The 237988-nt window shown below is 46.5% G+C and overlaps 1 protein-coding gene and 1 long non-coding RNA gene across 4 annotated transcripts; both read right to left on the bottom strand.

Annotated features, from left to right (window-relative positions):
* Positions 1–16191: 16191 nt before the first annotated feature.
* On the bottom strand, positions 16192–196683 carry slc44a5b (solute carrier family 44 member 5b). 3 transcript variants are annotated; one of them, XM_073062497.1, is made up of 23 exons: positions 196308–196683; positions 116127–116175; positions 110423–110496; positions 99291–99375; positions 92893–92977; positions 91221–91349; positions 90275–90335; positions 87829–87952; positions 85595–85627; positions 79400–79483; positions 67921–68033; positions 60515–60646; positions 56173–56272; positions 46222–46314; positions 45000–45087; positions 40645–40907; positions 39537–39631; positions 35839–35942; positions 34890–34963; positions 24526–24596; positions 21531–21619; positions 20179–20263; positions 16192–17476 (listed from the first exon to the last, which is right to left on the bottom strand). In XM_073062497.1, the coding sequence occupies exons 1-23, from the start codon at positions 196339–196341 to the stop codon at positions 17358–17360; spliced, it is 2184 nt and encodes a 727-aa protein (XP_072918598.1). In that variant the 5' UTR covers positions 196342–196683; the 3' UTR covers positions 16192–17357. The 3 variants fall into 3 exon arrangements, with proteins under 3 accessions (XP_072918598.1, XP_072918597.1, XP_072918599.1); XM_073062496.1 differs by lacking the exon at positions 196308–196683 and adding an exon at positions 124166–124293; XM_073062498.1 differs by lacking the exons at positions 85595–85627; positions 196308–196683 and adding an exon at positions 124166–124293.
* A 10086-nt stretch (positions 196684–206769) lies between these two features.
* Positions 206770–213210, bottom strand: LOC140736533 (uncharacterized). The gene is made up of 3 exons (XR_012100959.1): positions 213006–213210; positions 209875–209972; positions 206770–206867 (listed from the first exon to the last, which is right to left on the bottom strand). It is a non-coding gene; the product is annotated as an uncharacterized lncRNA (long non-coding RNA).
* Positions 213211–237988: the final 24778 nt, after the last annotated feature.

Consider the following 237988-nt stretch of genomic DNA (forward strand, 5'->3'; position numbering starts at 1 on the left):
GGGGTATGGAGGCCAAGATCCTGGATTTTATTCATTATTGTTCTTCCTCAATGCACTGTGTAATGATCTGATCTGTATGAACAGTACACAAGACAAGCTTTCCACTCTATCTCAGTACATGTGACAATAATACCAGTTGGCCATAGTCCCACTGCCTGAGCATTGTGGGCATACCGTGTTGGCACTGGAATGTGAAGCGACACTTGTGGGCTGCCCCCAGCACATCCTTAGGTGCGCTGGATGTTAACATTGTTATGAATGTGAAGCAACTCTGAGGGGCCGAAGGGTACAAAGTCGCCCCCTCCTTTTTGAGAATCACAAGATTGCTATTAATTCAGGTCTGGGACCCAGGAAATGAGAGAGAGACACGCAGAATACACAAGGGTTGGAATGTGTCCTGGCCTCAGCGGAACGGAACCACTGATAACGGCCATTGCCTCTTGGAGACAGAATTGTGTATTGAGTACTGTACTATTCATTGAAAACCCTCAGGGGACGACCAGAGTGGTCTGGTTGAGGGATTGCATCATCCCAACCTGATTGATAGCTGAGACCCCGTGAGTAAGGATAAAAGAGGGTCTGGGGAACAACCCCTTTAGACGCACCAGGAGAAACGCTAGAAATCCCGTGACAGCATTTTATAGCGTAAGCCGGTGAGAGCTCGTGTGTGTCCTCCCTTGCCAGGGTGGCGGGCTCATCACGGAAGAACGGTTTAGCTAAAGGAGAGGCCACGTGAACGGCCACGACAACGAGACTCCTGACGGATCAAAATCATAAAAGGAAAGCCGGCAAGTTTTTCTCCAAATCTCTCTCTCTCTCCAACCACTGCAACACAACGGTCCCCAACGGCTGCAGCCTGCATGAACTGAGTGAACTATATATTTCCATCGGACAATACATTATCCCCTAGACAACGATAGAGCTTATTTCTTATTGATTATTATTATACCCGCACTTTTAGATTTAGTATTGACGATGTATATTATCTGTATATTTGCATTGATATTATTTTTGTGTATTTTTACTAATAAATACTGTTAAAAATAGTATCATCAGACTTCAACGGACGTCTCCATCTTTGCTGGTAAGTGACCCAGTTACGGGGTTTGTAACAACGTGGGGCCTCGTCTCGAGATTTGATACCAAATTGGAGGGCCAGTAAATCGGGCTTTTAAGTCCAAACTTGGATCTGGTTGCGCGGGTAACCAGACGGGAAACCAGCAAAGGTGGACGTAGACGAATTTATAGAAAACCCGACTCTGGAGGCGCTAGAGGCTGCCACAAAGTCGGACTTGATAAATATTGTGAAAGGACTAAACCTCGCAGAGGTGAGGTTGTCAATGAAAAAGCGGGAGGTGCGGAGGGCCATAACTCAGTATTATATTGTGAAGAATGTGTTTTCGGCTGAGGTATTGGAAAATATCCCTGAAAAGGTACCAGCTAGTGGGACGGCTCAGTTAGAGTTGGAGAAATTAAGGTTGGAACATGAAATTAAGTTAAAGCAGCTGGAAGCAGCCGAAAAGGAAAAAGAGCAGGACAGAGCGGAGAAGCAGAGGGAGCATGAAATTAAGTTAAAACAGCTGGAAGCAGCTGAAAAGGAGAAGGAAAGAGCTGAAAAGGAGAGGGAAAGAGCTGAGAACCAAAGGGAGGAGGAGAAACAGAGGCAACATGAGATGGACCTGGAGAAGTTAAGGCAAGAGCGAAGAGCTCAAGGGTCAGACTGAGAGGAGAGATTTAATGTTAGTCGGGAGTTTAGGTTAGTACCTCCATTCGAGGAGACGGATGTTGATAGTTATTTCTTGCATTTTGAAAAGGTGGCAGTGAGTCAGAAGCGGCCCAGAGATCAGTGGGTGGCGTTGTTACAAAGTGTGTTAAAAGGGAAGGCACAACAGGCATATGTGGCGTTGTCCATGGAGGAGGAGGAGTCTGAGAATTATGAGAAAGTAAAAGAGGCCATTCTTCGGACCTACGAATTGGTACCTGAGGCCTATAGACAAAAGTTCAGAAATTTAAAGAAAGGGTGGAATCAGACGTATGCAGAGTTTGCCTATGAGAAGGGTGTGCTCTTGGATCGTTGGTGTGCAGCAGAAATGGTGGAAGAAGATTTTTGGCGTCTCAGGGAGTTAATTCTGATTGAGGAATTTAAAGGTTGTGTTTCGGATGATATCCGGATGTATTTGAACGAGAAGCCGAATAAGTCCATATCCAAATTTGCTAGGTTCGCAGATGAATATACCCTAACCCACAAGACAAAGTTTTCCTCGAATAAAAGTTACCAGAAAGACCGTGGGAACGGTAGAGAAAGCCCGCCGGCTGAGGCAGAGATCCCGCTGGGAGCTAGTGGTAAAATTAAGGAGGAGGAAAGGCAAGACGGCAGGAGAGGTCCTGGCTTGACCTGTTTTAATTGTGGAAAGGTGGGTCATATTGCATCTAAGTGCCTTGCTCTGAGGAAGGAGATAGGAAAAGGGAAAGCAGCAGTCCCTACAGGATGTGTTGTGGTGATCAGTAAATCGATGAGGAAGCCCCAGGTAGACAGAATACGAGAGGGGCCTGAGAAATTTATTTCAGAAGGAACCGTGTCTGTGAAAGAGGGAGACACACCAGTTCCAGTGCGGATCTGGAGAGACATTGGAGCTGAGCAGTCATTGATTCGCAGTACGGTACTAGATTTTGGTCCCGAGACTGGAGAGGTAGCTTTGAGAGGCATAGGAAAAGGGACAGAAGCGGTGCCTTTGCATAGGATCATTATAAATTGTGAGTTGGTATCTGGACCAGTTGAAATAGGGGTGCGATCAGAATTCCCGAGAACTGACGTAGACATCCTTCTGGGTAACGATTTAGCTGGTGGTGAGGTTTGGTCAGCAATGGAGCTGCCGAGCCAGCCTGTAAGTGTTGAGGACCCGCCCCTAGATTCCAAGATCTATCCCACATGCGCGACCACTCACAGCATGTCAAGAAAGGCAGCTGAGAACGAGACCAGTTTAAATCCGGCCAGTATTGATTTGGCCAAGACGTTTTTACCGACCCTGTACCAAGAGGGGTTAGAGGATGGTAAAACGGAGAATAGGGAGGTAAAAGAGAGTAAGGGAGAGGAGGTAGTCCTGCCCTTAGCCAGGAGGAAACTTATAGAGGCACGGAGTAAAAATTAGAAACAGATAAGGCTGTTAGAAAGTCCAGGGTTGGACACGGATGATCTGTCTGGTTTGGCTGAACTGTTTGAAGAAGTTGAAAATTTTAAATGTGTTCTCGATAATATGAAATGAGGGCAGTCCTAGATGAAAAGGATGCCATTACCTTGAAGAAGTCTGCTGGGTTGGCAGATGAGGTTGTTTCAGCCCGCAGGGTTGAGTTTACTCCGGAAGGGAGTTGCCCAGAGAGTAACTGGGAGGATCAGGGGAACTTAGAATTTGAAAAGGGTATGGGTATTGAAAGCCTGGAAGGGGCAGATGTCCCGTCTGAGTGTGTTCAAGATGTGGATGCACGTGGTACTGAACCTAGTAATGAAACTCAGGAGAAGTCTGAGGTATTTGATTCAGTTGAAAAGGAATGCAGTCCTTGTGGGTCAGATGGACTTGGTTCAGTGAAGAAAGGGTTAACCTTGGTATTAGTGGGAAGTGAGAATTCCCAGTTGTTTGTGTTCGAAGGTGTGTTAAAAGTTAGTGTGGAGATAAAAGGTGGTGAGGTGAATATTATTATTGAAGGAAAAGGGAAGGTGTAGTTCCTAAATTGAATGAAGAAAATTTAAAGTCTGGATTGGTGTCAGAAGCAGTAACCAGGCTGAAGGGACAATGGCGTGGTACCACAAAGCCTGTGAATCAATTACAGGTTGATTTGGAATGTAAAGGTGCCCCACGTGCTATTGTTATTCAAGAGTGTGCTGTGAAGAGGCAGAATTTGAAATGCTGTTTGGACAAAGAGGGATTGCTTGCAGATCTTAAATTGAAAACTAATAGAATGAAAGGTCCTGAAGATAAAACTAACGACTTGCTTAAAAATAAAGAATTGTGTGGAGATTCAGCCAATGGACTATGTTTGGAAAACATTGTTGATAAAATAACTCCTATGAAAGGAGCATGCAAAAGCCTATTCCACACTGGTGCACAAGCTAACCACGTGGGAGTTAACTGGAAACGGGGCGAGGGTTGACGGGATGCCACTTTAAATAACAGGATCCAGTTTTAAGGGATTTCGACAAAGCATATAACTAATAAAGACAACCCCATGGAAGATTGACTGTTAAGTTTGAAAGTAAAATAAAGATTAGTATTTGCATGAACTTTTGTAGTATACACGTAAGCTAAGATCACAACTCTTTAGTTTTTTTTTGCTGAAGAAAAAGAAAAAAAAATGGGTGGTTATTAAATTTAAGTCTGATGCTACAAGAATTTATTAAGGTACAAGATATTAAGATATTAAAGGAAGTGACAATGTAATCGCTAACTGTTTAGATGCTGAATTGAATGCATAACTGTATTACTCTGTAGTGAAAAAAAAACTCTTTTGTATTGTGTTAGATTCTGAAATCCTGTAAGACTCTGTATTAATTAATTTTACCTGTGGCAAAAATCTTAGAAGGAAGGGGGTGTTATGAATGTGAAGCAACTCTGAGGGGCTGAAGGGTACAAAGTCGCCCCCTCCTTTTTGAGAATCGCAAGATCGCTATTAATTCGGGTCTGGGACCCAGGAAATGAGAGAGAGACACGCAGAATACACAAGATTTGGAATGTGTCCTGGCCTCAGTGGAACGGAACCACTGATAACGGCCATTGTCTCTTGAAGACAGAATTATGTATTGAGTACTGTACTATTCATTGAAAACCCTCAGGGGACAACCAGAGTGGTCTGGTTGAGGGATTGCATCATCCCAACCTGATTGACATCTGAGACCCCGTGAGTGAGGATAAAAGAGGGTCTGGGGAACAACCCCTTTAGACGCACCAGGAGAAACGCTAGAAATCCCGTGATAGCGTTTTATAGCGAAAGCCGGTGAGAGCTCGTGTGTGTCCTCCCTTGCCAGGGTGGTGGGCTCATCACGGAAGAACGGCTTAGCTAAAGGAGAGGCCATGTGAACGGCCACGACAACGAGACTCCTGACGGATCAAAATCATAAAAGGAAAGCCGGCAAGTTTTTCTCCAAATCTCTCTCTCTCTCTCCAACCACTGCAACACAGCGGTCCCCAACGGCTGCAGCTTGAATGAACTGAGTGAACTTTATATTTCCATCAGACAATACATTATCCCCTAGACAACGATAGAGCTTATTTCTTATTGATTATTATTATACCCGCACTTTTAGATTTAGTATTGACGACATATATTATCTGTATATTTGCATTGATATTATTTTTGTGTATTTTTACTAATAAATACTGTTAAAAATAGTATAATCAGACTTCAACGGACGTCTCCATCTTTGCTGGTAAGTGACCCAGTTACGGGGTTCGTAACAACATAATCACTGTATTTCACGGTATGCTTCAATATACAGAACTATGCAAAAGTCTTAGGCACATGTAAAAAAAAATCTGAAAAGCAAAGATGCTTTCAAAAATGATGAAATTAAATGTTCCCAAATTACTATAAGGAGCAGTAAACAGTAAAAAAAACTAAATCAGATCAATATTTGGTGTGACCACCCTTTGGCTATAAAACTGCATCAATACTTTTAGGTACCCTGTTGTGCTGTTGCATAAGAAAATCGGCTGGCATCTCCAAGCATCTTGGGGAACTTACCACAGTTCTTCTGCAGACTTTGGCTGTCTGCTTGCTCTGTCTCTCCAGGTGATCCCAGGCAGCCTCGATGATGTTGCGATCAGGGCTCTGTGGAGGCCACACCATCTGAAACTGGATAACACAGGGCCTCCCAATCTTCCTTATGCCATTAACTGAGGGGTCCGTGCATCACAGGTTGGGGACCCCAATATAAAAAAAACTGATTGCACAGTACTGTACGTATGATAAATAAATCTGAACTGGAATCTGAGCCCTGGTGGACTTCAGGATGCAGATCTCCCAGCATCAACCTTTCAGGAACAGCTTCTTCCTCTCTGCCATCAGATTCTGAATGGACGAACACTACCTCAGTATTATTTTCTGAAATTAAATTATAATTTATATTATAAATTTATAGATTGTTTTATTATTGCAGGTGATTTTTTTGCATCTGTACTTACTGAGGAGACGGACACGGAGTCCATAGAAGTCAAGTAAAGCAGCATCAACTTCATGGACCCTGGACAGGTTACAGAAGAGGAAGTGTTTGCAGTCTTGAGGCAAGTTAAGGTAGATAAATCCCCAGGGCCTGACAACTTATTCCCTCAAGCCTTACGGGTGGCAAGTGCAGACATTGCTGGGGCCCTAGCAGAGATATTTAAATAATCCTTAGCAACAGGTGAGGTACCGGAGGATTGGAGGGTAGCCATGGTGTTCCACCGTTTAAGAAAGGCCCTAAAAATAAAGCAGGAAATCATAGGCTGCTGAGCCTGACACCAGTAGTAGGAAGATCATTGGAAGGTATTCTAAGTACTGGATATACAAGTATTTGGATAGATATGGACTGACTAAGAATAGTTAGCATTGCTTCATGGTAGGTCATGTCTAACCTATCTTATAGAGTTTTTTGAGGAAGTTACCAGGAAAGTTGATGAAGGCAAGGCAATGGATGTTGTTTATATGGACTTTAGCAAGGCACTTGACAAGGTCCTGCGTGGGAGGCTGGTCAATAAGGTTCAGTCCCTTGGCATTCCAGATGAGGTAGTAAATTGGATTAGACATTAGATTTGCAGGAGAAGCCAGAGAGTGGTAGTTGGTTTAATGGTGAGCTGCAGGGATCGGTGCTGGGTCCTTTGTTGTTTGTCATCTGTATCAATGATTTGGATGATAATGTGGTTAACTGGATCAGAAAATTTGCAGACGACACAAACTGGAAGTGCAGTGGATAGCGAGGAAGACTATCAAAGCTTGCAGCAGGATCTGGACCAGATGGAAAAATGGCCTAAAACTGGTAGATAGAATTTAATGCAGACAAATGCAAAGAGTCGCACTTTGGTAGGACCAAGGACCATCCAGGGTAGGTCTTACACATTGAAGAGTAGGACACTGAGGAGTGTGGTAGAGCAAAGGGATCTAGCAATACAGGTCCATAATTCATTGAAGGTGGTGTCACAGTAGATACGGCCTTCATAAATCAAAGGATTGAGTACAGGAGATGGGATGTTAAGTTGAAGTTGGATAAGACATTGATGAGACCTAATTTGGAGTATTGTGTGCAGTTTTGGTGATTCTCCTATACAAAAGATGTAAGTAAGGCTGAAAGAGTATAGAGAACATTCATAAGGATGTTCCTGGGACTGGAGGACATGAATTACTGAGTTAGGACTTTAACCTATTCAGCAGTAATGGCTGGAATTTCTGGAAGCAATTCAGAAGCACAGGATATATACATCACTAAGAGGAAGATGTATTCTAAAGGAAAGATGACACAACCATGGCTAAGAAGAGATATCAAAGCCAACATAAACGCCAAAGAGAGGGCAGATAATTGAGCAAAAATGAGTGCAAAGTTAGAGGATTAGGAAGCTTTTAAAAACCAATAGAAGGCAACTAACAGGTAATTAAGAAAGTAAAAATGGAATACCAAAGGAAGCTAGCCAATAATATTAAGGAGGAAACCAGAAGTTTCTTCATATACATAAAGAGTAAAAGAGAGACAGGTGTGGATTGGACCACTGGAAAAGTAGTAATGGGGGACAATGAAATGGTGGATGAGCTGAATAAGTACTTTCCATCAGATTTCACTGTGGAAGACACTAGCAGTATGGTGGAAGTTCGAATGTCAGGGGGCAGAATGAGTGAAGTCTAGGGAGAAGGTTCTTGGGAAACTGAAAGGTCTGGAGGTAAATAGGTCACCTGGACCAGATGGTGTACACCCCAGGATTCTGAAAGAGGTGGCTGAAGAGATTGCAGAAACATTAGTAATGATCTTTTAAGAATCACTTGATTCTGGTATGGTCCCAGAAGACTGGAAGATTGCAGTTGTCACTTCACTCTTTAAGAAGGGAGAAAGGCAAAAGAAAGGAAGTTACAGGCCAGTTAGTCTGACCTCAGTGGCTGGGGAAGTGTTGGAGTGATTATTAATGATGAGGTCTCAGGGTACCTGAAGGAACATGATAGAATAGGCCACAGTCAGCATGGTTTCTTTAAAGGGGAAATCTTGCCTGACAAATTTGTTGGAATTCTTTGAAGAGGTAACAAGCAGGATAGACAAATGAGAACCAGTGAATGTTGTGTACTTGGATATTCAGAAATTCTTTGACAAGGTGCCACACATGAAGCTGCTTAAAAAGCTATGAGTCCATGGTATTACAGAAAAAATTCTAGCATGGATAAAGCAGTGGCTGATTGGCAGGAAGCAAAGAGTGGGAATAAAGGGAGTCTTTTCTGGTTGGCTGCTGGTGACTAGTGGTGATCCACAGGGGCCTGTGTTGGAACCAATTCTTTTTACATTATATGTCAATGATTTGGATGATGAAATTGACTTAGACAGATTAGAAGAATGGGCAAAAAAATGGCAGCAGATGAAATATTTGGCCGAATTAATTCAATTAAAATGAAGATTCTTCCTAAATTTTTATATCTTTTTCAGGCTTTACCTATTTTTATTCCTAAGACCTACTTTGATTCTTTAGATTCAATTTTAACATCTTATATTTGAAATAATAAACAAGCTTGTCTAAGTAAAATTTACCTACAAAGAAATAAAGAGATGGGTGGATTAGCCCTACCCAATTTTAGGTTTTACTATTGGGCTGCCAATATAAGGAATATTACTTTTTGGTCCTATTATATTTATCGTAAAGATTGCCTATCATGGGTCTCCTTAGAAGTTAATTCTGTAAAAAATTCCTCTATTGTCTCTCTTCTTGGATCATACTCTTATTTTTCAGCAAATAAAACAACAGATAACAGAATTGTTAAGCAAACTTTAAGGATCTGGTCACAATTTAGAAAAATTTTTGGTTTAGTGAATTTTCATTATCATCTCCCATTCTCCTTAATTATCTTTTTATCCCTTCCATGACTGACAAAGTCTTTAAGGATTGGGATGAACTAGGTATTAAATGTTTTTGGGACCTGTTTATCTCAGGATTTCTTGCTTCATTTGACCAATTGTCAACTAAATTTGCACTGCCAAAAACACATTTTTACAGATACCTTCAAATTAGAGATTTCTTACATTTCCAATTAACTACTTTTCCTATAGGTCCTGATAAAAATTTACTGGACGATCTTTTAAATTTAAAACCTTTTGTTAATGATTCTATTACCGGTATCTATAACTTGTTGATTGATTTTAGACAAGACTTTTTAGATAAAATAAAAAAAGCTTGGGAGGATGACCTAAATTGTCAGATTTCTGATGAAAGATGGAATAAAATTCTTAAACGGGTTGATAAATCATCTTTCTGTGCTCGTCACTCTCTTCTACAATTTAAAGTGGTTCATAGAGCTTACATTTCTAAACAGAAGCTGTCCAGTTTTTATCCGAACGTTTCTCCACTTTGTAATAAATGCAACTCTGCTGATGCCTCTTTAATTCATATGTTTTGGTTTTGCCCTAAAATTGAAAAGTTTTGGCGGGAAGTATTTCATACCTTCTCACAACTTTTTAGGGTCCAATTTGACCCAAATCCCCTTACTGCCTTGTTTGGTATTATTGCAAATGAAGATATAACTAAATACTCCTAACCTACAGGTTTTAGTTTTTACCTCTCTTTTAGCAAGGAGAGCAATCTTGCTTAAATGGAAGGAGTGATATTATGTCTTATTTAAATTTAGAAAAGATCCGCTGCTCAGTCTTAAATTCGAAACAATCTTTTTATGATATCTGGGGACCTTTCCTAAATTACTTTTCCAATTTATAAAGTTTAACAGTGCACAGACTTTTATGTATATTTTTATCTTCTCTTCTTAAGCGAATGTTTTTTTTCTAATTATCCATTATCATCCATCAGCTTTTTTCTTTGGTAGTTGGTAGGGGGTTGACTTTTTTTATATAAAAAATTTCTTTTATGATGTATGACCTATCTTTAAATTTTTGATTACGGAGTGGTATACCTTTATGTGATATGCTATAACATTTTGATCAATTTTATCACAATATATGAATGTACACAAGTTATGTTGAGATGTGTCTATGTGTTGCACTCTGTAAATCTTGTTTTTTCTTCTGAATAAAAATATTGTAGAAAGAAAGCTTTTCAAGGCCTCAGCAAAGAGAGATTTCACTCAGGGAAAGAAAAGCTCATGTTTTTTTCCTTTCTCTTCTTTATATCTGCTCAGCAAGGGCAGTAGAAGTATCAGGAGGGACAGTGAAATTGCAGGATTTGGGAAGGTAGGGAGACCTCTAGTGTCTCTGATGACCACGACTGTGAGAAGTGCATCCAGCTGCAGCTTCTTACAATCAGTGTGAAGGAGTTGGAGCTGGAACTGGATGAACTCTGGATCATTCGGGAGGCTGAAGGGATGATAGATAGGACATATAGAGGGGTAGTTACACCCAAGGTGCAGGACACAGGAAACTGGGTGACAGTCAGGAAAGGGAAAGGGGTTAAGGAGCCAGTGCAGAGTACCCCTGTGGCCACCCCCCTCAACAACAGGTATAAGACTTTGGATACAGGAAAGTCACAGTGGTCAGGTCTCTAGCACTGAGTCTGCCTCTGCGACTCAGAAGGAAGGAAGGGGGGGGGGGAGAGGAGGCATGCTGTGGTGATAGGGGATTTGTTATTAGGGGAAAAGAACAGGAGGTTCTGTAGGCAAGAGCAAGATTCCCTGATGTTATGTTGCTTCCCAGGTGCCAGGGTCCAGGATATCTCTGACTGAGTCCTTGGCATTCTTAAGTGGGAGGGTGAACAGCCAGAAGTTGTGGTCCATGGAGGTACCAAAGACACAGGTAGGATGAGTGACAAGGTTCTGAACAGGGAGGTTCTCAGTTAAAGGGCAGGACCTCCAGGGTTGTGATCTCAGGATTGCTACCCATGCCACGTGCTAGTGAGGCCAGAATTAGGAAGATTATATAGTTTAAAGCATGGGTAAGGAGTTGATGTAGGAGGGAGGGCAGAAGATTTCTGTATCATTGGGCTCTCTTCCGGGAAAGGTGGGATCTGTACAGAAGGGGCAGCCTACACCTGAACTGGAGGGGGACTAATATCCTAGTGGGAAGGTTTGTTAATGTCGCACAGTGGGGCTTAAACTGGAGTTGCAGGAGGATGGGAACCAGAGTGCCAGAACAGTTAGTGGAGAGGTTGTGGAGGCAGATGTTGGTAAGACCTCAGACAGTTAGGAATCAAAAGGTTCAGCAAGGTGCGCTGAGCTGCCTGTATTCCAATACAAGAAATATCATAGGAAAGGCAATGCTGAAGATGAGCTAGCTGGTTTACAGAGGCAATACATAACATAGAAACGTGGAAAACCTACAGCACAATACAGGCCCTTCGGCCCACAAAGCTGTGCTGAACATGTCCTTACCTGAGAAATTACCTAGGGTTACCCATAGCCCTCTACTTTTCTAAGCTCCATTTCCCTATCCAGCAGTCTCTTAAAAGACCCTATTGTATCTACCTCCACTACCGTTGCAGGCAGCCCATTCCACGTACTCACCACTCTCTGCGTAAAAAACTTATCCCTGACATCTCTTCTGTACCTACTTCCAAGCATCTTAAAACTGTGCCCTCTCGTGTTAGAGATTTCATCCCTGGGAAAAAGACTCTGACTATCCACACGATCAATGCCTCTATCAGGTCACCTCTCATCCTCCATCGCTCCAAGGAGAAAAGGCCAAATTCACTCAACCTATTCTCATAAGACATGCTCCCCAATCCAGGCAACATCCTTGTAAATCTCCTCTGCACCCTTTCTATGATTTCTACAGTTTCCACATCCTTCCTATAGTGAAGTGCCCAGAACTGAGCACAGTACTCCAGTACTGTGGTCTGACCAGGGTCCTATGTAGCTGCAACATTACTTCTCGGCTCTTAAACTCAATCCCAAAGTCGATGAAGACTAATGCACTGTATGCCTTCTTAACCACAGAGTCAACCTGCACAGCAGTTTTGAGTGTCCTATGGACTCGGACCCCAAGATCCCTCTGATCCTCCACACTGCCAAGACTCTTACCATCAATACAATATTCTGCCATCATAGTTGACCTCCCAAAAGTGTGACTTCACACTTATCTGGGTTGAACATCTGCCACTTCTCAGCCCAGTTTTGTATCCTATCAATGTCACATTGTAACCTCTGACAGTCCTCCACACTATCCACAACACCCCAACCTTTATGTCATCAGCATAATTTGTATTTAATTGTATTTAATGTTGATTGTATTTAATGTATCTAAGTAAACTACTTAAGAACTTTTTAAAAAGCTATTATTAATGCTTTTTGAGAGAGTGATTTAGATGCATATCATATTTTTACTGAGTAATTTTATGTAATTAGTTTTGCTAAAACAAGTGTATGGGACATTGGAAAAAATGTTGAATTTCCCCATGGGGATGAATAAAGTATCTATCTATCTATCTATCTATCTACTAACCCATCCCTCCACTTCCTCATCCAGGCCATTTATAAAAATCACAAAAGGGTCCCAGAACAGATCCCTGAGGCACACCACTGGTCACTGACTTCCATGCAGAATATAACCCATTTACAACCACTCATTGCCTTCTGTGGGTAAGTCAATTCTGGAACCACAAAGCAATGACCCCTTGGATCCTATGCCTCCTTACTTTCTCAATAAGCCTTGCATGGGGTATCTTATCAAAGGCCTTGCTGAAATCCATATACACTACATCTACTGCTCTTCCTTCATCAACATGTTTAGTCACATCCTCAAAAAATTCAATCAGGCTCGTAAGGCACGACCTGCCTTTGACAAAGCCATGCTGACTATTCCTAATCATATTATGCCTCTCCAAATGTTCATAAATTCTGCCTCTTAGGATCTTTTCCATTAACTTACCAACCACTGAAGTAAGACTCACTGGTCTATAATTTCCTGGGCTATCTCTACTCCCTTTCTTGAATAAGGGAACAACATCTGCAACCCTCCAATCCTCCAGAACCTCTCCTGCCCCATTGAGATGCAAAGATCATTGCCAATGGCTCAGCAATCACCTCCCTCGCCTACCACAGTAGCCTGGGGTACATCTCATCCAGTCCCAGTGACTTATCCAACTTGATGCTTTCCAAAAGCTTCAACACATCCTCTTTCTTAATATCTATATGCTCAAGCTTTTCAATCTGCTGTAAGTCATCCCTACAATTGCAAGATCCTTTTCTGTTGTGAATACTGAACAAAGTATTCATTAAGAATCTCTGCTATCTCCTCCAGTTCCATACACACTTTTCCACTGTCACACTTGATTGGTCCTATTCTCTCATGTCTTATCCTCTTGCTCTTCACATACTTGTAGAATGCCTTGGAGTTTTCCTTAATCCTGTCCGCCAAGGCCTTCTCATGGCCCCTTCTGGCTCTCCTAATTTCATTCTTAAACTCCTTCCTGCAAGCCTTACAATCTTCTAGATCTCTATCATTATATAGTTTTTTTTGAACCTTTCGAAAGCTTTTCTTTTCTTCTTGACTAGATTTTAAACAGTCTTTGTACACCATGGTTCCTGTATCCTACCATCCTTTCCCCGTCTCATTGGAACGAACCAATGCAGAACGCCACGCAAATGTCCTCTGAACATTTGCCAAATTTCTGCTGTATATTTCCCTGAGAACATCTGATCCCAATTAATGCTTCCAAGTTCCTGCCTGATAGCTTCATATTTCCCCTTATTCCAATTAAATGTTTTCCTAACTTGTCTGTTCCAAACTCTGCCCCATCTAAACCCCTTGCTCTAGTGAGATGTCATTCAATATTTGGGAAATTAAGATCTCCCACCATATTTAAGGCAGAGCTTGATAGATTCTTGATTGGTCAGGGCTTGAGTCGAGTGTGATGTCATTGTGGTATCACTGTGATGTCAGTGTGATCACTCAAGAGTGAGGTCACTGTGGTGTCAGTGCAATGTCACTGGTGTCAGTGTGATCACACAAGTTGAGTATGATGTTCTCCATGGTGACTGTCCATTACTGGGTTCCGACATGGGTGTAGAGGCCAATTCAGGATCCACGTAATCTGGGATGTTAAGGTGGATTCCCTTAATGGAAAACTCATGTGTATGACTTTGTTTTGTTATGTGTGCTGAACAAACCAGATGGAAATGGGGTCCAGAGCTGGCCTCCCCCGGGAACTATGCTGCTAATGAGAGAGAGAGAGATGAACAGAGGTAGAGGCATCTGCTACAGATAAGAGAGAGAGAGGACTGATTTATGTATTATGGCTTCTTCACTGATTATTTACCTTTTGCTACAAGGACGTTTCTTTGCTCGTTAACATTCCTGAGGAGACAGCAGGAGTGGCCTAGTTTGATGGACATGGACATATTGAGTTGATGGATGGCTGATACCCCGTCAGTGGGGATAAAAGACGGGTCTGGGGAGACACCCTCAGACACACCAGTGGACACTGAAAGAGTGTTGTGCACCCACAGGAAGGTGGGGGCTTCGAGGACCGAATCGGGAGATCGGTCACAAAGTTCACAGTGTGACGGCAGGGCCGGTGGGGACTTGTGTGTGTCCACTCATGCCAGAGTGATGAGTCCACCACGGAAGAACGGTCTGGCTGAGGATGGAGGGGTCATAACTGAATGACCACATCAGTAGAACGGAACAAGAAGACAACGGAAGGTTTGCCTGCTGCAGCTGCTCATCTCTCGCTCGCTCTCTCTCCAACATTGCAACACAACAACAACTACCTCAACACGAACTGAACTGAACTCTATATTCTCTTATGACAATTCATTTACCCCTAGACTTTGATAGAGCTTGTTTTTTACTGTTGATTCTTATTCCTACACTTTTATTTTTATTATTGCTAACCTGCTTTATATGTATATTGGCATTTTTGATACTGTATTGTTTAGTTTACTAATAAACACCTTTAGTTACAGTACCACCAGACTGCAACACATCATTCCATTTCTGCTGGTCTGTTAACCCAGTTACGGGGTACGTAACAGTTTAACTTGGGGAGTCTGGTGCGCGGACAGCTCAGGGTCAGGGAACGTAAGACAACAGGGGACCTTTCAGTGCTGCAGCATTCTGCTGCCTTTTCTACTATTGTGACATGTCAGCATCTTCTGCCTGCTCCACCAGTCAGATCTTGGTTCGATCACACCCTACAAGGAGCCAAGTTCCAGACAGCATTGCTCTCGGGATCTCAGGAACTCACCCTTGGTAAAGGCACGTTTAACCTCTCCATGATACATACAGCAGTGGAGGTGTTCCTGCACTGGGCCGAGACGGTGATGCAGGAATTCTTGGTGTGACCGCTCCAGCTTTCTCAATAGCCCTTCCGTGGGCTCTTCCCGCTGAGCTGGGGTGAGAGTCACACTGTGCTTGTGGTGGTCTGTGCTGCCATGATAATATAGCCGTTATTGTGACACTATTCCAGCTTGGGGCGACCGAGTTCCGAGTTCAACCCCAACATCCTCTGTGAGCAAGTTTGCATTTATGTCCCGTGTGCACCTAGATTTCTAGCGGGTGCTCTGGTTTCCTCCCACAGTCTATCGATGGCCAGTTTAAATTTCTCTGGGATTAGACTAAGGTCAAATTGATGGGTAGCTGACCAGCACAGCTCATTAGGCTGCGAGGGCCTGTTCTGCGCTTAACCTGGGAATAAAATAATCAATCCACGGTAACGTAACGGTTAGCTGAATCACTTTACAGCACCAGCGACCACGACTGGAGCTCAATTCCCGCTGCTCTCTCTCAGGAGTTTGTATGTTCTCCCTATGACCGTGGGGGTATGGCCCAGATGCTCCACATCCCTCCTACATTCCAAAGATGTCGGGTTGATGCTCAGAAAGTTACAGGCATGTAATGTTGTCGTCGGAAGCTCCCAGCACATCTCAGACGATGAGCTGTTGACGCAAACAACGCATTTCACTGTATGTGACAAAAACATGAAAAAATGCATGAAGCTAATCTTTAAGAAGTGCGAGTGGACCAGTATTTTACAGAAAACTGGTCCAATCTGGTTGTGCTCAGGTCAAAGGTCATCTCCACAAGCAACAGCCCAGTTACTTAAAAACCTTTATTAAATGGAAATATTTCAATGCAGTGCTATTCAATAAAATTGGGCCAACCGAGGGGACAGATAGGAATGGACAATACAAGGCATCAAATACCAAACGTTGCCAGTTAATCGCACAAAGCATTTACAGCAAAAATCGCTCCGCTTTCTGCACAGCAGAAGAGATGGGTTAGAATATAAAGCTTAAAGTTGTCATGCAGCCATCAGTTTGTGTGGAGCAACAGTAGAGTTGTATGGCCCTGTTAGTAATCCTTAAGAAAACCAGTCAAAGAAATGCCAGATCACCGGGATCCCGTGTTTGGCACCTACCCACGATCACAGCCCAGTGAAGACGGGGCAAGAACAGGACTGGTCCCTCTCATTGTGTGGTTCATCCCTTTGAATTCACATATCCGCCGTGACTGGGAGACTATGCCCAGAGGGACCCCCTCCCTGATCAATGCTATAAAACTTCAGAGCAGAATTTGGCCACTCAGTTCAGCGTGCCAGCTCCCTGGCTGGGACACTTGCTCCTGGGTTCGATCTCGACCTCTGGTGCTGTCTGTGTGGAGGCTTCCCCTGGGTGTTCCAGTTCTCAAAGACGTGGGTTAATTGTCCCCAGAGTGTGGGGGAGTTGTGGCAAGGGAGAGAGGTATCAATAGGTGATTAATGATTAACTAGAACAGCATTGTTCTGTGGGCAGAATGGCCTCCTCCAAAGGAGTAAAGGAGTTTTCCCTCATCCAGAGGGAGAGGCATTGGGAAGTCTTTCCCTCAGGGGCTGAATACCCTCACCCTCATTGGAAGGTAGTAGAGTCGAGCTGTGATGCACCACCCTCTGTGACTGGACAGCTGCTCCCCACACGAATCTGGCCAAATCTCTCACCACGACACCTTGTGGAAAGGGTCGGAGCTCAGGGTCTTTGCAGACCGGTCGGTATTCACCGGTCACAGGACGCACCACGGACACCAGCGCATCCAACCATCAGACGGGTCACGTCCTCCTAGAACTCCGGGCTCCTGCACACTGTTACTGGGGGACGAAAGCGAGGCCTCTTCCCCAAACACAGAAAAATTGCTTGTAAGTAACTTGAATACATCAAGGGTTAGAGAACGTTCCTGCGAAACTCCTCCGGACCGCTTCTGGACACTGTCGGTGCCAGGTGAATGCGGGTTAGCGGCTCTTTCGCCTCTCCTCATTCTCACGGTTCCTCTTGTTCAGAATTTTCATCAGAGTTTTACTCATGAAGTACGGTCTCTCCTCTGAGCCGTCGTTTCGCTCCAAGTCTTCCACTGTGGACAGCAAGACAGGCAGACCGATTTACTGAGATACAGCACAGAATAGCCCAGCATCCCGTCAACATAACCCTGACCAAATCACACCACAATTTACAGTGACCCACTAACTGGCACGTCTTTGGACTGTGGGAGGAAACCCACGTGGTCATGGGGAGAGTGTACAGACTGCTTACCGAGAACCCCATGATTGAACTTGGATCTCCCATACCCCAAACTGTAATAGTGTCACACCATGGTGCAACCCCCACCCCACTCCAAACACCCCTCCTCACCTCACATACTCCTCCCCACACCCTCCCCTCACCATCCCACCCCTCCTCATATACACCCCCACACCCTCCCCTCACCACCCCTCCCTACCCCAAACCTCTCCTCACCAATTCCTTTCCCACATCACCTCACCCCACTCCTCCTAACCCCGCCCCCACTCATCCTCACCTCACCCCTCCCCTCACCCCACCCAACATCTCCTCTCCCCACACACCCCTCCTCACCTCACATACTCCTCCCCACCCCTGCCCCTGCTCACATCCACCCCCACACCCTCCCCTCCCCACCCCTCCCCACATCACACCCTCAACCCTCCCCACCCCACACACCACTCCTCACCTCACATACTCCTCCCCACCCTACCTCACCCCTCCCCACCTCACACCCCTCACCTCACCCCACCAACACCTCCCCTCTCCATCCCACCCCACACACCACTCCTCACCTCACATTCACCCCACACCCTCCCCTCACCACCCTGCTCCTCCTCACACCCCTCACCCCTCCTCACCCCAAACCTCTCCTCACCAATTCCTTCCCCACATCACCTCAGCCCACTCCTCCTAACCCCGCCCCCACTCATCCTCACCTCACCCACCCCTCTCCTCCTTATGTCAATGCTCCTCTCCCCACCCCTCACCCATCCCACCCAATCCCACCCCTCCCTTCCTCACCCCACCCCTTGCCTCGTCACCCCTATGTGATCTTATGGACCGGGAATTGAGCGCCCGCACCCCCGGGGTGATTGCAAAAGGAAGAGCCGCTGCTTCACGTCTCCAGAGATCCGGGTTCAATCCCGACCTCTGCCACTGTCCACCGGAGTTTGCACGTTCACTCCCTCTGGGTGCTACTATAAACTTGCACAACCCAAAGATGGGTTAATGTGTGGGTGAGGGGAGCCGATGAGAATGGGTTACAGGGAAAGGTGTGGGGGGAGGGGGAATCAGCTGGGTAAAGCAGCCTGGGAGTGATGGTATCATGGCCTCTCATTATGTCACAAGAAATTAAAGTAAAGCCGTGATCATTTGGCATAGCTGTGGATTTAGAACATAGTCAGCTCAACATTGTGGGCCAAAGGACCCTGGCTATTCTAGTTCACCTGCTCTAAGATCTATCTCATGGTACATCGCCCTCCAGTTTTCTATCATCCATGTCCTTACGAAGCCCAGCATCGAGGACACCTTCAAAAGGCAATGCTGCAGAAAGGCAGCACCCAGGACATGCCCTCTTCCCATTGCTACCGTCAGGGAGGAGGTACAGGAGCCTGCAGACATCGTCAATGATACAGGACTCCCATCACCCAGGACATGCCCTCTTCCCATTGCTACCGTCAGGGAGGAGGTACAGGAGCCTGCAGACATCGTCAATGATACAGGACTCCCATCACCCAGGACACGCCCTCTTCCCATTGCTACCGTCAGGGAGGAGTGGAGCAGCCTGCAGACATCGTCAATGATACAGGGCCCCCATCACCCAGGAAACGCCCTCTTCCCATTGCTACCGTCAGGGAGGAGGTACAGGAGCCTGCAGACATCGTCAATGATACAGGGCCCCCATCACCCAGGACACGCCCTCTTCCCATTGCTACCATCAGGGAGGAGTGGAGCAGCCTGCAGACATCGTCAATGATACAGGACCCCCATCACCCAGGACATGCCCTCTTCTCATTGCTACCGTCAGGGAGGAGTGGAGCAGCCTGCCGCCTTTCCGAACGGACAATGAACACTTGCTCACTATTTTCCTCTCTTTCTGCACTGTTTACTTTTGACAAATCTCTGTGATATGAAACCTCATACTGAGGGTCCCTTCAACGTCCCTGACGTACCTGCCTCACACACCCACCACTCTCTGTAAAAAATCTTACCTGACACCCCCTATACTTTCCTCCAATCACCTCAAAATGATGTACCCTCGAATGAGCTGTTCCACTCTTGGAGAAAGTCTCCGGCTGTCCACTTGATCTGTGCCTCTCAACTTCTTATAAACCTCTGCAAGTCTCCTCTCATCTTCCTTCGCTCCAGAGAAAAGCCCAACTCAGTCAGTAAAGGGGTCTGTGGGTCAAAGTGGGAGGGGTGAGGGGGAGTTGGAAGGAAAGGGAGGGGGAGGAAGGGCTGAGGGAGGGGGAGAGTGAGGAATGGGTATGGGTAGGGGTGTTGGGGGGGGGAAGGGGGAGGGAGAGAGAGGGGGGGCAGAGGGAGGGTGTGGGAGGGGTGCCTGCCTGGTGGGAGTTTGAATCTGACAGGGAGACAGTGCCTGATGTGTGGCTGAGGTTGGGATGTGGACCGTGGCCAGTGGGATGCCCAAGATGACTGTCCCCAGCTCTGAGGAGTGGACCCGACCCCTCCTGAGAACCAATTCGAGTGTTCTCACCCCTGCTGAGATCCAGTCTGAGTGAGGGCCAGTCCACACCCCCCCGAGGTACTCACAGAAACAAAGGAACAGGGTGTCCACACACATGGCGTAGACACTGAAGAATCCGTGTGCAATCAGGTAGGAACCGAAAATGACTGTCTGTGGAGAGTAGAGAGATGAGTAAACTCAGAGAAACTCCCACTCACATACCCTCTCCCTCCCCTCCCTCGCTCTCAGTCACAGAGAAAGGCTTTCACCCCATTATGCCCATTCTGACCCTCCGATACCCACCCATACCTACCCATTCCCCAGCCCTTTGGTCTGCCCTGGTGAGGGAAATTCTCATCCTGATACTCGCCGTATCCAGAACGTGGTGGGGATCTCTGACCCCCACCCCCAACACCCAGTCCTTTGGGAGAGGGAGGGTCATGGCAAGCAGGTGAGAAGACCAAGCTCTCATTGGCTAACGGAATGGTGCAGAGGGGCTAAATGGCCATCCCTTGTTCCTATCTCTCTGACCCTGTTCTGTGTTCCTGGTCTTGGTTGTTTTAGTTACAGTCAGAGATTACTTCTTGCAAAACACAGAACATCACAACAAAGAAACAGGCCCTTCGGCCCATTGGGTCTGTGCTGAACCATTAATCTGCCTAGTCCCATCGACCTGTTACTCCTCCCATCCATGTTCTTATCCAAACTTCTCTTAAATGTTGAAAGCGAACCCACATCTGGTTGCCTTGGTAATGTAGCGGTTAGCGCGGCGCTATTACAGCTTGGGGTGTCGGAGTTCAGAGTTCAATTCCAACGCCGTCTGTAACGAGTCTGTATGGAATGCGTGGGTTTCCTCTGGGTGCTCCGGTTTCCCCCCACGCTCCAAAGATGTACTGGTTAATTGTTTGTTGTAAGTTGTCCCGTGATGAGGCTAGGGTTAAATCTGGGGTTACTGAGGTGGTGGTTTGACAAGCCGGGAGGGCCTATTCCTCACTGTACCCTCTTCCACTGGTAGCTCGTTCCACACTCTCACCACCCCCTGAGTGATGACATACCCCTCAGGTACCCAAAAAATGTTTCACCTTTCACCCATGACCTCTAGTTTGAGTATCACCCAACCTCAGTGGAAAAGGCCTGCTCACATTAACCCCTATCTATACCCCTCGTAATTTTGTATACCTCTATCAAATCTCCCCTCATTCTCCTCTGCTCTAGGGAATAAAGTCCTAACCGATTCAACCTCTCCCGATAACTCAGGTCCTCAAGCCCTGGCTCTGTTTTTGTAACGTTCAGCTTGCATATTTCCGTGTGAATACTGGGTGTGTGATCCTATGCTCACTGGGCTTTGTGCAGACGAGAGTAAACTCCACTTTGATTCTGTCCACGCTGACTGGTTGGAGGGTGGGGGGGGAGGGAAGATGGTCAGAACAGTCCATACCGCCAGAGGGACCCAGTAATAGTTCAACGAGGGAGCTTCCTCAGCGATGACGCTTATCCTCCGCGTGAAGAAGAAAAAGGCTAGAACTCCTGGAAACATAGGGGAACATCAATCATTAGACAAAGAGTCTCTGCACGTCCTCCCTGTGGAATATTTGGGTGGGCGCTCTGGGTTCCTCCCACAGTCCAAAGATGTACTGGGTAGATTAATTGCTCTTTATAAATTGCACTGTGAGGAATTAGGGTTACATTGGGGGTGCTGGGTGCTGTGACTCAAAGGGCTGGAAGGGTCTACAAACAAAAAAAACACAGGCCCATCGGCCCCACCACGTTGACCTTTTAATCTACTCTAAGATCAACCTAGCCCTTCCCTCCCACGTAAACTTCCCTTTTTCTATAATGCAAAGTCGAAATATATTTATTATCAAAGCATGTATAATGTATACGTACAGGCAGCAACAAAGGACCCCAAAAGAACCCATTAAAAAAAGGACCATCAAACACCCAATATGCAGAGAGAGAAAAAACAAACCAGATCGAGCAAACAGTAAAAGTAAGCAAATAGCATTTAGAAGAAATCTGAGTCCTCAGACACGAAGCCCAGAGCAAGTGGAGAAGGCCCCAGCCACAGCCTCAGTGCAGCACACAGTGGAGTAAACCTCACGGAGCCCACAGGACGAAGCCTGGAGAAGGCCCCAGCCACAGCCACAGTGCAGCACACAGTGGAGTAAACCTCGCGGAGCCCACAGGACGAAGCCTGGAGAAGGCCCCAGCCACAGTGCAGCACACAGTGGAGTAAACCTCGCGGAGCCCACAGGACGAAGCCTGGAGAAGGCCCCAGCCACAGTCACAGTGCAGCACACAGTGGAGTAAACCTCGCGGAGCCCACAGGACGAAGCCTGGAGAAGGCCCCAGCCCCAGCCACAGTGCAGCACATAGTGGAGTAAACCTCGCGGAGCCCACAGGACGAAGCCTGGAGAAGGCCCCAGTCACAGTGCAGCACACAGTGGAGTAAACCTCGTGAAGCCCACAGGACGAAGCCCGGAGAAGGCCCCAGCCACAGCCTCAGTGCAGCAAAGAGGGGAGTACATGTTCATATCTAAGATTTTCTTAAATGTCCCAAATGCATCTGCCCCTACAACCACTCCAGGGTGTTCCACATATCCCTTTCAGTGTGTAAAACAACCTACCTCTGAAAATCTCCCCCCCTATACTTTTCTCCAATTACCTTAAAAGTTATGCCCCCTTTTATTAGTCATTTCTACCTTGAAAATGTCTCTGGCTTCCCACTCAATCTATCCCTCCTATCATCTTCTACAGCTCTATCAAATTACCAGCTTCAGAGGGAAAAGCCCAAGCTCACTCAACCTATTCTCATTCACTCTAATCTCATTCACTGCACTCTAATCCAGCAGTATCCTGGTAAATCTCCTCTGCACCCTCTCTAAACATTCCGCATCATTCTTATGAGGTGATCAGAACTGAACACAATACTCCAAGTGTGGCCTATTCAGTATTTTAAAGAGCTGTAACGTTATCACAGCTCTTGAACCCAATTCCCCCACTAACGAAGTCCACACACCTTCTTACGCAATGAAGATCTGTGAGGATCCCCAATGAGGATCTGTGGATGTGGATGCTAAGATCCCTCTGTTCCTCCCCAAAGAGGAGAGAGAAGCAGCTGGATAGTTTCCAGTAACAAAGGCCAGGAGTCTGTACAATGCGAAGTGTACAGGGCACCACAATCGTGAAGCGGTTAGCACAATGTTATTACAGCTCAGCGTCTTGGAGTCCGGAGTTCAATGCTCTCCTCGCGGAATGCCTGGATTTCCCCCAGGTGCTCTAGTCTCCCCCCACAGTCCAAAGGCATACTGATTAGTAGGTTAATTGCCTTTGTGAATTCTCCCGTGATTAGGTTAGGATTGAAATGGGGGCTGCTGGGCAGTGTGGCTCGAACGGCCGGTACCACGATATATCTCTGCGTAGAACAGAAGAGTCCCAGGACCACTCACTAGGCACACTACCATCAGGACCCTCTAGATCAACGGTTAATGGCTGGCCAACAGGAGAACACTACAGGAGAGAGGTGGGTGGGGTCAAGAGGGTACAAGGCTCGGGACAAGCGCAGCTGAAACACGGTCTCCAGCGGAGGGGCGATGGGTATGCAGAGAATGGGAAAGATGATTGATCATGAAGACAATGGATAGAAAGTAAAAGAAAGATCAGTCACACCTGTCACATGTATAGTGAAATATCAAAATACACCATGAAATATATCACAACACACCAAAATGCTGGAGGAACATAGCAGGTCAGGCTGCATCAGTGGAGCAGAATAAGCAGTGGCTGTTCTGGGCTGCCACCCTTCGTCACTGAAATGCGTTGTTTAAACCAACAACCCAGTCCGAGGATGTGCTGGGGGCAGCCTGCAAGTGTCACCATGCATCCAATACCAACATAGACCAACATAGCATGTCCACAACTTACTAACCCTAACCCATACGTCTTTGGAATGTGGGAGGAAACCAGAGCACCCAGAGGAAACCCACGTAGTCCCAGGGAGAACATACAAATTCCTTACAGACAGCGGCGGGAATTGAACCTGGATTGCTGGTGCTGTATTGCATTATACTAACTGCAACATGCTGAATAAGGGAGGATAAACTGTGTTTAATGTTCGTAACCAGAAGACACGGGGTGAAGGAGAGGGGCTGAGCAGGAGAGGGGGGAAGTGGGGGAGAGTAGGAGAATGCTTCCCCAGCAGGAATCTCTGCCAGATTAGGAAGCAGATTCAACGGGGTTGAGGGAATGTGCAGGGATGCAGGGAGTGAGTTGGGGATTTCAAAGGGCCAGTACAGGCTTGATGGGCCAAACAGCCTCCTTCTCTGCAGTGAATCAAGTGCAAAGGAACATCTTGTTGGTGAACGTGAGGAACCCTCTGGGAGCTGATGTGTGTGGGAGCGTTACAGGCAGACTGTGGTGAGACCAGGACTTACCCACACCCCCAACGATGAGAAGTTTGCCCAGAAACAACAGGAAGTCCGTCACTTTATCCAGCACTGCCACCCTGCAGGATGAGATCAACATGATTTATGAGAGAAGGAACTGATGAAGATGGAGCTGTGGATGTGGTGTACTTCCCTGTTACTCAGCTGCCATTGGTATTGGTTCATTATTGGTACGCGTACTGAGATAGAGTGAAAAGCTTCTGCTTGTACGCCATCCAGACAAATCACTCCATTACCCAAGAACATCGCAGTAGCAAAATGAAAACAGAATGCAGAATATATTTATTCCAGGAACACTTGATGGCTTTGGCCTGTACTCGCTGGAGTTGAGCAGCACAAAGGGAGATCTCATTGAAATCTGTCAAATGTTGAACAGCCTACAGAGTGGATGTGGAGAGGATGTTTCCTATAGTGGGGGAGTCTAAGACCAGAGGACACAACCTCAGGATAGAGGGACGTCCATGTACTACAGAGATAAGGAGGAATTTCTTTAGCTGGGGGGGGGGGGAGGTGGTGAATCTGTGGAATTAATTGTCCTAGACAGCTGTGGAGGCCAAGTCATTGGGTATATTTAAGGCAGGGCTCGATAGGTGTTTGATTAATCAGCGGATCAAAGGTTACGGGGAGAAGGCAGGAGAACAGGGTTGAGAGGGATAATAAATCACCCATGATAACACCATAAGGTTTAGGAGCAGAAGTAGGCCATTTGGCCCATCGAGTCTACTTCACCATTCAATCATGGGCTGTTCCAGTTCTTCCAGTCATCCCCACTCCCCGGCTTTCACCCCACACCCTTTGATGCCCTGGCTAATCAAGAACTTATCTATCTCTGCCTTAAATACACCCGGTAACTTGGCTTCCACAGCCACTTGTGGCAACAAATTACACAGATTTACCACCCTCTGACTGAAGTAATTTCTCCGCATCTCAGTTCTAAAAGGACGTCCTTCGATCCTGAAGTCATGCCCACTTGTCCTAGAATCCCCTGCCATGGGAAATAAGTTTGCCATATCTAATTTGTTCAGGCCTTTTAACATTTCTTTCTCATCCTCCTGAACTCCAGGGAATACAGCCCAAGAGCTGCCAGACGTTCCTCATATGGTAACCCTTTCATTCCTGGAATCATTCTCGTGAATCTTCTCTGAACCCTCTCCAATGTCAGTATATCCTTTCTACATGGCATTGGCAGAGCAGATTCGATGGGCCAAACGGCCTAATTCTGCTCATATATCTCATATATCTGCCAACACAGATGCCTTTTGCAGGAAGGCACAGAGTCGACTGTACTTCCTTAGAAGGTTGGCATCATTCAATGTCTGTAGTGAGATGCTGAAGATGTTCTATAGGTCAGTTGTGGAGAGCGCCCTCTTCTTTGTGGTGGCGTGTTGGGGAGGAAGCATTAAGAAGAGGGACGCCTCACGTCTTAATAAGCTGGTAAGGAAGGTGGGCTCTGTCGTGGGCAAAGTACTGGAGAGTTTAACATCGGTAGCTGAGCGAAGGGCGCCGAGTAGGCTACGGTCAATTATGGAAAACTCTGAACATCCTCTACATAGCACCATCCAGAGACAGAGAAGCAGTTTCAGCGACAGGTTACTATCGATGCAATGCTCCTCAGACAGGATGAAGAGGTCAATACTCCCCAATGCCATTAGGCTTTACAATTCAACCGCCAGGACTTAAGAACTTTTTAAAAGCTATTATTAATGCTTTTTGAGATAGTGATTTAGATGCATATCATATTTTTTTACTGAGTTAAGTATTGTATGTTATTAGTTTTGCTACAACAAGTGTATGGGACATTGGAAAAAAAGTTGAATTTCCCCATGGGGATGAATAAAGTATCTATCTATCTATCTATCTAGTGGTACAGTGAATTGCTTTTGTGTACCATCCAGACAGATCGTCCATACACCTGTACATCGGGGTTGTAAACATTTGCAGAATAAGGAGACCGCTGGAACTTACAGAACAATAAGTATTACTTTAGTGGTGGGCAAATTATTGAAGAGGATTCTTAGAGACAGGATTGATGAGCATTTGGAGAGACAATCTGATTAGGGATAGTCTGCTTGCTTTGTGAGGGGCAGGTCGTGCCTCACAAGCCTGACTGAATTCTTTGAGGGTGTGACAAAGCACACTGATGAAGATGGAGCAGTGGATGTGCTGTATATGGATTTCAGTAAGGCATTTGATAAGGTTCTCCATGGTAAGCTCATTCAGAGAGTCAGCAGGCTTGGAATCCAGGGAAATCTAGAATTGGCTCGTCCACGGAAGGTAGAGGGTGGCTGGCGCCTGGAGGTCGGTGACCAGTGGTGTTCCACAGGGATCTGTCTGGGACCCCTACTCTTTGTGATTATATTCTATTCCCCTTGAAATAAACTCCAACATTGCATTTGCCTTCTTCCTCACCGACTCAACCTGTAAATTAACCTTCTGGGAGTCTTGCATGAGGACTCCCAAGTCCCTCTGCACCTCTGACGTTTGAACCTTCTCCCCATTTAGATAATAGTCCAAACTATTGTTCCTTTTACCAAACTGCATTGTCATACATTTCCCAACACTGTATTCCCTCTGCCAATTTTTTGCCCATTCTTCCAATTTGTCTCAGACTTGCTGCAATCACATTGCTTCCTCAGCACACCTACCCCTCCACCTATCTTTGTATCTTTCAAAAACTTTGCCACAACGCCATCAATTCCATTATCTAAATCATTGACAAACAACGTGAAAAGCAGTGGTCACAATACTGACCCCTGAGGAACACCACTAGTCACTGGCAGCCAACCAGAAAAGGCCCCTTTTATTCCCATTCACAGCCTCCTGCCTGTCAGTCATTCCTCTATCCATGCCAATATCTTTTCTGTAACACCATAGGATTTTATTTTGTTAAACATTTATTATCCCTCTCAATCCCATTCTCCTGCCTTCTCCACATAACCTTTGACACCCTGGTTAATCAAGAACCTATCAACCTCCACTTTATACAGTATTGACAGTGTCTTGGCCTCTACACCAGTCTGTGCAATGAATTCCACAAACTCACTATCGTTAAGCTAAAGAAATTCCTTCTCATTTCTGTCCTAAATTGACGCCACTCTATTCTGAGGCTGTGCCCTCTGCTCCTAGACTCCCCTACTGAAGGAAACATCCTCATCACATCCACTCTAACTAGGCCTTTCAATCTTCAATAGCTTGCAATGAGATCCCCTTCATTCTTCTAAACTCCAGCAAGTACAGGCCCAGAGCCATCAAACAATCCTCATACATTAACTCTTTCATTCCTAGATCATTCTCTTGAACCTCCTCTAGACCTTCTCCAATTCCAGCACATCTTTTCTTAAACAAGGTGCCCAAAACTGCTCACAATATCCCAATGCTGTCTTCCCAATGCCTTCTAAAGACCCAGCATTACACCCTTGCTCTTAAGAACATTGTAGGTAGATGGAGGTAATTGGAAGGGTGGGGCTTGGAGGGATATGGGGCAAACGCAGGGAGCTGGGACTAGTTGGGTCAACATGGTCTGGTTGGGCCAAATCTGTTTTATACCGCCCTATGACTCTATATAGATGACAAGTGGGTGTGAATGAGGGAGTTATGAGTGTGATAGCCCCAGAGTTGGTGGAGTGGTGGACAGCAAGAAAGATTGACTGATGTCACAGCAGGACAAAGATCAGATGGCACTCTGGGTGGAGTGTTGGCAGGTGGAACCTCATCCTGACTAGTCCGATGCATGTAAGTGGGATTAGTGTGGACAGGCAAAATGATTCAGCATGAACAAGATGGGCTGAAGGGACTGTTTCTGTGCTGTACCACTCTGTGACTCTAAGGTAACCTAACTGTACTTAAAAAAATCAGAAGCAAGAGTAGGCCATTCGGCCTGTCAAACCTCCTCCACCATTCAACAAGATCATGACTGATCCGACTGTGGACTCGGCTCACAGTAAGCAGCTTGAAATTTCTGGGTGTCAGTACCTCTGAGGATCTATCCTAGGCCCAAAGTATCCGACATATTAAAGCAATTACAACGAGGAAGCACAGAAGTGTCTATATTTCATTAGGAATTTGAGGAGACTTGGTATGTCACCAAAGACTCATGCAAATTTCTACATTTGTACTGTGGAGAGTATTCTAACTTGGACTTAGATCCACTCTAATTTACCTACTGAAGCAGATGCCATCTCATTGGCTCTTCACACAACCCTGGAACATCTGGACAGCAAAGATGCACACATCGGGATGCTCTTTATTGACTACAGCTCGGCATTTAATACCATCGTCCCCTCAAAGCTAATCAGTAAACTCCAAGACCTGGGCCTCAATACCCCCTTGTGCAATTGGATCCTGGATTTCCTCGCTTGGAGACCCCAGTCAGTTCGAAAGGCAAAAACATCTCCTCCACAATCTCTTCATCAGGTCTGAGTCGACTGTACTTTTTCCACAGATGCTGCCTGGCCAGCTGAGTCCCTCCAGCATTTTCTATGTATTGCTTGGATTTCCAGCATCTCTAGATTTTCTCTTGTCTCCTCCACAATCTCCATCAGCACAGGGGCACTGCAGGGATGTGTACTTAGCCCCCTGTTCTACTTGCTTTACACCTATGACTGCGTGGCTAAGTACAGCTCCAACACCATATACAAGTTTGCTGATGACACCACTGTTGTAGTTTGTATCAAAGATAGCAATGAATCAGCATACAGGAGGGAGATTAAAGACTTGGTTGAGTGGTGTAATAACAACAACCTCTCAATGTCAATAAGACCAAGGAGCTGATTGTAGACTTCAGGAGAGGAAAACTGAGGTCCATGAGCCAGTAATCACTGGAGGATCAGAGGTGGAGGGGGGTCAGCAACTTTAAATTCCTGGGTGTCATTATCCCAGAGGACCTGTCCTGGACCCATCATATAAATATTATGGCAAAGATTGCACGACAACCTTAAATCCTCAGGAGTCTGGAGATTCGGTATCTCATCGAAAACCTTGGCAAACCTCTATAGATGTGTGGTGGGAAGTGTGCTGACTGGCTGCATTACGGCCTAGTATAGGAACACCAATGCCTTTATGTGGAAAATCCTACAAAAGGTAGTGGATTCAATCCAGTACATCACAAGTAAAACCCTCTCAACTGTTGAGCACATCTACATGAAACGTTGCTGTGGAAAGCAGCGTCCATCATCAAAGATCCCCACCACCCACTCTTTTCTCGCAGCTGCCATCGGGCAGAAGATACAGGAGTCGCAGGACTCACACCATCAGGCTCAAAAACAGTTACTATCCCTCAACCATCAGGCTCTTGAACAAAAGGGGATAGCTACACATTCTATTTCGGGTGTTCCCACGACCAACAATCTCACTTCAAGGACTCTTGTTATTTATATTTGTTTATTTCTGCATTGATCCTGTTCACAGTTACTGCTCTATACATCTGTTAAATATGCCGGTACGGAAAAAAAATCTCAGTGTTATATGTGGTGATATGTGTGTAACCTGACAATAAATTTTACTTCGCAACAACACACTCAAAATGCTGGTGGAACACAGCAGGCCAGGCAGCATCTATAGGAGAAGCACTGTTGACGTTTCGGGCCGAGACCCTTTGTCAGGACTAACTGAAAGGAAAGATGCTAAGAGATTTGAAAGTAGTGGGGAGAGGGGGAAATGTGAAATGATAGGCGAAGACCGGAGGGGGTGGGATGAAGCTAAGAGCTGGAAAGGTGATTGGCGAAAGTGATACAGAGCTGGAGATGGGAAAGGATCATGGGACAGGGGGCCTCGGGAGAAAGAAGGGTGGGGGGGGGGAAGCACCAGAGGGAGATGGAGATCAGGCAAACAACTAAATATGTCAGGAATGGGGTAAGAAGGGGAGGAGGGGCATTAACGGAAGTTAGAGAAGTCAATGTTCATGCCTTCAGATTGGAGGCTACCCAGCTGGTATATAAGGTGTTGTTCCTCCAACCTGAGTTTGGATTCATTTTGACAGTAGAGGAGGCCATGGATAGACATATCAGAATGGGAATGGGATGTGGAATTAAAATATGTGGCCACTGGGAGATCCTGCTTTTTCTGGCGGACCGAGCATAGGTGTTCAGCGAAACGGTTTCCCAGTCTGCGTCAGGTCTCACCAATATATAAAAGGCCACACCGGGAGCACCGGATGCAGTATACCACACCAGCCGACTCGCAGGTGAAGTGTCGCCTCACCTGTAAGGACTGTCTGGGGCTCTGAATGGTGGTGAGGGAGTTTTACTTAGAGTTTTAACCGGTTGTATCACTGTCTGGTATGGGGGGGGGGGGGGGGGGGGGGAGAAATGCAATGCTCCGTATTGGAAAAAGCTGCAGAAAGCTCCAAACACATCCAGCTCCGTCATGGGCACTGCTCTCCGAGCATCAGGACATCCTTAAAAGACGATGCCTCAGAAAGGTGGCATTTGTCAGGATCCATCCCTCTTCTCATTGCTACCATCGAGGGGGAGGTACAGGAGCCTGAAGACACACTCAACGTTTCAGGAACAGCTTCATCCCCTGCACCATCAGATTTCTGAATGGACAATGAGCCCATGAACACTACCTCAGCAGTTTTCATCTCTTTTTGCATTACCTATTTAATTTAATTAATATATACTGCATATATTTACTACCCGGTACTATAATTTATAGTTTTTTATTATGTATTGCAATGTACTCCTGATACAAAACAACAAATTTCATGACATATGCCAATGATACTGAACCTGATTCTGATTCAACCTGCTATTTCCCCATTACTCTTAATCCCCCCTGCAATGCAAACATCTAACTGTGCCTTAAGTGTATTATTGAGTAGCCCCTACTATTTCCAGGGCAGAGAACTCCACAGATTCATTACTCTCTGGGAAAGGAAACTGTTCCTCATTTGAAATCTGTTCCCCCAAATCTTGAGGCTATGTCCCCTGGTTCTAGAAGAAACAACTTTCCTGCATCTATCCTTCATAACTTTATATGTTCCTGTAAGATCCCCTTTTGTTCTTCACGTGGTATAGCAGCACAACGTATGTATGGCACACATGCCCTTCTACCCCTCTACTCTGTACTGAATGCTCACCTGATCCCTGAACCACCTCTCCACAACACCCTCCCCATCTTATCTCCACAATGCCCCCTTATCTTATCTCCACAACACCCTCCCCAACAGGAAACTGAAAAGTCGAGTCAAAAGGGCAATGCTATGATAGTCATGGGAGATTTTAACATGCAGGTCAATTGGGAAAATCAGGTTGACAATGGATCTCAAGGAAGTGAATATGTTGAATGCAGAAGAGATAGCTTTTTAGAGTAGTTTGTCATCGAGCCTACTAGGGGATCAGCTATGCTGGATTAGGTGTTATGTAATGAACCGGAGGCGATGAGGGAGCTTAAGGTAAAAGAACCCTTCGGAACCAGTGATCACAATATGATTGAGTTCAACTTGAAATTTGATAGGAAGAGAGTAAAGTCTGATATAGTATTTCAGTGGATTAAGGAAAATTAAAGTGGTATGAGAGAGGAGTTCTGTGTTACTCCACTCTTGAAGAAAGGAGGAAGGCATCAGAAAGTAAATTATAGACCAGTTAGCCTGACCTCAATGGTTGGGAAGATGTTGGAGTCAATTGCTAAGGATGAGGTTATGGAGTACTTGGTGACACAGGACAAGATAGGACAAAGTCAGCATGGTTTCCTTCAGGGAAATTCCTGCCTGATGAACCTGTTGGAATTCTTTGATATTACAAGTAGGATTGATAAAGGGGATGCAGTGAATGTTGGATATTTGGACTTGCAGAAGGCCTTTGACAAGGTGCCACACATGAGGCTGCTTACCAAGTTAAGAGCCCATGATATTAAAGGAAAGTTACTAACGTGGTTAGAGCATTGGCTGATTGGTAAGAGGCAGCGACTGGGAATAAAAGGATCCTTTTCTAGTTGGCTGTCAGTGACTAATGGTGTTCTGCAGGGATCAGTGTTGGGACCACTTCTTTTTATGCTGTATATGAATGATTTAGATGATGAAATAGATGGCTTAGTTGCCAAGTTTGCAGATGATACGAAGACAGGTGGAGGGGCAGGTAATGTTGAGGAAACAGAGATGTAGAAGGACTTAAACTAATTAGGAGAATGGGCAAGAAAATGGCAAATGAAATACAATGTTGGAAATTGCATGGTCATGCACTTTGGTAGTAGAAATAAATGTGCAGACTATTGTATACTGTATTGTGTACAGTTCTGGTCACCAAATTATAGGAAAGATATCAACAAAATAGAGAGAGTACTGAGAATATTTATTAGAATGTTACCTGGGTTTCAGCACCTAAGTTACAGGGAAAGGTTGAACAAGTTAGGTCTTTATTCTTTGGAGTGTAGAAGGTTGAGGGGGGACTTGAAAGAGGTATTTAAAATAATGAGGGGGATAGATTGAGTTGATGTGGATATGCTTTTGCATTAAGAGTAGGGGAGATTCAAACAAGAGGACATGATTTGAGAGTTGGGGGCAAAAGTTTAAGGGTAACATGAGGGGGAATTTCTTTACTCAGAGAGTGGTAGCTGTGTGGAGTGAGCTTCCAGTAGAAGTGGTAGAGGCAGGTTCGGTATTGTCATTTAAAGTAAAATTGGATAGGTATACGGACAGGAAAGGAATGGAGGGTTATGGGCTGAGTGTGGGCCAGTGGGACTAGGTGAGTGTAAGCGTCAGCACGGACTAGAAGGGCTGAGATAGCCTGTTTCCGTGCTGTAATTGTTATATAGTTATATGGTTATATTTTCTAAACGGGGAGAAAATCCAAAAATCTGAGTTGCAAAGGGTAGTCCTTGTGCAGAACACCCTGAAGGGTAACTTGCAGGTTGAGTCGGTGGTGAGGAAGGCAAATGCAATGTTAGCATTCATTTCAAGAGGTCTGGAATATAAGAGCAGGGATGTGATGTTGAGGCTTTATAAGGCACTGGTGAGGCCTCGCCTTGAGTATTGTGAAGCAAACATGAGGAAATCTGCAGATGCTGGAAATTCAAGCAACACACACAAAATGCTGGCGGAACACAGCAGGCCAGGCAGCATCTATAAGGAGAAGCACTGTCAACGTTTCGAAGGGTCTCGGCCCTTAGAAGGTTCCTTAGAACCTTCCTTAGAAGGTTGGCGTCATTCAATGTCTGTAGTGAGATGCTGAAGATGTTCTATAGGTCAGTTGTGGAGAGCGCCCTCTTCTTTGTGGTGGCGTGTTGGGGAGGAAGCATTAAGAAGAGGGACGCCTCACGTCTTAATAAGCTGGTAAGGAAGGCGGGCTCTGTCGTGGGCAAAGTACTGGAGAGTTTAATATCGGTAGCTGAGCGAAGGGCGCTGAGTAGGCTACGGTCAATTATGGAAAACTCTGAACATCCTCTACATAGCACCATCCAGAGACAGAGAAGCAGTTTCAGCGACAGGTTACTATCGATGCAATGCTCCTCAGACAGGATGAAGAGGTCAATACTCCCCAATGCCATTAGGCTTTACAATTCAACCGCCAGGACTTAAGAACTTTTTAAAAGCTATTATTGATGCTTTTTGAGATAGTGATTTAGATGCATATCATATTTTTTACTGAGTTAAGTATTGTATGTAATTAGTTTTGCTACAACAAGTGTATGGGACATTGGAAAAAAAGTTGAATTTCCCCATGGGGATGAATAAAGTATCTATCTATCTATCTATAGATGCTGCCTGGCCTGCTGTGTTCCACCAGCATTTTGTGTGTGTTGCTTGAGTATTGTGAACAGTTTTGGGCTCTCATCTTAGAAAAGATGTGCTGGCATTGGAGAAGTTCCAGAGGAGGTTCACAAGGATGATTCCAGGAATGAAAGGGTTATCATATGAGGGATGTTTGATGGCTCCGGGTCTGTACTTGCTGGAATTCACAAGGATGAGGAGGATCTTATTGAAATGTTTCGAATGTTGAAAGGCCTAGACAGAGTAGATGTGGAAAGGATGTGTCCCATGGTGGGGGAGTCTAGGACATTAGGGCATAGCCTCAGGATAGAGGGGCGCCCTTTTAAAACAGAGATACAGAGGGATCAGTTAAACATGTGATTGGCTCAGCACAGCATTGTTGACTGAAGGGTCTGTTCCCGTGTTGTACTGTTCTGTGTTCTATATGTTCTACGATTATGCTCCGGATTCACTGTGTAAGGAAATATTTCCACAACCTCCCACCAAACTCCTGCTCTGCCCGCGTTCCCGGATTGGCCCCAGCCGTCCCTTCCCCATCCGAAGGGTCCCAGCATGTTGACGGCTCCCAATGAAAAGAGCCTTTCGGGTGCCGGGTTGGGAATGGTGTTCCCAGTGGGTAGGAAGGGTGGGACCATCTCCCCCTCACCTTACAACGTTCCTCATCAGCAGAAAGAAAGCTTCCTTTGCGGATGTGCAGAAGTTTTTACCATAGATGGCAATCTGTAAGAAAGAACGGTCACAGAGATATAGGTCGCGGTCAACAGGCCTTCAGACCATCCCGACAATAAGCCACCCATTAACACCAACCCTACACTAATCCCATTTCATTCTCCCCACACTTCCATCAACTCCAACCAGGTTCCATCCCTCACCCACACACTGGGGACAACATAGAGCAGAGAATTAAACCACTAATGAGCACATCATTGTGATGTGCACTGGGGAGAAAACCCACGTGGTCACAGGGAGAATGTGCAAACTCCACAGAGACAGGTGGGATCACGGGTCCTGAGGCAGTGGCTCTATCCACTGCATCACTGTGTTGTCCTATGAAGACAATCCAAGTTTAGCTATTCCCACAGTATGACCCTCCCACAGTGTGACTCTCCCTCGGTACCACCCCTCCCAAAGTGTGACTCTCCCTCGGTACCACCCCTCCCAAAGTGTGACCCTCCCTCGGTACCACCCCTCCCACAGTGTGACCCTCCCTCGGTACCACCCCTCCCAAAGTGTGACCCTCCCTCGGTACCACCCCTCCCACAGTGTGACCCTCCCTCGGTACCACCCCTCCCAAAGTGTGACTCTCCCTCGGTACCACCCCTCCCACAGTGTGACCCTGCCTCGGTACCACCCCTCCCACAGTGTGACCCTCCCTCGGTACCACCCCTCCCAAAGTGTGACCCTCCCTCTGTACCACCCCTCCCACAGTGTGACCCTCCCTCGATACCACCCCTCCCACAGTGTGACCACCCCTCCCACAGTGTGACCCTGCCTTGGTACTGCCCCTCTGTTGACGTTGTTAGTACTGAGGTTGTGTGTTTACTGCCTCTCAGGTGGACGGTATAACTGATGCACACTTCGGACAGCTGACTCACCATTATGTAAGCATTCCTGTTCAGAAATTTGATGAATTTTTCTAAACACCAAAAGCAACACTTGAGACAGCACAACAGGAACCTGGCGACCTTGTTCTGTGCCCCTGGAGGGGAGAGTGAAACACCAGTCAATCGTGAACAATATACACAAAATGCTGGAGCAACTCAACAGGTCAGGCAGCTTCTATGGTGGTGAGCAAATAGTCATCGTTTCAGGTAAAGACTGTTGAGTTCTGGTTTTTAAATCCGTTCTTTTAGTAGGCAGGAATGAGACATTAAACTTGCTGCTTCACCATCATTTTATTGAGAGTTGAAAGAACAAGGAGAACAGTGACAGGGTTGAAGGGAGGATCTACAATTAGCCTAGCATAAAACAGCTACGTTTATATCCAAAGATAAGGAATTCCAGAAATAACAATAACCCAATTATAAAATATTTATACAAGACTGCAGGAAAATTAACCAAAGAGAAAATACTTATTCACTTATAGAAGAACAAAGAAGCTTCCCAAATTTTACTTTGTTTAGCCACTAGAGGCTTATTAAACTGTTATGTAGATAAATGCTACTTAAAATACAAGCAGATAATTAATTGTTAAACTGCAAAGAAACTGACAATTGAACAGTCGGGTCCAACTAGACCCTTCATCAGGACTGGAAAGAAAAGGGGGAAAAGTCAAAGAAGGTGGGGGTAAGGAAAGAATAAAGACCAACAAGTGTATGGGACATTGGAAAAAAAAGTTGAATTTCCCCATGGGGATGAATAAAGTATCTATCTATCTATCTATCTAAGATGTACCTGCACCCCTCCCATCAGAAACCCAAACATTAGGAGGGAGGTACAGGAGCACCAGGACCAGGGCTGTCCGGCTGGGTAACAGCTCCTACCCTCAGGATGTGAGATTGATGAATGTCCTGCCACCACCAAGGTTTGTCACTAGGACAGCGAGCTGGTCTCTGTTTACCTGTGCTGTGCACTGCTTGTACTTTAAATTACTGTATATTTTATTTGGTAATATTTGTTTTATGTGCTATGTGTGTGATATATGTTTTGTGGGTGCGCCGTGATCTGGAGGAATATTGTTTCATTTGGTTGTGTACATATACAGATAAGACCATTAGATATAGGAACAGGGTTAGGCCATTTGGCCCATCAAGTCTGATCCATTTTTCCTTTCAGCTCCAATTTCCTGCCTTCCCCCCACCCCCTATATTCCTTCATCCCTTGACCAATCAATAATCTATCAATCTCTGCCTTAAATATACATAAAGACTTGGCCTCCACAGCTGCCTGTGACAATGAATTCCACAGATTCGCCACTCTCCGGCTAAAGAAATTTCTCCTTATCTCTATTCTAAAAGGACACCCCTCTATTTTGATGTTGTGTCCTCTGGTCTTAGACACTCCCACCATAGGAAACATCTTTTTCGCTTCCACTCTATCAAGGCCTTTCACCATTCAAAAGGTTTCAATTTGATCACCCCTCATTCTTCTAAATTCTGGTGAATACAGGCCCAGATCCATCAAACACTCTTCATAGTACAAGCTGTTTAATCTTGGAATCCTTTTCATGAACTTCCTTTGAACCCTCTCCAGTTTCAGCACATCCTTTCCAAGATAAGGGCCCCAACACTGTTCATAATACTCCAAGTGAGGCCTCACCAATGCTTTATAACGTCTCAACATGACATACTTGCTTTGAAATTCTAGTCCTGTTGAAATAAATGCTAACACCACATTTGCCTTCCACACCACTGACTCAACCTGCAAATTAACCTTTAGGGAATCCTACACAAGGCCTCCCAAGTCCTTTTGCATCTCAGATTTTTGTATTTTCTCTGCATTTAGAAAATTGTCTACCCTTTCATTCCTTCTACCAAAGTGCATGACCATACACTTCCCAACACTGTATCCCATCTGCCATTTCTTTGCCCATTCTCCTAATCTGTTTAAGTCCTTCTGTAGCCTCTCTACTTCCTCAAAACTACCTGCCCTCTCATATCACCTGCAAACTTTTCAACAAAGCCATCAATTCCATCATCCAAATCATTGACATATAAGGTTAAAAGAATCTGTCCTAACATACACCCCTGTGAAACACCACTGGTCACTGGCAACCAGCCAGAAAAGGCTCCCTTTATTCCCACTCTTTTCCTCCTGTCAGTCTGCCACTGCTTTATCCATGTCCTGTAATCCCATGGGCTTGGAGTTAGTTGACAAGGTGCAGCACCTTGTCAAAGACCTGAAAATCCAAGAACACAACATCAACCGATTCTCCTTTGTCTATCCTGCTTGTTATTTCTTCAAAGAATTCCGACATATTTGTCAGGAAACTTTGCTGAATATGGCCTATTTTATCATGTGCCTCCAAGTACCCTGAAACCTCATCCTTAACAAACGACCCCATCTTCCCAACCACTAACTGGCCTATAGTTTCATTCCTTCTCCCTCTCTCCCTTCTTGAAGAGTGGAGTCACATTTGCAATTTTCAGTCTTCCAGAAACATTCCAGAATCTTGTGATTCTTGAAAGATTACTACTAATGCCTCCACAATCTCGTCAGCTACCTCTTTCAGAACTCTGGGGTGTACACCATCTGGTCCAGGTGACTTATCTACCCTCAGACCTTTCAGTTTCCCAAGAACCTTCTCTCTAGTTACAGTAACTTCACAGACTTCACGACCCCTGACACCTGGAACTTCCACCATAATGCTAGTGTCTTCCACATTGAAGGGGATAATAAACCAGAACTTGAACTTGAAATTACTGGAGATTTTAGAAATCGATGTTCATGCCATCAAGTTGAAGGCTACATAAACGGAATTTGAGATGTCACTCCTCCAACCTGGAGTGGCCTGATGGTGGCAGTAGAGAGGGCCGTGGACCAAGATACCAGAATGGGAATGCGGAGTGGGATTGAAATGGGTGACCATAGGCGATCCTTAACCCAGAAGGACTGCAGTGGTTCACAAAGGCGGCTCCCCCCACCTTCTTGGGGACAGTTGGGGATGAGAAAATGCTGGTACATTTACACCTCATGAGAAAAATACAAGCAGGCTGCATGAATGGGGGTCAGCTGTACTATGTCTGGGTCCTGAATCAGTCTTCCCTGGTCTCTCCCTTCTTCTCTGGGCTCATATGGAGAGCTGTTGCAGGAAAGCAGCACCCATTATCAAGACTCCCGCCACTGAGGCCAGACTCTTTGCTCACTGCTGCCATCAGGCTCCTGAACCAGACATAACTTCACTCAGCCCATCACTGAACTGTTCCCACAACCTATGGATTCACTTTCAAGGGCTCTTCACCTCGAGTTCTCCACATTTATATCTTATTTATTATTATTATTTCTTTCTTTCTTTATGTATTTGCAGCTTGTTCTGTTTTGCACAGTGGCTGACTGTCCATCTTGTATGCAGTTTGTCAGGTTTGTATATGGTGACATATCTGTACTTTAATGATAAATTTACTTTGAACACTGCACGTCCCCCCTTCTCTTCTTCATCACCCACTCACCCCCACTCCCCCTCCCTGTTCCCTTCCCAGTGTGGACCACGGCCCCCCTTCCTTTCCTTCATCACACACCCTCGTACCCTTCCCAGTGTGGACCACACTCCCCCTTTTCCTTCACCACCCCCACGCCCCCGTACCCTTCCCAGTAGAAACCACCTCCCTCCTTCTCTCCGTCATCTCTCACTCACCTTTCAGCTTGCTGTCCAGGTACTCCAGAATAACCCTGATGAACTGGACGAGGGCGAGGATGAGAGAGCCGAAAGCCAGCGACCCGGTGTGGTACCTGAGGTGCGGTCAGAGAGTCACGATTACACCTCCAGCACCCTGGGAGCCTCATTCTTCCCATCTCCTCGCAGTCATTCACTCCCCCCTACCTCAACTGTGACCATTGTCCTCATCCTGTTTCTGAACCTTCCACTCAGAATCTTAATGCTAACCCCCACACCTCTGTTCTGTCATCCAATTCCTTGTACCATCTTGTTCCCTCACCTGGGATTGTATCTTCTCCCCTCAGTCATGTCCCATGATGAACCTTCTGTGCCAGTTCCCTATCACCCTCGGTCCCCTGATCTTCTCTCTCTTTTAGACATAGACCAGTGGGACACACACCTCTCAGCCCACATTGTTAGACCATGAAACCGTAAGACATAGGACCAGAATTAGGCCATTCAGTCCACCAGGTCTGCTCCACCATTTCATCACGGTCGATACATTTCCCTGTCAACCTCATTCTATTCGACATAGGACATGCTCTGCCAAACTAATTAAATAGGCAATCTTACTAATCCCCTCTACCTGCACAAGTCCTTATCCTTCCATTTTCCTTACGTTCACATGCCCATCTAAACACCTCTTATAAATCCCTAATGTATCTGTCTCTACCGTTACTCTAGACAACCCATACCAGGTACCCACCACTGTGTGTGAAAAACCTGGCCCTCATATCTCCTTTAAACTCCACCTCTCTCAGCTTAAATACATGTCCTCAGGTATTAGACATTTCAACCCTGGGAAAGAAAGATACTGTCTATCTACTCTCCCCTTTGAATCCTGGCAGTGTTGCCATGATTCCAGCACCAACATGCCCACAGCTCGCTAACCCAAAATGGTATGTCTTTGGAATGTGGGAGGAACCCGGAGAAAACCCATGGAGTCACAGTGAGACACACAAGCTCTATCCCGGAACTGAACCTGAGTCGTTGGTGTTGTAAAGCCGTACGCTAGCCGCTATGCTCCCAGACTGCCCCTTGGTTGTACCTATTAGTAGCAAGGATGGAGGCTGCCAGGCATTCTCACCTCAAGGCACGGCCGAAGGAGGCGAGCAGGGGAAAAGATGGTATGTCTGCTGGCTTCCTGAATGCCCAGTAGTAGGAGGCAAAGGCACCGGCCAAGGTGCACTGGCCCAGGGCAATGGCAAAGTTGACTAGCCACAGGAAGACGAAGAGGTTGCACAGCTGAAGGATGAAGATGTACTTGTGGTAAACGGTCTCTCCGCCGTAGAACGCAAAGGCACATTGTGCTCCCGGGCATAGCTTGGTAACATTGCTGGTATTGAATGTCTGTTGGGAAGAACAAAAAGGCTGTTGGCTCGTTTCCTACAGTGGAGACAATCGGCACAGTCTCAGAACAGAGGAGGAATTCCTTTAGTCAGAGGCTGGTGAACCTATGGAGTTCATTGCCACAGACAGCTGTGGAGGCTCTCTTTTTCCACTATTTATTTATTTTTAAAATATATTTCTTATTGTAAATTATAGTTTTTATTGTTGTGTGTTGAAATGTATTGCTGCCACAAAACAAATCTCACACAATACACCAGGTGATATTAATTCTGATTCTGATCCCATTTACCTGCACATGGTCCGTATCCCACCACACTCTAAATGCTGTAATAACTGCTTCCATCAGCATCCCTGGTAGCTCGTTCCATCTGCCTGGGCAAGTGAGGAAGCCGTTCCCAGGGACAAAGTGTTCAAGGAGTGAAGAGGAGGGGTAGAAAGGGCCAGGGGGGAACATCGATCATGCAACATCACAGCACCGTCCAGCTCCTTCAGCCCACAATGTTGTGTCGACCCCTTAACCTACTCCAAGATCAATCTAACCGTTCCCTCCCACATGCCTATCTAAGAGTCTCTTAAATGCTCCTAGTGTATCTACCTTGACCAGCATCCATGGCAGGACGTTCCACGTACCCGCCACTCTCCATGTAAGAAACTTACCTCACACATCCCCCTATACTTCCCTGCAGTCACAGTAAAATTATGTCCCCTTGCATGAACCACTTTCACCCTGGGATAAAGTCTCTGGCTGTCCACACAACCTATGCCTCTTTTCATCTTGTACACCCCTGTCAGGTCACCTCTTATCCTCCTTCACCTCAAAGGAAATAGCCCCACAGTAGCTGATATCTTCCTGACAGAATCCAAGGGGAGAAGGAGCATATTGTCCTGGGGTATTGGTGCCTGGAGCGGTTCACCTTTGTAGAAGAGACGGGGTTAATGTTTAATGCTACCAATACCCGGAATAAAAGGCCAGTACGCTTTACTAATACTGGAGTGGAACCCAGCGTGGTCTTCTGCTGCTGTTCCCCATCCACTTCAAGGCAGTTTCTCTCACAGAAATGACGTTCACTGGATTTTTTTTTGTTTTTCGCACCATTCTCTGTAAACTCTAGAGGCTGTTCTATAGGAAAATACCAGGAGATTAGCAGTTTGAGTTACTTAAACCTCCCTGTCGAGCACCAACAACAATTCCACGGTCAAAGTCACTTAGATCACATTTATAATCATATATAACCATACAACAATTACAGCACGGAAACAGGCCATCTCGGCCCTTCTAGTCCGTGCCGAACTCTTACTCTCACCAAGTCCCACTGACCCGCACTCAGCCCATAACCCTCCATTCCTTTCCTGTCCATATACCTATCCAATTTTTTTTTAATGACAATTTCGAACCTGCCTCTACCACTTCTACTGGAAGCTCATTCCACACAGCTACCACTCTCTGCGTAAAGAAGTTTCCCCTCATGTTACCCCTAAACTTTTGCCCCCTAACTCTCAAATCATGTCCTCTTGTTTGAATCTCCCCTACTCTCAATGGAAAAAGCCTATCCACGTCAACTCTATCTATCCTCCTCATAATTTTAAATACCTCTATCAAGTCCCCCCTCAACCTTCGACACTCCAAAGAATAAAGACCTAACTTGTTCAATCTTTCTCTGGAACTTAGGTGCTGAAACCCAGGTAACATTCTAGTAAATCTTCTCTGTACTCTCTCTATTTTGTTGACATCTTTCCTATAATTCGGTGACCAGAACTGTACACAAAACTCCAATTTGACCTCACCAATGCCTTGTACAATTTTAACATTACATCCCAACTCCTATACTCAATGCTCTGATTTATAAAGGCCAGCATACCAAAAGCTTTCTTCACCACCCTATCCACATGAGATTCCACCTTCAGGGAACTATGCACCATTATTCTGAGATCACTCTGTTCTACTGCATTCTTCAATGCCCAACCATTTACCATGTATGTCCTATTTTGATTATTCCTGCCAAAATGTAGTACCTCACACTTATCAGTATTAAACTCCATCTGCCATCGTTCAGCCCACTCTTCTAACTGGCCTAAATCTCTCTCCAAGCTTTGAAAACCTACTTCATAATCTACAACGCCACCTATCTTAGTATCATCTGCATAGTAACTAGTAACTGCATACCACCCCATCATCCAGATCATTAATGTATATGACAAACAACATTGGACCCAGTACAGATCCTTGAGGCACACCACTAGTCACTATTTCTTCCCCATTCTAATATTGGGTCTGAACAACAATTGAACCTCTTGACCATGTTTATGCATTGAGTTGCTGCCACATGATTGTCTGACTAGATACTTGCATTAACAAGTATGTGTACAGGTGTACCTAATAAAATGGCTACTTAATGTAGATGCTAAAGTAACCCAATCACAGACAAGAAAAAAAATCTGTTGATGGGGGAGGGGTGAAGTAAAGAGCTGGGAAGCTGATTGGTGGAAGAGATACAAGGCTGGAGAAGGGAGAATCTGATAGGAGAGGACAGAAGGCCATGGAAGAAAGAAGAGGAGGAAGAGTACCACAGGGATCGCTCCCTACACGACTGCCTCCTGGCACTTACCCCTACAAGTGGAACAAATGCTGCACCTCCCCCCTCACTACCATTCAGAGCCCCAAAACATAAGGAATAGGAGCAGGAGTAGGCCATCCGGCCCATCGAGCCTGCCCCGCCATTCAATGAGATCATGGTTGATCTGTCCGTAAACTCAGCTCCATCTACCTGCCTTTTCCCCATAACCCTTAATTCCCCTACTATGTAAAAACCTATCTAACTGTATCTTAAATATATTTAGTGAAGAAGCCTCAACTGCTTCCCTGGGCAGAGAATTCCACAGATTCACCACTCTCTGGGAAAAACAGTTTCTCATCTCCATCCTAAATCTTCTCCCCTGAATCTTGAGGCGATGTCCCCTAGTTCTAGTCTCACCTACCAATGGAAACAATTTTCCTACTTCTATCTTCTCTATCCCTTTCAAAATTTTGTATGTTTCTATAAGATCTCATTCTTCTGAATTCCAGAGAGTATAGTCCCAGGTGACTCAATCTCTCCTCATAGGTTAACCCCTTCATCTCTGGAATCAACCTGGTGAACCTCCTCTGCACTGCCTCCAAAGCCAGTATATCCCTCCTCAAGTATGGAGACCAGAACTGCCCACAGTACTCCAGGTGTAGCCTCACCAGTACCCTGTACAGTTGCAGCATGACCTCCCTGCTCTTGAATTCAATCCCTCTAGCAATGAAGGTCAACATTCCTTTTGCCTTCTTAATAACCTGTTGTACCTGCAAGCCAACTTTATGCAATTCATGCACAAGCACTCCCAGGTCCCTCTGCACAACGACATGCTTCCAGGTGAGGCGACACTTCACCTGTGAGACTGTAGGAGTCAGCTACTGTATCCGGTCCTCCTGGTTTGGCCTCCTGTATATCAGTGAGACCCGACACAGATTGGGAGATCACTTTGCCAAGCGCCTACAATCTGTCCGCCAGAAAAAGTAGGATCTCCCAGTGACACTCATTTCAATTCCACTTCCCATTCCCATTCCAACATATCAGTGTATCAGCCCTCCCTCCCCCTCTCCTTCCCCATTCCTCATTCCCATGTCCGTCTCACCTTATCTCTTTACCAGCCTATCACCTCCCTCCCTGTGGTAGTCCTCCCATGGCCTTCTGTCCTCTCCTATCAGATTCCCTCTTCTCCAGCCCTGTATCTCTTTCACCAATCAACTTCCCAGCTCTTTACTTCACCCCTCCCCCTCTCGGTTTCCCCTATCACCTTGTGGTTCTCCCTCCCCTTCCCCACCTTCTAACTCTGACTTCTCATCTTTTCTCCCCCAGTCCTGCTGAAGGGTCTTGGCCTGAAACGCTGACTGTACTCGTTTCCATAGATGCTGCCTGGCCTGCTGAGTGCCTCCAGCATTTTGTGTGTGTTGCTTGCAAAAGTAACTGCATCTCTCTCCTTCGGTGACTCCAGACCAAGAGGTATGTGCTCTGCCCCGATCCAGGCTGGGCTAACAAATGAACCCCTGCTACAGAACGTTGCACTTACCTCAGGATTGCACGTGGTGTTTGCATATTTACACTGGCCATGACTGGCCATTACCTTGTACACCGCCTCACCAGAGGTCGACAGGAATCTGCAGGCTTGTCGTTAAAGAATAACTCAGCAATTCTGTCCGCATCCCCGTCGACAATGGGATAATGTTTCCACTTCAGAACAATAAAGGACAACCCAGGCCCTTCAGCCCACAATGCCTTCATACCCAAGAATAATCTAACCCTTTTCTCCAACATGATCCATTTTTTTGAGGCATAGAAAAACTCCAATGGAGTTCATTGGTCCAACCTAGAAGTTGGCTGTTCGGCCCATCAGGACCGTGCAAGTACAGTGAAGAAGTCCCTATTCAATCTCCCCCAACTCTAACCAATTTTCTCCACAAGTCCCTGTTCCATGGCCATGGGTCCCAGATCCCTGCTGGGGGAGCTATCTCCTGCTCTGTCCTCTGGACCTTGTGTTCTCAGCACACACACGCTCCACTCCCTGGGCACGCTTCCTGTACTCTATGAAAACCTCAGTAACGATCCTCACCTCCTTAAATCTCTGCCTCACCTTCACCACCTTAGGGAGAGCCACCCCACCTCCGGGACTGTCCCACTGCTTCTCCACCCCAGTACAAAGTGCTGGTTTCATGCAGGTTCAATAACCAGCTTGGGTCACTGCCTGGTATGGAGGGGCTACTGCACAGGATTGGAAAAAGCTGCAGATGGACACTAGCCTCCCAACATCAAGGACACCTTCAGAAGCTGATGCCTCAAAAAAGTAGCTTCCATCAATCATTAAGGACCCCCAGCAGCCAGGACATGCCCTCTTGTCATTGCTATCATCAGGAAGGAGGAACAGGAGCCTGAAGATGCACACTCAATGTTTCGGGAACAGCTTCATCCCCTTCACCATCAGATTTCTGAATGGGCAATGAACCTGTGAACAATACCCTAATAATTTTTCCCTCTCTTTTTGCACTACTTATTTACTTAATAATAAAAAAAATCTATAAATTACAATATTATGTATTGCAAAACAACACATTTCACAACATATGCCAGTGGCACACAACCTGATTCTGATTCTGATCTGAAACCCAGTGGTACAGGGGAAGGAACATCCAAACTTGCTCAGTCACTGGAGTGTAGGGCAGGTGAAGCTACAGGAGCCTTGCTGTCCCGGATATCTGATGTCGGACAAGGGAGCTCGATGTCCCCGGAAAGGATACATGGCTGTGATAGCCCAATAGCAAATGCAGAGGGCTAGGAGCAGGAAAGTGATGATAGGGTAGAAGAGGGTAGACATAATATATCCAATGGCTCTGAGGACAAAAAAAGACACGAGTCAGATGAACAACTAAAGACATCCAACACTTTACATTTAAGTATTTAAGTTTGCCAATGACACCACTGTTGTGGCCAAATCGGAGGTGGTGATGAATCAGTATATGGGAGAGAGATTGAAAATCTGCCTGTGGTCTCACAACAATCTCTCACTTCACGTTATTAATCTATCTAAACATCCGACACTTTAACCAAACAGGGAGTGTACAAGCCATTCAGCCCAAGCACTCCATGCTTGTTCTCCTGCCCCACTAGGTTTCTCCCCTTGTTCCTCATAGACATCTAGTGTGACTAACCCCACCTTTCTGTGTTAACCTAGTAGGGGGCCTCAAAAACATCATGTGGTGACTCCCACCACACACCACCTCCTTCACTCCCCTCCCATCCCTGAGAATCCTTCCAGGTCTTCACCCTTACACCATGGGAAGAGGGTTCCACATTCATAGAACATTAGAGCACACTGCAGGCCCTTCAGCCCACAATGTGTGCTGACCTTTTAACCTTCTCTAAGATCAATTTAACCCTTCCCTCCCACATAACCCTCCATTTTTCTATCATCCATGAGCCTATCTAAGAGTCTTCTAAATGTCCCCAATGTATCTGTCACTACCACCACCCCTGGCAGGGTATTCCACACACCTACCACTCTCTGTGTAAAATACTTACCTCAGAATCCCCCCAAACTTTCCTGCACCTTAAAATTTTGCCCTTTTGTATTAGCCATTTCCACCCGGGTAAAAGTCTCTGGCTGCCCACTCTTCTCATCTTGTACAACTCTGTCTCATCCTCCTTCTCTCCAAAGAGAAAAACCCCATCTTAGTCAACCTATTCTCATAAGACATGCTCTGTAATCCAGGCAGAATCCTGGTAAATCTCCTCTGCACCCTCTCTAAAGCTTCCATATCTGTCCTATAATGAGGCAACTAAAATTGAACACTGTATTCCAATTTGGTCTAAGGAGGGTTTTATAGAACTGCAACATCACCTCAGTATCTGACTAACTAAGACCAACACACCATACACCTTCTTAACCACCCTATCAACTTGCACAGCAACTTTGAGGGATCCCAAGATCCCTTTGTCCCCTGCCCTCAGCTCATTACAGAAAGAGGTGGCCTGTGAATCCCTGGTTGGATGTATTGGTGACAGTCTGATATTTGCTGGAAACTGACTGAGTTTTTAAATCCTGAGTGAGACAGGTGCAGAGCTTGTTCTACTGGTTGGTGCAACAAACGGCACCATAGTGTCTGGGATTAAGCAAAGTCCAAAAGCGACAATTTCAGAGTGGGTGAGGCCTCAGAGCCTAGGGTTTGATCCTGACCTCCAGAGCTGTCTGTGTGGAGTTTGCATGTTCTCCCAGTGACCACGTGGGTTCCCCCCGGGTGCCCAAAGGCATGTGGCTCGGCAGGGGAGTCGGCCTCTGTAAATTGTCCCCAGTGTGTGGGTGAGGATTGGAATCTGGGGGTAAGTGATGAGCCAGAGGGGCAATGAAATGGGATTTTGTGTAGGACTGGCATCATTGGATAGTTGATGGTCAGCAGGGAATCATTGGGTCAAAAGGTCTGTTTCTATACTGTGCTCTCTATAGGCTTTGATCAGTATAGCTAGGTTCCCCACCAACTCAGTCCCCTCCAGCCGACACCAACAACACTAAGCACTAGACTTTATAAGGCATTGGTCAGATCACAATTGGAGTATTATGAGTAGGTTTGGCCTTATCTAACAAAAGGTGTGCCGGAATTGGGGAGGGTCCAGAGGAGGGTGCTCAGTGGACTGAAGGCCCTGTTTGGATTACCAACAGGACACACTGAGAAGTGGCAATTTGAGAATTGAGCTATATAAGACCATAAGATATAGGAGCATAAATAGGCTATTTAGCCCATCGAGGCTGATCCGCCATTTCATCATGGCTGATTTAATTTTCCTCTCAGCCCCAATCACCTGCCTTCTCCACGTATCCCTTCATGCTCTGACTATTCAATAATCTATCAACCTCTGCCTTAAATAAACATAAATACTTGACTTCCACAGCTGCCTGTGGCAATGAGTTCCACAGATTCACCACTCTCTGGCTAAAGAAGTTCCTCCTCACCTCCGTTCTAAAATGACACCCCTCTATTCTGAGGCTGTGTCCTCTGGTCTTAGACTCTCCCACTATAGGAAACATCCTCTCCACATCCACTCTATCTGTGTCCTCTGGTCCTAGACTCCCCCACTATAGGAAACATCCTCTCCACATCCACTCTATCTGTGTCCTCTGGTCCTAGACTCCCCCACTATAGGAAACATCCTCTCCACATCCACTCTATCTGTGTCCCCTGGTCTTAGACTCTCCCACTATAGGAAACATCCTCTCCACATCCACTCTATCTGTGTCCTCTGATCCTAGACTCTCCCACTATAGGAAACATCCTCTCCACATCCACTCTATCTGTGTCCTCTGATCCTAGACTCTCCCACTATAGGAAACATCCTCTCCACATCCACTCTATCTGTGTCCCCTGGTCTTAGACTCTCCCACTATAGGAAACATCCTCTCCACATCCACTCTATCTGTGTCCTCTGATCCTAGACTCTCCCACTATAGGAAACATCCTCTCCACATCCACTCTATCTGTGTCCTCTGATCCTAGACTCTCCCACTATAGGAAACATCCTCTCCACATCCACTCTATCTGTGTCCTCTGATCCTAGACTCTCCCACTATAGGAAACATCCTCTCCACATCCACTCTATCTGTGTCCTCTGGTCTTAGACTCTCCCACTACAGGAAACATCTTCTCCACATCCACTCTATCTGTGTCCTCTGGTCTTAGACTCTCCCACTACAGGAAACATCTTCTCCACATCCACTCTATCTGTGTCCTCTGGTCCTAGACTCTCCCACTACAGGAAACATCTTCTCCACATCCACTCTATCTGTGCCCTCTGGTCCTAGACTCTCCCACTATAGGAAACATCCTCTCCACATCCACTCTATCTGTGTCCTCTGGTCTTAGACTCCCCCACTATAGGAAACATCCTCTCCACATCCACTCTATCTGTGTCCTCTGGTCTTAGACTCCCCCACTATAGGAAACATCCTCTCCACATCCACTCTATCTGTGTCCTCTGGTCCTAGACTCTCCCACTATAGGAAACATCCTCTCCACATCCACTCTATCTGTGTCCTCTGATCCTAGACTCTCCCACTATAGGAAACATCCTCTCCACATCCACTCTATCTGTGTCCTCTGGTCTTAGACTCTCCCACTACAGGAAACATCCTCTCCACATCCACTCTATCTGTGCCCTCTGGTCCTAGACTTCCCCACTATAGGAAACATCCTCTCCACATCCACTCTATCTAGGCCTTTCACCATTTATAGGCTTCAATGACATCACCCCTCATTCTTCTGAATTCCAGTGAATGAAGTCCCAGAGCCATCAGACACTCTTCATGTGACAAGCTGCTCAATCCTGGAATCATTTTCGTGAACCTCCTCCAGTTTCAGCACATCCTTTCTACAATAAGGGGCCCAAAACTGCTCACAATACTCCAAGTGAGGCCTGACCAGTGCTTTATAAAAGTCTCAACATTACATCCTTGCTTTTATATTCTAGTCCTCTTGAAATGAACGCTAACACTGCATTTTCCTTCCTCACCATAGACTCAACCTGCAAATTAACCTTTAGGAAATCCTGCACAAGGATTCCTAAGTCCCCTTGCGCCTCAATTTTTGTATTTTTCTCTCCATTTAGAAAACAGTCAACCCTTTCATTTTTAATCCCCTCAACCACAAGCTTAAAATCCACCTTGCAGGCACTCTAGAAATTCTCCCACCTGGAATCCAGCACCAACCTGGTTTTCCAATCTCCCTGCATACTGAAATCCCCCATGACTACTGTAACATTGCCCCTTGGCTGCATGTTCAATCTCCCACTGTAAGTTGTAGGCCACATCCTTCCTTATGTTTGGAGGTCTGTATACAACTCTCATCAGGATCTTTTTACCCTTGCAGTTCCTAAGCTCTATCCACAATCATTCAACACTTGACCATGTCACCTTTTCTAATGATTTGATTTAGTTTTTTACCAACAGAGCAATGCCACCCCCTCTGCCTTTCTGTCTGCCCTTTCGATCCTTGGACATTATGCTTCCAGCTATAATCTTCTTTCAACTATGATTCAGTGAAGCCTACAACATCACACCTGCCAATCTGTAACTGTGCTGCAAGTCCATCTACCTTATTCCATATCCTGTGCGCAGGTCTAAGTCAGCCTACAATGTTGTTTGTTGTGCTGGGGAGGATGTATGTTGGCATACAACTCAAGTGTTTCTGCAGAATTTGGAAATCCTGAGCAACACACACACAAAATGCTGGAGGAACTCAGCAGGCCAGGCAGCATCTATGGAAATGAATAAACTGTTGGTGATTTAGAATGACACCTTCATCAGTAATTGAGGAAATAAACCAAGGTTACCGATATATTCGGGAGGTTACTCAGATGACATTGGAGGTTAAGTTAAGGTGTACTTGGGAGCAGGAGGTTGCTTTGCTTATGAAGTTAGCCAGCCATAGAGTGCTAAATCTCAGAATCAAGATAGAAGGCCCATCTGGTCCATGCCAAATGGTTTTGCTGCCTTGTCCCAATGAACCGCACCCTTGACCATAGAACTTCATGTCCTTCCCACCCGTGTACCTTTCGAAACTTCTCTGAAATGTTACGAGAATACTCAGATCCACCAGTCCCACCCTCTGAGTGAAGGTGTTCCCCCTAAACATTGCACCTTTCACCTATGACCTCTAGTACTCATCTCAGCCAACTTCAGTGAAAAAAGTCTGCTTGCATTTACCCTATCTATACCTCCCTATCAAACCTCCCCTCATTTTCTTATGCACCAGTGAGGGTAGAAACAGGATGATTTGGCAGATTCTCTTGGATCATTGGGATCTCCTCTGGGGAGGTATGACCTGTACAAAAGTGACGGGTTGCACCTGAACCCGAGGGGAACCAATATTCTCGTGGGCAGGTTTGTTAGAGCTGTTGGGGAGGGTTTAAACTAATTTGGCAGGGAATGGGAACTGGAATGAAGGGACTCAGGATAGCACAGATGATAAAAAAAAAGCAAAGATAGCATGCATTCGGACTGTCAGGAAAGGCAGTCACGTGATGGGACAAAATTACAGCCAGCAGGGTGAGTATCAGTACATTAGGGATGCAGAATCAAAAACGGTAGCAAATACAGCACTCAAAGTGTTATAGCTCAATGCACAGAGTATAAGAATGATCTTGCTGCAATTTTACGGATTGCCAGTTATGATGTTGTGGCCATCACTGAATCGCGGCTGAAGGATGGTTGTAGTTGGGAGCTGAATGTCTAAGGTTACACATTGTATCAGAGGGATAGGAAGGTAGGCAGAGGGGGTGGCATGGCTCTACTGGTAAACAATGACATCAAATCATTAGAAAGAGGAGACATAGAATCGGAAAATATTGAATCCCTGTGGGTTGAGTTAAGAAACTGCAAGGGTAAAAGGACCCTGATTGCAGTTATATACAGAGCTCCAAAACAGTAGTTGGAATGTAGACCACAGATTACAATGAAAAATAGAAAAGGCCTGTCAAAAGGGCAACGTTATGACAGTCATGGGAGATTTTAACATGTACATCGACTGGGAAAATCAGGTTTGTAATAGATTTCAAGAGAGTGAGTTTGTTCAATGCCTAAGAGATAGCTTTTTAGAGCAGTTTGTCGTTCAACCTACTAGAAAATCAGCTATACTGGATTGGGTGTTATGTAATAAACTGGAGGCGATTAGGGAGCTTAAGGTAAAAGAACCCTTAGGAACCAGTGATCACAATATGATTTGATAGGAAGAGAGTAAAGTCTGATGGAGCAGTATTTCAGTTGAGTAAGGGAAGATACAGTGGTATGAGAGAGGAGTTGGCCAAAGTAAATGGAAGGAGCTGCTGTCAGGGATCTCAACAGAACAGCAATAGCGTGTGTTTCTGGGAAAAATGAGGAAGGTGCAGGACATGTGTATTCCAAAAATGAAGAAGTACTCAGATGGTAAAAACGTATAACTGTGGCTGAAGTCAAAGGTAATGTAAAAGCAAAAGAGAGGGCATAAAACAAAGCAAATATTAGCAGGAAGACAGAAGATTGGGAAGCTTTTTAAAACCTGCAGAGAGGCTTTATAAGCCTCACCTTGAATATTGTGAACAATTGTGAACAATTCTCATCCAAGAGAAGACGAGCTGGCATTGAAGACAGTTCAGAGGAGGTTCACAAGGATGATTCCGGGAATGAAAGGGTTATCACACGAGGAACGTTTGATGGCTTTGGGTTGCCAAACTCACTGGAATCTTGAAGGATGATGGGTGATGTCATTGAAACCTTTTGAATATTGAAAGGCCTAGACAGAGTAGATGTGGAAAGGATGTTTTCCATGGTGGGAGAGTCTAGGACAACAGGGTACAGCCTCAGGATAGAGAGGCGTCTATTTAAAAAACAGATACAGTGAAATTTCTTTAGCCAGAGGGTGGTGAATTTGTGACACAGGCAGCTGTGGAGGCCAGGTTGTTGGGTGTATTTAAGGTAGAGATGATAGGTTCTTGATTGGACACAGCACAAAGGTTACGGGGAGAAGCCCGATGAGTGGGGCTGAGGAGGGGAAAAAGGATCAGTTGTAGCGGTGGGGCTACACGCAGCACTGCAATAAACAACACGGAGTCGATGAGCTGCAGTTGCAAAAGAGGTTTATTCAAACATCGCGGCCTCGCTTTAAAGCTTTCCTGATCCCGCCCTCCCCGGGCGGGAATGCTGTGGGAGGGGGGGTGTAGTCACAGTGCCATCCCGCGCGCGGGCTTTTCCCCTTGCTGGGGAAGCAGGCTTGGCGCCCTTTTTGGGACCGGCCTCAATGCCGGCGTGCGCCACTTTGTGAGCCGGTTCGAGCGCACTGGGAAGTGGGTCGCCACACAGCCATGATGGAATGGCGGAGCAGACTCGATGGGCCAAATGGCCTAATTCTGCTCCTATGTCTTATGGTCTTATGGCCTTAATAAAGTCCTAGCCTTTTCAATCTCTCTCTATAACTCAGATTCTCAAGTTCTGGCAACGTTCTTGCAAATTTTCACTGTACGCTTTAAATCTTATTCATATCTTTCCTGTAGGTAGGTGACGAGAACTGCACACAATACTCCAAATTAGGCCTCACCAATGTCTTATACGATTTCAGCATAACATCCCAAATCCTGTTCTCATTGCACAGAAGCATAGAAAACCTACAGCACAATACAGGCTCTTCAGCCCACAAAGTTGTGCCCAACATGTCCTTACCTTAGAAATTAGTTAGGGTTACCCATAGCTTTCTATTTTTCTGAGCTCCATATACCTATCCAGGAGTCTCTTAAAAGATCCTATCGTATCCACCTCCACCACCGTTGCCGGCAGCCCATTCCACGCACTCACCACTCTCTGGGTAAAAAACTTACCCCTGACATCTCCTCTGTACCTACTCCCCAGCACCTTAAACCTGTGCCCTCTTCATGGTAGCCATTTCAGCCCTGGGAAAAAACCTCTGACTATCCACATGATCACTGCCTCTCATCATCTTATACACCTCTATCAGGTCATCTCTCATTCTCCATCACTCCAAGGAGAAAAGGCGAAGTTCACTCAGCTATTCTCCTAAGGCATGCTCCCCAATCCTGGCAACATCCTTGTAAATCTCCTCTGCACTATTTCTATAGTTTATTTTGATTTATGAAGGCCAATGTGCCAAAACCGCTCTTTAGATCATAAGACTTAGAACAGAATTAGGCCATTCAGCCCATTGAGTCTGCTCCATCTTCCTTCATGGCTGATTTATTAACCCTCTAAAGTCCATTCTCCTGCCTTCTCCCCGTAATGTTTGACGCCATGATTAATCAAGAACCTATCAGCTTTCGACATAAATATACCGCATGGCTTGGCCTCCACAGTAGTCTGTGGCAATGAATTTCACAGATTCACCACCTCTGATGAAAGAGATTCCTCCTTATCTCTATTCTAAATGATGTCCCTCTATTCTGAGGCTGTGCTGTCTGGCCCTAGACTCCCCGACCAAAGGAAACATCATCTGCACATCCACTCTATCAAGACTTTTCAATATTCAATGAGATCCCCCCCCCATTCTTCTAAACTCTAATGAGTACCAGCGCAGAGCCATCAAACGGTTCTCATATATTAACTCTTTCATTCCTGGGGACTTTCTTGTAAACCTCCTCCAGACCGTCTCCAATGACGGCACATCTTTTCTTTGACGAGGGGCCCAAAACTGCTCACAAATATTTAAAGCGCGGTCTGACAAGCCCTTTATAACGCCTCAGCATTACATCCTTGCTTCTGTATTCTAGTCCTCTGAAAATAAATGCTAACATCGCATTTGCCTTCCCCACCACCAACTCAACCTGCACGGAATCCTGCCAGAGGACTCCAAAATCCTTTTGCTACTCTGATTTTTGAATCTTCTCCCCAATTAGAACATAGTCTATGCCTTTATTTCTTCTGCCGAGTGCATGACCGTACACTTCCCCACGTTATATTCCATTGCCACTTTGCCCATTTCCCCAAACTGTCCAAGTCCTTCTGCAAATACTCTACTTTCTCAACACTACCCACCCCTTCAACTATCTTCATATTGTCCATAAACGTAGCGAAAATGCAATCAATTATTTCATCTAAATCATTGACATTCAACATGAAATGAAGTGATCCCAACACCAACCCCTGTGGCACACCATTACTCACTGGCAGCCAACCCTTTATTCCCGCTTATTGCCTCCTGCCAATTAGTCAATCTTCCATCCATGCTAGTATCTTTACTGTAATTCCCTGTTAAGCAGCCTCAAGTGGCACCATGTCAAAGGCCTTCTGAAAATCCAAATAAACAACATCCACTGACTCTTCTTTGTCTATCCTACCTGTTATTTCCTTAAAGAATTACAACAGATTAGTCAGGCAAGATTTCCCCTTTAGAAAACTACGCTCACTTTGGCCTATTGTAATACATGCTTCTGAGTACCCCAAAACCACATCCTTAACAATCAACTCCCATGTCTTCCCAATCACTGAGAGCAGAATATAATTTCCTTTCTTCTGCCTCCCACCCTTCTTAAAGAGCGGAGTAACATTTGCAATTTTTCAGTCCTCAGGAACCATTCCATTCCAGAGTCCAGTGATTCTTGAAGGATCATTACTAATGCCTCCACAATCTCTTCAGCACCTCTTTCAAAACCCTGGGATGTAGTCCACTTGGTCCAGGTGACTTATCTGCCTTCAGACTTTTCAGCTTCCCAAGCACCTTCTCCTTAGTCATAGCAACAACACCCACTCTTTCCCAACACTCTTGAATTTCTGGCATTCTGCTGGTGTCTTCCACAGTGAAGACTGATGCACAGTAGAGTAGCAGTTAGCACAACACAGTTGCATTCAAATATAACACCTTCAGTTTTGTAGTCCTCACCCTTTTTGATTTTGGCCTCCTCTAGCACTTTAATGCAACCCACTGATATTTTGCTCCATCATCTGCTTGCCCTTCACTACACACTGCATCTAGTTGTACCACAACTGTCCCATCCTGAGCCCTATCACTCCAGCTTGCCAAGTTAGTTTAAGCACTGTCCCGCAGCCCCAGCGTACCTGCCTGCAGGATATTGAACCCTCTTGGGTTCAGGTGCAATCTGTCCTTTTTTGAAGAGGCCCTGCCTACCTGTGACACCACTTTCAAAGTATTAAGTGTTAAGGAGCAGAGAGTAAAGCATTAAGTTGACATAAGAACTGGGGTCTCCAACAATATGCAGCCACTTACTTGCTCCCTTCCCTGAGGAGTGCAATTGCAATACTAATTCTTTTCCGTAAGAAAATCAGCATGAGGATGACGATGACTTCCAGGATGCACAGCACGATCACTGAAAAACAGAGGCATTGCATTTCAGGGAGGATAGAGCGAGAGGTGACTTGATACTGCCTGTTTACAGCCGCCAGGACAGAGACATCGGAGCCGGTGGGGCACCATGGTACAGCATTTGGGTTGGAGTTGGTGCTGTCCACACCCCCCCCCCCCCCACCAGTTCAGTTGCTTGGCAGAACTATGGACTGAGGGTCTGGAGTATATGCTTTTATATTTTGTGTGATTGTATTTTACTGATACCCTATATGTGCTTGCTGTTTTGCATGTACGAGGAGTAGGCCTCAAGCCACGGTGTTGCCTGTTTACACTAGCCAGGGGGAAGCACTGGGGTGGTGAGGCAGGCATCCAGGCCGGAGTCAATGCTGTTCCCCCAGTGTTCACTTGGCAGAAGCTCTGTCGTGGTCATCTGCAGGTTTTAGCAGCATTGGGCGGCTTGAGTTTGGTCGCTTTAATCGAGTGTATCTTTCTATCTTATAGGTGCGGTGTGTGCTGTGTGACTGTTGGCACTGTGCTTTACACCTTGGCCCTAGACTAACACTGTCTCGCTCTGGCTATAGTAACGAGTATTCCTGCGTGGTCGAATGACCGTTAAACTTGAATTGAATTGAATAAAGCTGTACAAGATGATGAGGCATAGATCAAGCAGATAGCCAGACACTTTTTTCCAGGATGGAAGTGGCTAATACAAGTCTTCCTCTGCATTTCCACAGGGACCGGAGTTATGGGGTGGCACAGTAGTGCAGCAGTTAAATTTATAGCACCAGCAATCGGGTTCAGTTCCCACCTGTCTATAAGTCGTTTGTACGTTCTCCCCGTGACCATGTGGGTTTTCTCTGGGTGCTCTGGTTTCTCCCCACACTCCAAAGACAGATGGGTTTGGCTAGTAAGCTGTAGACATGCTGTGTTGGTGCCAGAAGTACAGTGACACTTGTGGGCTGCCTCAACACAATCCCCACTGATTTGATTTGATGGAAACAACACATTTCACTGTAAGTTTCGATGTACATGTGACAAATAAAACTAATCTGTCTCTTTTCTGTTATATAGCTGAATATCCATTGGGATATTCTCTTTGACCACTTATGGCCGGATAATTGAAGAGTCAGCATTTCTTCCTTTCCACTGGTGGTGAAGAGATGTGTTCCCTCAAGACAAGCTCGTATCTCACTTTAGCTTTTGTGGATTGAACTTCTGTATCCTAATCTCAAATTAAATGCCATGAGTAATGGAGCACCAACTACCAGACCCGCCTGCTTCACTGATCTTCCTGAGGGAAGCAGATTTGTGGTCGGGCATGAGAGTGAGTCTACTTCCAGCAAACACATCAAGAGCAAAAGGGGTTGGACTTTAGACCTCAGACGTGCCAGGGATGCACAGATCACATATAAGGAGTTCCACTGTCACTAGCCTTGGAGTGGTCTACTTGGTGGTATCAGGGGATGAGCATCTGAGCCAGTAATACAGTGTCACCAATGCACCATGTGTGAAGTGGCTGACAGAGGTTTAGGTGTTTCTGTGTCTAGTAGAAGCAGCTTCAGTGGTAGGAAGCCCAACTCCTCAGTCCAAACCACACTCCCACCCAGAAACTACCATTCCCCACCATGACCTCCAACGTCTGCACCTCAAGCCCAATGCCCCAACCTGGCCCTTCAATACCCCATGCAACCCTATCCCAAATCATCGCCAATATCTTAACCCATACCCAAAACTCAACCCAACCAATCCCCAATACCCTACCTCAACCCCAATTTCCCAAAACTATCCCCTATACCACATCCCATCCACCACACCCCATCTCAACCTTAATACCCCAATCTATTTTCCAATGTTTCCTCCCAACCTATCTCCAATACCTCAACCCATCCCAAATACCCTATCCCAACTCATCTCCAAAACCTTATCCCATACCTAAAACCCAACCTAACCTATCCCCAATATGCCACCTTAACTCCAATATCCCATGCTATCTCCAATAGCACATCCCATCCCCAATACCCCATCTCAACCCCAATCTATCTCCAATGCCTAAACCTATCCCAAATACCCTATCCTAACCCATTCCCATATTCCAATCCAAATCCAATACCGCATCTGAACTCGATCCTGAAACCCCAACCTCTATATTCAAACTCAACCCCTAATTTCTCACCTTATCCTTTGATACCCTATTACAGCCCATCTCCAATGTTTCAATACATCCATATACCCCATTCCAACCAGTCCCGACATCTCCTTCCAACTCATCCACAATATTCCAATCAATTCCCAATGCGCCATCCCACCAAAACCTTGAAGCTCTAATCCCAATACCCAAACCTATCACCGAAATCCTATCCATTCTTCAATACCACAACTTCCCATACCCCAACCCAGTTCACAGAATCCCATAAAACCATCTCCCAGTACATCCATCCAGCCCAGCTACACTGAAGTAATATTGTAGGGGTGCGTTAGGATTCACTGGGGCTCGGGTACTGCACATGAATCATTATGCCATAACCTAATACAGTGGACTCCTGTCAATTTGACCATTGGTTAATCAAGGAGCTGCTTATTTGAGGCAACTCTTAATGTACAAAAACTGATTGAGAAAATGTCCAGATTTCCTTCATTTATTTGGGACACTATGCCACTTAATTGGGGCAGGAGAATGTTGCCAGACAGTTTCTGAATCGTGTCAGTCCTGTGCACTTGTTAGACACCACATTGTTCTTAAAGCGAACAGTTTTTAAGTAGTGTCAGTGTGTATTTGTGTTTGAAAAGCAGAGATTTTTGTTGGTGAGAAATAAGCAGTGAGACAATTCAGAACTGTTTTGCTCACTACAGTTTCAAGTATTCAGGTCTGGAAATGCCACAGGTGGCTGGGAAAGGAAATGAAACAATTTCACTCCAACTAGTTAGGAGTTATGAAGAATTTGAAGGTATCAACAATCATCTTGAATGTTACAATGAAAATTATTTGGAGGATCCAATCATTGATAGGAGCAAAGTTAAGATGGCACTAAACTGTGACTCCTTTGCTTGCATCTTTGAAAACAGCTCTATTTCTACCTTTAATATCTTTATTTTTCCCTGACCTGGAGTTACACGCTGACTTTGGTTCTTTGCGGGAATGGGACCTGTTCTTAGGGTTGCAGGACTGGCTGTAATTCAGCACGCCAAGGGTTCAGCCTGAGAGTCCGGCTTGGAATTGGAAGCCTAAGATCTCGGGGCTCTGGAGACGGGCCGATCGAGGGTCAATGTCATGGCAGGAGACCCGTGTGTCATCGGGGGAGTCGGAATATCCACAGCTGTGTGCCCGGAGACCCAGGATCTTTGTGATCTTCGGGAACAGAGCTTGGAAAAAGCAACATTATGGACTTTTAACATCGTAAACCAGTGAGTTGCTTGTTATGTCTCCCTGCTGGCTGGGAAAATGGAGACACCTCCCTCTCCCTTATTAGGGAGAGAGAATGCCTGCGGTATGTCGAAAGCCGGATGAAACGCGAAGTCCCTGGGGTAACTGTAAGTCTGGGTCTTTGCTGTTGCTTTGCTCACACTTGAGTGCTCGGTGGTGGGTGCCGATGCTTTTTTTTTGCCAGTGGGGGGAGGGGGGATTGTTGCTTGCTGCCACTTATGTGTGGGAGGGGGGAGCTGGGGGGGGTACTTTGGGGTTCCTACGTTTAACTGTTGTTTATTCTTTGGGACACCCTCTGTTTTCATGGATGTTTGTGAAGAAAGAGCATTTCAGGATGTGTATTGTACACATTTCTCTGACATTAAATTGGACCTTTGAACTTTGATAGCGCTGGTTGAAAGCAGTCCACTATCTGCTCTAGGTGTCTGAACTGATTTTATTCATTGTGTACACTGGTTGAATTCTTTCGTCAATACCTATTAGAAACTAATACACAGCTTTATATATACACAGTTTGGTAGTGTTGTAATTTGTTCTGTATTTCATTGAAATACATAATTTGTTACAGTTTGTCTTATACCTTATTAACTATTTTCAGCTAATTGGGGCAGCTGATTAATTAGGCCAAAATGTATGGTCCCAATCAACCAGAACCCACTGTACTTCCAGTGGACCAAACCTTTATCATCCGTAAAAGGTGACCAGCTCCCAATCCACCCAAAACCAATGTCTACACCCTCTCCCAATGCACCCCAATGACCCTCACCCATTCCCCAGTGCCCATACCCCCTGAGGCTGCCCTTCCTCACTCTGGACTCTCAGTGAGAAGGGAGGCAGACTTACTGAAGGCAAGCCAGGTCTGTCTGAGCTGCAGGTACACCCTCAGGTCAGTCTGGAAGCCGATGTCGGAGATGGGGATGTCGCTGCCCGGCTTCCCCTTCAGGCTGCTGTATTCCCAGTAGCAATGCCAGATCCCTGAGACAGTGAGAAAACACAGGTTTAGACAGAGAAACACAACACAGCGGGAAGCCTTGGCAACACAGAGAGAGAGAATGCGTCAGGTTGGGCAGCCTGAGGTAGCAGAGCAAGGATAGAAAGATAGCATGGATTAGCTGAGTGGCAGGAGGCAAAGAGTGGGATTAAAGAAGGCCAGTAACTAGGCCTCTGTCTTGGGACCACTTTAATAGTGGATGACAGTAATTAGAATGACGGAATTGATGGCTTTGTGGCTAAACTTTGCAAACGATATAAAGGTAAGTGGAGGGGCAGGTAATGTTGAGGAAGCAGAGTGTCTGCAGAAGGACCTAGGCAGATTGGGAGAATGGGTAAAGAAGTGGCAGATGGAATACAGTGTGGGGAGGTTTATGGTCACACACTTTGGTAGGAGGAATAAAGGTGTAGACCCTATTGTGGGCTGAAGGTCCTGCTGCTGTGCTGTACTGTTCCATATGCTATCAAATATTTTAACACTGAGACAGAGAGAATGTGGAGGGGATGTTTTCCACAGTTGTGGAGTCTGGACCAGAGGGCACAACCTCAGAATCGAGGGACGTCCACTTTGAACAGAGCTGAGAAGGAGTTTCTTTAGCCAGAGGGTAGTGAATCTGTGGAATTCTTTGCTGAGGACGGCTGTGGAGGCCAAGTCATTGGGTGTATTTAAAGCAGACGTTGATAGGTTCTCAATTAGTCAGGGTATCAAAGGTTATGGGGAGAAGGAGGAGATTTGGGATGGCAGGGATAATAAATCATCCATGATGGAATGGCTGATCAGACTCGATGGGTTGAATGGCCTAATTCTGCTCCTATGCCTTACAGTGTTATGGACATGGGGAGAGTGGAGAACAAGGGACTGGAAGTAGATGATTAACCATGATCAACATGGGTGATAGGACAGACTCGAATGGCTGAATGGCCCACAACCAGCCATACTATATGGCTCAGGTGACACACTCGCAGTTCTGTACCCAATGAAAACTGACTTGCTTTCCTCCATGACAGCCGCGTAACCCAGTCCCGATGACTTGAAACAGTAACCACTTCTCCGCTGGCAGACATCACCGTGCTTCACTCTGACTGCAGCCAGAGTCGGGTGGGTCCCTGGTTGCTGGAGCTGAGGGACGCATGCCACAGAAGGCAGTGCTCTCTCCCTCGCTGTCCGCCCAGCTCCCTTTGCTGAAAGACTGGCTACGGGCCACCAAGTAGAAGCAGCTGCCAGCAGCCCTTCCCAACTGCTCACACCTCCAGGCTCAATCTGCCACCCCAACCATATTTCACAAGCTCTCACCTTCCGACTGCAGGAAACTGCAGGCAGGGGTGTTGAAACCAGCTCCAACACTGTGCCGCAGTCTGTTCCTCTTTCAACTCAGGCAGACATCTCCCAGCAAAGGTGCTGGTAAAACGGATATTACTGAAGAGGGAGGCAAGACACCGATGGAATCAGGGAGAGAACATTCGGCCCATTCTGTTGGTGCTGGTTGTCTGACAGAGCAGTGGTTAGTCTAGCACTTTACAGCCACAGTGACTGGGGTTCAATTCTCAGCGCTGAGTTTGTATGTTCCCCCGATGACCACGTGGGTTTCCTCTGGGTCTCCAGTTTCCTCTCACACTCAAAAGATGTACAGGTTAGGGTTAGTAAGTTGTGGGCATGCTACAGTGGTGCTAGAAAGTTAGTGAACCCTGTAGAATTTTCTCTACTACTACATAAATATGACCTAAAATAACCATATAACCATATACCAATTACAGCACGGAAACAAGCCATCTCGGCCCTTCTAGTCTAGTCCGTGCCGACACTTACACTCACCTAGTTCCACTGGCCCACACTCAGCCCATAACCATAACCCTCCATTCCTTTCCAGTCCATATACCTATTCAATTTTACTTTAAATGACAATACCGAACCTGCCTCTACCACTTCTACTGGAAGCACAGTACTTCTACCACTCTCTGCGTAAAGAAATTCACCCTTGTGTTACCCTTAAACTTTTGCCCCCTAACTATCAAATCATGTCCTCTTGTTTGAATCTCCCCTACTCTCAATGGAAAAAGCCTATCCACATCAACTCTATCTATCCCCCTCATAATTTTAAATACCTCTATCAAGTCCCCCCTCAACCTACTACGCTCAAAGAATAAAGACCTAACTTGTTCAGCCTTTCCCTGTAACTTAGGTGCTGAAACCCAGGTAACATTCTAGTAAATCTTCTCTGTACTCTCTCTATTTTGTTGACATCTTTCCTATAATTCAGTGACCAGAACTGTACACAATACTCCAAATTCGGCCTTACCAATGCCTTGTACAATTTTAACATTACATCCCAACTCCTATACTCAATGCTCTGATTTATAAAGGCCAACATACCAAAAGCTTTCTTCACTACCCTATCCACATGAGATTCCACCTTCAGGGAACTATGCACCATTATTCCTAGATCACTCTGTTCTACTGCATTCTTCAATGCCCTACCATTTACCATGTATGTCCTATTTGGATTATTCCTACCAAAATGTAGCACCTCACACTTATCAGCATTAAACTCCATCTGCCATCATTCAGCCCACTCTTCTAACTGGCTCTTCTAACTAAAATGTGATCAGATCTTCACATAAGTCCTAAAACTAGATAAAGAGAGCCCATTTAAATAAATAACACAAAAACATTATAGTTGTTCATTTATTTAGTGAGAAAAATTATCTAATATTACATGTATTTGTTGGAAAAAGTATGTGAGCCTCTGGGGTAATGCCTTTTATGAAAGCTATTTGGAGTTAAGGTGTTCCAATCAATGAGATGAGATTGAAGGTTGAGTTCTTCTCGTAAAAGATCTGTTTATGTGCACCATGCCTCGATCAAAACGACTTTCAGAGGACCTTAGAAGAATTGTAGAGATGCATGAAGCTAGAAAAGGCTACAAAAGCATTTCTAAAGACCTGAGTGTTCAGCAGTCCACAGAAAGAAAAATTGTCTACAAATGGAGGAAATTCAGTACTGTTCCTACTCTCCCTAGGATGTGCATCCTACAAAGATCACACCAATCAATGCTGAAGGAGGTGAAAAAAAATCCAAGGGTAACAGCAAAGATCTCTAGAACTTGCTAAAGTCTCTGTTCATGCGTCCACTATAAGAAAAACACTGAACAAAAATGGTGTTTCTGGAAGGACACCACAGAGGAAACCACTGCTCTCCAAAAATAAACATTACTGCATGTCTCAAGTTTGCAAAAGACCACCTGGATGTTCCCCAGTGCTTCTGGGACAATGTTCTGTGGACAGATGAGACAAAAGTTGAACTTTTTGGCAGAAAACCACATTGCTGTGTTTGGAGGGAAAAGGGGACTGCACACCAAAACCAAAACCTCATCCCAACTGTGAAGCAAGGTGGAAGGAGCATCATGACTTGGGGCTGCTTTGCTGCCTCAGGGCCTGGACAGCTTGCAATCGTTGAGGGAACAATGAATTCAAAATTATATTAAGACATTTTACAGGAGAACATCAGGGTAGCAGTATGTCACCTGAAGCTTAATAGAAGTTGGATAATGCAACAAGACAAGACAGAATGGTTTAAAAAGAAGAAACTTTGTGTTTTGGAATAGCTGAGGCAAAGTCCTGACCTTAACCCTATAGAAATGTGGAAGGAACTGAATCAAGCAGTTCATGAAAGAAGGTCCACCAACATCCCAGAGTTGAAGCAGTTTTGAAAGGACAAAGGTTCCTCCAAGCTGATGAGCAGGACTGATCACCAGTTACTGGAAAAGTTGGTTGAAGTTGAAGCACAAGGGGTCACATCAGGGATGCGTGCTTAGCCCACTGCTCTACTCTCTCTACATCCATGACTGTGTGGCTAGGAACACCTCAAATGTGCAGATGATACAAGGATTGTTGGCAGAATTTCAGATGGTCACAAGAAGGCATACAGGAGTGAGATATATCAGCTAATTGAGTGGTGTCACAGTAACAACCTGGCACTCAATGTCAGTAAGATCAAAGAACTGATTATGGTCTCCAGAAAGGGTAAGATGAGGGAACACACACCACTCCTCATAGAGAGATCAGAAGTGGAGAGAGTGAACAATTTCAAGTCCCTGGGTGTCAGTATCTCTGAGGATCTATCTTGGGCCCAACATATCGATGCAGCTACAAAGAAGGCGCAACAGCAGCTGTATTTCATTATTTCATTGATTTGGTCTGTCACTAAAGAAAGAAGCTGCAGAAGGTTGTAAAACTAGTCAGCGCCATCTTGGATACTAGCTTACAAAGTACCCAGCACATCTTCAAGGAGTGGTGTCAGAAAGGCAGCATCCATTATTAAAGACCTCCAGCACCCAGGGTGTGCCTTTTTCTCTCTGTGACCATCAGGCAGGAGGTACAGAAGCCTGAAGGCACACACTCAGTGATTCAAGAACAGCTTCTTCCCCTCTGCCATCAAATTCCTAAATGGACATTGAACCCGTGAACACTATCTCACTTTCATATATCTACTATTTCGGTTTTTGCATGATTTTTAATCTATTCAATATAAGTATACAGCAATTTATTTATTTATTTTCTGTTCTATACTATGTATTACATTGAACTGTTGCTGCCAAGTTAACAAATTTCACAACACATGCCGGTGATAATAAACATGACTCTGATAAAGATACTCGCAAATGTCTACAGACATGCTGTGGAGAGCATTCTAACTGGCTGCATCACCGTCTGGTATTCGGGGGGAGGGGGCACTGCACAGGATTGAAATAAGATGCAGAAAGTTGTAAACTCAGCCAGCTCCATCATGGGCACTAGGCTCCCCAGAATCCAGAACATCTTCAAGGAGTAGGTGCATCAAAAAACAGCATCCATCATTAAGGACCCCCGTCACCCAGGACATGCCCTCTTCTCATTGCCACCATCAGGAAAGAGGTACAGGAGCCTGAAGTTTCTGGGAACAATTCGGAAGGCGTAGAATAGATACATCCCAAAGATGAAAAAGTATTTTAAAAGGAGGATGAGGCAACCATTGGTGACAATGGAAATCAAAGACAGCGTAAAAGCAAAGCGGTGGGCATACATTATTGCAAAAATTAGTGGCGAACTCGAGGATTGGGAAGCTTTTAATAACCAACAGAAGGCAACTAAAAAGGCCATAAGGAGAGAAAACATGAAATATGAAAGGAAGTTAGCCAATAATATAAAAAGGCATAACATAAGTTTTTCATGAGAGGGAGAGGGAGGGGAGAGAAAGGGGGGGGGGGGAGGTGAGAGCGAGAGAGAGGTAAGAGAGTTGAGAGTGGATATTGGACAGCTGGAAAATGATGCTGGAAGGAGAAATGGAGGGCAAAAAAATGGCAGAACTTCAAAGATTCAAAATCCCTCTAACTAAAGGGACGTAATTTAGAACAGAGATGAGGAGGAATTTCTTTAGCCAGAGGGTGGTGAATCTGTGCATTTCACTGACTTTGACTATATTTAAAGCGGAGGTTAATGGGTTCATGATTAGTCAGGGCGTCCTTCCCTCCCACATAGTCCTGTATATTTATATCATTAAACGGCCTATCTAAGAACTCGTGCATGCCTCTAATATATCTGCCTCTACCACCAGCACGAGCAGCACATTCTACGCACTCCCAACCACTCTCTGTGTAAATCCTCCCTCAGACATCCCCCCAAACATCCCTCCAATCACCTTGTTTAGCCATTTCCACCCTGAGAAAAGATTCTATCTGTCCACTCAATCTATCTTACCATCTTGTACATCTCAGTCAAGTCACCTCCCATCCTCCTTCACTGCAAAGAGAAAAGCCCTACCTTGCTCAACCTTTCCCCATAAGACATGCTCACTAATCCAGGCAGCATCCTGGTGAATCTCCTCTGCACCCTCTCGAAAGCTTCCACATCGATCCCCTGATGAATGAAGGCCAATTCTCTGCACACCCTCTTAACCACACTTGGACTGCAATGTTCAGGGATCTGTGGATGTGGACCTCAGGTTCCCTTTGTTCCTGCATATTGCTAAGAATCCTGCCAATAACCCTGTACTCTGCCATCAAGTTTGACCTACCAAAGTGAATCACTTCACACTTCTCCGGGTTAAACTCCATCTGCCATTTCTCAGCCCAGCTCTGTTTCCCATCAATGTCCCATTGTAATCTACGACAATCTCCTACTCTATCCACAAGGCCATCAACCTTTGTGCCTACACAGACGTGATAGATGTTTATTACATTATAAGAGGCACAGACAGAGTTGACAGTTGGTCTTATTCCCCGGGTTGAAAGACCATAAGGCACAGGGGCAGAATTAGGCCATTCAGCCCATCAAGACTGCTCTGCTATTCCATCATGGCTGACTTATTATCTCTCTCAACCTACTCTAGGTCTGCTTGTATTTACTCTATTTACGCCTCATAATTCTCCTCTCATTCTCCTACACTCTAGGTGATAAAAGTCCTAACCTATTCAATCTTTTCCTATAACTCAGGTCCTCAAGCCCTGGCAACATGCTTGTAAATTTTTTCCACGCTCTTTCAATTTTATTTACATCTTTCCTGTAGGTAGGTGACCAAAACTGCACACAGTACTCCAAGGTAGGTCTCACCAATGTCTTATACAAATTTAACATAACATTCCAACTCCTATACTCAGCACATTGATTTACGAAAGCCAATGTTCCAGAATAACCCTATCCACCTGTGGCACCGCTTTTAAGGAATTTTGGATCCGTATTCCCAGATCCCTTCATATTTTTCTCCTTGCGTAATTTAACCGGGAGGTCAGCATTACCACTCTCCATCCCAGCTCTCCAAGGGGGTGACACATACACGATGCACTGAGCACGCATCCAGGATCACAGGAGCTGTCTGTCCACCCCGGAACCCGAGGCTCAGTCCCACCTACAGGGTACTCTGGTTCCACATTCCAAAGACTTTCGAGCTGCCCAGCACAATCCTGTACAATTTCCCTGTATAAATGTACATGTGATAAAATAAAGCTAATCTTTAAGTGAAGAAGCTTCAATCACACTCCTGACTTTTGCCCTGTGCATGGGGGATGACCCCTGGGTGTTGGGAGGTGAGTCACTCCCCACAGCAGCACCAAACCCTGACCTGCTGTGTGAACGCGAAGGTCGGTCCAATAAACACACACACACACACACACACACACACACACACACACACACACACACACACACACACACACACACACACACACACACACACACACACACACACACACACACACACACACACACACACACACACAGGGACTCACCGTAGCCAATCACTGCAATCACCCCGAAGATGACGAACCAGAAGAGAACGCCAGCGGTGAACCGTAGCAAGAGAATGAAGAACAAACTGACGATCATGGTGATGACCAGACCGCTGGGGACAAACACAGGGAGGTGACATTAAACCTAGCCTTACTAAATGTTAGGTCTTTGGCTGGCAAATCACTTTTAATTAATGACTTAATTATCAGGCGCAGCCTTGATTTTACATTTCTAACAGAGATGGGCTAGACCACAACAACAGTGCAGGAGTTCTTATTGAATCAGCTCCTCCTAATTTCAGTTTTGTAAGTGAGACCAGGATAAAGAAACGAAGGGGAGGAATAATCGGTCTGTTTAAAATTCTTATCAGTGTCAGCAGATATCACCAGGAACATTTGCATCTTTTCAATATCTTGTTCTTCAGTTGAAATCCTTCCATCATGATTTATTTTTAACTATATACAGGTCACCAAATTATTGTGCAACCTTTTTTGATGACTTTGCTGAATTACTGTCTATTGTTTGACTGGGTAGTCACTATTGGTGATTTTAATATTCATGTTGATAACCCCAAGGCCAGTAGTGCTAATGAACTGTTCTGCAGCCGAGACAATTGTGGACTGATACAGCATGTGACAGGGCCAACACACAGAAAGGGCCACACCCTTGACCTACTCATTTCCAAATGTCTTAAACCTCTGAGGTTGTGATAATGATATTCTTTCAGATAATTCCTGTGTTTTCTTCAAAATTACGGTCTCTATTCACTAATGGTCAAACAGAGGTAATCACAAAATGGTCTATCACTGAAAACACCAAGGTACTTTTTACACAGACCTTTTCTCCCACACCTGCCTTTCCCCCGACCTCTGTCAATGATCTTGCAGACCATCTCAACTCTAAAATTACAGATGTTATTGATGCAATCACCCCTTCAAAGTTAAATGTAGTTTCTGGGAAGAAAAAAGCACCATGGAGAAATACCTCGCTGGTTAAACTCCAAAACTGAGTGTTGAAAAGTTGAATGCAGATGGTGAAAAACAAAACTCCAGGTCCATTAAGACATGTATAAAGAAAATCTTCACGTCTACAACTTTGAGCTGAGACGTGCAAGACAGTTCTGCTTCTCTGATACTAGAAACAAAAACAGGCAATAACGCATGTGCCTTATATGCTGTAATTGAGAGGCCCACACACCGTCCTATATCAGTAGTACCTGAACTTCTATCCATAGACTCAACTTGCCTTCCTTTCTCACTGACAAAATTCTGAAGACTAGACATACTGTCAGTGCCTCTGAGTCAGGTCAGAAGTCACTCACCTAGTACTAATATAGTTAAGATGACACAATTCAAGCCTATTGACTATAAAACTTTAGAAGAAATTGTGCTACACCTGCAATCCTCCTCCTGTTCCCTTTACATTTTACCTACAACATTACATTTTTTAAAAAGTTTTTAGTTGCATAATGCCAGACATTATGGAAATAGTCAACACTTCTCTTCCATTATGGTGGAACATTGGCTGATCGGCAGAAAACAGAGAGTGAGAATTAAGGGATTCTGTTCCGGCTGGCTGCCAGTTACCGGTGGAGCTCTACAGGAGTCGGGGTTGGGACTGCTGCTTTTTACGATGTATGTCAATGATTTGGATTTGTGGCTAAGTTTGCTGCTGATACAAAGATAGGTGGAGGAGTGGGTAGTGTTGAGGAAACAGAGAGCCTGCAGGGAGACTTGAATAGTTTAGGGAAATGGGCAAAAAAGTGGCAATTGAAATACAATGTTGGAAAGTGTATGGTCATGCGTTTGGTGGAAGAAATAAACAGGCAGACTATTATTTAGATGGGGAGAGATTTCAAAATGCAGAGATGCAAAGGGACTTGGGAGTCCTTGTGCAAGATACCCTGAAGGTTAACCTCCAGGTTGATTTGGTTGTGAAGAAGGTGAATGCAGTGTTGGCTTTCATTTCTAGAGGTATAGGATATAAGAGCAGGGATGTGATGTTGAGGCTCTATAAGGCACTCGTGAGACCACACTTGGAATATTGTGTGCAGTTTTGGGCTCCTTATTTTAGGAAGGATATACTGACATTGGAGAGGGTTCAGAGAAGATTAACGAGAATGATTCCAGGAATGAAAGGGTTACCGTATGAGGAACGTCTGGCAGCTCTTGGGCTGTATTCCCTGGAGTTCAGGAGAATGAGGGGGGATCTCATAGAAACATTCTGAATGTTAAAAGGCCTGAACAGACTGGATATTCAAAGTTATTTCCCATGGTAGGGAGTCTAGGACAAGAGGGCATGACTTCAGGATTGAAGGACGTCCATTTAGAACAGAGATGGGGAGAAATTACTTTAGTCAGAGAGTGGTAAATCTGTGGAATTTGTTGCCACGAGCAGCTATGGAGGCCAAGTCATTGGGTACATTTAAAGCAAAGATAGATAGGTTCTTGATTAGCCAGGTTCTTGATTAACCAAAGGGTATGGAGAGAAGGCAGGGGTGTGGGGATGACTGGAAGAATTGGATCAGCCCATGATTGAATGGCAGAGCAGACTTGATGGGCCAAATGGCCTACTTCTGCTCCTATATCTTATGGTCTTATCATGCTGCTTCCCAAAAGCCCTGAAAACTGCAGTTATTAAGCCTCTTTTAGAAAAGAACAGCCTAGATGCCTCAGTAATTAACAACTACAGGCCAATATCAAACTTACCACGTTTAAGTAAAATCATTAAAAAGTTTATTTATCAGCAACTTAACAGCTTTTTGGCACTAAGCAACTATAAGGATGTTTTCCAGTCTGGATTTAGACTGTTAAGAAGGTTAGTTAAGAAGGTTCAGTCGTTAGGTATTAATGCTGGAGTAATAAAATGGATTCAACAGTGGCTAGATGGGAGATGTCAGAGAGCAGTGGTGGATAATTGTTTATCGGGATGGAGGCCTGTGACTAGCAGGGTGCCTCAGGGATCTGTTTTGGGCCCAATGTTGTTTGTAATATACATAAATGATCTGGATGATGGGGTGGTAAATTGGATTAGTAAGTATGCCGATGATACTAAGGTAGGAGGTGTTGTGGATAATGAGGTGGGTTTTCAAAGCTTGCAGGGAGATTTATGCCGGTTAGAAGAATGGGCTGAACGTTGGCAGATGGAGTTTAATGCTGAGAAGTGTGAGGTTCTACATTTTGGCAGGAATAATCCAAATAGAACATACAGGGTAAATGGTAGGGCATTGAGGAATGCAGTGGAACAGAGAGATCTAGGAATAACAGTGCATAGTTCCCTGAAGGTGGAGTCTCATGTAGATAGGGTGGTGAAGAAGGCTTTTGGAACGCTGGCCTTTATAAATCAGAGCATTGAGTACAGAAGTTGGGATGTAATGTTAAAATTGTACAAGGCATTGGTAAGGCCAAATTTGGAATATTGTGTACAGTTCTGGTCACCGAATTATAGGAAAGATATCAATAAATTAGAGAGAGTGCAGAGACGATTTACTAGGATGTTACCTAGGTTTCAGCACTTAAGTTACAGAGAAAGGTTGAACAAGTTAGGTCTCTATTCATTGGAGCGTAGAAGGTTGAGGGGGGATTTGATCGAGGTATTTAAAATGTTGAGAGGGATAGATAGAGTTGACGTGAATAGGCTGTTTCCATTGAGAGTAGGGGAGATTCAAACGAGAGGACATGATTTGAGAGTTAGGGGGCAAAAGTTTAAGGGAAACACGAGGGGGTATTTCTTTACTCAGAGAGTGATAGCTGTGTGGAATGAGCTTCCTGTAGAAGTAGTAGAGGCCAGTTCAGTTGTGTCATTTAAGGTAAAATTGGATAGCTATATGGACAGGAAAGGAGTGGAGGGTTATGGGCTGAGTGCGGGTAGGTGGGACTAGGTGAGATTAAGAGTTTGGCACGGACTAGGAGGGCCGGAATGGCCTGTTTCCGTGCTGTGATTGTTATATGGTTATATGATTTCGACACCACTTTAACACTTAGACTGCTCTGGTTTTAAATGACATCCGCTTAACCATTATGATGGTAAAATTTCAGTTTTGGTTTTACTGGATGTCAGTGCTGCCTCTGACACAGTTGATCATGGCATATTACTGGACAGACTGGAAAACTTTGTGCAGTCCGCAGACCTAAAGTGGTTAAAATTTTATTTACAGGATAGGGTTTATTTTGCATTGATTGGTAGCTGCATACCTGACTGAACAAAAATGACACAGAGAGACTCAAGGGTCCATACTAGGGCCTCTTCTGTTTAACATATATATTCTCTCTTTAGCTCAAATCATGGGAAGCAACAAAATATCTAATCACAACAAAGAGAACATCTGCAGATGCTGGAAATCCAAGCAACACGTACAAAATGCTAGAGGAACTCAGCAGGCCAGGCATCAATGGAAAAGAGTACAGTCAACATTTCGGTCCGAGAACCTGATTTTCCCAATCCCCTTGCATATTGAAGCCCCCATTAAAATAGTGGCATTACCCTTATTACATGCCCTTTCCAGCTCCCTTTGCAATCACGGCCCCACATCTTGGCTACTATTTGGAGGCCTATATATGATTCCCATAATGTCTTTTTCACCCTTGCAATTTCTTAATTCCACCCACAAAGATTCAACATTCTCTGACCCTATGTCACCTCTTTCTAAAGATCTCTTATCACACCACCGCCTATGCCTTCCTGCCTGTCCTCTCGACACAAATTACATTCTTTGATATTAAGCTTCCAACTATGGCCTGCTTTCAGCCATGACTCAGTGATACCCATAATATCATACCAATCAATCTGCAATTGTGCCACAAGTTCACCCACCCACCCACCTTATTCTGAATGCTTCACACATTTAAATCCAGCACCGCCAGTCCTACATTCTTCGGCTTTTTGGATTTTGCCTCTGTGGTACAACTTCAGTCTTTGTCCTGCCTGCATTTGTACCCAATCGTTGTCTTGTCCTTTCTTACATTCATGTTACATCCATCATCTACTTGTAAATCTGCTGCTCTATCATATAGAGCCATATGATAGCCAACTCCTGCCATATTAGCTTAAACCACTCACAATAGCTCTAGTAAATCTGCCTGCAAGAATATTTGTCCCCCTCAGATTCATCTAACTGTACTGCACTCTCTCAGTACCTTTTATTATAAAAATATATTCACTAACAACTCCACCTTGGACAGTCCCAAGCCTGTGAAAGGAGGAGGTTTGGGCATGGGGCTAGATTCCCTATCCTGCAAAAACTCAGCTACAGAAACACCAACAGAAGCTCCACAGATTCATCCCTGGGAGTGGATCTTCAAAGATGGGCTACACCTGGGGTAACTTAAATGATTGGCCTAAGACAGAGGCCTCTGGTGAGACGCTTTCAGTGGGCTACGTGATGGGCTGAAGTTGGTAAGTAAGTTATTCACTAACAAAATGAGTTTTGTCACCTCCTCAAAGAATTCAATCAGGCTTCTGGGGCATGACCTGCCCTTCACAGGTTCTGAGACTAAGCTTCCTCAAATGTTTGTAAATCCTCTTTCTGAGAATCTTCTCCAATAATTTGCCCACCACTGAAGTAAGACTCAATGGCTCATAATTCCCATAAATATAACGTTCACTGTAAAGGTTCTCACTTTCTTGAACATCATCCTCCAGTCATCTGGTTCTGCTGCTGTGGTCAGTGAGGATGTAGATTTCATCATCACAAGTGCAACAATCTCTCCCCTTGTCTCCATAGTAACCTGGAGTATATCCCATCTGGCCCCAGCATCTTATCTATTCTAATGTTTATCAAAAATTCTAGCACAATTTCTTTCTTAACATCAACATGTTCCAGTCTGTTTCACACTGTCCTTACAATCATCGAGGTTGCTATCACTGGTGAATACTGAGACACTGAGGCAAAGGATTTATTTAAGGACCTCCCCTACCTCCAGGCACGTGTTTCCTCTACTATGCCTGATCACTCACTCTAGCCATCCTCCTGTTCTTCATTCCAAAATGTTACGGAAGCTCCTTTCTTCCTCTTATAAGACTATAAGATATAGGAGCAGAAGTAGGCCATTCAGCCCATCAAGTCTGCTCCGCCGTTCAATCATGGGCTGATCCAATTCTTCCAGTCATCCCCACTCCCCTGCCTTCTCCCCATATCCTTTGATGCCCTGGCTAATCAAGAACCTATCTAACTCTGCCTTAAATACACCTAATGGCTTGGCCTCCACAGCCACTCATTGCAACAAATTCCACAGATTTACCACCCTCTGACTAAAGTAATTTCTCCGCATCTCAGCTCTAAAAGGACGTCCTTCAATCCTGAAGTCATGCCCTCTTGTCCTAGAATCCCCTACCACGGGAAATAACTTTGCCATATCTAATCTGTTCAGACCTTTTAACATTTGAAATGTTTATATGAGATCCCCCCTCATTCTCCTGAACTCCAGGGAATACAGCCCAAGAACTGCCAGATGTTCCTCACACAGTAACCCTTTCATTCCTGGAATCATTCTCGTGAATCTTCTCTGAACCCTCTCCAATGTTAGTATATCACTTCTAAAATAAGGAGCCCAAAACTGCACACAATACTCCGTGTGGTCTCACGAGTGCCTTATAGAGCCTCAACATCTCATCTTTGCTCTTATATTCTATACCTCTAGAAATGAATGCCAATATTGCATTTGCCTTCTTCACAACTGACTCAACCTGGAAGTTAACCTTTAGGGTATCTTGCACAAGGATGCCTAACTCCCTTTGCATCTCTGCATTTTGAATTTCTTCCAACAAAGTGCATGACCATACACTTTCCAACATTGTATTTCATTTGCCGCTTCTTTGCCCATTCCCCTAAACTATCTCAGACTCTCTGCAGGCTCTCTGTTTCCTCAACACTACCTGCTCCTTCACCTATGTTTGTATCATTGGCAAATTTAGCCACAGATCCCTTAATACTGTAGTCCAAATCATTGACATACATCATAAAAAGCAGCGGTCCCAACACTGACCCCTGTGGAACTCCACTGGTAACCAGCAGCCAGCCAGAATAGGATCCCTTTATTCCCACTCTCTGTTTTCTGCCAATCAGCCAATGATCCACCTTGCTAGTAACTTCCCTGTAATTCCATGGGCTCTTATCTTGCTAAGCAGCCTCATGTGCAGCAGCTTATGAAAAGCCTTCTGAAAATCCAGGTTCACCATGTCTACTGCATCTCCTTTGTATACTCTGCTTGTAATTTCCTCAAAGAATTATAATAGGTTTGTCCAGCAAGATTTTCCTTGCTGGCTTTGGCTTTGGCCTATTTTGTAATGTCCATAATCTCATCCCTAACAATCTATTCCAACAACTTCCCAACCACTGATGTCAAGCTAACAGGTCTATAGTTTCCTTTCTGCTGCCTCCCACCCTTCTTAAATAGCGGAGTAACATTTGCAATTTTCCAGTCATCCGGTACAATGCCAGAATCTATTGATTCTTGAAAGACCATTGTTAATGCCTCCGCAGTCTCTCCAGCTACTTCCATCAGAACCCGAGTGTGCATTCCATCAGGTCCAGGAGATTTATCCACCCTCAGATTGTTAAGCTTCCTGAGCACCTTGATGAGATGTCACACATCTCTTATCAACCATGGTTCCTCCACCCTACCATCCTTTCCCAGTCACAACTTCCACGTTTCCATTGTGCATTTCCCAGGTATATATTCCCAGTTTATTCTCCCAAGTTTCTAATTGCACCATAATTCTCACTCCACCAATTAAATACTTTCCCATACTGTCTGCTCCTAGCAACGATCAGGGAGTTGTGGTCACTGCCTCCAAAGTTCCCCACTGAGAGATCTGACACCTGACCCAGTTCATTGCCTTGTTCCAGATCCAGTATGGCCACTCCTTTAGTCATCCTGTCTACATATTGTATCAAGAATCTTTCCTGCACACACCTAGGCTAGCAAATTCCATCCCATCTAAACTTTTTGTATTGGGGAGGTGCCAATCAATATTAGGGAAGTTAAAGATCCCCATGACAACCACCCTGCAGTTTTCCAAAATCTGCCTCCTGTTCTGTTCCTCAGTGTCTCTGTGTCAGGAACAGGGCCGGATGGACCCAAACGCAGGACGCAGACACTGAAGTACTAGGAGGAAGACAGGATGGGGATGCCATGGCACTTAAGGGTGGAGCTGGGGTTCAGGTAGATAGTGTCAGGCAGGCCGAGTGGAGCGGGCTCCCGGAGTACAGCCAGGCAGAGCGGAGCGGGCTCCCGGAGTACAGCCAGGCAGAGTGGAGCGGGCTCCCGGAGTTCAGGCAGGCAGAGTGGAGCGGGCTCCCTGAGTTTGAGTTCAGGTAGACAGGCTCCCGGAGTTCAGGCAGGCAGAGCGGAGCGGGCTCCCGGGGTTCAGGCAGGCGGAGCGGAGTGGACTCCCGGAGTTCAGGCAGGCAGAGTGGAGCGGGCTCCCGGAGTTCAGGCAGGCGGAGAGGAGCGGGCTCCCGGGGTCCAGGCAGGCAGAGCGGAGCGGGCTCCCGGGGTCCAGGCAGGCAGAGCGGAGCGGGCTCCCGGAGTTCAGGCAGGCAGAGCGGAGCGGGCTCCCGGGGTCCAGGCAGGCAGAGCGGAGCGGGCTCCCGGAGTTCAGGCAGGCAGAGTGGAGCGGGCTCCCTGAGTTTGAGTTCAGGCAGACAGGCTCCCGGAGTCCAGGCAGGCAGAGCGGAGTGGGCTCCTGGGGTTCAGGCGGAGCGGAGCGGGCTCCCGGAGTTCGAGTTCAGGCAGACAGGCTCCCGGGGTTCAGGCTGGCAGGCAGATAAGCTGGTGGAGAGCCCTCCCTGGGCGGGCCGCATATGTCCCGGGTAGGGCCACCTCCCAGGCAGAAACACTGGATGCCTGGGCATGACGCGGACCCCTAGGCGGGTGCGGGGCACAATCCCAGGGTTCAGGCGGAAGAGGAGGACGGGGCAGAACCCCCGCCGGGCAGCGGCAGACCAGCCGGGCCTGCCCAACGGAGGCAAGGGATAGGAACGGGCATAGGTCTAGGGTGACCAACTCAACAGCCATGATAGCAGGAAAATTGGGAACGGCCGGCAGACAGCGCGACCGCGCAAACAAAACAAGCGAGCAGAGAAGCGGGACCAGCTCATGGGAAGAAAGGTGGGGGAGAGGACCAACCTGGCAGTACTGGTACGGGGCAGAGAAGCATGATGAGGAGTAGATCTGAGCCCGGGCAGGATAACAGAATGCAGAGAAGAGTTCGGAGCCGGTGGAGAAAGAGGAAACAGAACAAAACGACCACCCGCCTGGTCCCAGTCCCAAGGCCCCTTATAAACACCTGCAGCTCAATGAGTCACAGGTGTGTCTCCTTGAACCAGGAGGGTCCTAACTAGTTCACGGGTGACGGGAGGGGCAACGGCAGGACCTGGAGTCCGGAGCCCTCGGACCGGATCGAGACCCGGCACGTGGATTACGGACCGGACCAGACCAGACCCTGACACTCTGTGGTTATTGGGGGATTCTGCAGAATACTCCCAACAGAGTGATTCCTGCTTCTACCTTCCACCTGCACTGACTCAGTAGATAATCACTCCATGACATCCTCCCTTTCTGCAGCTGTGATATTCTCCCTCACTCCCCCACCTCTTCCACCTTCCTCCCTGTCTTTTAACCCAGAACATATTCCTGGCATTGTGACAGACAAACCTCCGTAACAGCCACAAAGTCGCAGTTCCGTATACTGACCCACCCTTCTTCCTGATACTTTCTGGCCACTGTTCACAGAAGTCCCCTGTTGTGTCCATAGACAATGTGTGCACCATCTCCACCCCTCCCACAGTGTGACTCTCCCTCAGTACCACCCCCTCACAGTGTGACCCTTCCGCAGTACCCCCCTCCCAGTGACTCTCCCTCAGCACTACCCCTCCCTCAGTGCGACCCTGCCTCAGTATCACCCCCACAGTGTGACCCTCCTTCAGCACCACCACCCCCACATTGTGACTCTCCCTCAGTACCACCCCTCCCACAGTGTGACACTCTCTCAGTATCACCCCTCCCACATTGTGACTCTCCCTCAGTACCACTCCTCCCACAGTGTGACCCTCCCTCAGTACCACCCCTCCCACATTGTGACTCTCCCTCAGTATCACCCCTCCCACATTGTGACCCTCCCTCAGTACCACCCCTCCCACAGTGTGACCCTCCCTCAGCACCACCCCTCCCACATTGTGACTCCCTCAGTACCACCCCTCCCACAGTGTGACACTCTCTCAGTACCACCCCTCCCACAGTGTGACCCTTCCGCAGTACCACCCCTCCCAGTGACTCTCCCTCAGCACTACCCCTCCCTCAGTGCAACCCTGCCTCAGTATCACCCCCACAGTGTGACCCTCCTTCAGCACCACCACCCCCACATTGTGACTCTCCCTCAGTACCACCCCTCCCACAGTGTGACACTCTCTCAGTATCACCCCTCCCACATTGTGACTCTCCCTCAGTATCACCCCTCCCACATTGTGACCCTCCCTCGGTACCACCCCTCCCACATTGTGACTCCCTCAGTACCACCCCTCCCACATTGTGACTCTCTCTCAGTACCACCCCTCCCACAGTGTGACCCTCTCTCAGTACCACCCCTCCCAGTGTGACACTCCCTCAGTATCACCCCTCCCACATTGTGACCCTCCCTCAGTACCACCCCTCCCACAGTGTGACCCTCCCTCAGTACCACCCCTCCCACAGTGTGACCCTCCCTCAGCACCACCCCTCCCACATTGTGACTCCCTCAGTACCACCCCTCCCACAGTGTGACACTCTCTCAGTATCACCCCTCCCACAGTGCGACCCTTCCTCAGTACCACCCCTCCCACATTGTGACTCTCTCTCAGTACCACCCCTCCCACAGTGTGACCCTCTCTCAGTACCACCCCTCCCAGTGTGACACTCTCTCAGTACCACCCCTCCCACAGTGTGACCCTCTCTCAGTACCACCCCTCCCAGTGTGACCCTCCCTCAGTACCACCCCTCCCACAGTGTGACCCTCCCTCAGCACCAGCCCTCCCACATTGTGACCCTCCCTCAGTACCACCCCTCCCACAGTGTGACCCTCCCTCAGTACCACCCCTCCCACAGTGTGACCCTCCCTCAGCACCAGCCCTCCCACATTGTGACTCTCCCTCAGTACCACCCCTCCCACATTGTGACTCTCCCTCAGTACCAGCCCTCCCACATTGTGACTCTCCCTCAGTACCACCCCTCCCACAGTGACCCTCCCTCAGTACCTCCCTCCCACAGTGTGACCCTCCCTCAGTACCACCCCTCCCACAGTGACCTCAGTACCACCCCTCCCTCAGTACCACCTCTCCATAGTGTGCCCCCCCCCCCCCCCCCAGGAAGACTGGAATTATTCTGGCCTCCCTGGAGTGGAAGCTGAAATTTGACCTGGGATTCTTGCTGCTGAATCCGGAGCACAGAGCCTGGTTTAATCCGGAGACACAACAATGTCTTGTCCTCTCTGGCCAGTACTCACATCAAAATCCAGAACCAAGAGTTGGTGTAGTCCTCAAATATCTTCATCCCAACCTCCCGAGCATCAAGCACGTAATTTATTCCCCTGTAAAGGACGGAAGGCGGGTTATATTTCTCAGTCAATACCAAGTTAAACATTAGGCAGGTAGCACGATCAGTTCAGGGTGAGAGGTGTGAGTTAATAACGTCTCCGTGTAGAAAGCACAGTATTAGAAATGGCTGAAGCGAGATCACAGTACAGACTGCAGCAGTGAACAGACCCCTGATTCTCCTTTATCATGCTGCACCGTGGGTAACTGTGGGAGGGACAAGTCACCAACCGAAGTTCACAGTTCAGAGTTTATGTACTTTGAACTTCGAATTTCTGTCAGTAACCTGCACCTCCCATAGTGCAACATCCCTCCTTCAGTATCACCCCCCCACAGTGTGACATTCCCTCACTACCACCCCTCCCTCAGTACCACCCTCCCACAGTGTCACCCACCCACAGTGTGACCCTCTCTCAGTACCACCCCTCCCAGTGTGACCCTCCCTCAGTACCACCCCTCCCACAGTGTGACTCTCCCTCATTATTACCCCTCCCACAGTGTGATCCTCCATCAGTACCATCCCTCCCACCATAAGATGCACCCTCAGTACCACCCCTCCCACAGTACCACCCCTCCCAGTGTGACCCTCCCACAGTACCACCCCTCCCACAGTGTGACCCTCCCTCAGTACCACCCCTCCCACAGTGTGACCCTCCCTCAGTACCTCCTCTCCAATTTCACCTTGGGATCAATAAAGTATGTCTGTCTGTCTGTCTCTCACAGTGTGACCCTCCCTCATTATCACCCCTCCCATAGTGTGATCCTCCATCAGTACCACCCCTCCCACAGTGTGACTCTCCCTCAATACCACCCCTCCCACAGTGTGACCCTCCCTCAGTACCACCCCTCCCACAGTGTGACCCTCCCTCGGTACCACCCCTCCCACAGTGTGACTCTCCCTCAATACCGCCCTTCCCACAGTGTGACCCTCCCTCAGTACTACCCCTCCCACCGTAAGATGCACCCTCAGTACCACCCCTCCCACAGTACCACCCCTCCCAGTGTGACCCTCCCTCAGTACCACCCCTCCCACAGTGTGACTCTCCATCAATACCGCCCTTCCCACAGTGTGACCCTCCCTCAGTACCACCCCTCCCACAGTGTGACCCTCCCTCAGTACCACCCTCCTACAGTGTGACCCTCCCTCAGTACCACCCCTCCCACAGTGTGACTCTCCCTCAATACCGCCCTTCCCACAGTGTGACCCTCCCTCAGTACCACCCCTCCCACAGCGTGACTCTCCCTCAGTACCACCCCTCCCACAGTGTGAACCTCCCTCAGCACCACCTCAACCACAGTGTGACCCTCCCTCAGTACCACCCCTCCCACAGTGTGATCCTCCCTCAGTACCACCCCTCCCACCGTAAGACGCACCCTCAGTACCACCCCTCCCACAGTGTGACTCTCCCTCAATACCGCCCTTCCCACAGTGTGACCCTCCCTCAGTACCACCCCTCCCACAGTGTGACCCTCCCTCAGTACCACCCCTCCCACCGTAAGATGCACCCTCAGTACCTGCCCTCCCACTGTAAGATGCACCCTCAGTACCTGCCTCCCACAGTGTGACCCTCTCTCAGTACCTGCCCTCCCTCTGAGCCGCTCCCGTGGTTATTAATGTGATGCCAACAAATCTGTCCTAAGTAAGATCTCACCAAGTGCAACCTTGCAGTAACCAGATAACTGCCCCCCCCCCCCCCCAGATCGAAGAGCTCCTGTCTCTACACTCTGTGACACCCACAGTGCAGATGTGGGCAATGTCTACAAACCGCAGCACTGCTATGATCTCTTGCTGTGAGGCCGTTTGAACCGCAGCTGATTAGTCGTTAAAGAATTAATGCCTCCCTGGGGAAGTGCTAACAGTGCGCAGGAAGGTCGGGTTAGTCCAAGGGTTCCAACGTCGAGGGCAGCCACAACCAGTAAATGGCATTAGCATTGCTGCATCTGTGAAGCACTTTGAAATGTTGAGGCTTGTGAAACGCAGACCTTCCCCTTCTCCCGCAGTCAGCGCCACCACCACAAACTCTCCCCACATCCCTTTTCCCAGTTGTTATCCAATTCTGCTAGTTCTCCGTCTGGTATGCAGGAGGAGGGAAGCACTGCACAGGATCAGAAAAACTTGCAGATAGTTGTAAACAGCCAACTCAATCATGGGTTTCAGCCTTCCCAGCATCGAGGACACTGACAAAAGATGCTGCCTCAGCAAGGCCACTCATCACCCAGGACATGCCCTCTTCTCATTTCTACCATTGAGGAGGTACAGGAGCCTGAAGACACACACTTCATGTTTCAGCTTCTTCCCCTCCACCATCAGATTCCTGAATGAACTCTGAGCCATGATCACTACCTCACTATACTTTTCCTGCTTTCCTTTTACACTACTTCTTTAATTTAAGCTTTTAATATTTATTTCTTGTTGTAATTTATAGTTTTTTATTATGTATTGCACTGTATTGTTGCCTCAAAACAACAAATTTCACGACAAAAACCTAATCCTGATTCATTGATCACACTGTCTTGTACCGCTTACTGAATTTATTTTTATATATATTTCATATTTTAATTTATAGATGTTCCATTATAGTAGTTGTTTGCCATTGCCTTTTTCTAGACAGTGCATTTACAAGACAGGGGACCCCAGTCATAACCAATACTCTTCCGAGACTCTGCCTGGCGTCAGTGGTCGCATAACCAGGACTTGTGATGTTCACCAGCTGCTCATACAACCATCCACCGCCTGTTTCCATGGCTGCATATGACCCTGATCAGGTGCTACACCTTATCCAAGAGTCACCTGAAGTCTAAGCAACACCCACAAAATGCTGGAGGAACTCAGCAGGCCAGGCAGCATCTAGGAAAAGAGTAAACAATCAACGTTTCAGGCCAAGGCCCTTCATCAGGTGCATGCTGTACACCTTCTTTATCACCTGTCAAACCATGTTCCAAAGGTTCACCACCCTGTGAGTGACAAAGTAATTCTCACATCTGCCCTGACTAACTAATCTTTCAGCTGAGACTATGACCTGGTTCAAAACCACCACCCCCCACCCCCATCGAGAGACCTGGTCACTGTGGCTTTCCCCTGGTATGTTGCCCCCCTCAGCAGAATCCAAAGTGGTATTATTGAGGGGAGCGGCCACAGGGCAATTCTGCACTGGGTGCTTTTTCCCTTTCCCTCTCTTGACAGTCATCCAGATATCTGCCTCCTGCAACTTAGGGGTGACTACCTCCCTGTAGCTCCTACCTACCACCTCCTCATTCTCCTGTATAAGCTGCAGTTCATCCACCTCCTGCTCCAGTTCCCTGACACAGCCTGTTAGGAGTTGCACTTCTCCCTGGAGGTAGCCGAGATCACCCACATCTTGCAAAAAGAGCATACCACTGCCCTGGGATCCGTTCTCATTACTCAATAATTAAGAAAGAGAGAGAAATTTGACAGAAACCCCAACTTAGCCTCTGTTTCTCTCAGCACAGCCTCTAAAGCCAAAACCTTAGTTCTCCACTCTAATTCTACCCCACTATGGCCACTCCACTTTGACCTCACTTCTTTTTCTTGGCCGTTGATAAGTTCCCAATACCCTAATAATATGTCCTGGTTGCTTTTTAAACCTGGCACTAGTCTCCACAAAGATCTGTTCTCACAAGAGAACAGAAATTTCCTGCTTTTCAACCATAGACTTCCAAACATTCAAAGAGTCTCCTCCTGCAGTTTCTGACATAAGCTTTCTGTCCCCAAATCCACCTTCAAATTCCACTCTGGAAATAACAGTAAAGAGTTCTCCAGTCAAGGTGGGGTAGGATGATTGTGTAACCATACACTGAGACATGAGACATTGGAGCAGAATTAGGCCCCTCAGTCCATCAAGTCTGTTCTGTCACTTCATCTTAGCTGACTTATTATCCCTCTAAATCCCGTTTTCCTGCCTGCACCCAATAACATTTAATGCCCTAACTAATCAAAAACCTATCATCCTCTGCTTTAAATATACTCAGTGACTTCACTTACACAGCCATCCAGGTCAGCGAATCCCACAGATTCACCACCATCTGGATAAAGAAATTCCTCCTCATCTCTGTTCTAGATGGATGTTCCCCTATTCTGAGGTTGTACCCTCTGGTCCTAGACTCCCCCATAGGAAACATCTTCTCTACATCCACTCTGTCTAAGCCTTTCACTATTCGATAGGTTTCAATGAGATTCCTCCCTCTCCCCACCATTCTTCTTAGCTCCAGTGAGTATAGGCCCGGAGCCATCAAATACTCTTCATGTTGACCCTTTCATTCCTGAAACCATTCTCGTGAATCTCCTCTGGACCCTGTGAATGCCAGCACATCTTTTCTTCATCTGATGTCCACCAAGCTCCTACCTCATCCAGTCATTGGGGCAAGCCCTGGGTTTGATAGATGGCAACTGGTGGAGTAGTAAGGTACGAACGGATGGGCCCGGAAACATCAGTCACAATATGGATCCTTTCTCAATTTGGTCATGGGAATCTTCCCTGGGGACAAATAATAAGGCAGCCTGGATGCAGGCAAATAAATAACCCAGAAGCAGTGTTGAAAGAACACTGGATATTTGTTTATCTGTGGAGAAGACGTGTGGTTTTGTCACTCTGAAGGACAACATCTCAGCAGGTGCCTGTAAACAGGCACAGGGACACCATCTGTGGTGACAGTTCAGTACTGTACTGACTAACTCTTTGTCTGCTACTCAGTGAAGAGCAGAATTAGGCCATTCAGCCCATTCAAATCTCCTCAACCACTTGACCATGACTGATTTATTTTTCACTCTCAACTCCATTTTCCTGCCTTTTTCCTGGAACCTTTAACACCCTGACAAATCTAGAACCATCAAGCTCCACTTTAAATACACCCAATGACTTGGCCTCCACAGCTGCCTGGGGCAATAAATTCCACAGATTCACCATCCTCTGGCTAAAAATTTTCCTCCTCCTCATCTCTGTTCTAAATGGATGTCCCTCCATGCTGAATTTGTGCCCTCTTATCCTAGACACCCCCACCATAGAGTGGATATCTCCATATCCACTCTATCTAGGTTTTGAACCAGCATGGATAACTTCACTCACCACAACTCCGAACTAATTCCACAACCTATAGATTCACTCTCAACGTCTCCACAACTCAGTATTATTTAACCTCTACACAATTTGTCTTATCTTGCACACTGGTTCTTTGACAGTCTTTATTTATAGTGCATAAATTCTGTAGTATTTCTTTATTTTCCTGTTGAATGCCCACAAGGAAATGAATCTCAGGGATATATAAGGTAGCATATATGTACTTTGATAATAAATGTACTTGGACATTGGGTTTTAACGACCTTCTCCCATTCTCTAGGGAGGTTCACGAGAATGATCCGGGAATGAAAGGGTTGGCATCTGAGGAGGGCTTGACGGCTCTGGGCCTGTTCTCCCTGGAGTTCAGAAGAATGGGGGGGAACCTCATTGAAATCTATTGAATATTGAAAGGCCTAGATAAAGTGGACATGGAGAGGATGTTTCCAATTGTGGGGGAGTCTAGGACCAGAAGGCACAGCTTCAAAATAGAGGGACTTTTAATTAGAACAGAGATAAAATGGTGATGAGGATTAATTTCCTTAGCCAGAGGGTGCTGAATCTGTGGAATTCAATGCCCCAGGCAGCTGTAGAGGCCAAGTCATTGGGTATATTTAAAGTGGAGATTGATAAATTCTTCTTTAGTCAGGGCATCATAGGTGATGGTGAGAAGGCAGGGGAATGGTGCTGAGAGGGATAATAAATCAGCCATGATGGAACAGCAGAACAGACTCAATGGGCCGAATGACCTAATAATGCTCATGTCTTATGGTTTTATGGCTTTCTAAACTCCAGCAAGAACAGGCCCAGAGTCAAGTTCTGTTTTTCATATGATTGGTCGTGTCTAGTTACATTCCTGCCTTCCTGCTATCCCAACAGACCCTTCCTTCCTTCCCCCCTGCACACCACCTCTCACTGACTTTAAAGTGCACTGTGTTCCAGATGAGCTCAACAGCTAATAGACAAGGCAGCCAAAAAGATCATGCAGGTTTAGTGCATATCAGCTCATTCCACAGTCAAAGGTTAGGCCAGCACCTGTCGGATCTGTGCCGGATCTGGTTCACTTTGCTGTGAATTTAAATTAAAAAAAGGATTTATTATCAGACAAAAAGTAAAGTTACCCACTGCAAAAGTGCCAAGGTTAAAATCTGTCAGCATGAACTGACTCAGACTGTTTAATGTCATTTCCAGTACGCAAGTGTAAAGGAGAACGAAATAATTGTTACTCCAGATCTGATGCAGTACAAAAAAAAAAGCAAGATAAAGAACACAACAACAAAAAAACACAATAAATATAAACACATAAGATAACTTATATACACAGACTGGTTGTATGTCCATAAAGTGACGCTAGACATGAGAATATCTCTACACAAGGTGACTCTGACAGGAAATTATAAAGTATTGGTGGTTGGGGGTGTGGAGGGGTGGGTTAGTGGGTGGAGAGGCTGATTAGCTGTACTGCCTGGGGAAGGTAACTGTTTTTGAGACTGGTGGTCCTGGTGTGGATGCTACGTAGCCTCCATCTGGGAGTGGGACAAACAGTCCATGAATAGGGAGGGTGGGATCCTTCATGATGTTACTGGCCCTTTTCCAGCACATTTCTGAATATATTTCCTTGACATGGGTAGGCTGGTGCCCGTGATGCGTTGGTCAGTGTTGAATACCCACTGTCGAGTCTCCTGTCTGCCCCAGTGCTGTTTCTGTACCAGGCAGTGATGCAGCATGTTAGGATTCTCTCTCCTGCGCACCTGTAGAAGTCTGTGACTATAGGTGTGCAAACTCCAGCTCTCTTCAGCCTCCTCAGAAAGGTGAAGCCTTGGTGAGCTTTCCTGATCGTGTCGGATGTGTTCTGCGACTACGAGAGGTTGTGTGAGCTATGCAACCCGGCAGTTTCAAACCTCTCGCGGTTTGAAAGCTGACTTGACCATAAGCAGCAGGTTCTGCTGCTTCAGTCATTCAGATACTTGACTGGCATCCAGAAGAGAAGAGCATCGATCCACGGGCTCATTCATCTATGGTGGCAATTGATTCAGACCCCACCATGACAGTTTATTAAATAAACTGCTTGTAATATTTATCTAATGTGGAAGAACCATCAGATTCAATCGCATCTCCAGGGGCAGGAAGCCAGCTGCCCTTTTCCAGTGTGGTGTGTACGCGACTCCAGTCCACACTCCACTACCCCGGGGCAAAGCGAGAGCTGGTAATGAATGCTCGCCTTACCTGTGAGGATCATTTCCACGCAGACACATAAACAAACACAAACACAGGAAAATAGAACGAGCAGCGAAAATAAGATTTTCTTGGGGGAAAAAAACCCCTGCAGGAGAGAAGCCCCCCTGGGTCAGGGTGAACAGATAACATTCATCATTGAACATAGAACAGTACAGTATCATACAGGCCCTTCGGCCCACAATGCTGTGCCAACCATTTAACCCACTCTAAAATCAATCTAACCCTTCCCTCCCAAATTGCCCTCCATCTGTCTATCATCCATCTGCCTATCTAAGAGTCACTTAAATGTCCCAATTGTATCTGTCTCTACCACACACCCACCACTCTCTGTGTAAAAACACCTCCCTCTAACATCCCCGTATACATACATCCAAACACCTTAAAATCAGGCCCCCTTGTATTAGCAATTTCTACCCATGAAGTAAGTCTTGATCTATGCCCCTTATCATCTTATACACCTCTATCAAGTCTGAGAAGGGGAGGTGCCCCCGGATCAGGGTGAACAGATATCCTTAATTCATATCTCAATTAATTTTATACTGCCGATAACCTGAGTATCCAGCTTCAGAATAGAAATGAGCTGTCACATTATTACACTCCAGCCAGAGCAGGTAGTGCTCTGGGTTAGGTGGACAAGTCCATTCTAAATGCTTAAGTTAACTGCAAAGATAGCAAATGGAATTTTAAAAAATATATTTTCTGAATGTTACATCAATAAACATTCTGAACTTCCATGAAAAGTTAATCAGGATAGTGTTATTGTAACAGCTGCACATCTTATTTCCCTTGGCACACAGTCCACATTGCAGGTCCCGATGGAGACCGACCACCCTCTCACACATCGGGTTCAAGATCTCTCTCTCTGCGGGAATGATCTGCTCTCCTCCCCTGGTGTCCTGTGATCACCCACTGCCTCCATTGCCTGCCACCGTCTGATTGCCTCCATCGATCTCCTCACAACCCAATCCCTGTCTGCCTGGGAACGCTCCAGGAGTTGGGAGTCTGGAGTCCGGAGTCCGGCGGACACTTACTTGGCTGCATCCCTGAGATCCGTCACGTTGCGAGTTTTCCCGCGGCCATCCCGGAAGGTGGTTTTGTTGGCTACCGTCAGGATTCCGTTCTTGGTGGTGAAGTCAGGAAAACAGCGACGGAGAACTGGGGCAGGAAGAGGGAGAGAAAAGTCAAGCTGAGATGGTAGGAAATCGGAACGCCCAGTGGCTACAGGCAAAGCCCGTTCCTCTGCCTCTAACCGCCCAGTGGCTACAGGCAAGGCCTGTTCCTCTGCCTCTAACCGCCCAGTGGCTACAGGCAAGGCCCGTTCCTCTGCCTCTAACCGCCCAGTGGCTACAGGCAAGGCCCGTTCCTCTGCCTCTAACCGCCCAGTCACAGCAGACAAAGCAAGGACACAGTCCATTCAGCCCATCTGCAAGTAGGTACAGAGATGTCAGTTTTTTACACAGAGAGTGGTGAGTGCGTGGAATGAGTTGCCGACAATGGTGGTGGAAGTGGATACAATAGGGTCTTTTAAGAGACTCCTGGATAAGTACATGGAGCTTAGCAAAAATGGGTAAGCCTAGGTAATTTCTAAAGTAAGTACATGTTCAGCACAGCATTGTGGGCCGAAGGGCCTGTATTGTGCTGTAGGTTTTCTATGTTTCTATGTTGGAATTCTTGCTCCCATCATTCTCCATAGCAATAAGGACAGAATATAGAAAAGTTCAGCACAGTACAGGCCCTTCAGCCCATGAAGTTGCGCCAAACCTTTCATTTATTTATTTATTTAACCTTCTCCAAGATCAATCTAACCCTCCCCTCCCACATAGCCCTCTACTTTTCCATTATGCATGTGTCTGAGTTTCTTAAATGTCCCTAATGTACCTACCTCTACCTCCACCTCAGGCAGCGTGATCCACACTGTGCTGTGCATTCAGAGATGCTCTTCGGCACACACATGGTTATCTGAGTTACTGTCGCTTGAACCAGTCTGGCCATTCTCCCCTGACCTCTCTCATTAACAAGGTGTTTTTACCCACAGAACTGCTGCTCACTGGATGCTTTCTATTTTACGCCAGTTCTCTGTAAACTCTAGAGCAGGGTTTATAGGGCCTCTTCCTCAATAGTATTGGTCCATGGCATAAAAAAGGTTGTGAACCTCTTCTCCAGGTGTTTGTGAAAATCCCAGGAGATCAGCAATTTCTGAAATCCTCAGACTACTCCGTCTGGCATCAACAATCATCCCACAATCAAAGTCATTTAGATCACATTCCTTCCCCATTCTGATGACTGATTTGAACAGCAACTGAACCTCTTACAACACACACAAAACGCTGGAGGAACAGCATCTATGGTAAAGAGCCGATGTTTTGGGTCGAGACCCTTCTTCAGGACTGAGGAAGAGGGGAGGTGCCCGAATTAAAAGCTGGGGGGAAGAGAAGGAGGATAGCTAGAAGGTAAAGTCAGGTGGTTGGAAAAGGTCCAGGGCTGCAGAAGAAAGAATCTGATAGGAAAGGAGAGTGGACAATAGGAGAAAGAGAAGGAGGAGAGGACCCGGGGGGAGGGTGGGTAATAGCATGTGAGAAGAATGAAAGGTCGGTGTGGAATAAGCAAGTGGGGGAATGGAACCTCTTGACCACGTCTGCATGCTTTTATGCATTGAGTTGGCTGTTCAGATTTTGCATTAATGAGCAGGTGTACATGTGTACCTAATAAAGTGGCCACTGAGTGTAGCTGGCATAGTTTTGGACAGTTAAACTGGGACGGGACTTGCTTAGTTTGGATAAGTATATGGATCGGAGGGATGAGGAAGGCTATGGTCAATAGGCAAAATAACAGTTCAACATGGACTAGATAGAGCAATCGCTGTTGTGCTCTTCGACTCTGGCCGACAGCCACATTTCAGTAACAGATCATTATCAATATTTCCATATTTTACAACTCTGGCTGCAGGAAATGGTGGCAAATTGAACTGGTTTGTCTTGTCCCATGTACTCAGACACAGTGAAAAGCCTCTCCTGCAAACTGTTCAAACAGATAACATCATTACACAATGCATCCAGGTAGAACAAGGTAAAACAATAACAGAAAGTGTTAAACTGGGAATGAGAAGGGAATGATTGGGGACTGGCCAAGTAAGTGACCGAAGACTGACCAAGTGAGTGATCAGAGATTCATTTAGGAGTGACCATGTATGACTGCATAATGACCAGGGGGTGACCATCTAATGACCAAGGACTGACCAAGTGAGTGACTAGGGAATGACTACATAAAGACCAGGGAGAGACCCAGTGAATGGTCAGAGAATAACCAGAGTGTGATCAGGGAATGACCATACACATATTCTACACCAAGCTATACCATGTTCTCCAGGGCCGTAAGTTGGGCATGGACTGTCTGCTGACCTCTCACCCCTGACACAACATCTCCAATACCATTCCAGAAACCGGGCAGGTTCCATAGAGAACAAAGCTTCATACGTACATGGTCGGCTGGGAATGATCATAGATGGACAATCTTCATCTCGCATCACCTGCCCAGCAGCCTGAGGGGAAGGGAGGAGGGAGAGAGAGGAAACGGTAGGTTAACAGAATGCAGGACTTTGCTCAGTATGTCAAGAGAAAATAATGAGCCATCGTTGTTCAAGGGGTGTGGGCTTCACAGGCTAAGCCAGCATTTAATTGCCTCTCACTCACTGGTTCTTGAGAAGGTAGTGTTGAGCAGTCTTCTTGATTCACTGCTGTGTGCAGGTGATCCACGGGGCAGTTGGGGTGGCAGTTCCAGAGCAGATAGAAGGGACAAATGGATCTGAATAAATCTCACATTCACAACTAGGAGCACCGTGCACAGTTCCAGTCTCCATATCACACTGGGAACACCATGCACAGTTCCAGTCTCCGTATCACACTGGGAACACCGTGCACAGTTCCAGTCTCCATATCACACTGGGAACACCATGCACAGTTCCAGTCTCCATATCACACTGGGAACACCATGCACAGTTCCAGTCTCCGTATCACACTGGGAACACCATGCACAGTTCCGGTCTCCATATCACACTGGGAACACTGGTAGTTATCCTACAAGAGTTAAACACTGACAGTGAAAGAGGGTGAATATTCAATCTGTCTGACTGTTGTGAACATTGCTGCGGGGGGAGCAGTTTGGAGCCGTTCACCCGTGAGGCCAGGGTCTGATGAAGAGTAAACACCTGGGATCAGGGGCCAGTCACCAGGTCACCAACATGAGACAGTGGTCAGCAGGAGCAGACAGACTGTCTATCGCAGTCACAGATGAATTGGATGCGTTGATAATCAGGGGCAGGCTGAAGAGTGGGAGAGGGAAGGGTAATTTTGGGATGTAGATGATGGGAGGGGCTGGAATAGAGGACCGAAGGCACGTTTCCTTCTGGACCATAAATGGAACCAACCTTCCACGGGTTATTGAAGCCAGGCTGACAGAACTGCCGGTAATATTCCCAGTAGGTACTGTTCACCCTGAAGATCGACTTGATATCAATGTAGGTGGCAAAACGATTCGGACATTTCTCAACACAGAGCTGGAAAAACAGAACCGGTGGTCAGAGAGACGGTCACACTGTGGGAGGGGTGGTACTGAGGGAGAGTCACTCTGTGGGAGGGGTGGTACTGAGGGAGGGTCACACTGTGGGAGGGGTGGTACTGAAGGAGAGTCACTCTGTAGGAGGGGTGGTACTGAGGGAGGGTCACACTGTGGGAGGGGTGGTACTGAGGGAGAGTCACTCTGTGGGAGGGGTGGTACTGAGGGAGGGTCACACTGTGGGAGGGGTGGTACTGAGGGAGAGTCACTCTGTGGGAGGGGTGGTACTGAGGGAGGGTCACACTGTGGGAGGGGTGGAACTGAGGGAGAGTCACTCTGTGGGAGGGGTGGTACTGAGGGAGGGACACACTGTGGGAGGGGCGGGTACTGAGGGAGGGTCACACTGTGGGAGGGGTGGTACTGAGGGAGAGTCACTCTGTGGGAGGGGTGGTACTGAGGGAGGGTCACACTGTGGGAGGGGTGGTATTGAGAGAGGGTCACACTGTGGGAGGGGTGGTCACACTGTGGGAGGGGTGGAACTGAGGGAGGATCACACTGTGGGAGGGGCGGTACTGAGGGAGGGTCACACTGTGGGAGGGGTGGTACTGAGGGAGAGTCACTCTGTGGGAGGGGTGGTACTGAGGGAGGGTCACACTGTGGGAGGGGTGGTACTGAGAGAGGGTCACACTGTGGGAGGGGTGGTCACACTGTGGGAGGGGTGGTACTGAGGGAGGATCACACTGTGGGAGGGGTGGTACCGAGGGAGGGTCACACTGTGGGAGGGGTGGTACTGAGGCAGGGTCACACTGTGGGAGGGGTGGTACTGAGGGAGGGTCACACTGTAGGAGGGGTGGTACTGAGGCAGGGTCACACTGTGGGAGGGATGGTACTGAGGAAGAGTCACACTGTGGGAGGGGATGTACTGAGGGAGGGTCACTCTGTGGGAGGGGATGTACTGAGGGAGGGTCACACTGTGGGAGGGGTACTGAGGGAGGGTCACACTGTGGGAGGGGATGTACTGAGGGAGGGTCACACTGGGAGGGGTGGTACTGAGGGAGGGTCACACTGTGGGAGGGGATGTACTGAGGGAAGGTCACACTGTGGGAGGGGTGGTACTGAGGGAGGGTCAGACTGTGGGAGGGGTACTGAGGGAGGGTCACACTGTGGGAGGGGATGTACTGAGGGAGGGTCACACTGTGGGAGGGGTACTGAGGGAGGGTCACACTGTGGGAGGGATGGTACTGAGGGAGGGTCACTCTGTGGGAGGGGTACTGAGGGAGAGTCACACTGTGGGAGGGGTGGTACTGCGGGAGGGTCACACTGTGGGAGGGGTACTGAGGGAGGGTCACACTGTGGGAGGGGTGGTACTGAGGGAGGGTCACACTGTGGGAGGGGTACTGAGGGAGGGTCAGACTGTGGGAGGGGCGGTACTGGGGGAGGGTCACACTGTGGGAGGGGATGTACTGAGGGAGGGTCACACTGTGGGAGGGGCGGTACTGAGGGAGGGTCACACTGTGGGAGGGGCGGTACTATCTACTGCTCACCTGTTTGGTGGGACACTGAAGGCTGGTCAACACGACAGGACTGGCACATTTCAGGATGTTGAAGTAGAACAGGATTGTCTTGTTCCTGGAGGAGAGGGAGGTTAAACATAGTGAATGTGTTCACATTACCAAAGAGGTACCTGCGCCTGTAGAACCAGGTGTGACTGAAGTTTACCTAATCCTGAAGAGGTGGCGTACAGGAGAGAGGTAGATCAGCTGGTTGAGGGGTGTCACAACAACAACCTTGCACTCAATGTCCGTAAGAACGAGGAATTGATTGTGGAGTTCAGGAAGGGGAAGTTGAGGGAACCCTCATTAACGGATCAGCAGTGGTAAGAGTGAGCAGCTTCGAGTTTCTGGGTGTCAACAACTCTGAGTTTTTACCCTTGGCCCAGCATGTTGATACAATTACAAAGGAGGCACTTCAGCAGCAATACTTCATTCTCTCGTTGCATCACTGTCTGGTATGGAGGGGCCACTGCACAGGATCGGAAAAAGCTGCAGAAGGTTGTAAACTCAGCCAGCTCCATCATGGGCACTCACCTCCCCAGCACTGAGGACACCTTTAAAAGGTGATGACTCAGAAAGGCAGCATCCGTCAATAAAAATCTTCATCACCCAGGACATGCCCTTTTCTCATTGCTACCATCAGGGAGGAGGTACAGGAGCCTGCAGACATCGTCAATGATACAGGACCCCCATCACCCAGGTCATGCCCTCTTCTCATTGCTACCATCAGGGAGGAGGTACAGGAGCCTGCAGACATCGTCAATGATACAGGACCCCCATCACCCAGGTCATGCCCTCTTCTCATTGCTACCATCAGGGAGGAGGTACAGGAGCCTGAAGACACACACCCAACACTTTAGGGACAGCTTCTCCCCCTCCGCTATCAGAATCCTGAATGGACACTGAAGCCGTGCACACTACCACAATATTTTTTGCTCTATTTTTGCACTACTTGGTTAATTTAATTTTTAATGTACTTGTGCATTTAAAATTTAAGTAATATTTGAGTAATCTTGTATATCGGTTGATTAAGCATTCTTGCCCATTTAAATATTTCATTATGAGCTATGTGTCACAAATAAGTGATTTGCATACGTCAAGATGCTACTACATGATATGTGTACAGCTCACTTAAAGTAAACTCAAAGTTAGACCCACATTTCAGACTTCTGTGTATTCCTTTGAATTAGTTTCATGTTTTGAAGTTACAGAGTGTTGCATTTCTGATAGTAATTTGTAGTTTTTATTTTTAGACATTACAATGTACTGCTGCTACAAAACAATAAATTTCGCAACATAACCAGTGACGTTTAACCTGATTCTAATGTCCCTCCCTGCATCAAACTGTTTCCTTGGATCTTTCCTCAGCGCCTGAGCATCGGGTGTTTTTCCTATCACTGTCTTGTGTGCCCAGCTCTTGCTGTCAGGGTGAGTGTCAGTTAGAGAAATAGTCACAGAAGCAGTTTCCACCTCTCAACACCTCCCTATCCAATATCCTGTGCAAATACCCTCTAAGCCTCCTTCCTGCCTCTGTTTTACACACAAGAGGCTCTGCAGATGCTGGAAATCTTGAGCAACACTCACAAAGTGCTGGAGGAACTCTGCAAGTACCTCTGGAAGGGAATAAGCAGTCAACATTTCAGTCCTGATGAAGGGTTTGGGCCTGAAATGTTCTGTCTATAACCCTGCCTGATCTCCTGAGCTCCTCCAGCAGTTAGCATGAGCCTGCAGCTCACTCCTCATACCTTCTGTCCAAGACTGTTTTACTCTGCCAAGATCTCTCCGTCATTGATAGATAACCCTCAACAGGAACGATGGATTTCTGTGTAACGTGTGTGTGTGTGTGTGTGTGTGAGTGTGAGTGTGAGTGTGTGTGTGTGTGTGTATGTGTGTGTGTGTGTGAGTGTGTGTGTGTGTGAGTGTGAGTGTGCGTGTATGCATGTATGTGTTTGTGTGTGTGTGTGTGTTCCTGTGAGTGTGAGTGTGTGTGTGTGTGTGTGTTCCTGTGAGTGTGTGTTTGTGAGTGTGTGTGTGTGTGTGTGTGTTCCTGTGAGTGTGTGTGTGTATGTGTGTGTTCCTGTGAGTGTGAGAGTGTGTGTGTGTGTGTGTTTGTGTGTGTCTGTGTGTGTGTGTGCATATGTGTGTATGTGTGTGTTCCTGTGAGTGTGAGAGTGTGTGTGTGTGTCTGTGTGTGTGTTTGTGTGTGTGTGTGTGTGTGTGTGTTCCTGTGAGTGTGAGAGAGTGTGTGTGTGTGTGTGTATGTGTGTGTGTGTGTGTGTGTGTGTGTTCCTGTGAGTGTGAGAGAGTGTGTGTGTGTGTGTGTATTGAGGATGGGAAAGAGGCATGTTTTGCTGTTGGTAGGTTGAGTTAACACAAACAACACATTTCACTGTCTGCTTTGACGTACGTGTGATAAACAAATCTGACCCTTAACCTGAACTTGAACCTGACTCTGGACTTGAAGGTGAGGATGTGAGATCAGAGGTGCATTTACCTCCCATTTTGCCAAGAGTTCCCAGACCTTCCCATTTTCCTGCAGGACTGTCAGCAGCTGCAGCATTTTGCAGTCAGTGATTGTGGAAGGACAACAGTATCCCACAAGGAACATAGGATTTGGACCATTGGATTACAAAAGTGGAGGAGAGAGATAGACGGGTTTATTCTTGCTGAAGGTCTGTGACTCGTGGTGTTCCACAGGCCCTGTGTTTTCGTGATCAATATACCGGTAAATCATTTTGATAGGCAGGTGGGTTCGTAAATTTGCAGTCGACACAAAGATTGGTGGAAGGTTGTGAAAGGATTCAGCAGGGTAGAGAATGGTTGGAAACATGGGCTGAGACCTGGCAGAAGGAGAGTAATTCAGGCATGGGCGAAGTGATGTGCTTTGGGAGGTCAGTGTAAGGAGAAAGTAGAGAGTAAATGGCAGGACCGCCAGATACAAAATTCAGGACTGTAACACTTTGTGTACATAAGTACAAAGGAGAATGAAATAACTTCTACTCTGGATACCGTACAGCACAAAAATAAAATGCAACAATAATGAAAAACACAAAAGTAATGAATATGTACGGTTAGACAGCTTATATAGATAGATTGTACATTCACAAAATGAGCAGAAATGTACTGAGAGAATTTGGGGGTGCAAGGACATAGTTTCCTGAAAGAGGTGACACAAGTGCATAGGGATATAAGCAAGGCGAAGGCCTGCTTGCCTTCATGCTTCTAGGAATTGGGCATAAATGTCAGACACAGCTGTATAAAACTCTGGTCTCGCTAGTAAACTTCTCTCAGGCTTCCAGTCAGGTACAGGTTTCAATTTTAAACGCCGTTTCGGTGACAAACTCCTCCATCTTCATCAGGGCTGATGCCTAGGCATGTGTGGTTCAATGGCATATACTCAACTCCTGTTGTCCATCCCTCCTGATTGGTCAGTCATCAATCAATCAGGTTTCCACTGATCCACCATGTTTACAATCAAATTCCAGTTCTTACTTAGAGAGACCTTTGTCTTTGTTAAAATTCTTTTTCTCTAGTCTTATTTCAATGGCTTCCTTCACCAGGTGGTCCCAAAAGCCACTGGTGGGGTAATTGAATTAAGGAGGTCAAGGGGAAGAAACTCTTCCTGAAATGAATGTGTATCTTCAGGCTCCTGTAGCAATGAGAAGGTCCTGGGGGATGGAGCTCCTTGATATGAGGGCTTCTTGATATGAGGGCTCCTTGATATGAGGGCCTTCTCCAAAGCCCTCCTTGATATGAGGGCTTTGGAGAAGGTACAGAAGAGGTTCACCAGAATGCTGACTGGACTAGAGAATTTTAGGTGTGAGGAGAGGCTGAACAAGCTTGGATTGTTCTCTCTAGATCAATAGAGGCTGAGGGAAGATTTGATAGAAGTACAACCTTATTAGAGGCAGAGGTAGGGTAGACAGTCTGAGTGTCTTTCCCAGGGTGGAAATGTCAAATACTAGAGAGGGGAAAGTTTAAAGGAGATGTCCAGGGAAAGTTTGTTTTTTACACAGAGAGTGGTGGGTGGCTGGAATGTGCTGCCAGCAGTGGTGAGAAGCAGCTTTGATTGAGGTATTGAAGATGTATTTATGCAGACGCATAAAGAAGTGGGGAAAGGACATATTGGGAGTCCTCATGCAAGATTCCTTAAAGGTTAAATTGCAGGTTGAGTCGATGGTAAGGAAGGCAAATGCAATGATAGTATTCGTTTGAGAGGACTAGAATATACAAGCAATGATGTAACGCTGAGGCTTTATAAAGCACGAGTCAGACTGCACGAGGAGTGCTGAGAGAAACATAGAAAACCTACAGCACAATACAGGCCCTTCGGCCCACAAAGCTGTGCTGGACATGTCCTTACCTTAGAAATTACCTATGGCTACCCATAGCCCTGTATTTTTCTAAGCTCCATGTAGCCATCCAGGAGTCTCTTAAAAGACCCTATCGTTTCCGCCTCCACCACCTCTGCCAGCAACCCATTCCACACACTCACCACTCTCTGCATAAAAAGCTTACTCCTGATATCTCCTCTGTACCTGCTTCCAAGCACCTTAAAACTGTGCCTTCTCGTGTTAGCTATTTCAGCCCTGGGGAAAAGCCTCTGACTATCCAGACGATTAATGCCTCTCATTATCTTGTACACCTCTATCAGGTCATCTTTCACCCTCTGTCACTCCAAGGAGAAAAGGCCTCATAAGGCATGCTCCATAAACCAGGCAATATCCTTGTAAGTCTCCTCAGCACCCTTTCTATGGCTTCCACATCCTTCCTGTAGTGAGGCGACCAGAACTGAGCACAGTACTCCAAGTGGGGTCTGACCAGGGTCCTATATAGCTGCAACATTACCTCTCGGCTCTTAAACTCAGTCCCACGATTGATGAAGGCCAGTGCACCATATGCCTTCTTAACCAGAGAGTCAACCTGCATAGCAGCTTTGAGTGTCCTATGAATTCAGACCCCAAGATCCCTCTGATGCTCCACACTGACAAGTCTTACCATTAATGCTATATTCTGCATCCCTTATCTAAGACAATTTGTGCTGGCATTGGAGAATCATGAGAATGATTATGGGAATGAAAGAGTTAACATATGAGGACATTTGATGGTTCTGGGCCTGGACTTGCTGAATTTTAGAAGAATAAGGGGGATCTCACTGAAACCTCTGGAATATTGAAAGACCTAGATTGAGTGAACGCAGAAAGGATGCTTCCTATAGTGAGGGTGTCTGGGACCAACGGCACAGCCACAAAATAGAGGGACGTTCATTTAAACAGAAATGAGCAGGAATTTCTTTAGGCAGAGGGTGGTGAATCAGTGGAATTCAGTGCCACAGATGGCTATGGAGGCCAAGTCATTGGGTTAAGGTGAGAGTTGATGGGTCCTTGATTAATCAGGGGGTCAAAGGTTTCAGGGCGAGGGCAGGAGAATGGGGGTTGAGAGGGATAATAAATCAGCCATGATGGAATGGCAGAACAGACTCTTATCTAAGTAAGCATTTGGCATGGTCTAATTCTGCTCCAGTGTTTAATGATTTTATGATATGGACAATGTGCAGGCAGGTAGGATTAGTTTAAATTGGCATCACACAGAAGAGCCCGATCCTGTGCTGTACTGACCTGTGTTCTGCGCTAATACAACACAGGAACAGCTGAAACACACATTTCTGGCAATGTTAACCTGGGTTTGAATAGCAGGCCTGGGAAGCTGGAGGAAGTTTAGGGCCCATCCCTTTCAGTGGTACAGAAGCTGCAGGGTATCAGACCACGAGACCCCTACAGAGGACAGTAAAAGCCAGCGAGAGAATCACCGGGGTCTCCCTCCCCCATTTGTGACATTTTCTGGGAGCATTGCAGATGAAGGGCCCAAAGCATTGGTGAGGATCCTCACCACCCATCCCACAATCTCTCTGACCCACTGCCGTCGGGAGGGAGGTATGGCAGCATCAGGACTGGGACTGCCAGGCAGGGTAACAGATTCTTCCCTCAGACTGTGAGACTGATACCCTGCCACCACTGACGTCTCGTCACTAGGGCAGCGAGCTGTTTACTGTTTACCTGTGCTATATACTGCATGCGTTTTGAGTTATATTTTATTAACTTTATTTAGGTTTATGTTTTGTGGGTGCACTGTGGTCCTGAGGAACATTGTTTCATTTGGTTGTATCTGTGTACAGTCAGATCATAATGATCTTGCACTGCGGTCCTGAGGAACATTGTTTCATTTGATTGTATATGTGTGTAGTCAGATGGCACTGAACTTGAACTTGAAGTTGTACTTCCTGAGCTTAACCTGTCAACCAGACCTCAGCACTCCCAGGACCCCATGCTGCCCCCACATCCACCTCATCCCATAATCGCCAGTGCCGGGACACGGAGCCGGGTACTCACTCATTGACGCTCCCCTTCTGCCCACAGAACTGGCCCCTGCTGTCGGTAGGATACACAACTTTCTTCGGATCACCGTGGACCCAAGCTGATAACAGAGGAGGGGAAGACAGGTAGGGAATCATTGAGTAATACAGCGTGAAAACCGGTCCAGGCTGACCACAGCAGCCCCCCCCCCCCCCATTCCCCGCTACTCATAAACACAAGAAATTCTGCAGATGCTGGAAATCTTGAGTAACACCCACAAAATGTTCAGGCAGCATCTATGGAGGGAATAAATGTTAACATTCCCTCCTGTATACAAATGTTAAAGATGCATACAGCTCTCCCCCCACTTGGAAGATCAGTTCACCTCATGCCCTTGTGTAACCCAAAGTACAGCAATAGCTAGCTACCACCAAGATAGTAAAGAAATGGTCTCTGGAGGCTTTGAAGAGCTGCTTTGAGGTTACTGACTGGAATGTGCTTTGTGAACCATATGGGGAAGGCATTAACGGGCTTACTGATGATATCACTGGCTACATCAACTTCTGTGTGGACACTGTAGTACTATCAAGGACTGTTCACTGCTTCCCTAACAACAAAACACGGGTCACCAGTGATCTAAAGGCTCTTCTCAACCACAAAAAGAGAGCCTCTAGATCAGGAGACAGGGAGGAGTTGAAACGTGTAGAGGGAGCTAAAGGAGAAGATCAAGGTGCCTAAAGAGGAATACAGGAGAGAGCTGAAGAACAAGCTTGGGCAGAGTAGCACACAGGAGGTGTGGAGAGGTGTAAAGAACATCATTGGCTTCAATCAGTCTAGCTGTAGAGCTTTGGAATGCAGCTGTGAATGGGTTAATGAGTTAAACCAATTCTTCAATAGGTTTGACAATTGCCCTCCTGTTCACACCCCCCTCAGCAAACCAGTCCAGGTGCCGAGGCACCCAAAGCTCCCTCAGCACCAATGCCTTCCCTCCTCCCACTTCCCCATCCAGTACAACACGTGGATGAGCAACACAGGCTACCACTATCTACATCCCCTCCTTGCCCTGCACCTGTCATATATATCTCCACATACCAACTGCTATGGTCCCAATCTTCATCCCCTCCCAGCCCCCACCTTTCCCCTTCCACCAACTCCCCAGTCATCATCGACTCGCCTTCACCACTGAGTAGCTGGGAAGGGCTCTGGGGAAACTCGGACATGGCAAAGCATTGCACCCAGACGGTGTGAACCCCGTGGTCCTGAAGGAGTGTGCTGAGCAGCTGTGTGGAGTTCTCCAGCGCAGTTTCAATCTGAGTCTCAGCCTGGAAAGGGTCCCGACTGTGTGGAAAACATCATGTGTGGTTCCAGTATCCAAGAAGGGCCAATTAAAAGTCTTGAATAACTACTGTCCAGTGGCCCTGTCCTCAAACATCATGAAGACTCTAGAGATGTTGGTCCTGGCTCATCTCCAACCTTTGGTCAGATCAGCCCTCAATCCTCTGCAGTTTGCCTACCAGGAGTTGACGATGCTGTCATCTACCTGCTGAACAGAGCCTACTCCCATGTGGATAAGCAAGGCAACACTGTGACGATCGCGTTCTTTTATTTCTCAAATGCCTTCAATACCATACAGCCCTCATTGTTGGGGGAAAGGCGCCATTCAAGTCAAATTGGCACTTCCATTGTATCCTGGATAATGGACTACCTGACCGTCAGATCACAGTTTGTGCAGCTTCAGAGCTGTGTGTCAGACATGGCTACAAGCACTCTGGGGCCCCGCAGTATTAGCTCCCTCTGTTTACCCTGTGTACCTCAGTAATACAACACTGGGTCATGTCATCTGCAGAAATTCTCTGAAGTCTCAGAAGTAGTTGGGTGTATAAAGGGAGAATGGAAGGATAAATACAGGACCCTGGTGGAGGACTTTGTTACTACTGTTGCTGAGGGCATGGATGAGGTGAGGAGCTTCAGGTACCTGGGTTACACCTGGATGACAGACTTGTGTGGAGCACCAACACAGAGGCTGTGTACAAGGAGGACCAGAGTCACCTCAACTTCCTGAGGAGACTGAGGTCCTTTGGAGTATGCAGGCCTCTCCTTCACATGTTCTACCAGTCTGTTATTGACAGTACAATCTTCTTTGCTGTTGTCTGCTGGGGCAATGGCATCAACATGAGTGACGCCAATGGGCTCAATTAACTGATTAGAAAGGCTGGCTCTGTTATAGGAGACAAACTGGACACACTGGGGTCTGTGGTAGAACAAAGGACCCTACAGAAAATTCTGGCAATTCTGGACGAAGTTTCTCACCCTCTGCATGGCAGCTTGGCTGAACAGAGGAGCATTTTCATTAATAGTGTGCTGCTCCATAAGCGCTAAATGAGGTCATTCTTACCCTCGGCCCTAAGGCTCTATAATGAATCAGCCTATAGCCGGGGAAGTGATGACCCCCCCCCCCCCCCCGTTACACTGTTATTAGCCTCTGTTTACCAGAACTCTGTTTACCACACCCTGCCTATCATGGACACTTTGTGCAATACTACCATCACTTCTTATCTGGATGGCGAAAATGCGCAACCCATTACTGTATAATATTACAGTAATTCTTGCATTACCATTTATCAGCGTGGACCTGGAAAGCTTGTAAATCTTGTCATCTTTGACTTGTAAATCTTGAACATCTTATTTTTAAGGTAACTTTTTAAAATTCTTTCTTACTTCTAATATTTGTATATCTGTGAACTTGTAATGTTACTGTGTCACAAGTTTCTTTTGGGATTAATAAAGTATCTATGTATCTATCCACCTATCTGGAAAGGAAAGGGTTGAAATAAGAAGGTCGTTTCTACCAGTCCAAGTTACCTGCATTTACCCAAGTTCCTCCCCTCCATGTAGATTCCAGATTCCAATTGATATACTGTATATCACAGCTACACTGAAACATGCAATGAAATGTAGTATTTGCATTTATAACCCAAGGACGTCCCAAGGGCAACCTGTCAGTGAAACTGTACACTCCAGCTCCAAGTGCCTCATAAATGGCCGATAAGGGAAGTCAAAGCTATTGTAAAGCAAAAGAACAAAGCAAAAATTAGTGGGAAGATAAAGAATTGGTAAGTCTTTAAAAACCTACAGAGAGAAACTAAAAAAATCATTAGAAGAGAAAAGATTAAATATGAAAGCAAGCTAGCAAATAATATCAAAGTGGATAGTAAAAGTTTTTTTCAAGTACGTTAAAAATAAAACAGAAATGAGAGTGGATATAGGACCGCTAGAAAACGAGACAGGAGAAATATTAACGGGGGACAAGGAGATGGCAGATGAACTAAATGAGTATTTTGCTTCAGTCTTCACTGTGGAAGACACTAGCAATATGCCTGATGTTGTGGTGTGTGAAGGAAGAGAAGTGAGTGCAGTTACTATTACAAGGGAGAAGATGCTCAAAAAGCTGAAAGACCTAAAGGTACACAAGTCACCTAGACAAGATGAACTGCACCCTAGAAAAAAGTAGCATTACAGATTGTGGTGGCATTAGAAATGATCTTTCAAACATCATTGGACTCTGGTATGGTGCCAGAGGACTGGAAAATTGCAAATGTCACTCCACTCTTTAAGAAAGGAGGAAGGCAGCAGAAAGGAAATTATAGACCAGTTAGCCTGACCTGAGTGATTGGGAAGATGTTAGAGTCAATTGTTAAGGATGAGGTGATGGAGTACTTAGCGACACAGGACAAGATAGGACAAAGTCAGCATGGTTTCCTTCATGGAAAATCCTACCTGACGAACCTGTTGGAATTCTTTGAGGAGATTACAAGGAGGATAGATAAAGAGAATACAAAGGGATGTTGTATATTTGAGCTTTCAGAAGGCCTTTGACAAGGTGCCACACATGAGGCTGCTTAGCAAGATAAGAGCACATGGTATTACAGGAAAGTTACTGACATGGTTAGAGCATTGGCTGATTGGTAGGAAACAGCAAGTGGGAATAAAAAGATTCTTTCCTGGTTGGCTGCCAGTGACTAGTGGTGTTCTGCAGGTGTTGGTGTTGGGACCACTTCTTTTTATGCTGTATATCAATGATTTAGATGCTGGAATAGATGGCTTTGTTGCCAAGTTTGCAGATGATACAAAGATTGGTGGAGGGACAGGTAGTGTTGAGGAAACAGGTAGGATGCAGAAGGACTTAGACAGATTAGGAGAATGGACAAGATTCAAAGGGACTTGGAGGTCCCTGTGCAAAACACCCTAAAGTTTAACTTGCAGGTTAAGTCGGTGGTGAGGAAGGCAAATGCCATATTAGCATTTATTTCATGAGGTCTAGAATACAAGAGCAGGGATGTGATGCTGAGGCTTTATAAGGCATTGGTGAGGCCTCACCTTGAGTATTGTGAACAGTTTTGGGCTCTCATCTTAGAAAAGATGTGCTGGCATTGGAGAGGGTACAGAGGATGATTCCGGGAATGAAAGGGTTATCATACGAGGAACGTTTGATGGCTGTGTCTGTATTTGCTGGAATTCAGAAGGATGAGGGGGGATCTCATTGAAAACTTTTGTTTGTTGAAAGGCCACATACAAAGTAGATGTGGAAAGGATGTGGCTCATGGTGGGAGAGTCTAGGACAAGAGGGCACAGCCTCAGAATAGAGGGGCACTCTTTCAAAACAGAGATGCAGAGAAATTACGTTCGGCAATGGGTGGTGAATTGGTGGAATGTGTTGCCCCATACAGCTGTGTAGGCCAGGTCGTTGAGTGTATTTAAGGCAGATATGGATAGGTTCTTGATTGGACATGGCATCAAAGGTTATGGGGAGAAGGCCGGGAACTGGGGTCGAGGAGGAGGAAAAAAAGAATCAAACATGATTGAATGGTGGAGCAGACTCAATGGGCCAGATGGCCTAATTCTGCTCCTGTGTCTTATGGTCTATAAATGTTAAAATTCTCCCTGCCTCAGCTACTTCGGCTGACAGCTTGTGCCAGGCCCTCACTAACCTCTGTGTATCCTCACTACCCTCTGTATCCCTCACTACCCTCTGTGTGCCCTCACTGCTCTCCAGCCTCACCTATTGTGATAGCTGACATCAAAGTTCAACGTTCAAAGTGCATTTACTATCGAAGTATGTATACCATGTAGGGTGTATGGGGTATCAGGGAGGGTTAATACCTCTGGGGGGGGTATCTTGCTCCGCCCTGCAGTAGCTCGCCTGCCTTTGGTCCCCAACCTGCCCACCTGTGGCTCCGTGTAATTGTCTGCCTGTGACAGCATCCACACCCCGGAGCGCCGCTCCAGAAAGCTAAACCAGGTGAAGGTGGCTGGGAACCTCCAGCTCTGGTGAGAGAGGGATATGCCTCCCCCAGCAGACTGGGTGGACTACAAGATCCCACGGCCAAGAAGGCGGTGCTGCAACGCTCCGTGGAGAGCGAGGGGCTTGACGAGGCACAGAAGGCATCATGGTCACCCACTGCAGCTGAGAAAGTCTCCAGTCGTGACGATTTTTTGTACCACGAGACCAAGATGTTTGACGGCGAGAGAGTGGAACTGCCCCTGTGCCTCGGCTTTTCACTATAAATCTCCCCCACAGGGTTTTCCCCAAGCAGCTCTTCAGCCGCACAGATCAACGTCACCGTTGGAAACAACAGACGACCAGCACGTGTATACCATATACAACCTCGAGATTCATCAGTCACAAAACAAAGAAACAGTATAGAATCCATAAAAAAGAAAACTGACAAACACCCAGTTTGTCACAAATCGTGCAAAAATTAAAAGTAAGCAAATAATATTGGGAGCACGGTGCCAGAGGTGGAGGGAAAATGGGCAGCACTCAGTGCAGCACAGAACCGTCCAGCTGGGTCACACCCTGTAGCCCTCACTCAAATTCCCCACGCACACAGGGGCACACTGACAGCCCCCTGAGCTGAAATGAGGTTGCAGCACTGGGCTGGAGGTGGCATGGTATCGTAGACATTACCGATATGCTTCACAACACCAGCAATCGGAGTTCAGTTCCTGCCGCTTTGTGCCTTCTCCCTGTGATCGCGTGGGTTTCCCCACACCTTCCAGAGTCAGACGGGTTTGGGCTAGTATGCTTTGGGCATGCTCCGTTGGTGCCAGAGGCATGAAAACACTCATCTGCTGCTCCCTGCACATCCTCGGACTGCAACATGTATGTAATGGACTAAGATAATCTAATCTAATTTTAAAAGCAAACACGAGGAAATCTGCAAATGCTGGAAATTCAAGCAACACACACACACAAAATGCTGGTGGAACAAAGCAGGCCAGACAGCATCTATAAGGAGAAGCACTGTCAACATTTCGGGCCGAGACCCTTCGTCAGGACTAACTGAAAGGAAAGATAGTAAGAGGTTTGAAAGTAGTGGGGGGAGGGGAAAATGCGAAATGATAGGAGAAGACCGGAGGGGGTGGGGTGAAGCTAAGAGCCACACATTTTAATTCCACGTCCCATTCCCATTCTGATATGTCTATCCATGGCCTCCTCTACTGTCAAGATGAAGGCACACTCAGGGTGGAGGAATAACACCTTATATTCCATCTGGGTAGCCTCCAACCTGATGACATGAACATTGACTTCTCTAACTTCCGTTAATGCCCCTCCTCCCCTTCTTACCACATCCCTGATATATTTAGTTTTCTCCCCTCTCCTCCTTTTCTTCTCTCTTTCTGCCCATCACTCTGCCTGTTTTCCATCTCCCTCTGGTGCTCCCCTCCCTCTTTCTTTCTCCCTAGGCCTCCCGTCCCATGATCCTTTCCTTTCTCCAGCTCTGTATCACTTTTGCCAATCACCTTTCCGGCTCTCAGCTTCACCCCACCTCTTCTGGTCTTCTCCTATCATTTCGCATTTCCCCCTCCCCCTCCTATTTTCAAATCTCTTACTATCTTTCCTTTCAGTTAGTCCTGACAAAGGGTCTCGGCCCGAAACGTCGACAGTGCTTCTTCCTATAGATGCTGCCTGACCTGCTGTGTTCCACCAGCATTTTGGGTGTGTTGCTAATCTAATTTTACCCCAGATTCTACCCCTCACCCACACAGGCGACAATTATCCCAGCAACCAGCACATCTTTGTGGATGTGGGAGGGAACTGGAGCGCCCGGGGGAAACCCCCACAGTCACAGGGAGAACATGCAAACTCCACGCAGACAATGCCAGAGGTCAGGATCAAGCTTGGGTCTTTGGAGCTGGGAGGCAGTGGCTTTGCCCGCTCTGCCGAACGTGAATGTTTGGCTATCTTTGCAGTCTTGTCAGAAGCTTCAGACTGAGGTGTAAACAGCTCAGATGAAAGGTTCTTTCAGCTGACGGATCTGACTGAGTCTGTTTGTCAGTGACCCCAGCTATCACTGTCCCTCTAGAATGCCTCAAGTGACAATAACTGAGCTGACAACATGATTCCTCAGTAAATGTCACCCAACCATCTGCCAACAACTGACTCACGCTGGCACTGAGACAGTATTGTGTCTGTCCACAGCGCGCATTCCACTACAAGTGACGTGGCTGCCAGCTCTTCGGGGAACACAAAGAATCGCCCACAATGCCTGCCATTGTTTGGAGGCCTATCCAGTCCAGTGAGGTTGGATTAGGCTGTAGAGTTATTATTTTCCTGTGAATGCCTGCAAGAAAATGAATCTCAAAGTATAGACACCCGGTGGCCACATCATGTACCACTGCCTGTTAATGCAAATATTTAATCAGCCAATCGTGTGGCAGCATGTAGACATGGTCAAGAGGTTCAGTTGTTGTTCAAACCAAATATCAAAGGACCTTGCGGCACTCCGCTAGTCACAGGCCTCTAGTCAGAGAGACCACTCTCTGGCCTCTCCCACGGTGAATGTCTAATCTAATTTACTACCTCACCGAGTGACTCCACCTTCTTGACCAGCCTCCCATGTGGGACCTTGTCAAATGCCTCACTAAAGTCCATGTAGCCAACATCCACTGCCTTCATCCACTTTCCTAGTAACCTACTCGAAGAACTCTATAACACGGGTTAGACATGACCTACCATGCACAAAGTCATGCTGACTATCCTTAATCAGTCCATGTCTATCCAAATATTTGTACATCCATCCCTTAGAGTAATTTCCAATAACTTTCCCACAACTGATGTCAGACTCACTGGTCTATAATTTTCTGGATTATCTTTAGAACTTTTTTTAAACAGCAGAACAACCTTGACCATCCTCCGATCCTTTGCTACCTCCCTGTCACTGAACTTGCTGAACACCTTGTCAGGCCCTGGGGATTTATCCACCCTGATGTGCCTCAGGGTAGCAAACACCTTTTCCAACTGTACCTCCCTTAATCGCAGCACTCTGCAGAGAGTGGCATGGACAGCCCAGTGCATCCGTAGCTGTGAACTTCCCATGATTCAGGACATTTACAAGGACAGGTGTGTAAAAAGAGCCCGTAGGATCATTGGGGACCCGAGTCACCCCAACCACAAACTGTTCCAGCTGCCACCATCCGGGAAACGGTACCGCAGCATAAAAGGCAGGACCAACAGGCTCCAGGACAGCTTCTTCCACCAGGACATCAGACTGATTAACTCACATTGATTTGAGTGTATTCTATGTTATATTGACTGTTCTATTTATTATAAATTACTATGACTGTACTTTGCACATTTAGATGGAGACGTAACATAAAGATTTTTACTCCTCGTATGTGAAGGATGTAAAAATAAAGTCAATTCAGTATAAATTCTCTGTAGTCTGTACAGTGTCCATGAAGTTGAAGCTGCTTTGCATTACCTCTCTAAACTCTGTATCCATCTCTTGAGTAAATATAGATGCAAAGACCTCCTCCGTGTGTTTTGGCTCCACAGATGGATTACCATTCTGGTGTTGCAAAGGACTAATTTTGTCCCTTGTAATCCTTTTGCTTAACATATCCGTACAATCCTTCACCTTGTCTGCCACAGCAACTTCATGCCTTCCTCATTTCTTTCTTTAAGGGTTCTCTTGCATGTCTTATACTCCATAATCACCCTTTTTCTCTTAACCAGGGCCTCAATACCTATTGAAAACCAAGATTCCCTACACTTGTTATCTTTACCTTTTATTCTGAAAGGCACATACAAGGTTTGTACTCTCAAAACTTTGTCTTTGAAGGCCAGAAAACAGCCTGTCCCAATCCACACTTGCCAGATCACTTCTGATATCTTTAAAATTGGCCTTTCTCCAATTTAGAATCTCAGCCTTTGGACCAGACCTAACTTTCCGCTTATTTACTTTGAAAGTAATGACATTGTCGTCACTGAATATGAAGTGTTCCACTACACAAACTTCTGTCACCTGCCCTGACTCATTCCCTAAAATTCTATGTACTGATAAGGAAACTTTTCTCAACCCATTTGACAAATTCTCTCCCATCTAGTCCTTTTACAGTATGGAATTCTCAGTCGATATGTGTACCTTATGGTTCTTGCAACAGTCTGTGATCTCTTTACAAATTTGTTCCTTGAAACCCCTCTGTTGGGTTGGCCCCATTAAGGTGGTCATACCTTTCTCATTTCTCAGGTCCACCAATAATGCCTCACTAGTTGAGTTTTCCAATCTGTCCTGATGCAGACCTGCAGTGACATTTTCCCTGACAAGTAATGCCAGCCGTCCTCCTCTATCATGTCTAAAACAACGGAATCCCGGAATAACACACACAAAGTCCTGGAGGAACTCAGCAGGAACACCAGAATATTGAGCTTCCACTCCAGCCTTCCTGCAACCAAGTCTCCGATGGCTCCGATGTCATAATTCCAGCTATTGATCCAGGCCCTGAGCTCACCCGCCTTTCCTGTGACGGTTTCTTGCATTGAAATATTTACAGCTCAGGACACTAGTCGCACCATGCTCAACCTTTTGGTTTGTGACTTCGTCTGAGGTCTTAACAACATCTGTCTTCACAACATCTCCACTCTGGTTCCCACCCCCCTGCAACTCTAGTTTAAACTCCACCGTGCAGCGTTAACAGACCTTCCCACTGGGATAGTAGTCCCCCTGCAGTTCAGGGGCAAACTGTCCCTTCTGTGCAGATCTCACTTTCCCTGGAAGAAAGCCCAATGATCCAAAAATCTTATGCCCTCCCTCCTACACCAACTCCTTAGCCATGTATGCAACTGTAAAATCTTCCTAGTTCTGGCCTCAGTAGCACGTGGCACGGGTAGCAATCCTGAGATCACAACCCTGGAGGTCCTGCCCTTTAACTTAGTACCTAACTCCCTATGAAGAACCTCGTCACTTGTTCTACCATGTCATTGGTACCTACAAGGACCACAACCTCTGGCTATTCACACTCCCACTTAAGAATGCAAAAGACTCGATCCAAGATGTTCCAGACCCTGTCACCTGGGAGGCAATGCACCATTCGGGAATCTTGTTCTTGCCCACAGAACCTTCTGTCCATTCCCCCAACTAATGAATCTCCTGTCACCACAGCAAACCTCTTTCTTCCCCTTCCCTTCTGAGTCACAGAGGCAGTCTCAGTGACAGATACCCGACCACTGCGACCTTCCTCTGTTAGATCACTCTCCCCGACAGTATCCAAAGTGACCTACCTGTTGTTGAGGGGGACGGCCACAGGGGTGCTCTGCATTGGCTCCCTAAACCCTTTCCCCTTCCTGACTGTCACCCAGTTCCCTGTGTCCTGTACCTTGGGTGTAACTACCCCTCTATATGTCTCTCTATCACCCCTTCAGCCTCCTGAATGATGCAGAGTTCATCCAGCTTCACTTCCAACTCCTGAATGCGGATTCTTAGAAGCTACAGCTGGATAAACTTCTCACATCTGAAGTCTTCAGGGAGATCTCCTTGCCTTCCCACATCTTGCAAGAGGAGCATTTCACTATCCTGCCTGGCATTTCCACTGTCCTAACTGAGCAGATGTAAAGAAGGGGAGGTGCCTCATTCTCAGAAAGACTGGAATTGAGAACTTGGAAAAGCAGGAGCTGGAGCAGGCCATTAGCCCCTCAGCCCTGTCCCATCTCTCAGTGTGACAATGGTCGATCTGACCCAGGCCACTTCTCCCTTTCTCAATTACCCTAATCGCTCTATAAATGTATCCGCCTCTCTCTTTCAATCCCCCCAGGGTAGAAAACTCCAGAGGCTCAAGCCCCTCTGCTTCCCAGTCCTTGGGATCGAGGGATAAACCATCATACTCACCGATCACTCCCAGGGCGATGTAGCCGAGGATTACCACAATGAATAACACGCAGCAGAGAACGTCTGTGCAGTGCCTGTAGAGGGAGAGGAGCGACAATGTAACGTCCATCCTTTAATCTACTTCAAGATCAATCTAACCCTTCCAAACTACATAGCCTCCATTTCTCTATCAATCATGTGCTATCTAAGAGTCTCTTAAATGTCCCTAATGTATTTGCCTCTACCATTATCCCTGGCACCATCTTTGTAGTGCATTCTACACACCCACCACTCTCTGTGTAAAAACTTACCTCTGACATCCCCATATACTTTCCAGAACCATCTTAAATTTATACCCGGGGACAATGTCTCTGACTGTCCACTCTATCAATGCCTCTTATCATCCTGTACACCTCTATCAAATCACCTCTCATCCTCCTTCACTCCAAAGAGAAAAGCCCTAGCTCAATCAACCTTTCCTCATGAGACATTCTCTCTAATCCAGGCAGCATCCTGGTGAGTCTCTTCTGCACGCTCTCTAAACCTTTCACATCCTTTCTATACTGAGCTGACCAGAACTGAACATGATACCCCAAGTGTGGTCTAACCAGAGTTTTATAGAGCTGCAACATTACCCTGCGGCTCTTTAACTCAGTTCCCTGACTAATAAAGGCCAACACATCACATGCCTTCTTAACCACCCTATCAACTTGTGCAGCAACCTTGAGGATCTATGGACGTGAAGCCCAAGATCCCCCTGTGTCTGCACACTGGAAAGAATTCTGCCACACTGCCTTCAAATTCAACTTCTAAAGTGAATCACTTCACAGATCTCTGGGTTGAACTGCATCTGCCACTTCTCAGCCCAGCTGTGCATCCTGTCAATGTCCGATTGTAATCTACGACAACCTTCCACACTGTCCACAACACCACCAACCTCTGTGTCATTAGTAAACTTTACAAATTCCCTCCACTTCCTCATCCAAGTCATTTATAAAAATCACAAGCAGGAGGGGTCCAGCACAGATCCCTGGTCACTGACCTCCAGCCAAAACACATTCCATCAACCATCACCCTCTACCTTCTGCGGAAAGCCAATTCTGGATCCTCATAGCCGGGTTTCTCTGGATTCTCTGCTTCCTGACTTTCTACCATAGAGAACCTTACAAACACTCTTCTAAAATCCATATACACCACATCCATGCTTCATCAGTGTGCTTTATCACAACCTCAAAATATTCAATCAGGCTCATGAGGCATAACCTGGCCCTCACAAAGCCATGCTGACTATCCCTAATCAGACTGTGCTTCTCCAAATGCTCACAAACCCCGTCTCTAAGAACCCGCCCTAATAATTTACCCAGCACTGAAGGAAGACTCATTGGTCTATAATTCCCAGCGTTATTCCTACTCCCTTTCTTGAACAAAGGAACAACACTTGCAACCCTCCAATCCTCTGCACACTCCTGTTACCCATGAGAACACAAAGGTCATCTTCAAAGATACAGTAATCTCTTCCCTTCCTTCCCGTAGTAACCTTGCGTATATTCTATCTGGCCCCGAGGATTTATCTATCCTAAAGTTTTTCAAAAGTTTCCATACATTGTCCTCCACACATCAACATGTTCCAACATATCAGCCTGGTTCACACTGCCCTCACAAACGTCAGGGTCCCTCTCTCTGGCGAACGCTGAGGCAAAGGATTCATTAAGAGCCTCCCTTACCCTGCAACTCCAGTCATGTTTGCTCTTCCTCTCTGATCAGTGTTACCCTTACTCTAGTTATCCTTGTAAGTGTAGAATGCATTGGGATTCTTCTTCATCCCACTTTCAAATGTCTTCTCTGGGCCCTTTTAGCTCTCCCAAGTCCTTTCTTAAGCTCCTTCATGGCTTTCTTGCCACTCTCTAGAGCCCCATCTCACCTTTGCTTCCTAAGCTTATGGAAGTTTCTTTCTTCCTCTTGACTAAATGCCCCACATCTCTTGTCAACTCATGGTTCCTTCGCCCTACCATTCATTCCTGCCTCTGTGGGACAAACCTACCCGGAACCTCATGCACGTGCTCCCTAAACAAACCCTCATTTCCACTACGCTTCTCAAGAGGAGATACCGATGGTGATGTGGCATGGCAGGTGTCAATGCTGAGTTAAGGACTGGTCCCTCCCATCAGTGCTGCCCTCCAGTGTTCGCTCAGTGGAAGACCAGCCAGATTGTGTTTGTCTGCGGCTGCTCTGGCCCATGATGATTGGACTGCTATGGTCTTGTCCTTGCTGACAACGTCCATGCACCATCTATCGACAGGACTTAACACTCAGGCGCTTGGGCCAGATTATTATTCTTTTGTGTGACTGTATGTTTACTGCTATCTTATGTGTGCTGTATGTGTCTTGTGCTGTGGGTGACTGTTTTACACCTTGCCCCAGAGTAACACTGTTTTGTCTGGGTATTCACGCATGGTTCAATGACAATTAAATTTGAATTGAACTTACACTTACCTGCTCCCAAGTTCCATCGTAATACCACCATAATTACCCTCTCTCAATAAAATTCTTCCCCACAGTGTTCTTCCTATCCATATCTTGAGGCCTGAGGCTCTCCCTTGGTCAAGGCTGTCTGGTTTTAAGTTGCCAGTAACCTGCCTTTGCCCCTTCTCCTGTCAGCAGAAGCGGTTCCACAGGACTTAGTAGCTAAGCCACACATGAAGGCCAAGAGCTGGACTTGGTTGTCGGAGGCTATTTCAGACACACTATTGGCAGCATTTAATAGGTCATGGGACCTCATCCCTGCTACCCCTCCTGCCCTCCTCCCCTTGTCCATGGTTAAGCTAAAGGTCAGGAAATTGGTTCCAGATCCTCTGGAGCACCTGACATTAAAATCCCATTCACTACTTACATAATGTGTGCACAAAGATGATGGTGAATGATATTCAGTGTTTATGAAAATGCTCATTTATACATTCTGCCTTGATCTATTGAAATGGATGAGGTATATTAAGTAAGATAAAGGAGAAAGTGAAAGATTACCATCCCTGGACAACTTCAGTGAAACTGATGGGTTCACTGTACATCCGTTGAAAGTCTCACACTCACCAAGACTGATGCTGATCTTAAATGCAGAATTGAAGAATTTATCAAATTTCAAATGCCCATCTGTGCTGGGATTGCAAACCAATGGATTGACCCTCTGGAGTGTGAATTTAACTGGACTATTGTCCCAGTGTTGTTGCTGATAATAAAATAAAATAACTCTACACAGAACACACATTCTCGTACAACTCAAACATACTGTAATTCACTTGTGCACAAAGAGAGCAGCATGACCCCGTCACACACACTGTTCCGAAACTGGAAAAGAACACTGCTATGTTTATACAGAATTGCCTCATCAGTTATGGACATTGAGCACCTGGTAAATTATGTTTGAATCCCTTACTTGCAAGATCAATCGCCATTCACAATGGAAGTTTTAAAAGTCAATCGAAACTACAAACAGACAACCAATGACACTTTGAAGTTAGTAAAGCAATTGCCTCTTAGCTGGTGTGTGTGTGCGTGTGCGTGTGCGTGCGTGTGTGTGTGCGCGTGTGTGTGTGCGCGTGTGCGTGTGTGTGTGTGTGTGTGTGTGTGTGTGTGCGTGCACATGCACGAGTTGGATTGTTTATCTCATATCCAGCCCCTGCGGTTCAAAAGGAAGCTGTGCTCTTTAAACAGGCTCTGGCCTGAGCAGTCTGCACTCTATCTATAGCTGGCTTCCCAACCCTTTGTGTGCCATGGGGCCTTACCATTAACTGAGAGGTCCATGGGAACCCCCGATCTGCAATCGTTATGTTAACCCTTGCCTTACTGCAACGTCCACAGCAGCGCCGATGGAAACAGGATCTCCAGCTTGGACAGTACTTTCCCTCTCTTGCTTTTCACTACGGGTTCCAATGACCTTGGGTAGTATCCAGCTCTACCCTCACTACACGGGACAATTCAAGCCAATATCACCTAGATTCCATTTTCAGCTTCAAAAACTCCCACACCACTGACCCTGACATCCCCTCAGCCAACACAGAAGGCCTCTTTGGTGACCAATGGTGCTGGATTCTTAATAACCCCACACTGTGCCGGATGCTGTGTCCAAATCCCCAGGGACTGAACTACTTCTCACTCCGTATCGTTAACACCAGTGTGAAAAATGGGGTTCTACACCCCTCCATGTCTCTGTAATCTTCTCCTGCCTCTCTCTGTAACTCCCTCTGGCCACTACACCCCTCCCTCTCTCTGTAAACCATCCCCTACACCCCTACACCCATCCTTCTCTCTGTAACACCTTCCAGCATTTACATGCCATCATGTCTCTGTAAACCCCTCCTGCCCCTCCACCCCTTCCTGAGTCTGTAACTACTCTCCCTCCCCTACAACTCTCCCACCTCCAGCCCTAAACCCCTCTGAGTTTCTGTAACCCCACCAGACCCTACACCCATCCCTATCTCTGTTAACCGTCTAGCCCCTACACCACTCCTGTCTCTGTAACACCCTCCGTACCCTACACCCCTCCCTATCTTTGTTAACCCCACCAGATCCTACACCCCTCCTTATCTCTGTTAACCGTCTGGCCCCTACACCCCTCCTGTCTCTGTAACCCCCTCCGTACCCTACACCCCTCCCTATCTTTGTTAACCCCACCAGACCCTATACCCCTCCCTATCTCTGTTAACCGTCTGGCCCCTACACCCCTTCCTGTCTCTGTAACCCCCTCCAGACCCTACACCCCTCCTGTCTCTGTAGCCCCTCCGTACCCTACACCCCTCCCTGTCTCTGTAACCCCCTCCAGACCCTACACCCCTCCCTATCTCTGTTAACTGTCTGGCCCCTACACCCCTCCCTGTCTCTGTAACACCCTCCAGACCCTACACCCCTCCTGTCTCTGTAGCCCCTCCGTACCCTACACCCCTCCCTGTCTCTGTAACACCCTCCAGACCCTACACCCCTCCCTGTCTCTGTAACACCCTCCAGACCCTACACCCCTCCTGTCTCTGTAGCCCCTCCGTACCCTACACCCCTCCCTGTCTCTGTAACACCCTCCAGACCCTACACCTCTCCCTGTCTCTGTAACACCCTCCGTACCCTACACCTCTCCCTGTCTCTGTAACACCCTCCAGACCCTACACCCCTCCTTGTCTCTGTAACCCCCTCCGTACCCTACACCCCTCCCTGTCTCTGTAACACCCACCAGACCCTACACCCCTCCCTATCTCTGTTAACCGTCTGGCCCCTACACCCCTCCCTGTCTCTGTAACACCCTCCGTACCCTACACCTCTCCCTATCTCTGTAACACCCTCCAGACCCTACACCCCTCCTGTCTCTGTAGCCCCTCCGTACCCTACACCCTTCCCTGTCTCTGTAACACCCTCCAGACCCTACACCCCTCCTGTCTCTGTAACCCCCTCCGTACCCTACACCCCTCCCTGTCTCTGTAACACCCTCCGTACCCTACACCCCTCCCTGTCTCTGTAACACCCACCAGACCCTACACCCCTCCCTATCTCTGTTAACCGTCTGGCCCCTACACCCCTCCCTGTCTCTGTAGCCCCTCCAGCCACTACCCCTCCACATCATTGGTGAGTCTGCCTAGCCCAGAGCTGTAGAACTCGCTCTGTTCTAAGTCTAGGTGATGCTGTGTGCAGTTGACAACCCTGTGGCTGAAGTTATCAGTCTGTCCAGGGGGAGGCAGTAGCCCACCTGTTATGAATGGGTCCCTTGAACGTTGGGTCAAATTTCCGAGGCTCACCTAAAAGAAAGAAAAATACACACAATGTATTAAATTCACCACCATGGAAACAGAACTGAACATTCTTCCAGACATTTTGGCTGTTTTCCTCCTAGTGCCACACTCACTCAGTACCACCCCTCCCAGAGTGTGACCTACCCTCAATACCACTCCTCCCAAATATAACCCCCTCCCTCCCAAAGTGTGACCCTCCCATAGTACCACCCCTCCCAGAGTGTGACTCTCCCTCAGTACCACCCCTCCCAGAGTGTGACTCTCCCTCAGTACCCCTCCCACAGTGTGACTCTCCCTCGGTACCACCCCTCCCAGAGTGTGACCCTCCCTCAGTACCACCCCTCCCACAGTGTGACTCTCCCTCGGTACCACCCCTCCCTCAGTACCACCCCTCTCACAGTGTGACCCTCCCACAGTACCACCCCTCCCACAGTGTGACTCTCCCTCGGTACCACCCCTCCCACAGTACCACCCCTCTCACAGTGTGACCCTCCCTCAGTACCACCCCTCCCACAGTGTGACCCTCCCTCGGAAACACCCCTCCCACAGTGTGATCCTCCCTCGGTACCACCCCTCCCACAGTACCACCCCTCCCACAGTGTGACCCTCCCTCAGTACCACCCCTCCCACAGTGTGACTCTCCCTCGGTACCACCCCTCCCACAGTACCACCCCTCCCACAGTACCACCCACAGTGTGACCCTCCCTCGGTACAGCCCCTCCCACAGTGTGACCCTCCCTCGGTACCACCCCTCCCAGAGTGTGACCCTCCCTCAGTACCACCCCTCCCACAGTGTGACTCTCCCTCGGTACCACCCCTCCCTCAGTACCACCCCTCTCACAGTGTGACCCTCCCACAGTACCACCCCTCCCACAGTGTGACTCTCCCTCGGTACCACCCCTCCCACAGTACCACCCCTCTCACAGTGTGACCCTCCCTCAGTACCACCCCTCCCACAGTGTGACCCTCCCTCAGAAACACCCCTCCCACAGTGTGATCCTCCCTCGGTACCACCCCTCCCACAGTACCACCCCTCCCACAGTGTGACCCTCCCTCAGTACCACCCCTCCCACAGTGTGACTCTCCCTCGGTACCACCCCTCCCACAGTACCACCCCTCCCACAGTACCACCCACAGTGTGACCCTCCCTCGGTACAGCCCCTCCCACAGTGTGACCCTCCCTCGGTACCACCCCTCCCACAGTGTGACCCTCCCTCGGAAACACCCCTCCCACAGTGTGATCCTCCCTCGGTACCACCCCCCCACAGTGTGACTCTCCCTCGGTACCATCACCTCCCACAGTGTGACCCTCCCTCGGTACCATCACCTCCCAAAGTGTGACCCTCCCTCGGTACCATCACCTCCCAAAGTGTGACCCTCCCTCGGTACCACCTCCCACAGTGTGACCCTCCCTCGGTACCATCCCCTCCCACAGTGTGACCCTCCCTCGGTACCACCCTTCCCACAGTCTGACCCTCCCTCGGTACCATCCCTCCCACAGTGTGACCCTCCCTCGGTACCATCCCTCCCACAGTGTGACTCTCCCTCGGTACCACCCCTCCCACAGTGTGACTCTCCCTCGGTTCCACCCCTCCCACAGTGTGACCCTCCCTCGGTACCATCCCTCCCACAGTGTGACTCTCCCTCGGTACCACCCCTCCCACAGTGTGACCCTCCCTCGGTACCATCCCTCCCACAGTGTGACTCTCCCTCGGTTCCACCACTCCCACAGTGTGACCCTCCCTCGGTACCATCACCTCCCAAAGTGTGACCCTCCCTCGGTACCACCTCCCACAGTGTGATCCTCCCTCGGTACCATCCCCTCCCACAGTGTGACCCTCCCTCGGTACCACCCCTCCCACAGTCTGACCCTCCCTCGGTACCATCCCCTCCCACAGTGTGACCCTCCCTCGGTAACATCCCTCCCACAGTGTGACCCTCCCTCGGTAACATCCCTCCCACAGTGTGACTCTCCCTCGGTACCATCCCCTCCCACAGTGTGACCCTCCCTCGGTACCACCCCTCCCACAGTCTGACCCTCCCTCGGTACCATCCCCTCCCACAGTGTGACCCTCCCTCGGTAACATCCCTCCCACAGTGTGACCCTCCCTCGGTACCACCTCCCACAGTGTGATCCTCCCTCGGTACCATCCCCTCCCACAGTGTGACCCTCCCTCGGTACCACCCCTCCCACAGTCTGACCCTCCCTTGGTACCATCCCCTCCCACAGTGTGACCCTCCCTCGGTAACATCCCTCCCACAGTGTGACTCTCCCTCGGTACCACCCCTCCCACAGTGTGACCCTCCCTCGGTACCATCCCTCCCACAGTGTGACTCTCCCTCGGTACCACCCCTCCCACAGTGTGACCCTCCCTCGGTACCATCCCCTCCCACAGTGTGACCCTTCCTCGGTACCACCCCTCCCACAGTGTGACTCTCCCTCGGTACCACCCCTCCCAAAGTGTGACCCTCCCTCGGTACCATCCCCTCCCACAGTGTGACCCTTCCTCGGTACCACCCCTCCCACAGTGTGATCCTCCCTCGGTACCATCCCCTCCCACAGTGTGACCCTCCCTCGGTACCACCCCTCCCACAGTCTGACCCTCCCTTGGTACCATCCCCTCCCACAGTGTGACCCTCCCTCGGTACCACCCCTCCCACAGTGTGACCCTCCCTCGGTACCATCCCCTCCCACAGTGTGACCCTTCCTCGGTACCACCCCTCCCACAGTGTGACTCTCCCTCGGTACCACCCCTCCCACAGTGTGACCCTCCCTCGGTACCATCCCCTCCCACAGTGTGACCCTTCCTCGGTACCACCCCTCCCACAGTGTGACTCTCCCTCGGTACCACCCCTCCCACAGTGTGACCCTCCCTCGGTACCACCCCTCCCACAGTGTGACCCTTCCTCGGTACCACCCCTCCCACAGTGTGACTCTCCCTCGGTACCACCCCTCCCACAGTGTGACCCTCCCTCGGTCCCATCCCTCCCACAGTGCGACCCTCCTACGGTCCCACCCCTCCCACAGTGTGACCCTCCCTTGGTACCATCCCCTCCCACAGTATGACCCTCCCTCGGTAACATCCCTCCCACAGTGTGACTCTCCCTCGGTACCACCCCTCCCACAGTGTGACCCTCCCTCGGTACCATCCCTCCCACAGTGTGACTCTCCCTCGGTACCACCCCTCCCACAGTGTGACCCTCCCTCGGTACCATCCCCTCCCACAGTGTGACCCTTCCTCGGTACCACCTCTCCCACAGTGTGACTCTCCCTCGGTACCACCCCTCCCACAGTGTGACCCTCCCTCGGTACCATCCCTCCCACAGTGTGACTCTCCCTCGGTACCACCCCTCCCACAGTGTGACCCTCCCTCGGTCCCATCCCTCCCACAGTGCGACCCTCCTACGGTCCCACCCCTCCCACAGTGACCTGTTATGTTTTGTATTGCCAAAAGATAAAATTAATTGAAAGGAAAGCAAGGGAGCCGATAGTACCGTGATGATGTATGTCATTCATGTACTTTTACATATAACCCATAATGAATTATGCAAACAACAAAGAACGCTTCATCAAACAATATATTTACAATATTGCAGAGATATTACTGATATATTAAAGACACAACATGCCTCCCTGCTTACCTGTAAACAACTCAACAGAGAATCCATCACAACTATATATGGATACTAGATAATGCAACTACCCTGTGGATATGTGGTCAAGAAGGCACCAGCGTACAATGCTCACTTGGCCATGAGAATGTCTTTTTTACTTCTCTTACATAGGCTTTTCACCTCAGATGTGTTTCTGAGACTGTTCGAGCCTGTGATTTACAGCTTGGAGATGGTTTGAGTGACCCCAGCACTTTGCTGTCTCCAAGAAGTTTCCAGGAAGGCAGCACACACTCAGACTGCCTCAATGTGAGAAACTTCAAGACAGGGTGTGAGCCGACAGTCGACTCCATTTTGCCAGTTAAAGCATCCATTAGACACCAATTAAAGCCTCGAGAAAGATTGAGACATCGAGGTGAATGTGGAAGGTGGACGACAGTTTCTGTGCTGACTGCCAGCCTTTTGATCAGTGCCAGCGAAGGGGTCTGTGAGCAGTCTACCACTACGTGGCTTGCTGTGCAGGGATGTAGGCCCCTGTGCTCCTGTCGTGTCCCTCCCTTACGATGAATGTCGGTGATATGGGAGGAGGGTATCGTGGTTCTGCGTTTATGGACTACGTGTTTATCCTCCATTCCTTTTCCATTTTGTTGTGTGAGAGGAGGGATATGGGGGGGGGGTTATGTTCTGTTAGTTATTTGTGGGGGGGAGGGTTTGTTTTTGGGGGTCAATATTCCATTTTGTGGAGGGGGCGGTTGTTCTGTTAGTGATTTTTCCTGGGCAGAGTTGTTTTTGGGGTGGGTTGATGTTCTTCCATTTTGTGGGGGGGAGGGATTGTGTTTTGGAGCCAATATTCCTGTTCCATTTTGTGTGGGTGGAGGGGTTTTGGGGGTTGATGATCAGGATGCCACTCTTTTGTTGGGGGGGGCAGTTTGAAGTTTCTCTCAGAACAACTTTTTTTTGCTTTGCGGCTGAAGAAACATTTCAGAGTTGTATTTGGATATATGCTTTGAAAATAGGTGAACCTTTGAGCTTTTAATAAATGGACATCCACATGTCAATTGTCAATTTTAAATAGTCTTATTCAGGCCCAAAGATTTCATTGCTGTGGAGGCTTTCTTACTCTTCTGTATAACATCTTTCCTGATGGGGGGGGGGGGGTTACTTTGCTTGGCACAAGAGATGTGTGGCCGTCAAAACAATCTCAGGAATTGGGGCCTCTTCAGTAGGAGTTGATTCTGAAACTCCTACACCGAGAAGTGGTTCGGGCAGCTCTGGGCACCATTCTCATCCTTTTCTTGGCTTTTGTCTCTCTGATCTATTTCAATTCTTGTTTCTCACTTGGCCCTGGCTTCTTTCTCCCTCTTCATCCCACTCTCCATCCCTTTCTCTCTCACACATAATTTTTTCTTCAAATTAGTTTCTTGTCAGTATCTCAGAATTTGCTAATTTCTTGAGAAATCAAGTCTCCTTTATCTCTTCCATTTCCATAGCTCAACATGTCTTTTACAGTCATTTAACCCACCACAGGCAATAGAAAAGTCACTGTTGCAAACAGTGCAGTGAGCAACATTTTTTTTTACCCCTATTAGGCAGGGATACACTTTAGTGTAGTCTGGGGTGAAGTACATTTTATATTTTCTTTTTTTGGAACACTCTGCCATAGCGCAGCAGGACACTAAACTGAACTGATGGACAATGAAAGAGAGAGAGAGGTTGACTGTAAAGCCCGCCCACAGAGAAAACTGATAGGTCTACTTAGCACAAAGGGAGACCAATCAGGATCGATCTCTCTCTCTCTCTCCCTCTCCCTTCCCCCCCCCCACCCCCTCAACCTGGCTTCACCTCCAACCTGCCATCTTCTACACCTTCCCCACCCCCACTTTCTTATTCTGTCTTCCACCTTCCTTTTCAGCCCTGATGAAAGATCTCAGACCAAAACATTGACTGTTTATCCCCCTCCACAGACGCTGCCTGACCTGCTGAGTTCCCCCAGCATTTTGTGTGTGTTGCTCTGGATTTCCAGCATCTGCAGAATCTCTTGTGTTTATGTTATCACACAATATGTTCCATGTCTTTCATAGAGTTCACAACATGGAATCAAGCTGGTCTCTATGAAGGGTCTCGGCCCAAAACATTGACTCTGCTCTGCTGCCTGACCTGCTGAGTTCCTTCAGCATCTTGTGGGTGTTGCTTGGATTTCCAGCACCTGCAGATTTTCTCTTGTTTGTGATTTTTCTCTTTGCTAGATGTCTTCTGGATATTTAAGAAACTCTACATAGGATTATGTAGGAAGTAAGGGTTAGATTAATCTTAGAGAAGGTCATAAAGTCGGCATATTGTGGGTAGATTGGCCTGTACTGTTCTATACTTAAACCATAAGACCATAAAACATAGGAGTGGAATTAGGGCATTTGGCCCATTGAGTATGATCTGCTATTCCATCAAGGCTGATTTATTATCCCTCTCAACCCCATTCTCCTGTCTTCTCCCTGATGCCCTTACAATTAACCTCCGCTTTAAATATACCCAATGACTTGGCTTCAACGGCTGCCTGTGGCAATGAGTCACCAAACTCTGGCTGAAGAAATTCTAAGTTGTGCCCTCTGATCCTAGACTCCCCAACTATGGGAAGCATCCTCTCTACATCCACCCTGTCTAGGCCTTTCAATATTTGATAGATGCCTTCTGTTTATTAGCAACAAGGAGGAAATACAGGAGCCTGAAGACACACACTCAGCATCGTAGGAACAGTTTTTCCCCCTTTGCTATCAGATTTCCGAATGGTCATTGAACTCAAGAACACTCCCTTGCTACTTTGCTTCTCTTTTTGCAATGTTTATTTAGCTTTTGGGAATTATAGTAATTTTATTTAAGGTGCTAATAGTAATATTTTATGTATTATACTGTTCTGTTGCTGCAAAACCAGAAATTTTACATTGTGTGTCAGTGGTAATAGAAACATAGAAAAACTACAGCACAATACAGGCCCTTCGACCCACAAAGCTGTACTGAACATGTCCTTACCTTAGAAATTACCTATAGTTACCTATTGCCCTCTATTTTTCTGAGCTCCGTGTACCTGTCTTGGAGTCTCTTAAAAGACCCTATCGTATCCGCCTCCACCACCGTCACCGGCAGCCCATTCCACGCACTCACCACTCCCTGCATAAAAAGCTTACCCCTGACATCTCCACTGTACCTATTCCCCAGCACCTTAAACCTGTGTCCTCTTATGGCAACCATTTCAGCCCTGGGAAAAAGCATCTGACTATCCACACAATCAATGCCTCTCATCATCTTGTACACCTCTATCAGGTCACCTCTCATCCTCCTTCGCTCCAAGGAGAAAAGGCCAAATTCACTCAACCTATTCTCATAAGGCATGCTCCCCAATCCAGGCAACATCCTTGTAAATCTCCTCTGCACCCTTTCTATGGTTTCCACATCCTTCCTGTCGTGAGGCGACCAGAATTGACCACAGTACTCCAAGTGGGGTCTGACCAGCGTCCCATATAGCTGCAACATTACCTCTCGGCTCCTGAACTCAAACCCACTAATAAAACTGACTCTGATTCTGGTACTCTATGTACAGTTTTTTTTGTAAAATTGTTATTGTACTTCTTCTTTTGCTGTAAATACAGGAGGGAAATGACTCTCAGGGCAGTACATGGTAGAACATACATAATTTGGTAATAAATTTACTTTGAACGATGAACCGAGAGAGTGTTTGGAATCTAGAACTTGTATCCTGAGGGGGAGGTGAGGACAGAGACCCTCACGACATAAAGTAAGGTATGCCACAAGAGTGCAGTGTTTTGCGCAATGCCAAAATAACTCAAGGCAGTGAAGATCAGAGTTCAATTCTCATGTTCTCTGCAAGAAGTTTAAACATTCCTTCTCTGCACAGTGGGATTCTTCCGTGTGCTCCAGTTTCCTCCCACAGTCCAAAGATATCAGGGTCAGTAGGTTAACTGGTCTTTGTAAATTGTCCCATGATTGGGCTAGGGTCAGATAGCTGTGTGGTGTGGCTCCACGCTGTTTCTCTAAATAAAATGAATAATAAAGTATCTTGACAAACACTTGATTCACCGCGGCGGAACAGGGTGCGAACCAAGGTGGGTACTGGGGAGGGGAACCAGTACAACACGGTGAGCTGAAGGGCCTGACTATAGTCTGTGGCACACTGACAAATGCCGGACCCTTTACCCCACCCACACAATGCCACACGCAACTCTCCTCTGAGGCTTGACCTGGGACGGGAGAGTTCACCCCAGCCCTGCCTGCTCCTTGCGCGGTCCCACTGCCGATCAGAGTCCAAGTGAGGGAGGAGCAGCTCGAGGACTGTGACCCCATGGGGGGGTCAGCAGAAATTGGAAACACTCACCATGTTTCCCGTAGTAATCCTCCTCTTCCCTTGTCATGTTGACAGGCCCCTGCTGTTCTCCAAGTAGCAGTTGATCTGCCTCGTACTTCCTTAAACACTGTGTGAGTATGAGTTCACACAAACTGTGCAGAAAGCAGTTAATGTTTAAACCAGGGGGAGGGAAGAACAGCTGGCATCAGCCCCTGGTATGTTTGCTAATGAAAGCTCAGTATGAGCTTGTGGTCACTGTGATTTGTACCGGGAGTCCTTGAACTGTTGAAAGTACAGCAGGCAGTGTATACAGACCAAGGGCGGATGCACCAACAAACATTGGGAAGGTGAGGAATGCGTCCCTCCCTGGCAACTGAAACATTCATCGAATGTGGACAATCCACCCACACTCCCCTCCCACCTCACTTTTCCCTCTTCCAAAATTCATTATTCAGAGATTACACTACCGACTCCCTCCATCCTCTACAATCTCAGCCCTTGACCCTTGAACACAATGCTTTCAACATTCGAAAATAGATCTGTTCCCATTCACCCCCTCCAACAACCCCTCATGTGAACAAGATCAGTTCCAGTCCCACAAAACATCACTTTAAACCTCCACTTCTTCTTCAAGTACCTCAATCCTCTAATGCTTACCCTATACGAGAGCCAGTACTGAGGGGGGGGGGGGTCACTGTGGGAGGGGTGGTACTGAGGAAGGGTCACACTGTGGGTGGGGTTATCCTGAGGTGGGGTTATACTGAGGGAGGGTCACACTGTGGGAGGGGTTATACTGAGGAAGGGTCACACTGTGGGTGGGGTTATCCTGAGGTGGGGTTATACTGAGGAAGGGTCACACTGTGGGAGGGGTTATCCTGAGGAAGGGTCACATTGTGGGTGGGGTTATACTAAGGGAGGGTCATACTGTGGGAGGGGTTATCCTGAGGAAGGGTCACATTGTGGGTGGGGTTATCCTGAGGAAGGGTCACACTGTGGGAGGGGTGGTACTGAGGGAGGGTCACACTGTGGGAGGGGTTATCCTGAGGAAGGGTCACATTGTGGGTGGGGTTATACTAAGGGAGGGTCATACTGTGGGAGGGGTTATCCTGAGGAAGGGTCACATTGTGGGTGGGGTTATCCTGAGGAAGGGTCACACTGTGGGAGGGGTGGCACTGAGGGAGGGTCACACTGTGGGAGGGGTTATCCTGAGGAAGGGTCACATTGTGGGTGGGGTTATACTAAGGGAGGGTCATACTGTGGGAGGGGTTATCCTGAGGAAGGGTCACATTGTGGGTGGGGTTATCCTGAGGAAGGGTCACACTGTGGGAGGGGTGGTACTGAGGAAGGGTCACATTGTGGGTGGGGTTATACTAAGGGAGGGTCATACTGTGGGAGGGGTTATCCTGAGGAAGGGTCACACAGTGGGTGGGGTTATACTGATGTGGGGTTACACTTTGGGAGGGGTTATACTGAGGGAGGGTCACACTGTGGGAGGGAGGTACTGAGGGAGGGTCACACTGTGGGTGGGAGGTACCGAGGGAGGGTCACACTGTGGGAGGGGTGGTACTGAGGGAGGGTCACACTTTGGGAGGGAGGTACTGAGGGAGGGTCACACTGTGGGAGGGAGGTACTGAGGGAGGGTCACACTGTGGGAGGGGTGGTACTGAGGGAGGGTCACACTGTGGGAGGGAGGTACTGAGGGAGGGTCACACTTTGGGAGGGGTTATCCTGACTCAGGATCACACTGGGAGGGGTTATCCTGAGGAAGGGTCACACTGTGGGAGGGAGGTACTGAGGGAGGGTCACACTGTGGGTGGGGTTATCCTGAGGAAGGGTCACACTTTGGGAGGGGCATTGATGGAACACAGAACAGTACAGGCCCTTCAGCCCACAATGCTTCTACTGAACAAGATGTTAAATTATGCTAAATTTCTTCTACCTGCACATGATCCATATCCTTACATTCCCTGTACACCCATTAGTTTGTCTGACAAACACATACAGTGCCTATAAAAAGTATTCACTCTCCCCTTGGAAGTTTTCATGTTTTATTGTTTTACAACATTAGATCGCAGTGGGTTTAATATCACTTTTTAAGACACTGATCAACAGACAAAGAGTGTCAAAGTGAAAACAGATCTCTACGAAGAGATCTAAATTAATTACAAATATAAAACACAAAGTAATTGATTGCATAAGTAAACACCCCCTCCTCTGATATGACACACCAAATCATCACTGGGGCAGCCAATTGGTTTTTGAAGTCACATAATTAATTCAATGGAGATCACCATGTGGAATCAAGGAGTTTCAATTGATTGTAGTACTGAATACAGGTACTGTAAATATCTCTATCGTATCCCCATCCCTGCAACACATTCCAGGCACTCTGTAAAACGCACGCACACATACACACACATCCTTTCAACATTCCCCTCTCCCGTTAAATGTCTGCCCACTAGAAGCCGACGCTTCCATCCATACTACTTATGCCTCACATAATTTTATAAAATTCTCTCAGGTCTCCCCTCAGCCTCCAAAGGTCCTGAGAAAACAAACCCAAGTTTGTCCAACCTCTTGCTTTACACGTGCCCTCTACTCCAGGCAACATCCTGGTGACTGTGAGGTGATACCGAGGGAGTGCTGTACTGTCATCGGAGTGGTATCATTCCAGTGAGGTGATAGGATCCCTCAGAAGGCCCCTGTGATTCCACAACAGCAGTGACGGATGGATTGTGCATCTCCCTGTGTTCTGGCTTGTAAGAACATAGAAAAACACAGAAACAGGCCCTTTGGCCCACAATTTAACCTAATCCAAGATCAATCTAACCAGTCTCTCCTACAGTACACAACACTATCATCCATTTGTCTATCTCACAATCTCTTAAATGTCCCTAATATATCTGTTTCAACCACCACCTCGGGCAACACAATCCGCACATTTACAACGAGGGGGGAAAAACTACCTTTGACAGCCCCCCCCACCCATACCTTCCAGCAATCATCATAAAATTATGCCCCTCATCTTAGCCATTTCTGCCCTGGGAAAAAGCCTGTGGCTGCCCATTCAATCTTTCCTTCTTGTCATCTTGTACACCGTCTCATCGCTCTTTACTCCAAAGAGAAAAGCTCTGCCTCGTTCAACCTAACCTCATTTGACATGCCCGTTAATCCAGTGCAGGTTTCCAGTAAATCTCCTCTGAACCCTCTCTAAAGCTTCTGCATCCTTCCCATAGTGACGTGATCAGAATTGAACACAATATTGCCAGTAGTCTCTAACCTGGGTTTCATAGAGCTACAGCACTCCTCATGGCTCTTGAACTCTATCTCCGACTAATGAAGGCCAGCACATCTTAACAAGCCAATGATCTTGTGTCGTAACTTTGAGAAATCTATGGATGTGGACCCCAAAATCCCTCAGTACCTCCACACTGCCAAGAATCCTGCCATTAACCCTGTACTCTGTCTTCGAGTTCAATCTTCCAAAGTGGATTGCTTCCAGGTGACAGAGCTGGTGTCCTTGTCGCACAGACGTGTGTTGGAGGTCAGCCCACAGATTACCTGCTGAAGGCTCTCCACTTGGAAGTTCAATGGCATGTTCCGATGACTGAGAGGCACGCAGAGTGGAAGTGTAATCCCCTCCTTCACCATTCAGTGGCACAGTCAGAGGGCTTGTCGAGATTTTGTTCTCTCAAATCGGGGTCAATTGGATGCTGCACACTCGCTGTCTATGTCATCAAAACACAAGCCAGCGAGCAACACACAGCAGAATTACACGGAGAGCAGGCTGTTGCCTATGCAGCAGGCTCCTCCTCTCCATGATGAACCCAAAGAAACGGCAGGGAATTTAAAATTTAACTTAGATTATTAGTTAATTTTAATATCAAAGGCATACTACTGATAGTTATGATCTATTTTACGCCCCCCATAGGTCAGGGCCAACCATGAATGTTATGTCCTACTGTCTAAAATGCAAGCCATGACAGTACACTATGGAGAGCAAGTTGTTACTGTTACGTATCTCGTGGGTATCTTGTGACTGTCTTACGACCATGATGTAATTGAGTATCTTGTGAGCATGATGTAATTGGCTTGTGATGGTGCAGTGATGTAATTTTCCTGCCAGTGTGAGGTCACATGATGGCATGTTCCAACAGGTATTTAAGGGGAAACCCCTGTTGTCACACGGTTAGTTTGTTAGTTAGTTTTGCTGTGTATTCATCTCATGATGCAGTTTCGCTTTAAAGAGGAGTTTTCCACTTTCTATTGTAAGGTGCCAAACCGTTGTGCCGGCAGTTTCCCCAATCGCTGCCAGTTCTGGTTTGGTGCATCTTGTTTTACCTCCACAGTCTAGTATTGGAGAGTGAAGACTTTATCAAAGTACGGGAACCCGAAGGATTGAGTGAAGTTGGTGTCGTTCAGCAGTTTTGTAAAGGATCGACCTTATTGAATCTTCGTTCAGGAATAGTGTCTTGCATCTGAGATAACCCCTGCAAGATCAGGAAGGTTTGTGCAGTGTTCACCCTCCAGCAAAAAGGTCAGTTCCTTTAAGCCGTTTTATTTCCTTCATCGTGAATCCTTTGGACAAGGCATCTCTCAGCTGGGATCAGCAATAACATCACACCTTCAAAGAAATCAGTTTCAGGGAAGTCTCTCCTTACTGACTGCATAAATCACTTGGACTTTCACATTTACCAATTTAAGACTGTGTTCAAACTTACCATTTTAAGACTGTGTTTGAATATACCACTTTAAGAACTATTCCAGAGTTTGGTTGTTAGTTAAATTGCCATATAGCAGTTAACTTCCAGTTAAGTTAGTCATTTGTTTACTTTTCACATTTGTTGAGCAGAGTTTAACAAATGTTTGTTTGTTTATAAAACCTGTTTCAATTCAATATTCATTGTTGCCCACCACGTAACAGAAATCGGGGGCTCGTCTGCGATTTGTTCCAATTTTGAGCTTAAGTGCTTGATTAGTTATCAATCTGATTTGGAAAAGAGAAATACCCGATTCTTTTGGTTGATTGGTCTGTGGGTGGTATTCGGCAGCAATGAATCTGGATGACTTTCTGGCATCGCCAGACCCGGAGGTATTAGCGAAGGCTATATATACTATCTACACTATATAGCGCCGGGTAATTTTGATGAAGAAGTGTTAGATAAGTTTCCCTAAGTAAAATACAGATGCAGTTACAAAAGGAACAAATAATGTTAGAATTATTTAAGGCGGAGGTGGCCGAAAGAGAAGCAAATAAGCAACGGGAATTTGAAGCTAGAGATGCAGATAAAAAGAGGGAATTTGAGCTAGCAATAGCGAAGTTAAGGTCTAAGAATCAGGCGTCTGGTTCTAAGAAACCATTTGTTCTTAGTCATGAAATTAAATTGGCTCCTCCATTTAATGAGGCAGAAGTAGATAAATATTTCAAGCATTTTGAAACTGTTGCTCTGATTTCAAGAAAGATAAATGGCCGTCGCTGTTACAAAGTGTAATTAAAGGTAAAGCACAACAAGCTAATACCACTTTAACTGCTGAGCAAGCACTTGATTATGATATTGGGAAGCAGCATATACTGAAAGCGTATGAACTGGCTCCAGAAGCAAATAGAGAAAGATTCAAAAATTTGAAGAAATCTGTGGACAAAACTTACATGGAATTTGCCTACGATAAATCTGTATGTTTAGAGTGATGGGTTTCCTCTAAAAATGTGGATGGGGAGTATGATAACTTAAAAGAGTTGATTTTAATGGAGGAATTTAAAAGGTGCATCCCTGTTGACGTAAGAACACACTTAAATGAGAGGGACACTGCTACGTTGCAAGAGTCTGCTAAATTAGCAGATGAGTATGCTTTAATCCATAAGAGTAAATTTCCTCCGGGTAGAACTTTTAAAAGGAAAAATAGCACAGAGAGTTAAGGTAAACCAAAAATTAAACCAGAAGTTAGTGAGAAAGGTAAGGATGAAGGGAAACAAGTGAAGGAAAGACATTTAGGTCCTATTTGTAATTATTGTAAGAAACCTGGTCATGTAATAGCTAACTGTTTCCGATTGAAGGAGAAGGAGGCAGTCCCAGATGCTTGTGTGCAACATACTGAAACACCTGTAAATCTACAGAGTTCTAGGAATACAAATGAAGCTTTGGCAGAGTCTGACCAAGTTAAGAATGGATATGGTCATTTTATAACCGAAGGATTTGTAGCCTTGAAAGAGAGATCCACTCCGGTGCCAATAAAAATCCTTAGGGATACTGGAGCTTCTCAGTCACTTATGTTAGACAATATTCTAAAGTTTAGTGATGAGTCTGACACTGGTGAGGTAAACTATATACGAGGTGTTGGGAGTGCCCTTATGCCTGTACATTTGCATAGAGTAAATTTAAGGTCAGGGTTAGTTACAGGACCTGTTAAAATAGGACTACAACCCAGTTTACCCGTGAATGATGTTTCTCTATTGTTAAAGAATGACTTAGCAGATGGACAAGTTTTTCCTGAAGTGCATTTGATGATTGAGCCCAGCTCTGATGAACCAAAGATAGGTTCTAACATGGATTCCTCCTGTGTTGTAACCCAAGCTATGGCCAAAAAGATGGATGAGGAGGATGGATCTAAGCAGGATGGGTCTGCTACCCATAACCGTTCATCTCGGGATTTGAATTTTGAGGATGTGTCAGAAACTTTCTTATCTTCATTGTTTGATCAAAACTCTTGTAGTAAGTCTGATCATGAAGATTGGTCTCTATCTCGGAAGGAGATGATAGCACAGCAGAGACCCTGAGAATATCAAATTAAAAGAACATGCTCTCCCAGATAGTGAAATTGAGAAGGTGCCAGTAGGATATTATTTTAAGAATGGAGTGTTAATGAGAAAGTGGAGATCACCTACAATTCTTGCAAGTGAGGAATGGAAAGTTGTTCACCAGGTAGTGGTTCCTAAAGTTTATCAGAATGAGATTTTAACTTTGGCTCATAGTATGCCCTTGGGTGGTCATCAAGGTGTGAAGAAAACTGTGAAGAAGGTTTTTAAATATTGTTACTGGCCTAGTTTAAGAAAAAATGTAGCGACATTTTGCCGAACTTGTCATACTTGGCAAATTGTGGGTAAACCTAATCAAGTTACTCCAGTGGCCCCACTGTAATCTATTCCTGCATTTGGTGAACCGTTTTCTAAAACTATTGTAGATTGTGTAGGCCTATTGCCAAAAACTAAAACTGGCCATCAATATTTGCTGACCATCATGTGCACAGTGTCTAGGTTTCCAGAGGCAATACCACTCAGGAATATAACGGCTAAAACTGTAATAAAAGCTCTTATAAAATTCTTCACTTATTTTGGGTTGCCTAAGGAAATACAATCTGATCAAGGTAGTAATTTTATTTCTGAATTGTTCCAGCAGATAGTTTATAAACTGGGAGCCAAACAGATTACCTCGTCTGCATACCATCCAGAATCACAAGGAGCCTTGGAGAGGTTCCATTCTACCCTCAAAAGCATGATTAGGACATATTGTGTGGAAAATGAAAAGGACTGGGATGAGGGTGTATATTTACTTTTATTTGCAGTACGGGAATCAGTGCAGGAATCCTTCGGTTTTAGTCCTTTTGAACTTGTGTTTGGGCATAGAGTTAGAGGACCTTTGGCCTTACTAAAAGAACAGTGGATTAATAAAAAGGTACATACTAATTTGCTGGATTATGTTTTGAAACTTAAGGAAAGATTGCATAAAGCTTGTAGCTTAGCCAGGGAAAATTTAAAATCGGCTCAGGAGAAAATGAAAACCTGGTATGAAAAGGAAGCTAGAATGAGGTCATTTAAGCCTGGAGATAAGGTGTTGGTTTTTTTTTCCTGGTGCAAACAAACCCATTACAAACTAAATTTCATGGCCCTTATGAGATTATATCTAAACTTGATGTAGATTATGTGATAAAAATACCAGATCAAAGAAGGCCAACACAGTTTTGTCATATAAATATGATAAAACCATATTATTAGAAACAGTGCGCTACTATGACTGCTGTGGTTAATAATAATGAGTCTGATCCCACTGGGAACTTAATGACTGATTCATCTGAACCTCATTTTAAACCCAACATTATTTCTGTCAGATTACCAAACTCATCAATTCTGGAAAATATTAATAAGAAATTAGCTCATTTACAGCCAGAGCAATGGTGGCAAATGAAGCAGTTACTTTTGAAATATAGGGATTTATTTCCAGGCATTCCTAAAATAACCACAGTAGCTTCACATGATGTAGATGTTGGAGATACCAAACCCATAAAGCAACATCCATATCAGATGAACATGGAAAAATGTGAACTTGCTGAACAAGGAATTAAGTATATGTTAGAGAATAATATTATTGAACCTTCTAATTCGAATTGGAGTTCACCTTGTGTTATGGTGCTTTAAGTCAGACGGTAATATTCGGTTTTGTACTGATTACAGGAAGGTGAATGCTGTAACAAAAACTGATGCGTATCCAATCCCTAGGGTGGATGATTGAGTGGACAAAGTTGGAAAAGCAAAGTTCCTTACAAAGATTGATTTATTGAAAGGGTATTGGTGTGTTCCATTTACGGATAGAGGTAGAGAGATTTCTGCATTTGTAACCCCATCTGGGTTATATGAATATAATGTTCTTCCTTTTGGGATGAAAAATGCCCCAGGTACTTTCCAGCGGATGATTAATTCTGTGATTCATGGGTTAAAAGATACATAGTTACATCGATGATTTAGTTACAGGAAATGATACTTGGGAAGCACATATTACTGCAGTGGAGAAACTATTTGAAAGGCTTTCAAAAGCTAACTTAACTATTAACTTAGCTAAAAGTGAATTTGTTCATGCCACTGTGACCTTCCTTGGTTATGTTGTGGGTCAAGGTAAATTAGCTGTTCAGGCAAAGGTTCAAGCAATTTCAGAGGTACCCACTCCAACTGGTAAAAAGACTCTCAGAAGACTCTTGGGAATGGTAGGATATTACCGAAAATTTTGTAAGAATTGTGCTGACATTGCCCTTCCATTAACTAACCTCTTGAAGAAAAATGAAAAGTTTGTGTGGACAGTACTTTGTCAGGAGACATTTAAGAAATCGAAAACTATGCTATGTCATCAACCTGTGCTCAGGTCACCTGACCTTGAAAAACCATTTTCATTAGCTGTAGATGCTAATGATGAGGCTGCAGGAGCAGTGTTACTTCATAGGAATGAAGGTGACAAGGTTGATCATCCAGTAGCTTACTTTTCTAAGCAATTTAATGAACATCAAAGAAATTATTCAACCATAGTAAAGGAATTATTACCTCTTGTTTTGGCTTTACAACATTTTGATGTGTATGTTGGTACAACTCAGAAACCACTCATAGTTTATCATAATCCATTAAGAGTTTTAGAATAAAATGAAAAACAAAAATAGGTTACTGAATTAAGAGTTTGATGTTACAGGAGTACAATATTTTGATAACTCATATTAAAGTCAAAGATAATGTGATTGTTGACTGCCTATCTAGATATTGAATGTACAATGTAATTTTTTTTACTGAGTGGTATTTTAACATTTGTAGCACTCCTACTGTATATTAGTTTGTAAGGTGCTGTATGATAATACTGTGTATATTGCATATGTTGTACATTTTATACATTTGTATTTTTTTGTGTAAATAGTTGTAAAAATTTTGCTCATAACAGACCAAAATTTTCCCTTTTTGGAGGGGGTGTTACATACCCCATGGGTATCTTGTGACTGTCTTACGACCATGACGTAATTGAGTATCTTGTGAGCATGATGTAATTGTCTTGTGATGATGAGATGATATAATTTTCCCCCAGTGAGGTCACATGATGCAATTTTCCCGGCAGTGTGAGGTCACGTGATGGTACGTTCCGACAGGTATATAAGGGGAAACCCCTGTTGTCACACGGTTAGTTTGTTAGTTAGTTTTGCTGTGTATTCATCTCATGATGCAGTTTCGCTTTAAAGAGGAGTTTTCACTTTCTATTGTAAGGTGCCAAACCGTTGTGCCGGCAGTTTCCCCAATCGCTGCCAGTTCTGGTTTGGTGCATCTTGTTTTACCTCCACAGTCTAGTATTGGAGAGTGAAGACTTTATCAAAGTACGGGAACCCGAAGGATTGAGTGAAGTTGGTGTCGTTCAGCAGTTTTGTAAAGGATCGACCTTATTGAATCTTCGTTCAGGAATAGTGGTCTGCATCTGCGATAACCCCTGCAAGATCAGGAAGGTTTGTGCAGTGTTCACCCTCCAGCAAAAAGGTCAGTTCCTTTAAGCCACTTTATTTCCTTCGCCATGAATCCTTTGGACAAGGCATCTCTCGGCTGGGATCAGCAGTAACATCACACCTTCGAAGAAATCGGTTTCAGGGAAGTCTCTCCTTACTGACTGCATAAATCACTTGGACTTTTGAATTTACCACTTTAAGACTGTGTTTGAATTTATCACTTTAAGAACTATTCCAGAGTTTGGCTGTTTGTTAAATTGCCGTAATAGCAGTTAACTTCCTGTTAAGTTAGTCGTTTGTTTACTTTTCACTTTTGTTTTCTGTTTTCATTTTTGTTGAGCAGAGTTTAATAAATGTTTGTTTATAAAACCTGACTCAATTCTATATTCATTGTTGCCCACCACATAACATTACCCATGCATCAGGCTCCCCCTTTCTCAAATAGCCTCTGATGACCAAGCTCAGCCCCCGCCTTCCACATTCAACTTGGCTACAAAGACTGGCAGAACCGTTTCTACTGACAGGAGAAAGGCAACGATGGGTGACCATTAGACATAGGAGCAGAATTAGACCATTTGGCCCATCGAGTCTGCTCCGCCATTCCATCATGACTGATCCTTTTTCCCCTCCTCAGCCCCACTCCCTGGCCTTCTCCCCGTAACCTTTGATGCTGTGGAAAATCGCTGTCTTAAATACACCCAACATCCTGGCCTCCACAGCTGCCTGTGGTAACAAATTCCAACAATTCACCTTCTAGCTGAAGAAATTTCTCCACATCTCTATTTTAAATAGACACCCCTCTATCCTGAGGCAGCGCCCTCTTGTCCAGGGCTCCCCCACCATGATAAACATCCTTTCCATACCTGCTCTGTCTAGGCCTTTCAACATCCTTCTAAATTCCAGTGAGTACAGGTCCAGAGCCATCAAACATTCCTCATATAATATCGCTCTCATTCCCAGAATCATACTTGTGAACCTCCCCTGAACCCTTTCCAATGCCAACACATCTTTTCTTAGACGATGAGCCCACAATTGTTCACAATATAGTGAGGCCTCACCAGTGCCTTATAAAGCCTCTCTGTAGATTTTTAAAAGCTTCCCAATCTTCTATCTTCCCACTAATTTTTGCTTTGTTGTATGCCCTCTCTTTCCCTTTGACTTCAGCCACGGTTGCACTATTTTGCCATTAGAGTATTTCTTGGTTTTTGGAATATATTTATGCTGCACTTTCCTCATTTTCCCCAGAAACTCACGCCGCTACTGCTCTGCTGTCATCCCTGCCAGCAGCTCCTTCCAGTTTACTTTGGCGAATTCCTCTCTCATACCACTGTAATTTCCTTTACTCCACTGAAATACTGCTACATCAGACTTTACTTTCTCCCTATCAAATTTCAAGCTGAACTCAATCATATTGTGATCACTGCTTCCTGAAGATCTTTTACCTTAAGCTCCCTAATCACCTCCGGTTCATTACTTAACACCAAATCCAGTATAGCTGATCCCCTAGTAGGCTGAATGACAAACTGCTCTAAAAAGCCACCTCATAGGCATTCAACAAACTCACTCTCCTGAGATCCATTACCAACCTGATTTTTCCACTCAACCTGAATGTTGAAATTTCCCATGACTACCATAACATTGTCCTTTAGACACAACTTTTCTATTTCCTGTTGTAATCTGTGGTCCACATTCCAGCTACTATTGGGAGGTCTGTATATAACTGCCAACAGGGTCCTTTTACCCTTGCAGTTTCTGAACTCAACCCACAAGGATTCAACACTTTCAGATCCTGTATCACACCTTTCTATTGATTTGATGCCATTCTTTACCAGTAGAGCCACCCCACCCCCTCTGCCTCCCTCCCTATCCCTCAGATATAACATGTAACCTTGGACATTCAGCTCCCAACTACAACCATCCTTCAGCCACAATTCCATGTTTTTTTTCATCATCTGTCCTATCCTGAGTCCCTTCACTTTGGTTCCCACTCCCCCTGCCAAATTAGTTAAAACCCTCTCCAACAGCTCTAAAAAAACCTGCCCGCAAGAATATTGGTTCCCCTCAGGTTCAGGTGCAACCTATCACTTTTTACAGGTGATGCCTCCCCCGGAAGAGATGCCAATGATCCAAGAACATGAACCCCTTCCCCCTGCACCAGCTTCTCAGCCACATATTAATCTGCCAAATCTCCTGGTGCGTGGCACAGGCAGCAATCCAGAAATTACTACCCAGGAGGTCCTGCACCTCAGCTTTCCACCTAGCTCTCTAAATTCTCTTTTCAGGACCTCATTGCTTTTCCTTCCAATGGCATTGGTACCAATATGTACCAGGACAACTGGCTGCTCCCCCTCCCTCTCCAAAATGGTGTAGTGCCTGAAAAAAGTCACTCCAGGTAGATGGGTTTATCAGTCGTGGTTCTTCTCTCAAGTAAAGAAAGTAGTTGTTTAGTTGTGTATATTGAAGTAAACTGAGGTATAACTGAGTTATCAGGAAACGGGGAACTTTATTAGGTTAGGACTTTATTAGAGTTATAGGACACAACAGTTCAGAAGGCCCTTCAACCCATCTGGTCTGTGCTGAACCATTATTTTGCCTAGTCCTATCCACCTACACCTGGACCATAGCCTTCCATACCCCTCCCATGCACGTATCTATCCAAATTTCTCTTAAATTTTGAAATTGACGCCACATCCACAACTGAAATGCAAAACATTGCACGTCTCCATTAAATTCCAGCTGCCATTTTTTTCAGCCCATTTTTCCAACTGATCTCCATCTGGTATGGAAGCAGTTGAAAATTGGACCAGCAATCGCTACATAGGACTGTGAGAACAGCTGAGAGGATCATAGGGGTCTCCCTACCATCCATCAGAGACATTTATCAGGAGCGCTGCGTACACAGAGCCCTTGGTATTAATAAGGATCCCACCCATCCATCCAGCATCCTCTTTGACTTTCTACCATCAGGCAGGAGGCTCCAACGCATAAAAACAAGAATGGTCAGGATGAGAAACAGTTTCTTTACCCAGGCTATTAGGCTTCTGAACTCCCGGCCACGTTGTATTCAAATCTGTTCCATAACTTACAATATTTAATATTAATGCACTTTAGTTTGTTATTCATGTGCGATTCATCTGTAGATTTTATCCTTACCTTCATGAGTTATAGTGTTATGTGTACGACTGTGCTTAACAATAAACTTGACTTGGTCCAGATCCTGCTACCAGTTCTGATAGTTTGCTCACTGTCCATTACATCCCCAGTCTTGGTGTCATCCGCAAAGTTGCTGATCTAGATTCGCACATTATCATCCAGATCATTGATACAGATGATAAACAACTGACCATCTATGCCACTGTCTGGCTTCTGCCACGAAGCCAATGTCTAACCTAATTTATGACCTCATCTTGAACGCTCAACGACTGAACTTCCTCGAAAAACCTCCGATGTGCGACCTTATCAAATGACTGTAGACAATATCCACCATGTTGCCTTCATCAACATTCCTGGCAACTTCCTCAAAAAACTGTACAAGATTGGCTAAACACAGCTCCCTACACACAAAACCATGCTGACTATCCCTAATCAGTCCCTGTCTATTCCAATACTTATATATCTCTTCTCTTAGAATACCTTCCAGTAACTTTCACAGTACCGATGTCAGGCTGACTGGACTATAATTTCCTGCTTATTTTTAGAGTCTTTCTTAAACAACTGAACACATCAGCTACCCTCCAATCCTCTGGCAACTTGCCCATGCCTAAGGATGTTTTAAATATCTCTGCCAGGGCTCCTAAAATTTCTTCACTAGCCTCCTACAGAATCCAAAGGAACACATCGTCAGGCCCTGGGGATTTATCCACCCTAATTTGCCTCAAGACTGCAACCTATATAGGGTCCACAACCTCACAGCTGCTTTGCCTCACATCAAATCGACTCTGTGTCCATCTCCCGAGTAAATACAGAAGCAAAATATTCCACAGATTCACCACCCACTGTTTGAGGAAATTCCTCCTCATCATTTCGAGAGGATGAGAATATAAAGGAAAGGACACGATGCTGAGGCTTTATAAAGCATTGATCATCTCTTCTAAATGGACATTCCTCTTTCTGAGGCTGTTGCCCTCTGGTCCTACACTCACCCACTACGAGAAACATTCTTTCCACATTAACTCAATCTAGGCCTTTCACTATTCCATGGGTTTCAATGAGATTCCCCTCATTCTTCTAAACTCTACTGAGTATAGGCACAGAGCTATACACTCCTCATATGACAAGACTTTCAATACCAGAATCATTTTCATGAACCTCCTCTGGACCCTCTCCAATGCCAGCACATCTTTTCTTAGGCAAGGGGCCCAAAACTGCTCACAATACCCCAAGTGCATTCTGGCCAATGCTTTATAAAGCCTCAGCACCACATCCTTTCCTTTATATTCTGAATCTGAATCGGAAGCGATGCAAGATGGCGGCACGACGCAGCACGCAGCGGCCACTTTGGAATGAATATCTGTAATCTGTCAAGTAGGATGCCGTGTACAATCCTGATTTGATGGAGACGGATGTGTGAAGCACGGAGGAACATCTGGTGAAACTTCTGAAATGCCTGTTTTGCTGCCTCTGCTACTGTGCGATCGGAAAAATCTCCGGGAGGAAGGCCCCGAATCCTCGGCTTTGCCTGTTGCTTGGCGGCCGGTGCCGGGGTCGAAGCGCTCGGCAGAGATGGTGCTCGGTGTCGGAGGGCTGGTCGGAGGCTCAAAGTTTTTAGACAGACTTGGAGTTGGCTGTGGTCGGAGCCCAAAGTGCTGTATCGGCCAGGCTGCGGCACTGGAGGTTCATGGCAGGAAGAGTTTTTCTTCCTTCTACCGTCTGCGTGAGATGATGGGCTGTCGGGACTTTGAGACTTTCTTTTAAACCGTGCCATGGACTGCTCTTTATCAGATTACGGTATTGCTTTGCACTGTTGAAACTATGTGTTATAATTATGTGGTCTTTGTCAGTTAGTCTTTTATCAATTATGGTATTGTCTGCACTGTTGAAACTATATGTTAACTATGACTATATGTAACTATGTGGTTTTGTGCAGGTCTTGTAGCTTTAGGTTTGTCTGATGGGTTTGTAGTTCCTTCCGGGGAACATGCTAAGACGGTAGCATGATATCAATACACAGCAGCCTCTCCAGACTCTGGATTGAGGATTACCAAACGTTATGTGGTTTTTCGTGTGTGGTCTGTTTTGTGCTTTTTCGTGATATCATTCTAGAGAACATTGTCTCATTTTTTAACTGCATTGTATTTGTGGTTTATAAATGACAATAAACTGAATCTGAATCTGAATATTCTTGTCCTCTCGAAGTGAATGCTGATATCACATTTGCCTTCCCCACCACCAACTCAACCTACCTTTAGAGAATCCTGCACAAGGACTCCCAAGTCCCTTTGCCCCGCTGATTTTTGAATTTTCTGGGGTTCCACTTAGAAAATAGTCTACACCTTTATTCCTTGGAATTTCAGGATTTGGACCTAGGGACAATGAAGCAACTGCAATAGATTTCTCAGGCAGGGTGACAACCATTTAAAAGATAAACGTCTAGTTTCATACACATCCCTCACAGCCCAACTATCATCAACTGCCATGACGACTGTCCATCGTAGGATGAAATTTGATTTTACTTTATTTAGATATACAGAACAGTAACAGGTCCTTCCACCCCAACGAGCCTGTACTGCCCAATGGTGACCAATTAATTTCTTCACTGTTCACCTATACTGTGCTGTGTGCATTTTGAATTATATTGTATTCATTTATTTATGGTAATATTTTGTTGTATGTGGTGAGAGTGTGGAATGAGCTACCAGCACAAGTGGTGGATGGGATTTTGATTTCAATGTTTAAGAGGGCAGAGCTTAAGACAATGACGCCTAATGGCGACTCCTTTGCTTGCATCTTGTGAAACAGCTCTATTTCTGTCTTTAATATCTCTTTTTTTCTTTTTCAAGGTTCTGTTGAAGACCCTGACCTGGAGTTACATGTTACTTCAGTTTTTTGCAGAAATGGGACCCGCTCTCAGGGCCTCACGACCGGCCGCTTTTCGATAGGCCAAGAACGCGGCCTGGAAGACTCGGGTGCCTTCAGGGTGGCGGATTTCACGGCTCTGGTGGGGGGCGGATTCGAGGTTGGTGCCGCCGCCTGATGTATCGTGGGAGTACACGGAAGATCGAAAGCAGCGAGCTGGCTGTGCGCCCAGAGACCCGAGTTCTTTGGGCGCAGAGCTCAGAAAAAGCAATGCAACAGAGTTTTATCACCATAAATCAGCGAGTTGTTTGTTGTCTCCACTCTCATTCCCTTATTAGGGAGAGGGAGAGAAAAGAGCTCGTAAGCTCGTTTCTTCTTGACTAGATTTACAACAGCCTTTGTACATCACGGATCTTGTGCCCTACCATCCTTTCCATGTCTCATTGGAATGTACCTGTGCAGAACCCCACGCAAATATCCCCTGAACATTTGCCACATTTCTTCCACACATTTCCCTGAGAGCATCTGTTTCCAATTTATGCTTGCAAGTTCCTGCCTGATAGCCTCGTATTTCCCCTTACTCCAATTAAACATTTCCCTAACCTGTCTGTTCCTATCCCTCTCCAATGCTATAGTAAAGGAGATAGAATTGTGATCACTATCTCCAAAATGCTCTCCCATTGAGAGACCTGACACCTGACCAAATTCATTGCTGAATACCAGATCAAGTATAGCCTCTCCTCTTGTAAGCTTATCTACATATTGTGTCAAGAAACCTTCCTGAACACACCTAACAAACTCCACCCCATCTAAACCCCTCACTCTAGAGATGCCAATCAATATTTGGGAAATTAAAATCTCCCACCACAACAACCTTGTATTATTACACCTTTCCAGAATCTGTCTCCCTATCTGCTCCTCAATGTCCCTGTTACTATTGGGTTGTCTATAAAAAAACACCCAGTAGAGTTATTGACCCCTTTCTATTCCTAATTTCCACCCACAGAGACTCCATAGACAACCCCTCCATGACTTCCTCTTTTTCTGCAGCCATGACACTATCTCTGATCAACAGGCCACGCCCCCACCTCTTTTGTCTCCCTCCCTGTCCTTTCTGAAACATCTAAACCCTGGCACTCAAAGTAACCATTCCCGTCCATGTGCCATCCAATTCTCTGTAATGGCCACAACATCATAGCTCCAAGTGCTGATCCACACTCTAAGCTCATCCACTTTATTCATGATACTCCTCGCATTAAAATAGACACATCTCAAACCATCAGTCTGAGTGCATCCCTTCTCTATCACCTGCCTATCCTCCCTTTCACACTGTCTCCAAACCTTCTCTATTTGTTAGCCAACCTCCCTTTCCTCCATCACTTCAGTTTGGTTCCCACCCCCCTGCAATTCTAGTTTAAACTCTAACCAATAGCCTTAGCAAACCTCCCCACCAGGATATTGGTCCATCTGGCATTCAAGTGCAACCCGTCCTTTTTGTACAGGTCACACCCACCCCAAAAGAGGTCCCAATGATCCAGAAATCTGAATCCCTGCCCCCTGCTCCAATCCCTCAGCCACGCATTTATCCTCCACCTCATTCTATTCCTATTCTCACTGTCGCGTGGCACAGGCAGTAATCCCGAGATTACTACCTTCGAGGTCCTGCTTCTCAAGTTCTTTCCTAACACCCTGTAGTCTTTTTTCAGGACCTCTTCCCTTTTCCTAACTATGTTGTTGGTACCAATATGTACCACGACCTCTGGCTGTTCCCCTTCCCACTTCAGGATATCTTGGACGTGATCAGTAACATCCTGAACCCTGGCACCACGGAGGCAAACTACCATCCGGGTCTCCCGATCGTGTCCACAGAATCGCCTGTCTGACACCCTAACTATCAAGTCCCCTATTACTACTACCTTCCTCTTCCTTTCCCTACCCTTCTGAGCTACAGGGCTGGATACTGTGCCAGAGGCACGGCCACTGTCGCTTCCTCCAGGTAGGCCATCTTCCCCAACAGTACTCAAGCAGGAATACTTACTGTCAAGGGGTACAGCCACAGGGGTCTCTAGTACCTGCTTCTTGCCCTTCCGTCTCCTGACTGTTATCCACTTCTCTGTCTCCTGTGGTCCCGGGGTGACCACCTGCCTATAGCTCCTCTCTATCAGCTCCTCACTCTCCCTGACCAGGCAAAGGTCATCGAGCTGCGTCTGCAGTTCCCCAACTCAATCCCTCAGGTGTTGCAGCTCAACACACCCAGTGCAGATATGGTCATCCGGGAGGCCAGGAGTCTCTAGGGCCTCCCACATCTGACACTGAGCACATAAAACCAGCCTCACACACATACTCTCTGTCTTTATTTTAAACAGATGACCTACCTGGCCTCAACCTTTTATCGCCGAAGCCCCGTTGAACCAAAGCCTTCGTACTGTGTCTCCCACTACCCCAACGCCTGCTCCTCTTTACTTTATCTCCCTCATCAGGTCTCACCTATCACCTGCCAATTTGTCCTCCTTCCCTCTCCCCACACTCTAACTCTGGTTTCTTCCTCTTTCCTTTCCAGTCCTGATGAAGGGTTTCGGCCCAAAATGGCAACTGTTTATTCCCCTCCATAAACGCTGGCTGACCTGCTGAGTTCCTCCAGCATTTTGTGTGTGTTACACCCAGAGAGGCTGAGTGAATTCTGCAAAACTCAACCTCAAACCACCAGGCTGCTTGTTAACTTTAAATCCAACATTTATACACTTGGCGGCCACTTCTTCAGTACCCTCTGTACCTAATAAACTGATCGCAGAGTGTATGTTCGTGGTCTTCTGCTGCTGTAGCCCAGCCACTTCAAGGTTCGAAGTGTTGAGCATTCAGAGACGCTCTTCTGCACTACACTGTTGTAACGTGCGGTTATTTCAGTTACTGTCGCCTTCCTGTCAGCTTGAACCAGTCTGGCCATTCTCCTCTGACCTCTCCCATTAACAAAGTATTTAAGATCACAGAAATGCAGCTCACTGGATGTGTTTACATTTCACAGCATTCTCTGTAACCACTAGAAAATCCCAGGAGGTCAGCAGTTTCAGAGATATTCAACCACCTTGTCTGGCACCAACAATCAATCATCCCACAGTCCAAGTCACTTAGATCACATTTTCTCCCCATTCTGGTGTTTGGTCTGAACAGCTAAACCTCTTGACCATGCCTGCATGCTTTTATACATTGAATTGCTGCCAGATGATTGGCTGATTAGATATTTGCATTAGAATCAGAATCAGAATCAGGTTTATTATCACCGGCATGTGACGTGAAATTTGTTAACTTAGCAGCAGCAGTTCAATGTAATACATAATATAGCAGAGAAAAAATAATAATAAATAAATAAATTTTAATATAATAATAAATAAACAAGTGAATCAATTACATATATCGAATAGATTAAAAACATACAAAAACAGAAAAATTGTATATTTTTTAAAAAGTGAGATAGTGTCCAAGGGTTTAATGTCCATTTAGGAATCAGATGGCAGAGGGGAAGAAACTGTTCCTGAATCGCTGAGTGTGTGCCTTTAGGCTTCTGTACCTCCTACCTGATGGTCACAGTGAGAAAATGACATGCCCTGGGTGCTGGAAGTCCTTAATAATGGACGCTGCCTTTCTGAGACACTGCTCCCTGAAGATGTCCTGGGTACTTTGTAGGCTAGTACCCAAGATGGAGGCAACTAGATTTACAACCCTCTGCAGCTTCTTTCAGTGCTGTGCAGTAGCCCCCACCCCCATACCAGTATTGGAGCCTGTCAGAATGCTCTCCATGGTACAACTATATACGTTTCTGAGTGTATTTATTGACATGCCGAATCTCTTCAAACTCCTTATAAAGTGTAGCTGCTGTCTTGCCTTCTTTATAACTACATCGAAATGTTAGAACTAGGTTATATCCTCAGAGATCTTGACACCCAGGAACTTGAAGCTGCTCATACTCTCCACTTCTGATCCCTCTGAGGATTGGTATGTGTTCCTTCGTCTTATCCTTCCTGAAGTCCAGAATCAGCTCTTTCATCTTACTGACGTTGAGTGCAAGGTTGTTGCTGCGACACCACTCCACTAGTTGGCATATCTCACTCCGGTATGCCCTCTTGTCACCATCTGAGATTCTACCAACAATGGTTGTATCATCAGCAAATTTTTAAATGGTATTTGAACTATGCCTAGCAACACAGTCATGTGTATATAGAGAGTAGAGCAGTGGGTTAAGCACACACCCCTGAGGAGCGCCAGTGTTGATCGTCAGGGAGGAGGAGATATTATCACCAATCCGCGTAGGTTGTGGTCTTCTGGTTAGGAAGTCAAGGATCCAATTGCAGAGGGAGGTACAGAGACCCAGGTTCAGCAACTTCTCAATCAGGGTTGTGGGAATGATGGTATTAAATGCTGAGCGATAGTCGATGAACAGCATCCTGACGTAGGTGTTTGTGTTGTCTAGGTGGTCTAAAGCCGTGTGGAGAGCCATTGAGATTGCGTCTCAATTGCATTAACAAGCAGTTGTGTAGGTGTACCTAATACAGTGGCCAACAAGAGTTGTGGAGGAACAAGTGGAGGACAGAGGCACAGAAGACACTTTTGATGGGAAAAGGGGAGATAATTGGTCATTTATTGTGAAGGTGCATAGTGCATAGAAATAATTATCTGGATTCTGGGAAGAGAGATACTCATTTGAGGAACTAGCTGAATGGCCAGCCGCTCACAGTTTCAGAGACCGAGTTGACTCTTGGCAGAGAGAGCGAGGCAGGCTGTGTGAGATGTAGTCTTCCTCTCTTCATGTTTGGCTCCATCGGTGGAACAGATTCTGGGTTGTGAGAGTGTGAATCCGCCCCCGGACCTGAGTCAGTGGAGGCAGCTGTCATCAGGAAGACAGCCACTGCAGAGTGCAGGAGAAAACAGTTACTTTCCCCAAGCAGTGAGGCTGATCAACACCTCCACCCACTTACCCACCCCTCCACTCCACTCCCCCAATCACCACTACTTCATCATTTCCTGTCAGTCACCTTATGTACAGACACTCCTGTGCCTAGCGTCACTTTATGGACAGACAATCAATGTTTATAAGTTATCTCACATATTTATATTTATTGTGTTTTATTATTAGTGTGTTCTTTATCTTACTGTGTTTTTGTGCTGCATCGAATCTGTAGTAACAATTATCTCGTTCTCCTTTACACCTGTGTAATGGAAATGACATTAAACAATCTCAAATGTTTGAATCCGGGCCAAGTGAGTTCCGATCCAGCTCCAGAGGGAAAAAAACGTGCATTTCAAAAGAATATTTCACCAACTCAAAATGTGCCAAAGTAATTTAAAGAATTTTTGAAGATTAGCTTTATTTGTCACAGGTACACCAAACGCACAGTGTCACGGGTACACCAAACGCACAGTGTCACGGGTACACCAAACGCACAGTGTCACGGGTACACCAAACATACAGTGTCACGGGTACACCAAACGCACAGTGTCACGGGTACACCAAACGCACAGTGTCACGGGTACACCAAACGTAGTGTCACGGGTACACCAAACGCACAGTGTCACGGGTACACCAAACGCAGTGTCACGGGTACACCAAACGCACAGTGTCACGGGTACACCAAACGCAGTGTCACGGATACACCAAACGCAGTGTCACGGGTACACCAAACGCACAGTGTCACGGGTACACCAAACGCAGTGTCACGGGTACACCAAACGCAGTGTCACGGGTACACCAAACGCAGTGTCACAGGTACACCAAACGCAGTGTCACGGGTACACCAAACGCAGTGTCACGGGTACACCAAACGCACAGTGTCACGGGTACACCAAACGCAGTGTCACGGGTACACCAAACATACAGTGTCACGGGTACACCAAACGCAGTGTCACGGGTACACCAAACATACAGTGTCACGGGTACACCAAACGCAGTGTCACGGGTACACCAAACGCACAGTGTCACGGGTACACCAAACGCAGTGTCACGGGTACACCAAACGCACAGTGTCACGGGTACACCAAACGCAGTGTCACGGGTACACCAAACGCAGTGTCACGGGTACACCAAACGCACAGTGTCACGGGTACACCAAACGCAGTGTCACGGGTACACCAAACGCAGTGTCACGGGTACACCAAACGCACAGTGTCACGGGTACACCAAACGCAGTGTCACGGGTACACCAAACGCAGTGTCACGGGTACACCAAACGCAGTGTCACGGGTACACCAAACGCACAGTGTCACGGGTACACCAAACGCAGTGTCACGGGTACACCAAACGCAGTGTCACGGGTACACCAAACGCAGTGTCACGGGTACACCAAACGCACAGTGTCACGGGTACACCAAACGCAGTGTCACGGGTACACCAAACGCAGTGTCACGGGTACACCAAGTGGGGATTGTGCTGGGCAGCCCACAAGTGTAGCCACACTTCCTGTTCCGGCACCAACATAGCATGCCCAGAGGAAACCGGGGCTCCCGGAGAAAACCCATGCAGTCATGGGGAGAAACTTCTGCTCCTATATGTTATGGGTCTAATACAAACTCCTTACAGACAGTGGCAGGAATTAAAGCCCAATGCTGGGGGAGGTGCTATAAATCAATTCACTAACTGCTATGGACAGGCCACCCTTTGGCAGGTATGGCACTGGACCTCTCTAACAGCATCAAAAATGTTGTGCCAAACCAATTAAATTAATCAAATAGCAAAAGAATCTCTTCTGCCCACACAATGTCCATATCCTTCCCTTTCACAGTTCAAAGTACATCTATTATCAAAGTACATACACGTCACCATACACAACTGCAAGATTAATTTTCTTGTGGGCATTCTCAATAAACCCAACAACCACAATAGAATCAATAAGAAGAATGCACCAACAGGATGGACAGACAAACAGCGGCTAAAAGACAACAAACTGCAAATACAAAAGAAGAAGAAAAAAGAAATAATAATGATAAAGAAGCAACAAATATCAAAAAACAAGATAAGAGACCTTGAAAGTGGGGACATTTCACTGATGGGACAAGTGAAGTTGAGTGAAGTTATCCCCTCTGGTTCAAGGGTAATAACTGTTCCTGTACCTCACTCCTGATGGCAGCAGTACGAAGAGAGCATGTCCTGAGTGGTGAGGGTCCTTGATGATGGATGTTGCTTTCCTCCCACAACACTCCACGTAGCTGTGCTCAACAGTGTAGTCACTTAAAAATCCATAATGTTTCTGCCTCTACCACCACCCCCACGCACCCTCCACATCTCCTTTGAAATTACCCCCACTCACCTCCAATGCATACCCTCTGGCAATAGGCATGTCAACCCTGGGAAAGATACCAGCTGTCTACTCTATCTATGCCTTTCACAGATAGAATATAAAAGCAAGGATCTAATGTTGAGGCCTTATAGAGCACTGTGGAGGACAAGTCATTGGGTATATTTAAGACAGAGGTTGATAGATTCTTGATTAGTCATGGCATGAAAGGGAGAAAGCAGGATAAAAGAGGGAAAATGGATCAGCCACGATGAAATAGCAGAACACTTGATGGGCCAAATGGCCTAATTCTGCTATCTTACAACCTCTCGCAGATCTCCCCTCAACCTTCAGTACTCCTGAGAAAAGAACCCAAGTCTGTCCAACCTCTCATTGTAGCACACTCCCTCTAATCCAGGCAACATCCTGGTGAACCTCTTCTGCACCGTCTCCAAAGCCTCAACGTCCCTCCTTTAGTGGGGTGACCAGAACTGTATGCAGTACAAATGCAGCCTAACTAGAGTTTTATAACAACACAACTTCCTGACTTTTAGTTCAATGCCTCAACTAATAAAGACATGCTGACCTTTGTCAGTCAGGGCATGAAGTACAGGAGTAGAGAAGTTATTTTGCAGGTGTTTAAGACGTTGGTGAGGCTGTACTTGGAGTACTGTGTACAGTTTTGGTCACCCTGTTGTAGGAAAAATGCTGTTAGACTAGACAGAGTTCAGAAAGATTTATCCAGATGTTGCCTGGACTTGGGGGCCTGAGTTACAAGTGAAGGCTGTTTAGACTGAGACTTTATTCTCTGGAATTTAGAAGATCGAGGGTGACGTGATATAGGTGTATAAAACTATGAGGGGCATGGACAGGGTGAAAGTACACAGTCTTTTTCCCAAGGGGAGGGGTGTGATACAAACAAGAGGCCAAAGACAAGAGATTTGAAAGGAACATCAGAGGCATCCTCTTCACAAATATTTGGAATGAGCTGCCAGAAATAGTGGTTGTAATGGACACATTTGCACCAGACTCAAAAACAATTACTTTCCCCAAGCAGACACTCTGTGCCCTGATTCCCTTTTAAGGAAATACAATCTATCTTAAACATTTATAGTTATTGTGTTTTATTTTTATTATGCTCTTTTGTTCTGCATCAGAGTAACAATGATTTCAATAAATACATGGATAGGAGAGGTTTCAGGTTCAGTATCTTTTATATTTTATTTTACATTGTCTCACGACCAGACTATGTAACAGTTTCTTCCCCCAAGCTATCAGACTCCTCAATACCCAGAGCCTGGGCTGACACCTTGCTGCCCTGCTGTCTTGTCTATTATTTGTAATACCTGCACTGTTTTGTACACCTTATGCAGTCCTGGGTAGGTCTGTAGTCTAGTGTTTATTTTTCTCTGTGTTGTTTTTTTTTACGTAGTTCAGTCTAGTTTTTGTACTGTGTCAAGTAACACCATGGTCCTGAAAAACATTGTCTCATTTTTACTATGTACTGTACCAGCAGTTATGGTCGAAATGACAATAAAAGAAATTTGACTTGATTATTCTAGCTCATTGCACTGTATTTGATTTGTTTAAACATATTAGATATCTACATATTTCAAATTTAGATTAATCACGTGTACAATAAAACGTGGCATTTGCGTCAACAACCAACACAACCTTACGATGTGCTGGTGGCAGCAACACAGCACGCCCACAATGCTGACCATGGGCTCACTGGGAGACACAGCAAAGACAAGTTAGGCCAAAGGGCCCGTTTCCACACTATGACCTCGAAACATCTCGGATAACGACTGCAACAGGGCAATCGGTACAACAAAGCAGCAGTCCAATCCAGAGCACAGCTGTGATGAGTGAGTGTTCATCGAGAGTGTTCTGTCTCGTTACTTCACTGTGTTCTATGGAAAGTGCAAGGCATTGGATGTAAGACCCTACCGAGGACAGTAAAATCCACCGAGAGGATCATCAGAGTCTCACTCCCCATTACGTGACATTTACTGGGAGTGTTGTACACAGAGAGCCCAAAGCATTGTTGAGGATCTCTCTGACCCACTACCATCGGGAAGGAGGTACAGGAGCTTCGGGACTGGGACTGTCTGACTGGGTAACAGCTTCTTCCCCCAGGCTGTGAGACTGACGAATACCCCGCCACCACCGACGTCTCGTCACTAGGACAGTGAGCGGTTTACTGTTTACCTATGATGTGCGCTACATGATTTTCAACTACATTTTATTAACTTACATGTGGTAATATTTTGGTTTATATACCGTGTGTGATATATGCTTTGTGGCTGCACCATAGCCAAGAGGGACGTTGTTTTGTTTAATCGTATATGGAATACAGTTTTGGGAAATGTATGAAAATGCATTTTGGTAAAAGGATCAATAGTGCGGACTATTATCTAAATGTGGAGAAGGCTCAAACATCAGAGGTGCAGAGGGTCTTAGGAGTCCTCGCGCAAGACTCCCAGCAGGTTATTATACAGGTTGAATCTGTGGTAAAGAAGGCAAATGCAATGTTGGCATTTATTTCAAGGGAACCAGAATATAAACGCAAGGAGATAATGCTGAGCCTTATTGCAAGTTCAAGTTCAATTTTGAATTTATTATCAGATGATTGCACATATGCAAGACCATGAGACATAGGAGCATAGTTAGGCCATTCAACCCATCAAGTCTGTTCTCCCATTCCATCATGGATCCCACTCAACCCCACACACCTGACTTCTCACCATATCCTTTGCTGCCCCGACCAATCAGGAAACAATCAACTTCCGCCATAAATATACCCACGGACTTGGCCTCCACCACAGTCTGTGGCAGAGCATTCCACAGATTCACTACTCTCTCACTAAAAAAAATCCTCCTTACTGCTATTCTGAAAAGTTGCTCCTCAATTTTGAGGCTGTGCCCTCTAGTTCTGGATACCCCCACCACAGGAAACATCCTCTCCACATCCACCTTATCTAGTCCTTTCAACATTCGGTAGGTTTCAATGAGATCCCCAGTTAAAGTCTGTCCCAAGCCTTAAATTTAACTAACCTCGAAACCTCATCCTTCATAACAGACTCCAATACTTCCCCAACCACAGAGGTTAGGCTAACTGGCCTGTAAATTCCTTTCTTTTGCTTTTCTCCCTTCTTAAAGAATGGAGTGACATTTGCAATCTTCCATGCCAGAATCAAGTGATTCTTGAAAGATCATGACCGATGCATCTGTTATCTCTTCAGCAACCTCTCTCAGGACTCTGGGATGTAGTCCATCTGGCCCAGGTGACTTATCCACTTTAAGACCTTTGAGTTTGCCTAGCACTTTTTCCTTTGTAATAGCAATGGTACTCACTCCTGCTCCCTGACACTCACGGACCTCTGGCACACTGCTAGTGTCTTCCACAGTGAAGACAGGTGCAAAGTACCCATTAAGTTCATCTGCCATTTCTTTGAACCCCATTACTACCTCACCACCATTATTTTTCCAGTGGTCCAATATCAACTCTCACCTTTCTTTTACTCTTTTTATAACTGAAAAGACTTTTAGTATCCTGCTTTTTTGGCTAGTTTGCCCTCATATCTCGTCTTTTCCCTTCTTACTGTTTTTTTAGTTGCTTTCTGTTGGATTTTAAAAGTCTCTCAATCATCCAACTTCCCACTCACTTCTGCTACCTTATATGCCCTTTCCTTGGCTACAGTCCTTAATTTCTCTCGTCAGCCACAGTTGCCTACCCCTGCCATTTCAGAACTTTTTCTTCTGTGGGACATTCTATCCTGCGCCTTGTGAACTATTCCCAGAAACTTCAACCATCTCTGTTCTGCTGTCATCCCCACCAGTATCCACCTCCAATCCACCTGGGCAAGCTCCTCTCCCATGCCTCCGTAATTTCCTCTATTCCATTGTGACACTGATACATGTGAGTTATACTTCTCCCTCTCAAAGTGCAGTATGAATTCAATCATATTATGATCACTGTGATCCAAGGGCAGTGTCTTTACAAGACGGGTAGCCTCAGCCATTATCAATACTCTTCTGAGATTGTCTGCCTGGCGTCAGTGGTCGCATAACCAGGACTTGTGATACATACCGACTGCTCACACAACCGTCCACCGCCTGCTCCAATGGCTTCACATAACCCTGATCGGGGCTTGGGTGGGGTGGGGGGCACTAAACAGGTGCCACACCTTGTCCAAGGGTGACATGCAGGCTAGCAGAGAAAAGGAGCGCCTTACACCTCCTTTAGGAGAAACATCTCTCCATCCGGCCACCCACCCTGATGTGTAATTGTAATTAGAGATTGAGATATCATCAGGGCCCTGTAATTAGATTCCTCTCCTTCATAGAGAGAGTTACTGCAGTTCCGCTGGTCTGTCTGCTTCCTGTCTATCTGCCCTGGGTTGGTAACAGGCCCTTCCAGCCAACCAGCCTGCGCCGCCCAATTACACCCATGTGACCAATTAACCCACTAACTGATACATCTTTGAAACGTGGGAGAAGACCGGAGCACCCAGAGGAAACCCGTGCAGTCACAGGGAGAACGTACAAATTCCTTGCAGACAGGGGTGGGAATTGAACCCGGGTCACTGGCGCTCTAAACCATTACACTATCTGTGACACCACCAAGCTACCCCTCTTCTGAGTTGGAACAAGTTTCTGGCAATTCAAAGTAAATTTATTATCAAAGTTCACGTATACTACCTTGAAATTAATTTTCTTACAGGCATTTGCAGTAAAACAGAGAAATACAATGAAAAATTACATACAAACTAAGACTGACAGTGCTACCTTTTAATATCAAACAGTACAGCCCTTTCAGCCCATGATATTATGCTGACATATATGAACGCACTTCCAACCACACAGCCATAGCCGTCCAGTTTTCTGTTGTCCATGTTCTAAAAATTTCTTAAATGTCCCTAATTTAGCTGCCTCTACCACCACCCCTGACAGGTGTTTCATACACCCATTGCGTGTGTAGAAAACCATACTCTGATATCCGCCCAACCACCTTAAAAAGATGCTCCTTTGTATTAGCTATTTCTGTCCTGGGAAATTTGACCTGTGAATTTTGTACATTAATATTTTAGATATTCACAGAACAACAAACTTCACGACATACAGCCTCCACATGCTTCCTATAATGAGAAGATCAGAAATGAAAGCAGAACAGAATATCTTCTGGCTGAGCTTTATGCTGGAATTTGGTCCTAAACAACTTTTTTATTGGACTTGTCCGAGAAAATCTTATGGCGATGCTTTGGAAGGATAGATTAGAGAGCTCCTCTAGGGAGGCTATTTGGATGGAATTGAGGAATGGGAAAGGTGTAGTAACACTGATAGGAGTGTATTATAGGCCACCTAATGGGGACCGTCAGTTGGAAGAGCAAATGTGTAAGGAGATAGCAGATATTTGTAGTAAACACAAGGTGGTGATTGTGGGAGATTTTAATTTTCCACACATAGATTGGGAAGCTCATTCTGGAAAAGGGCTGGATGGTTTAGAGTTTGTGAAATGTGTGCAGGATAGTTTTTTGCAACAATACATAGAAGTACCGACTAGAGATGGGGCAGTGTTGGATCTCCTGTTAGGGAATGCGATAGGTCAGCTGACAGATGTATGTGTTGGGGAGCACTTCGGGTCCAGTGATCACAATAGCATTAGCTTCAATATAATTATGGAGAAGGACAGGACTGGAGCTAGAGTTGAGATTTTTGATTGGAGAAAGGCTAACTTTGAGGAGATGCGCAGGGATTTAGAGAGAGTGGATTGGGTCAAGTTGTTTTATGGGAAGGATGTAATAGAGAAATGGAGGTCATTTAAGGGTGAAATTATGAGGGTACAGAATCTTTATGTTCCTGGTAGGTTGAAAGGAAAGGTTAAAGGTTTGAAAGCGCCATGGTTTTCAAGGGATATTAGAAACTTGGTTCGGAAAAAGAGGGATGTCTACAATAGATATAAGCAGCATGGAGTAAAGGAATTGCTCGAGGAATATAAAGAATGTAAAAGGAATCTTAAGAAAGAGATTAGAAAAGCTAAAAGAAGATACGAGTTTGGTTTGGCAAATAAGGTGGAAGTAAATCCGAAAGGTTTCTACAGTTATATTAAAAGCAAGAGGATAGTGAGGGATAAAATTGGTCCCTTAGAGAATCAGGGTGGTCAGCTATGTGTGGAGCCGAGGGAGATGGGAGAGATTTTGAACAATTTCTTCTCTTCGGTATTCACTAAGGAGAAGGATATTGAATTGTGTAAGGTGTGGCCTTTATAAATCAGAGTATTGAGTACAGACGTTGGGATGTAATGTTAAAATTGTACAAGGCATTAGTAAGGCCAAATTTGGAATATTGTGTACAGTTCTGGTCACTGAATTATAGGAAAGATATCAATAAATTAGAGAGAGTGCAGAGACGATTTACTAGGATGTTACCTGGGTTTCAGCACTTAAGTTACAGAGAAAGGTTGAACAAGTTAGGTCTCTATTCATTGGAGCGTAGAAGGTTGAGGGGGGATTTGATCAAGGTATTTAAAATTTTGAGAGGGATAGATAGAGTTGACGTGAATAGGCTGTTTCCATTGAGAGTAGGGGAGATTCAAATGAGAGGACATGATTTGAGAGCTAGGGGGCAAAAGTTTAAGGGAAACACGAGGGGGTATTTCTTTACTCGGAGAGATAGCTGTGTGGAATGAGCTTCCTGTAGAAGTAGTAGAGGCCAGTTCAGTTGTGTCATTTAAGGTAAAATTGGATAGGTATATGGACAGGAAAGGAGTGGAGGGTTATGGGCTGAGTGCGGGTAGGTGGGACTAGGTGAGATTAAGAGTTCGGCATGGACTAGGAGGGCCGGAATGGCCTGTTTCCTTGCTGTGATTGTTATATGGTTATATGGTTACTTCCCTTTTGAGACACAGTGCACAGCAATGTGAGATGGTTCAATAGATTTGGAGCTGTTGGCCCATGGCCATAGAGTACTACAGCACAGAAAGAGGCCCATCTTGTCCATGCAGACCTGCTCTTCTGTCTAGTTCTTCATAGCCTCCACACCCCACCAAACTTCTCAAATGTTGAAGGTAAACCACTTCTGCTGGTGGCTCAGCACCTACTGACTGAAGAAGTCACCCCTCAGGATCCCCTTAAATATTGTATTTCACCTTTCACTATTAACCTATGACCTCCAGTTCGAGTTTCACTCAACCTCAGTGGAAAAGGCCTGTCTGTATTTACACTATCTTTACCCTTCATAATTTTGTACACCTTTATCAAATCTCCCCTCATTCTCCTACACTCCAGGGAATAACCATAAGACCATAAGATATAGGAACAGAATTAGGCCATTTGGCTCATTGAATCTGCTCTGCTACTTTATCATGGCTGACCCAATTTTCCTCTCAGCACCAATCTCCTGCCTTCTCCTGTATCCCTTCATGCTCTGACCAATCAAAAATCTGTCAACCTCTGCCTTAAATATACCCAATGACTTAATCTTGCTTAACCTTATTCCCCTCATTCTTGAACACTTCTCACTTCTCATGTGCTCTCAGAATTGGAATCATCCCTCCAGTATCTGCAGAACCATAGCAAGATGGAGAGTGTGGTAACAGGCCCTGTGGCCCATCAACTCCATACTATCCAACAACCACCCACAGACAATCTTACACTGATCCCATTTTAATCTCCCCACATCCCCAACAAACCCCCCCCCCCCCCCAATTGAAGACCATAAGACATAGCAGCAGAATTAAGCCATGGAGTCTATCAAGCCTGCTCTGCCATTCAATCATGGCTGATAACTTCTTTTAAATCTCTTCTTCAACCCCAGTTCCCAGCCTTCTCCCCGTAACCTTTGATGCCATGTCCAAGATGAGCTTTATTTGTCGCATGTACATCGAAAAATACAGTGGAATGTGTCATTTGCATCAACAACCAACACAGTCCGAGGATGTACTGGGGGCAGTCCACAAGTAACATCACACTTCCAATGCCAACAAAGCAAAACCACAACTCACTAACCCTACACTGTACGTCTTTGAAATGTGGAGGAGAGCAGAGCACCCGGAGGAAACCCACGTTTGTCACAGAGAGAACATACAAACACCTTACAGAGAACGGTGGGAATTGAACCCCAATCACAGGTACTGTAAAACGTTACGCTCACTGCTACACTAACATGCCGCTTGATTCTACTGCTCACCCACATCCTGGGGACATTTACAGTGGCCCAATTAACTCACTGACCCTACATCTTAATGAAGTGGGAGGGAACCAGAGTACCTGGAGGAAACCCACAGGGAGAGCGTGCAAACTCCACACAGACAGCGCCAGGGGTCAGGATGGCACCCGTATCTCTGGAGCTGTGAAACAGCAGCTGTACCCGCTGTGCCGATCTGCACCAGATGTTTGGTGGTGATAAACGACTTCAGATCTGTATAGAAGTGTGCAAACAAATGTTCCGATGTGAGAGCCTCTGTGGTGAGGCGCAGGCTGTAAATACAGAAGGAATGGGATCGGTCCCTGGCAGATGCACCCAGACACCGTTAGGGTGGCAACAGCTGAAGGCTATTTTCAGCTGTGGTTGAATTTCTGTTGTTGGAATTCCTTCCCCACTAACCGAAAGAGGAAACATTCCACCCCACAACACGAGCTACACCGTGCAACTGAACATCAGAATATCTACAGAGCCCGAGATCATGACTGCACCCAGACACAGAAAGAGCACACAAGCTACCCCAGACAACCACCACTGAGGACATCTTAAAAAAAAAATGGTGCCTTAAGAAGATGGTATCCATCATTAAGGACTCTTACCATCTGGGACATGTCCTCTTCTTATTACTACTATCAGAGAGGAGGTTCAGGAGCTTGAAGACACACATTCAGCAGTTCAGGAACAGCTTCTTCCCCTCTGCCATCTGAATTCTGAATGGACAGTGAGTCCTTGAACACTACCTCACTATTCTTTTCTCTTTGCACAGTTCCTGTCTAATCCGTTCTCATTACTCTTACAAGCAGTGGGTCCCCTTCCCTGTCACGTCCTGTCATCCACTGACATATCCCCTGAGCCCAGGAACGTTTGTGGGGTGAAAGGATTGTTGCCGGTTTGGGTCCTGGTGTGGGGTTTTGACCCAAAAAGGTATCTCCCCACACCACCCCGCACTGGAACTGCTTGACCCACTGACATCCTCCAGCAGATTGCTGTCATTCCAGATACCAGTGTATGCAGTCTGTAGTCCATAGAAACATTCAGATTTATTAACCAGGGACATTGAAACACACAGTGAAATGTGTCATTTGCGTAAACAAGCAACTCAAGTGAAGGATGAGCTGGGCCCATCTGCAGGTGTCACTATACATTCCAGCATCTCCCTTCAGCTACTCTGTCAAGGTCTGTCTGACTTTGAACCCCTGCAGTGAATACTTCAGTAAGCTCTGTACTCTGAAAACAAGCCCAGCCCCTCTCTCATCCCCGAACAGTCCCCACACCAATGCGGAGTTGCTCAGCATCTCAGAATTGGCCTCTGGCAACACACACACTCCTTACATGGGCGGCACAGCAGTGAAAACTGCAAGAAGTTTCACACTCCTGGGAGAGAAACATCTCGGTCCCAGAACCATCAGGAAAGCTCACCAAGGCCTCCACTTTCTGAGGAGAGCTGGACTATGCACATCATTGTACAGGTGCACAGGAGAGAGCATCCTGACAAGATGCATCACACAACGGTATCGAAACGGCACTGGGGCAGACAGGTAGGCTTTACAATGGGTGACCTCTGTCCAGTGCCTCAGTAGCACCAGCCTACCCACCATTAAGGTCATACAGTCTGTACAGAAAGGTGCCCGCAAAAGGGCCAGTAACATCATGAAGGATCCCACCCACCCTGCTCATGGACTGTTTGTCCCACCCCCATCAGGGAGGAGGCTTCGTAAGACCACCAGACTCAAAAACAGTTACTTTCCCCAAGCAGTAAGGCCGATCAACACCTCCACCCATCAACCCACCCATCCATACCCCCGACCACCACGACTTTATCATTTCCTGTCAGCCACCTTATGTACAGACACTCCTGAGCCAGAGTCACTTTATGGACGTACAATCAATGTATAGAAGCTATCTTATGTATTTATATTTATTGTGTTTATTATTATCATTATCGTGTTCTTATTGTGTTTTTTTGTGCTACATCGGATCCGGAGTAACAATTATTTCGCTCTCCTTTACACTTGTGTATTGGAAATGACATTAAACAGTCTTGAAATCTTGAATAACCACCCAGCTTCTCACATCATTCCCACTTCCCACCCCACCTCTCTGCCACCTACCCACACAATTTCTCTCACCTGGATTCACCTATCACCTGCTCCTCCCCCTCATCCTTTTTTTGGCCTAAAACTCTTTCCCTCTGTAACATTCCCCGTCTGTAAACCCATCTACATGTCTTTTAAACATTGTAAATGTACCTGCCTCCACCACTTCCTCTGGCAGCTCCTTCCACTCATCACCCTCTGGGTAAAAAAGCTGACCCTCAGGGCCCTTTTAAATCTTTCCTGTCGCTTCAGTCAGAATGAGAATCAGCTTTATTATCACTTACATTTGTCGTGAAATTTGTAATTTTGCAGGAACAGTTCATTCGTTCGTTATGAGCCGTGTTATATGATGTGGTGATCATGAGTTTTCCATGACTGTGATTGTTCTTGACAAAAGTACAAAGTTCAAAGTAAATTTATTAACAGAGATGTCACCATATACAACCCTGAGATTTGTTTCTTGTGGGCATTGACAGTAAATACAATAAATATACAGAGATCCTTTGGTCTCAGTGTCTGAAGACGTGTGGGCTGCTTCAAGAGTGCAAATCCAAGGAAAGCAGTGTGTCCGGACAGAGTACCTGGCCGAGTACCGAAGACCTGTGCTGACCAGCTGGATGGTGTGCTCACGGATATCTTCAATCCCTCGCTCTGGCGGTGTGTGGTACCCACCTGCCTCAGGCAGGCTTCAATCGTGCCAGTGCCCAAGAAAAGCATGGTAACCTGTCTATCGCCCAGTGGCGCTTACGCTGATGGAGTGTTTTGAGAGACTGGTGTTGAAGAATATCAGCTCCTGTTTAAATAATGACTTAGATCTGCTCCAATTTGTCTACCAAAGCAACAGGTCAACAGCAGATGTTGTCTCGTTGGCTCTTCACACAACCCTGGAACATCTGCGCAGCAAAGATGCACACATCAGGATGCTCTTTATTGACCACAGCTCAGCATTGAGCAGCCTTCCCACCCACAAGGTCAAACAACAGAGTGACACAGCACAAAGCCAGACCATTTGTCCCACCACTTCCAGTACCCACTCACACCAACCCCATTCTCCAAGCACTATTTCTTACAGTAATTTAGAGTTTTTTCTCATTATTATGCATTTCAATGTACTGCCGTCGCAGAACAATAAATGTCATGACACACGTCAGTGATATTAAACCTGATTCTGATTCACCTCCAAGGCAGTGGTTTCCAGATTCCAACCTCCCTCTGTGGGGATTCCTCCTCAAATCCCCACAACCCCTCCGATTCCTCGCCCCAGACAAATGGTTTCTGCTCTGGGGTAAGTTAAATACTAAATAGGTGATCACTTTGCTCACTGGAGCATAGAAGATTGAGGGGGGATTTGATAGAAGTGTACAAAATTATGAGGGGTATAGATAGGGTAAATGTAACCAGACTTTTTCCATTGAAGTTCGGTAAGAAGAAAACTAAAGGTCATAGGGTAAGGGTAAAAGGTGAAATTTTTAAGGGGAACATGAGGGGGAACTTAACTCAGCAGATGATGAGAAAGTCCAGCAAGGATTTGCTTATAATCAGAATGGTAATCCATGCGTGGAGCCAAAAGAGATGGGGGAGGTCTTACGTTATCTTTTTGCATCTGTATTTACTCATGAAACAGACACAAAGAGTTTATAGAAGTGAGGCAAAGCGGCATCAACTTCATAGGCCCTAAACAGATTACAGGGGAGGAGGTGTCTTGAGACAAATCAGGGTGAATAAATCCCCAGGGCCTGATGAGGTGTTCCTTCGTGGAAGGCAAGCGCAGAGATTGCCAGGGCCCTAGCAGAGATATTTAAATCACCCCTAACAGGAGAGGTACAAGAGGAATGGAGATTAGCCAATGTAGTTCTGCTGTTTTAAAAAGGACTTAACCATAAACCAGGAAATTGTAGGCTGGTGAGTCTGACATCAGTTGTGGGAAAGCTAATGGATGGTATTCTGAGGGATCGGATAGGCATGGACAGTGATAAGGACGTTACCAGGAAAGTTGATGATGGTAAGGCCGTGAATGTTGTCTACATGGAGTTTAGCAAGGCATTTGACAAGGTCCCACATGGGAAGCTGGTCAAGAAGGTTCAGTTGCTTGGCATTTAAGATGATTGATTAGACTCACTCCTTCCGAACGCTCTGCTCTCCGCTCCCTCCGCACCAATCCCAATCTCACTATAAAACCTGCTGATAAGGGGGGAGCTGTTGTTGTCTGGTGTACTGACCTCTACCTGGCCAAGGCACAGCGACAACTCTCTGATACCTCCTCTTATTTACCCCTTGATCATGACCCCACTAAGGAGCACCAGGCCACTGTCTCCTATACCATCACCAACCTTATCAGCTCTGGAGATTTCCCATCCACTGCCACCAACCTCATAGTTCCCACACCCCACATTTCCCATTTCTACCTCCAACCCAAGATCCACAAGCCTGTCTGTCCAGGTAGACCTATTGTCTCAGCTTGCTCCTGCCCCACTGAACTCATTTCTGCATACCTTGACACTGTCTTATCCCCCCTTGTTCAATCTCTTCCCACCAATGTTCGTGACACTTCTCATGCTTTGAATTTTTTCAATGATTTTAAGTTCCCTGGCCCCCACCGCCTTATTTTCACCATGGACGTCCAGTCCCTATATACCTCCATCCCCCACCTGGATGGTCTCAAAGCTCTTCGCTTCTTTTTGGATTCCAGACCTAACCAATTCCCCTCTACCACCACTCTCCTCCGTCTAACGGAATTAGTCCTTACTCTCAATAATTTCTCCTTTGGCTCCTCCCACTTCCTCCAAACCAAGGGTGTAGCCATGGGCACCCGTATGGGTCCCAGTTATGCCTGCCTTTTTGTTGGCTTTGTAGAACAGTCCATGTTCCAAGGCTATACCGGTATCCATCCCTCTCTTTTCCTTCACTACATCAACGACTGCATTGGCGCTGCCTCGTGCACGCATGCTGAGCTCGTCGACTTCATTAACTTTGCCTCCAACTTTCACCCTGCCCTCAAATTTACCTGGTCCATTTCTGACACCTCCCTCCCCTTTCTTGATCTTTCTGTCTCCATCTCTGGAGACAGCCTATCTACTGATATCTACTATAAGCCTACAGACTCTCATAGCTACCTGGACTATTCCTCTTCCAATCTTGTCTCTTGCAAAAATGCTATCCCCTTCTCACAATTCCTCCGTCTCCGCTGCATCTGCTCTCAGGATGAGGCTTTTCATTCCAGGATGGAGGAGATGTCTTCCTTTTTTAAACAAAGGGGCTTCCCTTCGTCCATCATCAACTCTGCTCTCAAACGCATCTCTCCCATTTCCTGCACATCTGCCCTCACCCCATTCACCCGCCACCCCACTCAGGATAGGGTTCCCCTTGTCCTCACCTACCACCCCACCAGCCTCCGGATCCGACGTATAATTCTCCGTAACTTCTGCCACCTCCAACGGGATCCCACTACCAAGCTCATCTTTCCCTCCCCCCCTCTGCTTTCCGCAGGGATCGCTCCCTACGCAACTCCCTTGTCCACTCGTCCCCCCCATCCCTTCCCACCGATCTCCCTCCTGGCACTTATCCTTGTAAGCTGAACAAGTGCTACACCTGCCCTTACACTTCCTCCCTCACCACCATTCAGGGCCCCAGACAGTCCTTCCAGGTGAGGTGACACTTCACCTGTGAGTCGGCTGGTGTGGTATACTGCGTCCAGTGTTCCCGGTGTGGCCTTTTATATATTGGTGAGACCCGACGCAGACTGGGAGACTGTTTCGCTGAACACCTACACTCGGTCCGCCAGAGAAAGCAGGATCTCCCAGTGGCTACACATTTTAATTCCATGTCCCATTCCCATTCTGATATGTCTATCCATGGCCTCCTCTACTGTCAAGATGAAGCCACACTCAGGTTGGAGGAACAACACCTTATATACCGGCTGGGTAGCCTCCAACCTAATGGCATGAACATTGACTTCTCTAACTTCCGTTAATGTCCCTCCTCCCCTTCTTACCACATCCCTGACATATTTAGTTGTTTGCCTGTTCTCCATCTCCCTCTGGTGCTTCCCCCCCCCCCCCCACCCTTCTTTCTCCCGAGGCCTCCCGTCCCATGATCCTTTCCCATCTCCAGCTCTGTATCACTTTCGCCAATCACCTTTCCAACTCTTAGCTTCATCCCACCCCCCTCCGGCCTTCTCCTATCATTTCGCATTTCCCCCTCCCCCCACTACTTTCAAATCTCTTAGCATCTCTCCTTTCGGTTAGTCCTGACGAAGGGTCTCGGCCCGAAACGTCGACAGTGCTTCTCCCTATAGATGCTGCCTGGCCTGCTGTGTTCCACCAGCATCTTGTGTGTGTTGTTGATTGATTAGACATTGGCTTTGTGGGAGAAGCCAGGGAGTGGGAGTGGTTGGTTGCCTCTCTAACTGGAGGCCTGAGATGAATGGAGTGCTGCTGGGTCCTTTGTTGTTTGTCATCTATAGATAACTTGGATGATAATGTGGTGAACTGGATCAGCAAATTTGTGGATGACACCTAGACTGGAGGGGGTGTAGTGGACAACGAGGAAGCTATTATGGCTTGCAGGGGGATCTGCATCAGCTAGAAAAATGGGCTAACAATGGCAGATTGAATTGAATGCAGACAAGTTTGAGGTTTTGAACTTTGGTAGGAACAACTAGGATAGGTCTTTCACAGGGAACGGTAGGGCACTGAGGAGTGCGGTGGAACAAAGGGATCTGATAAATACAGGCCCATAATTCATTGTAAGTAGCATCAGAGGTAGACAGTGTAATAGAGAAAGCTGTTAGCACATTGGCCTTCAATGTATTGAGTACAGGAGAGGGGATGTAATGCTGAAGTTATTTAAGACATTGGTGAGGCCTAATTTGGAGTATTGTGTGCAGTTGTGGTAACCAACCTACAGGAAAGATGTAAATAAGGTTGAAAGAGTTCAGAGAAAATTTATAAGGATGTTGCTGGATCTGGAGGACCTGAGTTATAAGGAAAGGTTGAATAGGTTAGGACTTCATTCCTTGGATTGAGAGAAGATTTGATAGAAGTATACAAAATTATGAGGTGTATAGATAGGGCGAATACAAGCAGTCTGCTTCCAATGAGGTTGGATGGCACTATAACCAGAGGCCATGGGTTAGGGTGAAGGGTGAAAAGCTTAAGGGGAACATGAGGGGAAACTTCTACATTCACCGGGTCCTGAGAATGCGGAACAAACTACCAGTACAAGTGGTCCATGCAAGCTCGATTTTGATGTTTAAGAGAAGTTTGGATAAGTACATGGATGGTAGTTCATGGATGTACATGTGGTCCAGTACAGGTCGATGGGACTAGGCAGTTTAAATGGTTCTGCACAGACCAGATGGGCTGGAGGACCAGTTTTTGTGCTGTACTTTTCTATGACTCATCCCATCTCAACCTGAAATTATCTTGTAGCTGCAGAGAACACAGAGGTGTTTCGGAAGGGAGCCAGATCAAACTGCAGCATACACTGGAACGTGAAACAAGGACACAAGTGTTGAAAGACTGTGGAGAGAGAAATGAACCAACACTTCGTAGAGGATTAGGCCAGGGCAGACACAACAGAGGCGGCACGTAAATATAGCAGATAGAACCAGGGAGACAAAAACATGAGTGGAGCAGGAGGGTTCAGAGTCATGGACTCATACAGATGAGAAGCTGGCCCTTCGGTCCGACTAGTCTATTCTGACCAAGATGCACATGTGGATTTGTGGAATAAAACTACCTCCAAACAACATCAGAGCTGAAACAAAACTCCAATTCAGAGGGAAAGGACCTAGGATTCAGATTGACGGGTTCACTATACACCGTGAAGACAGAACTGCCAAGTCTCTCAAAAGCAAAAGTGGAGGAGTATGCCTCGCGATCAACTCTTCTTGGAGCACAAAACAATTAGTGTTGTCCCAATTCTGCTCACCAGACCTGAAATATCTCACAATTAAGTGCCGTCCATTTTATCTGCCGCGGGAGATTTCACAGATCATTTTGGTAGTAGTGCATATTCCACCTCAGGCCAGTGTCAATCAGGCTCTAGATGATCTGAGTGATGGGATCAACATGGACGAAACAGTGCATCCTAACGCCTTCATTGTCATTTTGGTGGTTAAGAAAGCTTATGGGGTGTCAACTTTCATATGTCAAGGGATAGAGTTTAAGAGTTGCGAGGTAATGACACAGCTCTATACAACTCTGGTTAGGCCACACTTGGAGTACTGTGTCCAGTTCTGGTCACCTCACGATAGGAAGGATGTGGAAGCATTGGAAAGGGTACAGAGGAGATTTACCAGGATGCTGCCTGGTTTAGAGAGTGTGTATTATGATTAGAGATTAAGGGAGCTAGGACTTTACTCTTTGGAGAGAAGGAGGATGAGAGGAGACATGATAGAGGTGTACAAGATATTAAGAGGAATAGATAGAGTAGATAGCCAGCGCCTCTTCCCCAGGGCACCACTGCTCAGTACAAGAGGACATGGCTTTAAGGTAAGGGGAGGGAAGTTCAAGAGGGATATTAGAGGAAGGTTTTTTATTCAGAGAGTGGTTGGTGCGTGGAATGCACTGCCTGAGTCGGTGGTGGAGGCAGATACACTGGTGAAGTATAAGAGACTACTAGACAGGTATATGGAGGAATTTAAGGTGGGGGGGGTTATATGGGAGGCAGGGTTTGAGGGTTGGCACAACATTGTGGGCCGAAGAGCCTGTAATGTGCTATACTATTCTATGTTCTATGAAACAATGTAAGACTAAGAACACAGAACAAAACTATACAAAAAACTAAAACAAAATCTATAAGTTACAACAGAGAGAGAGAGAGAGAGACAGAAACAGACAGAGAGAGACACACACACTGGATCACTGCTACATCACCATCAAGAATGCTCACTTCAGAAAGTCTGATCACCTGGCTGTATTTCTACTCCGAGTATAGGCCGAGACTGAAGGCTGCAGCACCAGTAGTGAGGGCCAAGAAGGTACGGACAAGGGAAATACAGGAGCGCCTATAGGACTGATTTGAATCGGTGAACTGGACTGTATTCTGGGATTCATCTTCGAATGTGGATGAGTTTGCTGCAGTTGTTACCGACTTCATTAAAACTTGTGTGGATGACTGTGTGCCTACAAAGACTTGCTGTACATTCCCAAACCAAAAGCCATGGATGAACCAGGAGGTACGTTGTCTGCTGAAAACTAGATCTGTGGCATTCAAGTCTGGTGACCCAGGTTTGTACAAGAAAACCAGGTATGACCTGCAAGGGCCATTTCAAGAGCAAAGAAACAATTCTGAGTGAGGTTGAGAGCGACATCAGATGCACACCAACTCTGGCAGGGTTTGCAGGACATTACTTCCTACAAAGCGAAACCCAACAGCATGAATGGCAGTGATGCTTCACCACCAGATGAACTCAACACTGTCTATGCCCGCTTTGAAAGGGAGAACACATCTACAGCTGTGAAGATCCCTGCTGCACCTGATGACCCTGTGATCTGTCTCAGAGGCCGATGTCAGGCTGTCTTTAAAGAGGGTGAACCCTCGCAAAGCAGCAGGCCCCGACGGAGTACCTGGTAAGGCTCTGAAAACTTGTGCCAACCAACTGGCGAGAGTATTCAAGGACATTTTCAACCTCTCACTGCTACGGGCAGAAGCTCCCACTTGCTTCAAAAACACAATTATACCAGTGCCTAAGAAGAGGAGTGTGAGCTGCCTTAATGACTATCACCCAGTACCACTGACATCTACGGTGATGAAATGCTTTGAGTGGTTGGTCTTGGCTGGAATCAACTCCTCCCTCAGCAAGGACCTAGACCCACTGCAACTTGCCTATCAACACAATAGGTCGACAGCAGATGCAATCTCAATGGCTCTTCACACAGCCCCAGGTCACCTGGACAATACAAACACATATGTCAGGGTGCTTTTTGTTGACTATAGCTCAGCGTTAACACCATTATTTCCACAGTCCTGACTGATAAGCTACGGAACTTGGACCTCTGTACCTCCCTCTGTTTTTGGATCCTTGACTTCCTAACCGGAAGACCACAGTCTGTGCGGATTGGTGATAATATCTCCTCCTCGCTGATGATCAACACTAGTGCACCTCAGGGGTGTGTGCCTAGCCCACTGCTCTACTCCCTCTATCCCCATGACTGTGTGGCTAGGCATAGCTCAAAAACCAGCTATAAATTTGCTCATGATACAACCATTGTTGGTAGAATCTCAGATGCAGATGAGAGGGTGTACAGGAGTGAGGTATGCCGACTAGTGGAGTGGTGCCGCAGCAACAACCTGGCACTCAACGTCAGTAAGACGAAAGAGCTGATTGTGGACTTCAGAAAGCTAAGACAAGGAACATGAACCAATGCTCACAGAGGGATCAGAAGTGGAGAAAGTGAGCAGTTTCAAGTTCCTGGGTGTCAATATCTCTGAGGATCTAACCTGGTCCCAACATATCGATACAGCAATGAAGAAGGCAAGACAGTGGCTATATTTCATTTGGATTTTGAAGAGGCTTGGTTTGTCGGCTAAAACACTCAAAAACCTCTATAGATACACCATGGAGAGCATTCTGGCAGGCTGCATCACTGTCTGGTATGGGGGCAGGGGTGGGGGGGCGGGGCTACTGCACAAGATCGAAAGAAGCTGCAGAAAGTTGTAAAATTAGTCAGCTCCATCATGGGCAACAGCCTACGTAGTATCCAAGACATTTTCAAGGAGCAGTGTCTCAGAAAGGCAATGCTCATTATTAAAACCTCCAGCACTCAGGGCATGCCCTTTTCTCACTGTTACCATCAGGCAGGAGGTACAGAAGCCTGAAGGCACACACTCAGCGATTCAGGAACAGCTTCTTCCCCTCTGCCATCCGATTCCTAAATGGACATTGGACCAAAGAATGCAACCTCTCTTTTTTGACGTATATTATTTCTGTATTTGCACTAGTTTAAATCTATTGAGTAACTGATTTGTTTATTTTTTTGATATTATCATATATTGCATTGAACTGCTGCTACTAAGTTAACCAATTTCTTAGCACATGCCAGTGATAATACACCTGATTCTGATGTTTGCATAGTCACAGTAAAAGTGATCAAATCGACTCCGCAAAGGAGAGTTCTGCCAATGCCCGCTGCACTGGTAATTGCATTCGTGAAAGATCAGCAGAAAGTATGCTGCCATGCACACTACTCAATCTGATATGGAGACCGGAACTGTCACGGTGTTCCCAGTGTGATATGGAGACTGGAACTGTCACGGTATTCCCAGTGTGACATGGAGACCGGAACTGTCACGGTATTCCCAGTGTGACATGGAGACCGGAACTGTCACGGTATTCCCAGTGTGATACGGAGACTGGAACTGTGCACGGTATTCCCAGTGTGATATGGAGACTGGAACTGTGCACGGTGTTCCCAGTGTGATATGGAGACTGGAACTGTGCATGGTGTTCCCAGTGTGATACGGAGACTGGAACTGTGCATGGTGTTCCCAGTGTGATACAGAGACCGGAACTGTGCACGGTGTTCCCAGTGTGATACGGAGACTGGAACTGTGCACGGTGTTCCCAGTGTGATATGGAGACTGGAACTGTGCACGGTATTCCCAGTGTGATACAGAGACTGGAACTGTGCATGGTGTTCCCAGTGTGATACGGAGACTGGAACTGTGCACGGTATTCCCAGTGTGATACAGAGACTGGAACTGTGCATGGTGTTCCCAGTGTGATACGGAGACTGGAACTGTGCATGGTGTTCCCAGTGTGATACGGAGACTGGAACTGTGCATGGTGTTCCCAGTGTGATATGGAGACTGGAACTGTGCATGGTGTTCCCAGTGTGATATGGAGACTGGAACTGTGCACGGTGCTCCCAGTGTAATATGGAGACTGGAACTGTGCACGGTGTTCCCAGTGTGATATGGAGACTGGAACTGTGCACGGTGCTCCCAGTGTAATATGGAGACTTGAACTGTGCACGGTGCTCCCAGTGTGATATGGAGACTGGAACTGTGCACGGTGTTCCCAGTGTGATATGGAGTCCGGAACTGTGCACAGTGCTCCCAGTGTGATATGGAGACTGGAACTGTGCACGGTGTTCCCAGTGTGATATGGAGACCGGAACTGTGCACGGTGTTCCCAGTGTGATATGGAGACTGGAACTGTGCACGGTGTTCCCAGTGTGATATGGAGACTGGAACTGTGTATGGTACTCTTAGTTGGATATGGAGACCGAACCTGTTTATGGTACTCTCAGTGTGATATGGAGACTGGAACTGTGTGTGGTGCTATCAGTGATGTCTAACCTATGTTCATCTGCACCTCCTCTACTTATTAATTCAACATGGTGTCTGCATTTCTATAACACCATTCCACATCAGAGCAGTATTAGGCCATTCTACCCATCAGGTCTGCACTGCCATTCCATCATGGTTGTTTTAATATCACCCTTAACCTAATTCTCCTGCCTTCTCCCGTAACCTTTGATGTGTGGACTAATTAAAAACCTATCAACTTCTGCTTTAAATATACCCAATGAATTGTCCTCCACAGCTGTCTGTGGCATTGAATTCCTCAAATTCACCACCGTCTGGCTGATTAATTCGAATTCACCTTCATTCGCACTTTGAATTGTCAAACATGTTTGTGTCACCGCTTGTTTGTCAAGGTTGCTGATCAGTTCACAGTGATCGTGTACCCGTCTCTGTGATGTTGGACTCCGGGTACGTGGCCTTCTCTTTACTGACACCACATGCTCACCTCCCACTCTTCTGCAATTAACCAAGAGACCCACCCATTCAGCAAACTTGGTAACATAGTGGTTAGCATAACACGAACAGCGTTCAATTCCTGCTCATGTCTGTAAGGATAGTACATTCTCCCTGTGACTGTGTGGGTTCCTCCGGGCGCTCCGGTTTCCTCTCGCATTCCAAAGTCTTATGGGTTAAGCTTACTGAGTTATTGCTACCAGAAGCATGGTGACACTTGTGCGCCCGCACATCATCAGTCTGTGTCAGTTGTTGATGCAAAACCAGTGCAATTCACTCTATGTTTCAATATAATACCACAATACTGTCTGACACTGGAGCAGAAATGGGCCAATCAGCCCATCAGGCTGTTCCACCATTCCATCATAGCAGATTTACAGTGCCTTTAAAAAGTATTCAGCCCCACATCTATTTTCATATCTTACTGTCTCATTTGCTCAAGTTAATATATTGAAGTTTGACTTTTCGAATCAATCTACAAAACATTGTGCATTATGTCAATCAACAGTGAAATTCCAAAACCTTTCAAAAATTTAAAACCAAAATTGTGAGGCTGTTAAAGTGTTCATCCCAGTTGTAATTACTACATTAACTTTCCTCAGGTGCAATGTACATATTACTTTCCCAACTCACCCAATTTATTGATGTCGAAAATTGGAGCATTGCCTGTTTACAATGAGTTCATAAGAATAAATTACCCCCTCTCTCCGTAAGGTCCAACAGTCTCGTAGCTATTCAACAGACCAAACCAAAATGAAGACAAAAGAGCATTCAAGGCAAGTCAGGAAAATGATAACCGAGAAGCACCGGTCTGAGGAAAGGTACAAGACCACCGCAAATGCACTGAACATACCTCAGAGCGCAGTGAAAAAGTGGCAAAAATATGAATCCACAGCTAAACACCCTAGGACAAACCACCACTCCGACTGAGCTGCACAAGTCAGTAGCTGCAACTAGAGATGAAGTTCATGGCTCCACAATCTCTCAGGCACAAAAGAGTATTTATGGAAAATGACATGGTTTAAAATAAAAGCATATCCTTGCCTGTAAAGACTTAGCAAAGCATCACTTAGAAGATACAGTAACAATTTGGAAGAAGGTCTTGTGGTCAGATGAGACGAAAGTGGAACATTTTGGCCTCAACACTAAGTGGTACGTGTAGTGTAAATCTAATACTGCACATCAACCAAGTAACACTACCCCTACTATAAAGTACGGTGGAGATAGAATCCTGCTAAGGGGACGCTTTTCAGCATCAGGGACTGGAAATCTGGTCAGGATTGATGGGAAGATGAATGCTGCTAAACAGAGAGAGAGATCCTGGATAAAATCTTATTTGCCTCTGCCAGAAGGCTTAAGCTGCAGTGGAAATTCATCTTTCAGCAGGACAACAACCCAAAGCACACTGCCAGAACAACCATGGGGTGGTTTCAAATCAAAATTAAAGTCCTTCAGTGGCCCAGAGTCCTGACCTTAACCTGATCGAACATCTCTGGCAAGAGCTCAAGATGGCTGTCCACCTCCGCGGCCCAACAAACCTGGCACAGCTTGAGCAGTTTGCAAGGATGAGTGGGCAAACCTTGCTCCACTAAGTTGTGCAAACCTAGAAGAGACTGATCCAAAAAAGACTACTGGCTGTAATAGCTGTGAGAGATGGTTCAACCAAGTACTAGCAAATGGGAATGAGTGCTTTTGAAGTGCTGACATTTCAGTTTTTGAATTTTTAGTTTGACAATTTTTCCTGTTTTTGGGCTCTAGTGTGAAAAAAGAGCATGTGATTCACTAATAAAAATTCTCAGTTGATCAAAATTCCTGGTAGTAAAACACATTTATGTGAACAAAGGGTTGGGGGCTGAATACTTTTACAAGGTAATGTATTACCCCTCTCAACCCTGTTCTCCTGCCTTCTCGCCATAACCTTTGACAGCCTGACTAACCAGGAACGTATCAATCTCCACTTTAAATATTCCCAATGACTTGGCCTCCATGGACGTCTGTGACAATGAATTCCACAGACACACCACCCTCTGGCTAAAGAAATTCCTCCCCGCACATGCAACAGATAAAGTTGGTTGTTTAAATCTTTAAGACATACGCTCAGATCTGAAACTGTGAGCTGCTCAATCGGCAGTCAGGTACAAGTGCTCTCTCACTCAGCCCCACAATAACCGGTGCCTGTCCACGGACAGTCACTGAGCTCAAACGTCACGCATCTTCAACTGACTGCAGTGTGCGAGGGGAGGAAAATTGCCAAAAATAAAATTCCGAGAGAAGTATTCACGTTACATTTCTGATACCACACAAGTTGCTATAGTTACTGAGAGGGTTTGAATTTCACTTTGTTATGTCATATCTATAAATAATTAAATCATTCACACTTCCAACAGAGCCAACTCGTGTGGGAGCCGAGAACAATATCTACACTGCACAATGAATGGAGGCAGGAAGACTGGGTTTAGTAAAGAAGTTCGGGGAGGGTGCAGTGAGAGTTTGGGCAAAAACAATCATGGGGGAGTTTCACACCAATCTCTGCTATGGGAGGGGCAGTACTGAGAGAAGTGGTACAGAGGGAGGGTCACACTGTGGGAGGGGGTGGTTCTGAGGGAGTGTTACATTGTGGGAGGGGTGGTACTGAGGGAGGGTCACACTGTGGGAGGGAGTGGTACTGAGGGAGGGTCACACTGTGGAGGGGTGGTACTGAGGGAGAGTCACACTGTGGGAGGGAGTGGTACTGAGGGAGGGTCACACTGTGGAGGGGTGGTACTGAGGGAGAGTCACACTGTGGGAGGGGTGGTACTGCGGAAGGGTCACACTGTGGGAGGGAGTGGTACTGAGGGAGGGTCACACTGTGGAGGGGTGGTACTGAGGGAGGGGTGGTACTGAGGGAGGGTCACACTGTGGGAGGGGGTGGTTCTGAGGGAGTGTTACATTGTGGGAGGGGTGGTACTGTGGGAGGGGTGGTACTGAGGGAGGGTGGTATCGAGGGAGGGTGGTATCGAGGGAGGGTCTGTACTGAGAGAGGTTCACAGTGTCAGAACTCACTATCTGAGGTGCCATGCCTGTAAGGAGTTTGGGCATATTCGGAACAATTGCCCAAACCATCAGGCTGCCAACTCTGCCTCGGAGGTACAGGGTGATACCAGTGGGCCTTCCCCTGCTAAATCCCTCCTGCTGTCCCTCCTCATCACCCGCGCCCCCAATGCCACCGGCAGTGGAAGTCATGGTTGGACACGGGCTGAGTGACGGTGAGGGGTGAGTTCAGGAAGACGAGAAAGAAGAATTAGCATCTGAAGGCTTCTTCCCCACAGAAGGAGCAGCTTGTTGCTGCTGAACCGAGTCTGGAGGGTCCGTGGCTCCGAAATCCAGCAAGAGCCTGGGGAAGTCAGGGGAGAGGAGCTGGAGGCTGAGGGTGCCTCTGTGATGGAGGTCAGGGTGCCTCAGCATATCTGCGGCCTGAAAGGACGGAGGGACGTGTCCCCTGAGACTGAGGATCAGAAACCTCAGGAGAAGGATTTACCCCGGAGAAGGCCGTATGTGCGGAGTATATTTCCAACCCTGCCCCCCCCACCCCACTCCCGAGCTGGAGGATTGCCCTGTCGTTCAGGGGCCCTCTGCTGGGGAGACATCTCCTGAACATGTGTCCCCCAGGCTGGTGAATGACATCACTTTAGAGGGGCTGTGTGAGGAGGTGGTCGTGGCCTGGTATGATACTGAGTATGGAGGGTGTATTCCCTGGGGAGGGGCAAAGCCCTGTAGAACAGGGGTCGCCTGTGGGTGCCGGGTCACCAGTGGGATTGGTTTCCCAGATTGTGGCTTCAATTGAGGCCGTGCCCTGCCGAGGAGGGTTTAGTCCACGAGGGGAACTGGAGCAACACTGGATTGCCATCCCATGCAGCTAATCTGATGGAGTGTGTCCCCAGGGGTGAGTAGGTTGGGGACTCTCCTAGTGCTGTTTCCAGGGAAGGTGATAAGGGTGTGGAGATGGAATTACCCAGCAAGCTCGTATCCAGGATGTGGGAGGAATTCTGCATCCAGAGGTGGCAGGGCCTCCCCCGTCACTGGTCCTGGGGATGGGGTAGAGTTCGTGTTCGGATCTCCCATTAGGGCCACAGTGAGGAGTGAGGTGGTCATGTTGGGTGCAGACAATGACTGCAATGAATTCTGCATCCAGGGGTGGCAGGGCCTCCCCCGTCACTGGTCCTGGGGATGGGGTAAAGCCCGTAGTCAGGTCTCCCGTTCGGGTGAGGGGTGAGGTGGTCACGTCTGACGCAGATGATGTCTGCCTGGGGGGTGATGAGAGCACGGGAATCAGTGAGGGGGAAGAGGGGGACTCTTCTGAAGCCAAGATGGCAGACGTAAGGGACAGTCTGTCTCTCTGGAGGGGATCTGGCAGGTCCTGAGGGACTACTGGAGGAAACCTTTCAAGGCCCAATTGGCCACTGATCACTGATCACTGGTCAGGTCGTTCAGTTTATCTGCACAATCCTCCAAAAGAAGGGGAGGGGAGCTGAGGTGACCCGTGAGGAGAGGCGGCAGATTAAGAGACACCCGGAGCCCCTGGAGAAGGGTTGTTGGGTGAAGGCGAGAGAGGGCTCGAAGGGTCTCAATAAGCCACGTCATGGAGTCAAGTGTTGCGACCCTTAACATCAACGGTGGTAGGGGGGCTCTCCACGGATCCCATCATCTCTCTGTCCTCCGGAACATGAGATATGCAGTGACCTTCCTGCAGGATACCCGCACCGTTCCAGGAGACAAATCCACCTAGATCCTGGAGTGGCGAGGGATGGGGGTCCACATGACTCACCTCAGCTCCACTTCTAGTGGGGCGGCCATCTTGTTGGCCCCTTTTCCCCAGCCGGAAATACAAAGGCTCAGGAACTTGTGCCAGGCCGCCTGCTTCACCTTGATGGCTTGCCAATGCATTTCGTAAACATGAACGCCACTTAGCCCAGCCCAATGCAGGTGTGCCTTTTCCAAGAGGAGTCAGCATTGCTGGAACTGATAGATCGTAGCAAGTGCTTTATCCTGGGGGTGATTTCAATTGCACCCTCGAGGAGTGGGATCGCACTGGTCCCCAGAGTATTCGAGCATCGGTGAGGAAGTTCCGGGGGTTGGTCGTGTTCTCGGACTCGGTCGATATCTGGCGGAGCCTTCACCCTGACCTCTGTGCTTTCTCAAGGAGATACAGAGGGGGTGGGGGCTCGCAGGTCGACCAACTCTACATCTCTATGATGGCCGCCTCCACACGGCCAGCTGCCTGCTCGAACCACCACCGGGTGTGGGCGGAGCTGAAAGCACCGCCTGCGTGGGTGGGGTCCGCGTACTGGCATTTCAATGACCGGCTGCTGGAGGACGGAAGGTTCCGGCTGTTCTGGGAGTCCTGGCGGGACAGCAGAGGAGTTTCCCCTTCCTGAGGCTCTGGTGAGATGTGGGCGAGGTTCACCCCCGACTGTTCTGCCAGGAATATGCTCGCAGGTCAACCATGAACATAGAAATCTACCGCACATTACAGGCTCTTTGGCCCACAATACTGTGCTGACCATGTAACCTGCTCTAGAAACCGCCTAGAGTTTCCCAACTGCATAGCCCTCAATTTTTCTAAGCCCTATCGTATCCACTTCCACCTCCGTCACTGACAGTGCATTCCATGCACACACCACTCTCTGTGTGAAAAACTTACCCCTGACATCCCCTCTGTACCCTCTTCCAAGCACCTTAAAACTATGCCCCCTCATGTTAGCCATTTTAGCCCTGGGAAAAAGCCTCTGACTATCTACATGATCAATGCCCCTCATCATCTTAAACACCTCTATCAGGTCACCTCTCATCCTCCGTCGCTCCAAGGAGAAAAGCCGAGTTTACTCGATTTGTTCTCATAAGGCATGCTTCCCAATCCAGGCAGCGGATGTCCAGGATCGATCGGCTCGAGAAGGAGCTGGTCGACTTAGAGTCCCGGCTAGGTCTGACCAATGGAGACCAGCCCCTCCGGGATGAGTACCGAAGGTAGGAGGAGGCGCTGAGGCACCTGCAGCTTGAGAGGTCCCGAGGTGCTTCCGTGAGGTCGCGGGTCCAGGTGCTGCAGGATCTGGACCTCGCCTCGCCCCTCTTCTACTCTCTCGAGAAGGGGGGGCGGTGTCCACAGGCAGCTCGTGGAGCTGCGGGCAGAGAATTGCTCCTCCATCACTGATCTGGGAGGAATTGTTGTGGAAGCTCATTCCTCTTACGGGGCTCTATTCTCACCAGAACCGTGCAGCGAGAACGCATGCAAGGCTCTGTGGGAGGATTTTCCCAGGGCCAGCCGGAAGTGCTCATCGGACCCAGGCATCGGGAGAGCTCACCTTGGCGGTCCGTGCTACCGTATGGCAGCGGAGGGGGTCCCCAGTGGAAATCCCTTTACACAGGGGTGCTTCCCCGTACATTGGGCACCTGGGGTGGAGGGTGTTGTATTCGGACAGTACCGTGGAAACAGATTTCTGAGCAGGTTCACTGACACCTGTCCACCTGTCCATTCTGCGGCCGGGAGGAGTCATCATACCACACGTACACAGAATGTGAGAGTTTGCAGCCACCATTTGAGCTTCTCAAGGGGGCTGCTACTGAGGTTCTGGCTGCACTTTTGTCCCGCACCCCTCGTATACGGGTACCCAGCTCGGAAGGGCGTGGATCGCAAGGAGAATCTCCTGGTGGGTCTGGCCGAGATGACCATTCACTGGTCTAGGTGGCGGAAAGTCGAGGGCTGTGCCAGGGCCGTCTGCCTGCCCCGTTTCCAAGGATACGTTCGTGCCCAGCTGTCCCTGGAGAGGGAGCACGCAGCTGCAATGGGTACAGGGGGGACTTCTCCGAGCAAGACAGCCCTCAGCAATTGAATGGTCAGACTGACTCCTTCCCATGGCAGAACTGGCTAACACGAAGGTGCATAGTTTTCAGATGATAGGAGGAAAGTGTCAGGAGGGAGCTCTTTTTTTTTTACACACACACAGAGAGTGGTGGGGGTGTGGAACACTCTGCCAGCAGTGGTGGTGGAGGCAAATATATTCAGAATATTTGAGAAACTTTTTGACAGGCGCTTGGATGATAGAAAAATGGAAGGCTATGTGGGACGGAAAGCTTAGACTGACTTGCAGCAGGTTAAAGGTTCGGCACAAATCGTGGGCTGAAGAAACTGTACTGCTCTATGTTCCACATATGTTCTATGTTTGCTCAGTGGCTACAGTGCTTCCAAAGGTTAGGAATCTTTCCCAAGAGAAGCTGAGCTCACAACTTAATGGAAATTTTTTATTGGCAGCCTCTGTTTAGCTATTAATGACTTGAAGAGGCCCCTTACTGTACTGAGATCCTGATGTTAAACACATGTTGTCAACTGGAGATTTAACCCCTGTTAAATGTCCTTTCAATTACCACAGTCCTTTTCACTGCTCTGACTTACCTCATCAATTGTAGAATAAATCACTTTCTCTGAAACCAGCTGAAGTTACACACAAAGTGCTGGAGGAACACAGCAAGTCAGGCAGCATCTGTGGAAAGTAATCAACAGTTGATGTTTCCGGATTCATCTGGACAAGAAGAGAAAGGTCTCGTCCTGAAACACAAGCTGTTTATTCCTCTGCGTAGATGCTGCCTGACCTGCTGAGTTTTTTCAGCATTTTGTGTGTGTTGCTCTGGATTTCCAGCATCTGCAGAGTTTGTTGTGTCTATGAAGATACCCATGTCAACTACAAAAGGACAGAGGTGTCAGTCACATACATAGAACAGCCCAGCACAGGAACAGCCCACAACGTTGAGCCAAATTCACTAAACTAGTAATTAAACTAAACTAGTCCACACAAATCAATATCCTCCAGAAAACTAGTTATTCTTTTATTTATTTCTTTTTTACTTTAGTCTTACTTCAGTGGTTGGTAAGTTGATGGAGAAGATCCTGAGAGGCAGTATTTATGAACATTGGAAGAGGCATAATTTGATCAGGAATAGTCAGCATGGCTTTGTCAAAGGCAGGTTGTGCCTTATGAGCCTGATTGAATTTTTTGAGGATGTAACTAAGCACATTGATGAAGGTAGAACCGTAGATGTAGCGTATATGGATTTCGGCAAGGCATTGATAAGGTACCCCATGCAAGGCTTATTGAAAAAGTCTTGGGATCCAAGAGAAAATTGCTTTGTGGATCCAGAACTGGCTTGCCCACAGAAGGCAAAGAGTGGTTGTAGACGGGTTATATTCTGCATGGAGGTCAGTCACCAGTGGAGTGCCTCAGGGATCTGTTCTGGGGTCCCTACTCTTTGTGATTTTTATAAATGACATGGACAAGGAAGTGGAGGGATGGGTTAGTAAATTTGCTGATGACACAAAGGTTGGGGGAGTTGTGGATATTGTGGAGGGCTGTCAGAAGTTACAGCGGGACATTGATAGGATGCAAAACTGGGCTGAGAAGTGGCAGATGGAGTTCAACCCAGTTAAGTGTGAGGTGGTTCATTTTGGTAGGTCAACTATGATGGCAGAATATAGTATTAATGGTAAGACTCTTGGCAGTCTGGAGGATCAGAGGGATCTTGGGGTCCGAGTCCATAGGACACTCAAAGCTGCTGTGCAGGTTGACTCTATGGTTAAGAAAGCATACAGTGTATTGGCCTTCATCAATCATGAGACTGAGTTTAAGAGCCGAGAGGTAATGTTGTAGCTATATAGGACCCTGGTCAGACCCCACTTGGAGTACTGTGCTCAGTTCTGGTCGCCTCACTACGAGAAGGATGTGGAAACCATAGAAAGGGTGCAAAGGAGATTTACAAGGATGCTGCCTGGATTGGGGAGCATGCCTTATGAGAATAGGTTGAGTGAACTCGGCCTTTTCTCCTTGGAGCAACAGGGGATGAGAGGTGACCTGATAGAGGTGTATAAGATAATAAGGGGCATTGATCATGTGGATAGTCAGTGGCTTTTTCCCAGGGCTGAATTGGCTAGCGCAAGAGGGCATAGTTTTAAGGTGCTGGGGAGTAGGTACAGAGGAGATGTCGGGGGTACGTTTTTTACTCAGAGAGTGGTGAGTGCGTGGAATGGGCTGCCAGCGACGGTGGTGGAGGCAGATGCGATAGGGTCTTTTAAAAGACTTTTGGATAGGTACATGGAGCTTAGAAAAGTAGAGGGCTATGGGTAAGCCTAGGTAGTTCTAAGGTAAGCACAGGTTCGGCACAGCTTTGTGAGTCGAAGGGCCTGTATTGAGCTGCAGGTTTTCTGTGTTTCGATTTCACAGTGCTGCACATACTGGGCCTTTCTGGCCCTTCGAGCCACACCACACTGGTAACCCTGATTAACACCAACCTAATCGTGGAACAATTTACAATGGCCAATTAATCTTCTCACCAGTATGTCTTTGGACTGTGGGAGGATCCTAGAGCACCTGGAGGAAACCCACACATTCCACAGGGAGGACATAGAGAACTCCTGACAGAACGGCAACAGAATTGAACTCTGAACTTCAGAGTGGCCCGAGCTGATGCTAACTGCCACACTGCTAATGGTATTCTGGGATAATGAGAATCGCAAAGATCAGACTCAGGTCAATTGTCACCAATATAAGTTTCCAAATATGTTGTTTTGTGGCAGCAGTCAGAGCAGACATTAAAAGGTACAACAGGTTATAATAAAAATAGATCAGTGTGTTGGTACCCTGTCCTTGCTGTAACGCGGCCGCCACAGCGTACACAGCCCTACACCTGTACAAAAGAGGAATAGTGAGCTAGTGTTCATGGAGTTATTGTCCGTTCGAAAATCTGATGGCAGTGGGGAAGAAGCTGTTCCTAGAACATTGAGTGTGTGTCTTCAAGCTCCTGTACGTCCCCTCTGATGGTAGCAACGAGAAGCGGGCGTGTCCTGGGTGGTGAGTGTCCCTTGTGATGGGTGCCGCCTTCTTGAGGCATCACCGCTGGAAGATAACGATAGTGGGGAGGGTTGTGTCGTAATGGAGCTGGCTGTGTTTACAACCCTCCGCAGACTCTTGTGACCCTGTGTAATGAATCCTCCACTACACAGAAACAGGTCCTTCAAGTCCACATCAGCCTTGTTAGTTACCTCCTCAAAAACTCAATCAAATTAGTAACAACACACACAAAATGCTGGTGGAACACGGCAGGCCAGGCAGCATCGATAGGGAGAAGCGCTGTCGACGTTTCGGGCCGAGACATCGACAGTGCTTCTCCCTGTCGATGCTGCCTGGCCTGCCGTGTTCCACCAGCATTTTGTGTGTGTTGTTTGAATTTCCAGCATCTGCAGATTTCCTCGTGTTTGCTCATCAAATTAGTCATACAGGATTTCCCCTACACAAGAAGCTGACGATGCCATGTCTAAGAGAAGTTTGGAGAGGTACATGGATGGTGGGGGAATGGTCCTGGTGCGGGTCGATGAGAGTAGGCAGTTTAAATGGACCAGCAGGCAGTAGGCAATTGAAAAGGCCCATTCCTGTCCCGCACTTTTCTATGACTCTATGATTATCTCTCATCAGATCCCGCCATTCCAAAGATACAAACCATTAGTCAGGCCACGGTTGGAGGGCTATGTACAGTGTGGTTACTGCGTTATAGGAAGGAAGGCGTAGCAACAGAGAGAAATCAGAAGAGATTCACCAAAAGAAGGCTTTAGTTACAAAAGAGTTTTTGATGGCTCTTGGCCTGTTCTCATTGAGAGGGATAATAAATCAGTCATGATGTAATGGCAGAGCAGACTTGATGGGCTGAATGGCCTAATTATACTTCTATGTCTTATGGCGTTATGGAAAGAAGGGTGAGTCTGTCAGATGGGTTTGCTCTCAATGAAACATAGGGTCTTATTGAGGTTTATAAGATTATGAGGCATTTTAGAGTGAATGGTCACCGACTTATCCCAGGGTAGGGGAGTCCAAATTAGTGGCAGAAGTTGAAGGTGAGAGGGGAAAGATTTAAATGGGACCTGTGGGGCAAGGTTTTCCACGTAGGGAATGGTGAGTAGATGGAACAAGTTGCAAGAAGAAATGGTTGAGACATGTGAAAGGTTCCAATAACTCCACCACTGACAATCCCAAGCCCTAATACAAGAGGAGGAGGAGTGGCCATGGGGCTAGCAACACCATCCTGTAAAATCCCAGAGCTACAGAAACTCCAGAGACTTTGTTCCAGGGAAAGGACAGATCATCGCCAAGAAACTGGGACTACACCTAGGGATAACTTGAAAAACTGGCTCAGGACAGCGGACTGTGGTGATCTGTTGTTGATATCCCATGCCCCAGTGGGGGTGATGGACAGAGGTAAGTAAGTAAAGGCTCTGATGAGTTCTAATGAAGAGTCTTTGACCGACATCATTCCCTGTTCTTCGCGACAGATGCTGCCTGACTTGCTCTCTCTTTCCAGCATATCCTGGCTTTTTTTAATTTTTGATTTCCAGCATCCTCATTTGCTCCTGATTTTCATTCAGCGCTCGGAATGCACTGCTGAGGGGAAGTAGTGGAACCAGAGATACAGCCATGAACAGGCCCTTCCAGCTCTCCAAGCCACACAGCCCAGCAACCCACCTATTCAACCCTGGCCTAACTCAGGACAATTTACAAAGACCAACAAACCTACTAACAGTCTTTGGACTGTGGGAGGAAAGCAGAGCACCCGGAGAAAACCCAAGACCCCCACATAGAGAATGGACAGGCTTCTTCCAGAGGACACAGGGATTGAACTCTGAACTCTGACACCCCGAACTCTATTGTGGTGTTTTGGAAACTGCGGTAACAACAGGGGGTTGCATAGGGGAGAAGCTGGGAGAGGGTATTTGGGGATGCAGAGAGTCAGTAGGGATATGATAGGCAGAAATGCCTCTTTATGATTAACCACACCCTGTGCAGTTCTTGATAAAGCTGCCATTTTTTTATCAGGTCAAAACATGAGCTGCAGAGGATAGTCTGGCTGCTGCCTTTGCTCGAACCTATTTCTGGCAACAGTGACGAGTCAATCTTCACACCCGCCATACGCTGGACACTAACAGACAAGATGCACTTGGAATGTGTTCCTATTCTCAGCCTGCAGACCCAGATATTTTCATCAGCATCTAGGCAGGTCAGCTTTCTGCCAAACACTAGTTTCCTGTTCAGGAAACATTCAAACATTCACGTGTAGGCAGATCGCCAAAACCAGGTACTATCTCTGTACTCACACCAACCGCTCACCCCCATCCCACCGCCAACACCCCAAGCTTATCGTGCCATAGTGGTAGAAACACAGCTGTGGAGTACAGATTTTAAATGCTAACGAGAAGGCATACAGGAGTAAGAAAGAAAATCTGATCGAGTACTGTCAGACCAACTCAACATCAGTAAGACCAAAGAATTGATTGTGGACTTCAGTTTGCACCTCGATGAGAACTGGTCTGTGTTCCCTCGACTTCCCCTTCCTGAAGCCCACAATCAACCGGGGGGGGGGGGGAACAGCTGCACAGCAAGATCCCACAAACAGCAACTAGTTCATCAGTAAATTTAGCTGTGATGTTGGATATTACAGCTCCGGCAATTGGAGTTCAGAGTTCAATTCCGGCATCCTCTGTAAGCATGTTCCTTCCAGGGTTTCCTCCTGGTATTCCGGTTTCCTCCCACAGTCTAACGACAGTTCAGAATCAGAAACATCACCAGCATATGTCATGAAATGTGTTGTTATGCAGCAGCACTATGTTGCAATACAGAATAATAAACACTGTAAATTTCAGTAAATATATATATATCATATATAAAATACAAATTAAATAAGTAGAGCAAAAAGAGAAAAAAATACTAGTGAGGTAGCGTTCATGGGTTCAATGCCCATTGACAAACCTGATGGCAGTGGGGAAGTTAGTGAGTTAATTAGTCATTGTAAATGATCCTGTGATTAGGCTAGAGTTAAATAGGTGGGTTGCTGGGCTGCATGGTTCGGAGGGGCAGAAGGGCCTGTACCAAAGGACAGAAGGGCACTGTATCTTTACATAAATAAAGAAATTTTGCTAATGTGCCCCCCCACCTCAGCCACAGTGCCTGGCAGCGCATTCCTTTGTGTGAAGAAGCTGCTCCCGATGTCCCTTTTAAATCTCTCACCTCTAATGTTAAACCCTGCCCTTATATTTTAGCACTCCCTTCCTAGGGAAAAGACTACCGTCCTGTCAGCTTGAACCACTGGCCATTGTCCTGACACAAGAGGAGAGAGTCATGCAGTGGGAAAGCAAAGGGGTACAGGTTTAAGATGAGAGGGAGGAGGGATGTCAGTGGTAATTATTTTGTAATATCTGGAACGCACTGCCAGAGTAGGTGGAATCAGACACGGTCACTATGTGTAAGAGGCATTTGTGCTCTATCATGGGCACCAGCCTCCTCAGCATCGAGGACACCTTCAAAAGGCAACGCCTCAAAAAGGCAGCATCCATCATTAAGGACCCCCATCACCCAGGACATTCCCTCTTCTCATTGCTACCATCAGGGAGGAGGTACAGAAGCCTGAAGACACATTCAACGTTTCAAGAACAGCATCTTCCTCTCTGTCATCCTTTTCTGAATGGACACTGAACCCTTAAACGCCACCTCAGTATACAAAAACACAAAATGCTAGCAGAACTCAGCAGGGCAGACAGCATCTATGGGAGGAGGTAGTGATGAAGGGTTTCGGCCCGAAACGTCGTCACTACCTCCTCCCATAGATGCTGTCTGGCCTGCTGAATTCTGCCAGCATTTTGTGTTTTTATTTATTTCCAGCATCTGCAGATTCACCCATGTTACCTCAGTATATATTTCTTTTTGCTCTTTTTTTGCACTACTTAATTTAATTTTTAATATATATTTCTTATTGTATTTTATATTTTTTATTATTATGTTTTGTAATATGTATACTGCTGCTGCAAAACAATTTTCACAACGCATGTCTGATACTGATTCTGACACTTACATAAGCAAGGAATTAAAGGGTACAGAGCTGCTGCAGGCAAGTGGGTCAGCATGAATGTTTTGGGCCGAAGGGTCTGTTTCCACTCTGTGACCCCTGGAGAACTCCTAAAATTCAAAGTAAATTTAATATCAAAGTGTGTGTGTGTGTGTGTGTGTGTGTGTGCGTGCGTGCGTGCGTGCGTGCGTGCGTGCGTGCGTGCGTGCGTGCGTCCATATAAAACCCTGACATTCATTTTGGCAGGCATTCACAATAAAAAATGAATAAAATAAAACATTAAATATCGAGAACATGAGATGAAGAGTCCTTGAAAATGAGTCCATAGGTTGTGGGAACAGTTCAGTGATAGGGTGAGTGAAGTTGAGTGACGTTATCCCCTCTGGTTCAGGAGCTTGATGGTTGAGGGGTAATGACTGTCCCTGAACCTGGTGGAGTGAGTCCTGAGGCTCCTGTTCCTTCTTCCTGATGGTTGAGGGGTAATGACCATCCCTGAACCTGGTGGTGTGAGTCCTGAGGCTCCTGTATCTTCTTCCTGATGGTTGAGGGGTAATGACCATCCCTGAACCTGGTGGTGTGAGTCCTGAGGCTCCTGTTCCTTCTTCCTGATGGTTGAGGGGTAATGACCATCCCTGAACCTGGTGGAGTGAGTCCTGAGGCTCCTGTTCCTTCTTCCTGATGGTTGAGGGGTAATGACCATCCCTGAACCTGGTGGTGTGAGTCCTGAGGCTCCTGATGACAGCAGTGAGAAGAGAGCATGGCCTGATAGCGGAGGTCCTCAATGATGAGTATTGCTTTCCTGAGACAGTGCTCCACATAGATGTGCTACTGAACTCCCATACATATTTTCTCCAAAATTAGAGGGTCTACGATGGAGGTGTAAAAGTGGCCTTTGTCTAGTTTCCACCCAGAGCAAAGAACTTTGTGTAAAAGAAACTCTGTGTCACAGAAACAGGTCTATCAGCCCTCTAAGCCCATGCATATACATTAGACACCCAGCTAAACCAACACCATTCCCAGGCACTCCCTGCTCTGCCTTAGAGATTAAAGGTAGACTCCAACATGATGCCATGAACATCAATTTCACCAACTTCTGGTAATCTCTCCCCTTCCCTTCCCGCTTCACTTTCCCACTCTGGCCTCTTCCCTCTTCTCACCTGCCTTCACCTCCCCCTGGCACCCCTCCTCCTCCTCTTTCTCCCATGGTCCACTCTCCTGTCCTATCAGATTCCTCCTTCTTCAGCCCTTTGCCCTTTCAACCTGTCACTGCACAGCTTCTTACTTCACCCCTCCCCTAAACACATGGCTTGACCAATTACCTAGCTAGTCTTCCTTCCTCTCCCCCACCTTCTAATTCTGGCATCTACCCCCTTCCTTTCCCATCCTGATGAAGAGTCTCGACTGTTTATTCTCCATCACAGAGGCTGACTGACCTGCTGAGTTCCTGCAGCATCTTGTGGGTGTTGCTTTGGAGATTCAAGTGTTCATCTCGATATTTCTTCAAAGTTGTGAGAGACTCTGTCCCCTCCAAACCCTCCGGCAGTGAGTTCCAGATTCCAACCCCCTCGGGGGGGGGGGGAAGAAAAATGCCCCTCATCTCCACTCTAAGCCTCCAAATCCACATCTTCAAACAATGCCCCCTAACTTGATAGAGGTGTACAAGATGATAAGAGGCAAAGATTGAGTCGACAGCCAAGGACTTTTCCTGATTAGATCGAGAGAGCATAATTTTCAAGATTCAAGATTGTTTATTGTCATTTCCAGTACACATATGTAATAAATCACAATAAATATAAATACATGTTGTTGATGAGTGCCGTCAAGTACATAAGACAGTTTATGTACATAGACTGATTGTAGATCCATAAAGTGACGCTAGGCCCAGGAGTGTCTGTACATTGGGTGACTGACGGGAAATGATGTAGCAGTGGTGGTTGGTGGTGTGGAGCAGCGGGTTAGTGAGTGTGCGGGAGAGGGTCAGCGGGTGTGTGAGGGAATTTAATGTGATTGGAGGATGTCAGAAGTCATAGAAGGATGTCAGAAGTAGTTTTTTTTTAAAAGGCAGTGAGTGGTGGGAGTGTGAAATGCCCTGCCTGGGGTGGTGGTAGAGACAGAAGCAGAGACTCTTAGATAGGCATATGGTTGATAGAAAAATGGAGGGTTATGTGGGAGGGAAGGATTAGATTGATATTAGAGTAGGTTAGAAGGTTGACACAACATTGTGGGCTGAAGGGCCTGTACTGAGCTGTACTGTTCTGTGTCCTGTACTCACTCCCAGGCACTTGTATCTCCACCTCAGCAACACTGATACAAGTGGTGAATCTGTGAAATCTGTGGCGTCCAAGTCATCGGCTATATTTAAAGCAGAGATTCGTGATTGGTCAGGGCATGAAGGGATACGGGGAGGAACAGGAGATTGGGGCTGAAAGGAAAATTGGATCAGCCATTATGAAATGGTAGAGCAAACTCGATGGGCCAAATGGCCTAATTTGCTCCTATATCTTATGGTCTGAAGGTACAAACAGTAACACTAAGGGGCAGGGGACTGACAGTTTGATCAAAGGGTGGATTTGAGGGAGGAGAGAGATATCAAAAGACCAAATAGTTGCCAGAAGAGCAATTCCACATCAAAAAATGTGTTACAAGGTGTGACAACACTTTTTTTTGATAAATTGCAGCCATCTGGGACATGAGATTAGTTCATTAATATTGATAAAAGTCTTCAGCTAATGATGTAAGTCCCGTTCTTCGATTAGCCCCTATCACTCTAAACTGCACCAGCATCTGCTTCGTAATTAAATCATTTCACCGCTTTAGCTCGGAGAACTTTCTTCAGACTGCAGAGTCCGTGACAGATTAACTTTACCCAGCCAAGTGCAGCAGGGGAAAAATCAAAAGATTCAAACGCCTCCGATTAATTGACGCTTGTCACTTGGATCTGTTCTAGAAAGTTCAGAGAGATTCCAACACATCTGCGTTTGAATTGACAAAGGGCCACTGTGAGTGCACACTCGGCAGAGAAAGCTGCTGCAGTCATTAGCATTCAGGGCCATTGCTCATCTGATATGTACAGGAAAGGAGGCACAGGGACACCATTCAGACCCTCTGTCAGAGGAACACTGGGCACAGGAGACAAGGTGACTGACGGGAAACGATAAAGTAGCGGTGGTTGGGGGTGTGGAGGGGTGGGTTAGAGCCTGGAGGTGCTGTTCTTCCCAATCTCCCAGGCTACAAACAATTCTGCCAGCCCTTCCTCCAACTCTCAGGAACTCCGGGCGGTACAGTAGCACAGCGGTTAGTGTAACACTGTTTCATTTCCAGCTTCCTGGGCTCAATTCCTGCCACCCGCCTGCAAGGAATTTGTACCTTCTCACCATCACCACATGGGTTTTCTCCCAGTGCTCTCGTTTCTCCCCACATTACAAAGACATACGTGCTAGCAGCTTAACTGGGTGGGATGGAAAAGCCTGTTACCATGAGTATCTCTGAATAAATGAAAATAAACTTACATGTTGCCGTAAAACTCCACTGGACATCTTCAAGAAAACAAAATTTCCCAGAGACAGATAAGACCATAAGGCCATAAGACATGGGACCAGAATTAGGCCATTTGGCCCATCGAGTCTGCTCTACCATTCAATCATATCTGATCCTTTTGTCCCCACCTCAGTCCCATTCCCTGGCCTTCTCCCCGTAACCTTTGACGCTATGTCCAATCAAGAACCTATCAAGCTTTGCATTAAATACACCCAATGACCTGGCTTCCCCAGCTGCCTGTGGTAATAGTTTCCACAAACTCAGCACCTTCTGGCTAAAGAAATTTCTCCGCATCTCTGCTTTGAATGGATGCCCCTCTATCCTGAGGCTGTGCCCTCTTGTCCTTGTCCTCTCCCACCATGGGGAACATCCTTTCCACATCTACTCTGTCCAGGCCTTTCAACATTTGAAAGGTTTCTATGAGATTCCCACCGTTCCTGCTGAAGTCCAGTGAGTGCAGGCCCAGAGCTATCAAACATTCCTCGTACAATAACCCTTTCATTCCTGGAATCATCCTTGTGAACTCCTCTCAGCCCTCTCCAATTCCAGCACATCTTTTCTAAGATAACGAGCCCACAATTGTTCACAATACTCCCCACTTCCCCCACCAATCCACCTTCCCCCTCACCTGGTCTCACCCATCACCTCCCAGCTTCTCACTTCACTCCCCACTTCCCCCACCAATCCACCTTCCCCCTCACCTATCACCTCCCAATTTGTACTCTCCCCCCCCCCCCCCCCCCCATCCAAATTCTTATTCTGGCTTCTGTCCCCTTCCTTTCCAGTCCCGATGAAGGGTCTCCGCCTGAAATGTTGACTGCTTTTTCATTTCCATAGATGCTGCCTCACCTGCTGAGTTCCTCCAGCATTTTGTGTCCGCAAAACCTCTTGTTTTTATGACTTTCATGGAGCACTTGTCTCTGTCTACCTGCACAGGACTACCTCTGTAACTGAAACACAAGATTCTGCATTTTGTTTTTTTAACTGCCTCAATGTAATGCACTGCGGAATGATCTGACCAGCATGAATAGAAGGCAAGACACGATTTTCACTGTACCTCAGTACACGTGACAATAAGCCAGTTCCAACACATGGCACCAGCAATCTGGACGGCACACAAAGGGTGGAAGAGCAATGGCTTTACAGCTACAGCAATCACTGATCAGGGTTCAGTTTCCATTGCCGTCTGTAAGAACTTTGCACATTCTCCCCGTGACCATGTGGATTTCCTCTGGTTCCCTCCCAGATTCGAGACATACAGGTAAGATTATCCGGTACATCTTTGGACTGTGGGAGCAAACAGGACACCCAGAGGAATTCCACGCATTCCATGGGAGGACGTACAGAGAGAGACTCTTTACAGACACCTCCAGAATTGAACTCTGAACTCCGATAGCTTTGTGCTAACCGCTACACTGCCACGGCACGCAGGGTGTCAGCACGCTATGCTATCGCTGCGAGGGCAGCAACAAATGCAGGCGGCTAGCAGCACATTCTCAGACTACTTTGGTCATTGACACAAATAGTGCATTTCAATGTACATGTGACAAATAAAGCTAATCTTTAACTTTCAAAGCTTTTCACTGCATCACAGTACACGTGACCATAATACACAGTCAGACAAACAAGGAATATGAAGCTCAGGAGAAGAACTAAGACATTTGGCCCATCGAGTCTGCTCTGCTATCCCATCAAGGCTGATTTATCATCCCACTCAACCCCATTATCCTGCCCTCTCCCCCTAACCTTTGCCTAATCAAGAACCTGGCAACCTCCACTTTAAATATACCCAGTGACTTGGCATCCACAGGCATCTGTGGCAATGAATTCCACAGATTCATTACCCTGTCTAAAGAATTTCTGTTCTAAATGGATGTTCTTCTATATTGAAGCTGTGCCTTCTGGTCCTAGACTCCTCCACTATCGGAAACATCCTCTCCACGTCCACTCTAACTAGGCCTTTCACTGTTCGGTAGGTTTTAATGAGATCCCACCCCTCTCCATCACTCTTCTAAACTCAGTGACTACAGGTCTAAAGCTATCTAATGCTCCTCATACGTTAACCATTTCATTCTCAGGATCATCCATGTGACTCTCCTCTGGACCCCATATGCAGTGGATTCCAGCTAATTGGGACACATTGGAACCAGTACATTTTGGTAAAATTGAGCAGCTGCCCCAGTTAGCCAAACTTTCACGGAAATGGTTAAAAAAGCATTAACAAAAAGGCAAACTACCATTTAACTGTGTAACAAATTATGTATTTAAATCAAATACAGAACAAATGAGAACACCACCAATACTACTACAGTACTATAAAACTGTGTATTAGCTCCTAATAGTTATCGGTATTGGAATTCATCCAGTGTACACTGCCGAGGTCTTTTGATTGACTGTAAATGAACAAAATCAGTGCAGACGCCTAGTGCAGATAGTGGACTGCCTTCATACAATACATCCTCCAAATCTTCATTTTCATTGTCACATTCAAGGTGATTGTTGATACCTTCAAATTCACCCTGGTTCCTAACTTGAAGTAGTGAAATTGTTTAATTTTCACTCAGAATCAGAATCAGGTTTATTATCACCGGCATGAGTCACGAAATTTGTTAATTTAGCAGCAGCAGTTCAATGCAATAGATAATATAGAAAAAAGTAATAAATAAATAAATGGGTAAATCAAATACAGTATATGTATATGGAATATATTAAAAATAATTAAAAAACAGAAATAATATATAATTTAAGAAGTGAGGTTGTGTCCAGGGGTTCATTGTTCATTTAGGAATCAGATGGCAGAGGGAAGAAGCTATTCCTGAATCGCTGAGTGTGTTTCTTCAGGCTTCTGTACCTCCTCCCTGATGATAACAATGAGAGAAGGGCATGCCATAGGGCCGGGGGGGGGGGGGGGGGTTCCTTAATAACGGATGCTGTCTTTCTGAGACACTGCTCCTTGAAAATGTCCTGGGTAATTTGTACCCAAGATGGAGCCAACTAAATTTACAACCCTGTGCAGTTTTTTTCAGCCCTGTGAAGTAGCCTACCCCCTTACCAGATAGTGATGCAGCATGTCAGAATGCTCTCCACAGTACATCTATAGACGTTTTTGAGCGATCTTGTTGTCATACCAAATCTCTTCAAACTCCTAATGAAATATAGTTGCTGTTTTGCCTTCTTTATAACTACATCAATGTGTTGGGACCAGGTTAGATCCTCAGAGATCTTGACACCCAGGAACTTGAAACTACTCACTCTCTCCACTTTTGATCCCTCTATGAGAACTGGTATGTGTTCCTTCATCTTACCCTTCTTGAAGTCCACAATCAGCTCTTTTGTCTTACTAACATTGAGTGCAGTCATTGTTGTAGAGAGAGTAGAGCAGTGGGCTAAACGCACACCTGAGGTGCACCAGTGTTGATTGTCAGGGAGGAGGAGATATTATCACCAATCCGCACCGATTGTGGTCTTCCAGTTAGAAAGTTGAGGATCCAATTGCAGAGGGATGTACAGAGGCCCAGGTTCTGTAACTTCTCGATCAGGGTCGTGGGAATGATGGTGTTAAATGTTGAGCTTTAGTTGATGAACAACATCCTGACATAGGTGTTTGTGTTGTCCAGGTGGTCTAAATCCACGTGGAGAACCATTGAGATTGCATCTGCCATTGACCTATTATGGTGATAGGCAACTTGCAATGGGTCCAGGTCCTTGCTGAGGCAGGAGTTCAGTCTAGTCATGACCAACCTCTCAAAGCATTTCATCACTGTCAATGTGAGTGCTACCAGGTTAAGGCAGTTCACTTTATTCTTCTTAGACACTGGTATAATTGTTGCCTTTTTGAAGCATGTGGGAACTTCTGCCCATCGCAGTGAGAGGTTGAAAATGTCCTTGAATACTCCCGCCAGTTGGTTGGCACAGGTTTTCAGAGCCTTACCAGGTACTCCATCGGGACCCTCCGCCTGGTAAAGGTTCACTCCCTTTCAAAGCGGGCATAAAAGGCGTTGAGTTCATCTGGTAGTGAAGCATCACTGCCATTCATGCTATTGGGTTTCACTTTGTAGGAAGTAATGTCTTGCAAACCCTGCCAGAGTTGTCGTTCATCCGATGTCACCTCCAACCTCGTTCAAGATTGTCTCTTCACCCTTGAAATAGCCCTCCACAAATCATTCCTGGTTTTCTGGTACAGGGCTGGGTCACCAGACTTGAATGCCACAGATCTAGCCTTCAACAGATGACGTACCCTCCTGGCTCATACACGGCTTTTGATTTTGGAAAGTATGGCCATTTCTGGCATCTCCAAGCCTGAATGTTTGAAACTGCAGTGAGCAACAGTTCTGAATTGTCTTACTGCTTATTTCTCAGCAACAATCGGTGACAAAGATCACCGTGTTTCGAACACAGACACACGGAGCATGGTGTCGCGACTAGAAACAGTCCTTTATCCCAATTAAGCGGCACAGTGTCCCAAATAAATTACGGGATCCCTGGCTATTTTCTCGGTTAGTGCTTGTTCTTTAAGAGTTGTCCCAAATAAGAAGCTGCCTCGAATAACTGATGGCCCAATTAACCAGAACCCACTGTATAAGGATGGGTGATGTCAGCAAGCAGACGATGGGCAAAGGGCCAGGTTCGGTGTTTAATACCCACTTCTGAATGCCCTTCTGTTTTTAAACTCCTTCCTCGCTGCATTCAAACCCATCACTAAACAGCCTTGCATGGATCAGGGTTTCTGTTCACATAATGAGCTCACTCCCAGAGCAGCGATGTACAGCTGGCGTATTACCAACCAACTAATCACCAAGGCAGGCAAAACCTGTAACAGCCCATCAAACCTGCTCCACTGTTCTGTTAGGTCATGGCCTGATCCTCCCTCAACTGCAGCCACTCCCTTTGGATCCACCATCCTCAATACACTATCACAGAACAGAGATTACAGTACAGAGCAGGGACTTCCAACTCCATCATGGCTGATTTATTTTCCCTCTCAACCCCGCTCTCCTGCATTCTCCTTGACACCTTTAGTAATCAGGAACCTGTCAACCTCCACTCTAAATATACCCAATGACTTGGCCTCCACAGCTCTCCGTGGCAATGAATTCCACAGATTCACCAACCTCTAGCTAAAGAAGTTCTCCTCATCTGCTCGGAAGCTGTGTCCTATGGTTCTCGATCTCTCCAACATAGGAACCATCCTCTCTACTTCTGCTCTATCCTAGCCTTTCAATATTCAATGGGTTTAGAGCTCTCAGCTGCTGGGACATGCCTGCCCCACTCGGAACTCCACCTTGGCATCAGCTGGGGTTCACCAGATTGAGCTGGACTCTCTGGCCTGGCATTCCAGAGCAGTATCAGGGTCTGCCTGTGCCCCCCGCGCTCAGCTACAGTCCACATTGGTGCTCGGGTCCTGTACTTCACTTCTCAAGTTAAACTCCAACATCGCACTGTTGCCTGAGGCATTTCACCTACCTGACCACCATCCTGAAGTCAAACGTAAGGCACAAGATCATCGGACATAACAGCACATTACAAGCCCTTCAGCCCACAATGTTGTACTGGCCTTTTAAATTACTCTAAGATCAGTCTAACTCTTCCCTCCCACATAACCCTACATTTCTCTATCACCCATATGCCTAACGGTCTCTTAAATGACCCTAATGTACCTGCTTCTACCACCACCCGCAGCACACTCCACACACCCACCACTCTGACATCTCCAATCACCTTAAAATTACTCCTCCCGATGTCAGCCATTTCCACCCTAAGGAAAAAGTCCATATGACAGCAGACATAGGAACAGAATTAAGCTATTTGGCCCATGGAGTCTGTTCTGCTATTCCATCATGGCTGATTTATTATCTGTCTCAATCCCATTCTCCTGGTCTTTCCAAACACTTTGATGCCCTGACTAATCAAGCACCTATTTACCTCCACCTTAAATATGTCAAAAGTCTCTGACTATCCACTTGATCTATGCCTCTTATCATCTTGAACCCTTCTAAAAAGTCACCTGCCTTCTTCCTTATAGCAAGATGTCTACAGATCCCACAGGAGCATAGTGGTCAGCACAACGCATTACAGCCCCAAAGTCCCAGGCTCATTTTCTGTCACTAGCGCGTTGTGTGTGGGTTTCCTCCGGGTGCTCTGGTTTCCTCCCACAGTCCAAAGGCCATGGTTAGTAGGTTAATTGGTCATTGTAATTGGGAGGGGTCGCTGAACAGTGTGGCTCGAGGGGCCAGAGGGCCTATTCCAGGCTGTGTCTCAATAAATAAAAACATTTGTTTTCTGTGCCTCTCACTGTACTGCTGCCACAAAACAACACACTTCACAACATACTGTATGCCAGTGATATTAAACCCGATTCCAATTTAACCATCAGGAGCTAAAGACCCACACTCGACAGTTTTGAAACTGCTTCTTCCCCTCCACCGTCAGATTTCTGAAAGCCATGAAAACTACCTTACTATTCATCTTTTGCACTGTTCATACATTTTGTAGCTTATGCTAACTGTACGTATTCCAACGTACTGCTGCCACAAAGCCACAAATTTCACAACATATGTCAATGATAATAAACCTGATGCCGATTCCTGTCAACTCCCCCCAGATTCCAGCCCTCACCCACACATTGGAGACAATTTACAGCAGCCAATTCACCCACCTATCCACACATATCTGGGAGGTGGGAGAAACCCATGTGATCACATACAAACTCCACACAGACAGTGCCGGAGGTTGGGATCAAGCCCAGGTCTCTGAAGATGCTCCAACGTCCTGGGTGGGATTTGAAACATTGAAAACCTACAAAGCTGTGCCGAACATGTCCTTTCCTGAGAAATTACCTAGGGTTACCCATAGTCCTCTATTTTTCTAAGCTCCATGTACCTATCCAGGAGTCACTTAAAAGAACCTATCGTATCCGCCACCACCACCGTTGCCGGCAGCCCATTCCACGCACTCACTACTCTCTGCATAAAAAACTTATCCCTGACATCTCCTCTGTACCTACTTCCAAGCACCTTAAAACTGTGCCCTCTCATGCTAGCCATTTCAGCCCTGGGGAAAAGCCTCTGACTATCCACATGATCCATGCCTCTCTTTATTTTGTACACCTCTATCAGGTCACCTCTCATCTTGCGCTGCTCCAAGGAAAAAAGGCTGAGTTCACGCAACCTATTCTCATAAGGCAGGCTCCCCAATCCAGGCAACATCCTTGTAAATCTGCTCTGCACCCTTTCTATGGTTTCCACATCCTTCCTGTAGCGAGGCGACCAGAACTGAGCACAGTACTCCAAGTGGGGTCTGACCAGGATCCTATATAGCTGCAACATTACCTCTTGGCTCTTAAAATCAATCCCACGATTGATGAAGGCCAATGCACCGTATGCTTCCTTAACCACAGAGTCCACCTGTGCAGCAGCCTTGACTATGGACTTTGACCCCAAGATCCCTCTGATCCTCCACACTGACAGGAGTCTTACCATTAATACTATATTCTGTCATCATATTTGACCTACCAAAATGAACCACCTCACACTTATCTGGGTTGAACTCCAACTGCCACTTCTCAGCCCAGTTTTGCATCCTATCAATGTCCCACTGTAACCTCTGACAGCCCTCCACACTATCCACAACACCTCCAATCTTTGTGTCAGCAAATTTACTAATCCATCCTCCACTTCCTCATCCAGTTCATTTATAAAAATCACGAAGAGTAAGGGTCCCAGAACAGATCCCTGAGGCACACCATTGGTCACCGACCTCCATGCAGAATATGACTCATCAACAAGCCAGTTCTGGATCCACAAAGCAATGTCCCCTTGGATCCCATGTCTCCTTACTTTCTCAATAAGCCTTGCATGGGGTACCTTATCAAATGCCTTGCTGAAATACATATACACTACATCCACTGCTCTTCCTTCATCAATATGTTTAGTCACATCCTCAAAAAATTCAATCAGGCTTGTAAGGCAAGACCTGCCTTTGACAAAGCCATGCTGACTATTTCTAATCATATTATACCTCTCCAAATGTTCATAAATCCTGCCTCTCAGGATCTTGTCCATCAACTTACCAACCACTGAAGTAAGACTCACTAGTCTATAATTCTCTGGGCTATCTCTACTCCCTTTCTTTAATAAGGGAACAACATCCACAACCCTCCAGTCCTCCGGAACTTCTCCCGTCCCCTTTGATGATGCAAAGATCATCACCAGAGGCTCACCAATCTCCTCCCTCACCTCCCGCAGTAGCCTGGGGTACATTTGAACCCCCAACGTTCTCCCTCAGGGCAGAGATCGGCCGAGCCTCCTTGATGAAAGCATTCTTCTAGGGTGCATCACAACCTGGTATGGAAGTTGTCCTGTCCAAGACCGGAAGAAGCTGCAGAAGATCGTGAACATAGCCCAGCACATCGCATAAACCAATCTTCCATCCTTGGACTCACTTTACACCACATGCTGTCGGAGCAGTGCTGCCAAGATAATCAAGGACAAGACCCACCCAGCCAACACACTTTTTGTCCCTCTTCCCTCCGGGAGAAGGTTCAGGAGCATGAAGATTCGTACGGCCAGATTTGGGAACAGCTTCTTTCCAACTGTGATAAGACTGCTGAACGGATCCTGACCCGGATCTGGGCCGTACCTTCCAAATATCCGGACCTGACTTGCACTACCTTACTTTCCCTTTTCTATTCTTCTAATTATGGTTTATAATTTAAATTTTTATTATATTTACTTCGATTTGTACTTCAGGGAGCGCAAAGTGCAGAAACAAATATCACTGTGATGTGTGTACGCTCTAGTATCAATTGTTTGGTGACAATAAAGTGTAATGTAAGTCTCAGGGCTGCAGATCCAAGAGCAATGGATGAGTAGCCTCCCTTCCTGAACCTTTCCGCCTCGAACACTCCCTCTTCACATTGCTTGTTCAAACATCTCTCTTAACATTGTGTTCACCGGAAGGATGTGGAGAGGGTGCGGAGGAGAGTGACTGGATCAAAGGCCATGTCTTATTGAGGGTAGGCTGAGTGAGCTAGGAGTGAAAGAGGCCAAGAGGTGACATGATAGAAGTGTACAAGCTGGTGAGAGGCATAGATCGTGTGGATAGCCAGAGACTTTTTCCTGAGGCAGAAATGGCTAATACAAGTTGGCACAATCTTGAGGTAATTGGAGGAGATCATATGGGGGATGTCAGAGATCAGTTTTGGGGCTGGGAAGGAGAACGTGTCCTCCTGACATTCCCACACTAAACTATCTCACCCTAGACTGGAGATAGTGTCTCACTGAGTAACTCTATGCCACAACAGGATAGGATGATCAGAGAAGAAAGCCTCTGGCACCAACAGTGAGAAAATAAAAGGGCCTTCATCACCCAGGACATGCCCTCTTCTTGTTACTACATCAAGGAATAGGTGCAAGAGCCTGGAGACACAGACCCAACGTTTCAGGAACAGCTTCTTCCCCGTTGTCTCAGATTTCTGAACAGACAATGAATCCATGAACACCACCTCACTATTTTCCTTTCTTATAACACTACTTACTTAAATTTTTTTTATTTGTACTTGTTATAATTTATATTTTTATGTATTACAATGTACTGCCGCAGCAAAACTACAAATTTCACACAGGCGCCACTGATATTAAACCGGATTCTGAAAGAGGAGGTAACGCTTGGGGACTAATCGGGTTCGTTCAGCCCCTTTCTCTCTCCACAACAGTTGCCCGACCTGCCGAAGACCCCCAGCCGGGGAACAAGTTGGCACGGCCAAGAACCCTCCACAGCTGTAACACAGACCCAACTTCACCGGTCCCCGGAGAGAGCAGAGCGGCGGGGGTCGTCTGCACTCTGCAAATGGATCAAGTTCCTTGTTTACCTCGCGAGTTCCTTCCGCAGGGAGGGCAGGGATGGGGGGGGGGGGGGCTCTTTCTTCTCCGACCACATCGCCCTCCGACCGCTTCCACAACGAAAGCCACAACACACAAAAACACAGCGGGGGGTGGGGGGGCAAGATGGAAACGTGGGGGCGGTGAGGGCGAGTGGGGAAAGTCTGCACCGTTAGAGAGAGAGAATGCGCTCTGTCCAACCCTGTTTGACCCCACAAAGCATCCCAGAGACACAGATAAACAAGAGAGCCGGTAGCCGTTCTCCTACCGAACACGGACGCCGTTATTTCCTTGCGTGCCATTCTCCTGGCCTGAGGACGGACACGGTGGCCTCTCTCTCCCTCGCCGCCTCTGCCTCTGCCTCTGCCTGCCAGCGTCACTGCATCTTCTCGTCAGTCAGTGTGCGAGCTGAGAGCCTCCCGGCATCAGCGCCGGCTTTGCGAGCCACACAAAGGGGCCAGCCGGCTGGCGGTTGGGAGGCAGACGAGCGCCATCGCTCCCGCAGCCCCGCCGTTAAGCGTCTCGCTGCCGAACAAACTTGGGGGCTGGAGAAGGAAGACGGGAGTGGCCGCAGACCTGCCGAGTGAACCGCGCTCCCCCGGGCACCGAACCACCGCGATGTGGGGAATCGGTGCTGCAAAAACACACAGCGGGTCGGCCAGCGTCTGTGGGGGAGTTACAGTCGGAGATCTTTCATTGGTCTACAGCACCGAGGGAGGCCGTTCCGCCCATCATGTCCCTGCTGGCTCTCAACAGAACCCACCTCCTTCCCTTTCTCCCATGTCCACCCTCCTCTCTTACCAGTTTCCTTTTCCTTGACCTTTCCCTATTCCCTGGTCTCACTCACCATCTTCTAGCATATATCCAGCCCCCCCCCCCAATCTTCTATCCTGGCTTCTGCCCCCCTTCCTCTCTCGTCTTGGTGAAGGCTCTGGGCCCGAAACAGGATAAGGAGGCTCTTTCCTCTTGGGCCACTTAGCCCTCTGACCACTTGCACAGCCAAAGCCACACACACAAAAGCACAGCGGGGTGGGAGGGGGGTAACAAGATGGAAACATGGGGGCAGTGAAGGAGGGGAACTCTGTACCATTCCATAGAAGCTGCCTGATCTGCTGAGCTCTTCCAGCATTCTGTGTGTGTTGCTGTAATTGAGGTTCCAACTACAACATTGTTGGTCTCACAGTCTATATGTCTATGCTTCTCACTGCCTTAGTAAAGAACCAGTGTAATCAAAGACTTCATCTATCCTGGGCATTCTCTCTTCTCCCATTGGGCAGAAGATACAAAAGCCTGAAAGCACGTACCACCAGGGTCAAGGTCAGCTTCTATCCTGCTGTTAAAAACTATTGAGTGGTCCCCCAGAACTATAAGATGGTCTCTTGACCTCACAGTCTACCTCATTGCTAACTTGCCTGCACTGCACTCTCCCTGTAGATGTAACACTTACAGTTCAGCATTCTCTTACTGTTTACCTTGCACTACCTCAATGCACTGTGTACACAGGATCATCACCTTGTCATCCTGGAGAGGCTAGTGAGTTCCTGAGATCCCAGCAGTAATGCTGTCAGGAGCTTGGCTCCTGGTAGGGTCACCCAGAGTGGCAAGGTGAAGGGAGAGGTTCCAGACAAAGAACGATCCAACCAAGACCTCACTGGTGGAGTTGGCAGAAGATGATGACACATCACAACCACAGCGTAGGTTGCAGCACTGAAGGGTTCTCAGTCGTCTTGCTGGGAGAGTCCAGTACCAGAGGGTATGGTTTGAGAATACGGCTTGTACACGCTGGAATTAAGGAGATTGAGAGGGGATCTGATTGCAACATATAAGATTATTAAGGGATTGGACAAGATAGAGGCAGGAAATATGTTCCAGATGCTGGGAGAGTCCAGTACCAGAGGGCATGGTTTAAGAATAAGGGGTAGGTCATTTAGGACAGAGTTAAGGAAAAACTTCTTCTCCCAGAGAGTTGTGGGGGTCTGGAATGCACTGCCTCGGAAGGTAGTGGAGGCCAATTCTCTGGATGCTTTCAAGAAGGAGCTAGATAGGTATCTTATGGATAGGGGAATCAAGGGATATGGGGACAAGCAGGAACCGGGTATTGATAGTAGAAGATCAGCCATGATCTCAAAATGGCGGTGCAGGCTCGAAGGGCCGAATGGTCTACTTCTGCACCTATTGTCTATTGTCTATTCCATGCAATGTCAGGGCCCACTAGTAGACAATCTCCTATGGAGAATATCATACCCAACTTGAGTGATCACACTACTACTGTGTGTAATGAATTAATCCACATGGACCATGTATACGGCAAGTTTTACCAACTTAGCAGGACTTTTGACAAGGTCCAAGATACATACATGTAATTTGATAATAAATTTACTTTGAATATTCCTCTACAATTACCACCCTCCAGCTCCTGCTCTTTAGCTGCCTAAATGAAGTAGGCAATTCACCATCGACGTGCTGGCATAGGAGAAGGTCCAGAGGAGGTCTCAGAAGAGAGGGATGTCCATTTAGAACAGAGATGAGGAGGAATTTCTTTAACTAGAGGGTGGTGAATCTGTGGAATTCATTGCCACAGACGGCTGTGGAGACCAAGTCACTGGGCATATTTAAGGTGGAGGTTGATAGGTTCTTGATTGGTAAGGGCATCAAAGGTTCTGGGGAGAAGGCAGGAGAATGGTGTTGACAGGGAAAATAAATCAGCAATGATGGAATGAAGAAGAAGATGATGGGCTGAATGGCCTCATTCAGCTCCTGTTTTGTGGTCACAATCCTGCAGGCAGTGTGTTCCAGATTCCAACCACACTCTGTGAAAGAAAGACCATGTAGAAAAGTACAACACAGGAAGAGCCCCTTTGGCCCACCATATCAGTGTTGACTATGATGCAATCCTATCTGTCTGCAAGTTGTCAGTATACTCCATTACCTTCCTGTTGATATGTCTGTCCAAAAGCATCTTTCATGTCTACGTACACCACTATCCCTGGCAGCACATTCACTCTGTGTTGAAATGACCCATACACATCTCCTTTAAACTATACCCCTCTCACCTGAAAGCTACCGCCTCCAGTATTTAACACGTGAATCAGAATCAGGTTTGTTATCACCAGCATGTGTCATGAAATTTCTTAACTTAGCAGCAGCAGTTCAATGCTTTGCCTAGTATAGAAGAAAAAAAGGAACAATGTACAAAACAGGTTTTTCACTATATCTTGATCTGGCTGTCTACACTAACTTTGCCGTCATAGCTTTGTAAGTCTATCAGATGCTGCCTGGCCTGCTGAGAGTTTTAAGAGCACAGAACACAGAATGTTATAGCACAGAACAGGCTATTCAACCCATGATGTTGTGGCAACTTTTTGATCTACCCCAAGATCAATCTAACCCTTCTTTCATACAGAGCCACCATTTTTCTTTCATGAGATTCTTAAATGGCCCCAACGTATCTGTCTGTACCACTGCCCAGGCAGAGTGTTCCACACATCCACCATTTGCTTGTAAATAAAACTGCCTTAGACATCCCCCCTCTGTGTTCCTCAATCACCTTAAAATTACACTCCCTTTTATTAGCCATTTCCACCCTGGGAAAATGTCTCCAACTATCCATTCAATGTAAGCCTCTTATCATCTTGTACATCTCTATCCAATCACCTCTCATCCTCCTTTGCTCAAAAGAGGACAGCCACAGCTTCCTCAACCTCTCTCACCTTATCCTTCTCTCTGTCTCTCTAACTCCTGCACCCTCCCTCCTCCTCTCCTCCCCTTCACTCCCTCCTCTCGCTCTCACTCACTCACTCACTCACTCACATACACACTCCCCCACCTCTCTCTCTCCCTCCCTTCCCCCACTCCATACTCCAGTTGTGAACAACCGTGGACTTGTTCCCTCACTGACTCAGACTGACCTCAGCCACGGTGGTTTGTTACCCAACATCCGGATTAGTGTTCTGTTGCCCAAGTGCCCATATGCACCGGGAGAAAACCAAGGGAGGTCAAAGCAAATGTCATTTAACCAGCCCTGCCGAAGGTCTCGGCCTGAAACACAGCCTGTATTTTTTTTCCATAGATGTTGCCTGGCCCGCTGAGTTCCTCCAGCAATCTGTGTGTGTCCCCCCACTATTGTCCTCTCACTTGCAGGCTGCCCCAGCACATTGTTCAGTAATACAAACAACACATTTCACTGTATGTTTTGATGTATGTGTGATAAATAAACCTGTATCTGAATCCTCTCACCAAGCCAAACTTGTATCCAATTGTCTAACTCACCCGAGTTCCCATATGATCTCACCTCCCACAACAGCCTATCACGTGAGACCTTGTCAAAGGCCTGGCTAAAGTCTATTTGGACAGCATCTACCACCGTGCCCGTGTCAATCCTCTTGATCATCACTCGAATCTGTTGTTTTTAATTTAGAGATACAGCATGGTAACAGGTCCTTCCAAAGAGTCCATGCTAGCCAATTACATCCATGTGACTAATTAACATACTAACCGTAGTTTGTAGGTTACTGCCAGATTCTATCACTCAGCTACTAACCCTTATATCCTGGATATTGCCATCAAGGGGAAAACGCACAAACTCCTTCCAGACAGTGGTGGGAATTGAACACATCGTACATTTCATACTTTGGATGAGTTTAGGACCAGAGGGCACAGCCTCAGAATAGAGGGACATCCATTTAGAACCCAGATGAGGAGGAATGTCTTTAGCCGAAGGGTAATGAATCTGGAATTCATTGCTATAGACGGCTGTGGAAGCCAAGTCATTGGGTATATTCACATCGGAGGTTGATAGGTTCTTGAGTAGACAGAGTGTCAAAGATTATGGGGAGAAGACAGGAGAATGAGGGATAATAATTCAGCCAAGATGGATTGCTGGCGCAGACCCAATGGTCCAATTCTGCTCCCATGTCACTTGATCTTATATATCGTACTGTACTGCTGCCACAAACAACAAATTTCACAACATATGTCAATAACATTAAACCTGATTTTAATTCTGATTCACTGCTCTAGTATAGAACCACAATGATCACTTTAATCACTTTGCAATAAAAATGAACTTTTTTGGCTCTAATTTTGTTCTTTCTCGTATAAATTAGGTTGGATTTTTGTTTTTCTTGAGAATGCTGCTTATCCGCTGCTGTGTGCATACAATGCTGCTGCTCGTCAGGTTTTCATTGCACCTGTGCACACGTGGACTGGCCGAGACAACAGTAATAAACGTGGCTTGAGTTGGACAGGCGTGTGTTCTGGACCATTGGATGGATACTCCAACATTTAATTCAACTTTAAAAAATGTTACATATTTGTAAATGGTGTGATCACGCGAGGCCAGTGTACAACATCACCGGGCATCACAGTAGCGTGGCAGTTAGAACAGTGCTATTAAAGGTTGAGGCATTGAAGTTTGGAGTTCAATTCTGGCATCCTCTGCAAGAAAGTTAGTACGTCCTTCCTGAGTGCATGTCAGTCTCCTCAAAGTGCTTCAGTTTGCTCCCACAGTTCAACGACTCTATCTAAGAAAAATACTCTATCGTGTCAAAGTGAAAACAGATCTCTATGAAGTGATCTAAATTAGTTACAAATATTAAACCCAAAATAATTGATATTGCATAAATATTAACAGCCCTTCAAGTCAGTATTCAGTAGATATGTCTATCCATGGCCTCCTCTATTGTCCAAATGAATCCAAACTCAGGTTGAAGGAACAACACCTTATATACCGGCTGGGTAGCCTCCAACCTGATGGCATGAACATTGACTTCTCTAACTTCCATTAATGCCCCTCCTCCCCTTCTTACCCCATCCCTGACATATTTAGTTGTTTGCCTGTTCTCCATCTCCCTCTGGTGCTCCCCCCTCCTTTCTTTCTCCTGAGGCCTCCCGTCCCATGATCCTTTCCCTTCTCCAGCTCTGTATCACTTTCGCCAATCACCTTTCCAGCTCTTAGCTTCATCCCACCCCCTCCGGTCTTCTCCTATCATTTCGCATTTTCCCCTCCCCCCACTACTTTCAAATCTCTTACTATCTTTCCTTTCGGTTAGTCCTGACGAAGGGTCTCGGCCCAAAATGACGACAGCGCTTCTCCCTATAGATGCTGCCTGGCCTGCTGTGTTCCACCAGCATTTTGTGTGTGTTGTTGTTTGAATTTCCAGCATCTGCAGATTTCCTCATGTTTGTTCAGTAGATGCATCTTTGGCCATAATTACAGCCTTGAGTCTGTGTGGATAGGTCTCTATCAGCTTTGCACATCTGCACACTGCAATTTTTCCCCTTTCTTCTTTACAAAACTGATCAAACTGTCAGATCTGGGGATAATGAGTGAACAGACCTTTTCAAGTCCAGCCACAAATTCTCAATTGGATTGAGTCTGGACTCTGACTTGGCCACTCCAGGACATTAACTTTGTTGTTTTTAAAACATTCCTGTGTAGCTTTGGCTTTATGCTTATGGTCATTATCTTGCTGAAAAACAAACCTTCTTCCAAGTTGCAGTTCTCTTGCAAACTGCATCAGGTTTTCCTCCAGGATTTCCCTGTATTTTGTTGAATTCATTTTACCCTCTACCTTCACAAGCCTTCCAGGGCCTGCGGCAGTGAAGCATCCCCACAGCATGATGCAGCCACCACCGTGCTTCACGATAGGGATGGTATGTTTTTGATGATGTGCAGTGTTTGCCTTGTGCCAAGCACAGCGTTTAGTCTGATGGCCAGAAAGCTCAATTTTGGTTTCACCAGACCATATCACCTTCTTCCAGCTGACTTCAGAGTCTCCCGCACGCCTTCTGGCAAACTCTAGATGAGATTTCATGTGGTTTTTTTCAGCAGTGGTGTTCTCTTTGCCACTCTTCCATAAAGCTGTACCTGGTGAAGCATCTGGGAATAGTTGTGCAGTCTCTCTCATCTCAGCCACTAAAGGTTCTAACTCCCCCAGAGTTGTCATAGCTCCCTCACTCACTCGTCACAAACTTGCATGGTCACCCAGTTTTTGTGGATAGCCTCCTCTGGACAGGTTTACATCTGTGCCATATTCTTTCCATTTCTTGATGATTGACTTAACTGTATTCCAAGGAATATTCAGTGACTTGGAAATTTTCTTGTATCCATCTCCTGACTTGTGCTTTTCAATATTCTTTTCACAGAGTTGGAGTGTTCTTTTGTCTTCATGGTGTAGTTTTTGCCAGGATACTGACTCACCAGCAGTTGAACCTTCCAGATACAGGTGTATTTTTACTACAATCAATTGAAACACCTTGACAGCACACAGGTCTCCAAAAACAGATCTCCATTTAACTAATTATGTGACTTCTAAAATGAATTGGCTGCACCAGTGATGGTAATTACTTGAGAAATCAATTATTTTGTATTTTATATTTGTAAATAATTTAGATCACTTCGTAGAGATCTGTGTAGGGGCAGGTGTAGCACTTGTTCCGCTTGCAAGGGTAAGTGCTAGGAAGGATATCAGTAGGGAGGAATGAATGGACAAGGGAGTCCTGTAGGGAGCAATCCCTACACTTCCTCCTTCACTACCATTCTGGGCCCCAAACAGTCCTTCCAGGTGAGGTGACACTTCTGAGTCTTGGGGTCATATACTGCATCTGGTGCTCCTGTATATCGGTGGTACCTGACCTGAATTGGGAGATCACTTCTCCAAGCACCTATGCTCCACGCACCAGAAAAAAGCTGGATTTCCTGGTGGCCACCCATTTTAATTCCACTTCCCATTCCGACATGTTAGTCCGTGGCCTCCCTCTAATATCCCGATGGGGCAACACTCCAGTTGGAGGAGCAGCACTTTATATTCCATTTGGATAGCCTCCAACCTGATGGCATCAACATCAATTTCTTGAACTTCTGGTAGTGCTTCACCATTCCTTTTTCCTGTCTCATTTTATCTCCTAACCTGCCCATCACCTCCCTCTGGTGCTCCTCCCACCCCCCCACCTTTTTCTTTCTCCCATGGCCTTCTGTCCTCTCCTGTCAGATTCTCCCTTCTGCAGCCCTGTATCTCCTGCACCAATCAACTTCCCAGCTCTTTACTTCACCCCTCTCCCTCCCCATTTCACCTGTCACCCTGTGTTTCTTCCTCCCCTCCCCTCCCCTCACCTTCTAACTCTTACTTCTCATCTTTTTCTCTCCAGTCCTGACAAAGTGTCTCGGCCTGAAGTGTCGACTGTACTCTTTTCTATGATGCTGCCTGGCCTGCTGAGTTCCTCCAGCATTTAGTGTGTGTGCTTGGATTTCCAGCATCCGCAGGTTTTCGCTCGTTTGTGAGGGATCAGTAGGGATCTGTACCGGGACCTTTGCTGTTTGTGATGTATATACTGTACTGTGCAAAAGCCTCAGGCACATATATATAGCAAGGGTGCCTAAGACTTCTGCACAGTCCTGTATATTATGTTCTCACAGTTATCAAATAACACAATACTACTGAGTTATACAATACTAAGTACTCTTATTTGCTTCCCAACCACCTTCCTATTCTAACAAATTTACAACGGGATATCGATCAATTGCAGATACAGGCAGAGAAATGGCACAAGGAGTTTAACCCAGACACAAGTGCTGCACATTGGTAGGTGAAATGTGAGGAGACCGTACACTGTTATTGGCAGGAATCTTTACAATGTTGATGAGCAGAGGAATCGTAGGCTCCAAGTTCATAGCTGCCTGAAAGTGGCTACACAGGTTGATGGGGTGGTTAAGAAGGCATATGGCATGTTGCCTTTATCAGTCTAAGCTTTGAATTCAAGAGTCAAGAAGTTATAATGCAGCTTTATAAAACACTAGTTCGGCCACATCTGGAGTATCGTATACAATTCTGGTCACCCCATTATAGGAAGGATGAGGAGGCTTTGGAGACGGTGCAGAAGAGGTTTACCAGGATGCTGCCTGGATTAGAGGGAATGAGAGGCTGGGCACACTTGGGGTGTCTTCTCTGGAGGGGTGAAGGGTGAGGAGAGATCCAGTAGTGGTTTATAAGACTGTGAGAGGCAGGGATAGAGTAGACAGACAATATCTTTTTCCCAGGGTTGAAATGTCTTATACCGTAAGGCATGCACTTAAGGTGAGAGGGGATAATTTCAAAGGCGATGTGAGAGGTGTTTTTCACACAGAGAGTGCTGGGTGCCTGGCATGTGCTGTCTGGGTGGTGGTAGAGGCAGATACCGTAGAGACTTTTAAGAGACATTTAGAAGGGCATGTGAGCATGAGGGAAATGGAAGGATATGGACATTGTGTAGGAACAAGAGATTAGTTAGGTTATGCATTTTATTACCAATCTAGTTGGTTCAGCACATCATTGTGGGCTGAAAGGCCTGTTTTGGTGCTGTACTGTTCTATTTTCTTTGAAGTAGTGAGTGAGAGAGGGAGATCTTTGCGGGATGGGAGCCATTTGAATCAATAGCAGAGTGCAGAGTAAAGCATAGCAGCTATAGAGAATTCTAACAATGGAAGACAAGCAGTTGCTGGGACGTACTTTCAGGCTTTTGCGTCTTCTGATGGGAGGGGGCAGAAGAGAGAGTGTCTGGGGTGAGTGGGGTCATTATCTGCTTTACTGAGACAGTGAGAAGTGTAGACCGAGTTCGTGCAGGGGAGGCTGGGCTGGCTTTTATGCTGTGTTGAGCCGTGTCCTGTTATACATTTTCTTTTTTCTTTTTTCTTTTTTTTTTAAATTTTTTTATTAGTTTTTCAAAACATTTTACAAAATTAAAAACCCCAAATCCCAATGAGGAGCATTAATACAGAGCAAGGTTAAGCATACAATAACAATATGCTACAAAGGAAGAGAATCTGTTGTACATTTTCTACTGAGCCCAAAGAGTTTGAAGAGGAGTGCAGGAAATAAAGTCCTGTTGAGTTTAGAGGGAACGTAATTCCAAAATCCCTTTGGGGTATTGAAGGTAACATCGAGAGGAATGCTCAGGAATCAGCTTCCTGACCTTGATGATAGTCTTGGTGGCCTTGGCAAGTGAGGATTAATCCTTGTAACAGATATTCTGTAGTTTTACTTACACTGCAGAGATAAGCAGCTCTCGCGTTACAAGCAGTCAAACCTCGCTGATGCCAGGCTGTTTCACTCGTTCTGTCCATCAGCGGAAGAAGGACTGTTCTCCTCAACTCTACTGCACCATCAATCAACCATTCAAGTTGGCCCCCCAGCCCCCCTCTGTTACTCATCACTGCACTGCACCATTTTATAATGGTTTGTATTGTAAGTATGTACGTGCTGGTGAATTATTGTAAATACAATCATTATTGGCCGAATCTCCAATGGAGACAAGAGGGCATACAGGAGCAAGGTATAGCAGCTAGTTGAGTAGTGTCACAGCAACAACCTTATACTCAACGTCATTAAGACAAAAGAGCTGACTGTGAACTTCAGAAAGGGTAAAATGAAGGAACACATACCAATCCTCATAGAGGGATCAGAAGTGGAGAGAGTGAGCAAGTTCAATTTCCTAGGTGTCAGGATCTCTGAGGATCTAACCTGGTCCCAACATATCGATGCAGTTATAAAGCAGGCAAGACAGCATCTATGCTTCATTAGGAGTTTGAAGAGATTTGGTATGTCAACCAAAACACTCAAAAACCTTTACAGATGTAGCATGGAGAGCATTTTGACTGTTGTGTTCTTTATATTAATAAGTACCATGGGTTTCTAATAAAGAACCATATTCTGGAAGAAATAGAACTTTTATTTAACAGCAACAACCACGTGTCTTACAGCACCATGCTTCCAGATCTTTCTACCATTTCTGCGCATACTCAGAACTCTCTCCAATCACGTTCTTACACGTGATATCACCACATCTTCCTTTCCTTAAAAAGAAAAACAATTAGCAATATTGACCATAGTAAATGCATAATTTAACATGTCTCTTTCAGTCTCTCTGGGGGTTTACAAACATGGGTAGACCTTCTAAATGGTTCACACAGTTCTTGTGTTTCATTGTTATTTCCATGTTTTGTCTGGTCTGCATCAGTTAACTGAAACTCTGAAGTTGGCTTTTTTTGAGCTCTTCGCGATTTCTTCTTAACACTGTTCCTTCTTCAGTTTGGACCATGTGTGATCTGGGTTGTACTTCTTCAAGTAACTTTCTTAATTCCTTCCACTTCCATTTATAATGAAATACGAATTTTCATTTCTTCATCTAATTCATTCATTAACTGTGTAATCTCTTTTTTACCCTGAGACTTCATCATTTCAATAAAACTTCTCAATTCCTTCATTTGTGTTTTCACTTCTTCAATTGGATCCTGATTCTTGTCACTCTTTGGCTTCAGATCAGTATTGTACTGTACCGGCAAGTTTGACCTCTGTCCTCCTGCAGAGGTGAGATTGTGATGGAATGCATGGCCCATTGATGCATGTGCGTTACTTCCAGAGGGCAAAATTGCAGCTCCTGGTTTTGGTGGCAATGCTTTGTCAGATGCTGGTCACAAAGGGATGGGTCTGGGAGCTTTCTTTATGACTTCTAGACGTTCCATTCTGTCAAGCTCTGTTTTCAGTTGATGACGCAAAGCAAAAGGCACTTTTCTACATGGATGTACTATGGGTGGCACTGTGTTGTTAATTTTAATCATGTGCTCTCCTGAAGACAACCAAGCCCTTTGAGCAAGTCCTCATACTCTTTCATCAAGTCCATGTACTCTAACTCTGTCACTATCCAGGACTAATGCTCTTTTCACCAAATTCAGTCTCTCACAGGCAGATAAACCCAGAACTGACTGTACATTTTTTGGCATGACCACAAATGAAAGCATGTGCACAATATTTTTGTGTGATACTTTTGCCACACATGTTCCTTTAACTGGAATGTCTGCACCTGAATACCCAGTCACTTTTATATTTGTCTTATGTAACTTTGGCCTTGGCTTTAATGCATTAAACTCAGATTCTGCAAGAACATTTACTTGTGCTCCAGTATCAAGTTTAAACAGAATATTGTTTTGGTTCACTTGCAATGGAATAGTCCAGTCATTCCTACTTTGTTTGTTTTCACAAAGCACATCTATATAAAACTCCTTAAGTTCGTTTTCAAGCACTGCATCTACTTGTTTTATTTTCTTTCTACTTCTGCAACAGCGTGAAAAATTATTACTCTTACCGCAGTCGTGGCACATCTTTCCGTATGCTAGAGACTGTTTTGGCCGATGCTGCTGCCCACAGCAATCACATAGCTTTTTTCTCTCAGATGACGTCTTGCTCTCTGTCGGTTTTGTTATAATTTTATTATTTTTTCTAATATGTTCACGCTTACTCACAGTGTGTACATTGCAGTTCTCAATGAAAAGTTCTTTAACCTGCAACGTAACGGATTCCAAAGCTTTGCAGGGCATCAAAGCTTTTTCCAAGTCTAAATCTTGTTCTCTTAACAGTCTTTTTCTCAGACCATTATCCAGAATGCCACAAACAATTCTGTCTTTAATGAGAGAGTCTGTCAGTTCTCTAAACTCGCATGTTTTACTACGGTGTCTCAACTTAGTAACTTATTGATCAATAGTTTCACCAGCTCTCTGTCGACATGTAAAAAATTTATATCGCTCATACATCACATTACGCTTCGGTATACAAAATGCTTCAAATTTGTCCATTTTCGATTTTAAGTTTAAATTATTTCCATTTTCAAAAGTAAAATGGTTATATACCTCAATTGTGTCATCACCTATTATGTGGAGTAGAAATACAGCTTTCGTTTTATCTGGTTTTTTATCTGCTTCGATTGTCGATAAATACAATTCAAAATGTTGCTTAAATTTTCTCCAGTTCTCAGCTACATTCCCAGACAAATGAAGTGTCGGTGAGGTTGCAGCTCTTCCATTTGTAAAACTGTTTGCAAACACCAAAACAGTATGAACTCTTTTCGATTATCTTTGATTCTCCCGTGTTAGGTAATGTATTATTCTTCCAGACTGACCTCTGACACCATGTTGTGTTCTTTATATTAATACGTACCGTGGGTTTCTAATAACGAACCATATTCTGGAAGAAATAGAACTTTTATTTAACAGCAACAACCCAACGTGTCTTACAGCACCATGCTTCCAGATCTTTCTATCATTTCTGTGCATGCTCAGAACTCTCTCCAATCACGTTCTTACACGTGCTATCACCACACTGACAGGCTGCATCACTGTCCAGTATGGGGGTGGTGGGGGCTACTGCACAGGATTGAAAGAAGCTACAGAAAGTCATGAAATTAGTCAGCTCCATTTTGGGTACCAACCTCCAGAGGTACAGGAGCCTGAAGGCACACACTCAGTGATTCAGGAACAGCTTCTTCCCCTCTGCCATCCGATTCCTAAATGGACATTGAACCTTGGACACTACCTCACTTTAATTACTTCTGTTTTTGCACTATTTTTAATTTAACTATGTAATACACATATATACTTACTCTAATTGCTTTACTTATTTTTTTCTATATTATCATGTAATGCATTGTTCCGCTGCCACTAGGTCAACAAATTTCACGACACATGCTGATGATATTAAACCTGATTCTGATTGTGTATATGGTGAATAAAGCTGATCCTTGAACTAGATCGTAGCTGATCTTCTTTGTACAGTCATAGAGTTATATATCACAGGAACAGGCCCTTTGGCCCATCTCACCCAGGCTGTCTACACTACACTATCTACACTAGTCCCATTTGCCTGTGTTTGGTCCATAACCTTTTAAACCAAAGTTTCCCGACCTAGGGGTTCACGGACCCCTCGGTTAATGGTAAATCTCCATGACATAAAAAAAAGGTTGGCATTCCCTGCTCTACATCATTCCTGTCCATGTATCTGTCCAGTGTCTTTGAAACGTTGTAACTCTACCTGACTCTGCCACGTCCACCAACAGCTCATCGAGTCCCAAGTCTGCAAACTCTCCAAGTCCACAGGAAGGTGACGATGTCTGCAAATCCATGAGTCCTCTGGAAGACAAAGACAGCGTGTCCAGGGAGGAGGTACAGAGTACACAACGTTTCGGGAATAGCTTCTTTCCCTCCACCATCACATTTATGAATGGACAGTGAACCCATGGACACTACCTCACTAAATATATTTCTTATTGTAATTTATAGTTTTTTATTATGTATTGCAATGTACATAATAAAAACAACAAATTTCATGACATATGCCAGTTTATATTAAACCTGGTTTGGATTTTGAGGTTAGAGAACTGTTTGGGTGTGTGGGAGGGAGGGAGGGAGGGTGTTTCGTTTTATCACTTGGTATTCTGTGTTGTTCTGCGCAACACTGTGGGAATGCAGAATGTGTGGGGACGCTTGTGGGCTGCCCCCAGCTCATCTTTAAGCTATGTTCGTTGTTAGTACAAATGATACGTTTCAATGGTTCATTTATTATCAAAGTACACGATTCTGAAATTCTTCAATTCTCCGGGTGGCCAAGAAACCAAGAAAGAAAATAAAGGCAGCACAATCATCAATCCCCAAATCACACCACCCTGTACAAAAAATGAACAAAACAGATCAGGCACATCGACCCCCAAATCACACCACCCTGCAAAAATAATTAACAAAACAGATCAGGCACATTGACCCCCAAATCTCTCCTCCTGCACAAAAATATGAACAAAAATGCAACAGGCATGACAATCCCCAAATGCCTCCTCCCGCACAAAAACGGAGCAAAACTGTACAGGCACATTGATGGCCACCCCACAAATCCCTCCTCCCGCACAAAATAATATGGGAAGATCAGGCGAAGAGACACAGAATATATACATAGTACAAAGGCCACATCCAATACACAGAAAAGTCCTGGACAACACTCTCCGCAGCAGCAGGTCTCCCCTCTCCAGTACAGAGCAACCGATCAAAAGACAGGCAACCAGCACTCACCCTCTGTACTCACTTCAATCTCCCTCCTCGCTTTAATCGTGAACAATGGGAGCTTTAATTGGTGAAATGGGGTCAAATATTGGCCTGCGCCCCATTCTGCAACCTACCCGCTACCAGGCCTTTTGCACTCACCTTGATGTTTCACTCACCCTCTTTGATTTAATCGGCAAAGCTTTAATCGGTGAAATGGGGTCTAACATCGGCTCACTCGCCGTCTTACAACCATCTTGCCGTGAAGTTCGCTCACGCTGCCTCTCAGAGACTGTAGAGTGCTGAAACACCCAAATGTTCTCCAAACTGGAAAACGCAGACTCCTACCGTTCCAGAATCACGTTTAAGGCAAGAAACAAACATAAAAGACATAAAAGAAGTGAAAACAATGGTTTCATGATCTATTCGGAAGATGTTGACCAAAGGAGTGTTGTACACAGGCTCCATCTTCACAGGAATTGCCATTTCACATTATGTTTCGATGTACACGTGATAAATTAACAAATCGAATTATTCTCTATATCCATCAAATTCCATTTGAAAAACTTACACCCCAGACCCCCTTTCAATGTGTCCCTCTCACCTCAACCCTGTGCTCTTTAGCTCTGGACTTGCCTGTCCTGGGAAAATTTTCTGAAGGGATACAAAATGAGGAGGAGATAGATAAGGTAACTGCAAGCAGGCTTTTCCCACCGACTGGAACTGCGGGATCATAGATTAAGGGTGAAAGGTGAAATATTTAAGAGGAACCAGAGGGGGAACTTCTTCACTCAGAGGGTGGTGAGAGTGTGGAACGAGCTGCCAGTAGAAGTGGTGGATATGGGTTTAATTTCCACATTTAAGTAAAGTTTGGGTAAGTACATGGATCAGAATCAGAATCAGGTTTATTATCACCGGTATGTGACGTGAAATTTGTTAACTTAGCAGCAGCTTTTCAATGTAATACATAATCTAGAAGAGAAAAATAAATAAATAAATAAATAAAACAAAAATAATAAATAAACAAGTAAATCAATTATAGTATGTGTATATTGAATAGATTTTTTAAAAAACATGCAAAAAACAGAAATACTGTATATTAAAAAAAGTAAGGTAGTGTCCAAAGATTCAATGTCCATTCAGGAATCGGATGGCAGAGGGGAAGAAGCTGTTCCCGAATCGCTGAGTGTGTGCCTTCAGGCTTCTGTACCTCCTACCTGATGGTAACAGTGAGAAAAGGGCATGCCCTGGGTGCTGGAGGTCCTTAATAATGGATGCTGCCTCTCTGAGACACCACTCCCTGAAGATGTCCTGGGTACTTTGTAGGCTGGTACCCAAGATGGAGCTGATCAGATTTACAACCTTCTACAGCTTCTTTCAGTCCTGTGCAGTAGCCACACTGTATGGGAGGCTCTGGCCCAGGAGCAGGTCGATGGGACTAGACAGAATCAGAGTTTGACACAGACTAGATAGACTGACAGGACTGCTTCTGTTCTGTAGAGCTCTGTGGCTCTATGATCTCCCTTTGCTCTTCACAGGGTGGGTGGAGATAACATCTCTAATAAAGGAGGGGTAAGGTGTTCCTTCACTCCACTAGTCTGCAGGTTACCCTTGGGTAAGGTGTAGCACCTGCTTAGCCCCCGATCAGGGTTATGTGAAGCCATGGGAGCAGGTGGTGGAAGGTCATACGAGCAGCCGGTGCACATCACAAGTCTTGGTTATGCGACAACAGACAGCAGGCAGATAATCTCTGAAGAGTTTTGAAGAGTCTTATAAAGACTCTGCCCAGAAGAAGGCAATGACAAACTATTTCTGTAGAAACATTTGCCAAGAACAATCATGGTCATGGAAAGACTATGATCATCCACATCATACAACATAGCACGTAATGGTAATACCACCCTTCATAATCTATTAAACCTCTCGAAGGTCACCCCTCAGTCTCCTGAGTTCCATCGGAAATGAACCCAACGGTACAATCTCTCCTCATATTCACAGTTCCCGCCCAGGAGCATCTCCGCTGCACTCTCTCCATTGCTTCCTTGCATTGTGGCAACCAGCACTGCACACAGTACTCCAAGTGCACTCTCACCAATATTTTGTACACACTGATATAGCAGCAACTCAACTCACTCACTGTCAGGAAACGTGGGGGAGGCTTGACCCGGAACCAGAACAGCAGAGACAATGAGCAGGGCCTACGTCAGTCAGTGTTGACCGTGGATGCTGCCTTCTAGTTGTCTCGATGTGCAAGCAAGCCAGCACAGTGCAATATGGAGACCGAGCTGTTGCCCATGCGGGAAGCTCCCTATCTCCACACATCTGATGTTCGGCACCTGCGGTGTTGCAGAAGTTGCCAATCAGCACTGAACTCAACGTAAAACTGCCTTAGAGACTCCAGCTTCAGATTTTACCCACGGGGTTTGCTCTCGAAGCCTTCCCCATGAGCGGCTGAGGTTACAAGGCAGCAGAGCTTTGAGATCAGAGTTTTCCTTCTCCTAGAAGAGCTGCCAACCACGGCTGATGAGCCTCACCCACCTGAAGCAACTGGTTTTAAGGCACCAGAATCTGCCTTTGCCCCTTCCCCTGTCAGTAGAAGTGGTTCCACCAGGCTTAGTAGCTAAGCCATCCGTGAAGGCCAGGACCTGGGCTTGGTTGTCAGAGGCTATATGACTAATATTTTACCAATAGATTACAAAATAACATGCCATACAGGGCCACAAAACAAGAGAGAACAGACACTAAACACAACAGGCAACAGAAGACTAGAATAAACTGGCTCGTTCATATGAGTGAACAAAGGACTGTGGAAGAGAGCAGGGTTTAAATAGACTGCAGGTGATCAGCTGGAAACAAGTGGCAGGTGACTCCTGTTATCTGAGTGGAGACTGGGAGGTGCAGGCCCAACACTCACCCAACAAGAACCCTGGGTTGTTTTCTCTGGAGTGGGGGAGGCTGAGGGAAGATCTGATAGAGGTTTATAAAATTATGAGAGGCATAGATGGTGTAGCTGGCTGGTGGCATAGTGGCATCAGCACCGGACTTCGGAGCGAAGGCTCCCGAGTTTGAATCCAGCCGGCTCCCTTGCACGCTTTCCATCTGTGCTGGGTTGAGCGTCGAGCTAGCAACTCAGCCTCGTAAAAACAAGAAAGCTTGTAAAAAAAAATGTTGTCATGATGACATCCCAATGAGTCCACTGGGAGTTAAGGGCTTTTTTCTTCTATGGATGGTGTTGACTGACAGTATCTTTTTCCCAGGGTTGAAATGTCTAATACCTGAGGGCATGTATTTAAGGTGAGAGGGGGTAATTTCAAAGGAGATGTGAGGGGAGGTCTTTTTACATAAAGAATGGTGGTGCTTAGAATGCACTGCCTGGGGTGGTGGTAGAGGCGGTAACATTAGAGACTTTTAAGAGATGTTTAGTTAAGCACATGAATGTGAGGAAAATGTAGGGATATGGGTATTGTGTAGGCTGAAGGGATTAATTTAGTTGGCTATTTGATTACTAATCTATTTGGTTCAGAACAACACTGTGGGCCGAATGGCCTGTTCCTGTGCTGTACAGTTCTATGCTCTACATTCCAGGCAACCCAGCATTCTCACCTGCTGAGCCTGGTGTTGGGGACAGAGCTCGAGATTCCCTCCGCTGTCTGCGGAAGGGTGAGAAGGTGAGGGAGGTGAGGGAGATTCTTTCTAACACCTGACCTGAGCCCCTAGGATCTCATGTTGGGTCTGACTCCCTGCTTTGGAGGCTTGTATAGGCAGGCAGCAGGGCTGCACTGAAGCCACCACAAAGCCTCCACGGGAAGGAGCACAGACTAGGGTCCACCCACTGGACTTTGGGAGCTGGGTCCTCTGTAACGCTTCATAGATGTATGGTCCAGACAGGACGCTTGAGTAGCATTGATGCATCGTCAAAATCAAAACTGAGTTCATTGTCATCTGCACAGGTACGTACGTGCACGCGGGTGTCTGCACAGGTACGTACGTGCACGCGGATGTCCGCACAGGTGCGTGCGTGCAGGAGTCTCACGCGGGTGTCCGCACAGGTACGTGCGCGCAGGAGTCTCACGCGGGTGTCCGCACAGGTGCGTGCGCGCAGGAGTCTCACGCGGGTGTCCGCACAGGTGCGTGCGCGCAGGAGTCTCACGCGGGTGTCCGCACAGGTGCGTGCGCGCAGGAGTCTCACGCGGGTGTCCGCACAGGTGCGTGCGCGCAGGAGTCTCACGCGGGTGTCCGCACAGGTGCGTGCGCGCAGGAGTCTCACGCGGGTGTCCGCACAGGTGCGTGCGCGCAGGAGTCTCACGCGGGTGTCCGCACAGGTACGTGCGCGCAGGAGTCTCACGCGGGTGTCCGCACAGGTGCGTGCGCGCAGGAGTCTCACGCGGGTGTCCGCACAGGTGCGTGCGCGCAGGAGTCTCACGCGGGTGTCCGCACAGGTGCGTGCGCGCAGGAGTCTCACGCGGGTGTCCGCACAGGTGCGTGCGCGCAGGAGTCTCACGCGGGTGTCCGCACAGGTGCGTGCGCGCAGGAGTCTCACGCGGGTGTCCGCACAGGTACAATGAAAACTTACTTGCAGCAGCATGACAGAAGCAGAGCATCAGACAATAAGCACAAGAGATTCTGCAAATGCTGGAGCCCACCCGTTCATGGAACGGTACAGGCACTTCGGTCCACAATTTGTGCTGACCTTTGAACCTACTTCAAGATCAATCTAACCCTTCCTTCCCACTCACTCCTCCATTGTTCTATCATCTGTGTGCCTATCTAAAAGTCTCTTAAATGCCCCTAATGTATCTGCCCCTTCCTCCACCCCTGGCAGGGCTTCCATGCACCCACCACTCTCTGTAAAATAAAAACTACCTCTGACTACCCGCCCCCCCAAACACCTCACCATTATTCCTCAGTTACTGGCCAATGCTCTCTGGGAAAGAGTACCTGACTGCCCGCTTTATCATCTTGTACACATCTCATCCTCTTTTGCCCCAGCTCACTCAGCCTTTCCTCATAATCCAGTCAGCATCCTGGTAAATCTTCTCTGCACCCACTTTCACATCAGGGTGACCAGTTGAGATCATGGCTGATCTGAAGTTGCCCTCAGCTCTGCTCCTCCCACTACTCACAGTAACCTCTTGTCCCCTCACAGTATTTAGAGGTCTGACTTCCACCACCCTTTGAAGAAGAATTCCACCCACATGCAACAATATTAAACCAATTACTGAGTTAGTGCCAACCATCAACCACCCATTGACACCATCCCACACAGATTCTATTTCCAATTCCCATTCACTGCCCCTCGATTCTACCCCCCCCCCCCCACCCCCACCCACACACAGGGGACAATTCAGAGCGACCCCAACTCTTCCTGTGCCCCGCCCGCCGTAAGAAAGCTGCTGTCTTCTGGGATTTATGTTAAACTGCAGCGCCCCCTGCTGTCCAGTGATCATATGGTATTTTCCATCTATCCCTGAGACGGAATCAGATCAGAATCAAGTTTAATATGCTGTGAAATTTGTTAACTTTGCAGCAGCAGTACACTGCAATACATAATAATTGAGAAAAACTGTGAATTACAGTAAGCATTTGTATAGTATGAAAGCCAATGTGCCAAAGCTTTCTTTATGACCCTATCTACCTGTGACGTTACTTTCAACAAATTATGGACCTCTATTCCCAGATCCCTTTGTTCTACCACACTCCTCAGTGCCTTGCCATTCACTGTGTAAGACCTACCCTAGTTGTTCCTACCTCACACTTGTCTGCATTGAATTCCATCTGCCACTTCTCAGCCCATTTTTCCAGCTGATGCAGATCCCTCTGCAAGCCACGATAGCCACGATAGTCTTCCTCACTGTCCACTGTACCCCCAATCTTGGTGCCATCTGCAAATTTGCTGATCCAGTTAACCACATTATCACCCAGATCATTGATATAGATGACAAAAACAAAGAAGCAGCACCAATACCTGCGGCACTCCACTAGTCACAGGGCTCCAGTCAGAGAGGCAACCCTCTACTACCGCTCTCTGGCTTTTCCCACAAAGCCAATGTCAAATATACTTTTTTCTCTTTCTGCTCACTCTTTGCACTACTTATTTATTTTTATACACTGTATATATTTTTATTTAATTTCTAGTTTCTTTATTATTTCGTATTGCAATGTAGCACTGCCTGAAAACTACAAATTTCTCAACATATTCCGGTGATACTAAGGATGATTCTGATTCACTCCTATACAGCCCACAACTATCAATAATATCAATTGAGAAATAAATTATGGACCCTTCCCAGCTTCCCTGCAGGATTCAGTGGACTCTAGAAGATGTTTTGGCTTAACTTCCATTGAAAGTCTCCAACTCTCAGTTCATCAGAACTCAGATGCTTGTGTTACTTCTCAGTCCTCTGTCAGGAGAAAAGGACCCTGATACTTCAGTCACAAAGAAGGAAAATCTGCAGATGCTGGAAATCCAAGCCATACACACAAAATACTGGAGGAACTCAGCAGGCCAGCCAGCATCTGTGAAAAAGAGGAAATAATGTTTTGGGCCAAGACCCTTCATCAGAACTGGAGAGAAAAAGATGAAAAGTCAAGAGTAAGAAGATGGGGGGGGGGGGGAGGGAGGAAAAAATACAAGGTAGTAGGTGATAGGAGAAACCAGGAGAGGGGAGGGGTGAAGTAAATTGCTGGGAAGTCAATTTGGTGAAAGACGTAAAGGGCTAGAGAAGGGGGAATCTGATAAGGCCATGTGAGAAAAGGGGAGGAACACCAGAGGGAGGTGATAGGCAGGTAAGGAGAAAGGGTGAGAGGGGGAAATGGGAATGGGGAGTGGTGAAGGGGCGGTGGAGACCATAACCAGAAGTTTGAGAAATCGATGTTCATGCCATCAGGTTGGAGGCTACTCAGGCGGACTACAAAGCGTTGCTCCTCCAGCCTGAGTGTGGCCTCGTTGTGGCATTAGAGGAACTCAAGGACATGGGAGATTGGGGGACAGCTTGGCCGTCCAGCAGACAGAGTAGGATCTCCCAGTGACCACCCATTTTATTTCCATTTCCCTGGGGTCAGGGATTTGGTGATTTTTACTATCTTCTGTAGAGTCTTGCGGTCCAATGCCCTGCAGGATCCATACGTACAATGATGCAGCCGAACAGGACACTGCTCCTGTAGAACAAGAGTAGGAAAACCTTGTATGCTTCAATTTCCTCAGCCTTTATCACCACGCGTGGCAGGGCATTCCACACCTACATCTCTCTGTGCAAGGAAATTATCTCTGCCCCCAATCCAAGGAAGAGTCGCAGTTAGAACCATTACAATATTATTATTAGAGTTCGGAGTTCAACTCAAGCATCCTCTGTAAGGAGTCTGTACAGCCTCCCTGTGAAATGTGAGGGTTTTCTCCAGGTCCTCCCACATATCCAAAGACGTACCAGGCAGGATAATTGGTCATTGTAAATCAGGATTGTTGGGGATTACTGGGCAATGTGGTTCGAAGGGCCAACTTCACACTGCATCTCCAAATAAAATCAATAAATAAATCACCTTAAAATTATACCCACCTTGTATTAGCCATTTTCACCCTGGGAAAAAGTCTCTGGCTGTCCTCTCTATCTATGGCTCTTACAACCTTGCACACCTCTATCAAATCTCCTCTCATCCTCCTTCACTTCAAAGAGCAAAGCTTTAGCTCGCTCAACCTATCTTCATGAGATATTCCCTACAATTCAATATAGCAACGATATGCAAAGGGATTTGGGGCTTGGCGAGACCTGACTGTTACTTCTGTTTGCTCTCTGACCATATTAGTATGCAGGATTCCAGATTGTTTAATGTCATGCCCAGAATACAAGTGTAAAGGAGAATAAAATATTTGTTACTCTGGTTCTGAAGCAGCACAGAAAAACCACAGCAACATAAAGAAAGCAAGCACAGCGGCCCTCCCTTAGTCGAGGCAACAAGGGAATTTACAGTAAATCCGTGTGTGGCCCTCCCTTAGTCGAGGGAACGAGGGAATTTACAGTAAATCCGTGTGCGGCCCTCCCTTAGTTGAGGTCGACCCTGGACGTTGCATCCTAGCTTTCCACAGCACGTTGTTGGTCAGCGCTGTGCAGGGCTGATAAGACGAAAGCGAGAGTGGCAGTCTCTGTCGCAAAGGTCACATCTATAAGTAGTCTCAGCTGGAGATGCATCCTTCCTTTCTATTGGCCCATTTGTTTTTCTTTGCCTGATTTAAGGTGTTGTTTCAGGATGTTTCTCCATCTGGTGCGGTCAGCTGCAAGTTCCTCCCAGAACTCAACGTTGATGTCCAGCTTGCAGATATCCTTGTAGGGCAGTTGTGGGCAGCCAGTGGTTCTCTTACCTGTAGCCAGGTCACCGTAGAGGATGTGACCATCCTGCAGGCGGCAGACATGGCCCAGCCTACACTACCCGAGCAGGATGTAGACATACAGTAGACATGGTCCACCCTACACTACCCGAGCAGGGTGTAGACATATCGTAGACATGGTCCAGCCTACACTACCCGAGCAGGGTGTAGACATATCGTAGACATGGTCCAGCCTACACTACCCAAGCAGGGTGTAGACATACAGTAGACATGGTCCAGCCTACACTACCCGAGCAGGGTGTAGACATACAGTAGACGTGGTCCAGCCTACACTACCCGAGCAGGGTGTAGACATATCGTAGACATGGTCCAGCCTACACTACCCAAGCAGGGTGTAGACATACAGTAGACATGACCCAGCCTACACTACCCGAGCAGGGTGTAGACATACAGTAGACATGGCCCAGCCTACACTACCCGAGCAGGGTGTAGACATACAGTAGACATGGCCCAGCCTACACTACCCGAGCAGGGTGTAGACATACAGTAGACATGGTCCACCCTACACTACCCAAGCAGGGTGTAGACATACAGTAGACATGGCCCAGCCTACACTACCCGAGCAGGGTGTAGACATATCGTAGACATGGTCCAGCCTACACTACCCAAGCAGGGTGTAGACATACAGTAGACATGGTCCAGCCTACACTACCCAAGCAGGGTGTAGACATACAGTAGACATGGTCCAGCCTACACTACCCGAGCAGTGTGTAGACATACAGTAGACATGGCCCAGCCTACACTACCCGAGCAGGGTGTAGACATACCGTAGACATGGTCCAGCCTACACTACCCGAGCAGGGTGTAGACATACAGTAGACATGGTCCACCCTACACTACCCAAGCAGGGTGTAGACATACAGTAGACATGGCCCAGCCTACACTACCCGAGCAGGGTGTAGACATACAGTAGACATGGTCCACCCTACACTACCCGAGCAGGGTGTAGACATACAGTAGACATGGTCCACCCTACACTACCCTAGCAGGGTGTAGACATACAGTAGACATGGTCCACCCTACACTACCCGAGCAGGGTGTAGACATACAGTAGACATGGTCCAGCCTACACTACCCGAGCAGTGTGTAGACATACAGTAGACATGGCCCAGCCTACACTACCCGAGCAGTGTGTAGACATACAGTAGACATGGTCCAGCCTACACTACCCGAGCAGGGTGTAGACATACAGTAGACATGGTCCAGCCTACACTACCCGAGCAGGGTGTAGACATACAGTAGACATGGTCCAGCCTACACTACCCGAGCAGGGTGTAGACATACAGTAGACATGGTCCAGCCTACACTACCCGAGCAGGGTGTAGACATATCGTAGACATGGTCCAGCCTACACTACCCGAGCAGGGTGTAGACATACAGTAGACATGGTCCAGCCTACACTACCCGAGCAGTGTGTAGACATACAGTAGACATGACCCACACTACCCGAGCAGGGTGTAGACATACGGCAGACATGGTCCAGCCGACACTACCCAGGCAGGGTGTAGACATACGGCAGACATGGTCCAGCCAGTGCAGCCTACACTACCCGAGCAGGGTGTAGACATACAGTAGACATGGTCCAGCCTACACTACCTGAGCAGGGTGTAGACATACAGTAGACACGGCCCACCCTACACTACCCAAGCAGGGTGTAGACATACGGCAGACACGGCCCAGCCTACACTACCCGAGCAGGGTGTAGACATACAGTAGACATGGTCCAGCCTACACTACCCGAGCAGGGTGTAGACATATGGCAGACATGGTCCACCCTACACTACCTGAGCAGGATGTAGACATACGGCAGACATGGTCCAGCCTACACAACCCGAGCAGGGTGTAGACATACAGTAGACATGGTCCACCCTACACTACCTGAGCAGGGTGTAGACATACAGTAGACATGGCCCAGCCTACACTACCCGAGCAGGGTGTAGACATACAGTAGACATGGTCCACCCTACACTACCCGAGCAGGGTGTAGACATATAGTAGACATGGTCCAGCCAACACTACCCGAGCAGGGTGTAGACATACGGCAGACATGGTCCAGCCTACACTACCCGAGCAGGGTGTAGACATACAGTAGACATGGTCCAGCCTACACTACCCGAGCAGGGTGTAGACATACGGTAGACATGACCCAGCCTACACTACCCGAGCAGGGTGTAGACATACAGTAGACATGGTCCAGCCTACACTACCCAAGCAGGGTGTAGACATACAGTAGACATGACCCAGCCTACACAACCCGAGCAGGGTGTAGACATACAGTAGACATGGCCCAGCCTACACTACCCGAGCAGGGTGTAGACATACAGTAGACATGGTCCAGCCTACACTACCCAAGCACGGTGTAGACATACAGTAGACATGACCCAGCCTACACAACCCGAGCAGGGTGTAGACATACAGTAGACATGGTCCAGCCTACACTACCCGAGCAGGGTGTAGACATACAGCAGACATGGTCCAGCCTACACTACCCGAGCAGTGTGTAGACATACAGTAGACATGGTCCAGCCTACACTACCCGAGCAGGGTGTAGACATACAGTAGACATGACCCAGCCTACACTACCCGAGCAGGGTGTAGACATACAGTAGACATGGTCCAGCCTACACTACCCGAGCAGTGTGTAGACATACAGTAGACATGGTCCAGCCTACACTACCCGAGCAGGGTGTAGACATACAGTAGACATGGTCCAGCCTACACTACCCGAGCAGGGTGTAGACATACAGTAGACATGACCCAGCCTACACAACCCGAGCAGGGTGTAGACATACAGTAGACATGGTCCAGCCTACACTACCCGAGCAGGGTGTAGACATACGGCAGACATGACCCAGCCTACACTACCCGAGCAGGGTGTAGACATACAGTAGACATGGTCCAGCCGACACTACCCGAGCAGGGTGTAGACATACGGCAGACATGGTCCAGCCTACACTACCCGAGCAGGGTGTAGACATACAGTAGACATGACCCAGCCTACACAACCCGAGCAGGGTGTAGACATACAGTAGACATGGTCCAGCCGACACTACCCGAGCAGGGTGTAGACATATCGTAGACATGGTCCAGCCTACACTACCCGAGCAGGGTCTAGACATACGGCAGACATGGTCCAGCCTACACTACCCGAGCAGGGTGTAGACATACATTAGACATGGTCCAGCCTACACTACCCGAGCAGGGTGTAGACATACAGTAGACATGGTCCAGCCTACACTACCCCAGCAGGGTGTAGACATACGGCAGACATGGTCCAGCCGACACTACCCAGGCAGGGTGTAGACATACGGCAGACATGGTCCAGCCAGTGCAGCCTACACTACCCGAGCAGGGTGTAGACATACAGTAGACATGGTCCAGCCTACACTACCTGAGCAGGGTGTAGACATACAGTAGACACGGCCCACCCTACACTACCCAAGCAGGGTGTAGACATACGGCAGACACGGCCCAGCCTACACTACCCGAGCAGGGTGTAGACATATGGTAGACACGGCCCAGCCTACACTACCCGAGTAGGGTGTAGACATACCGTAGACATGGTCCAGCCTACACTACCCGAGCAGGGTGTAGACATACAGTAGACATGGTCCAGCCTACACTACCCGAGCAGGGTGTAGACATACAGTAGACATGGTCCAGCCTACACTACCCGAGCAGGGTGTAGACATACAGTAGACATGGTCCAGCCTACACTACCCGAGCAGGGTGTAGACATACAGTAGACATGGTCCAGCCTACACTACCCGAGCAGGGTGTAGACATACAGTAGACATGGTCCAGCCTACACTACCCGAGCAGGGTGTAGACATACAGTAGACATGGTCCAGCCTACACTACCCAAGCAGGGTGTAGACATACAGTAGACATGACCCAGCCTACACTACCCGAGCAGGGTGTAGACACTGGGGAGGCCGACACAAGAGAGAACCTCTCTGATTCTGCAGGAGATGTCCCAGGGGTGACAAAGCCTCCTTAAATTGAGGTATTGGGCTTTCTCTCCTGCTTAGTGCCTGTTGTCCCGGTCTCGCTGTTAACCAGCAGTGTGCTGGTGACACGAGTGTTGTACACTGTCTTCTTTGTTTTGACTGGGAGTTTGCAGTTCTCCCAGACTCGTGTGGTGTGGCAGCCTTCCCGATGTGCTCGTCGATTTCTCCATCCGAGGAGAGTTTGTCACTGACGATGGACCCCCGGTATGAGAACTGATGAACAACATCGAGTTTGTAGTTATCGGTGGTAATGACTGGTGGTGCCTCCCTGTCTTGTCCCAAGATGTTTGTCTTTTTCTGGCTGATAGTCGGACCAAATTCCTTGCGGGCCTGGGAGAGGCGATGGGACTGCACCATCCCCTTCATGTTGTTGTGGAAGGATTTGATCGTGCTCTGTAGCCTTGTTCTCTGCATTTCTCCTGGAGTTGGCAGAGAGAGAAAATTATGTTGACAGTTGACGTTCCAGCATGGAAGCCTCTCTGTGCCTCTGGATAGATGTTCCGTCAACTTCTGTAGGTGGACCAACACTGAGGCAAAGCCTTTGCCAACACTATTCCAGAGGGAGATGCCTCTGTTTTTGTAGAGGGTAATGATCTTGGTGTCTCTCCTATTGTGAGGTACAGCTCCTTCCTGCCAGCATTGAGAGAGAACTTCATGCAGCAGGAGCAGTAAGGTAGTCATGCAGTGCTTGATCAGGTCTGGGGGCATCCCATCTTTGCCTGGTGTCTTCCCTGAGGCTATGCCACCAATGGCCTCGCTAAGCTCCTCGAGGGTTGGCCTTGCGTCCAGTTCTTCCATTGTCGGCAGGCACTCAGTGACTTCCGGGGCTGGGATGGTAACAGTGTTCACTCTGGAGTAGAGGTCAAATTAATGTTCTACCCATCTGTTTGCCCTGTCCCGTTTTCCATTGATGATGTGAGGGGAGCCAAAGACTTTCTTGATGCCATCGTACAGTACATTCCCCTGCTATGACCTGTCAGTTCTGTGGTATGGGTGTCATCATACGGTACATTCCCCTGCTATGACCTGTCAGTGCTGTGGTCTGGGTGTCATCGTACGGTACATTCCCCTGCTATGACCTGTCAGTGCTGTGGTATGGGTGTCATCGTACGGTACATTCCCCTGCTATGACCTGTCAGTGCTGTGGTCTGGGTGTCATCGTACGGTACATTCCCCTGCTATGACCTGTCAGTGCTGTGGTATGGGTGTCATCGTACGGTACATTCCCCTGCTATGACCTGTCAGTGCTGTGGTATGGGTGTCATCGTACGGTACATTCCCCTATGACCTGTCAGTGCTGTGGTATGGGTGTCATCGTACGGTACATTCCCCTGCTATGACCTGTCAGTGCTGTGGTCTGGGTGTCATCGTACGGTACATTCCCCTGCTATGACCTGTCAGTGCTGTGGTATGGGTGTCATCGTACGGTACATTCCCCTGCTATGACCTGTCAGTGCTGTGGTATGGGTGTCATCGTACGGTACATTCCCCTGCTATGACCTGTCAGTGCTGTGGTATGGGTGTCATCGTACGGTACATTCCCCTGCTATGACCTGTCAGTGCTGTGGTCTGGGTGTCATCGTACGGTACATTCCCCTGCTATGACCTGTCAGTGCTGTGGTCTGGGTGTCATCGTACGGTACATTCCCCTGCTATGACCTGTCAGTGCTGTGGTATGGGTGTCATCGTACGGTACATTCCCCTGCTATGACCTGTCAGTGCTGTGGTCTGGGTGTCATCGTACGGTACATTCCCCTGCTATGACCTGTCAGTGCTGTGGTATGGGTGTCATCGTACGGTACATTCCCCTGCTATGACCTGTCAGTGCTGTGGTCTGGGTGTCATCGTACGGTATATTCCCCTGCTATGACCTGTCAGTGCTGTGGTCTGGGTGTCATCATACGGTACATTCCCCTGCTATGACCTGTCAGTGCTGTGGTATGGGTGTCATCGTACGGTACATTCCCCTGCTATGACCTGTCAGTGCTGTGGTCTGGGTGTCATCGTACGGTACATTCCCCTGCTATGACCTGTCAGTGCTGTGGTATGGGTGTCATCGTACGGTACATTCCCCTGCTATGACCTGTCAGTGCTGTGGTATGGGTGTCATCGTACGGTACATTCCCCTGCTATGACCTGTCAGTGCTGTGGTATGGGTGTCATCGTACGGTACATTCCCCTGCTATGACCTGTCAGTGCTGTGGTCTGGGTGTCATCGTACGGTACATTCCCCTGCTATGACCTGTCAGTACTGTGGTATGGGTGTCATCACTCAGCTACATCTGGTACTCATTGGCGCAGCACCTGGCAATAAATAATTTTAAAAACACAATAAATTAAATGAAATGGTAATGTATGAGGCAAATTTGTCCCAGGATAAATTTGTCCCGGTGAGGAAGATAAAGAATGGTAGGGTGAAGGAACCATGGGTGACAAGAATTCATTGCCACAGGCATCTGTGGAGGTCAAGTCTTTATGTATCTTTAAGGCAGAGCTTGATAGATTCTTGATTGGTCAAGGCATGAAGGAAGAAGGCAGGAGATTGGGGCTGAGAGGGAAATTGGATCATCTATGATGAAATGGCGGAGCAGACTCAATGGGCCGAAGCAAAGTGTTCAGGATTCTGTGTAGATAGGTTGTTTTACAAAGCAAGCCTTACATTTTGGCGATATTGCCTCTTTAAAGAGAATGGTGCCCCACAGTGGCACAGCTGGTAGAGCTGATGCCTCACAGCCTCAGAGACCCGGGTTCAATGCCAACCTCCAGCGCTGTCTGCGTGGAGTTTGCACATTCTCCCTGGGTCAGTGTAGGTTCCCCCTTGGGTGCTCCGATTCCTCCCCACATCCCAAAGGCATACAGATTAGTGATTAATTGGCTGCTGTAAATTGTCCCCAGTGTGTGGGTGAGGGGTGGAACCTGGGGGAAGTTGATGGGAATGAAATAGGATCAGAGTAGGATTGGTGTCAATGGGTGGTTAGTGGTCAGCACGAACTCGATGGGCCTGTTTCTTGGCTGTATCATTCTAATTCTGGCTATTGATAGTACAACACATTGGATTTTCTGAAGGGTGGTGGTGCTGTATTTGCAGAACTACCCGACAAACTGAACTTTCTTGGCCCAAAAGGTTGACTGGCTATTTGCCTCCACAGATGCCGCCTGACCTGCTGAGTTCTTTCAGAGTCTACAGTCTCAAATGTTTATTTAGAGATACAACACAGTAACAGGCCACTCCAGGCCAATGTGCTCATGCTGCCCAATTACACCCATGTGGCCAACTAACCTACTAACCCATATGTCTTTGCAATGTGTGAGGAAACCAGAGCACCCAGTGGAAACAATGAGGTCACAGAGAGAACATACAAACTCCTTACACATAACAGCTGGAAATGAACCACGATCACTGGCACTGTATTAATGCTACACTAATTATGACACCACCATGCTGCTCCACTGTCGAAATTCATAGTAATTTCCTGTACACGAGTGTAAAATAGAACAAAATAATTGTTACTCCAGATCCAATGCAGCACAAAAAAAACACAAAAAGATAAAGAACTCAATAATAAAAATTACAATAAATATAAATACATAAAATAGTATAAAATTTAATATCTTGGTACATCTATGCCACTATATACAATCTCGAGATTCATTTTCCTGCGGGCATAGTCAATAAATCCAATAACCATAAAAGTATCAATGAAAGACCACACTAACTTGCTGAACAACCATTGTGCAAAAGACATCAAAGGGCAAATACAAAAAGAGAGAAAATATAATCACTTTGGGACAGCAAAGATATTGTTTCCTGAATACTTTTGGGTGTACCTTATGCATTTTGGGTTTCTGATCATGAAAATCACCATGAAATTTCCCTATCATGCACCATTTAAAAACAAATGCTTATATTTGTTCTTCCAAGTCAATTAGAATGCTGCCCACAATGTAAGCTGAAAAGTTTTTTATCTTGTCCAGGCATGCCTGGGCGTGCTTAGCCATGGCAGATGCTGCATGGCAGGATGTTTTAGAAAGGCTATAAACTTCCGTGAAGGATATCGATATCTTATATCTTATATTAGATATAAGGATATCTATCGATGAGATAGCTGTTTCCCAGAATAACTGATGCCAAGATTAAGAAAGGCTTTTTTGTTGGTCCACAAGTCAAACAGACCATTAATGACTGGCAATTTGAAGAACTTCTAGTGGGATTGCATGGAAGGCAATCGAGGACACAGTTGAAAATTTTCTTGGCGACTACAGAGCATCAAACTAAGTGCGGCTGGTTGACAACATGGTTCAAGAGTACAAGACCACGAAGTGTAACGTGTCACTGAAGATTCATTTGTGGCATTCCCATTTAGACTACAATCTTGGCACTGTCAGTGAGAAACATGGTGAAAAGCTTCACAGGGACTTTGTGGTTGTGGAGAAATGCTATCAGGGCAACTGGACTCCATCAATGTTGGCTGATTATTGTTGGATACTTAAGCAAAAAGCTTCAAAACTGAGTACAAGTGAAAATCATACAACAAACATAGAACATAGAAATCTACAGCACATTACAGGCCCTTCGGCCCACAATGTTGTACCAACCATGTAACCTACTCTAGAGACTGCCTAGAATTTCCCTAGCACATAGCCCTCTATTTTTCTAAGCTCCATGTACCTATCTAAGAGGCTTTTAAAAGACCCTATTGTATCCCCTTCCACCACTGCCACCGGCAGCGTGTTCCACATATCCACCACTCTGAGTGAAAAACTTATCCCTGATATCCCCTTGATATCCATTTCCAAGCATCTTAAAACCATGCCCCTCATGTTAGCCATTTCAGCCCTGGAAAAAAGACTCTGGCTATCCACACAATTAATACCCCTCATTATCTTCTACACCTCTATCAGGTCACCTCTCATCCTCCGTCGCTCCAAGCAGAAAAGGCCAAGTTCTCTCAAACTATTCCCATAAGGTATGCCCTCCAACCCAGGCAACATCCTTGTAAATCTCCTCTGCACTCTCTCTATAGTATCTGGATCCTTCCTGTAGTGAGGAGACCAGAACTGAGCACAGTACTCCAAGTGGGGTCTGACCAAGGTCTTGTATAGCTGTAACATTACCTCATGGCTCTTGAGCTCAGTCCCATGGTTGATGAATGCCAACACAGCACATGCTTTCTTAACAACACTCAATCTATATAGCAGCTTTGAGTGTCCTATGGAAACAGACCCCAAGATCTCCCAGATCCTCCACACTGCAAAGAGTCTTACCATAATTATACTGTCTTCAAATTTGACCTACCAAAATAAACTACTTCACATTTATCTGGGTTGAAGTCCAACTGCCACTTTTCAGCCCAGTTCTGCATCCAATCAATGTCCCACTGCAACCTCTGACAACTCCAGACTATCCACAACACCCCCAACCTTTGTGTTATCAGCAAATATATTAACCCACCCTTTTATTTCTTCATCCAGGTCATTTATAAAAAGCACAAAGAAGAGGGGTCCCAGAACAGATCCCTGCGGAACAGCACTGGTCACCGACCTCCATGCAGAATATGAACCATCTACAGCCACCGTGGGCAAGCCAATTCTGGATTGGCAAAGCAAGCTGTCTTTGGATCCTATGCCTCCTTACTTTCTGAAGGAGCTTTGCATGGAGAAACTTATCAAATGCTTTACTGAAATCCATATACACTACATCCATTGCTCTACCTTCAACAATGTGTTTTGTTATGTCCTCAAAGAATTCAGTCAGGCTCGTATGGCATGACTTGCCAAGCTGACTATCCCTAATCGGATTATGTCTCTCCAAATGTTCATAAATCCTGCCTCTCAGGATCTTCTCCAACAACTTGCCCACTCACTGGTCTATAATTTCTTGGGTTATCTCTACTCCCTTTCTTGAACAAGGGAACAATATTTGCAACTGTCCAATCCTCCAGTACTCCTCCCATCCCTATTGATGATGCAAAGGTCATCGCAAGAGGCTCAGCAATCTCCTCCCAGGCTTCCCACAGTAGCCCGGAGTATATCTCATCCAGTCCCGGTGACTTATCCAACTTCATGCTTTTCAAAAGCTGCAGCACATCCTCTTACTTAATGTCTATAAGCTCAAGCATTTCAGTCTGCTGAAAGTCATCCCCACAATTTCCAAGGTCCTTTTCCCTGGTGAATACGGAAGCAAAGTATTCATTAAGTACCTCTGCTATCTCCTCCAACTCCATGCACACATTTCCACTATCACATCTGATTGATCCTATTCTCACACGGCTCATCCTCTTTCTCTTCACATACTGCCTTGGGGTTTTCCTTAATCCTGCCCACCAATGCCTGTTATGGGCCCTCCTAGCTCTCCTAATTCCATTCTTAAGATCTTCTAGCAACCTTGTAATTTTCTAGAGCTCTAAGAGTACCTAGTTTCTTGAACCTTTCATAAGCTTTTCTTCCTAACTAGATTTTCTACATCCTTTGTACACCATGGTTCTTTAACCCTACCATCCTTTCCCTGAACATTTGCCACATTTCTGCCATGCATTTCCCTGAGAATATCTCCTCCCAATTTGTGCTCCCAAGTTACTACCTAATAGCATCATCATATTTCCCCCTACCCCAATTAAATGTTTTCTAAAAATGTCTGCTTCTATCCCTCTCCAATGCTTAAGGTAAAGGAGATAGAGTTGTGATTACTACCTCCAAAATGCTCTCCCACTGAGAGATGTGACACCTAACCAGGGTCATTTCCCAATACCAGATCAAGTACAGCCTCTCCTCTAGTTGGCTTATCTATAAATTGCATCAGGAAGCGTTCCTGAACACACCTAACAAACTCTACCCCATCTAAACCCCTTGTGCTAAGGACATGTCCATCAGTATTAGGAAACTTTAAATTACCCATCACAACAACCCAATTATTATTGCACTGTTCCAGAATCTGCCTCCCTCTCTGCTCCTCGATCTCCCTTTTTCTATTGGGGGTTTATAAAAAAACACCCAGTAGAGTTATTATCCTTCCTGTATCTGACTTCCACCCACACTGACTCAGCAGACAACCCCTCCATGACTTCCTCCTTTTCTGCAGCCATGACACTATCCCTAATTAGCAATGCTGTGCCCCCATCTCTTTTGCAACTCTCTGTCCTTTAAGAAACATATAAAGCCGGGCACACTCAGCAGCCATTCCTGCTCCTGAGACATCCAAATCTCTGTAATGGCCACAACGTCATAGTTCTACGTATTGATCCACACTCTAAGTTCATCTGCCTTGTCTATGTTACTCCTTGCATTAAAATAGACACATCTCAAACCATTAGGCTGAGTGCATCTTTGCTCTAACATCTGCCTATCCTTCCTCACAAACTCCCTACGAGCTGTCCCTACTTGTGCTCCAACCTCTCCGTTCTCTGCCTCTTCATTTCGGTTCCCACCCCCCTGCAAATCTAGCTTAAACTGTCCCCAATAACATTAGCAAACCTCCAGCCAGGATATTGGTCCCTGCCGCTGGGTTCAAGTGCAACCCTTCCTTTTTGTACAGATCACAGCTGCCCCAGAAAAGGTCCCAACAAATCCAGCCCCCGACCCCCGCTCTAATCCTTCAGCCACGCATTTATCCTCACCTCACTCTGTTCCTATTCTCATTGTCGCGTGGCACAGACAGCAATCCCGAGATTACTACCCTTGAGGTCCTGCTTCTCAGCTTCCTTCCTAACTCCCTGTATTCTGTTCTCAGGACCTCCAGCCTTTCCCTAACTATGTTGTCATCACCAATGTGTACCACGACTTCTGGCTGCGCACCCTCCCATTTCAGGATATTGTGGACGCACTCAGAAATGTCACGAGCCCTGGCACCCGGGAAGTAAACTACCATCCTTGTTTCTTTCTTGCACCCACAGAATTGCCTAACTGTCCTCCTGGCTATAGTCCCCTATCACTGCTTCCATCCTCTTCCATTCCCTACCCTCCTAAGCCACAGGACCAGACTCTGTACCGGAGGCACGGCCCCTGTTGCTTCCCCCAGGTAGGTGTCCCTGCCAACAGTACTCAAAATGGAGCACTTATTTTTGAGGGAGACAGATACAGGGGTGCTCTCCACTACCTGATGTTCTCCCTTCGCTCTCCTGACAGTCACCCACTTATCTCTCTCCTGTGGCCCCAGTGTCACTGCTTGTCTGTAGCTTCTATTGATTACCTCTTCTAACAAGCCTAAAGTCATCACACTGCAGCTCCAGTTCCCTAACTCAGTCTCTAAGGAGCTGCAGCTCGATGCACCTGGCACAGATGTGGCCATCAGGGAGGCTGGAAGTCTCCCAGATATCCCACATCTGACACCCAGAGCAGAAAGATGGCCTCACAGTCATACCCACTATTCTTAAGATAGAGGGGAAAAAAATGGAAGTAGCTTGTCTCTTTACCTCACCTAGGCCCATCCTCGCCAAAGCTCCGATGAGCCAAAGCCTTACTACTCTGACTCACGCTACTCTGACAACTACTCATTTGACGACAACTCCGCTAGGCAGTGTCTCCCTTTTATCCCGGAACTTTCTCAGTGGCCTTGTTCGATGATGAGCTACTGCATCTGCACACTACTCCCAATTGAAATAGTGATGCAAAATACTTATTCAGTTTGTCCACCACTTCATTGTCCCCATTATTACCTCTCTGGCATCATTTTCCTGTGGTCCGATATCCACTCTCACCTCTCTCATGTCACCTCCCAGTCTTTTGCACTTCAGTGGTTACAAGCCTAGCCTTCCCATCATTCGAGACAGGACAATGTCCCAAACCCAGGGAACTGATGAACCAGAGCACCCGGAGGAAAACCATGCACACACGTAGAAACAGCGGCGGAATTGGACCCAGTTCATAATAACATTGCACAAAGTGTGCTGCCCCAAAGGGGAATTTGGACTTGTACTTAAATGAGCTGGGTAAAGAGGGATGTGGAATTAATGCAGGCAGTGCGATTAGTATAGGTAGCACGGGCATGTTGTGCCAAAGAGCCTGAACAACTCCATGATTGAATCTTTGAAAGAAAGAATTTCACCTCATTCCCCACCCCATCCTTCTGCTGATGTGAAAATCCCTCCAGCTCTGGAATGTTTTAATCATAAGACCATAAGATACAGGAGCAGAATTAGGCCATTCGGCCCATCGAGTCTGCTCTGCCATTTCATTATGGCTGATCCATTTTCCTTCTCAGCCCCAGTCTCCTGCCTCCCACACCCCCACCCCCCACCTCTCATCCCTTCATACCCTGACCGACCTGCCTGAAATATACATAAAGGTTTGACCTCCACAGCTGCCTGTGGCAAAGAATTCTGCAAATTCACCACCCTCTGGCTAAAGAAATTCCTCTTCATCTCCTTTCTAAAAGTGTGCCCCTCTATTCTGAGGCTGTGTCCTCTAGTCGTAGACTCTGCCATCATAGGAAGCATCTTCTCCACATCAACTCTATGAAATCCTTCACTATTCGATAGGTTTCAATTAGGTCACCTCTCATTCCTCTGAATTCCAGTGGATACAGGCCCAAAGCCATCAAATGCTCTTCATATGACAAGCCATTTAGTCCTGGAATCATTTTTGTGAACCTTCTTTGAACCCTCTCCAGTTTCAGCACATCCTTTCTAAGATAAGGGGCCCAAAACTGTTCACAATACTCCAAATGAGGCCTCACCAGTGCTTTATAAACTGTCAACTTTACATCCTTGCTTTTATATTCTACTCTTCTTGAAATGAATGCTAACATTGCATTTTCATTCCTCACCACAGACTCAACCTGCAAATTAACCTGTATCGACCCTGTACAATGAGACCCAGGTCCCTTTGCACCTCAGTTTTTTTGTATTTTCTCTCCATTTAGAAAATAGTCCACCTTTCCACCTCTTCTATCAAAGTGCATAATCATACACTTCCCGACACTGTATTCCATCTGCCATTTCTTTGTCCACTCTCTTATTCTGTCTAAATCACAGCTTTTGAACTAAACCCCATGGTTGATGAATGTCAACACACCAGTCGCCTTCTTAACAAAACCATCAACCTGTGCACCAGCTTTGAGTGTCCAATGGTCACAGACCCCAAGATCTCTCTGATCCTCCACACTGCCAAGATTCTTACCATTAATACTATACTCTGTCTTCAAATGTAACTTACCAAAATGAACCACTTCACACCTATCTGGATTGAACTCCATCTGCCACTTCTCACCCCAGTTCTGCATCCTATCGATATCCTGCTGTAACTTCTGACAGCCCTCGAGACTATCCACAATATCCCCAACTTTAGTGTCATCAGCAAACTTACTAACCCACCCTTCTACTTCATACAGGTCTTTTATAAAAACCACAAAGAGCAGGGGTCCCAGAACAGATCCCAGAGGCACACCACGTAATTGACCTCCATGCAGAATACAAACCATCTACAACCATCCTTCGTCTTCAATGGGCAAGCCAACTCTGGATCCACCAAGCAAGGTCTCCTTGGATCCCATGCCTCCTTATTTTCTGAATGATAAGGATCCTGCCTGTCAGGATCTTCTCCAATAACTTGCCCACCACTGAAGTCACACTCACGGGTCTACAATTTCCTGGGTTATCTCTACTCCCTTTCTTGAACAAGGGAACAATATTTGCAACAATCCAATCTTCTCCCGTCCCTATTGATGACACAAAGATCATCGCAAGAGGCTCAGCAATCTCCTCCCTCGTTTACCACAGTAGCCTGGGGTATATCTCATCCAGTTCCCAGTGACTTATCTCACTTAATGCTTTTCAAAAGCTGCAGCACATCCTCTTTCTTAATGTCTATATGCCCAAGCATTTCAGTCCACTGTAAGTCAACCCCACAAATGCCAAGGTCTTTTTCCCTAGTGAATACTGAAGCAAAGTATTCATTAAGTACCTCGGCTACCTCCTCCGACTCCATGCACACGTTCCCACAATCACAACTGATTGGTCCTATTCACTCACAGCTCATCCTCTTGTTGTTCACACACTTGTAGAATGCCTTGCGGTTTTCCTTAATTTTGCTCGCCACAGCCTTCTCATGGCCCCTTCCAGCTCTCCTAAGTTAATTCTTATGACCCTTCCTGATAATTTTCTAGAACTCTATCGGTACCTAGTTTCTTGAATCTTTCATAAGCTTTTCTTTTCTTCTTAATTAGATTTTCCACAATCTTTGTACACCATGGACCTTTTACATCTTTTCTCTGCCTCAATGGAGCATACCTATACAGAATGCCATTTCTGCCAATGCATTTCCCTAAGAACATTTGCTCTCAACTTATGCTCCAAAGTTTCTGCCTAATAGCATATTATTTCCCCCTACCCCAATTAAAGAATTTCAAAATTATCTGTTCCTATCCCGCTCCAGCACTATGGTAAAGGAGATAGAGTTGTGATCACTTTCTGCAGAATGCTCTCCCACCAAGAGATCTGACACCTGACCGTTCAATTTCCAATACCAGATCAAGTACAGCCTCCCTCTAGTTGGCTTATCTACATATTGCATCAGGAAACCTTCCTGAACACTCCTAACAAACTCCACCCCTTCTAAACTCTGTGCTCTAAGGAGATGCCAATCAATATTAGGAAAGTTAAAATCACCCATCACAACAACCCTGTTATTATTGCATGGTTCCAGAATCTGCCTCCCCTTCTACTCCTCAATGTCCTTGTTACTAATGGGGGTCTATAAATAACACCCAGTAGAGTTATTGTCCCTTTCCTACTTCTGACTTCCACCCACACTGACTCAGTAGATCATCTCCAGGACTTCCTCCTTTTCTGCAGCCATGATACTATCCCTGATTAGCAACGGCACGCCCCACTTCTTTTGCCTCCCTCCCTGTCCTTTTTGAAACATCTAAAGCCTGGCTGACTCAGCAGCCATTCCTGCCCCTGAGACATCCAAATCTCTGTAATGGCCACAACGTCATAGTTCTAAGTTCATCCGCCTTATCTGTGATGCTTCTTGCATTAAAACAGATACATCTCAAATCAGGCTGAGTGCATCTTTGCTCTAACATCTGCCTATCCTTCCTCACAAACTCCCTACAAGCTGTCTCTACTTGTGCTCCACATCCCCAACCCCTGCCTCTTCACTTCAGTTCCTACCCCTGCAAATCTAGTTTAAACCGTCCCCAAGAGCATTAACAAACCTCCCCATCAGGATATTGGTCCCTGTCGCATTCAAATGCAACCCATCCTTTTTGTACAGGTCACACCTGCCCCAGAAGAGTTCCCAATAACCCAGAAATCTGAATCCCTGCCCCCTGCTCCAATCCTTCAGCCACGCATTTATTCTCCACCTTATTCTATTCCTATATTCTCTGTCACGTGGCAGAGACAGTAATTCTGAGATTACTACCTTTGTGGTCCTGCTTCTCAACTTCCTTCATAACTCCCTGTAGTCTGTTTTCAGGACCTCCTCCCTTTTCCTACCTATGTTGTTCGTACCAATATGTACAATGACTTCTGGCTGCTCACCCTCCCTTTTCAGGATATTGTGGACACATCCAGAAACATCCCGGACCCTAGCACCTGGGAGGCAAACTACCATCCGTGTTTCTTTTTCACGCCCACAGAATCACCTGTTTGTCCTCACTATAGAGTCCCTTATTACCTCTGCTGTCCTCTTCCGTTCCCTACCCTTCTGAGCCACAGGGTCAGACTCAGTGCCAGAGGCACGGCCACTGTTGCTTCCCCCAGGTATGGCGTTCCCCCCAACAACACTCAAAATGGAGTACTTATTGTTAAGGAGGACAGCACCGGGGTGCTCTCCACTACCTGACGCCCTCCCTTCCTGCTCCTGATGGTCTTATTAGGAAGCGTGATCCCAGGGTAACTACCTGCCTGTAGCTCCTGTCTATCAGCTCCTCACTCTTCCTAACAAGCTGAAGGTCATCGCACTGCGATCTAGTTCCCTAACTCGATCTCTAAAGAGCTGCAGCTCGATGCACCTGGTGCAGATGTGGCTATCAGGGAGATGTGTCTATTCCACATCTGACACCCAGAGCACAAAACTGGCCTTGCAGCCATACCCACTATTCTAATGCGCTGAGCCCCACGAAACGCTCCTTTTATAAACTTTTCACCTCGACCTGTGTGAAGCTCTCTCTCTCTCTCCAAATCAATTGGTCCACCGCTAATCACCAAAAGTTTTAGCTGATTGAACTATTACAAAGTGTCAGCATTGTCATGCAATTAAACACAATACAGTCAATAAAAGTTAATTTCTTGTTTCTCCAAATTGCTACGTGATACAAGTCGTCTGAAATTACATTTGTGCTCAGCGGTCTGTCATAAACAAAAAAAAATTCTGAGGAAACACCACTTTTGAAAAAAATGGTTGTCCAGTGTAATAATAATAAATATCGAGAACATGAGATGAAGAGTGCTTGAAATTAATTCCATAGATTGTGGGGACAGTCAGTGTTGGGTTGAGTGAAGCTAAGTTATCTTCCTGAACCTGGTGGTGTGGGTCCTGAGGCTCCTGTACCTTCTTCCTGATGTCCGCAGTGAGAAGACAGCGTGTTCATGGTGGTGGGGATCCTGATAAAGGATGCTGCTTTCCTGTGACAACTCTTCATGTAGACGTACTCAATAGTGGGGAGAGCTTTACCCGTGATGGACCGGGCTGTGTCCATGGACCTGTCAAATACCATTTAAAAGTCATTATTGCACGGTTATTGCACCACAATAGTGTAGCTCACTTTCAAGGACTCTTCATCTCGTGATCTTGACACACATTTGTTATTTAGCTATTGTTATCGTTTTGATTATTTTTTTCTCCTTTCGTATTTGCACAGTTGAATGATGCCCAGCCCACAGTCCTGTTTCTAAATGGTCCAGATCTGAGAATGTCTAAATTGAACATCGGTATGCAGCCCGAGATGGCTGAATGTCTCCCAGCTGAAAAGCAGCTACAGAAAGCTGTGCTTTGTTAACACTCTGGAAGACCCCTTTGGATGGACAGAATGTGGAAACTGCTTGTTCAACCCTCAGGAGCTGATCTATAACACTGCTACAGAGATTCTGAAGCCTGTCACCAGAAGGCACAAGAGCTGGTTTGATTAAAACTGTGTCAACATCAAACAACTGCTGGATGAGGAACATCATCTCCACAAAGCTTTCTTCAGTGACCTGAAATCCATCTCAAAGAAGGATGCCTTCAATAACAGCCGAAGGACCTTCCAATACAGATGGTGCCTGATGCAGGATTCCTGGCTGATCAATAAAGCTGATGAGATCCAGGCATATACAGATAGATATGATTTAAAGAACTTCTGCACTGCAATAAAAGAAGTCTGCGGCTCCACATCATCAGGATCACCCTGATGGGAACATGCTGATCATGAACAAAGAGAAAATACTTCACAGGTGCGCTAAGCACTTTAACAGCATTCTGAATCGTCCTTTGACTATAAATGAAGTCATTGATTGCCTGCCCGAAGCACTGGATGTCTTACCAACCTAGAAAGCAATACATTAGCTCTCTAGCGACGAAGCACCTGGATCAGACACAATACCAGTAAGCCTACGAAGAAGGTGATGCAGTGACAACAGAAAAGCTCCATCAGCTCTTCCAACTTATATGGCACCAAGAGACAATTCCATAGGAATTTAAAGATGCATCCGTCATCCACTTTTATAAGTGAAAAGGAAACCAACAACTATCGGGGAATGTCCTTGCTGTCCATCGCAGGCGAGATCTTCACCAGGCTTCTTCTC

The sequence above is a fragment of the Hemitrygon akajei genome, chromosome 12 (assembly GCF_048418815.1).
Source record: "Hemitrygon akajei chromosome 12, sHemAka1.3, whole genome shotgun sequence".
Lineage (NCBI taxonomy): Eukaryota > Metazoa > Chordata > Chondrichthyes > Myliobatiformes > Dasyatidae > Hemitrygon > Hemitrygon akajei.

What these genes read in the sequence shown, in the direction of transcription:
- slc44a5b (XM_073062496.1), bottom strand. Translation starts at nt 124,202, where the DNA reads ATGACAAGGGAAGAGGAGGATTACTACGGGAAACATG. An exon ending in GGATTACTACGGGAAACATG is followed by an intron (nt 116,176 to 124,165) that starts GTGAGTGTTTCC and finishes TCTTTCTTTTAG; the next exon opens with GTGAGCCTCGGAAATTTGAC. An exon ending in ACACCACGTGCAATCCTGAG is followed by an intron (nt 40,908 to 44,999) that starts GTAAGTGCAACG and finishes TCTTCCCAACAG; the next exon opens with ACATTCAATACCAGCAATGT.